The 203,894-nt window shown below is 39.5% G+C and overlaps 2 protein-coding genes and 1 long non-coding RNA gene across 35 annotated transcripts in view; 2 read left to right on the top strand and 1 right to left on the bottom strand.

Annotated features, from left to right (window-relative positions):
• The window catches only part of MLH1 (mutL homolog 1), a 49,261-nt gene extending 40,096 nt beyond the window's left edge, over positions 1–9,165 (top strand). Inside the window, exons 14-19 of the mRNA XM_082412821.1 lie at positions 1,578–1,686; positions 2,561–2,624; positions 6,050–6,214; positions 6,784–6,876; positions 7,172–7,285; positions 8,852–9,165. Coding sequence (XP_082268947.1) covers positions 1,578–1,686; positions 2,561–2,624; positions 6,050–6,214; positions 6,784–6,876; positions 7,172–7,285; positions 8,852–9,019 — 713 coding nt within the window. The 3' untranslated portion in view covers positions 9,020–9,165. The remainder of the gene's footprint in view (positions 1–1,577; positions 1,687–2,560; positions 2,625–6,049; positions 6,215–6,783; positions 6,877–7,171; positions 7,286–8,851) is intronic.
• Positions 9,166–11,536: 2,371 nt separating this feature from the next.
• On the bottom strand, positions 11,537–133,086 carry LRRFIP2 (LRR binding FLII interacting protein 2). 33 transcript variants are annotated; one of them, XM_082412827.1, is made up of 30 exons: positions 132,839–133,085; positions 130,166–130,322; positions 111,995–112,137; positions 88,278–88,364; positions 86,995–87,045; positions 80,840–80,896; positions 80,697–80,741; positions 77,897–77,965; positions 75,297–75,338; positions 73,776–73,841; positions 72,411–72,485; positions 71,065–71,115; positions 70,939–70,983; positions 70,045–70,092; positions 69,539–69,595; positions 67,261–67,329; positions 64,830–64,919; positions 58,681–58,725; positions 57,153–57,269; positions 54,290–54,361; positions 49,404–49,574; positions 36,022–36,114; positions 33,329–33,421; positions 22,655–22,756; positions 22,244–22,376; positions 20,562–20,611; positions 15,516–15,636; positions 12,915–12,994; positions 12,219–12,323; positions 11,537–11,795 (listed from the first exon to the last, which is right to left on the bottom strand). In XM_082412827.1, exons 3-30 carry the CDS (start codon positions 112,082–112,084, stop codon positions 11,685–11,687), a joined length of 2,235 nt encoding a protein of 744 aa, XP_082268953.1. In that variant the 5' UTR covers positions 112,085–112,137; positions 130,166–130,322; positions 132,839–133,085; the 3' UTR covers positions 11,537–11,684. The 33 variants fall into 33 exon arrangements, with proteins under 33 accessions (XP_082268953.1, XP_082268975.1, XP_082268984.1 ...); XM_082412849.1 differs by having other exon boundaries at positions 71,065–71,112; XM_082412858.1 differs by lacking the exon at positions 54,290–54,361 and having other exon boundaries at positions 132,839–133,086.
• Positions 133,087–133,265: 179 nt separating this feature from the next.
• On the top strand, positions 133,266–139,598 carry LOC309637799. Its single transcript, XR_014250814.1, has 2 exons — positions 133,266–133,415; positions 136,145–139,598. It is a non-coding gene; the product is annotated as an uncharacterized lncRNA (long non-coding RNA).
• Positions 139,599–203,894: the final 64,296 nt, after the last annotated feature.

Genomic DNA, 203,894 nt, shown 5'->3' with positions numbered 1-203,894 from the left:
TTTTCATAGATGCCCTTTTCAGATTAAGGAAGTTATTTTCTGTTCCTAGTTTGCTGAGAGTTTTTAATTATAAATTGTTGTTGTCTAATACTCTTTCTATATCTAAAATGATCATGTATTTCTCATTTATTCTGTTAATATGGTGAGATTTTCCAAACGCTAAATCACCTTGCTTTCCTGGGCTAATCTCTTCTTGATTGTATTATTATTTTTTTTTTTAATATATTGCTGGATTTAATTTGCTGATGTTTTGTTTAGGATTTTTGCATCTATGACTGTAAAGGATATTGGTCTAAAATTTTCCTTTTTTCAATATCTTCTCAGGTTTGGTGTTAGGGTTATGCTAACCTTGTGAGGTAGGAATTATTCTTTATTTTTTGAAAGAGTTTATGTAAGATTGGTGTTATTTCTGTTTTCTTTTTCTATTTATTTTTTAAATTGCACTATAGTTGATTTACAATATTGTTAGTTTCAGGTGTACAGCAGAGTCATTCAGTTACACACACACACACACACACACACACACACACACACACACATATATTCTCTTTCAGATTCTTTTCCATTCTAGGTTATTACAAGATATTGAATATAGTTTGCTGTGGTATGCAGTAGGTCCTTGTTGTTTATTTTATATATAGTAGTGTATATCTGTTAATCCCATAATCCTAATTAATCCCCACCTGCTTTCCTCTTTGGTAACCATAAATTTGTTTTCTATGTCTGTGAGTCTGTTTCTGTTTTGTAAATAAATTTATTTGTATTATTTTTTAGATTCCACATGTAAGTGATATCATATATTTGTCTTTCCTTGATCACTTTTGATAGTCTCCTGCCACTTATTCAATGTTTTAATATCTCTTAAGCATACTGAACATGCTTATTATTTTATCCTCTTTGCCGATATTTACAGTCTCTAAAACTTGGCAGATGTGACTCTGATTTCTTCTGGATTCTAATTCTTGGTGCCTAGTTTCTTTGTGTATTTTGTAACTTTTTGACCACTAAGTCCTGGTACTTTATCTGTGAGGAATTTTTTGAAGTCTGGGTTGAAGATGAATTTCTCCAGAGAGAATTTGCATTTGATTCTATCAGGAACCTGGAGGAACAGTCAGCCCTGGAATCAGTTTAAACTAAAATCTCCACTTTAAGTTGTCAAGCAGCCTGCTTAGTGTGAATCCTGGCTGCAAAAGAGGGGAAGCGGCCTCCTGTTACAGTCCACATTTTGCACCATTCCTAGGCTTCTGTTTTTCTTTCTCTACACCTCAGAGCCTGCAAAAACTGAAGTTCTTGATATCTGCAGTTCCTCCAGTGTCTTTGGATAAAGCTGGTTTCAGAGCTCTTGTTACTTCTCTGGCTTCCTGCTTTGTCTTGGATTGTGATCTTTGAGTATTCCTAAATCTTTTGGCAATTCCTTGTTGCATTTTGAAAGATTAGTTCTATCTTATTCCTTCTTTGTGTGTACTTTCAGCAAGAGGTTCCGTTCAGGTACCTGTTTGTTGTCTCTAGTTCTGGTGCTTTGGGCTGCAGAGAGGTGTTGGTGGGGTGCAGTTACTGACCTGTGTCTTGTTTTCCAGCTCTCCGGGAGGTGCTGCGTAACCACTCGTTTGTGGGCTGTGTGAATCCTCAGTGGGCCTTGGCACAGCATCAGACCAAGTTATACCTTCTCAACACCACCAAACTTAGGTAAATTGGTGTGAATGTGAAAAAAGCAGAGCTGCTAGAAGAGTAGTCCTGGAGGCAGAGGCAGGAAAAGCCGGGGAGCGCAGGATGACATAGTTGGAAAGGGCCCTGGCTTTAGAGTCACATGTCGTTTCACATCTGGGCTCAACCATTTACCATTTATGTGACCATGGACAAGTCACTTTCCTAATCTGCGTCTCGGATTTCTCATCTGTAAGATGAGAAATTTGGGTTATTACTACTTAACTTGCAGGGTTTTGTGAAGGTAAAATTACATGAGACGCCTGGGTTTGGTAGATGCCCGGTGCTCAATAAAAGTTGGCTGCTGTGAACTGGGTGCTAAGGGCTTAGTGCTGGTGAAGCATTGCAGCGTGTGCTGTGTACAGCAGGGTGCTGTGGGAGATGCTCTGGCGGACGTCCGCTGCATCGCCCACTCTCAGCCCTTTAAATCCAACTGATTGGATTTAAAACCGGGGTCACATCCCTGCCCTCCCTATACAGCCCATATTTTTTAAATGGGGAGTTGTAAAAGAAGTGATTTATAGGATTCTTTGCAAGTGGGGAAAAGGTGAGCAAACAAAAACTCCTTCTTAACTTTATCACTACTGAGTGTTAGAACCTTTTACAGCACCAGAGGGGTGGGGATAGAGCACGGGTGATGACAAGGCAGATGGTCTTAGCGGTCTGACCTGTGTGCAGAGGCCGGCCACCAAAGCCCTGGTGGAGCAGGAGATCCCAGGACTGTTAGAAAGGCCACCGCGAGGCAGCACATCTCTGTCCTACCCGTCTCGGGTTATGTCTCCCATTTTGTCCCTACTGCTTGGCTCTGAAGCATGGATTCAGCTTTTCCTTAAAGTCACTTCATTTTTATTTTCAGTGAAGAACTGTTCTACCAGATTCTCATTTACGATTTTGCCAATTTTGGTGTTCTGAGGTTATCGGTAAGTTTATTTCCTGGTTCTCATTTCTGAAACTTCAACAACTGGTCATTTCTGAAAATAGCTCTGCCTTATTATCTTATTTGTAGTATATTAAATTTTTCTAAATATGCTTAGAATAGTTTATTGTATGATTTGCATATGGAGGTATCTTCATATAGTTTTATACAAAGCAGAACAGTCATTTGGTAGCCAACTTAAATGTTTATTATTATTATTATAGAAATTAATACATATCTACTTGAGAAAACTTGGAAAGAGATAAAAATAGAAGTAAACATTCTTTAAAGCCCATGACCCAAACACAATTCCAACTAACAAGTTTAGTCCATTTCTTTCAAGACCTTGTCATTGCCTAATTTTGATTTAGAGTTAAAGATCATACTATCTATGTAGTTTCATGTTTTCTTTTTACGTTTGACATACTTTACAAAAAAGCCCTCTGGAATTTTTACTGGGATTGTGTTGAATCTATGGATCAATTTGGGGAGAAAATCTTTTGTTAATTTATCCCTTAATATTTCATATTTTTTGGATACTATTGTGACATTTTTATAAATTGCCAATTGTTTGTTGCTAGTATCTAGAAATACAAGTGTTTTGGTACATTAATCTTATATCTTGTGACCTAGTTAAACTCACTTAGTAGTTCTAGTAGCTTTTTTATTGACTCCAGCAGATTTTCTATGTAGATGATCATAGCATCTGTGAGTAAAGACAGTTTTATTCCTTCCTTTCCAATCTGGATGCCTTTTCTTACTTTCTCTTGCTTGATTACACTGGCAAGAAGCTTAGTACAAGGTTGAACAGTAGTGGTGAGAATGGAAATCCTTCTCTTATTCCTGATCTTGGGGGAAGCATTCAGTTTTTGACTATGAAGTATGCTTTCTGCCGTCGGTAGGTTTTTTGTAGATGACCCTTAGGTGGTTGAGGAAGTTCCCTTCTATTCCTTGTTTGCTTAGAGTTTTTATTCAGGAATGGATGCTGAATTTTTTCAGATGCTTCCTCTGTATCTGTTCAGATAATTGTATGGTTTTCCTTTTTTCAGTTTGTTAAGATAGTGAATTACATTGATTGATTTTCATATTTTAAACCGGTCTTGCATTCCTGGGGTGAACCCTGCTTGTACATGATGTATTATCCTTTTTATATATTACTGGAATTGATTTGTCAAAATTTCGCTTACAACTTTTTTTTTTGGCTGGGCTGCGTGGCTTGTGGGATCTTAGTTCCCCAATCAGGGATTGAACCCGGGCCCTGGCAGTGAAAGCACGGAGTCCTAACCACTGGACCACCAGGGAAGTCCCTTGTTTACAACTCTTAACATCTGCATTCACGAATGATATTGGTTTGTAGTTTTCTTGTATTGTCTTTGTCTGGTTTTGGTATGGGGTAATGCTGGCCTCATAGAATGAGTTGGGAAATACTTTTTCCTTTTCCATATTCCAAAAGAGTTTGTGTAGAATTGTTTTATTCCTTAAATGTTTGGTAAAATTCATCAGTGAAGCCATCTGGGCCTGGAGGTTTCCTCACAGGAAGATTTTTAACTAAAAATTCAATTTCTTTCATAGATATAGAGCTATTCATGTTAGCTTTTTCTTGAGTGAGCCTTGGTATTTGGTTTCTTTCAAGGAATTTGTCCGTTTAAGTTTTCAAATTTATTGCCATAAAGTTGTTCAGAATATTTTTTATTCTTTTAATGTCTGTAGATCTGTACTGATGTACTGTATTCTGTCATTCCTAAAATTGGTAATTTATATCTTTTTAACTTGATCAGTCTGGCTGGGGGTTTGATCTCAACTGATTTTTTGTTTCATTGATTTTTCTGTTAATTTTCTGATTTCTATTTCATTGCTACCTGCTCTGATCTTTGTATTTCCTTTCCTCTACTTATTTTAATTTGTTTTTCTGTTTCAGAAGCTGAGGTCACTGATTTGAGATCTTTCTTTTCTAGTGTAGGTGTTAAGTACTATAAATTTCTCCCAAGTGCTGCTTTAGCAGCTTCCCACACATTTTGATAAGTTGTTTTCATTTTCATTCAGTTCAGAATACTTTCTAAATTCCCTTTTGATTTTTTCTTTGACCCTCGCATTATTTAGAAGTATATTACTTAGTTTCTAATGACTTGGGGATTTTCCAGAGATCTGGTATTGATTTCTAATTTAATTCCATTAAAAAAATTATTTATTTTATTTTATTTTTTGGCTGCATTGAGTCTTCGTTGCTGAATGTGGGCTTTCTGTAGTTGCTGCAAGCAGGGGCTACTCTTCGTTGTGGTGCGTGGGCTTCTCATTGCGGTTGCTTTTCTTGTTGTGGAGCACGGGCTCTAGGTGCGCAGGCTTCAGTAGTTGTGGCTTGTGGGCTCTAGAGCGCAGGCTCGGTAGTTGTGGTGCACGGGCTTAGTTGCTCCTTGGCATGTGGGATCTTCCCGGACCAGGACTCGAACCCATGTCCCCTGCGTTGGTAGGCGGATTCTCAACCACTGCACCACCAGGGAACCCCTTAATTCCATTTTTGCAGAGAACATATTGGAATCCTTTTACACTTACTGAGACTTGTTTTATGGCCCAGAATATAGTCTATATTGGTAAATACTTTATGTGCACTTGAAAATGGGCTTGTTGAGTAGAATATTCTATAAATGGCAGGTGTATCAAGTTGATAGTGATGCTCAAATCTTCTGTATCCTGATTTTCTGTCTACTTGTTCTGTTAATTATTGGGGAAAGGATATTGAAGCCTCCATGTAATCGTGTCTATTTCTCTTTACAGTTCTGTTTTATCCTTCATATATTTTGAAGCTCAGTTATTGAGTGCATAAACATTTAGGATTGTTAGGTCTTTTTGTTAATTGACTCCTCTGTTGTTATGAAAAAGTAAGAACAGTGTACTGTGGGTTTATAATATGTAAAATGTATGACAACAGTTACAATGTCTGAAGGAGAGAAATGGAAGAAAATTTAGGCATCTTATTTTTCACAATAGATTACAGTCTTCTATCTAATCAGATGATTTACCTGAAATGTCATTCGATTTAACTTACTCTCCCTTCCCCTTGCTTTAGTTATGGGTAAGGCAGTAGGAAGAAATGAATGATCTGCTTAGTGTCTGCCTTGTGATTTTCTAGAAGTATGAAATTGGGGTCCTTGAAGCTACACAGAAGGAAAGTGCCGCCTCACGGCCTCACCTTTCCCACCTGTTCAGCAGGTCTTTTTGTTGGTCACACCTTCTCTGTTGAAATAGCCATTGGTGAGGAGGAGGATGAGCTTCTGTTGCGGATTTTCAGGTGTTTTCTTTGGGGGAACTGCGGAATGAGTGTTAGATTTGTCACTTCTCACCTGCTATTGTTGTGAAGATGGTTTTGTGGGAATTCAGGCTGCGTTTGGATGCCCTGTTATGCTCACCCCTAACGTTTTTGATCCTTCCTAGGAGCCAGCACCACTCTTTGACCTTGCCATGCTTGCCTTAGATAGTCCTGAGAGTGGCTGGACAGAGGAAGATGGTCCCAAAGAAGGACTTGCCGAATACATTGTTGAGTTTCTGAAAAAGAAGGCTGAGATGCTTGCAGACTACTTCTCTTTGGAGATTGATGAGGTGGGTGACGGTCATTTTTATACCTCCATTGTATTATTCAGATAAGAGTCAAGTTCTGTAGTTGGTCCAGGATCAGGACAAGAAGGCTGGGCCCCCTCTCAGAAGCAGCCTGTGACCTCTGTGACATCTTCACTCCCTATTTGCATTTCTAGGTTCCACAACTTTTATCATCCATTCGTGCACATTCCTGTCCCCAGGGTGCAGGACCCAGGCAGGAGGGAGAGCTGAATCCCACGGTCCCTGCAGGCCCCAGTGAAGGAGATGATGCTTTGCCACTTGCTCTCCTAAGAGGTTTCTTCCTCTTACCCCTTGATTTCTGGGGCCTTCCTTGATGTGTTCTTTGGTTGGTGAGCAGATCCAAAGAGAAGGTGGCTCTGCTACATGTCAGGACAGAAAGCTCTAAGTGCTTAGTTCTGCTGCTCCCAGTGCCCAGCCTGGTCAAGCACCTGGTTGCCCAGAACGGAAGGTCTGAGGACAAGACCTGTAGGAAACACCAGGGAGAATTTGTTTAAACTAAACTGTAACGGCATGATTTCTTGTCCCCTGTCCTGGCCTTTTTCCACAAGCAGGAAGGAAACCTGGTTGGATTACCCCTTCTGATCGACAACTATGTGCCCCCCTTGGAGGGTCTGCCTATCTTCATTCTCCGACTGGCCACTGAGGCAAGTGATGGAGCCAGTCCTGATGACAGTCCTGTGGGTGTGTGAGTGTGTGTGGTGGGGGCGGGGAGGGCGCATGGCCCTGCTGTCGTCTGTAATGATGAAGAGGAAAAGGGTAGCACGGCTAAGGCCCCTCTCATCCCTGCCCACCCCAGCAATACTCAGCAGTTCCAACTTACAGCTTTAATGCCTAAAAAGTCACGTTTAGTTTTTAAGTCGTCTGTTATCTCCATTTAGAAATGAAATGTGTTTAAAGCACGTACCTATGTTAAGGTATTGAATTCTCTCTTTGGAGCAGGTGAACTGGGATGACGAAAAGGAATGTTTTGAAAGCCTCGGTAAAGAATGTGCGATGTTTTACTCCATCCGGAAGCAGTATGTGTCTGAGGAGTCGACCCTCTCGGGCCAGCAGGTATGAGGGTGCGCATTGGTGCCCGGGACTGGGCGCACAATCTTGCCCTCTCTAAATTCCTAGGATCCGCTGCATATAAGCTTCAAACACAATGGTCAGCTCTTACGAGTTTTATTTCCTTCTGAAATATAGAAGGTACCTCCAGAGTGATCTCACTGTCAGATGTACAAACACAAGCCATCGCAGTGAGAAATGGGAAGTTTCAGGGCTAGTGGGTGGACTGTATCTCCCATTGTGAGCCTGGAAGTGTGTAGCCCCAGCCTTCAGGTTCTGGGCCAGTCTCCCCAGTCTCTTTTGGCTTGTGCCTCACTCTGCCTCTGACCACTGCTGTGCCAGGAGGACACGGCTGTACTTGGGTCAGGGCCCCAGCTCTTCTTACGGAAGGTCAGCCTGGGTTCCTCATGTTTCTGTGTCAGATGACAGTGCTCTTTCAATCCACAACTATTTCGGAGGGTTTGGCTGGGTGGGGGAGAGGGGACTGAAATACAGGAGTACCTCAGAGATTTTATTGGTTCCGTTTCAGACCACTGCAGTAAAACTAGTTGCAGAAATTTTTTTGTTTCCCAGTGCATATAAAAGTTATGTTTATACTATATACTGTAGTCTGTTAAGCGTACAGTATAGCACTGTCTCTAAAAAGCCAGTGTATATACCCAAATTAAAAAATGCTGTTAGAAAAATGGAGCCAATAGGCTTGCTCAGTGCAGGGTTGCCACAAACATTCAATTTGTGTTTAAAAAGAAAAAAAAACCGCAACAGTCTGCAAAGTGCAGTAAAATGAGGCCTGCCTATAGTGTAAGAATGGAAGGGTAGGCACGTTATACACATAACTGTCTCGGTGATTGCTCCTGGTCCTCCTCCGAGATGACATGCTGTTGCTCCAGCTTCATGGGTGAGGAAACTAAGGGACAGTTTCAGCGGGTGCTCAAGGGTTCCCAGAGCCTGTGGGTGGTGGAGCGGAGATCCAGTCCCACGTTGTGTTGGCCAAAGCCCCTGGAACCATCTCATTCCAATGGAGGCGGCAAGATAGCACACTTACCAAACTGTGCTGAGAGCATCCCGTTTGATTGGAAACACTGACTTCAAGGTGAGGAAGGATGGATGGGAAAGAACATTTTCTTGTACATGAGGCAGCTAAGGCTTAGATGTAGGAGAGGAAGGGTGGAGTAAAATAATCCTCATTTATTTTTTTCTTTTCTTACCTGTGGAGCTTTTTGGGAAACAGAACTACATTGAGACTCCAAATTTAGTGGTAATTACGGAATGTACTTCCTACTACTGCCATCCAAACTTGATGTTAGATCCTGCTACAGTAAACACACTCTCCCTGAATGGAAACAGCTTCCACGGGAGGAAGCGTCACGAGAGCCATGACTGATTCTTTTCCTCCATCTCATCTCTCTGCTCAGGCCTGTAGGATCCCCGAGAGGCTGGCCTAGAAAAGATACTTCACAAGCATTAGGTCACACAGCCCATTATAAGCCACCAAGACTCTCCAGGCCCAGTGCACATCAGCCAGGAAACCAGTGTAGACTGGGATGTGAACATCTAACATGTCTCTTTCAGAGTGAAGTGCCCAGCTCTACTCCAAACCCCTGGAAGTGGACTGTGGAGCATGTCGTCTATAAAGCCTTCCGTTCACACCTTCTGCCTCCGAAACATTTCACAGAAGACGGAAACATCCTGCAGCTTGCTAATCTGCCCGATCTATATAAAGTCTTCGAGAGGTGTTAACTATGGCCATCTGTGGCCTCTGGGATGGGTCGTTCTTCCTCTGTATCCTGACGTTGGTAGGTTGAACTCACACTTTCATTCTAACTAGTAGCACTCCTTCATGCATGGTGGATTGACTAATAAATAAATAGTCAAATTTGTCCTAACATGCTTTTTTATTTAATTTCATTACACTTGAAATTTTCCTAGATCCATCTTCACCTAGTGTATACTGATTGTGTTGAAGAATCCCAAAAGTAGTTTGAAAGCCTCCTGGATGTCTGATAAGAATTCTAAAAGGGCCTTAAAGACTTTATAGATCATGCGTTGATTTGATTCTTTCTGTGTTCTGGTGAATTTCTAATATCAGGTGATAAATATAATGTTGGTTCAGGTGCCTTTTTAAAAGAGGTCCTGAACCTATAGGAGGTGCTGATGACATTGTCAATTCAGCTTTCTACAGAGTCACTCTATTAGTACCTTCAGTAACCGAAGCTAATTAATTTATTCTTAATTTAAAAACTTGAAGAAAATAGTTCTTATCCAGTCCAAAACAGGCATGAGTTTTTAAGTTAGCTCACTTTGTTAATGGCTATCAATACTACCAGCTTATGATAAAGGAATTTCTAGGTATTCTTGTTTGAAGGGTATTGTAAAAATACAAACTGAAACTGTAAGTACCATTAAAATAAGCTACCTTAATATTAGCCTGCATTAATAGAAATGTGCAGTCAGCACAGGGAGGAAGAATGCCTATAGTTTTGAGGTAAAGTCCAGATTACAAGGCTCAGTGAAGAAAGTTCTGTGGAAAAGAACAGAAGAGTCTATTTTATGAGAAGTGGAACCATTCCATTTGGAAAAGACTGGGACAACAAAACAGCTCCAGGAGGAGCACAGGCTGAGTGACCGTGGGTGGAGAGGAAGAGGGATTTCCAAGGCCTCAAGAGGTGGACTACACGATGTTTCGGTTCCAGGTATGTATGGGATTCTAGGATAAATCTGCATTTCAGAACATGCCTCCTCACTGCCCACTCCCACACATCAACTGAAAGAAAACTTATAGGAAATCATCTCAAAATATGGAAACCAATTTCCTGAATTATTTTATTTTTTAAAATAAACATTTATTTTTGGCTGTGTTGGGTCTTCGTTGCTGCGTGTAGGCTTTCGCTAGTTGCAGCGAGCGGGGGCTACTCTTCTTTGAGGTGCGTGGGCTTCTCCTTGCGGTGGCTTCTCTTGTTGCAGAGCATGGGCTCTAGGTGCGTGGGCTTCAGTAGTTGTGGCACGCGGGCTCTAGAGCACAGGCTCAGTAGTTCTGGTGCACGGGCTTAGGTGCTCTGCGGTATGTGGGATTTTCCCAGACCAGGGCTCAAACCCGTGTCCCCTGCATTGGCAGGCGGATTCTTAACCACTGCGCCACCAGGGAAGCCCCTGGTTTCCATGTTTTAAACACAAAGAGCTAATTATTCTAAAGAAGGGAATAATTATTAGAGATTTTATTCATATTTAAGTTAACTTTATTACCTAGTTTCAAGTCTAATTTTATCTTATGTGGCCTTAATTCATTACTTTCCCCCATATTTTTTCCGTGTAAACACACTGAAGATACAATAATCATTTCCATAAAACCACCTCAATTCTGAGAGCAAAAGAGAATCACAAATACTGTAACATGGCTACGACTGGATGATAAAATCCTCTTAAACTGGGTGCCTTTAAAGATGAAACTGAAATTCTTAAAAGAAATTCTATATTCCAGATTATTTTTCTTTAAGGAGATTATTTTAAGGAGAGAAAAGAGGGGCGAGCTAGGAGGGCATGATTGCCAATGACTAGTTTTAAAGGCTCCTCTAAGAAAATGAATGTGTCAGTAGCCAACTGTAGTCAGCAAAAGGGTGTATTTAATAGAATCTTCAGGCCGACTTCCCACCTGCCTGGCCTGGCCTGCCCTCCCTCCCTCATCGGGCTGGTCTGAGGTTTCATTCCACAGATGAGCAGCAGATGAAATACTTTACAAGATACAGCACAGTTGATGTGAAGACCAAGGACCCGTACAGGCCTTGGACTTCCCCTGCCCCATGCAATAAAGCAAGTTTTATGTACACTCCCCGTATCTTTTTCTAACAGTTTCTTATATAAATTTAAATATCTTACAAAAAAAAGGCTTTTTCCTCCAAACATATAAATTTGAGTGAAACATATATTCCCCACCTGTGAACTTGTTTCTTCACTAAAATGTAAATGCTACCTGATATTAAGGGTAAATGTCTTTTGACCACTGGAGATCACTGACGTCTGAATTGCACTGTGGAGAAGGCACTTGTGTTTTCTGAGGTCTCCAGGAAGTACCTCGGTGAGCGCTGAATCGCTGTCCTCCAGAACCCGTGCCAAAGCCTCCGAATGCCCAGTCACTGAGGCAGCTGGGGAAAAATGGTGAGTAAACTTGATTCTAAAATTATGGAAATAAAAAATAATAACGGCATGGACCAGTTCTTAGTCTAGAATCAAACTACCAACAAAATCCAAAGTGTTCATTCATGAAGATTCAAACCTGTTTCATTCTCTCATAAATTATAAAATACAAAGGTGGCTATTTTAATGACAAAGCTCAAACAGTCCTGAAAGGGGTTTGAGTGGACGAAAGATCAGTCCTTCCGGGCGGGGCCCGGGCGGCAGGGCAGCCTCCCTATTGCTGGGCCAGCAGTGCTGTCCTGTTGGCCTTCATCTTCTCCAGCCGCTTGGCCAGGTGGCTGTTGGTCATCTCCATCTCCTCGATCTTGTCCAGTGCTGTTCGTAACTGGAGACAGGAAGAGCTCGGTCACTTCACATGGTCAAAAACGAAACCCAGCGCTACCTTCCTCTCCAGTTTCTGGGAAGTGGAAGCACTGCCCGCGATCCTGCAGTTGCATTGTTTTTCAGGCAGCCAGAGGTGTTAACCAACGGTGCTGAACATTAATCACAGAGAGGACATGGAGAAGCTGGAGAAACAGACCTCATCTAAAACAAAAATAAAAACTCTTTTTCTTATTATCTAACTGACCAAAACATAAAAGTAAATGGCAGTCACCGTGTAGGTCAGAAACCAACACAGAACAGTGACTCCACTGCTGTTTCACTAAGGTTGGAGCCGGGATTAAATTCCTTGTGCAGCAAAGAATTTATCTCCAAAGGATTTTTTTTTTTAGGAACATATTCCAAGAAGCATAATAAAAGCAAGTACCTCTCGTTGTAGCTTCCTCTTTTCTGCTTTCAGTTCATCCTCGACTTTCTCCGCATTCTCAGCAGCGGTTTTATATCTCAGCACCTGCCCCTCCAGGCGGCTGATCTGTAAATATGAGAACACAGGCCTCTGGTGCTGGCACTAGGAACCACCACTTTTTTGCAGCCAAGATGGAAATACAATGTCATGACAGATTTCAAGTAATCTAACACTAACAAGTCCCCTCAGGGTGAGTCAGAGGTCCTCTCAGAACTCAACTGCTATTTATACATCTAGAACTGTCCCTAGAGAGGATGACAGCTGTAGAGTCATTATAGGGCCAATTTCCCATGTTCAGTTTTACGACAACCATATTGTTTAAAAGCCCCAGTAACATCGCAGGAGGAGACTCCCCGATAGACTTTCTGAAATGTACAATAAGGGATTATGTTATAAACCACAGTCTTCTTGAAGGCTCTTGAAATAGCTACAAGAAACAGAATTATAGCTTCAGTCTCATTCATTCATAGAAAAGGCTGAAATGCCCTGTCAGGTGTTCTCTGCTGGCCTTTCCACTTTAGAGCTTTTATAGAGATCCAACTGCAAAGGCAGCTCAAAAAACCTAGGCATTCATGGGGTTAACCACTGAGATGCAGGAAGCAGATGTGTTGTAAAAGGGACATAAATCACTTGGTACCATACACAAGAAGGACTTACACTTTGCTCCAAGGTGGTTATATCCTGTTCTGCTTTTGAAAGCTTAAACTTGTATTCACTAATTTGTCTGTTGGCATCTCCTAGAACAGAAGAGAATAATAAACCATCTCACAGAGGTGAAGGTGTGAACATGAGGCAGTGAGGCCCCCTGCAGCACAGGAGAGGACCATGCAGAGGAAGAAGACAAAGCACAAACGCACACAGGCAACTGCTGTATCTACTGCAGCGCAGGTTCTGGCGCATCTATGCTATGAGAAGCTCTAGCACTTGTGTTGCAACAGCATTTTAGAAGAAAATTCTCTCTTCACGCCATGATGTGTGCAGGTAGAGGTTTAAGCAAGGAGCCCTGTCAGCGCAGCAGGGCCCCTGCCAACCTTACCTGCAGCCCCATGGCCCAGGGAGCCTCTGTGCCCACGGGACGGGCCCCCCCCCTCCGGTTTCCCTGCCCCCAGCCCTGCACCTTCTCATCTCCCCAGGTATCCTGCTCCCCTCACACACCAAGTGCCCTTTTCTCCCCACCTCTAAGTCTAACCAACCTTTAAGGTCCTGCTCAAGGTCCTGCTAAATTTTCACCTCCTTCATGACTCTCCTTAGTTAACTCTAGCTTCTCCTTCCTTTGTTGCATTTTTTTGGACTCTCTTTTATGACATCATGCTTTCCTAACATGATATAGGTATGTAAGGACAGGGGCCCTGTTTTAGCTTCTTGAATCTACCTCTGTTTCTAGCCAAGTGCTTTGCACGTAATGTACGCTTAATATTTACTGAAATAAATGCTTTTCAGTAATATGTTGTGATAATGTGTTAAGGATAGAGCTATAAATCATTAGCTGTATATCTGACCTAAGAAGCAAACCATTTAAAATGAGAAGCTTAGAAATGCTGGGGGAGAAAAATTCCAGCAATCCAAATTTAACAAAAATTACTCTGAACTAATTACATTGTAATAGGAATCATATCATAAGGCTTGCAGGAGATAAACCAAATCTACCCTACTTAAGAACTTTTCTACTTTTCCATAAAACTAAGGTTAAAACTACCTACATAATCTTTAATGCAAAAGGTTTTTCTAGTTGGATAATTACTGTCACCCTAAAAGTAATGTGGTTATAAAAGCCTCTCCCCAAAAGCCATCTCTGGTAGCGAAAAAGAACTACTCCCATTTCTGGGCCTAAAACTGAAGCTTTAGGATATTTTTTAATTCTTAACTCTAGCAACTTACTATCAAAATGTGCTGCTTCCTTCTCACCAAGCCACTCATTCCTTCCTGTTTTCAAAAGTATAAATCCCTGGTCTCAGCCATTTATTTCATGCATGTTCTGAAATTCCATCCCCAAACACCATGCCTACAAGCCAAGGCAGCTGTCCAGAATTGAGAGTCACCAGGTTCCTGTCCCGGCCTCTGGCGCAGGGGAGCTGCCTGCTTCTGTCGCTACATGCCAGGCCCAGCCCAGCCCTGCCCGGCCCTGCTCTGCTCACCTGGGTCACAGCCCCACCCCGGTCACTTGCCCTGCCTGCCACAGACACCAGCTCTGTCATGGTGCCTGCTCTGGGAAGATGTCACACATCAGTGTACACCCATTCCTCCTCAATATGATTCCTTTTGAATTTGCTGTTTTAGGCCAAATTCTTCCAAATCTGTGCACTGCCCTCTCTCTAAGACTGTTGGCGGCCACTGGACTGTTTTGGTTACTATTACAACCTCCTAACTAGTCAGCCTACCTTTTGTTATGCCCCTCTTTGCATCTACCCTCCACGCCAAATCGGTATTTCTAGAACAAAATATTTATCAGGAACTATCACAAGGGTTCCAACTGATATCCAATAGAGGAAATGATACTAATCTCAAAAGTTAATAGTAATAAGTTAGTTTTAATAAGCCTGGTCCAAAAAGGCTTGTCTATTTGGCCTAACTCAGAATATTTAGATGAAAGGGCCATGGAATAACCAATATTTTAAAATAAGTTATCAGAAAAGCCTTATTCAAATTGGAAAAATAGAGTCTCCCCTGTGTGATTATACATTATCTAACTGTATACGAATGGCTGCTAAAATCTCCCCGCTGTGGGGATTACTGTGAATACTGTAGGCACTTTAAAATAATATGGGGTCAAAAGTAGAAAGGCAGAAAAACTGAAATAATTTGGGTAAACCGAGTAGGCTTACTTTGTGGCCTTGGTTTAAATTCCATCTAATAAAGATTAATTTGGGTTAATAAGACTACTTCTGGGAAAATTCTGAAACTACTCCAGAGTAGTTTGAGTTAGTTCCAAATATATCCCTCCAGTTATCTAAGATAAATTCCATAGAAAAACATGTCATTAGGAAGGGTGCTTACAGATGACCCGGGGATGTGGAAAAGGATAGTGTCATGATGTCACTATTTGCAAAATGTTCTAGAAATCACTTTGCCAAGAAGTGGGGAGAGCATTACCTCTCAGGCCTTGTCACCCCAGGAAGCACACAGCCTAGTAGAAACCTCTTCAGTTCCATGACTGACGAGGATGGCTTTTCTAGTCCAGCTGAGAACTAACCAGTCTTCAGAACCACAGGCTCTAACAGCCTGCTCACAACCACGCCCCGGACACAGCCCCAGCCTTACTCTGCATTTCGATGAGCTGCAGGTCCGAGCCATTCTGCAGTCCCGCCAGGTCACCTGCTGTGCCATCGCTCCTGGAGCACTTCTGCCGTTCCTCCTCCAACTGCAGCTTCAGTTTTCTAATCTGAAGAGGAAGTAAAGGCTTATCAGTGAGATCCAGTCTCTCAAATGAAACAGGTATTTGGCCTGGTGGCCTCATCTTAGAATAAGGCCACAAATCATTCATTCAGAAACTGTTTCCTGGAGTGCCTGCCATGGGGCACGCTGTGCTCAGGTGCTGGAGATCAGCTACGAACTAATTATCAAAAGGAGCAAGCTCCAGGACCAGGTGTCCCAGTTAAAACAGCTGTATTTTATTATTTGTGTAGGTCCGTGGAAAAGTACATCTTAGGGGTTTCTTTTTGTTATTTTTTATTAAAAATGGAAAATTCATAGGCAGTTAGAGGTTTCTTGTTTAGAGTTAGGTTAAATAGTCTTATTTAGAAAAACTGTATACAGAAATAATTGGAAATATATTTTTGAGTTCGGCTACATAATCTACCTTATTTTACCCAAAATAAAGGCCATTCATAGCAGCTTATTCATTAATAGCCCAAAACAAGAAACAACTGAAATGTCCATCAAGAGAAGGATAAGTAAATTGTGGTCGATTTATACAATGGAATTACTACTCAGCCAAAGAAGGGAACGTACTACTAATATGTGCAGCAACAAGGTGAATCTCAAAATGAGTATATGCTGCGTGAAAAACTCCAGAAAATGCAAACTGAAGGGACAAAAAGCAGATCGTCGGTTGCCTGGAGAGAGGGAGGGAGGTGGGAAGGGAAGGAAGGTTTACAAAGGGACACAGGAACTTTGGCGAAGTTATGGATATTTTCACCATCTTGATTGTGGTGATGGTTTCACAGGTATTGCTGTGGGTTAAACTGTCCCCCCAAAATTCGTATTTTGCAGTCCTAAGCCCCAGTACCTCAGAATGTGACCTTATTTGGAAACAGTCACTGCAGAGGCACTTAGTTGAGATGAAGTTACACTGGAATAGGGTGGGCCCCTAGTCCAATATGACTGGTGTCCTTATAAGAAGAATGCCACATGAAGAGACAGGCACAGAGGGAAGATGTGCTAAGACAGAGAATGTCATCTACAAGCCAAGGGACCCCAAAGATGGCCAGCAAAATGCCAGAAGCTAGAAGAGAGGCCTGGAACTGACTTCCCATCACAGGCCTCAGAAGGAACCCACACTGCTGACACACGGCTTCTGACCTCCAGACTGTGAGGTGAGAGGACATTCTGTTCTTCTACACCACCCTGTTTGTGGTGCTTTGTTATGGCGGCCCTTGGAAACTAATATAGGTATGTACATCTGTACACTTTTAAGTATGTGCAGCTTACTTTATGCCAGTTATAACCTAATAAAGGTTTTCTTTTTTTAATTTACAAAATAAACTAAAAAATAAAATTAGGAGGGACTTTGGGTTGGGAAAAAAGAAGGCCCAGTTGGAGACAAGAGCCTCACATGTGGAAAATAAGATTAGACGGACAGAAATGAACTGCATGCTGAGGCCTCTGGTCCACCCTCAGTTCCCAAACTGCACACAGCTAGGACTGTAGCTCAGGCACAGGACGGGATCTCTCTCTTTAGAACTCTGACTAGCCTAAAATAAAAGACCAACATAACCACATCTAAGGTTCCCAGTAAGACACCCAGCCACATCAAGCTTCACAGAAGCTTGGACGAGCCCTACCCACAAGCTCAGAGCTGCCCACCAGCTTTTTAGTCCTCTACTTTTAAACTGAAGACCAAGTAAATGTACATAAAAGAACATCTGGAAGGAAACAAACTATGCAGATAGAAAAAAAGAACCAGGAAGCAAACCAACCAGCCTATCAATACCCTCTGAGATAAGTGAAAACATCTGCATCCTTGAAATGACTGCAGAAATAGAAACTCAATAAAAATGCGAAGATAAAGCTGAGGATATCTTTCAGAAAGCAGAACAAATGAGATGAAAAGGGATGGAAAAACAGGAGAGAAACAATAAGAATATCTGTCCCGAGGTCTAATCCCCCTCGCCACCCCCAAATCAGAAATCAAAGTCGTGTTTCTCCAAATGCCTACAACTCTTTATCATCAGAGATGCAGGAAGGAGCACAAATCAGAGCAAGTCTGTCCTCTTCTACAGGGGGCAACCTCCGGACCAAGACCAAGCGTCCCCACGCCTCCTGCGTCCTTCATCATCAGGGGTCAAAGGTGAGTGCGTGCTCAGAGTTCCAGGTGGCTTCCCCAGCTGTCCTCGGCTCCATCCACAGGGGTCAAAGGGAAAGCTCAGCACTGGGACCAGGTCTGCCCCTCTCCTGATGGAGAAAGAGCGAGCTCGGCACTGGGACTAAATCTGTGCTTCCCAGACAACTCTGCCCTTTCAACCACGACATCACTGTCTGCCTCGGGTCAACCGGGACTAATCTCATCATCCCCATCATTCCTGTTCTATCATTCCTGTTCAATGTCCATCTCGAAAAGGCTTGTCCTCCCTTTTCCTGCACTCCTTCCCAAAAGGCCCGGTATAAGCCCTACTCTGTCTTCATCTCCTAACCTTTCCCAAAGCCTGACACTCTTGCACTGCACCCTCTGGACTATCCTCCATCCTCTCTGTGCATCCCCGTTACCCCGTCCCGTCCGTGCTCTAATAGAGACCTGCCCTCCCCTGAGGGGCCTGCTTCCTCTGCAGCCTGGCAGTCCTTTCAGCCCTCCTCTCACTGAGCCTGAGAATGGATCAGGTGTCTTCTTGCATTCCTTGCTGTTACAAACTCTTCTCCCTCTAGCCTCCCTGAATTCCTAATGCAGTTCCTAATCACATCGCTTCAGATTATAAGTACTAACCCCCCTCATCACTGCCATCTCCCTACTCTTTCGTCACCATTTTAGCTGCTAACTCACATGCTCTCCAGGCTACTCCTGCCTTAATTGTTGGCAAATTCAAAATACGTCTAAGTAGGATCTCTCCTACAACGGATCTCTAGTTTCTGGAGCAAGGATCTTGCCACCTATCCCACCTTGCCCTCAGCCTCTCGCTCCCACCGTCATATACCAGATCTCACCACTAGACAACAGCAGTCCCTACCGAATTCAGTTCCATGTATCTTCTCTCTAACCACTACTCTTGATCTTTCCAGCTCATTCTCTCTGGACCCAACTCCAAAAATCCTTCAACCCCACTGGCACCTATAGTCCACTTTTTCCATCTTCTCTCTGCTGTGCCTTGATGTCTTCCTGGATTTCCCTCAAACCTCCTTACCCAGTTTAATCTCCAGGTCCATCATCGTCACTCTCTCGCACAAGCCCTCACCTCCTCTGCCCTATTATGCTCACCTGGTAAAATCTCTACCCACTCCATGCCTATATCTATGCAGCTACATGTGCCTGGAGAAACACACACAATAAATGCATTCATGCAAAACTCCAAATCAAATCACTGAAATCTCAGAACCCTAGGGAGAAAGGAGAGTATGGTACAAGCTGCCAGAGAGGGAAAAACGGGTCATAGACAAAAGATCAAAAATCAAAATGTCCTTGAAATTCTCAGTAGCCGTGCAGGAAGCCAGAAGACAATGAAGCAATTTATTAAAAAAAAAAAGAAAAAAGTTCTGAAGAACCTAGGGGCAGGACAGGAATAAAGATGCAGATGTAGAGAATGGACTTGAGGACACTGGGAGGGGGAAGGGTAAGCTGGGACGAAGTGAGAGAGTGGCATGGACATATATACACTACCAAATGTAAAATAACTAGTGGGAAGCAGCCGCATAGCACAGGGAGATCAGCTCGGTGCTGTGTGACCACCTAGAGGGGTGGGATAGGGAGGGTGGGAGGGAGACACAAGAGGGAGGGGATACGGGGATATATGTATATGTATAGCTGATTCACTTTGTTATAAAGCAGAAACTAACACACCATTGTAAAGCAATTGTACTCCAATAAAGTTAAAAAAAAAAAGAATGAAAATGATTACAACGAGGAATTCTATAACCCCATCAAATTGTTAATGAAGTAAGAGGAGAAAATGAAGACATTTCAGTCCTGCAAAGTTAAGAAAAATTTACAGCCGCAAAACTCCTTCCTCAGGAAGCTACTGGCGGATGTACCAGAATAAGAGAATGGACACAGAAGGAGGGAGGCATAAGATGCTGCTCCTGCCTGGAGCACAGGCAAAGGAAACTCTAGATGATGGTGAAAGGTGGTCATGTCTCTGTCCGGGGGGAGCGAGCCTCTAAGTTCACAAGGGGTGAGTCAGATGCACCAAGAACCAAAAGAGATGGAACTGAGGGAATACTTGATGCATCTGAAAACACCAAGAGTGGACTGAAACGACTATTGGAGAGTCTGCAGCTAGATTAGTAACAAATACATAGGAAACCAAGCAAATGACAAGAAAAACCACAATACTAACTTCAGGCTAACTAAGGAGTTGTGAAGGAGATGAATCCTAGAATGCTCCACGGCTCCACTGTGAGCAGTGTTTACAGAGTCCTGATAATGTAAACAGACTGGAATCTCACTGCTCCTTTACTAGGAGGGTGTGGGGGTGGAAAGTATACATGCGAGTGGTAGGGAGAGGGGATGAAGGAAAGATAAATCCTTATGTCCCACAGAGGGATGTCAACAGAGCAGCCTTAAACACAACAATCAAGAAGCAACATAAGCATGTTATATAGAAGCATACAAGGGCGGTACACACCCCAAGAATCAGCTAAAGGAACCAAACGGGATGGTCGGGGCTGGAGGCGGGGAGAGGGCAGGGCAGGGCACTTCTGTCTTCAGAACAGGCTTTTAGAACTATCTGACTCCTTAAACTTCGTGTCCTGTAATTTTTTTTTTAAAGAACAGGAGACAACAAAGATGAATTATCTTTTTATCCTTCAACTCTTACTTGAGCAGTGATGTTTGAAACAAGCACATTTCTTTCTAGTGTACATTTTAGTTTGCTAACATTTTACCATATGATTTAGTCAGTTACAATTAACATCCCCTTCCAATGAGAAGAATACCTTTACCTGTGATAGTAGCTCTTCCTTTTCTCCAGCAAGTTTTCGTAGCCTTACATCTAAAACAAATGAAAAATTTGTAATGTTGTAATATATAAACAATTTAAAATAATTCTTCAAATTCACAAACAGCAAACATTATCTGATAAACAGTTCATAGCTCTGAATATCAAGACATGAAGGCTTTAATGGTGAAAGGAAAAGTACTTAATTATTCAACACATATTTCCACACAACTGATATTTATCAGGGCACTAAATACAACATTTGCTCCCAAGAGCAGTGATTTTCCATCTGAAGACAAAATGAAGTACAAAGATCATTTCCTTGTTTCAAAAATTTGCAAGTTTTACCAGTAGATAGACAACTCGAAGCCAAGGGTACTCCCACAGGCTCTTAAGCCCTTAGCAGGAGAAAACAAACTATGGGAGAGAAGGCAGGGGCTAAGAATGGGCCTGAGAGGGGTGCTGGAGCAAAGAAAACAGAGGAACACAATGATGGAAGAAGCAGAGACACACAAAGCTAGTTGGGGGAGGGAAGGGGACCAACTCTAAGATGTGGGCCGTCAAGAGCCATCTGAGGCTTGGTAGCAGGATTGCTAGGGCTCGCTCCTGGCCTGAGGGGAGGGCTGCTTCTTCCCAACATGCATTAAAATAGGCCCCTTGGACTGAGGGGACACCTACAGATGAGTTTTTTACAAAAGCACCTGACACCCAGCCAGCGCTCCCCACAATCCACCAAGGTCATGGCCAAATGTTTCGGCACCCACCTCCCATCAGGCAGAGAAAACCGTCTGAGCTGCCTGTGGCTGTACACTCAGTCTATTCCCCACGGCACCTCTCACTCACCTCGCCGGCATCCTCTGCTTTATCAAAGTTCTCGACAGTTACACTTCCAGAATTCTGTACGCTAGAGAATGTGCCCTTAAAACGTTTTGTGGCTGCCCGCCCCCCTTTATATTATAGTATATCTATTCTTCTAGGAAACCTACATATATGTGAAAATAAGACAAAGAAGAAAAAAAGATCATTTTTTAATAGAAAAGTGAGCTGGTGATACAGTATCTACTTGTGCCATTCTTCTTCTCTAGAATAGGAATCTTAGTGGAGGCAATAGATGGGCATCTGAGTGGTTTCCTGAGACAGGTGTCATTAGGTTCTCAAGGGGTCAAATTTAAGAGGCTTAGCCCTTAAGAGGCTCAGAAGCCCTGCTCTGGAATAACACTCCTCTGATATCTTCTTGGTCGTCTGTTTGTTGCCTTAAGAAATGCAGTGGCAAAGAGCTACAGAATCCTGGCATGAGTAGCAGAACAGAAAACCAGATGCTCCAGGAAGAAGAAACTTACACATACTCTGGAAGCTGTCGACCAGCCCACTGGTTCCCCTGGACGGATGTGCTGGATTATCTCTTTGCAGAAGGTTATATTTAAGTGAAAAAGCAACATGTATACACCCACAGTGCTTCCAACCAGGGGCCTTACAGTTACACTTACTGCCTGTCAATGACCCCAATGCTGGTTTCCCAAGGTCAAGGATGTCTGAAGACAGTGTGCCCAGATTTCTTCCTGTTAGGGATCTAGATAAGGCTCAGACAGCTCTGGTGTGTTTTTGTTTTCCAAGAGAGGATGTAAACAAGCTGGAAGTCCAAAAGGACAGCATTAATCCAAGTCAATTCAGTGGCCGGTGTCTTACCCAGTGGCCCTTCTCCTGCCGACTCCAAGACCTGAGCGGCTTCCTGAGACACAACAGTGATGGCTCCGACCACTGGCTCCTGATGGACGTCGCCGTTGGGAGTGCCGTCGGGGATGATGACTAAGCCATGTTTCTGCGGAGAGGAAGAAACCCACCATCACAAAAAACGGCCCCCAGGGAAGGAGGACACGGCAGTGAGGCGACTGACCCTGCAACAACACATGCCTGCCACGGGAACACCTGGTCAGCACTAGCTACACGGAATCTAGCTCTGCAGAGACAGGACTCACACCTACCAAATCTGGGCTGAGGAGTGAACACTGTGCTTTGTATTCAGGCTGGAAAGAGGACAGGACGGAAGGAAGGAGGAACAAAGCAGTGAGGGCCTGGCGCGCGGGGGAGCTCACGTACCTCTCCCGTCTCCACTGCTGCCTTCAGCTCGGCCAGCTCCTCTCTGAGCGAGTCCCGCTCACTCCTAAGGCAGCCAATGTATTCTTTCTGTTTCTCTAGGGCCTGGTTTAGACAGGGTAGCAAGAGAAAGAACGGCACAGAAAAAGCAAGTGAAAGGTAGCAGAGAAGTACCTAATTCAAATTCAAAAAAGATAAAGGCATAGGAGACAAGGAAGCATTAAAAGCTTTGGAAACAAGCAGTTAGATATGGGAGGAAATACACAGTTATACGGGTATCTATCTCCAGAAGAAAGTTTTAATAGTAAGTGGTTAATTGTGCATAAATTTGGCAAAACATGCTTATCACACATCAGGCAAGAAAACAAATCTTTCTTTTTCAGTCAAGAAAAGGAAGTGAAGACAGTAGTAATACTAAAATAAAGTCTTCCTTACAAACCTCCTAAGTACATGTTTGTTTGGTAGACCAAAAAACCCGCGTTTCATGTTAAAGTATATTCAAGAATATACTTGATTTTTAAAAAAATAAAAATTAGTTCTGGAGGAAAACAACCAGTATATATACAAGGTATTTTAATTAAATACTGGCCATAGTAATTGTTCTCCAAGTAGTATGGTAAAATATTCCTCAGATACCACTTAATTAAAGATAGCTAATCTCCCCCACAAAATTCTCAAGGATCTGTTTTTTGTTAATTTAATTAACAAAATAATAACTAAGGGTTATTTGGTTTTCTGATATACCTTCAAAATGTGAAAAACCAAAATAAAATACTGACAAAATAAATACAGCCCACCTATGGCAGGTAGCAGAATATGGGTTTGGAATCAGGACGTTGAGTCCTGGCACCTATTAACTGACCTATGCCTCAGTTTCCTCACTGGAAAAGGGGATAATAACAGCAGCATCCTATGGGCACAGGCTGAAAGGAGTACTCAGTGTCAAGCACCCTGCCTGCAGTGTGTAAGATGCAAGCAAGGCTTAGGAAAAGCCAGACTGGGTTCCATTTTTCCCACCATTGCCTAAATCTCACACTGTCAGAGCTCAGGACAGCGGTGCAGAAGCAGGAACACACGTTTGGTCAACAATGACATATTGTTACTCTATGTAATAAAATACCCCATACTTCAGAACCCACCCAGGATAAGCAGTCTGTGCAGGTATCTGACAGCTGGGCTATTTGAAAAAGCCTTTCTCTGCACATTTGTTCCTATATTTAATGTTTTCTACCAGCATTCCCATTAATCCAAGAAGTTAAACTACAACGGGTAACTTTCGTCTTGGTTTACAGAGTTTAGAAGTGGGCTAACTGCTTAGTTACTGACTGCTGAATAGCTGGACAACTTTTTAAATCATTATAATCCTATTTTCCAACCAATAAGTAAATACTGGCTGATAGCAACTGCCATTTGTGTAGCTCCAGGTGTTAAATATACATATAATTTCTCTCATATATTTTTAATTTAATTTCTCCCTTATATACCCTGTACTTTCCTTATGCCCATTTCACAGATCAGAAAACTGAGGTTCAGAGAGGCTACGTTTTTACCCAAAGTCACAGTAACTGGTAAAGCCAGCAAATGAATCCAGTTCTTTTTGGTTCCAAAGCCTTTGCGTACTCTTTATCTATCGTCGCCCCATGAAGGCCACAATTATGTTCCCTTACTATCATCCCAGATAGTACTGGAAAAGTAGTTCACCGGGCAAGTCCTATTCCTTACCTGCCCAAACTGCAACATGAACATCTAACTTCCTTTCAACAATTTACATTCATACTATGTGTCTACAGTCTGTGTGTAAGTTAACAATCTGCGTTTCTAGCACCATAAGGCATTTGCTCTACCACTCCAAGCTAATATTAACACTCCATTACATTACTAGCAAGTGTAACATTAGGACAACAAAGCCCAAGCAATACTCTCCCATCTACTGACAGCCACTCTCATCTCTGCTGCGTTGGCTATTTTGGGTTATGGTATCTGTGTGCATAGTCGTGCCATGCGTCACCACACGTAACTGGGTCAGCAACCACTGTCACAACATGCTCTGTAGAAACACCACTGGAGATAAAAGACCCGTTAGGAACAGACCAATTTGAAACTCAGAATTCTACCAAATGCTAGTACATGCCATTTGTTCCTCTTCCCAATCTTATAGCAGATTTTATCTTTACTTTTGGACTTTTAAATTTCATCTTCCCATAATTATGGATGGGAAAATAAAATACATCCTGCAAATCCTTCCATTTCACCACAAAGTTTGAAGAATACTAAAGTACCTTATAATTGGACCAAATGTATTCACACTGGATCTGAAATCCTCTGTATTACCTGACCATATAATCACTACCCTTGTGTTTGTATTCCATAATTGTTCCTACAGATTTTTTTTTAGGGTAAAAAGTACATGCTTGTGGAGATCTAAATAATTCTTTACCCCTGACCTAACCTCAAATTCTAGTGTCAAGAAGCCTGAAAGGCTGAACTTTTGCACAACAGGTTATAATTACATACAGGCACAAATATCTTTAGTCAGAATGGGAGTGAGCCTTATGCTGGGCTATAGGGATACACAAGCCCTTCATATGTACTGATTATACACATGACCACTGGGTGCTCAGAACTACACTGGTGCTAGAGGTACGACCACTAGGATCAATGAAAGAACTAAAGAAAACTGAACTTTAACATGAGAATAATGGCCATGTTCCTTCATGGAGTTACTAAATTTAAATCTTGATAATGAAGCTAGAGACAAATGATAGGTAGTCACAGATCATATTTAAAAATGTGTCTTTTAAAAGTCAAGGGAGGACCACCTCACACACATTAGGATGGCTACTATCAAAAAAAAAAAAAAGAAAGAAAGAAAAAAAGAGAAAACAAATGTTGTCAAGGATGTAGAGAAACTTGAACCCTTGTACAGTGCTGGTGGAAAGATAAAATGGTGCAGCTGCTATGGAACACGGTATGGCTGTTCTTCAAAAAATTAAACATAGAATTACCATATAATGTAGCAATTCCCCTCCTGGGTACATACTCAAAAGAAATCACCAAGAGAATTTTGCAAACTCATGTTCACGGCAGCATTACTCACAATAGCAAAAAGCTGGAAGCAACCAAGTGTCCAGATGAACGGATAAACAAAATGTGGTACAAGCATACATTGGAATATTATTCATTCTTAAAAAGGAAGGACTTCTGACACATGCTACAACATGTCTGAACCCTGAGGATATATGCTAAGTGAAATAAGCTAGTCACAAAAAGACAAATACTGTAGGATTCCACTTTATGAGGTACCGAGAGTAGTCAAATTCATAGAAACAGAAAGTGGAAGGGTGGCTGCCGGGGCTGCAGGAGGAGGAATTGGGGAGTTGCTATTTAATGGGCAGTTTCAGTTCTGCAAGATGCAAAGGGTTCTATGGATGGATGATGGTGACGTAGCACAACGATGTCAATGGACTTAATACCACCAAACTCTACACTTAAATTTAAATGGTCAATTTTCTGTTATGTTTTTGTACTTTACCACAATTAAAAAAACTTTTTTTAAGTCAAAGGAGGGACAAACTACTGATGCATGAAACAACTTGGATGAATCTTAAGGGGAATTATTCTGAGTGAAAAAATGTAATTCCAAAGGGCTGCATACTGTACAATCCCATTTATATAACATTCTTAAGATGACAAAATTATAGCAATGGAGAACAGATTAGCAGTTGCCAGCACCTGGGATGGTGAAGGGGAGGCAGTAGATATGGCTATAAAAGGGCAACAGGAGGGACCCCTTATGGTGACAAAAAGGTTCTGCATCTTGATTATATCAAGGTCAATACACTGGTTGTACTATAGTTTTACAAGATGTTACATTTTGGGAAAACTGGATAAAGGGCATACAAGATGTCTGTATTATTTCTTACAATTGCATGTGAATCTACAATGATCTCAAACATTTTTAAAAACTTTAATTAAAAAAAGCCAAGTAGATAGCCTCATCCACCAGAGGGCAGACAGCAGAAGCAAGAAGAACTACAATCCTGCAGCCTATGGAACAAAAACCACATTCACAGAAAGACAGACAAGATGAAAAGGCAGAGGGCTATGTACCCGATGAAGGAACAAGATAAAACCCCCAAAAAACAACTAAATGAAGTGGAGATAGGCAACTTTCCAGAAAAAGAATTCAGAATAATGATAGTGAAGATGATCCAGGACCTTGGAAAAAGAATGGAGGCAAAGATTGAGAAGATGCAAGAAATGTTTAACAAAGACCTAGAAGAATTAAAGAACAAACAAACAGAGATGAACAATACAATAACTGAAATGAAAACTACACTAGAAGGCATCAATAGCAGAATAACTGAGGCAGAAGAATGGATAAGTGACCTGGAAGACAGATTGGTGGAATTCACTGCTGCAGAACAGAATAAAGAAAAAAGAATGAAAAGAAATGAAGACAGCCTAAGAGACCTCTGGGACAACATTAAATGCAACAACATTCTCATTATAGGGGTCCCAGAAGGAGAAGAGAGACAGAAAAGACCCGAGAAAATATCTGAAGAGATTATAGTCGAAAACTTCCCTAACATGGGAAAGGAAACAGCCACCCAAGTCCAGGAAGCGCAGAGAGTCCCATACAGAATAAACCCAAGGAGAAACATGCTGAGACACATAGTAATCAAATTGGCAAGAATTAAAGACAAAGAAAAATTATTAAAATCAGCAAGGGAAAAACGACAAATAACATACAAGGGAACTCCCATAAGGTTAACAGCTGATTTCTCAGCAGAAACTCTACAAGCCAGAAGGGAGTGGCATGATAAGGTGATGAAAGGGAAGAACCTACAACCAAGATTACTCTACCCGGCAAGGATCTCATTCAGATTCGATGGAGAAATCAAAAGCTTTACAGACAAGCAAAAGCTAAGAGAATTCAGCAACACCAAACCAGCTCTACAACAAATGCTAAAGGAACTTCTCTAAGTGGGAAACACAAGAGAAGAAAAGGACCTACAAAAACAAACCCAAAACAATTAAGAAAATGGTCATAGAAACATACATATTGATAATTACCTTAAACGTGAATGGATTAAATGCTCCAACCAAAAGACACAGGCTTGCTGAATGGATACAAAAACAAGACCCATATATATGCTGTCTACAAGAGACCCACTTCAGACCTAGGGATACATACAGACTGAAAGTGAGGGGATGGAAAAAGATATTCCATGCAAATGGAAATCAAAAGAAAGCTGGAGTAGCAATACTCATATCAGATAAAATAGACTTTAAAATAAAGAATGTTACAAGAGACAAGGAAGGACACTACATAATGATCAAGGGATCAATCCAAGAAGAAGATCTAGCAATTATAAATATATATGCACCCAACATAGGAGCACCTCAATACATAAGGCAACTGCTAACAGCTATAAAAGAGGAAATCGACAGTAACACAACAATAGTGGGGGACTTTAACACCTCACTTACACCAATGGACAGATCATCCAAAATGAAAATAAATAAGGAAACAGAAGCTTTAAATGACACAATAGACCAGATAGATTTAACTGATATTTATAAGACATTCCATCCAAAAACAGCAGATTACACTTTCTACTCAAGTGCACACGGAACATTCTCCAGGATAGATCACATCTTGGGTTACAAATCAAGCCTCAGTAAATTTAAGAAAATTGAAATCATATCAAGCATCTTTTCTGACCACAACGCTATGAGATTAGAAATGAATTACAGGGAAAAAATGTAAAAAACACAAACACATGGAGGCTAAACAATACGTTACTAAATAACCAAGAGATCACTGAAGAAATCAAAGAGGAAATCCAAAAATACCTAGAGACAAATGACAATGAAAACACGATGACCCAAAACCTATGGGATGCAGCAAAAGCAGTTCTAAAAGGGAAGTTTATAGCTATACAATCCTACCTCAAGAAACAAGAAAAATCTCAAACGACCTAACCTTACACCTAAAGCAATTAGAGAAAGAAGAACAAAAAAACCTCAAAGTTAGCAGAAGGAAAGAAATCATAAAGATCAGAGCAGAAATAAATGAAATAGAAACAAAGAAAACAATAGCAAAGATCATTATTAAAACTAAAAGCTGGTTCTTTGAGAAAATAAACAAAATTGATACACCATTAGCCAGACTCATCAAGAAAAAGAGGGAGAGGACTCAAATCAATAAAATTAGAAATGAAAAAGGAGAAGTTACAACAGACACCACAGAAATACAAAGCATCCTAAGAGACTACTGCAAGCAACTCTATGCCAATAAAATGGACAGCCTGGAAGAAATGGACAAATTCTTAGAAAGGTATAACCTTCCAAGACGGAACCAGGAAGAAATAGAAAATATGAACAGACCAATCACAAGTAATGAAATTGAAACTGTGATTAAAAATCTTCCAACAAACAAACGTCCAGGACCAGAAGGCTTCACAGGTGAATTCTATCAAAGATTTAGAGAAGAGCTAACACCCATCCTTCTCAAACTCTTCCAAACAATTGCAGAGGAAGGAACACTCCCAAACTCATTCTATGAGGCCACCCTCACCCTGATACCAAAACCAGACAAAGATACTACAAAAAAAGAAAATTACAGACCAATATCACTGATAAATATAGATGCAAAAATCCTCAACAAAATACTAGCAAACAGAATCCAACAACACAAGTAAAAGGATCATACACCATGATCAACTGGGATTTATCCCAGGGATGCAAGGATTCTTCAATATATGCAAATCAATCAATGTGATACACCATATTAACAAACTGAAGAATAAAAACCATACGATCATCTCAATAGATGCAGAAAAAGCTTTTGACAAAATTAACACCCATTTATGATAAAAACTCTCCAGAAAGTGGGCATAGAGGGAACCGACCTCAACATGATAAAGGCCATATATGACAAACCCGCAGCAAACATCATTCTCAATGGTGAAAAACTGAAACCATTTCCTCTAAGATCAGGAACAAGACAAGGATGTCCACTCTCGCCACCATTATTCAACATAGTTTTGGAAGTCCTAGCCACGGCAATCAGAGACGATAAAGAAATAAAAGGAATCCAAACTGGAAAAGAAGAAGTAAAACTGTCACTGTTTGCAGATGACATGATACTATAAATAGAGAATCCTAAAGATGCCACCAGAAAACTACTAGAGCTAATCAATGAATTTGGTAAAGTTGCAGGATACAAAATTAATGCACAGAAATCTCTTGCATTCCTATACACTAATGGTGAAAAATCTGAAAGGGAAATTAAGGAAACACTCCCATTTACCACTGCAACAAAAAGAATAAAATACCTAGGAATAAACCTACCTAGGGAGACAAAAGACCTGTATGCAGAAAACTATAAGACACTGATGAAAGAAATTAAAGATGATACCAACAGATGGAGAGATATACCATGTTCTTGGATTGGAAGAATCAGTATTGTGAAAATGAGTATACTATCCAAAGCAATCTACAGATTCAATGCAATCCCTATCAAATTACCAATGGCATTTTTTACGGAACTAGAACAAAAAATCTTAAAATTTGTATGGAGACACAAAAGACCCCGAATAGCCAAAGCAGTCTTGAGGGAAAAAAACGGAGCTGGAGAAATCAGACTCCCTGACTTCAGACTATACTATAAAGCAACAGTAATCAAGACAATATGGTACTGGCACAGAAACAGAAACATAGATCAACAGAACAAGATAAAAAGCTCAAAGATAAACCCACACACCTATGGTCAACTAATCTATGACAAAGGAGTCAAGGATATACAGTGGAGAAAAGACAGCCTCTTCAATAAGTGGTGCTGGGAAAACTGGACAGGTACATGTAAAAGAATGAAATTAGAACACTCCCTAACACCATACACAAAAAGAAACTCAAAATGGATTAGAGACCTAAATGTAAGACCAGACGCTATAAAACTCTTAGAGGAAAACATAGGAAGAACACTCTTTGACATAAATCACAGCAAGATCTTTTTTGATCCACCTCCTAGAGTAATGGAAATAAAAACAGAAATAAACAAATGGGACCTAATGAAACTTCAAAGCTTTTGCACAGCAAAGGAAACCATAAACAAGACGAAATGACAACCCTCAGAATGGGAGAAAATATTTACAAACGAATCAACGGACAAAGGATTAATCTCCAAAATATATAAACAGCTCACGCAGCTCAATATTAAAGAAACAGACAACCCAATCCAAAAATGGGCAGAAGACCTAAATAGACATTTCTCCAAAGAAGACATACAGATGGCCAAGAAGCACATGAAAAGCTGCTCAACATCACTAATTATTAGAGAAATGCAAATCAAAAGTACAATGAGGTGCCACCTCACACCAGTTAGAACGGGCGTCATCAGAAAATCTACAAACAACAAATGCTGGAGAGGGTGTGGAGAAAAGGGAACCCTCTTGCACTGTTGGTGGGAATGTAAATTGATACAGCCACCATGGAGAACAGCATGGAGGTTCCTTAAAAAACTAAAAATAAACTTACCATATGATCTAGCAATCCCACTACTGGGCATATACCCAGAGAAAACCATAATTCAAAAAGACACATGCACCCCAATGTTCAATGCAGCACTATTTACAATAGCCAGGTCATGGAAGCAACGTAAGTGCCCATCGACAGACGAATGGATAAAGAAGATGTGGTACATATATACAATGGAATACTACTCAGCCATAAAAAGGAACGAAATTGGGTCATTTGTTGAGCCGTGGATGGATCTAGACTGTCATACAGAGTGAAGTAAGTCAGAAAGAGAAAAACAAATATCGTATATTAACGCATGTATGTGAAACCTAGAAAAATGGTACAGATGAACCAGTTTGCAGGGCAGAAATTGAGACACAGATGTAGAGAACAAACGTATGGACACCAAGGGGGGAAAGCGGGGGGGTGGTGGTGGTGGTGTGATGAATTGGGCAATTGGAATTGACATGTATACACTGATGTGTATAAAACTGATAACTAGTAAGAACCTGCTGTATAAAAAAATAAATAAAATAAAATTCAAAAATTAAAAAAAAAAAGTGACACAGACACTAAGTAAGCAAATGCTGTTGGAAAAATGGCGCCAAAAAAAAAAAAAAGCCAAATGAACACGTTATTATATACTACATATAAAGAAGATACCCACTTATTCATTCAATAATACCAAGAAAATTTAAAAGTCAAATAATTTATACTGTAACCATCAGTACATCTTTTGGGTAGAAAAAATTTTTTGTTTTATTTTGAATAGCTATTGGACTGAAAGATTTGGGGGTTTTCTATGGCTGGTCCAAAATAATCAGTTTAATATGCTAAGATAAGTATACAAAATAGAAATCATGGACCTGCAGATCTGTGCTAAAGAAAATTATGTAAAACCCTAAAAGAAGCCCATTCTAAATCGTGACCAGATTTCAACTTAACTTTACAAATTACCTACTTTGTGCTATACACTTGTTCACATCTCATTTTAAATTGCCGAAGTAAAAAATTCAAATAGAATCAGTAGTTCACAGTCACAATTCAAAACTCTTAAGAGAGTTGTTAATTAATACCTCAGAAGGTTTTTCCAGCTTTAGATGGAATTTCAGGAACTTGGTTATTTTAGCATCAGAAACTCTAAAAGGTAGCTTTCTTTCTTTAAAACTTCTTGGTCTACCACACTTCAACAAGTAATTTTGTTTCCCAAGTGTCTACTGAGAGGATAGGGCCCTTGGAGGTGTGAAATGACCTGGATACCAGAATGTCCCTAACTATGGAGGGTGTGATCCGGAGGGCTTCACATCCACGCCTGTCCACCATAGGTGCTCTCAGGGATTTTGGCCAGCTTCTCCCTACCCCACCTAACCTCAGGTAGAAAGGAGGCTTCCTAACTATGTCTTCAGGCCAAGGGTTTCCTTCTCTCTTTTCCCTCCACGCTGCCCTTCCCTGACAAGTTAAGCCTCTGTGGAACAGAGAGCTCATATGCCATGAGGTGTAGGTGGCTGCCAGTCAAAAGGCCACAGTGGATGAACTGGCAGGGATATTTTCAGCTCCAGTGTCCTTGGAATCTACCTGAAGGGCTTAGCAAAAAGGCACTGAAGACTTTTTCCTTATCTGGGCCCCTGCTTTGGGGAGTTGCAAGGATATGATTAGAGGTGACATCATAGTTTGGCAGCTCCAGCAAATCTTACATTCCTATCCACTTCCGTAATTAAAATGATTTTAATCTCTTCCTATTTTATTCACCGAAGATTTATGGGATGCTAATAACTTTTCTCCCACCCCCTATCCTCTTGCTTCTTATCCAAATTCTTACAATGTAAGGATATCAAATTAGCCACAGAGTTTGAATTAAATGCCTGTGGCTGTTTCTGCATAAAAATCCTGGGGAAATAAAGAACAACTTCCTTAGAAAGTTCCTACTTGTAGGTTTTACAAGCCCAGAGTCAGCTGGAGAGAAGAGTTCTTTCCAGGCATAGGATCAGGTTTTCCCATGGAAGTTTCTGTCTTCTGCTTATTCATATTTCACTCTGTATAAATGCTCTAAAAATAGTCAAAGGACAGAATTTTAGGAATCTCTAAGTTAAATTTACATTGGTCTATTCCTCATCAATGAGCTTTGGGCCAAAGCCCAATTTCATCTCATACCCTAATGTTTTTATCTTTCCAAAGCAGTGTCTCCTGGAGTTCAAACACCTCTTTTGTCATGGTGTCTATTCTCTGCTGCATACGCTGATTCTCCTGCAGAGGAAAGGGGAAGAGAAGTAATAAAAGAGCAGAAAGAAAAGGAGGACGGGGTTAGAGGGAGGAAAACAGAACAAAAATAAAGCTGATAAAGAAACTTAACAAAAGCAGAAAGTCTGTGACCAACAGGAAGGATGACATCCAGTGTCTTAGAAGGAAAGACGACATCCAGCGTCTTGGCGCCGTGTCGCTATGACAGCAAGAGAGGGGACTGGGGGCAGCTGCTCCAACCACAGCTACGAGGCAGCAAGCCAGCTGGGGCTTCTGTGTACACCCAGCTCCACACATGTACTCTTCCTCTCATAAGTGCCTTTCCCCCAAACACTGGACAACTTACACTTTTAGAGAGGGAAATTCAGATTTCCTTATGAACAAATGATCCTTATCACAGACAACAAGCAGTAGTTTTGAACCTTATTTTTTTAAGAAGAACTAAAAAACTACAAGAGGGACATAGCTCAATCATTTTGAATTCCTGTTAGCAGAATCTATGATAGCAAGAACATCATAAATTACACATTTCACATCAGTTTTTAGAAAAACTAGATTTTTAGCATTTAGCAATTCTTAACTCTTCTGACTAGGCACTGATGCTCAATTTATACTCTCTTATATTTAGCAGGTTCTTTTATGCATTATTGGTAAATTATCATCTTCCACTTTCCCTACTCATACATTTCTCATCTACTTTACCACGTGGTTCTCCATTCTAAAGACCAAAAAAACATTATTTTGGCATAGTCAGGATTCTTCAGTTATAAGTAAATGTGCATATTAACATCTGAAGGATGTTAACTCTAAACATAAAAAATACTTAAAACTAAGGTTTTAAAAGTTTGTACACCCAGCACCCTGGGCTTTTAAATTGGAAACCATACTGACAAATTGTAAAAATCAAGCATTAAAATAGCTCTTAAATGCAATCATCAAACTAAAAACTAGAACACTTAACCAATTCTAACATAAGTTACTGAATTTGAGAAGCAGCTCCCAAATTAGTTTTATTATTCTTTGGAAATCATATGGGGAAAAGTACATATTTTAATTAGAAAAAGAAATAACAAGTGGCTGGCATATTGACACACACAAAAGAGGACAAAAAGGGAGAAGAATTCACGTGATTTTTAACTGCCAGCAGGATACAGAGTTTGGATAATATGCTTCTTGCCATATATGGAAAAACTAAGACAACTAACTTCACATGTAATCTGATATTTTCAAAGGGTTATCTGTGTTTGCATTTAGAATTCAAAAATTCTATCTGCTTTCAGCAGGCTATGTTCAATTCAATTATTCTCAAGAATGACAAAAAAAGTAACACGAATCCACAAAAAGAGTCACTTCTTTTCTTCTATTAAATGGTTTTTAAAGTCATTTATAGGGGGAGAGATTAAGTGAGGCAGGCCCATGGGGGAAGAGAAAAAGAGGGACGGAAGGGGGGGGTGGTTCTGAAGGACGAGGGACAGGGCTGAGTTGAGCGTGATGCATGTGGCATCTCCGGGGTTGTCAAGAGCTGGTCTTCCTGGGACTTCCCTGGTGGTGCAGTGGTAAAGAATCCACCTTCCAATGCAGGGGACACAGGTTCGATCCCTGGTCGGGATACTAAGATCCCACACGCCCGAGGCAACTAAGCCCACGTGCCACAACTACTGAGCCCACGCACCCTGGAGCCCACGTGCCACAACTAGAGAGAGAAAACCCGCGTGCCACAACTAGAGAAGCCCATGCGCCACAACGAAGAGCCTGTGTGCTGCAGTGAAGACCTGACGCAGCCAAAAAATAAAAAATAATTTAAAAAATGAATCAGAAATAGATTATTTAAAAAAAAAAATCTGCCTTCCTGATATCACCACGGCATCAACACTAAGTTAACATTAGACATGCTTGATAACCTCACCAAGAAAGTGAGCATGACCCCTTCCCAACAAACCTCACCCCATATTTATAAATAATGACAATCTCAGGAGGAAAACCACATTTAAAGAAAAACAGAGATGCATGCAAGCTGGCAGGCACACAAGGACGATACATGCTTTCAAAGATTTCTTGGAGTCCCACACTCCTCCTTCCCTCCTAGGATGTTGCTGTGGCCCTCAGAGCTCCTCCACCTCAGGAACCTGAGTCACAGCCCTGGGCAACCTTCACCTTTTGTCTGCTACCAGGCGTCTTGACACAATTTCTTCTTTTCACTTAGCCATCTCAGAAATGCACCTACCTGAGTGACGATCAAACTTCTTATTCCCCAAGAATCATGTCCCCAGATATAACATTCACTACATCCCAAAGAATCACGGTACTCTGTAATGTTTCCTTTTGCCCATTTCCTAAGATATCTTTAGGAAACAATATGCTTAGGAATAAAAGACAATTATAAAAGCTTCTGCTATTAAAAGGCGAAATATTTATAGGGTTCACAGTATTAACTTTTTAAGCCTGCCTTCATGTTTCACGTTTGTAAGATTTTAGGGTACAGCCAAATGTGAAGAGACAAGTTTGTTTGTGGCATTTTAACTCCCTTCCCTCCCAACACACATGCCCTCATCCAATTCAGTGCATTTTTTTCCAAAATTAAGTATTTCCACAGTTCATGTACATACCTCAATAAGCTCATCTCTTTGTCGGAGGCCTTCTTTAAGTTCATCCATCTTATGCTGTAGCACACTACACGTATGTTTCTGCCTTTCTAACTCCTGTTATTAAACAAATGATACGGTTAACACAGATCATGGCACATGACAGACTGAAACATCTACAATATACCATTAAGCAGCTAAGTGTGATCTCCAGAAACACACCTGCACTGCCCATGTATTGTTAACTTAGAAAAATTCTGTATTCTTTGGAAAGGCTCTGAAAATTCTCAATTTTCATCTCATACGATTATATATCTAGACAACCCAAACTAATCAATGGCAAAATTACAATGAACAATGAAATGACTTTGTAAAGTAACAGGTAATAAAATTAACATACAAAATTCAATAATCATCACAGATCAAAATGAAACCTAGAGAGAAGATATAATAAACACAATATCAAAAAATAAAATAAATACATACATGTAAAATTACAAGATATACCCAAAATAGATATGAGGAAAATTATATAAAACATTCCTGGAAAACAGAGAAGTAGGACTGAACAAATGGAAAGGCATCTTCTTGGATGAAAAGACTCAGCATCACAAAAATACCTGTTTTGCCCTAAATTAATCTATACATTTAATGCAGTCCAAATAAAAATACCATCAGGTTTTTCTCATCAGAGTAAGACAAGTTGATTATAAAGTTTATTTGGAAGAAAAACAAGAAAAAAAAAGCTAGAAAAACACAAAATGAAAACGAAGAAAGCTAACCTTACTAGATATTAAAACATATTATAAGGATTATACAATTAAAACAATGTTGTAATGGCTCATGAATACAGACCAATGGAGTAGAATAGAAAATCCAGAAATAGACCCAATTACATATACAAGTACATTAAACAACAATAAAACAAAGAGAGCAGCTCAAATCAATGAGAAAAGATAGACTTTTAAATGAGTAATGTTGGTCTAACTGGATATACACATGGAAAAAGAAAATTGGAACCAAACTTCGTACCATACACCAGAACAAATGCACAGAAAGAAAAGAGAGAGAGAAAGACAGGCAGAGACAGAGAGAGAGAGAGAAAGAAGAAAGGAAGTAAGAACATACAGTTACTAGAGAAAAGATGAGTGAACTGCTATAACCAAGGAGCAGGTAAGAATTACCAAAAAATGACTCAAAAATCCACAAGCAAGAAGGGGAAAGGGGTAACAAATAAGACTACATAAAAATTAAAACTTTTGAATGGCAAAAAACACTATAAGCAAAGCAAAAAGACAAATGACAATAAAAAATTTTTATAATTTATATTTACTATCTTTCCATATAGAGAGCCTCTAAAATTAGAAATAAAGAGGAAAAAACCCACTATTATATAGAACAATAGGCTAAAAAAATGGACAGTTCACAGAGAAAGAAACAAATTGCTTTGAATATGAAAAGATGCCCATGCTAAGGGAAATGTAAATTAAAACTGTATTTCTCACTGAAACACCAGTAAGAGTCCAAAAACTTGACAATATACTCAGGGAAAAGTAGTGTGGAGAAGGAAACAGACCCTCTCATTTGTGGGAATGCAAAATTGTATAACCCCTACAAAGGAGAATTTGTTATATCTAGCAGGATTACCACACCTTTTGACCTGGCAAACTCACTTTTCTGACTCCCATAGATACCAGCAAAAATACAGAAAGACCTATGCAGTACATTCGTCTTTGTAGGACTATTTTTAACAGCAAGAGACTGCAAACAACTCAAACGTCCATTAATAGGGAACTGGTGGAATAAACTATAGTACAATGGAATAAGTGTACAGTGATAAGAAAAGAACAAGGAAGCGCTCTCTATACTACAATCATCAGGTGATGAAATCCAGATGCAGAACAATATAGTATGCTTCCATTTTCTAAGAATGGAGGGATACAAATATGTGTGTGTGTGTGTGTGTGTGTATATATATATGTGCACATAAACACACAAACACACACATACATGTTTTTGAATGGCAAAAAAATGTTTTCTTAAGATTAAAAAAAAATGGAAGGATAAACCATTTAATTAAAAAAATTTCCTTAGGCAGTCTACCTGAAAAAGTATTCAGAGTAATGATAGTAAAGATGATCCAAAATCTTGGAAATAGAATGGAGAAAATACAAGAAACGTTTCACAAGGACCTAGAAGAACTAAACAGCAAACAAACAATGATGAACAACACAATAAATGAAATTAAAAATTCTCTAGAAGGAATCAACAGCAGAATAACTGAGGCAGAAGAACGGATAAGTGACCTGGAAGATAAAACAGTGGAAATAACTACTGCAGAGTAGAATAAAGAAAAAAGAATGAAAAGAATTGGGACAGTCTCAGAGACCTCTGGGACAACATTAAATGCACCAACATTTGAACTATAGGGGTCCCAGAAGAAGAAGAGAAAAAGAAAGGGACTGAGAAAATATTTGAAGAGATTACAGTTGAAAACTTCCCTAATATGGGAAAGTAAATAGTCAAGTCCAGGAAGCATAGAGAGTCCCATACAGGATAAATCCAAGGAGAAACATGCCAAGACACATATTAATCAAACTATCAAAAATTAAATACAAAGAAAAAATATTAAAAGCAGTAAGGGAAAAGCAACAAATAACATAGAAGGGAATCCCCATTAAGTTTAACAGCTGATCTTTCAGCAGAAACTCTGCAAGCCAGAAGGGAGTGGCAGGACATATTTAAAGTGATGAAAGGGAAAAACCTACAACCAAGATTACTCTACCCAGCAAGAATCTCATTCAGATTCGACAGAGACATGAAAACCTTTACAGACAAGCAAAAGCTAAGAGAATTCAGCACCACCAAACCAGCTTTACGACAAATGCTAAAGGAACTTCTCTAGGCAGGAAACACAGGAGGAGTAAAAGACCTACAAAAACAAACGCAAAACAATTAAGAAAATGGTAATAGGAACATACATATCGATAACTACCTTAAATGTAAATGGATTAAATGCTCCAACCAAAAGACATAGGCTAGCTGAATGGATACAAAAACAAGACCTGTATATATGCTGTCTACAAGAGACCCACTTTAGACCTAGGAACACATACAGACTGAAAGTGAGGGGATGGAAAAAGATATTCCATGCAAATGGAAATCAAAAGAAAGCTGGAGTAGCAATTCTCATAGCAGACAAAATAGACTTTAAAATAGACTATTACAAGAGACAAAGAAGGACACTACATAATGATCAAGGGATCAATCCAAGAAGAAGATACAATAATTGTAAATATTTATGCACCCAACATAGGAGCACCTCAAAACATAAGGCAAATTCTAACAGCCATAAAAGGGGAAATCGAGAGTAACACAATCATAGTACAGGACTTTAACACCCCACTTTCACCATTGGACAGATCATCCAAAATGAAAATAAATAAGGAAACACAAGCTTTAAATGATACATTAAACAAGATGGACTTAATTGATATTTATAGACATTCCATCCAAAAACAAAAGAATACACTTTCTTCTCAAGTGCTCATGGAACATTCTCCAGGATAGACCATATCTTGGGTCATAAATCAAGCCTTGGTAAATTTAAGAAAATTGAAATCATATCAAGTATCTTTTCCGACCACAACGCTATGAGACTAGATATCAATTACAGGAAAAAAAATCTGTAAAAAATACAAACACATGGAGGTTAAACAATACATTACTAAATAACCAAGAGATCGCTGAAGAAATCAAATAGGAAATAAAAAATACCTACACACAAATGACAATGAAAACACAATGACCCAAAACCTATGGGATGCAGCAAAAGCAGTTCTAAGAGGGAAGTTTATAGCAATACAATCCTACCTCAAGAAACAAGAAACATCTCAAATAAACGACCTAATCTTACATGTAAAGCAATTAGAGAAAGAAGAACAAAAAAACCCCAAAGTTAGCAGAAGGAAAAAAATCATAAAGATCAGAGCAGAAATAAATGAAATAGAAACAAAGAAAACAATAGCAAAGATCAATAAAGCTAAAAGTTGGTTCTTTGAGAAGGTAAACAAAATTGATAAACCATTAGCCAGACTCATCAAGAAAAAGAGGGAGAGGACTCAAATCGATAAAATTAGAAATGAAAAAGGAGAAGTTATGACACCACAGAAATACAAAGCATCCTAAGAGACTGTTACAAGCAACTCTATGCCAATAAAATGAATAACCTGGAAGAAATGGACAAATTCTTAGAAAGGTATAACCTTCCAAGACGGAACCAGGAAGAAATAGAAAATATGAACAGACCAATCACAAGTAATGAAATTGAAACTGTGATTAAAAATCTTCCAACAAACAAAAGTCCAGGACCAGATGGCTTCACAGGTGAATTCTATCAAACATTTAGAGAAGAGCTAACACTCATCCTTCTCAAACTCTTCCAAAAAATTGCAGAGGAAGGAACACTCCCAAACTCATTCTATGAGGCCACCATCACCCTGATACCAAAACCAGACAAAGATACTACAAAAAAAAGAAAATTACAGACCAATTATCACTGATGAATATAGATACAAAAATCCTCAACAAAATACTAGCAAACAGAATCCAACAACACATTAAAAGGATCATACACCATGATCAAGTGGGATTTATCCCAGGGATGCAAGGATTCTTCAATATACGCAAATCAATCAATGTGATACATCATATTAACAAATTGAAGAATAAACACCATATGATCATCTCAATAGATGCAGAAAAAGCTTTTGACAAAATTCAGCACCCATTTACGATAAAAACTCTCCAGAAAGTGGGCATAGAGGGAACCTACCTCAACATAATAAAGGCCATATACAACAAACCCACAGCAAACATCATTCTCAATGGTGAAAAACTGAAAGCATTTCCTCTAAGATCAGGAACAAGACAAGGATGTCCACTCTCGCCACTATTATTCAACATAGTTTTGGAAGTCCTAGCCACGGCAATCAGAGAAGATAAAGAAATAAAAGGAATACAAATTGGAAAAGAAGAAGTAAAACTGTCACTGTCTGCAGATGACATGATACTATATACACAGAGAATCCTAAAGATGCCACCAGAAAACTACTAGAGCTAATCAATGAATTTGGTAAAGTTGCAGGATACAAAATTAATGCACAGAAATCTCTTGCATTCCTATACACTAATGATGAAAAATCTGAAAGGGAAATTAAGGACACTCCCATTTACCATTGCAACAAAAAGAATAAAATACCTAGGAATAAACCTACCTAGGGAGACAAAAGACCTGTATGCAGAAAACTATAAGACACTGATGAAAGGAATTAAAGATGATACCAACAGATGGAGAGATATACTATGTTCTTGGATTGGAAGAATCAGTATTGTGAAAATGACTATACTACCCAAAGCAATCTACAGATTCAATGCAATCCCTATCAAATTACCAGTGGCATTTTTTACGGAACTAGAACAAAAAATCTTAAAATTTGTATGGAGACACAAAAGACCCCGAATAGCCAAAGCAGTCTTGAGGGAAAAAAACGGAGCTGGAGGTATCAGACTCCCTGACTTCAGACTATACTATAAAGCAACAGTAATCAAGAAAATATGGTACTGGCACAAAAACAGAAACATAGATCAATGGAACAAGATAGAAAGCCCAGAGATAAACCCACACACCTATGGTCAACTAATCTACGACAAAGGAGTCAAGGATATACCGTGGAGAAAAGACAGCCTCTTCAATAAGTGGTGCTGGGAAAACTGGACAGGTACATGTAAAAGAATGAAATTAGAACACTCCCTAACACCATACACAAAAAGAAACTCAAAATGCATTAGAGACCTAAATGTAAGACCAGACGCTATAAAACTCTTAGAGGAAAACATAGGAAGAACACTCTTTGACATAAATCACAGCAAGATCTTTTTTGATCCACCTCCTAGAATCATGGAAATAAAAACAAAAATAAACAAATGGGACCTAATGAAACTTCAAAGCTTTTGCACAGCAAAGGAAACCATAAACAAGACGAAATGACAACCCTCAGAATGGGAGAAAATATTTACAAACGAATCAACAGGCAAAGGATTAATCTCCAAAATATATAAACAGCTCATGCAGCTCAATATTAAAGAAACAGACAACCCAATCCAAAAATGGGCAGAAGACCTAAATAGACATTTCTCCAAAGAAGACATACAGATGGCCAAGAAGCACATGAAAAGCTGCTCAACATCACTAATTATTAGAGAAATGCAAATCAAAAGTACAATGAGGTGCCACCTCACACCAGTTAGAATGGGCGTCATCAGAAAATCTACAAACAACAAATGCTGGAGAGGGTGTGGAGAAAAGGGAACCCTCTTGCACTGTTGGTGGGAATGTAAATTGATACAGCCACTATGGAGAACAGCATGGAGGTTCCTTAAAAAACTAAAAATAAAATTACCATATGATCTAGCAATCCCACTACTGGGCATATACCCAGAGAAAACCATAATTCAAAAAGACACATGCACCCCAATGTTCAATGCAGCACTATTTACAATAGCCAGGTCATGGAAGCAACGTAAGTGCCCATCGACAGACGAATGGATAAAGAAGATGTGGTACATATATACAATGGAATATTACTCAGCCATAAAAAGGAAGGAAATTGGGTCATTTGTTGAGACGTGGATGGATCTAGAGACTGTTATACAGAGTGAAGTAAGTCAGAAAGAGAAAAACAAATATCGTCTATTAACACATATATGTGGAACCTAGAAAAATGGTACAGATGAACCGGTTTGCAGGGCAGAAATTGAGACACAGATGTAGAGAACAAATGTATGGACACCAAGGGGGGAAAGGGAGGGGGGTGGTGGTGTGATGAATTGGGAGATTGGGATTGATATGTAAACACTGATGTGTATAAAACTGATGACTAGTAAGAACCTGCTGTATAAAAAAATAAATAAAATTTAAAAATTAAAGAAAAAAAACAACAACTACAATGAGGTATCACCTCACACCGGTCAGAATGGCCATCATCAAAAAATCTACAAACAATAAATGCTGTAGAGGGTGTGGAGAAAAGGGAACCCTCTTGTACGTTGGTGGGAATGTAAATTGATACAGCCACTATGGAGAACAGTTAAAAAACTAAAAATAGAACTACTATACGACCCAGCAATCCCACTACTGGGCATATACCCTGAGAAAACCATAATTCAAAAAGAGTCATGTACCACAGTGTTTACTGCAGCTCTATTTACAATAGCCAGGACATGGAAGCAACCTAAGTGTCCATCGACAGAGGAATGGATAAAGATGTGGCACATATATACAATGGCATTTTACTTAGCCACCAAAGAAATGAAACTGAGTTATTTGTAGTGAGGTGCATGGACTTAGAGACTGTCATACAGAGTGAAGTAAGTTAGAAAGAGAGAAACAAATACTGTATGCTAACACATATATATGGAATCTAAAAAAAAAAAACAAAAAAAAATCGGTTCTGAAGAACATAGGGGCAGGACAGGAATAAAGATGCAGACGTAGAGCATGGACTTGAGGACACGGGGAGGGGGAAGGGTAAGCTGGGATGAAGTGAGAGAGTGGCATGGACATATATATACTACCAAATGTAAAACAGGATATGTAGTATGAAAGAATTATTATTATTAGCTAGTGGGAAGCAGCCACATAGCACAGGGAGATCAGCTCGGTGCTTTGTGACCACCTAGCGGGGTGGGGTAGGAAGGGTGGGAGGGAGACGCAAGAGGGAGGAGATATGGGGATATATGTGTACATATAGCTGATTTACTTTGTCATAAAGCAGAAACTAATACACCATTGTAAAGCAATTATACTCCAATAAATATGTTAAAAAAATTTCCTTAAGGAAGGAAGAAATCAGGATGAAGAGAAAGAGACAAAAGACTGACTTCTTTGAATACATTTTCTTTATTGATTTGATTCAGATCTGTGTAAATAATTCACAAAATTGTAAAACAAAAGTAAATTTAAAAGCAATTCATTGTGGAAGCAACCCAAGTTTCCATCAACAGATGAATGGATAAACAAAATGTGGTACATAAATACAGTGGAATAGTATTCAGGAAGGAAATTCTGACACATGCTACGACATGAATGAATGCTGAGGACATTATGCTAAGTTACATAAACCAGTAACAAAAAGACAAATATTATATGATTCCACTTATATCAGGTACCTAGAAGAGTCAAACTCACAGAGACAGAGAGTAGAATGGTGGTTGTGAGGAGCTGGAGGAGGAGGAATTGGGGAGTTGTTTAATGGGTACAGAGTTTCAGTTTTGCAAGATGAAAAGTTCTGGAGATCTGTTACACAACGATGTGAATAAACATTACTGAAATGTGCACTTTAAAATGGTTAAGATGGTAGATTTTGTCATATGCTTTTACCAGAACTAAAAGTAATTTCATAATAAAAATTTAAAAAGCAATTCCTAAGTATTGAAAATAAAATGTAGTGAACCTAGCTATATATGTCCAGTTAGTAGTATAAGCACAGAGAAACTATTTCAAGTAACTTTTAAAAACAACGGTTGTACTATACATAACCTAGAAGCAAAATAACAACCAAACAGAAAAACAAACAAAAGAACTTTTAACTATTTTCAGTAATTATACTGTTGGTGGTAATGTTGGTATTGCTATTCTAGGTATTGTGGGACAAAGCAACGAAAATAGACTATAACATAATTACTAGCGTCCCTAGTGACTCTGAGAACTGGGAGTGGTAGTGTGGGAAGAAGGAGATATACATATATAAGACAGAAGAGGTCAAGTAAAAGCCCTACATCCTGAATATAAACTAGAACTATAAGCATAACATATTTTGACTTTAAAAACAAAAAAAATACCCCATATACATATTTCCCTGATATAACCACTAAAAAGGTCTATAAACAGTTACCATCTTGGTGGCAAGTACACCCCTAGCACCCACATTGCTCCACTAAAAGAGAACCAGGGCTCCTTGTAATAACAGCTGATTTCAGGTCTGGAGCAGGAAATGTACCAGACGAGTCCAGAACACTTACTTGTGCTAGACAGCAAAGAAGCTATCACAACCAATTAGACTCACATCAAAATTAGTTGGGAATCAACCTGAAGATGTTCACATTAGTTAAAGGTGGGACAACCTGAAAATCAATAAGAATAAAAGCTACAATGGATTGAAATCATCAAATGCTTGAATTCTTGCCTTCATAATGATTTTTTTAAAAATAATTGGGCACTATGAGAAGATGCCAAACAACCAGTTCCTTATTTTGAAAACTTATAAACAAAGGAAAAGAATCAAGTTTTTATCTTGCTTTTCCTATGTAAACTGTCTCATTGAGTAATAAGAGATGAGGGGAAATTTCTCTTTAAAGATGGACTTACACTAATAAATAAAGCATAGGAAAGTGAAAAGACAACCCATGGAATGGCAGAAAATATTTGCCAACCATGTATCTGATAAGGAACTTGTATCTAGAATATACAAACTCTAACAATGCAGTAACACAAAGATAATCCAATTTAAAAATGGGCAAAGGATCTGAACAGACATTTCTCCAAAGAAGATGTACAAAGAGTCAGTAAGCGTATCAAAATATACTTGAAATCATTAGTCATCAGGGAGATGCAAAGCAAAACCGCACCTGCTAGAATGGCTAGGAAAAAACTCAGATAAAAACAAGTGTTGGTGAGGATGTGGAGAAATCAGAACCTGCTCACACTTGCATACACTTGCTGGAGGGAATGGTGCAGTCGCTTTGGAAAAGGGTCTGATTAGTCCTCAAATGGTTAAACATAGAGTTGCCATATGGCCCAGCAATTCCACTCCTAGGTGTATATGTAAGAGAAAGAAAGACTTATGTCCACACAAGAACTTGTACACAAATGTTTACAGCAGCGTTATTCATCATAGACAAAAAGTGAAAAAACACCAGATGTCCATCAACACATGAATGGATAAACAAAATGTGGTATACCTATACAATGGACTATCATTAGGTCATAAATAGGAATGAAGTACTGATGTATGCACCATACAGGTGAACTTGAAAATATTAACCAAAGTGAAAGAAGTCAATTATAAAAGACTACAAATTATATGATTCCATTAATATGAAAGTCTAGAAAAGGGAAATCTATAGAGACAGAAAGTAGAATAGTGGTTACTTAGGGCTCAGGGGAGTGAGAGATAGCTAAAGGGTACAGGATTGCTTTCTGACGTGATGAAATATTCTAAAATTGTGGTGATGGTTGAATTTGTCTGTGAAGATACAAAAAAACCACTGAATTGTACACTTAAGATGGATGAAGTGTATGGTATGTGAATTATATCTCAATAAAACTGTTTTAAAACAATAAAAGAAAATGAAAGAAAACAGTAATGATACAATTAGAATATCTCATTTTGCAACCCCTAATCAACTAATGGATATAAGTATCCAGCTACAGCATCACAGAGAGAGGTGCCATACATCTGGGCCTCCTGAAGGGTTTAGTCTACTTCTCTATGAAGTAGACTAAACCCGTATTTGATTAAACCTCTAAACCTAACTAACTATTTACAGGAAATACAGAGGAAAAAGAAGCATGGTAAAGAACGACAGTAATTAAACAGCAAAATCCCCAAGACTGTCAGAAACTGTTAAAAGAAAAGCAATCCAGTTTCTTCAACACATAAATTGCAAGGGAAAAATGGAGGTGATAGGAAACCTATAAATAAAAACAGACTTATAAGACATGACAACTAATTCCAATGTGTGGAACTTATCTAGATCCTGATTGTTTTTTTAAGTGTGAAAAAGAACAATCATTTATGACATTGAGACAACTGAAATTTTAACAATGACAGGATATGCAGTATGAAAGAATTATTATTAATTTTTCAGATGTGAAATGGTCTTGTGGTTATATTTTAAAAAAAGAGAGTCCATGTCATTTAAATTCATATTAAACTCATATTAAAATGTGGGGTATTTAGGACTTGCTTCAAATAATGTGAGTGGGGGAAGTAGACAGGGCAAAATTGGCCATACATTGATGGTTTGTTAGGGGTAGGTAATGGGTTCAGGAGAGCTTGTTATAATCTTCTTCTTTTTTTTTTTGTATGTTTAAAATCTGCCATAAAAGATTTTATTAAATCTCAGATAAGCTTAAAAAAAAAAAAAAAAGGAAAAAAATTCCCTACTATAATGAATAGCTATTAAGAAAAGAATAATACACCTGAGACATTCCTCATCAGGCATTCTGTCCCTGAAGTAGGTACAGAGACAATATTTAAGATGCAGTTACCATAATTCCAGCAGAAAACACTAAAGACATTTTGAAAAATGGTATGATTATCATTCTCTAACCTCACCATCTGCTGCTATAATGAAACATACCAGAGTGCCTGACCTCTTTGTATGTCTCTGAACAGGAACATCTACTGCATGAGGCAATATCTGTTTAGGAGAAGAGAGCTCAGGGTGAAGGTACAGCAGAGAGAGACATGACCACAAAGTCTTCTGCATCGCAGTACCTGAAGCAGATCCCCAGGGTATTAAAAAAAAGCATACAGATTTTTCAAATTCAAAACGCACAAGGTTTAAAAACAAAAACAAATTGAAAAACCACAACTCTGTATACTAAGACATCTCCGCATCTTAGAAAATTATAGGAGGGAAAAATGAAGTTGGTTAAAATAGCTTATCACAGGGACTTTTTTTTATTTTAAAAATGCTCAAGGACATTTGAGAAGATGGAAAGATAAGAACTCGTTTTAGGACTGATCATTAAATACTTAGCATGAGATTTTCTTCTAATCTGTTAGAAGCAAAGAGCCAGAAATAGCTATGAAAAATGTGTGGGAAGGCAGAAAAGGAGTCCAAGGACTAAGAAAAGTATGACAGCTCAGACACTCCACAATTAGCCTATGAGATACACGAAGAATCAAAGAGGAAACATCTGTTGTCACCAAATCTTCAATGAGCCACTGTCATCAATATGAAAATACCCAGAGGCCTCTTTGTCACTTTATCTAGACACACGTTTTCTTACTCTAACTTTTTTGTTAATAGACACCATTTTTTTCCGAGGAGTTTTAGGTTTACGGCAAAATGGAGCAGAAAGTACAGTGTTTCCACATACTCCCACTCCTCTCCCCACCCCTCAGGAACAGCCTTCCCCCACTAGTAACATCCCAAACCAGAGTGGTACATTTGTTACAATCAATGAACCTACATTGACACATCATTGTCACCCAAAGCCCATAGTTTACATTAGGGTTCGCTCTTAGTGCTGTACATTCTATGAGTTTTGATAAATGTATAATGTATCTACCATTATACTATGATACAGAATAGTACTGCTGCCCTACAAATCTCCTGCACTCTGCCTCTTCATCCCTCCTTTCCCCAAACCCACTACAAATACTTCCTAACACTTTTTAAAAGTGACCAAAACAGGCTGGAATGAGCATTTTTGGTCCTCAAGGAAAGAAATCCCTACAGAGTCTACAGTGATAATGCTGGTCCCTTAGAGGTTATATTAACAGCTTTTCTCCCTTTATTATGTACAAATACAGATTGTTGTTGTTTCTAACAATTCACCAAAGCTCATCTCCTAAATTATTATTATTATTATTTTTAAAACTTTTGCAATGTACTGGCAACTCATTTCTTGACAGTAATATCCACTTGTCCTCTGCTTGGACTGACTAAAACGCTTCTAAAAAACCCAATAAGCTTTTAAGAGAACCCAACTTGTTTTCTGCAGTTGTCAAAAGGCAAATCCAGGCCTTGGGCAGTGGCTTTTATTTTCCATCTGCACATTTTAACAATATAGCTTACAAACCTCTAAAGAAAACATCTGTTGATTTTTGACCCACGTCTCCACACTGCAGTTTTTAAATAACTGGTTAAAGACGTCTCTCCAACCATTTAGAAAACACATTCTCTTGAAAAATGAGAGAAGAGAAAAGAGAAGAAAAGAAAAGAAAAGGGAATAAAATGAACCACCTCAGTGAAAGCCTTTGGAGCTTTGTGGAATTCCAGCCAGTTATAGCAGGAAGAAGTAATTCACTGCAATTGTCCCAATTAAGAGATAGAAAATAAAGATAAAATTTGAGCTGTATTCTATTTTCAGAAACTAAAGGAGGTCATAAGCTTCCCCTTATGAAAATAAGTTAAATCTTATAAAAATTAAGAAAGGAAAATATTTCAGGACCTGCAATCTTACGTTCTGTCAATTTCCTTGCACCAATCAGTTGTGATGGAAATATCATTCCCGGGGATGCTGTGCTCTTCCATCAAACCCAGTACTTCTTAAACGGCAGGTTTTAATTTTCTGACCCCAGAGAAAGGCATGATGTAAGATGAGCAATTACCTTTGATTTTTCTTCATTTTCTCTATAAAATTCTGCCATCTGTTCCTCCTGCTCTTCAATAACATCCTTGAGGGTATCTACTTGGTATATCAAATTGTTCTTCTCATTGTCTAACTGTGCATTGGAAACCATGGCTTTCTTGTATTTTTCTTCCACTTCAGACAAAGACTCCTAAATGAAAGTCAAAGTCATCAGCCTAATATCTAAAATATGTTCATTGCCTATATGCCATATAACAGGAAACTATAGCACTGGCACAAACACATGAAGATGCATTTTTGCAAAATAAAAGCAGTTTGGGGAACTCTTTGTTTAGTAACATGCACATAAAACAGGAGGATAACAATAAGCCAAGAGCGCATCATTATAAGCACTTTATGGGCTCTCTGCTATCCAAGAAAACAAATTCAAGCAGCAGTGTAGCCTCTGAAAGATGAAAAGGGGTGCAGACAACATATGAGAGTCATAGTGTAAAAATCATAAAATACAGCATTAATGGTTTCAGAAATGTTACTCCTGCAGTTTTTAACAACAGCTATTTGCAACAGAATACAGATACAACAGAAGACAGCCTCTCTTTACTCAAGTAAATTTCATACTTATTTGAATTGCACCACTTCCTGGACCTGGACCTGTGTTTTCAGTACTTTCTTGGTCTGCATAACATTAATGTAAATGTATAAACATTTTGTCTAGCAACTTCAAATATTAGCCATTTTTAAATAAGTAAGCAATATAAAAACTATTATTTAAGAAAAAAGAGCTACCACTCAATGCCTAAATTTTTATATACTTCAAAGTTTTCTGCCTAAAATAGCTTACAGCCTGTTTCTTAATAAGTACATCTATTTGGTAGATTACTACTACCTCGCAGTATTTTTAAAACTAAAAAGAAAAACATTTCACATAGAAAAAGTCATCACTTCTGGAAGTAAATTTTTATTTTATTTTACTTTAAAAAATTTTTGGCCATGCGGCATGCGGGATCTTGGTTCCCCAACCAGGAATTGAACCCGCACCCCTGCGGTAAAAGTGCAGAGTCTTAACCACTGGACCGCCAGGGAAATCCCTGGAAATAAATTTTTAAAATATTAATGCAAATGTTTAACAAACAAAAGATCAGTGATATAGAACTGAGAGTCCAGAATCCTTACATTTATGATCAACTGATATTTGACAAGGGTGCCCAGACAACTCAGTGGGAAAAGAGTAGTTTTTTCAATAAATGGTGTTGGGACAACTGAGATCCACATGCAAGCAAATAAAGTTGGACTCTTACTTCACACCAAACACAAAAATTAACTCAAAATGGATCAGAGACCTAAATTAAAAGCTAAAACTATAAAACCCTTCCCAAAAAACACAGGAGTAAATCTTCATGACTTTGGAGTGGGCAATGGTTTCTCAGATACGATACCAAAGTATCAATGAAAGAAAAAGTAGACTTTATCAAAATCAAAAATTTTATGCTACAAACAATACCAAGAAGGTAAAAAGATGACCCACAAAATGGGAGAAAATATTTGTAAATCTTACATCTGATAAGAAACTTGTATCCAGAATATATAAAGAACACTTAGAAATCAATAATTAAAAGACACATCATTCGATTTTAAAATGGGCAAGGATATGACCAGATATTCCTCCAAAGATGGTGTACAAATGGACAATAAGAATACAAAAACTTTCTTAATATAATTAGTGATTAGGGAAATGCACATCAAAACCATAATGAGATACTACTTCAGATCTACTAGGATGGCTATAATCAAAAAACGAGAAACAAGGTAAGTGCTGGTGAGGATATGAAAAAACTAGACTCCTCATACATTGCTGGGAAGAAGGTAAAATACTGCAGCTGCTTTGGAAAACAGGTTGGCAGTACTTCAAAATGTTAAACATCGAGTTACCATATGACCCAACAATTCTATTGCTAGGTAATCTACCCAAGAGAAATGAAAAGATATGTCTATACAAAAAGCTGTACACAAATGTTTACAGCAGCATTATTCATAATAGCCCCAAACTGGAAACAATCCAAATGCCTATCAACTCACAAATGGATAAACAAAATGTAGTAAATCCATATAGTGGAACACTACTCAGCCATTTTATACACACACACACACACGTATGTATATAATATGTACATATATGTATACACACATATGTATACATATGTGTGTATACGTATATATACACACATACTGATGCGTGTTATAACACAGATGAATCTTGAAAACATTATGTTAAGTAAAAAGCCAATCATGAAAGACAACACAGACTAGTGGTTACCCAGGGCTAGGTGCAGGAGTGGGAGTGGAGGAGTGGGAAACATCTGCTGATTAGTATGGGGTTTCTTTTTGGGGTAGTGAAAATGTTCTAAAATTGGTGATGGTTGCACAATTCTGTGACTATGCAAAAAACCCCACTGAATTGTACACTTTAAATGGATAAATTTTATGGTATGTGATTTATATCTCAATAAAGATACACACAAACACATATGCATACACAAACACATATGCATACACTTAATAATTCTTCACAACCCAGGACTGTATTAACAGACAAGATTTATATTATGATTGAGAACAAATACACCCAAAATAAAGAACATAAGCCCAGTTAACTGTATAATGGTTCAAATACAGTAGGTAACTTAACACAACGCAGAATTTAGAATGATTCTGATCCATCTCAGAGACTAATAGCAAAAAAAAAGAGTCCTCCTCACAACTCAGTCCCATACAAAATGGGGCATGACTGCATGAACACCAGAATCTAAGACAGTTCAAGCAGTAGCTGCAAGGACACAATATATAACATAATAAAACTGACATAAAATGTATGGAGTGTACTTTTTCCTTTAAACCAAAGACCACAGAAGACTATTTTAAACTTAAGTGTCAAGGTAGTTTGTTGTTGTTGTTTTGGCCACACGGCTTGCAGGGTCTTAGTTCCCCAACCAGGGACTGAACCCTCAGCAGTGAAAGCTCGGAGTCCTACCACTGGACCGCCAGCAAACTCCCTCAAGGTGGTATGAATGATTTGAATCTAGCTCACACAGTGACACCCATAAGGAATGAGTTCTACTTAAACGTGTCCAGGGCAGCGACGTTCAGCGTAGGTGCTGGCTAGAAGCAGCAGCGTCATCTGGGACCTGGGGCTAAAAACGCAAATTTCCAACCACCCCATCCTAGACCTACTGAATGAGAAAATCTGGGAGCAGAGCCCAGCAACCTGTGTTAACAAGACCCAGGTGACTGTGGAGGGAGGGTAGAGGGGGGAAAAAGCACCTCAAAGGCAGACATACTTAAGAATAATGTCATAAGCAATGACCGAGCATCCTTTTTAAATAGAATATAGATACATCACACCACCATGCTTTGACCACCAACCAGATAATTTTTTAAAAGATTTTTTCTTCCATTTAAAAGAGTCATTTCAAGGATAAACATAATTTGAAGTCAAGTTCAATTATACACTAACCATGAATTAAGAAAAGGGGACTTATCTGTTCAGGGTCTCAAATAAGGTTAATCTGTTTTTTGTATCCTTCAAAAAATGAAATAAATGGTAGATCTAAAAGGTAAGGGGAAAATGTTTAAAATAAAATAAAAAACGAGTAAGAATGCCTTTGAATCACTTGCTTTCCTGATACATTATGTTACGTATGAGACTTTAAAATGAATGTATTTATTGAATGTACTGGATTTGTTCCATTGATCTAAGATATTTCCAAGTCATATCTCTAAAGCCTTAAAAGGGGGATTAAATCCTGAAGATGAGAGCAGTAAGACGAACTGAGCACATCGGCTCACTAACTCTGGGATCCTCCTGATGTTTACCGACAACCACACACTGCTGTCAACAGCGTCCAGGCTTCCCGGGGGCGCCCTCCATACGCCTTCCCACCCTTTCTGGTCCTGTGCCTTCTGGACCATAATCACCTGCATGAAGTTTCTGGCTGGTAGCTGGGCTAAGTCCAATCATGCTGGACGGCTGAGCAAAGCCTTGACCATTAGGTCTACACTGCGTCCTTTGCGCATATCCTGAGTCACCTTTCTGAATGCCTTGCTTACGCATTTTTAGAGGCCTGGTGTGTATTTCTATTTCAAATAGGGACCCACATGTATTCAGAGAAACTTACAGTAATTCATAATATTAGGTTTGAACTTCATAAGAAAACATAGGGAAGAGCATGATCATCAAGTGCCATTTACAACTAAAATGTCTGCCTCACACGGACACTTCTAGTGAAAACTGGTAGCCATCCTCGATTGGAAAAAATAAGGCCCATTTAAATTTACCTCCAAGTTCTTTAAGGCACCGAATCTGTGTAGCCCTTTTTGATCTGTGTGTAAAAAAATCAAAACAAAAAGAAAACACAGTCCTCACGCTTCAGGGTCCTTCCTCCAGAAGGAATATTTATAATAATGCTCTTTCTCTTAGATGCTTCTTCCTTCTACTCCTAATACTAACTGAATTTGGTGACAGAAACAGGCAATGCTCTTTCATTTAGCTTGGAAGAATTTTAAGGTCTAATTCTCAATAAAAAATATTCTTAGAACACTTTTTAGGTTTTTGCCCAACTCAATTCTGTAAGGCTAAGACACAAGGGATACGTAAGTATTTTATAAGGTTTAAAAACTGTAAGGCATAATAGCTTTTCCTGAATATTCCAAAAACTACAGTACACATTTAAACATAAGCAGAGATTGGAAGTTCGTCTTTCCTATGCATTGCAGGTTAAGCACATGCTTGAAAGACAAACACTGTTAGTAAAGCTATGTGCAGTGGGGTTAATAGAATTTGTGAAACCACCATTACCAACACTTCTGCATACAGAGAACATGCTTGGGCTGCAGAATGGGCCCTGATACCTTTAGTTCCTTAAGCCCCTGCATGTATCTCCCTTCTACATCCTGTATCTGGTCCTTAAGGTCATAGATATCCTGCAGGACATAGGAATGAACCATTGCATAAAACCACACACAAAGTCTCAAAGCATTCAGATGAAAATGTGAATTACTTTTGCATATTCCAGACTAAAAGCAGAGAAACTGAGGTACATAAACGTAACTGCCACTGCAAACTGCTAAAAGGGGCAAACAGGCAGGTGATGGTGGGGCTGGGGAAGGCCTGGAGTAATCAATCTAACATATCAAATACTTCCTTGACATTAACTCTTGCGGAAAAAACATTAGCAAATGGGGCTGGGGCTGTGTACAAAAGCTATATAAGTTATAACATTTTTTAACATACAATTTAAAAAACTGTATCAATCATTCAAATAATTTTTAGCATAACACTCCACCGAGAACTAGTAAAGTATGTAGCAAATTAATTATAAGCTGAAGATTTTACTGAGTCATGCAGAAATTTTTAAAAATGTAAAACTAGGTATGAACAAAGTTGTCTTTCAATGACTTGGTTACTGACCACAATTAATTTGGGAGAAAGATAAGTAAAGGGAGGGGTATTAAACAAATATTTTAAACACAATGTCAAATGAGAGAGTCTATCCTGAGGACATTATTTAAATGATGAGAAAAGCCTTTGCTCCAAATGTTACCATAATCCTTATAAGAAAAGTGAAGCAGGTCAAATTTTAAATGGAAAATATTGTTTCCCTTGTACCTGACCTTGCTACCTGAGGTCTATTCTGGATGGTTGATTTAGGGGGGAAATAACTGCTACAGGGCCCTGAACATAACTGTACAATTACAGGCAGGATCAATTATCAAAGGCCCATTACACAGAGTTTCTGTATTACATTTCCCCTGTCCCCTTAATTCCCTCCTTGGTAGGTTTGCCTTTTACTCATTGGTTCATTCGACAGACATTTATCAAGTGCCTATTAGGAGCCAAATGCTAGGATACAAAAATCTCATTTCCTTCAAGTAGGTTGTTCTCTCAAAGAAGAAATACAAGTAAACAGTGAGCACAAGCTAAGTCTGAGGCTGGAATGCCCCATCCTTTTGTCCCACTAGAAAATAGCACCTAAAGGCAAGAGTTAAGCTTATTCAACTTTGCACCCTTGTGCTTATGCCTGGTACTTAGGAAGAGTTCAATAACACTGACCCCTTCAAAGTCAGAGCCAGGCTGACCTGGGCCTCCTTCTGCAGTGCCACTGCCGCTGTTCCAAACCTCCTCGCCCTCTCCTAACCCTCAGCCCACTTTTACGAGCTGCCCATTTCACAAGCCAGACTCCTGCTCCTACCCCGCCCACAATCTTACTCAGTCACCGCTGGTCCCTCCCTCCTCCTCTACTGTGTCAGTGGGAAGGGGCGGCCACCTTCCATCCATCTGATCCCTGGACATTCCTCTCACCCACTCAGGCACTTTCTCAGTCAGCTACCCCTTCTCCTTCCTTAACCTTCATAGTCTCTCTCTACTGGCTCAATCCAACCAATGAAAACAACAACTAATGCTGCCTTTAGAAGAACACAAAAACCTCTTAACTTCCTCTCCCTCTCTACTGACCAAACAACTTCCATTCTCCAATACTCTCTTCAGAGCACGCTGCCTACGTTTTCTCCCATCACAGTTTTGACTTGCTCATCTCATCCCCATTGTTCAACCACAGGGTAACTCTTCTCCTTGCCTCCAATGCTTCTTCCAGTCTGTGGTCAATCTTTAGGAATGCAAATCAGATAGTACTGCTCTGCTATTTAATACCCCATAGTTGTCAGGGTAAACCTGAATTCCTGCCACACAAGGTGCTTTGTGATATGGCCCATCACTACTTCTCCAGCCTTCTCTCTCACCCACTACGAATCCTCACTTCTCATCCTACCCTCTGGCAACTTTGCTATACAGATAATCTTGTGGTTCTCGGAATTTAACTATCTGAGAAAGCCTTCACCCTTCAGCTTCTTTGCCTGGTTAATTTTTATTCTTCCTTCACCCCTTGTCTCCTCCGAAAAGCCTTTTTTTTTAATGTCTTCTTCTAGTCTAATTTAGATGATGCTTCTCTGAATTCCCTTAACAGCCCTATTCTTGCTACTACCATGGCATCACACCACCTGGTTTTACTGGTTTATATCCATTTGTCTTCCCTATGAAACAGCGAACTCCTTAAGTCCAAAGTGTGCTTTACTGCCTGACTCTGTGGGGCCAAGTGCTCAACAATGCTGAATGAATGAATAAATGCAATTTTTATTACTGCCCTTCCCTCGTTCCTCAAAAAGAGCATGTTCAGCAAATAGACATTCAAATACATTTTGAAAGGGTTATTAATAAGAATGGAGACTCAACTAATGGGTTAAATGAGCTTACATTACTCAGGTATTTCTGTCATCCCAAATATTATTATACTTGTCTTATCATGAAACACTGAGAGATAACTGTATTCAGGCAGCCAAATAACACCATAACAGCTCAAAAGACTAATAATTCCCCAAATCTGGTTCCTTGTACATCCACATATTTTCCATTTAAAATATGGCCAATTATTTGAGATAATTACTTTTATATACATTAGAAAGGTTTTTTGGCATTTGTAAATTAGCAGAACTCATTCCAATATCATCAAATGTTCAGGAAAGAGAATGGAAGAATTAACTAATCTCCTTCCCTTCAGACCCTAGTCACATTCTTGAACTGCACTAACAATTTTTTTTAAAGAACTCATACCATACTTTTTTCTTCCTACCAAGACACATTAAATGTTAAATAGTTCCAGTAGACTACAAAGAAGCCAAAAAATTGTTTATAAAAAGCAAACCAAAAATCGCGGTTTACCCGCAATTCACTTAATGAGGTGTCTGGATCTATTAAGCTGCTGGTGTCCCCGCTTCCTCGTCTGGATGAGTTTCCACTTAGAGGGGTTGTTGCTGAGGCAGAATTTCGAGATGAAGGCTAGAGAAAAAGAAATATGGCACTTTTAAGTCTTGTTTCTTTAAAACTATATTTGCTGTGGAAACTAAAAGTGGGCCAGGGTGGTGGGGAGAGATCTAACACAGTGTGGACAAGAAGTTACCGAATGCAATCTACAGGCAATTTAGACTAGCTTTGGGGAGAGGGTACCCAGAGACAGGCCCAGGCATACTAAGCACAACTGTGTGCGCTTGCTTTATTGGAATCTAGAATTCATAATAACTAAGAAGGAAATGGTTCGTGTGAGAGTTGTCTGTTTTCTAAGTTTATCTTTGTTGTATTGTAAACAGCACTGGGGTGAGTACATCAGCTTGATTTTAAACAGTTTTAGAACGTTATAGTTGGTATGCTAATTAGCAGTCCTCCTATTTAGTTCCTGAAGCTGCTTCTTTAGAATCTTTTCTTTTCCTAATACTTTGCTGATAAAGTTGGAGATAACTATTTGCAGCTGACAGCAACAATACCGTGTATCACTATGAATTTAGACTGCTCTTCCCACAGTGAGTTTAAATGCGACATCATGCTACTGAATTAATAAATGGCAGGGATTTGTGCTATTCAATACAGCAGCCAACTAGCCACATGCAGTGACTGAGCACTTGGAACGTGGTTAGTCCAAATTGAGAATTTTTTTTTAGGTGTAAAATACACACCAGATTTCGAAGGCTTAGTGTGGAAAAAAGAATGTAAAATATTTCATTAATAAGTTTTCATATTGATTATGTTTAAATATTTTGGACATTTGGGTTAAATAAAATATATTATTTGTATTAATTTTATCTGTTTCTTTTTACTATTTTAGTGTGGCTGCTAGAAAATTTAAACTTACATATGTGGTTTACATTTGTGGCTTGCACTGTATTTCTGCTGGATAGAACTGGTACACCTTTTGGGGGCATAGCACAAAATTAATCCTGATAATTTCCCTAAGATGACTTTCTAAAAATATTTCTAGAAGAAATATTTTTAGAGACTTTTTAAACACAAAGCAACTCCTAGAAAGGAGTTATTTTATTGTACTTTGAAGAATTATTTATCTATAATAGGAAAAAAACAAAACTCTCAGAGTTTGTCACCACCATTCCTAAAGACACTTCTTCATTTTCAGTGTTTAATGGCTTCTTCTAAGGATTAAATTCTAGAGGAATGAAAATCAAAAGAGCAGCCAAAAGTTTAAGAGGTGACATTCAAGGAAATAAAATGCAGTGTCTTTTCTCTTCCCAGTGCTTCACATGATTCAACCACAGAGGAATTTGGGGGTCAAGGACAGGAAGTAGATGAAGAGAGGAAGAGTAGCTCCATCAGTTAAACTGCTGTAAAATCAAGAATAAAATAGTAGACAGTAAGTTATTGACCTTGAGAACTTAATTTCCTTAGGAATTTAGATACTCACCCTTGTGTAATTTTCAGCATATTGTTTGTCAGATTTTTCATCCAACTAGAAAAGAACAGAGATAAAAATCAGAAAAGATGCTTAGCATTTTGATTTTTTTATGGGGAGAAAAAAGAAGTGACCTCATTTGAGTTCTCCAAGTTCAATCGATATTTGGAACCTAAAAGCAAACATACTAAAACTGAAATAAAAGTTGGGACACATAAAACAAGACGTTAAGAACTTTAATTCTTATCTAAGGAAGACATGGAGTAAGCAAGCTGTCCTTATGAAAAAATTTAGAACTTTTACACAGATTTTCTTTTCATGGTATTTGAAACATATTAAAGAAAACTATATATAAACTTAAATTTTATCATTGTGAAAGTTAACACACACACACAAAAAAGTGTATACATCAAAAAGAAAATTCTGATAAAACCAAAAGCCAAAAAACTTTATTATCTTAGCATTACTGACACAGGACACACAGATTAAGAGTAGCACACTTAGCCAAAAAAGTTCAGATTGGACTAGAGCATGTAAAATATATCATCAAAAAAATTTCCCGGGGCTTCCCTGGTGGCGCAGTGGTTGAGAATCTGCCTGCTAATGCAGGGGACACGGGTTCGAGCCCTGGCCTGGGAGGATCCCACATGCCGCGGAGCAACTGGGCCCGTGAGCCACAACTACTGAGCCTGCGCGTCTGGAGCCTGTGCTCCGCAACAAGAGAGGCCGCGATGGTGAGAGGCCCGCGCACCGCGATGAAGAGTGGCCCCCGCTTGCCACAGCTAGAGAGAGCCCTCACACAGAAACGAAGACCCAACACAGCCATAAATAAATAAAAATAAATAAATTAAAAAAAAAAAAAATTTCCCCACAGCACTAAGGAATTGGTTGTCTGGTTTTTGTTTTTGCTTTTTAAGTAACACATGCTCACGTATCTAAAAAAAAGAAAAAAACAGCACAAAGGGTATGCAAAGCAAGCCTCTCTCTAGAGGTACACCATACCTGGATCTTCAAGGGCAACCTACACCCAGTCTTTAAAATATTCTAACAGTAGTGGCCCAAATACATTCCATATCTTCTTTTTCCCCTTACCATGTTTCAGAGATCAGAGAAAGTACTTTATTTTTCTTCATGGCATTTATCACTCCCTGACCCCATGATATTTATTAACTTATTTATTAATAAACAAACTTACTTATTGTCTGATCTCTCTCTCTTTAATGTAAGCTCTATGTCTGTATGTTCTTTTCTGTATTCCTAACACCAAGAATAGCACCTGGGGCTTCCCTGGTGGTGCAGTGGTTAAGAATCTGCCTGCCAATGCAGGGGACACGGGTTCGAGCCCTGGTCCGGGAAGATCCCACATGGCGCGGAGCAACTAACCCCACGTGCCACAACTACTGAGTCTGCACTCTAGAGCCTGCGAGCCAAAACTACTGAAGCCTGTGTGCCTAGAGCCTGTGCTCCACAACAAGAGAAGCCACCGCAATGAGAAGCACGTGCACCGCAACGAAGAGTAGCCCCTGCTCACCGCAAATAAAGCCCGCGCGCAGCAATAAAGACCCAACACAGCCACAAATAAATAAATAAATTTTAAAAAAAGAATAGCACCTGGCATACAGGACTCAAAATTTGTTGGATGAATGAATAAATGAATTATATCCCATATGTACTTATAGACTTACCTCATTTATTTTAACAGCTGCATAGTAACCTATTATCTGGACATACCATAATTGAGTTATCCTATCTTCTGCAGATAGGCCTTACGGTTGTTTTAGTTGGTGTTTCAAGAAGGGAAGTACCTAAAAGGTTTAGTCTAAAACCCTGACTTTATAGCTGAGGAAAGAGAAATTCAGAGGTGAAAGATCTTGCTGAAGCACGCGTAACTACTAAACGTCAGAGCTGAATCCAGACCTCAGTTTTGTGAATTTTTCATATTTTTTACCTGTATATACTGTCCCAATTACCACTGGGGGAAAAAAGTCACAGAAAAATTTAACTAAATGAAAATATACCCAGACTCCAACTCCCAGACCAACCCTCCCAGCCCAATCTAGAGAAGAGATTTGAAAACCTTCCTTAGTTAATTATTAAAACACAAAATGTCATTATTTCTGGCTCAGTTCAGATCACTTCACTCTAGCTTCCTCATATTTGAGTTTTTTCTGTTTTTTTTCAATACCCACATTTATTTGTGTTCATTTTCTGTCTCAGTAAACACCTTTTATTATAAGTACCAAATCAGAATATAAATACTATCTCAGACTTCAAATTTTTTTGCTACTTCTTACTGTAATACTTTTTAAAAAAAGAACTGATTTTAGTTCATTTTGACTTCTTTAAACCACATATGAAATGTTTTAAAACAGGCGATGACAATAGTTTTTAATATTGGCAGTTATTGCCATAAAAAGGAATTATCTTCCTCACATCTATACTAGTAAAATATATTGCCTAATATTTAATGTGTTATTCCTCAGAGTGAAAGAAATACCATATCTAAATAAACTGACTTATTTTCCTTAGAGTATCTTCCAACTCTCTTCTACTAATGAGTTAAAGAGAAAAACAAGCAGCATTCAGAAACATTCTTCCAGGTCCATTTGAAATTCTGTCTCTTATCCCACTCTCACACAAATGACCCCCAAACCCACCCATTTTTTAATAGACAGTCACCTGAGAATAATCTTACATTTCAGAGGCTGCATCACTGACCCAGTCCACTGCAGGATTGATTCTGTTGCTTCTGCTATCTCCTGACAGATCCTAACTCCCGCACCTGCCCAAGTTGATCATGTGCCAAACTTCAGGGATTGTGGAGGTAGCAAAAATGCCTAGAGCAGCCCCGCTGCAGGGACTTGGCCAGGGACTCTTCAGTGCTCACTTCTCAGGCTCGTGCTGCGTTATGTGCAGCCTTCCGTTTAGACGAAAAGCTAGTTGAAACCTGGTATTCTAAAAGCGTTGGGAGGTCTACATAGCTGCATTGCAACGATAAGCTAGTGTTCAAAATGATGACCAAAAGAGTGTGCCAGATCCTCAAAAGGCTCTTAAGTGGAATAAGATATAATCATGTTTAATATACTAAGGTATAAAAGAGGGAAATGTTGGTAAAAGGGTACAAACTTTCAGCTAGAAGATCAATAAGGTCTGAGGATGTAATGTAAAACATGGTGACTACAGCTGATTTTTAAAAATTGTTATGTATGAATAACATGGAAAAAATAAATATGCAATAATATGAAAAATCAGAAAACAAAGGCTATATGTACTATATAGTCATATTTTTGTAAAACAAGCAAATTAAACTGAGATAGAGAAAAATACGGAAAATAAGTCATCAAATTGCTTTAAAAAAAAGTGGCTAAACAAAATGGTAGACTACAATATAAAACAACAACAACAAAACAGAAAGCAAGGCTTTTTTCCTTAGTAAAGCCCTCAGGACTTGCTCATGAATACTGACTACAGCCTACTATTCTCAAAAACTTTCAAGTAAATATTATGCCATTACACTCCTAAATAATTAAATAGGTAATTTTCCAATCAAGAAAAGGGTTCCCTTGATAGCTGGAAATGGAAAGTTTGCTGACAGGCTCGTATCAATAATATTGCATATTCGTATTAATGCACAAAGAAGAGCACATGATGGCAAACTTTATTGCTTCTTTTAAGAATTTCAAATTATCGACTCGCAATCAAAGTCTTAAATATCATCTTTTCCATATTTCAGTGATAAATGCCTTTGCCTTATTTATGTCTGGGAAATCTGAAAATGCTTTGCTCTTGACATTAGAGTATAGATTGTTTCTCTTTAAATCTACACTCCTTGATTATTTGTTGAAATTAGTACATGAGAAATATTTCTTAGAATACATATCTTGTCAAATCTTTGAAACTCTTGGTTTCTTCTTAAAAGAAAGGTATTTCTTATTCTCTGATTAAGAGGCCCTTTGACCTCCGTTTCAGCAAATGGCTACTTTGACAGATAATTTTATCCTACTAAAATGGTAAAATACAATTTGAACCTTTTTGAGTGGGAACAGAATTTTAGTTGTGAACACATTGTTTTTTTTGGCTGTGTTGGGTCTTCGTTGCTACGCACAGGCTTTCTCTAGTTGCGGTGAGCGGGGGCTCCTCTTTGCTGCGGTGTGCGGGCTTCTCATTGCAGTGGCTTCTCTTGATGCAGAGCACGGGCTCTAGGTGCACGGGCTTCCGTAGCTGTGGCTCACGGGCTCTAGAGCGCAGGCTCAGTAGTTGTGGCGCACGGGCTTAGTTGCTCCGCGGCATGTGGGATCTTTCCCGGACCAGGACTCAAACCCGTGTCCCCTGCATTAGCAGGCAGACTCTTAACCACTGCGCCACCAGGGAAGCCCCGTGAACACATTTTAATACCATCATTTGAAAGAGTTGTTTAGAAATAAAGATGTATTTTATTCCAAATTTTTTTGCTCTAGAGAGGGGCCCAACATATATTTTTAGGCTTTGCCAAGAGGTAAAATTAAGGATATTATATAGGTACTTAGATAACCATTAACAAACAAAAAACAAAGAAAACTTTGGCTGGTAGTCTATAAAATAACAGGGGGCTGGCCAGATTTGCCAACCACTGCTCTAGAGAAGCTTGTGCTTATGTTATAAGGTATACAGCATGATTCGATATACATATACACAGCCTATATACATGTATATCAAATCATTATGCTATATACCTTAAATATGTATACTTCTTATTAAAATATGTAGATAAATCAAAATAACTACCTGGCAAAAGAGAAGAGTTTTATTTAATTAGTAGAGGCAGTGGAAGACTAAAAATAACCGTCAACCTTTTCACTCCTGTGTAGTTACTAAAATAAATTGCCAAGAAATAAACGTAAGGAGGACATAGCCAGTAATTCAGACATCACATTAGATGCTAAAAGAATTCAAAGTTTTTAAGAGAAAAGGTGTACACAATAAATTAAATTGTTTACATCTATGAAAAAACAGGTTACTAAGCAAATTAATAAAATGGGCAATATTTCAAGGGAAGGACTTGGGAGCCAGTCTTCTAACTTTGTGTGCAGAGAGACTGTTGATGTGACCAAGGTCAAGATGGGACTGTTGCTCAGCCAGCCAGCTTTGAGCGCCAACAATCTGGAATACTTAAGGACAACACTCAGAATTGTTTTCTAGGATCAGTCATTCAGAAATAGCTATTTAAATACAATTGGTGATGTGCTAAATATAAATAATTCTCTCTTCATTAAAAAACTGTCTAATTTTTTGTTAAGAAGCCCTGCCTCAACTGCTTCAAAGCGCTTGATAATTAGGACAGCGTTGGTCCAAGGGCAAACAACACTAATGCCAGTTACGGAGAGACGTCACAGACAGAAAATCAGGCTGTTACATACATCAGGCAGGTAGACATCTGCAGGTCTGGGTTCCTTCATTAAGGTAAATGCCTCAAGGCATTTCTACTGGACAGTCTTTCCTAAATTCAGTTCCCAATGAATGTGAAAGCAATGGATAGGCATTTCTTCAAAACAATGCCATAATCCAAATGTTCAAAATCTATTCAGATTCTTCCCAGTTACTATAAATTAGTGACTCTTTGCTAAGTAGTATATTTTATTGTCCAACCTTCAAAGTTTACCTAAAAATTTATAGATTCTCCAAAATGAAAAGGGAAGAAAAATTTTAAGACTGATCAGGAATATCTAAATATGGGCTAGGTATCAGATGGTTTTAAGGAGTTATTTTTCATTTCATTAGGTATGATAATGGCACAGTAAATAAAGAAAAAAGTTCTCAACTAGAGACGCATACTGAACTATTTATTGGGAAATGGCATGATGTATGGGATTTGCTTTAAAGTACTTCAGAAAAAAAAGGAGGGAAAGGGGAAGAAATAGATGAAACAAAATTGGCAAAATATTGATAATTGTTGGAGCTGCTGATGGGTTCTATGGGGGAAAATTTCCACAGGAAAAATGTTTTAAAAAATCAGAACGTATCAATATATACATTTCAAAACAAAACAAATAACTGTATTTTATGCTAGTGTGCTGAAATAAATATTTCCTAGGCAGTAAATTAAGTTCCTAATTTTAAAATAGCTATTTTGTTAGCTGTTAGTCACAAGTCTGAGACCGTGAATCCCCATGCGCTGCACTCACGCTGGTCAGATCTGGGATGCTGACATCATCCACGTCGGAGACCACGCTCCCCCTACGATTGGAGCGACTAAAATAATCAGCTGCAGAAACCTTTCAGTCAGGAAAAAAATGAGATGCTTTAAAAGTTAAGAAGAGAGACAAGAAAAAGATAAGAACATTGGCATATAGGGGGAAATTTTTTTTTTTTTTGGTGTGTGATAAAGTGTCATGAAATGAAATGAGGAAACTGCTGTGATTTACCTACTCAAGAAGGTGAGAAAGAAATGTAAAGGGTTCCTAAATGACATCACAGCTCCCTAAAATAAGCTCTTATTATTCATCGTAGCTAGAGTTCTATGCTATAGAGATCATCCATGTACTGCCTGAGAACCAGCATCACCCTCACCATCAGGGATTCTAGGATAGCATTTACCTAACGCCTCTACTATATTTCACAAATGTATAATGCATTATAGCTATCAGCTCTGTTACGCACATATACCCTGAATGCAGAACTATCTGCAGAGTATTTACTGTGCCTTTTACCAATTTCCACAGTTCCCTCTTTTTCATATTCCTCAGGACCGAGAACTGTAGAACAAAATAATGAAAGAACTACACTGGCCTCTTTCTGGTTCCCCAAACATACCCAGTCTCTTCCCATCTTAGCCGTTGGCACTGGCCTAGGAAGCTCTCCTCCCAGCTCTTCAAGCAGTTCAACTCTCAGCTCAAAGGTCAGCTCCCTTGGAGAAGCCTTCTCTGATCACTCCATCCAAGGGATCTCTCTCTCTCTGTCTCTCTCTCTCTCTCTGTCTCTCTGTCTCTCTCTCTCTCTCTCTCACACACACACACAAACACACCACTCAATGTCTTCTATAATATCACCTGCTTTTTCTCTTCACAGTCCCCGGGTTTACTTTCTCTTTTTTGTTCCTATCTTTATCAGTTTATTTTCTATTTCTTTCACCAGGATATAAGCTCCATGAAGTCAGAAATCTGGTCTATGTGGCTTACCACATTATTCCCAGCACTTAACATGGTCCCTCACATATAACTGGTACTCCCTCCATACACATTTGTTGAATTAATAAATAATGAATATCTTTTACCTCACTCATCAGCTGTTCTTTACCTCAGCTCTGTCTGATTACCTTACTCAAAAACTCTGCTCTTCCAGAAAGGAATCTGCAAGCCCATCCACAGAGATGCCTTCCTTAAGGCTTACAGATATGAAGTTTTGCTAAGAGCTGAGATAATCAAGCAATAGTATTCTTGTTCACAGTAATACAACTTAGATTTACATAGAATAATATAACGGTACCCACTATCTCAGAATTTTGATAGTTATTTTCTAGATAGTAATTCATTTAATCCATATATTAAGCCTACCTACAAAGATAGTCATTACATGCCCATTGTACAAATAAAGAAATCGCTATTAACACAACTAACAGGTTGGAGAAATGGTTCAAGCCCAGGCATCATTATTTCAGAGCCCCTGCCCTTTCCACTCCATCACTTTCTGGGGTGCTTTCGGTGTCATGGACTGTTCTTTCTCCTGCAGCTCTGAGTATGAGCATTAACTGGCTTGCCAAGGGACCACAACTGTCTTAATTAGATCACTGGATTTCTGGCAACAAAGCTCACAAACTCTTACTGTTCCCCTTTTCTATGTAAACTTTGGGTTTACAATCTTTCATAAAACATGACTTGTATTAAATGGCCTTCTATTTTCTTAAAGGAATTATAGCCTCTTAGTTATTGGGCTCTTTTGTTTTAGCTCTAAGCTGACACACCATCCTCACCAATGTAATTTTCGAATCAATTTTTAAGTATAGCAAAAATGTCATCAGCTCTCTAAAATTTCTTGCTTCATCAAAAGAATAACCTGAGATTATATAATTTGTATTCTAACATAGCTATTTGTTACCTCTATAATTGTAACTCTAGTTGAATTCTAAGACCAAAATTTTAAAATTTTGCCCACAGCAACTCAAAGTATTCGTGGGCCTTAAAAGATGTATAAACTATGGTTAAATTTAAATACACAGCGAAGAAAACAACTAATTAATGGCAGCATGATTTCTAATCCATAGTAATGAGTTTTAAACAATGTGGAGGCATTAATTTTGCTTGAGAAATTTTTTGGTTTTGGTGAATTGTGCACATACATGCACGCGCATAAAATAGCAACAAAAAATTAAAAGTGAAAATCTGTCAAGTACACAATGACTAGCACATAAGAGGCGTCACTAGGAAAGCTTACATAGCCCACTAAGAAAACGTAGTCTCAGGAATACATTTCTAAAGGCAAATTATTCATATAAACTAAATTTGAAGAAAACGCTCATTTTGTCAAGTGCAAATTTCATTTTCCAACAGATTTCACGTGATCACACAGTGTTGCAATTTTAAAACTCATCGTATGTGTTTGCATGCAAATCACGCTCACCACACTCTCCCTTCGCCCACGGCTGGCACGACCAGAAGAAGCAATGCTTGCAGTGTCATCGTCGATAAACTATAGATATTAAAAGCAGATAATGAAAAAGATGCAATTTCACTACAGGTCTTCCCTGACTGAAGGCACATGAGGTAAGGCTTTGGGAAGCACACAAACACTCTCCATGAGCATAATAATTAGCACCATCTATTGTGCACCATTAAACCAAAAAGCTGTTTCAAGGCATAATGAACGATCATTAAAAACCAAAAGATATTTCCAAAAAGCACAAAGAATAAAATAGTACTTCATCTTTTATTTACGTTAAATGAAAGAAAAGGGGGCGGGGCATGACTCTACTGGCCAAAACCAGCCAGGGACTCCATGCTTTTTAAACCTCTAGGCCCTTTGGGGTCCTATCAGGGGTCAATAAATACACTTAATGTTTCAGTTTGGGAGAGAAAATAAAAGAATCTTCTTAAGTGAAATAATATAAGTCAAAGACAGAATTTCCTACCGGCAAGGACACTGAAATGATGATTCTTATTGTCCTTTATTCATTCCTATGCAGCAGGTGGAGATATTTCTAATATCACCACACAGTTTACTTCCTCTTTCACCAGCAGTGGAAGACTCACCTTCAATATATGTAGGTTGCCTCCATTCTGACATCACTAAGAAACCATTCTGGCATCACTGGGATAATACCTCTGAGCCCAACTTGCAAATGAAAGAGCATTTAGCCAGCACACAAGGACAAGATTCTACACTTGACTGAAAATACTACCATAATTTTGTTTGCAAGGGACCATCACAGTTGGGACACTAAAAATGCTACCAGGCCCAAGAATTGCCAAGTGGAATTTTATTACCCCGTGGGTTAAAAGTAAACTTCCTCCTTATGTGAAAAACATCCCTGTAATAACTTTTTGTTAGCTGTTAGAGTAGAATTCTTGATAAGTGCCACTTGGAAATGGCAGAAGAAATGAGCCAAACATATATGTAGAAGGAAGTCCATATATCTCACCTGTTCCACTCCACAGAGTAACCTATGTTGACCATTAAGAAACTGCTTAATAATTTCTCCAATTTTGACACTGTCAAGAATAACAAGGTGGTTCCTAAAGTCATCATTTGTTATTGAAAATGTTAATTACTAGAGATTTTTGGTGGGTAATATGGCAATATATAGCATAATTTAAATGTAAACACTCTGATTCCCATCATTTCATGATTAGCAATTTACCAAGCAGATCTACTCATACAAGCCCACAAAAATATACTTGCATAAGCATGTTCATTGTACAAGCGTCTGTAGTAGCAAAACTCTGACAACCTAAATGTCCATCAAAACGGGAGCAATTTTTCAAATTTACAGCCCAGGCACTAATGGAATGATCCATTGCCATTAAAAAAAAATGTGCTGACGTAAAACTATCTCCAAGAGGCACTCAGTGGAAACAGTAACGGACATGGTTTACTTTTTAAAATCTTTTAAATGTCAAAAAAAGAATGAAAAAAAAAAAAAGACTGACAAAAAAAATGAAATAAATCTTTATATACTGATTTGAAAAGATACTTTGAGTAAAGAAAACAAGTTGAAGCGCAGTATGTATACAAATCATTTACATACTGTTCAAATAAAGGACACTCATATATACATAAAATATCTCTGAAAGGATATACAAGAACAGAGGTTGCATTTGGGGAATGGATATAGGAGGAAAGGGTCAGAGAACTTTTACTTTGTACTTTCCTTAAGCTAATATTACATTTATAAATTAAAAAGTTTTAATACTCCAGAAAGACTGGGTGATTAGAATTGTCCCAGTTTTCTGTTTTATGTAGCAATTTTTAAAAGCTGACTTATTTGATTTCTTCTCTCACTCCACTGATTGACAGGCTGGTAAGTAAGTGAAATGGTTCAATGTAGGAAGTAGAGATGAAAAGGAGAAAGGAAAAGGATAGGGCAACCAACTCATAGTCTGAATTATCACCACTGAAAAGAGAAGAATTTCCACACAAATGACAGTTACATACAATTTTTTTAAAAATTCTAATGGCACTGGTTCCAGACTCATTTAAGAAATTACGTGCTAAAGTCACATTCATACAGAAACCACCGGTTAGGACAAATTAGTTCTTGAGTTTGTGTACTGAAGGAAAACGATAATACATGCACAATAGAGTGAAACACACCACATCCTCAATATTCTGAATGGTGAGTACAGATTAATGAAACAATCAAAAGTGTCTATAAAGCATGCAAAGAGACTAGACAGCTCACCACAGGACTGCTTCGGGCTGAACTCGTTCTTGATGAGTGAAAACTGTATTCAGATGGCTATAAGGTTTCCAAGAAGAAAGGTTTTACAATAACGATCAGCTCCTTTTCCTGCTGGGAATACATCAGTGCCCCTGGACCTAACTCGCCCCTGGCTCCCAGGTGAAGATAACTGTTCCTCCCCAGCCTGGAACTCCACTTCACTCCCACCCTCACCATCCAGCAGCCCACGGCAGGAGGGAGAAGAAAGGCCCTGAGAAGCGCTGTTCCCAGCCTCTTCCTGAGGAACTAATTGAGCCAGAAAAGAGGCTTCTCTACTTGTATTGCCTTTATACTTTAAGCCACAGTTGCCAGCAGGTGTCTTCTCACAGCTTGGGTGAGAGCCACCATTGGCAAGCTGATGGATCACAGCTTGTAGAGTAATTATAGGTCAGATTAAATGACTCTGTAAGTAAACTGTGCCCACCTACACACCACCCTCCTCACCACCTCCACCTGGTTAGACTTACAGTTCGAGAACCATAAGGGTTATATAATCCACCATCATACAATGACGCCTAAAGAACAAAGGAAATGCCATTTATCCATTCAGCATCAAAGTTATTTTGAAAATGACATAACTTCTTTGCAGTACCTAGTTCCAAAAAAGTTTTGAAGAATGGCGTTAACGTGTATAGCCTCCCGAGGTGGTAACACTCATTTACGTATGCATAAATTCCCGCGTCAGCCTCGTTAAAACTTCAAACTCACACTTCATTTAAAAAGCACCACTGGTTACAGCACTGCCTTTCATCATCATGTTATGAAATTAGGAGAACATTTACGACTTTGTTCTCTCAAAAGAGGAAATAGAACAGAAAAGAAAGTGAGGTACAGAAAGCATTTTGCCCACTGTTACGATAAAATTAAGTACAAAGCCTCAGGTTCCCAGTCCACTAGAACAGGCCACAAGACAACAAACAACAGCTTGAAAGCAACCAATTCCAACTCGCACATTACACAGAGCTACTGTTTTGTGTTTCTAGTCAGCTGGCTCCATTAGAGCCTAGTACTAACATGGCCAAGGCCACAGCTGTTCCCCCCCAAAATATGACACCCCATGCATGGGCAGCCATCTCACAAAAGTATGCAAGTGTAGTGCAACCCATGCAAGTCTACCTCCTCTACAGGAAGCCAATTCTAAGCAAGGGCCTACCAACAGCCAGCAGTATCTACCGCTATGATATGCTCATTTTTGCTCGCCAAAAGTTTTGTATTTTAAGCACAGGCAGCACAGTCTGCAGTACACACAGCATTAAAGCCATGTGTCCTTGACTATTCTGGAGGAAAGATGGCAAGCCAGAGTCAGGACCATGGCAATGGCCCCACCAGGAGTACACACGTTGGAAGAGGAAAATACACACCAGACTGGCACTTCTCAGAAGACCAGAATTTGCAGTAGGGGAGGCCTATGGAGAAAGCACATGATTTAACCCAAAGAAAAGCAACTGGTAGCTATGAAGGCGCCATACTCCTCAAGAAGTACTAACCCTGTAGCTCTTAGATGTTGCCAGAGGGTCACTGTATAGGGAAGAAGACTGCTAAGAAACAAAACAAAACAAGCAAAAAAAAAAAAAAGGAAAAAAGAAAGGGAGAATCAGCCTCACCATCATGCGAGTAGAAGACATATTTATTTTATACTCCATAATTCATTAGTAATTCTTGAGTGTTTAAGGCAGTTAAGTGACACACAATGTGAGAAAAACTTAATCATTAGAAATCTCTTTGAATACCAATTTTAAGGGATAAGAAAGAAAAACACTTGGAATAGTTTTCTATAAATGGGTAAGTCCTATTGGTCTTTGAACATTAGTGTTAGGAGATGGGATGGGCACCTAAGAAAATACTCAGGAAAAGAGGGCCATGGCACAGGGAGCGTGGCAAACAGTGTCCACATCCCAGGCCCCAGCAGCTCCTGCGACATCTAATGGGCTTATCCTGATTATTGGGGAACCAGGTAAATGAGCTCTGAGTTATTGCTATAAACACTCTCCCAAATAGATTAGAAAACGTGTATTTCACAACAAGCCATGGACCAAGTGCCTTAGTTTAATTAGATAAATTGTACTGGTCACAGTGAATCCACACACTAACAAAGCACAGCATTTTTAAAAAAGGAATTAAATCTTTTTCCTGACGTCATCTCAAGACACAATTTTCAGGTTTTTTTCACCAAGCTCAATCAGACATGGAAAATAAGATACATAAATATCTAAGTTACGTTTTGACAAGTGAATTATTTCAAATGTACTATGTGCCATATATTTAAATATGTGTTTTAAATGTATGATGTGCCAAATGTCTTGAAAAACCAAGAGATTCTAACATTAAATATAATTACATTCTTCTCATCCCACGTACAGTTTAAATTTTCACATGTATGTTTTTAATAAAAGGGCATACACTGTGATATGTACTGATGCCTACAACTTATTTTGAAATGCATCCCCCCCAAAAAGATGGACTGATGGATGGATAGAGGGACAGCTGGACAGATAATTACATGATAAAGGAAATATAGTAAAATATCAATTGTAGAATCTGAGTGGTAGGTACGCAGGTGGTTACTATACAATTCTTTAAACTTTTTTTGTATGTTAAATATTTTTCATTAAAAAAACTGGAAAAAAATGGTACTTATTTTAAACATGGTGATTCAATAGTTCCCATTATTTAAAGATACACTCACACAGACTATGTGAATTCAGTTACCACAAACTAGTATATACACAGCCATTCACAGATTAGTTCTAACTAGTCAAAATGCAAAACAGGGGATTAGAAATGTTTGTTAAAGTTGGATAAAACACAAGAAGCCAAAAAACTTGTGACAAACCCTAGTATAGTAGGCAGAGGTGGGTTTGCTATGTCTAAGACTGCTATAGTTTCTCTGGTCAAAGTAGAGGCCACTCTGCAAAAAGCAAAATTAAACACATTTTTCTTAGGTTAAATGCTGTTAACCTAAAAACACAGAGGCAAAATCGGATACTGCTAAACCCCTTCTCCTCCAAAACAATGATTTTAAAGCATTGAATCATATTAGGTAAAAGTGAAAATAACAACTATTTCAGGTCTCTCAAAAAAGATTAATATTAAAGGTTAACTATTTTCAAACCAAGTCATTGCTAATTTTTTTTTCTTTTTTTACTTTAAAAACAAGAGTATAAACCCTCAGACAAAATGGAATGGAAATAATAAATGATTTATTCTCATGTCATACTTAGGAATGTCCTTGAAAAACCCAGGATGAATGAATAATTACCACTTTTATAATCTATTTGGCAATGCCACAGAAATCATTAAGGTTATTTTTTTCAAAACTCCTGGCCCTGCCCGAGGCACCAGGACTCACCTCTCCCCAGAGCTCCCAACGCTGCCCCCACCAGGGCGTCTCACTATTGTCCTCTCCATTTCATTCTCTCCCCCTTCCTCATTTCTACCAGCCAAAGCCTCCCAACCCTCTCTCCACCCCACCAATGGTCAGAGCCCTGCCCATGGGAACCCTGAGTTAGCAGGGAGCTTAGGACTGTACTTCCTCTGACACTGCTGTAAGCAACCTGACAGGAAAGAGGTGTTCCTAGCACCCCAAATGGGCATTCTAGACATTTTTTCCTCCACAGAAATGTTTAGCAAGGTCGGCTGGAATGGAGAGCACTATTAGTTCCATAGTTTAATTACATTATTGGTTGAAGAGTCTTCTGGAAGACAGCATGGGAACTCTGCCATTGCGTACTTTATTGTTTCTACCAGAAAATCAATTTCAAGTTCCCAAAGTTATAAAATCTATAAAAACAATCATTCAGAATGAAACCTATATGTGACTTTGGTACTACTTATAATACCACAACTAAATCAATTCAAATTTCTAAAATAGGTATAAGAATCTCACTAAGCCTATTCTTAAGGTATAGTCCTCCAAAGGACAGTTCATAAATGAAAATACATTGTTAATGAACTTCGTGGGACACTTTCCTAACGCTAGCCACTAGGGTTAGATATATTAACTTGATATTAAATCTTGTAAATAAAAACAAAATTATTTTTAAATAAGTTCTGATAAGTCATGTTTCAGTATATTATCAAGTTTCAATAATGCCTTAAGAGCACACCAATGCTGTCATAATTCTTAACTTCCGTAAAAGTAATCAGTGAATCTTACAGCCACACAAAATACTGTGATATGAGACACAACAGAACTAACCAGTGGGTCTTTATGAGAACCAGAAGATCTCTTCTTCATTCCATCAGAGTGACTGTAAGAATGATTCTGGAAGTAAATATTGAATACAAGGATCATATAGTAAAGTTTAAAAATAATTTAATAAAATTCATCTTAAAATCATACACAGAAAGATCCACCTGAGACAGAGTAGTCTACATGCACTCTATTTCCCACCTGTTAGTAAATGATTCACTGCCCTTGACTGGCTAAGACATACAGCCTCTCTACACACCTGCATTCCCCCTCACCTCCCCTGTGCCATCCAGCTCAGTGTCTAGTCAACCAAAAACTTAATTAGGACTCAGAGCCAGGCAGGATATTTGTGGGGACCCTCACCCCACACCTCATTTGAGTCCCTGCCCATGGGACTATCTTCTTTAAAAAGGTATGAGTGACAAGAGAGTCCACTTCCTTCCACAGTCCTCCTTACCTAAAGGCCAAAAAGCAATCCTGTGCATCAATCAAAACAAGATTGAGAACAGAAAACATAACATTGTACTGCCCAAGACGGTCCTCTTAACCCGTTAGTGGTCCCACAGCATGTGCTGCTCAGAGGAAAGCAGCCAACATGGTATGGATTGTCTCGAAGAGCAGCAGCAGCATTAGACAATAATCCGACATCTGAGTGCTTTGAAGATAGCTCTGTCTCAACACATAACTTCTCCTAGGAGTACAGAGCCAAGTGTATGTGAGGGGATAGAGGACAGCAATACTACTGAACAGGTCAATTGGTAGACAAGAAGTCCAATCTAGGTATGCACCGTTGGCCTGTAATGAGGAGGTGCAGCTAGAAGGGTCCTAGCTAACAGTCTGCTCTATGCAAATCATCTGAGACATGCACAGCTAGATCCTGAATCAGTAATTATACACTCATTTTTCTTTTTAGAATATGCATATCTTTCCTTTTCTACATTACCCTGAACATTTAAGAGCTGCTGATATAGTCTAGCAACTCAGGCAATCTATTGACATATTAACCCAAGAAAAACATGCGATAACTAAACTTCCTTGGCCAAAATGACATACCATAAAAAAACCAAATCAAGCAAAAAATGAGTGGACATAACTGATGCTTCAGGTGTCATCTGTCACTGATGGATGCTTTCACACCTGCTGGCTTTTGACACAGAACATGAAACACAGTAGGGCCTGTGCTACTGTAGTTCAGTATGTATCAAAACACTGCTGGAAACATGTCTTCCAGGGCAATGAGTATGTGTCAGCTGGGTGGCTCATTATTTTAACAAAAGATACTACTACCAATCTTAGTCCTGAATAGGGAAGCAAATAATTTTTATCTGATCCTGATATTCTAAAAGACAAAGTTATTCAAGTGCTAAATTATGCCACAATTGCACAACACTAGATTTTGCTTTGTTAGTCATACATTTCCCCCAAACATCATAACAAACCTATGAAAAAGTCATAATCTATGATTAGCACCATCAGGTGTTTATAAAGTAAAACTCTACATTTAACATAAAGTTATGCACTACATACTAATGATGAAAGTCTTGACGATCTATCCTTGAAAGCATCATACTGGATTTCAGGAAAAGGTGAAAGTTGGTTGTATTTCCAAAATCAGAAATATAAAGAGGGGAAAAAGTAACATTCATAAAGTTATTAAAAATCCAGCACTATTTTAAAAGCCTAAAATTATTAAACACAAAGGCTGTGACATTTGAGTTAAAGAATATTCTTCCCCCTCATTCTTTCCTAGTATAGGTTATTGCTAAACTATACGTACAGGAAAAACTGCATGTTCTCTTTCAAAAACAGAATTTATAATCAGTAATGGTGAGATGATTCATCCCAGTATACTATAGCACAAAACACCCAAGGAAGCCTTTAAACGCAGGAAGTAAGCATTCTGAAGTCAAAAGATGTTTTACTTTTTCTTATTGTGTCTGTCACCATCGTTTTCCATCATTTGAAACATGGCAAAAGCAAGGCATGGAGAGGCAATGAAGCATGATCACGTAACTAGTATAATAAAGCTTACAAAAAAAACAAAAACAAAAAGCAAACAAAAAAACAATTGCAGCATCAAAAGGGGGAGAGTTCCCTTGTATCTGCTTGCGCACACACCTGAAAAACTTCCTTCCTCAAGAACTTTCCCTATGGAAAACAGTGAACAAAACTAGAAACTTGGCCGGAGTAAAGTGTGGATTACATACATTTATGACAAGACCAGAAAAAACACATTTCACGTAGGGTCTTTACAAAAATAATATGTGTAACACCACATTTCAAATCCAAGAAACTGAATTAAATAGTAACTAACTACTCAGATTTGTGGTTTCCTAACTTTATTTTTTAAGCATTCTAGCTCAGATTTTTTTAAGCAATCTGACCCAGAAGAGCAATGTATAAAACAATAAAACAATGCATAAAACAAAAGCAATAAACAAGTTCCTCAGGTAGTTCGGTAAAAATATCTTTTTTTTTTTTTTTTTAACATCTAAAATATCTTTCTTTTGCAACTTTTATACCCATTTAGGATTCTAGGGAACACTATTCAAAAACCTGATCTAAAGTAATGTTTTCCTAAGTGTGGACTGCAACTCATTAGTAGTTCATAAAATCAATTTATGGGTTCAACCAGCATTAAAAAAAAATAAAATAGAAGAGAAAATACTAGAGTGTATCATGTACAGTAAGAGTAAATATTATTTTGTGAAACTTCTGTTTCTATAATAATTTTTATATACTTATATACATACAAACACACAGGCATATGTCTGTATATGTATACTGGATTATGGTGTAAAATGTATTCCTTTTATAGAGGTCACAATTTTAAAAAGCTTAAAATACACTAGAAGATCAAATTATATAGTGTAGTTCTAATAAAGCATTAAAATAATAGTTCAGGCAGAACAAAGGCCCTCCCTTCATGTCCAATGAGATGGTCATTTACAAAAGATACTGCAGAAACTCCCCAAAATATACTTCATAAGTATAAGGCTAAGTGGTATAATTTTACCACCAGTGTAAATTCAGTGAAAATGATACTGCAATAAATACTAGAAAGTGCTGGAGCAAAATATCTGCATTTGCATGCTTTTCTTATATTATCTTGAAAACAGAATATAAAGAGTGTTATTACATGTGTAAAAAAAAATCTTGTTTATCCAGAATTTTCTAAAATGCCTAAGGGTGTGCATTTGGTGGTAAATGATGTGTAATGGTAAAATGTCGCTGTGGTGAATAACATTTCACTGAAAATAAAGTTCCTTCTCTATGGAAGTTTCACTTAACATCTTTTCTCAGTTAACAAAATATTTTTTTTGTTTAAAAAAAAACCCCATGACCAAAACATGTATTACTCAAGTCACACATTCTTGCATATAAACTATTCCATTCTCCCAACCAGATAAGCTCATTGAAGGGATCAGTCATGTCTTAGTTCTTCTCATCCTCTCTGTTAACACCAATGGCCTTTTGCAAAAGCTTAAGATTTAACAAGTTGAATGAAATTGACCTATTTTGATTTTCCTTTTCCAAAATACAATGCAGAGCTCATATAGTTTTATTTAATTTATTTATTTATTTGGCCATGCTGCACCGCTTGTGGGATCTTAGTTCCCCAACCAGGGACTGAACCCAGGTCCTGGCATTGGAAGAGCGGAGTCCTAACCACTGGACCGCCAGGGAATTCCCTCAGATAGTTTTAAAAATTGCTGAATCCGGTAGGAAAATCCATAACTTGGACACCCCAATTGCCACTAGAACAACTGAGTAAACAAAAAGAATCCTCCAATACGTGCCAGTTGGTATTTATGTTATTTAAAAACAAATGATTCATCAAAAGAGGGAGAACTGAAAATATTAAGGGCTCTAGCTAAATAAAATGTTTCCAAACTTGCTATTATAATCTATCCAAAAATGTTTTTTTTTTAACACTCAGAAAAAGTTACCTCTAAGTTTTCATTTGGAAATAAAATTTTTAAAAAGTACAGAAAACAGGTTGTAGAAACAAAGTTCAGCAAGTGTTCATTTCTGTTAGAATGGACCTATTACTCAAGCCCCCAGGACTCTGTGAGTCAACAGTGAACGCACAATACTAACACGGCACATTTCTCTGGGCTACACACCATGATGTCTTTCCTTTTGGGTGTACTGGCTCTGCTCCAATGTGTCCCCATTACGTCCTTCGATGGGTTCTTCCATGGAATTAAACAGTGTAGGAGTAAATGACAAAACACAAATTGCAAGCATATTAAAATTAACTTCATTAAAATTATACTAAGGCAATTGATATATAAATAGGAACTGATAAAAACAACAGTAAAAATTTCCACCAATTAAAACTGCAATGTATCTCTACCACTCTGATTCAAGATCACCTCATTTTCTAATTTTGGATCTCCTCCTTAGTCTTCTTGTATTTCACTGTATAAAGCAGTGACCAAGCACTTTGTAAGATTTTTTTTTTTTTAAGGTAGATGTTTTTTAAAGAAACAGATTGTTTCAATTCTAGACTCAGGGTGTTGATTTAATCTTCCTTCCCCAAACCTACCACTCAGTTTTGAACTATCTTTGCTCTTTCTATTTTTATGGAGAATGTCTATAACACTGTTACCAACTCCAGCCCAAAGAGCTTCTGGCAGGACACCTTTCAAGAAAGCAGTACCTGAAAGTTAACTGGACAAAAGGAAAGATCAAAGTCCTAAGAATGTGGCATAAAACCATAAATACATCTGCCTCATATCCAGGTACATATATCTAATGTTCATATATCAAATACAAGGTCCAAAAGCCTTAGACTTTTTAATACACAGCTCATAAGTTTAAAAAGAAAACTGGCAGAGAAATACCAAAACCCCCCAAATAATATAGCAAATCCCGATAAAATTTAGATCAGTGTTTTAAACCATCACAATTATTTTTACAGAGAACAAAAGTTGTCTACATATTCAGTTTAATGTAGATGGTAAAGTTACTTTAAAAAGCAAATAATCTGACGAAAACTTAGAACTCCCAATATTATCTAGCTAAGAGAAAAAAGAAAAAAAATCTTATCTCAATTAAATTTCTTTTAAACTATGTTATTAGTGAGCTTTCATTTCAAATCAGACATTTCCAGGAAAGTCTAAATATTTTAAGTGTGCTAAATGTACACTCACACACAGTAAAGTTCCAAAGTCTCCTCTACAGTGTAAAATTTTTTATTAATCTTTAAGTTTGCATACTGATTTTTTTAATTAGGAGCTTAACTCTTTTTCCCATAACAGCAAATTTTCATAATTACCATAATGAAATAAAATACTGTGAGAGTTCAGTTATATCTTAAATTTATTTAATGATATAATTTCCATGAAATGAAAATAAACCTCATTACTTTATAGACACCCTGGATAAACAATTCCTTATTTATTTAATTGCAGATTTCTTTTTTTGTTTGTTTGCAGATGTTTTAAAGGCCCCTAAATTAGGTTGAACTTGGAAGGTTTTAGCATTAGGTTAAACTAATATATAATCAAGTTTTCCATACAAATTTACAAATAACCAGCTTGATAAAAACTGTGTGAAACTTCACACTATGAACATTACAATGAAAAGTAAAGGGAAAACTCATATGTTTTTTTAAAAAGAGGAAAGATGGGATTATTTTCAAAGCCCTTAAGGCTCAACTTTTAAGCTTCTGTTGACTAACTCCCTGTGAGAAAAAAAACAATATCTCCAGGGAGAAGCATGACAAGTTTTTCTTAAAGTATTTCTCGGCAAGATCAGCTTGGTGCTTTGTAACCACCTAGAGGGGTGGGAGAGGGAGGTGGGAGGGAGATGCAAGAGGGAGGAGATAAGGGGATATATGTATATGTATAGCTGATTCACTTTGTTATAAAGCAGAAACTAACACACCATTGTAAAGCAATTATACTCCAATAAAGATGTTAAAAAACAAAACAAAAACAAAAGTATTTCCCCTGCAAAATTATTCTTAAACTACTGATTAGATTTTTATAAAGGCTTTTTAATATTCTTATAAATCTAAATTTTTATAATTAACCAAAATACTTATGATTCAAGAATTAGTTTACTAACTAATTCTAAAAAGACAGTAGGTTACATTCACCAATAAGAAATATAACCAGAGCAAAAGACTATTTAAGAATACAAACACATCAATAATTAGTATACCAGAATACACTCAGTTTAATATAGTGTATTTTTATACATTATACAAGATAGGAAGAAAACTAGACCTGGGGAGAATTAACAAATATAGACCTTAGAAAGAAAGATAATTTTACTGATGAAAAATCTAGATGTAAGTACATATACAATATTATCAATGTGTAAATTAAAAAAGCATTGCTCTAAGGTTTAAAGCACAATTCTTTAAGAAGAGAGTCAGTTTCCTGGCACAATATGCAAGCCTTTGATGAGCGATTTCTCATTTATCTTGATTTACAATGATGTACGCTAAAAACTTGAGACAAACTACAAAATGTTAATCAAAATGTTGAAGCATGATAATTTCTATAAGTATGATAAGACAGGCATTTTTAAAATCAGAAGCTCAATTTTCCCACTGAATAAAACTATAATTAGTCACCCAAGCCCCAAAACAATAAATTTTATTTAATAAATTGTCATTTAAAAAAATATGAAAGTAGGAAAAATCTGAAAGTTAGAAGCATGCCGATGTTATTCTATAAAATTAACCTTATTATTTTGTGATGGTTTTCCAAAATCAAAGGTCCTTTTATAGAAAAAGTGAATATATATGTTAATAGATGAAAATATTCATGATTTTAGAACTGATTTACTTATAGCAATAATTTGAAAGCATCATTTTCCAATGAAATAGCTTTGCCAATATTTCTGTGTTTTAAAAAAAGGCAAAGGGATAGCTTTGCTATGGGGGTGTAAACAACTTAAAATACCAACCCTGTGACTGCCAAGACTTCGAATGGACAAGGCATCCTCAACTCCCTGATAAAAATAAAAACAAACATAGTAAAGGTGTGTGAGTGACTATGGCAAGTTGATGAGGAAAAGTATTAGAGGCAAGTTTGTAGGTTATTACAAACCAGAGAAGGACGATGATGACTGGACCGGCGGGAATACCTGGCCCTTTCCGACTCATCCTGGGAAAGGAGAAAGTACATGGAGAGTTAATCACTCAGCGGAGGGCTGTCCGTCAGAACAGCTGAGCACAGCAGCACCTTCCCCACAGCAGGTGGAACGGACAGCTCAGCCTCAAAAGCTGAGTTGGGGCAGCCATGTCCCTCAGTTGGAAAGAAAGTAGAAATAATCTTGACAATGTTTTTATTTGAACAAGTGTGTGTGTATCTATCATCTATCTATCTATCTATCTATCTATCTATCTATCTATCTATCTATCTATCTATGGATAGATAGATATATCTGTATATCTGACCACTTGTAGAATGTACTCTATATATGACCAAGGGAGTTCAATATACCAAGATAAAAATAAGCAAGTATACTTAAACAGAAATTGAGGTCAGCATTAAAAACAGACTTTGATCTATTTTTTCATTATGATGTTTACCCAAGGCAGGAAGAAATGTTTATTTTATTACAGATGTGGTTTAAGGTGGCAATGTGTTGCTTTAAAAAGATTTGGGTTATAATTTTGTGCTCATTGCAAAAAAATTTTTTTCTTTTTCTTTTACCACTCTAACTGGAAAAGAAAAGAACAACTAAATGAAATAGCCCCTGACTGTGTGTTGTTAATATGAAAAACTACTTAAAATTAGAAGAAATCAAATAAATATTTCAGAATTGATAAAGTTACCTCAAAAGTTATGCCTTATGAAGATTGTTTAAAAAAAAAAACTGACCAAAAAAAAAACCAACCTCCAAACAGTTGACTAATTAAATGTAATTCTAAACTTTTCCATATTCAGCTATTAGCACTGGAGCATTAAGTACAGAGTCGTGAAATTAAATGACTAGTCCCTAGAACCTAATCACGTGTTAAGAAACTTCCGATCAGAATTTCAAAGTCCCAAGTGTTAAAGTAATTTGCATTGACTAAGAATCTACACAAAACTGTCCAACTGAGTTCATAGCTAATCAACACTTTTTCCAAAATGCATCAATACTTCAACACCCCATGACGATACAGCACGATCATCATGCAGGCAGAGCAGACGGCTATGCCTGACCATTCATCTCAAATCCAGAAACAGTAATTCAACTGAAACACCACAATTTAATGTTTTATTTTGGTCATGATCTTTGAATACAAGTCCAAAAAACTCTTGGTTGTCATGTGCTGTGCACATTGATGCATTTGATCAAATCTGTTCAGAAGTCTGTTCATAAGCACCAGTATGATTCAATGATTCAATATCCAATATGGTGTTCTGATCTTTAGGAATTCATCACCGATTCACATTTTTGTTATGTAATAGACACATGTAGTCTGTAAGGAGCCAAGCAAGTTTCTTCCCTTTCTTTGACTATCAGGTGGGATACCACAAAAGTTTGGGGGGCATGTGTGTTAGCCCAGCAGAGTAGGTACAGCTTATTAAGTGGTAACCAGTTCTAGGCTAGTTAGCTTGGTTAGTATAAAAAGCCTTGTGCTACACAGGCAAGTTAATTCTACATGCCCCCTCCCAGTATTATTTGGCGTACTAGGGTGACATACATGGTTTAATGCTCAATCTTTATTCCATCCTTTCTTTTCATTCCACCTACTACACAAGAGCACTTTTAAAAAACCCGCCTCTACACATGAAAAGATACTCAACATCATTAATTATTAGAGAAATGCAAATCAAAACTACAATGAGGTATCACCTCACGTCAGTCAGAATGGCCATCATCAAAAAATCTACAAACAATAAATGATGGAGAGGGTGCAGAGAAAAGGGAACCCTTTTGCACTATTGGTGCCAATGTAAATTGATACAGCCACTATGGAGAACAGTATGGAAGTTCCTTAAAAAACTAAAAATAGAACTACCACATGACCCAGCAATCCCACTACTGGGCATATACCCTGAGAAAACCATAATTCAAAAGGACACATGTACCACAATGTTCATTGCAACACTATTTACAATAGCCAGGACATGGAAGCAACCTAAATGTCCATTGACAGATGAATGGATAAAGATGTGGTACATATATACAATGGAATATTACTCAGCCATAAAAAGGAAAGAAACTGGGTCATTTGTAGAGATGTGGATGGACCTAGAGTCTGTCATGCAGAGTGAAGTAAGCCAGAAAGAGAAAAACAAATATCGTACATTAATGCATATATATGCAATCTAGAAAAATCGTACAGATGAACTTATTTGCAGGGCAGGAATAGAGACGCAGACGTAGAGAACGGACATGTGGACACAGTGGGGGAAGGGGAGGGTGGGATGAATTGGGAGATTAGGTTTGACATAAATAAACTACCATGTGTAAAATAGATAGTTAGTGGGAAGCTGCTGTATGGCTCAGGGAGCTCAGCTTGGTGCTCTGCGACAACCTAGATGGATGGGATGGGTGGGGGAAGGGGGAGAGGGAGGTCCAAGAGGGAGGGGATATAGGTATACATATAACTGATTCACTTCATTGTACAGCAGAAACTAACACAACATTGTAAAGCAATTTTACTCCAACAAAAAATTAATTAATTAATTAAAAAGAAATTTAAAACCTGCCTCTAAAGAGCACAGCCCATTAAAGATGCAGCAGACAGATGAATTCATATTTATTCTTAATTATACTTATTATAAAAATAATCCTAAATAACAATACCTTATTAAGTATTGATATACCCCTAGATTTACACAGCTTTCTTTTTAGCCCCATTTGAAAAGAATGGCCTAAAAAGAGTTCAGAAGAACTACAGAATAAAATGTAAACCTATACAGGCTGGTTAATTTAAACTGAGAGAATACAGTTTATTCCATAGTCATAAACGACCCCTTAAACAACCACTATCCAACAGAACTTTCTGTGACCATGGAAATGTTCTATGTTTGTGCTGTCTAGTATGGTAGCCACTAGCCACATGTGGCTACTGAGCACTTGAACTGCTAGAAGTGCAACTGAGGAACGAAACTTTTTATTTTAATCAATTTAAGTCCAAACCTAATTATCCACACATGGCTAGTGGCAACCATACAAACAGTAAGGGAAGCTCAAAGCAAATTTTTATTATACCAAAAAAGACTCAAAGCACATATTTTACTAAGAGTCTGCCATGGAGCACCACTCTTCTACAGAAAGGCAGGTATTCAGGTAGTCTTAAATTACTCCCTCTACCTGGAATACTTTTGCACGGTGGCAAACAGGAAGAAACAGAAGGAAACCCTTGTATAAAAGAAAAAACCCTAGCACCAACTCTAGAATTATTTTTAAGCGCTAGAGGATTCATAAAGATCATCTAGTCTGATCCCTTCATTTTACAGTACAAAAAACCCTGCAGCACAAAAAGATTAGGAATCAACAAAGTCAGAAAGCTGGGATCAGCATTCACATCTTCTGACTCACCAGACCATTGAAACTACAGCGGCTAAATCCAGACTGATTACATAGAAAGAACATGAAGAAAATGGCAAGGTATCCCGGTTTTTACTCAGAGCTTTCTCCTCCTCTGGAATACCAAAAAAGAAAAAAAAAAAAAGCTTCCTTTCCCAGGTATTTCTGGAGTAGTATTAAAACTGCCAATTGGCTTTTCTTGAATTACTAGCATCAGAAAGCTAATAGAAAAAATTTCAGCAAACTGTGTTCTCAGGTACCAATTACAAGGCAGAGTATCCTTCTCTTCCACGTCAAGAAAACAAAACATTTTCATTGTCCTGGGAGTCTCCTTATTAGTTTAAAGGATCCAAAGCTGAGCGAACAGGACAATGCCTTAAAAGACAGATGTTTATCTGTTAAAGCTTTCTGGAAAATTATGTTCTGATACATTTAAGTTAAATTAATGGAAATAAAACATATTCTGTTTTTAAAAGTTCACTTGGAGTGAGGATGAAGTGGTTTTATTTAAAAAAAAAAAAAAGCCCACAGCCCTGTGAATACACCTGGCCATCTTCTCTGACAACAAATACTTAATTCAAGCCTGCAGCCATTCCCTCAGTTTTAAATTAGGAAACTTCAGAAACTGCATTTACTCTTTCAGGTCACCAACATGCCACTGCTTCAGACATCCAGTTTATAAACAGAAGCACTGGCTAACCTAAGACCAATTGGAAGCCCGGAAAGACATAGGCCCTTTTCTTCTTGGCCCTTCTACCTCCCACTCCATGATTAGCACATGGGGCACCCTCTCATCCCTTCGAATTCTGGGTCTGTCACAACGAAGCAAGTTGTTTACTTCACCAATCCTTTATCACCTATCTATAAAATGGAGATAGTGTACCTATCTTATAATGGGGAATGAACACATATATAAAAAGCATGAGCACAGTGTTGGCACACAGATATGCACTCAACGACAGCTTCATTCCTGAGCCTCACGCCCTTGGGTTCCCTATTCTCATCCCAACAGCCTACCCCCAGACAAAAAAGTAATAAAATTAGGAGAAATTTTTAATATAGGAAGATTCTTCCTTCTAATAACTGACAATCCAATTGTTTGTATATACATTATTTATTTCATTATAAATTTATTAGTAATTTATATTTTATATTGTGACTATCACATGCCAACTTCTACTATAAGCTCATAGAAAGAAAGCAGCCAGAGAGACAAGGATAAGATAAGAAGTGAGAGGAAAAATCAGTTTTAAAGCAGTAAAAGCAAGTGTCAGAAGGGGTTAGAGTGTTAATTATTCCCATCTGAAACTAAACCCCACCTTCCCTGCATGTCCAAATCCTATCTATTACTGAAGACTTGGGTTAGTTGCCACCTGCATTTTAAGCCTCTAATCCCCTTCCATGAAAATCTAGCACGTTCACTGCCTGACCTGCACACCTTTCACAGAGATAAAAAATATGTTTATCTTCATGGCCTTTAAACACAGGAATCAAATATTAAACTTTTCACTTAGGCTTTTCTTCTTATTTAATGTTTTGGTCTGCCCTAAGACATTAAAATCTTAGGCAATTTAATTTGAGAACTATTATACATAATTAAAAGAAGAAATTAATATTTCCATTTTTGTAAGTAAGACCGATTTCTTATATTCACACCAAACATTTTTAAGACATCATCAGTAATATTAAGCCAGTTACATGCAGAAGACACTTTAAATAAAAATAATTAACCTAGCTTTAGTAACAAGAAAGGACAGGTTCCACTCCAAAATAACAGACACATATATGAGGAGTCGCTTAATTTTAAGCAACCAAACATCTTTTTTCTCTCTTTTCTAAAATATCACAATGAGAAGTATGATAAAGTTTTAAATGTGTAGGTCAATACAGTCATAAATATTTTCATTCTGGTTATACCTCAGAATGCTATTCTAGAAGGGATTTGTTTATGAAAGTTGCTTGTTCAGCAACAATTAGATAGCGGTTCTTAACCTCTGAGGATCACAGACTCCTTTGAGAATCTGATGATAAAAATGCCTGTGGGCATTTGACATGAAAACATACATAAACTGAAATCCTTGCCTGAGATTTTAAGGCTTCATGTCCCATCCCCCACGCCTTTTCACATACCAAGCTAAGAACCCCTGCAATAGGAGGCAGCTGGGAGACTTACCAACACTGAAAAAAGTTCAAATTTAGGAATGACTCACAGTAACTAATACTCTACTGGTTGCAATTTGCTCTTGTAGCTAACAAATTTGGGAGTGATGGTAAAACAAAAAATAAAAGTAATTTTCAGAGGAGATGAAAGAATGACTTGGGTCATCCCTCAATGAAAACCCTGCTGACTTAGTTTTTTTAAAAAAAGAGAGAAAGGAAGAAGGGAACAGGGAAGGAGAGGCGGGGTGCAGGGCGTTGGAAGGAATGAGAGGGGTAGAGCGACAAATCTGAGGGACAGAAGAACAAACCCATAGAAAGAAAACACATTCATCTACTCAATCTTTCTTGGTCAGGAGCATTCATGAGATGAGTGTGAGGCTGTAACTACAACAGAAATGGCTGGACTCCAAGCACACACTTGGTCCACTACAGGCAGAAGAGACACTCTCTGACCTTTAGGTTCAAACATGCCAAACACTCCTACTTGGCAAACGATTAGTCAATGTTTTACTTTGAGACTGCATATTTCAGCAACTGATCACAACATGCAGGGCAGGCAATCCTGGCCTACCAGCCACTTCTGAATCTGTCCCCATTTCCGATCAAAGGAATGATAAGAGTGCTACAAATGCAAAAGTTTCATAAACTAAAGCATCCAACATACTGCATTCTATGAAAAATCTTAAATTAATCACATACATTTGCCCTGAACAGCAATGATTGTTAATTTAAAGTTGTTACACATTCAAAATACAGAACATACTAAGAAAAATATGCTCAATAATAGAGATATATGGTCCTCTGTAGTTTAGAGAACTATAAATAAAACTTATACTTAATAACTGTATCCTTATAATTTTAGGAGTATAAAAGACAATACATTGTCACATTTTCATTTCAAGCCAAGAATTGCATTCATATTTGAAGCTATGAGGTTAAAAAATTTAGCAATATATTAACTGCTTTTGGTTTTGTTTTTGAGCTGTGACAATATGTACTCTATACACATCTCTTTAACACATTAACAGAAGATCCACCACCAACTTCAAAATAAAGTGTTTAATACTGCCCTGCAGGTTTTCCGCCCCCCTTTGTACTAATACAACATCAGAAATATTTTTTATGGGAATTTTTGGAGCTAGGTCAATGTCAGAAGGAAAGAGTAAAAAAGAGTATTTGTTTCATTTTAAAGCAACCCAATTTCTATATGCCTACTTAGAAAAAAAATTTTTTTTTGCTTTTCTTTCCGATAATTAAAACATATTGAAATGTATTAACTATAGAAAAGCATAAGAACATAAAACCAATCATAATTCCACCATAGATAAACCAAAGTATTGGTAGTAATCACTTCTTTCCAGTAGTTTTTGACCTATATACAGATACTAGTTTTTGTAACACAAAACTGGAGTCCCACCCATCTACAGTTGTGCTTTTATTTTCATTTTCTTAGATGAATACTTTCCTCTATTATTAAATATGCTTACAAACTGTAAGCTTGTATGATTTCACAGAGTTTTACTATGTAGATATCGTAACATAATTAATCAAAATTCTAGGACATTTAGGACCATAGTAAATAACTCTGTCATCGCTAAGCCTACTTTAGCTATTACAAGCACTTATTACACAATAATAACTTAAAACGAGTAAGAGCTATGTATGTGTTTGCTGTTATGATTTAAAACAAATATTGCATTTAACTTGCTGACATAAATGTCTTGTTAAAATATATACATCAGGTTATTCTATTCCCAGTGTTTCAGAAGGAACCAGATTTACTTCAGACGGAAACTAGCCAAGTATTAATATTTTTGAGACCGACACTAAATCAGGGTTATCCACCCAAATTACCTCTTTTTGTTGCCGTTCCAGTTCTCTCATGCGGATATCTCTTGCTTCTGCTCGGGCAGCCCGTTTTGCTGCCAGTCTTGCCTCTGCCTGAAAAGTAATATAAAGATTCAGCTTTATTTAAAAACCACCACTACCAGCACCACACCTGTAAGTCAGCTTGGAGGACAAGGAGCCAATGGGACATTACTTCCCAAAGAGGGTGGGGGACAAGATGTGGTCCACCAGCAGCCTGACTTCTTCCATCAACATCTCGCCCGTACTCACGTCTTTTTCTAGTCCCAGAGTCTCTCCTGAAATCTGGGCCTTTACCGTCAACTGCTTGCCTTGATTACACATTCAAAACATTTCACACAATTCATTATATGTTTCTCCACACTTGGTTTTTCCAGAATTTTCTTCCCCAGCAATTCAATCATACAGATTAGAAACTGCAGGGCCAGCCTCTGCTTCACTTTGGACCTTGCCAGTATTCGCTCTCCAAGTCCTGTCAATTCTCGACCACTGAGTTTCTCTCCAACGCATCTCAGGTTTCTTTATGCTCACTGTTCCTGCTTGTTTCAGGAACTCTTCCTCTCTCTCTCTCTTTCCATTGAGATATAATTCACACACCATCAAATCCACCACTTAAAAACATACAATTCAGTGGGTTTTCAAGTACATTCACAAAGCTGCACAATTATCACTACTATCTAATTCCAGGATACTTTCATCACCCCAAAAGGAAAACCTGTACCCATTAGTCGTCACTCCCCGTTACCCAACCCCAGACCCTAGCAACCACTAATCCACTTTCTGTCTCTATGAATCTGCCTCTTCTGGACAGAGCATATAAATGAAATCATACAATAGGAACTCTTTATCTCTTGCTTGGATACTGCAACAGTCTCCAAATCCATCTACCTAACTCCAGATTCTGCCCTTCAATTCATCCTCTATGTGGTTACATGATTGCCAGTCTGCCTTTGTTTCTGATCATGTCAATCATTCTGCTGTGTAAAATACTCCAGTGGCTCCCCATTACTCATGGTTAAAGCAAAAATTCCACAGACTAGCACAAAGAGAAGACAGGAGACGAAAAGCAAAAGCAGAGATTAAGGTTTCTCCCAGTCATCTCTCCACCTTATTTCCCATTACGTGCCCCACCTGCGCCAGTTGCATCCACCTCCCTCCACTCCTGGACTCTCTCTACTGTGCTGGGAGGTTAAGCCTCTCTTCACAGACTGCTGGCAGGAGGTATTCTCCCTTCTCTCTTCTTCAGCTACCGTGCTACCTTCTATGAAGGGTTCCCCCAGTCCCTCTTTCACAGAGTAATACCCTATGGACATGTGCCTACTGTGGCTTATTACACTGTATTAAACGTACTACATGGTATTAAAATTACATACTTCTATCACCCCACAACTTTCATGTCTCAGTGCCTGCTAAATAAACAAGAGATTCAGGTCATGGGCCAAAGTATCAAGGAAATGAGCCAACGAAACAGCTTGATGCACCACATGAAACAAGCTTAAAGGGAAGGAAGCATGCAGGAAGGAGCAATTAGTTTTGCCTGGCAAGGTCACATCAGGCTTCTAAGAAGAGGAGACAGTTTAATGGTTACTACTTATTCAACTATCCCAATTTTGGCAATTTCCTAGTCTGTTTAACTGACCTTTAAGTAGCAAAAACCCTGCAAAGTGAACTGCAATCTGCCAACCACAAGCTCTCACACTGTTATCACCAGAGCAATCAGTGTTCTCACATGAATTTTACATTGGCCTCTATCATTAAAAAACCTACATTCCCCACCTTCTTTACCCCTCTATGAATGGTCACCATTTTCTTACCAGAGTTTGTATTTTATAGAAAAAGACTTCAAGGCTAAGTTATGCTTCAGCAGATAACAAATACGTTTTAAAATTACAAAGTATCATTTTTTGGGAAAAATTTTCAAACCTCTCTTTTTTTTAATTTAAGAAAGCCACAGCAATGTGTAGGAATTTTCATTTACACTTATATTAGCTTTGCACTTGTAGCTTCCCTTAGAAATTTATTGAGAATGCCAATTTCATCCTCCTGAGATCTGTGGCCAATTCTGCACAATCTATTCTAAAATGGGACTTCTCTCACCAAACCTAAATTATAGGTAATTGAAATCTATTCTCTAATACAACTTCTTGCACAACAAAAGGACCTACTGTATAGCACAAGGAACTCTACTCAATATTCTGTAATAACCTATATGGGAAAAGAATCTGAAAAAGAATGGATATATGTATAATATATGTATAACTGAATCACTTAGCTGTACACCTGAAACTAACACAACACTGTAAATCAACTATACTGCAAAATAAAAAATTAAATTTAAAAATTAAAAAAAAAAAAAAAGGAAGGGACCTAACTGCTGTATAACAGAAAGAACATGGGCTTCAGAGCCAGAAAAACATCCTTCTCTTTGTTACTTAGCCAACTTTATGCAAAACTCAGATATTACCTCCCTTGGAGCTGGTATTAAATAAGGCAAGCTTTAAAAAGGTAAAGAAGATTTAAAATTACTTTATCTGTTTTTTTTCTGTACATTGCTTCCACGTGCCTGACAGGAGGAGTAGCAAGGAGCTAACGGTGATTCCAATCTGGTAAGACAAGACGTGTACTCTATTCTTATACTGACATATTTTGAAATAGTCAAATTATAGGTACACAAAGCATACTTCTAAGTACCAACACTAGCACTTTCCCCTCAGAATACTATTGCGTAAAAGAGCTACTGCAAATTCGTTTTAACCCACCCTCACAGATATAAAATAAAAAAGATAAAAAACTAAAGGACCACAAGGATTTAACGGAGTTCAAAACAAAGTTGATTAAAAAAAAATAAACATAGAATCACCACTTGATCCAATAATTCCACTTCTGGGTACATACAACAAAGAATTGAAAGCGGAGACCCAAACAGATATTTGTACACCAATGGTCATAGCAGCATTACCCATAATAGCCAAAAGGTGGAAACAACCCAAACGTCCATCAGCAGATGAATGGACAAACATAATGTGTTATGTACATACAATGAAATATTATGTAGCCTTTAAAAGGCTACATAATAATAATAATTTAATAATACATTTTGACACATGCTACAACATGGATGAATTCTGAACACATTTTTTAAAAATTAAATTTTATTGGAGGACTTCCCTGGTGGCGCAGTGGTTAAGAATCTGCCTGCCAATACAGGGGACACAGGTTCGAGCCCTGGTCCACGAAGATCCCACATGCCACGGAGCAACTAAGCCTGTGTGCCACAACTACTAAGCCTGGGTTCTAGAGCTTGCAAGCCACAACTACTGAGCCTGCATGCCACAACTACTGAAGCCCGCATGCCTAGAGCCCGTGCTCCGCCACAAGAGAAGCCCACCGCAATGAGAAGCCCGTGCACCACAATGAAGAGTAGCCCCAGCTCGCCACAACTAGAGAAAGCCCGCACACAGCAACGAAGGCCCAACACAGCCATAAATAAACAAACAAACAAACAAATAAATAAATAAAATATATGAGGAAGTTGAGTCTTAAAAAAAAAGTTTTATTGGAGTATAGTTGTTTTACAATGTTGTTGAAGACATTATTAAGTGAAATAAGCCAGACACAAAAGGACAAATATTAAATGATTCTGCTTATCTCAAGGATCTAAAATAGTCAAATACCATGGAGATAGAAAGTAGAACAGTGGTTTCCAGGGGCTGGGGGGGACAAGGGAATGGGGAGTTATTATTTAATGGGTACAGAGTTTCATTAAGGATGATGAAAAAGTTCTGAAGATGGATAGTTGTGATGACTGCACAGCAATCTAAATGTACTTAATGCCACTGAACTGTATACTTAAAGATGATTAAAATGATAAATTTTATGTTACGTTTATTTTACCTCAAAAAAAAAAGGTTAGTTAGCTTAAAAGTTAGCATAAGACATGAATGAAATCAGAAGTATTCAGGAGCCTAAATCATTTAAGTATTTGTATGGTCTTTAGGCTGACATGACCCAAACTTTAAAATAAAGTTAATAGGAAAATTCAGGAACTGGAAATTCAGGTTCAGAAGTTACCTGTGAAATCCAGTAAGCACTGGACCAGGTTTCTAAACATTATTCTGATCATTATGCTTTCAAATATTAGGCACATAAAAGCTGATTAAAGGAAATAATATGTAATTGGATAGGTATAGGAACTTATTCTTCCTAGAGCAGTGAAAATGAAAACACAAAAAATAAAGATATATTTGGATAGAATTAAATCTATTTCTCACTAAATGCTTGGGGCAAGTGGAAAAACAAAATGACAGCAAAAATCATGGGCCTTGATCACCCCTGGAATAAACGCTTTAGACTGTGTTAAATCATAAACCTTCTAAATTTGTTGAATGATCACTTTATCACTCAACTAATAACTAGGAACCATACAATGGAAAACATGAGGACTAAACATGTACTATGGTTTGAGTGCTTCTACATTAGGGACTTTTCCTCTACCATCAGAATTTTGTATTATGTTGTTTGGGGATGTAAAAAAAGAAAAATACATGAGATGCAATAAAAAGACAAATAAGGCTGACCCTTGAACAACAAGGGTTTGAATTGTATGGGTCCACTTATACATGGATTTTTTTCAATAGTAAATACTACAGAACTACATTATCCACAGATCGGAGGGACCCCAGATATGAAGGGCCAACTATAAGTTACAGGGGGATTTTTGACTGCAGGTAGGGTCGGCACCCTTAACCTCCTCATTGTTCAAGGGTCAACTGTAACTCCATTTTAGAATGGGCAAAGGATTTGAATAGACATTTCTCTAAAGAAGATATACAAGTAGCCAATTAGCACACAAAAAGATGCTCAACATCATTGGTCATTAGGGAAATGCAAATCAGAATCACACTGAGATACCATTTCACACCCACGAGGATGGCTATAACAAAAAAATTTTTAAATGGAAAATAACTAGTGTTGGCAAGGATGTGGAGAAGTCAGACACATTGCTGGTGGATATGTTAAACGGTGTAGCTGCTACTGAAAATGGTTTAGCAGTTCCTCAAAACATTAAACATACACCATAAGACCCGGCATCCACCTCTAGATATGTACCTAAGGGAAACGAACACGTGTTCACACAAAAACTTGTACATTAAGTATTCATAGCAGTATTATTCATAATAGCCCCCCAAATGGAAAAAACACAAATGTTCATCAACTGATGAATGGATAAACAAAATGTGGTATCATCCATAGAATGGAATATTATTCAGCCATAAAAAGGAATGAAGACTGAGCTCTGACCACCACAGCAACAGTCAGCTCTACCCACCACAGCAACAGTCAGCTCTACCCACCACCAGAGCCCCCTATCAAGCCTCTTAGATAGCCTCAACCACCAGAGGGCAGACAGCAGAAGCAAGAAAAACTACAATCCTGCAGCCTGTGGAACAAAAACCACATTCACAGAAAGATAGACAAGATGAAAAGTCAGAGGGCTATATACCAGATGAAGGAACAAGATAAAATCCCAGAAAAACAACTAAATGAAGTGGAGATAGGCAACCTTCCAGAAAAAGAATTCAGAATAATGATAGTGAAGATGATCCAGGACCTCGGAATAAGAATGTAGGCAAAGATCGAGAAGATGCAAGAAATGTTTAACAAAGACCTAGAAGAATTAAAGAACAAACAAACAGAGATGAACAATACAATAACTGAAATGAAAACTACACTAGAAGGAATCAATAGCAGAATAACTGAGGCAGAAGAACGGATAAGTGACCTGGAAGACAGAATGGTGGAATTCACTGCTGCAGAACAGAATAAAGAAAAAAGAATGAAAAGAAATGAAGACAGCCTAAGAGACCTCTGGGACAACATTAAACGCAACAACATTCACATTATAGGGGTCTCAGAAGGAGAAGAGAGAGAGAAAGGACCTGAGAAAATATCTGAAGAGATTATAGTCGAAAACTTCCCTAACATGGGAAAGGAAATAGCCACCCAAGTCCAGGAAGCACAGAGAGTCCCATACAGGATAAACCCAAGGAGAAACACACTGAGACACATAGTAATCAAATTGGAAAAAATTAAAGACAAAGAAAAATTATTGAAAGCAGCAAGGGAAAAACAACAAATAACATACAAGGGAACTCCCATTAGGTTAACAGCTGATTTCTCAGCAGAAACTCTGCAAGCCAGAAGGGAGTGGCATGATATACTTAAAGTGATGAAAGGGAAGAACCTACAACCAAGATTACTCTACCCGGCAAGGATCTCATTTAGATTTGATGGAGAAATCAAAAGCTTTACAGACAAGCAAAAGCTAAGAGAATTCAGCACCACCAAACCAGCTCTACAACAAACGCTAAAGGAACTTCTCTAAGTGGGAAACACAAGAGAAGAAAAGGACCTACAAAAACAAACCCAAAATAATTAAGAAAATGGTCATAGGAACATACATATCGATAATTACCTTAAACGTGAATGGATTACATGCTCCAACCAAAAGACACAGGCTTGCTGAATGGATACAAAAACAAGACCCATATATATGCTGTCTACAAGAGACCTACGGACACATACAGACTGAAAGTGAGGGGATGGAAAAAGATATTCCATGCAAATGGAAATCAAAAGAAAGCTGGAGTACCTACACTCATATCAGATAAAATAGACTTTAAAATAAAGAATGTTACAAGAGACAAGGAAAGACACTACATAATGATCAAGAGATCAATCCAAGAAGAAGATATAACAATTATAAATATATATGCACCCAACATAGGAGCACCTCAATACATAAGGCAATTGCTAACAGCTATGAAAGAGGAAATCGACAGTAACACAAAAATAGTGGGGGACTTTAACACCTCACTTACACCAATGGACAGATCATCCAAAATGAAAATAAATAAGGAAACAGAAGCTTTAAATGACACAATAGACCAGATAGATTTAATTGATATTTATAGGACATTCCATCCAAAAACAGCAGATTACGCTTTCTTCTCAAGTGCGCACGGAACATTCTCCAGGATAGATCACATCTTGGGTCACAAATCAAGCCTCAGTAAATTTAAGAAAATAGAAATCATATCAAGCATCTTTTCTGACCACAACGCTATGAGATTAAAAATCAATTACAGGGAAAAAAACAAAAAAAACACAAACACATGGAGGCTAAACAATACGTTACTAAATAACCAAGAGATCACTGAAGAAATCAAAGAGGAAAGCCAAAAATACCTAGAGACAAATGACAATGAAAACACGACGATCCAAAACCTATGGGATGCAGCAAAAGCAGTTCTAAGAGGGAAGTTTATAGCTATACAAGCCTATCTAAAGAAACAAGAAAAATCTCAAGTAAACAATCTAACCTTACAGCTAAAGGAACTAGAGAAAGAAGAACAAACAAAACCCAAAGTTAGCAGAAGGAAAGAAATCATAAAGATCAGAGCAGAAATAAATGAAATAGAAACAAAGAAAACAAGAGCAAAGATCAATAAAACTAAAAGCTGGTTCTTTGAGAAGATAAACAAAATTGATAAACCATTAGCCAGACTCATCAAGAAAAAGAGGGAGAGGACTCAAATCAATAAAATTAGAAATGAAAAAGGAGAAGTTACAACAGACACCGCAGAAATACAAAGCATCCTAAGAGACTACTACGAGCAACTCTATGCCAATAAAATGGACAACCTGGAAGAAATGGACAAATTCTTAGAAAGGTATAACCTTCCAAGACTGAACCAGGAAGAAACAGAAAATATGAACAGACCAATCACAAGTAATGAAATTGAAACTGTGATTAAAAATCTTCCAACAAACAAAAGTCCAGGACCAGATGGCTTCACAGGTGAATTCTATCAAACATTTAGAGAAGAGCTAACACCCATCCTTCTCAAACTCCTCCAAAAAATTGCAGAGGAAGGAACACTCCCAAACTCATTCTATGAGGCCACCATCACCCTGGTAACAAAACCAGACAAAGATACTACAAAAAAAGAAAATTACAGACCAATATCACTGATGAATATAGATGCAAAAATCCTCAACAAAATACTAGCAAACAGAATCCAACAGTGCAGTAAAAGGATCATACACCACGATCAAGTGGGATTTATCCCAGGGATGCAAGGATTCTTCAATATACGCAAATCAATCAATGTGATACACCATATTAACAAATTGAAGAATAAACACCATATGATCATCTCAATAGATGCAGAAAAAGCTTTTGACAAAATTCAGCACCCATTTATGATAAAAACTCTCCAGAAAGTGGGCATAGAGGGAACCTACCTCAACATAATGAACGCCATATACGACAAACCCACAGCAAACATCATTCTCAATGGTGAAAAACTGAAAGCATTTCCTCTAAGATCAGGAACGAGACAAGGATGTCCACTCTCACCACTATTATTCAACATAGTTTTGGAAGTCCTAGCCACGGCAATCAGAGAAGATAAAGAAATAAAAGGAATACAAATTGGAAAAGAAGAAGTAAAACTGTCACTGTTTGCAGATGACATGATACTATACATAAAGAACCCTAAAAATGCCACCAGAAAGCTACTAGAGCTAATCAATGAATTTGGTAAAGTTGCAGGATACAAAATTAATGCACAGAAATCTCTTGCATTCCTATACACTAATGATGGAAAATCTGAAAGAGAAATTATGGAAACACTCCCATTTACCATTGCAACAAAAAGAATAAAATACCTAGGAATAAACCTACCTAGGGAGACAAAAGACTTGTATGCAGAAAACTATAAGACATTGATGAAAGAAATTAAAGATGATACCAACAGATGGAGAGATATACCATGTTCTTGGATTGGAAGAATCAATATTGTGAAAATGACCATACTACCCAAAGCAATCTACAGATTCAATGCAATCCCTATCAAATTACCAATGGCATTTTTTACGTAACTAGAACATATCATCTTAAAATTCGTATGGAGATGCAAAAGACCCCGAATAGCCAAAGCAGTCTTGAGGGAAAAAAACAGAGCTGGAGGAATCAGACTCCCTGACTTCAGACTATACTACAAAGCTACAGTAATCAAGACAATATGGTACTGGCACAAAAACAGAAACATAGATCAATGGAACAAGATAGAAAGCCCAGAGATTAACCCACGCACCTATGGTCAACTAATCTATGACAAAGGAGGCAAAGATATACAATGGAGAAAAGACAGTCTCTTCAATAAGTGGTGCTGGGAAAACTGGACAGCTACATGTAAAAGAATGAAATTAGAATACTCCCTAAGACCATACACAAAAATAAACTCAAAATGGATTAGAGACCTAAATGTAAGACCGGATACTATAAAACTCTTATAGGAAAACAAAGGAAGAACACTCTTTGACATAAATCACAGCAAGATCTTTTTTGATCCACTTCTTAGAGTAATGGAAATAAAAACAAAAATAAACAAATGGGACCTAATGAAACTTCAAAGCTTTTGCACAGCAAAGGAAACCATAAATAAGACGAAAAGACAACCCTCAGAATGGGAGAAAATATTTGCAAACGAATCAACGGGCAAAGGATTAATCTCCAAAATACATAAACAGCTCATGCAGCTCAATATTAAAGAAACAAACAACCCAATCCAAAAATGGGCAGAAGACCTAAATAGACATTTCTCCAAAGAAGATATACAGGTGGCCAAGAAGCACATGAAAAGATGCTCAACATCACTAATTATTAGAGAAATGCAAATCAAAACTACAATGAGGTATCACCTCACACCAGTTAGAATGGCCATCATCAGAAAATCTACAAACAACAAATGCTGGAGAGGGTGTGGAGAAAAGGGAACCCTCTTGCACTGTTGGCGGGAATATAAATTGATACAGCCACTATGGAGAACAATATGGAGGTTCCTTAAAAAACTAAAAATAGAATTACCATATGACCCAGCAATCCCACTACTGGGCATATACCCAGAGAAAACCATAATTCAAAAAGACACATGCACCACAATGTTCATTGCAGCACTATTTACAATAGCCAGGTGATAGAAGCAACCTAAATGCCCATCGACAGACGAATGGATAAAGAAGTTGTGGTACATATATACAATGGAATATTACTCAGCCATAAAAAGGAACGAAACTGAGTCATTTGTTGAGACGTGGATGGATCTAGAGACTGTCATACAGAGTGAAGTAAGTCAGAAAGAGAAAAACAAATATCGTATATTAACGCATGTATGTGGAACCTAGAAAAATGGTACAGATGAACCAGTTTGCAGGGCAGAAGTTGAGACACAGATGTAGAGAACAAACGTATGGACACCAAGGGGGGAAAACTGCGGTGGGGTGGGGATGGTGGTGTGCTGAATTGGGGGATTGGGATTGACATGTATACAGTGATGTGTATAAAATTGATGACTGATTAAAAAAATAAATTAAAAAAAAAAAAGGAATGAGGTACTGATATAGGTTACAACATGGATGAACCCTAAAAACATTATGCTAAGTGAAAGAAGCCAGACACAAAAGTCCACATATTGTATAATTCCACTTATATGAAATGTCCAAAATAGGAAAATCCAAAGACAGAATGTAGATTACTGATTGCCAGGGGCTGGAGTAAGGGGGAGATGGAGAGTGACTGCTAATTGGTATGTGGTTTCTTTCTGTGCTGATGAGATGTCTGTAATTTGTAATTAGAAAGTGGCAGTGGTTGTACATCCTTCTGAATACACTAAACACCACTAAAAACTGTATACTTTAAAATGGTGAATTTTACGGTATGTGAATTATATCTCAATTAAAAAATTTTTAAATAAATGAGACAGTGAATAAAAAATATAATGCTAAATTAAATAAATAGTAAAATATGCAAAACTCCAACACATAAAACTCAGTATATAAAATGGGAGAAAGGGAATCTTATGATCTAGTAAGTCTGGAAAATGCCAGGTTACATTTTTTTAAATCTTTAATAATACACATTATGAATTGCCAAGAAAAAGGTAAAATAAAAAAGCATTTCGCAGACTTACCTAACCACATTACTAAATAAGGCCTAAGTAATTCTTCAAGGATCATGCTCCAAGGAACACATTTGGGAAATAATGATTAAGCTCTGGCAATATATCAGGACCCAATTCAAACTGTACTAATTCTGTTAGGGGGGGACCTTACCCTTGTTCTTAATATTTATAAAATTAAACAATGTTTTGAGAATGATCTTCATAGAATCAAAACCCAAACTTTCAAGATGACAGAAAAGATGAGACCCCACATTAATATTACTACCATCATTTGAACACTTAGCAAAGCTAGGTGCTTATTTTCCTTTAATCCACAAAGTAACCCCTTGAGGTACAGAAGGATTAAGTAATTTGCCTAATATCTCCTGGCCAGCAAGTATTCGAACTGAGATCCACATCCTTAGAATCTGACTCCAGTTAACGCTCTTAACTATGTTGCCACAACTTATATCTTTATACCCCAAGTGTAAGAACATATCCTTAGGCAAATAATAAGTTTACTTTGGATGAATTAACCTGTGATTTTTCAATTTAGCATAGATTCTCTCTTTTCTGTGAAACTGTACCATTCTGGTTCCCTTTTTTCTTTGACCATGACTTTACCCCAAATGTAGTTAATCTTCTCCTTTTGCTATACACAGCCTTTCCTCTCATCTGTTTACTCCATATTTTCAATTATCAGCCAATGAGAATGATTCAAATCTAGCATCTCAAGCTCTGACCAAAATCAAAGCCTACATTTCTAACTCTCTAGTGGATCTCTTGTCATACAGTAAGAGTGAATAAAAGCAACCTCATCTTCCCTCAGTGAATACGCTTTGCTTCCCTACTTTTCAATCTCCAGAAATGGAACCCTTGTTGAAAACTCAGTCTCAGGGACTCCTACTTCCTAACTAAACCTTCTTTACAATTATCCCTTAAATGCAACCTTTAATATCCATTCCTACAGACTCCCCCTCTTCCAAGCAGGCCCTTACACTTTCACCTAGGATACTCTATTTCCTAATTCTAACTTCACTTTCTCCATTCCAACTCTCCTCCTATCCATGCTATTTCTACATTACACACTGTTGAATTAATCTGCACCAAGGAACAAGTGGTTGATTAGCCATAATATACTTTATGATGCCCAATACCCAAAAGCATCCTTACACTTTCAGAATTTTAAATTTGGATTCTGTTACTGCTTAGGTCAAATAAACACAGAACAGCCTAAAATAAACCAAATCAGTCCAAATCAGTTTCCAAATCAGAAACTCAACTAAGGCCAATCCTATTATAACTATCTGTCCTGTGGGTCTACAAGTAAAGCAGGATCTATCCTATCCACTGGACAGTGCCCTCTGTTTCCTTGGAATATAACCCACATGTCAAATTTCATTTGGAACTATTCTGGGGGGGCTGAATATTCTGGGGGGAAACAAAGTTATATCCACTTTAAAAAAAATAGTTTGAATCCATCATCCTAAGAGTCAAAGGCAAGAGAGTTCATTATAAAGTTACATAGCAATATAAATACAAAATATATGTATATACATATAAAACACAAATGTAAAGTTATATAACAATATACATATAAAACATATATGGACGTGTCTATATATAGAGAGACACACACCCTCTGTGCTATGATGTGAACTCCACCCTCCCTAGGGACCTTGCCTCAACTATCTGATCTCCTCTGTCTGCACTCTCTTCCTCTACTGGTTTGTTCTTCTCATCATAAGTAGGTTCAAAGTCTCTCTTATCTTTAAACAAACAAACAAACAAACAAACAGTCCCATCCTGGTTCAATTCTGTCTCATCTTCTCTTTACAGCCAACTTTTCTAGCACCTCCCTCCTCACTCCCCACTCCCTTCAAATGACACTTTCTGGCTTCTGCCCAAATCATTTCAGTGAAATTGCTCATGCCAAAGTCACTTATGACCTCTGACTACCAAACCCAATAGAATTTTTCTCTTATCTCACTTGTCCATTCTGGCTTCCCGTATCACTGCCACTCAACTTCTTCTGAAAACTCTCCTCTCTTGGCTTTCTGCAATACTAGTTTCTCCTGGTTTCCCGCTTGACTCTCTGACCTCTCTTCCTCAGAATCCTTCATGGGCTCATTTTTCTCTGTTAGCTCCTAAAACTTTAAAATAGCCAAAGCTTCCAGGTTTCATCTTACTCTCTTCACTCTATGCTCCCTCCCTGGGTGATACTGAGAGTCTGCAAAGCTTTGTGTCCAACCCAGACTTTTCTCTCACAGTCCAACTGGCTATTAAACCCTGGGGCTGTCCCACCGGAACCTCGGATTTGATATATCACAAATGGAATTTATAATCTTTCCCTTAAAGTTCCTCTTCCTCTTTATGTCCCCATCAGCTGTCCCATTACCCAGAACTGAAATGAAGGATCCCCGTAAGTCTCCTTCCTCCCTCGTTTACATCCTCCGTCCATACCGTCACTAAATCTCAGCTATAGTTCCCATCAAGATTCTCTCTCTCTACTATTTCTTCAGTCCAAACTTCCCTCTCCATTCCCACTATCACTGCCTTAATTCAGGCTCTCATCACCTGTCACCAAGATGACAACAAAGCTTCCTAACTAGTTTTCTCCTTACCAGTCACTCTTTACACGGTGGCTAAATCTGAAGAAGGTTTTACCCTTCAAGGGCTCCCCCACAGCTGCCGAAATCACACATGAACTCCTTAGCACACAAATCCCTTCCTGATCGGCCCCTCTGGTCTCTCCAGCATCATCTCCCATTCCCCCCACCCTCTCTCCAGCCAAACTGAGCTGTTATTCTGGCAGCTTCCAACGTGTTCTACCCCTGTGCCTGAGAACACTTAGAAAGTGACACACACAAACCCATAAAACAATACTGTTTATAGTGATATGTATTAGAACCTTTAGAACAGGAACAGGAAGGATACCTCATGATTTTATTATAGTGGTTCCCTGTTGGGGTGGGGGAAGGGGAAATAGGCCTGGGGGTAAAATAAAGGGCCCTAAACTTGGTTTATAATGTCTTCTCCCTTCCTTCTGATCTTTATAAGAAAAAGTCTGCAATAACTGTCCCAAAATGTTAGCATCATTTAATGTAGACTCATGGGTACTGACATTATTATCAAAACCTTTCTGCATTTAACATTTTTCAAAAAGAATAGAACATAACACACACTCAAATGCCTTTAAAAGAAGGGAAACCTCTAGCTTTTAAACTTTTGTCCTGCTGTGATCATGTGACAGTTTTAAAGGGAGGCAAATTAAAATTTCATGATTTGACAGAAATGCACTGAACTGAGCCAAATATGGAATTGCCAGCCTGCATGTATATCCATAATATAAAATCCATGCAACTGGCATGAGAAAGAAAAATAAGGTATAATCTGGACCTTTACAGACTACACTTTAATATCAAGAAATCTGAAATATAAAATTCTAGAAAGTGAAACATTCAAGGCAAATGACTAATTCAGGTAGCTAAAGACTCAGAGTTTACTGTGTTTAATTTTGTTATTCTTCCATGACACTCATGCCAAAAGAACACTGGAAGACAAATTAAGAGACATAATATTTATTGTGTTGCTATGGTTTCCAAATTAACAAATAAAAATCATTACTCAATTCCCTAGCAACTTCCCTTTAGTAGAAAATCTTAGGTACCATTTTTCTTAATTAGATTTTTTTTTTACGATTTTTTTTTTAAAGAGGTGCATTTCTTTTTTTTTTAATTAATTAATTTATTTTTTAATTTTTTTTTTTTGGCTGTGTTGGGTCTTCGTTGCTGCATGTGGGCTTTCTCTAGTTGTGGCGAGCAGGGGCTACTCTTTGTTGTGGTGCACGGGCTTCTCACTGCGGTGGCTTCTCTTGTTGCGGAGCACAGGCTCTAGGTGCACGGGCTTCAGCAGTTGTGGCACACAGGCTCAGTAGTTGTGGCTTGCGGGCTCTAGACCGCAGGCTCTGTAGTTGTGGCACATGGGCTTAGTTGCTCCGTGGCATGTGGAATCCTCCCGGACCAGGGATCAAACCTGTGTCCCCTGCATTGGCAGGTGGATTCTTAACCACTGCACCACCAGGGAAGTCCCTTTAATTAGATCTTAACAATATAATTGTGTTTAACCATTTTTTTTTAAAGCTTTTGGTAGTTGAAAACCAACTATATAAATTTTTCTGAGCATAAACACCAATATACATTAGATAAAATCTAGGGATTTTAACCCATTTTCTTCTGATGTCAAACAACTATATCTTCCTTTTATTTAGAAAACTGCTGACAGCAAAATATTCTTTTGAAATGAGAGAAGGAATTTAAGATTACAGACTTTATTACTGAGGTTTGAATACAACCTAGTAAATAGATAGCACTGGAAGACTGAAACCCTGGCTCAGCAATGACGCATCTAACCGAAGGGGAAATGTGACCCACAGTTGTGGTAGAGATACTCTGTGTGTGTGCTGGGGGTGGCAGTGGGGCTGCTAGTAGCGTCCTTACATTTAGGGTAAGGGTACTGCACTATCTGAATTTTTTCTCCAAATACCTGTAAGTCACAGGAATGGTGAAGATTGTGACAGTGAACCTTATACCAAACATTTTTCAGTCACGCTGACACAAAACTAAGTCATAGGGCTCAATAATCCTCCCTTAATTCTGGTTAGAGGGATAAATCAAGGGACAGTGAGATACTGAGAGTAACGCTGGCCATCACAGAGCCCTGGATTTGGGGGGCGGGGCAGGGGAGGGAGTGCCCAACCACATCGCCTACCCTCCTCTGCCTTAGTTCCAGTGGGTAAATGGGGGAAAAAACAGAGAGGTCTGCACTTGACAGGAATTGGCTGCATTCATGTACTAATGCCACTGGAAAGATTCCTAAATGACTAATAACGACAACTTAGGTCTGCTCTTTCAAAGAATTTGTCTACTAAAAACAGTAAGTACGAAGGGGGAGAATTTTTAAAGAAAACTTTTAACTGGATAGAAATGGAAAGAAAAACATTTATTTTTCATAACCCTGAAAAATTAACTCATATTTCATAATCTTTTATAAATTTTTGTGTACCACCACTGAGTGTATTAAAGGCATTTGAAAGGTATTTTAAATAAGAGTAATTCTGCCTCCTGTGGAGTTAATTTTTCAGACAAATCCAATTTGCAAAGAACAACCTGAACCAAACACAAAAGGGTGATCAAAAAAGTGCCAAAATTAAGAAAGACTTAAGACATGACCTTGAAATCCCAGAGTTCTTTAGGGCTCAGCCTGAGGAGTGATTATCCTCAACTCTACACTTTCTCCCTAGACAACCTCATCCACAACTCATGATTTCAATTACTTTCTACATGCGCACAAGTCTCAAATATGTATGTATAGCCCAGACTTCTCCTTTGACCTCTTGATCCAAATCCCCAAACTGCTTCTTCAAAATCTCCACTTAGATGCCTCAGAGGCACGTTAAATACCACACGTCCTAACATAAATTCATGGTCTTCCCTCTCCAAACCCCCTCCCCACACTAACGTTGCCTACCATCCCCCAGGATGCACAACCCCAAACCTCCCCTCTCTGCTACCCAACCACTGCCACTCACTGAGCATCTCCTCCTACCTCTGCATTCCAACCACCTCTCCCCATCCCTACTGTCATCACTCTAGGCCAGGCCACCAATGCCTCTGCAAGTCTCATGACTCATCTCTCCGCATCCACTAACGTCTCTTTGTGATATCATCTCCAACCCGCAGGAAAGTCATCCTCTGAAGGCACATATCTGATCACATCATACCCCTACACAAAACTCTTCAATGTTTTTTCCTTTGCTCTTAGGACACAGACCAAAATCTTATATCAAGGTTCTCACCCTCAGCCCTACTGACATTTGCTGTGGGGACTGTCCTGTGCACTGCAGCATTTTTAGCAACATCCCTGGCCTCTCCCACACATGCCACTAGCACACCCCTCCCCCTGTTGTGACAGGCAAAAATATCTTCATACACTGCCAACTGCCCCCAGCTGGACAAAATCACTCTCAGTTGAGAACCACCGGCCTGTGTGACCCGGCTCCTGCCTACCTCTCTGGCTACTCTCCTCCTTGCTGTACGTGTCAGAGTTAACAGTGATATCATGGGAGGCACAATATTAAGAGTGTAGGAGCCCAAGTGCACATTTCAGACCGACCCTTCTCTAGCTATGTGGCCTTGCGCAAGTTACCTCACTTCTCCATGCCTTGGATTCATCACAGATAAAATGAGAATAGTAGACCACCCCACAGAGTTATCAAGAGGATTAAATCTGTTTAAAGAACTTAGAATAGTGCCTGGTACATAATAAGAGCTCAGCAAGTGTTAGCTGTTTGTGTTGTTACTCCTTGAATTCTCCACACTCTTTCAGCCTCAAAGCTTGTCACACATTCTTCCCTCTGACTGTAAAGCTCCTCCCCGCATCTGACAACTGCTTCCCCTAAATCACTGCATTCCTCCTTCAAAACCCAACTGAAAGGGCGCTTCCTCAGGGAAGCCTTCCCAAAGCCCCCAAAATGTCAAGTCCCCCGTCACACACTCTTTAACGAAATCATTTACTGTTCACTCACAGCACTTAGCACAGTTGTAAATAAATATATTATTACATTTGCTCAATTCTAAGAATGCCACTGGTTGTGATATACACTGACAATCACCGCTTTCAAGACAGAAATTACAATATTAAATGTAGACATTAAATTTGAAGGAAAAAAAGAAGCTGAAAATCAAAGAACAGGTTCATTATGTAATGATTTTTTAGGGTCAATTTTCCCCTCTAGAACCTAAGCTCCATAAAGGGAAATGACCATGTTAGACCTGTCCATTCCCTGTCCTCCTTACCTAACACAGCACCTACAGAGAGTAAATGCTCAACAAACATTTACTAAATGAATGACATTCAAAATTCACGTTTAAAAAAGAAACCCACTTTATTCTTATTCTTTTTTTTAATCTTCTTTTTAAGTTTTTAATTTTTTTTTTTTTGGCTGCGTTGGGTGTTAGTTGCGGTGCGCGGTATCCTCATAGAGGTACGCGGGATCTTTTCCCTGTGGTGCGCGGGCTTCTCTCTAGTTGTGGCGTTCGGGTTTTCTCTCTCTAGTTGTGGCACACGGGCTCCAGGGTGCGTGGGCTCTGTAGTTTGTGGCATGCAGGCTCTCTAGTTGAGGCGTGTGGGCTTAGTTGCCCCGCGGCATGTGGGATCTTAGTCCCTCCACCAGGGATCGAACCCACGTCCCCTGCGTTGGAAGGCGGATTCTTTACCACTGGACCACGAGGGAAGCCCCCAAAACTACTTTATTCTTAAATGAAAGATGGTATTACCCATAATTATTATTGATTATGGTAATTCTTTGCATTTTAAAAAACTGCTATCCTTGCCAAAAGTTTTTTATCCTTAGTTCGACATGGCCTAAAAATGAATAAATTATTCAAATAAAATAGCTAAATAACTATGAGAAAATCATTAGCTCTATCAAGCTATTATGATTATTATTCCATAAAGCAATAACACTGGACAGTATCTTTTAAACTAAGCACAGTTCTTCCCTTTGTATCCTTCTCAGGCTGCTAATCTATAATCAAAACCACAAACTTCTGGTTCTCACTACTCATCATTCCAGATGCCTGGAATCTACCTCTTTAAGCAGCAAACTAATAAAATCCAACCAAGGGTCCATCAATAGATAAATGGATAAACAAAATGTAATATATACATACAATGGTACATCATTCAGCTATAAAAGAAGGAATTAAGTTATTTACAAGGAAAAAAAAAAGAGGAATGAAGTTCTGACACATGCTACAACACGGATGAATCCTGAAGACATTATGCTAAGTGAAAAAAGCCAGACACAAAAAGGACAAATACTGTATAATTCCAGTTCTATGAAATATCTAGAATTAGACAAATTCATAGGGACATAAATTAGATTAGAGGTTACCAGGGGCTAAAAGAGGGGGCAATGGAGTTACTACTTAATGGTTACAGAATTTCTGTCTGGGGTGATGAAAGATTTTTGAAATAGACAGTGGTGCTGGTTATACAACATTGTTAATGTAATTAATGCCAATGAATTGTAGACTTAAAAATGGTTAAAATGGCAAATTTTCTTATATATATTTTAACCACAAATTAAAAGTAAATCATGTAAAAACCATTGAATGGTATGCTTCAAATGAGTGAACTATATGTTATGTGAATTATATCTCAATAAAGTTATTTAAAAAAATGAAATCCAAGTTCTAGCGGCTACAAATGTTAAACAGCCATAGTTTCTTTTCTTCCTTATTATTACAAGTAGGTTTGCACACCAAATATGTATACACGTAAATTCTGCTCAACGTAAAAGTCTCCAAACATTCCACTTACTAGACTCTAACTCCTATAAAAGATGATCGGTTTCTATGCCTGTCATTGATTCTTTAGATTCAAGAGACTTGTGCATTATGAGTATGAATTTTCTTTGGGTCCTGAATCTCAAAAGAGATCACAGAATTTTAGAACTGGAAGGGCTTTCAGATCATCAGGTTCAAAAATAAGCAACGTTCTGATGACTTCCATTTGAAGAGATGTGCAGAAAACATGTTTTCTTCATAATTTCAGCTCTACAACAAGGAAAGGAGGAATATTCCAGGCTTCAGTGAGGCCATAGTAAGACTGCTTGCAAACCCTCCAAGAGGCTTCTACTTCTCATAGGAACACTCTTCATAACACTCACCAAACTGACTGTGGTAAGGCGGCATAACTGGCTTTCATCCATCCCTATCTTTCTCCTTTTGCGAGGCTAGCTGCCTAAGGGTCTCCATTTGATACCCTCTGTGCTTTCGGGTAATTTTCACTGAAAGGCAACTCTCCAACTGCATTTCCCCCAAACCTGTGGGACAATCAAAGTCAAACAAGCAAGAAAGGTAGGCATCCAGATTGGCCTTCTGATACCCTAGAGAACCTGCTGCTGACCTCCTCCAACACCTGCTCTTATGAGGTCTTCAGAGAGCTGTGACACACATGCTCACCCAGCAAAGCAGCAACATGCCTATTACAGACATGGTGGGACTTCTAGATCCATCCACATTCCTGCCTTCATGGAGCAATCTTCAAACATTTCAACATCTTTTAAAAATGCAAACAGGTTTTACAAGGTAAGAAGAATTCTGGAGATGGATGGTGATGATGGTTGCACAACAATGTGACTGTACTTAAGTCCACAGAACTGTACACTTAAAAATGGCTAAAGTGGTAAATTTTATGAGTATTTTACAACAATTTTTAAAGTGCACTCGGTTTCACATTTTAGCATGCAAATTATCCAGTTTGCAGAACATATTCAAGCTTTTTGTTTCTTTTGCTCCTCATTCCCTCTAGTTGCCTGATTTGGGGCCAACTGAGAAGCATGGATACTTGAGCAGATAGTAAGCAAGAGGAAAAAGAGGCTATTTTTCTTTATTTATGGTATACCCTGTCTGCCTCAAAAAACAATTTGAAGTGAGGAAAAGACAAATTAAACTCTTAAGATTTAACTTAAAAAAAAAAAGATTAAGCTATTTGTCCTTTTTAATTGTTATGGGGGTTCTGTTAGTTTTTATTCCTAACTTAAGGTAATTGTGTGTGTGTGTGTGTGTGTGTGTGTGTGTGTGTGTGTGTGTGTGTGAGAAAGGGATGATCCTATCAGAGAAAATAACGATTAGGGACTATCTGTGAATGCCAACCATCTAATGTATGAATGCACAACCATCTAATGTATGAATGCACTGGCTATGAAAACTTGAAAGGAAAAAAATCACAAGGAATATATGAAAGAATTATTAAGATTGCTAAACCTATTTCCTCTAAAGTTTTACTGCACCACACATTAGGCACTCATCCTGCAAATAAAGTCTTTTTTTTTTTTTAATTATTGGAGTATAATTGCTTTACAATGGTGTGTTACTTTCTGATTTATAACAAAGTGAATCAGCTATACGTATACATATGTCCCCATATCCCCTCCCTCTTGCATCTCCCTCCCACCCTTCCTATCCCACCCCTCCAGGCGGTCACAAAGCACCGAGCTGATCTCCCTGTGCTATGCGGCTGCTTCCCACTAGCTATCTATCAAATAAAGTCTTGAATCTTAAAAGTAAAAACTAGCCCTTTCATGTTTCAGGTTAAGCTAAGCCTTCTGACAAGGTTATTAAAGCTGGAATATTCATATTCAGAGTTCTGAATATAGAAATAAAAACTAGAAATACTGGCCTCTTAAAACCTTTTCTAATAATAAAAATAATTATTGTAACTTTAAATATTATAATAAATGGATTAAACTTAGTTATTTCATAGCAAAATAATAATGTACAGGGAGGAAAATAACCTGTAAGTAAAAAAAAACTGACCATCCAGGATGGGATCTTCTGGGTACTTTGGTTCATGGTTCCCATGATTGGCCATCAAAATCCCCTAGGAAGGAGTATGTGTGTATGTGTGTATGGGTGTGTGTGTGTGTGTGTGTGTTTATTTAAATACAGATTTATAAGCTCAACCTCATAGATTCAGATTTAGCAAGTATGGGGTAACACCTGGGAATCTGTACATTGAAAAAGCAACCTGGGAGATTCATATGATCAACCACGTTTTAGAACACCTATCTTAATAAATATATTTCTTATAAAAGAAGAATATTTTACTTCTATTCTTACTTTCTATTTCAACTTATTAATAAGCAACAAAATAGCCTACTGGAAGCCTAACACTATGGTAAAGTTTACGTGCACTATTTACTTTGTCACAGCAGCCCTATAATACAGGAGGCCCATATTATTCCCATTTTACAGATGAGGAAACTGAAGTCCAGAGTAGTTACTTAACAAGATTACTCAACCAGCGACTAGTACAGCCAGAATTCAAAGCCACACTTACAACTCTCCAAAGTCCAGCTCTTCTGGAAGTAGCATGATACAGAAAAATAAACAATGGCTTTAAAAGCTGAATTTGAGTCCCAGTTCTGATACCTTCCAGACATTAATCTCTCGGCTTCGTCTGTTTCCTCATCTGTAAATAAGGCTAATAACAATGCTTATCCTACCTAACTCACAAGGTTATTGTGAGAATCAAGATGTGAAAGTGCTTTTAAAATCATGAAAAGTTACAGAAAAACAAAATATTAATGGAGGAGATGGAGAAGACTGACAACAGCGCAGCACAGTGAGCCTATGTGTTTGAATCCAAGCTCGGCTATTTCTTAGCTGAGTGACCTTAGGGAAGTTACTTATCTTTTCTATGCAATGATTTCTTCATCTGTAAAATGGAGAATATAATAGAACCAATTTCAGAATTTTGTGGAGAGTAAATAAACTAATTCATTTAAAATGCTTAAAATAGTATTTGTCACATAGTAAGCACTCAAGTGTTGGATGCTAGAATGCTACCCAATTTTGTAAATGAAGCATTACATCCAAAAAGAGTTCAAGTACCCAGTGACAGTACAAAAAGAGCCTAAAACATACTGGCATTTTCTCCCCTTATAGAAATCTGGGTATGTAAATCCCTCCAATTTTGGAAGCAAACATTTTGAGTAGTTTCAATTTTCAACTGAAACTATGTGGCTTCCAAAATACTTCATTCGGGTAAATACTTAAGACCATTGTAAAGTGTCATCCACTACTTCATTTTAAAATATCTTTTACCTTTTTATCTAAAAATATCTCACTGATTTTTTAAAAGTAATTTTGTTAAAGTATTATCACAGTTTTGTCATCAGTTTTTAGATAACTTTCCTCTGCTTCAAATATCCTCCTACAAAATTTGACTTCTAATTCAAAAGCTGAGTAGCTTATAAAAGGAAAAACGTAACAGTGAGCTGGATCCAAAAAAAGACTGTGTAATATGTCAAAAGGAAACAGCACTAGTCCTAAATGAGTTATTTACTAAGAATAACAAAGAGGAAGTGATGAGGGAATAATTCTCACCCAAAGAATACAATTTTAAAATGCTCTAAGCAATTCTTGTACCAGGTTAGTATATGGTCAGGTCTGCAGCTGCAGATAAGAGTCTGAAACAAAGTTGGCTCCTCACTAAGAAATCACAGCTGGGAGTTATCTTAAATTTTCAATATGCAACAGGAAATGCTGCCAGAGATTCGATAGGTGACACCCCTTTCCTTTTTTCTGAGTTGTCAACAAACCAAAACAAAAAATGCTCCAGAAGCTCTATTACTAGCTAAAAGTTAGACATAAAAATTCCACTGCAAAAAACAGCTAAGACACTGAATCTGAGCAGACACCAAATAAGGATTATTTCTGTTAACATTTATACAGTGCTTCCTGGAATATATTAACTGTAGAGCCCAATGAGCATTTTTGTAATATAGTTATCATATCTTCAACATTCTAATTACCTTAAGTTTCAATAATGAAGATTAATTATAAATTTCAAAACATCAAGACAAATACCTGGAAGTCAACTAATCCACAAAAATAAAATGAAAAATTAATTTTAAATGAGTTGATTAAATATCCAAGTAAAGAGACAGTAACTGTATTTTACTCTAATACAGTATTTTAGAGGGCATATTTAACATCTTATTTATAGTAAACATTCTGAAACTAGCTCAATGAATGAATGTCGGTATATATCTCCAGCCCCCACCTGGAATTTTTATAACATTCTCATCTGTACAACTCAGTGTTGAGAGGGGTCTTCCAGACATACCTCTCTGGCAATGCTACTCAAAGCTTCATCTTCTGCAGAAAATCGGTCTTTCACAGGTGTTCTTTTCCTTCCAGAACCAGGAGTCCCCATCTTGTCTTCTTAATAGTCTTTTAACTGTGAAAAGTGACTTCACTGTTTTCAGCCTTGAAATAAAAAGAAACAATAATTTAGGATGCTTCTCTTTATGCACTTTTAATGCTCATTTATACTTTTAACAAAGAGAAATAATATTTATATATTTATGTATAAATTAAAGAAATTAGTCACCAAACACTTTGTCCTCCACTATCAATTTATTTCAATAAATTTTAGAATATTTAAATTTATACTAACTACTAAACCTCCTAACTCTTTTTACCATGCTAAACACAGAATGCATTATCATATTAGCCTCAGAAAACTGCAAAGAGCAGTAATTCTACTTAACAGGTTAAAGTTACTACAGCTATTTCTAAAATCTATTTCCATTCCAAAGTCAAAAACATTTCAGAAAAGTCATTCAGCCTCAAACTTTGAGAGCACATATTCAAGAAATTTTAATATAGAGCCTTAAAGCTACAAGGGTAAGTTGGCTTTTAGTGTAATTCAAGAAACAATTCCACTTAAACCATTACCACATCAAAAAAAACCCACAAAAAACAAAAAAACAAATGAAGATTTATTATTCTGCAATTAGCAATAACCAACACCCTCTAGGCAACAAATTCTGAGTGTCTGCTATTGCCAGGTAGGTACTATGGGAGGTGCCAAAGATACTTTGATTAACAAAACAGCGATGACACAGGCCAACAACTAAGAATATATATCTATGGGTCTATTTTTATTGTTATTATTATAAGATAGATGTATTTTTACAAAAGAGAGAAGAAAAATTCATCTGCCAGGATTAAATAACAAGGATGATAAAGACCATCTAAGCTTTCTAACACATGGTATACGAAATTAAAAATACTCCTGAGAATGCATCCCAATTTATATGACCTCCTTCTCTCCTATACACATTCCTGAGAAGTACTGATCATTTAGTGAAATATCCATTAACTTAATCTTTTTCCCTAGCTTTATCAAAATAGACTGGCGAAATTTCATTACACAGTGAGTCACAAAGAAAATCTCAAGTAAGTTTATCCTAATAGTATGAACTATATGAAAAGTACAAGTGACTTTAATGTATTGGAATTTACTTGATTCAAGCAAAATAAAACAGAACCACTTCATCAATCCATTCTTCCAAAAAAGTTCTCTCCAATGAAAATTCAGGCCATTCCCATCTTAGCTGACACCATTTTTATTCCCACATAGCTGACTTGTATATTTGTCAATCAGAATGAAGACTGAAGACAGTTTATTATTCTGCCATAGAAAATATATCTGATACAAGAAAAGGATTCATTTAAATGGAAATGGAAGAAAAAAAAGAATGTATATGTGAAAGCAGCAGCGGATAACTGCTAGCCACCAATCAAGACAATTTCTGGAAAGCACAGAGGAGTTTTTTCAGAAGTCTCCCATCATCCTCATCTTCAGCATCATTTTAAAAATCATTCACTTATTTAATAGTAATGCTCTACAAATATTAGTCACCCACTGAGAAAAAAGCAGCATGCAACACAAAGTTCCTTTTCAGACTGGAGTGACAATTTAGCTGATGCACTGTGGTATCATCCAATATTTGTCCTTCAGCCAACTTTCCAAGGACTCACTAAAAGACATTTCACAGAAGCAGGCATTTCACAAAAACAGGCATTTTCTAATTCCAGACACACAAAAATAATTACAGAAGAAAGATTTGGCTGGAAGTGTAGCAAAAGCTTAACAGCAGTTTTGTTACGAGGACGAGATTATGGACGCATTTTTTTCTTCTTGATTCTTTAAAATTTCAATAGCATTTTAAAGAAAAAGGGAAAAAGGGATGCATTTAAAAATAAAAACATTCATATCAAAGAATAAACTGGCCCCAAAGTGGATCACACCCAAATTAGGCTCAATATACTGCACAGCTGAGACACGCAATCTGAAGCCACTGCTGGTGGTGCTCTTTTGAATGTAGGATTTCTTTCTCCTCTTTCCCTGTAATCCAATTTCCATCTTTCTCAACTAACACTGTCTTAGACCTTAGAGCTGCCAGGATATTCCTAGCACACAGATTTACATAAAGAATTATCTTTTCTTAAAAACGCCTAAAAAAACTGTTTCAATAAGCTCCAGGCTAACCCACCCTGAGAGAAAGATGACAGTGAAAGGGACGGAGGCACAGGCTAATGAGCAGGAAATGGGAACTTCCCATCTGTCTTCCTTATCCTCCGTGTGCTATCTACAAGGGTACCCAGGTGTTTACATGCATGACTGGCCAGGTCCTGTCACCTTTTTCATTTGCACATGAGGCAGATCGACCATTACCTATTTCAAAAAACAATCTAGTGCTTTTGAAAAAAATTATATTATTTGTATTCTGTAAGCAGACACACTTACTAATATCAGAAAAATCTAGTTTTCAGCTCCTATGCAACTATCTTCTAACAACTCCAGAACATTCTACACCAGTGATAGGGGGAAACCTTAAACAAAATAAGATTTCTGGCACAGTTGATAGAAAACTACTTTTCAACAAAATGACAAAATTAAAGGTACAGACTCAAAGGTGACCTCGAATAAATTAGTTCTGGTTTCTGATTCTAAAGGACTTTCAGTAAGTTTCTATTCCAAGGAGGTTTTCTCAAGAACACTTTTCATCGGGAGCCATGTTAATTCCTTCCAGCTTTTCCTTAGTGCTATCAACTAAACCAAGAGCTAAACCTTTACATCCACTGACAAGAACAAAACTGACTGCTTTTTGTTAAGTTCTTTACCCAATGTCAAGCTGATTTTCTCCAGATGGTTTTGTCATTAAGTATTTGTCTACCTAAAGGAAAGAAAGGATGTTGTGGAATATAAACCTTCCAAAACAGGTATATCAATTACGCTTTCTCTTCTCCAATAAGCTTCTCATGTAATACATTTCTGAAAAATAGGCATTTTGCCACATTAAGTGGCATTTCAATCATGATATTGTTCACTCTTGTGAGAACAGAATATCAGTGTGTCATACTCTAAATATAGCACAGTTAGATAGTTCTGTCTGGATCCTGATGGTTGCGGTTGCCTTATATCTAAATATTTCATCATAGAGAATTCAAAATATTGGCATAAGTCTTCGCGTCAGCCCTGTCATTACAGTTGACCCTAGTCTGTACAATAAGACATTTGTTAGTTATTCATAAGCAAATCCAAGGATCCAGAATAGCACCTGAACTAAAGAATTAGTGTGATTGTAGTTGTTGCCGTTGGACAAGATTTAAAGTGAGAGGATCTGAGTTCAACTGGTTGTATGACCAACTGCTGCTTTGTTCTTCCCACTGCCTATGCCTTGCTTTCTTCATCCAGAGAGCAGAAATAACAACTGTCCCAACTACCTAACACGGCTAATGTGAGGCTCAAATGAGTTAAGATAAATGCAAGCACTTAAAAGACCACAAAGCACTCCAGAAATGTTCAGTGTCTTGAATTAACTAGCTCTTTTACATATTTAGCTTATGAAGCTGGAAAAAGAGCCATCGTAGCCTTTCTTTAAAATTTCATATTTTTAACTAAATAAAAGTATCCTCAAGTTAGTTATTCCAGCATGCATCATGTGATATCATTGGCCATACTAAGAATTTTTGGTGAAGCGTGGAACAATATGGAAAAAATAAAAACACTTTTAACTATAATCATTATACTGTAGCACATTTACGTAATAAAAACAAAAATAAGAAGAAAGTTTTAAGGTACTCTGTGGTATTCAAAGTCTTTTTTGGAAAATCCAAATGAATACACAAGTTTTGGTAGTATGGCCTTATAATGCTCTTAGTTAGTGCTAGTCCTCTTATTAGAATTTATTAGAACACAATTGACTTAGAAGGAAAGATAGAGGTCATTAAATGGTACACTTAAGATCTGTGCATATCTTTCTATATAAATTCCACCTCAAAAGAAAAAGTCCTCTAAACAAATACTGAAATCTAGTCAACGATGCACATGTTGAAATATTTAGGGTTGAAGTGTACTTATAACTGCTACTTATTTTGAAATGCATCCAAAAACAAAAACAAAAAAGACAGAATAATGGATAGATAGAAGAATGGATAAAGGAATATACAGGTGACAAAGTATAATAAAATATTAATAGTAGAATCTAGGTGGTAGGTACATGAGTGTTCACAGACCTCTGTCAACCTTTTTTTTTTTTGGCCATGCTGTGAGGCTTGCAAGATCTCAGTTCCCAGACCAGGATCGAACCTGGGCCCCTGCAGTAAAAGTGCAGATTCCTAACCCACTGGACGGCCAGGGAGTCCCCTTAACTTCTTTGTATGTTTGAATTTTTTTATAATAAAGTATTAGGAAAAAAGTAACCGGTGAGAGCTTCCCTGGTGGTGCAGTGGTTATGAATCTGCCTGCCAATGCAGGGGACACGGAATCAAGCCTGGGTCCAGGAAGATCCCACATGCCACAGAGCAACTAAGCCCGTGTGCCACAACTACTGAGCCTGTACTCTAGAGAGCCCGCGAGCCACAACAACTGAGCCTGCATGCTGCAACTACTGAAGCCCGCGCACCTGGAGCCTGTGCTCCACAACAAGAGAAGCCACTGCAATGAGAAGCCCGCGCACCGCAACGAAGAGTAGCCCCTGCTCGCCGCAACTGGAGAAAGCCCGCTCACAGCAACAAAGGCCCAACACAGCCAAATAAAAAAACAAATAAATAAATAAATTTATAAAAAAAAAAGTAACCGGTGAGAAAGGTAGATGACTAAATGAACAATAGGCCTGGGAACTGGGAATTGCAATTAAAAACTCTTGATTTGAAACAAAAATGGAAGGCAGAGGTAACCACAGGATAGAAGAATACGAATAGTTATGTATACCTTATAAAGATTACGAAAAGGAGAGAACAGGAATTCCTGGACTGAAAGAAAAAAATGGAGGAGGGGGAAGGGCAAAGGGTTGGGTGGGAAGAAAGGAAAAAAGGAAAAAGAAAGGAAGGAAGGGAGGGAGGAAAAGGGAGGTAGGGATTATAGTTAAAAACATCAATTCTGCAAATATCTAGATGAGACCATTACACAAAATGAATAAATCATTACCAGAACCTACAAAACCGACCAAAAAAAAATGTCTAGAACTTGAGGCAAAGTAAAAAATAAAAAATATATATATGCGGCAAAAAATACATAAGTCAACACTGGACGGCCTGGCAGAACAAGGAAAGGTAGATGCTAAGCACAAACTAAATCTCAGGAAAGTATCAGAACCTATAACGGTTAATTTAAACTCATCTTTTATAAAATATAATGCCTGTAAAGGGTCGAAGCGAACTTGTATAATCACATCTCCTACTTCCACATTCAGAAGTCCTAAGAATTACCAAAAATGTTTTTTAAAGTTTTATATTTTGAATACATAGTATTCGCATATACACAACACAACTGATAATCTTTCCATTTCTTCTTTTCATAAGATGACATGCCAGTGGTGCACTTCCTTCCTTGCCAACAATGTTATTCAATAATGAACTCTAATGGGCTGTATGTTCAACATGATTTATAATACTACTTCATCAACTGTGCAGAACCTAAATTAGGAAGATGTACTCTTACCAACAATTGCATTCTCAGTTTGCCCTACGAAGTAAATCATGTTCTAGTACCACTCAAATGGCCTCCTTTCCCTACGCCTTTTAAAGTATCTCAGAAATACACGGTCGTATGTTCAGAGAATGAAAGGAAGGGAGAGAAAAAATTATATATTGTTGAAGATAGGTCACACTTAAAAGTGTGAAATAAAGCAGAAAACAAGAAAACAGCAGAAGTACTAGGGTTAATAGAAGCTCAGGTGACAAAAACAAAGATAAAACCAAAAACGAGGGAGAAATATGAAAGCATGCAATAAGGATATGATTTTTTTAATGTAATTAATATGGAGATTGTAAAATTAGGAAATTTTAATAAAATAAATCATATACTTTAAATTTTTCCCTTTTCAACAAATATCTCTTGAGAATTTGCAAGGTACTATGTACATACTAATCACTGCCTTATAAGTAGGCAAAAGACTACAATGGGAAAATTAAAATGGTAAAGAGGTCAGAGAGAATGTACTTATACTATTTCTGCATATCCTTTCTTAATCATGTTCTCTGAAGCACAAAAGTTTTTCCTTTGAGGAAGTCAATTCACCTAATTTTTTTTCTTTTGTTGTAAGGCCTTGGTGGTGCATAGCTAAGAAAGCACTGCCTACCCCAAGGTGACAAAGATTTACTCCTATGTTTTCTTCTAAGAGTTTTACAGTTTTAGGTTTTATATGATCCATTCTGAGTTAGCTTTTTATATGGTGTGATGCAGGGATCCAACTTCATTCTTTTGCATGTGGATATCTACTTTTCCAAGTACCATTTGTTAAAAAGACAATTTTTTCTCTCATTGAATTGTCTTGGCACCCTTGTTAAAAATCAACTGACCATAAAAGTAGGGTTTATTTCTAGACCCTCAATTCCATTCCATTGATTGATATGTATATCTTTATGCCAGCATTACACTGTCTGGATTACTGTAGCTATACAGTAAGTTTTAAAATTAGGAAGAATGAGCCCTCCAACTTTGTTCTTCTTCTTTAAGATTGTATTGCCTATTCTGGGTCCCTTATCTTTCCATACAAATTTTAAGATGGGCATGACTATTTCTGCACCAAAACCTGGTGCAGGGGAAAAAAAAGGGGGTGGGGCAGCAGGGATTTTGACAGGGATTATATTGAATCATAGATCAACTTGGGGAGTACTGCCATCTTAACAACATTAAGATTCCAAACCATGAACATGGGGTGTCTTGCCATTCATTTAGATCTTCTTTAATTTCTTTCTACAATGTTTTGTGATTTTCAATGAACAAGTCTTGAACTTCTCTTATTAAATTTCTTCTCACATCACAAGGGTCGTTTTAAAGATCAAGTGGATATAAACGTTTCTATAAACTGTAAAGTGCTTCAGAAATATAAGGTATAACTGACACCAAAAAAAAAAAAAACAAACCCACAAAAGATATGAAATCAAAATAGCAAAAGAGGTGGCAAAGCAAAACTCAGAAGTAAATCCCCTGGCTAAAGTTAATTTTAGTTGAGCCACAGGTGGGTGGGAAACTGTACATTTTCAAACACAAATCTAATCCAACACCAGACCTACATACTTTGTGGGAAGGCACTTTTCGCTATTTCCAATTAACTAGATATGTAGCAACATCTCTTACTGAACTGTACAAGGGTGTGTTTTCTTTCTGAGGTATGTGGAATTATTACTGAAATACTTCTTCCATGAAAAGAAATGAAAATCAAAATATGATAGAAGCATGTAACTAACCTCTGCCACTAATAATAAAATAGAAGGGACCAGAATTAAATCCCAAAGGGGGAAAAAGAATTAGTCTTAGAACTTAGGTTCTTCTTCTGATTGGGAATGAATTCTACTGACGATACTCATAATAACTCTATTCTAATAGTAACAAAAATAAAACTTAGAACATAATACAACAAAAGAAAAAAATTACATGAATAAAGACAATCATTTTAATTTCTTTTTAATCTACGGTAAAACAAAACACTAAGCTGAAAATGACCCAAACTGACAACAGCTTTAAGTCAAGGCCAGTCAACATGATGCAATAAACTGTGGCATTGGAAAACTCATGGGAAGCAAGCGAAGACAGGGACAAGTTTGATATCATGCCTATAAGGTATAAAAAGATGACAAAATGGCATGCAAAGTATGACTGAAAATATGTAAAATTTTGTACATATGAATAATAAATGGCAAAGGCAATAATGTAAAAAAAAATTTTTTTTCTTTTTTCTTAAGCTTTATATACTGTTGATAATCACCTTACCAAAAACTGATTTAAGCTAAAAGCTACAATTCTGTGGCTATTTCATAGTATGAAAACTTGTAAGAATAACCAACTTTGACACTATATTAATAAGCTGATAAGGGGGAAAGATTCATTTAGCCTGTCAGACCAACTGCAAAGTACGACTATAAAAATTTATGTTGGTCATCTCTGGTAAAACCATAATTTTCTAACAGATTTCACATCAACCAATACACTTATGGACATAATCAAATTCTAAGTAAATGAGAAACACATTGCTAATTTTAAAAAGAATGAACACCATTATATTAACCTTAAAAATGTAATAAAATTAAAACTCTGACTCAAATCAACAGGTCAAAGTTAGAACAAAGAAGCAACCATTAATGTCCTCTAAAGTCTTGGGGAAAACATCAATGTTCAAGTCTACAAGTTTTTATTATCACAGCAAAATTCTTGAAAATTTTTGGGTTTCCCTGAAGATCTGTATGATTCCTTCCACCATGTAGCTCACCCACTAGGGAAAAAAAATAGTGGTGACATGAGGTACTTTTATAGCAGAAAGGAAGATGACAGTATTTTCCCTCTCTTGAGCTGCATTGGTCAGGTTTGTGTAGCTTAAACCTGTCTTACTTAGAAAGACAAAATAATGCCCTGAAATGGTAGGCAAGATACCGATTAGGCTAATAAAAGGAAGAAGTCAACAAGATACAATGCGATATAAGTACAATGTTCATGACGGAATGATTAGAGAGCAGAGCTGACAGCACAGCTGTGACAGTAGCTAATCCAAGTGCTACTCCAACCTAAAGACACAGGCAATGAGGTCCACTCTAGACACATCACTTCTGCTCAGAAAAGACTCAAAACCAACAGTTGGTGGCCCCTTTTTATAAAAATAAAGAGAAACTGACCCTCCCATCCTGTTCATCCACTACCCCCATCCCCCCAACACACACACACACACTCTCTCTCTCTCTCACACACACACACACACACACACACACACACACACACACAGAAACACACACACAGAGAAACAAAGAGAAAGAAATCATTAATAAAATAACTTGCCAGAAGTTCAGGACATGAGTCACCAGATTCAAAGGGCCTACAGAATGTGTAACACAAGTCCTGAGTCCACAGGTATTTCACAGTGAATTATTATAGTTAATTTCAAACATGGGGACAAGGATGATTTTATAAGCTTCCAGGGGTGGAAAAACCAGGTCACATATAAAGGATTAACAATTAGAATTGTTTCAGTCTTCTGGAAACAAAAGTAATTCTGGCAACAAGAAGACAATAGAGTGATGCCTTCAAATTCCTGAAAGAAAATTACAGACAACCTATGCCCAGCCACACTGTTCTATTCTCATACTTGATTATTAAAAACACTTCAGACACGCAAGTTCTCAAAAATTTACCTCTTTTACACCCTTTGTTAATAAGTTACTAGAAGATACATCTCTAATAAAAGAGAAAATCAAAAGGGAGGAAATTTAGCATATAGGAAATAAATCCAACACAGAACAGGCAAAGGGGACTGATCCCCAGAGAGGGTGAGACATCCCAGGAAGAAAGCTACAGATTGAAGCAATGAGATTCAAGAGACATAGTAGAGGGCTGTCACCACCCAAATCCCCACAGCCTTTAAGACTTCTTTTTAATATGAGCTGATCTGGCCCAGGTTTTTATCTGAATTTACTTTGTCTTGACCCCATGTTGATGAAGTTCCCGCTGTCCTACCCCCAGGTGCCTAGATTGGCTGAGGCCTTATTTCACACCATGGACACATTTTGCTTTTACCTATTCCTAACGGCTAGAGCAGGAACTGCTTAGAAAGAGCAGTGTACTTCCCCAACCATATTTCTTCTAGATATTTAGTACCTTGTAAAAACTTCAGCTCTGCCAGGTGCCCTGATTGTGATGAGTCTTATGGTTTCCCAGGACTCATAAGCAAACTTTCCCAAGGACTTAACAGAAAGGACTCAAGGAAGACTCTGTTCAACTTATCTTCTCCTGTGAGCCTTCATTTAATAGTGGCAATATGGACCTTTCTGTTCATAGCTAGGTTTATATTTGCCATTCAGGTTTTCAAAACTGTCCAAAAAAAGACACTGCTTAGGGATACATACTATGGTAGAAACTGGCCTATTGTTCACCAAGGTCATTTCCCTTTTCTGCCCACAGCTATGCTACATTTCACAACCTTCCTTGCATTAAGTACAGCCATTTGACTGAATTCTGGCCAATGGAATGTGGACAAAAGTGACGTATGTATTAGTCCAGGCCCATCAAACTTCCCATGGAATCTACCACACTCCCTCTCTGTCCTCGAATCTGCCAGCCAGATGCAGAAGCTCAGTGAAACTGAAAGTCTTTGAGCCCCAGGGAATGGCAGAGTCACTAGATGAAAGGGGCTTGAGTCCCTGGGTGACTCTGTGGAACCAACTACTCCTTTGCCAGTGCTTCCCAACTCACAGCAGAGATGTGAGTGAGAAATAAGCTTTAACGTGTTAAACCACTGAAACCTGGGGGTTTGTTTGTTCAGTAGGTTAGCCTAACTTGACTAACAGACACAAAAAGGTGGTCAAACTATTCAGTTTCTCAAAATTAAACCATGTATTGATTAGGAATACATATTTGGAGGGAGGGATGGGACTGCAGGGCTAGGCAGGGAATGGTCCCAAAAGAGTGAGTAACGTGTAAAATGGGATTATGATTACCTGGAGGGGGAAAAGGTGCCATTTAAAGATATTTACAGGAAACTTCTAGGATACTGTAATGTTCAATTTCTTGGCCTATGTAGTAAGACTGCAGCTGCTCATTTTATTATTCTTCCTGAAGCTGTGTTTTTGTTTTCTATTTCTCTACAGGTATTTCACAAATAAACCACTAATTATTTTGCTCAAAATAAATTAGAAAGAGTAGACACTTGAAAAATCTGTTGGAGCATTTGGGAAAAATAAGGTGAATAGAAAACTAAGCTAAAAAAAAAAAAAAAAAAAGGCCTTAACCCCCAGGGAAAAAAAGAAAGTTAAACAAGAAAGGAAACAATCACGATATAATTCTTGGCTTAAGTAGTAAATAATACATATTTAGTTATAATGAAAACACAGATTTAAAATTGCAAAACTGGAATGTTGCAGGGAGAGGAAGTAGGAGGAAACAATGAAGAAATACCACAAAATAACGATAAAAAACAAGTTTTCCACCATTTGAAGATACTTTAAGTGCACATATATGTTTTTTACACAAAATGGGTTTATAAAATATGTGCTATTTTGTAACCAGCTATGGCAGACAGACACTAAGGTGGTCACCCCACCATGACCCCCAACTCTTGCTGTTCACATCTTTGTGTAAACACCTCCCCAAGAATCTGGGCAGAACTAATGACTTGCTTCTACCAACAGAATATGACAAAGGTTATGAGATGTCATTCCCATGATTATGTCACATTACATAAGGCTGTCTAGCCTGAAGACTTGCTCTGGGCTCTCCTTGATGGTCTGATGAAGTGGTGAGACTGGGAAACACCAGAGGGTCAAGAACTTCAGGTTGCCCCTATAAGCTGAGAGCAGCTGGGACTTCCCTGGTGGCACAGTGGTTAAGAATCCGCCTGCCGATGCAGGGGACATGGGTTCGATCCCTGGTCTGGGAAGATCCCACATGCCATGGAGCAACTAAGCCTGTGCGCCACAACTACTGAGCCTGCACGCCACAACTACTGAAGCCCGTGTGCTCTAGGGCCTGCATGCCGCAACTACTGAGCCCATGTGCTGCAACTACTGAAGCCTGTGTGCCTAGAGCCTGTGCTTCGCAACAAGAGAAGCCACCGCAATGAGAAGCCCGCGCACCACAACAAAGAGTAGCCCCCACTCGCCGCAACTAGAGAAAGCCCACGCGCAGCAATGAAGACCCAACACAGTCCCCTCCCCAGAAAAAAAAAAGATTTAAAAAGCTGAGGGAAGCCTTTAGGAGCTTGAATATAGCCTCTAGATGATGAAGTAACTTCTAGTAAGCAAGAAGCCTCAGTCATAAAACCACAAGAAAATTAATTCTGCCAAAAATCTAAGTGAGCTTAGAAGCAAATTTTCCCCCAGTTGAGTCTTCAGGTGAGAATTCAGCCCAGCCAACATCTGATTGCAGCCTCGTGAGACCCTAAGCAGAGGACCCAGTTCAACCTCGCTCAGGCTCCTGCCCCAGAGAAACTGTAGGATAATAAATGTGTGTTGTTTTAAGTTGCTAAATTTGTGTACTTCATTATACAACATAGAAAACAAATACAACTGCTTTTAAAACTGTGGATGAATGAATTCAGCAAAGTTGTAGGGATACAAAATCAACACAAAAAAATCAGTTGCATTTCTATACACTAACAATGAACAAACCAAAAAAGAAATTAAGAAAACAATACCATTTACAATAGGAAAAAAGAACAAAATACTAGGAATAAACCTAACCAAGAAGGCAAAAGATCTGTTCACTGAAAACTACAAAACATTGCTGAAAGAAATTAAAGGACACATAAATAAGTGGAAAGCCACCTCAGGTTCATGGATTGGAAAACTTAATATTGTTAAAATGTCAAATACCCAAAGAAATCTACAGATTCAATGCAATCTCTATCAAATCCCAATGACAGTTTTTGCAAAAATAGAAAAACCCATCCCAACATTAAAACTCCTATGGAATCTAAAGGGACCCTGAATAGCCAAAACAATCTTGAAAAAGAAGAACAAAGTTGGAGGTATCACACTTCCTGATTTCAAAATTTACTAGGAAGCTACAGTAACCAAAACAGTGTGGTATTGGCATAAAGAGAGACATATAGACCACAGAATATAATAGATAGCACTAAAATAAACCCGGCACATGTTGTCAAATGATTTTCAACAAGGGTGTCAAGATCAGTTAATGGGGAATGGACAGTCTTTTCAACAAATGGTGCTGGTAAAACTGGATATCCATATTCAGAAGAATAAAGTTAGACCCTTAGTGTATGCCATATACAAAAATTAACCCTTAGTAGGTCAAAGAAATAAATGTAAGAGCTTAAACTGTCCATACACAAGAAGCTTCCTGACATCGGATATAGCAATAATTTCTTAGATAGGACACCAAAAGCACAGTCAACAAAAGAAAAGTTAGATGAAGTGGATTTCAAAATTAAAACTTTTGTGGGGCTTCCCTGGTGGCGCAGTGGTTGAGAATCTGCCTGCTAATGCAGGGGACACGGGTTCGAGCCCTGGTCTGGGATGATCCCACATGCCACGGAGCAACTGGGCCCATGAGCCACAACTGCTGAGCCTGCGCGTCTGGAGCCTGTGCCCCGCAAAGGGAGGGGCCGCGATAGTGAAAGGCCGGCGCACCGCGACGAAGAGCGGTCCCCGCTTGCCGCAACTAGAGAAAGCCCTCGCACAGAAACGAAGACCCAACACAGCTAAAAATAAATAAATAAATAAATAAATAAAGTAGCTATTAATTAAAAAAAAAAAAACTTTTGTGCATCAAAGTACACTATCAACAGAGTAAAAAAAAATCAACCTATGGAATGGGAGAAAATATTTGCAAATCATATATCTGATAAGGGATTAATAACCAGAATATATAAAGAACCCCTAAAACTCAACAACAAGAACAACAAAAACAACCCATTCAAAGATGGGCAAAGGACTTGAATAGACATTTCTCCAAAGAAGATATACAAATGGCCAAAAAGCATGTGAAAAGATGCTCAACATCACTAATCATTAGGGAAATGCAAGTCAAAATGCAATGAGATAGCACCCCACACCCATTAGGATGGCTATTATTTTTAAAAAGAAAAAAAGATAGAAAGAAAGAAAGAGAGAGAATAATTAAGTGTGTCAAGGATGCAGAGATATTACAACCCTGTACCACTGTAAAATGGCACAGCTGCTGTGGAAAATGGTATGGCAATTCTTCAAAAAATTAAACATAGAATTACTATATGATCCAGCAATTCCACTTATGGATATATACCCAAAAGAAATGAAAGGAGGGACTCAAACAGATATACACTTGTGTTCGTAGCAGCATTATTCACAAGAGCCAAAAGGTGGAAGCAACCCAAATGTCCATTAACAGGTGAATGGATAAACAAAATATGCTATATATCTATATCTATATGATGAAATATTATTCAGCCTCAAAAAGGAGTGAAATTTTCATACATGCTACAACATGGATGAAGCTTGAGAACATTATGCTAAGGGAAATAAACTAGTTTTTAAAAGACAAATACCACATGAGTCCACTTATATGAGGTACCTAGAGTAGTCAGATTCATAGGGACAGAAGGTAGAATAGTGGTTACCAGAGGCTGGGGGGAATGAGGATTATTGTTTAATGGGCACAGAGTTTTCATTTGGGAGGATGAAAAAGTTCTGGGGATGGATGGTGGTGATGGCTGCACAACAATGTGAATGTACTTAATGCCACTGAATTGTATACTTTAAAATGCTGAAAATAGTAAATTTTATGTTATGTGTATTTTACCACAACTAAAAAACCACTTTGGATAGAGAGCAAAAGATGAGTGTAGTAAGACAGGAGGACAGTGACCCTCTCATTTCCTTGACTATCCACTTAGACATAGTGATAACTGTGATAGGGGAAAAACATCTCATCTAAACCTACAATGAATTTTTTTCCCCCTATTTTTAGTCCTATAATCTATGCATCACTTAACTGGAATACTTCTTTTTTTTAATAGAAACAACATGTATGCTTACTAATTATATTGTAATTATACAATAAATATTACAATAAATACAATAATTATATTGTTTGTTATCATAAATGATTAAACCATTTAACAGAGAAATAAACATTTTAACATCCTAATCCTCTGCACACAGCATACTCTACTTAAGGGAGAAATCAGACAGCCAAAAAACTGCTCCTAGCTGTTAAAATGTTTCTATTGAGGAAAGTGGGAGATGTAGAAAGAATAACAATGTGATCAGAACAAGCAACTTAAAAGTTAAATTTGTTTCCTAAAGCAGTAAAGACATTTTGTATCAAAAGTAGTTAAAATTTTGGTGTTCATAATGAAAGAAAACTAAGATATAGAGGGTTCAAATTGAAAGCACTGGAAAAAGATGACTATGATTTTAAAGTAATAATCTACCTCTGAGAAAATAAAAACACCCTGATAAGCCGTTGCACTCCAAGGTTTTCCCAACCTCTTTTCCGCTCTCTCCCCTCTGCGCTGTTCTAATCCCACTCTTTTAGGAGGAGGAGGGGAAGGCCGAAAAAGGGAAGGGATATAATAAGATAATAGGAATAAACCAGATAATAGGAATAGAGAAGAGAGAAAAATATTACGATTATTTTTTCTCCTCACACTGAATACTAAATACATCATCATCATCAAATGCTAACAATCCAAATTTCTGAGGGCAAGAAAAACTCAGTTTCCTGGAGTGTCAACCTAACCTAAGGCAAAAGAAAGGAAACTATCTGCAGGCTTTGCATCTATAAATTAAGTCTGTATGCCAAATTCTTCAAACAACCTCCACTCTAATCCAAGGCTGCGGATAAATATGGTGACATGAACCTTGATCAAAAGACTGGCACACTAAGCTCTTTAACAGCTTTCTAGCCTAAGAAGTGAGATCAGTTAAAGAACTTCAAACCCAAGTACTTTATTCACTAAGTACAGAAACACCAAGGTTTTCATGAGAAAGCACCTGGTACAGAAAGGCAGCTATGCTGGGACACAGCATCTGGTAATAAGCAAGAGTTTAAAGAGATAACTTCCTGATATTACACATGCTACCGTACAGTTCTATGGGAAGAAGAGAATGAGAATTTGGGAAGAAGCTGATTTCTCTGTATAAACTCAAAATAATCCTGTAAAACAGCCCATCATTCCCAGTGTCCTTTTGATCCCAGGGACAAGTGTAAAGGTCTCTGAATTGGACTACTATTTCAACTCGGGGCACGGCCTCCCTGTGTGGGTAACAGTAATGTTTTTCCCCTGTTGTAAAACATTTGACTGATCCCCGCCAAACACTCTCAGAACCAGACATGACATCAATACTGGTACGATCCTGTGCTCTTCTTTGTGCACATTTTTCTAAAATGCTGGCCTCGTTAGTTTTCCTTAATCATGCTCATTCCCTAAAAAGGGAAGACCAAAAAAAACTGGATCCTAGGATACGCATGCTAAGCACATTTTCACCCCAAAACTTAGCCTTAATCTTCTGAAGGCAAATGTCCTTTATAAGCTCCCTCTTCTGTTGTTGCCACTTTTCCTAAACCGCAGGCCTTCCTGACTTGCAGTGGGGCCAGGATAGATTGTGGTTATGTGGTGGGTTCTGTCAGACGCGCTTTGACAAGGCCTCAGAATAGACCCTGGGCACCAGCCAGGGAAACTGCCACTCACAAGTTCCAACTTCATCCTCATATGTTAGTCCCTCAGCACTTTTTTTTTTCCACTAGTCTCTCTCATTTTAAAAGGGCAAAGATTCCTGAACCTCCTCCCGGTCATGAGTGAGCTGTGTAACATTGAAATTAAAAATGTAAACCTCCCTTACTCTGCTCACAAACACTTTGAAGAATAAAGATTAAATCTGTACCTACCTTTTGCCTTGAGAAATTAATCCATCAATAGCACTTTGGTTTGCAAAAGGATTTTTGGATCTCAAACCCCACAGAGGTTTATTTTATTAGGAATAGACTAGGCTACAGATGATAAAGGAAGAGAGAAGGTAGGCCATTTATTTCCCATGTGACTAGCAATATGGCAGCAGACTTCTGCAGGGCAAGAAGTAAAACTATATACAATGTTTTTAATTGATATTGGTCATCAAATCCTAAAACAATCAAGCTACTACAAAAGGCACTCATTTAACTAGTATTACCAAATATAAATGAAGGAGTTTGTCTGTAATAGCACCGTCTTCAAGGTACAGTACCTTTACCTTTACCGGTACAAATAAAATTACCCAGCTGTCACTCTAAAATGTTTAAAATTACCTTATAAAATACATTTACAGTATATTTTTAAATTGTGAGGATAAAGAATACAAAGTAATTAAGCACTCTTTTCTCCTACAAGGTTAAGAAAAAAGGTAACTTCTATTATAAAATAAATCTCAATATAAGCTTGAAATAAATTTTTAAAATTTCACAATTTAAGTCCGAACCTTACACTCACACTTTCAGAAATAAATTCCATACACACACTTATGCAAAGAGCAAAGACTTACATATGAGTTGTTCCTTACAGCAGTGTTAGTGGAAAGCTAAAAACAACCTAAATGTCTGTTAATAGGGAATGTTAAAATAAATTATGGAAAATGAACAAGCTATGGTTCATCTACACTAGGCAGGACATCCAGTCTTTTTAAAAATTAGCTGGACATATGTGCTAATATACAATGATCTCTAAGACATATCAAAGGTAAGAATAAAAGGTATAGGACATTTCTCCTAAACACAGGTGATTATATATGTAAGAGAAAATTTGGAGAGAGATACACAGGAAACCATTAAGAGTGGTTGCTTGGATTATGTAGTCGGCGTAGGGGGTGGGGGAAGAAGGTTAGAAGTTTATTGTGGAAAGAAAACTTCCTTTTCACCATATAACATTTTCTTTTTAAATGTTTAGCAATTTTTAAAAGTCCCACAAACATCTACTGAATCCATAAGTGAGCACTCCCCTTCTATGGATGCCATTTCTTCCCTCTTCTTCTTTTTTTTTAACATTAATTTATTTATTTATGGCTGCACTGGGTTTGCGCAAGGGCTTAGTTGCTCTGCTGCATGTGGGATCTTCCCGGACCAGGGATTGAACCCATGTCCCCTGCATTGGCAGGCAGATTCTTAAGCACCGCACCACCAAGGAAGTCCCTTCCCTCTTCTTAACCACCCGTACTCTTATCTACTGCTCTCCCCACCACTAGACCAAAACAAAAGCATACTTATGGAGCAAATCTCAGAGCTTCTACAAGAAACAGAATTCTCTCTCCATTCCCCAACCAAAACAAAGACATAATAGAATAACTGAAAAAGTATTAGCATACAATAAACCCAGTTTTTAGCCCAGTGTTTGATTCCTTTTAAGTGTGGCTTCATTTATTGTAGGCCAAAAAGTTTTTTAAGGTGAAAGCACAATGTGCAACACAAAAAAAATAATTTCTAATGGTATCCTATCTATTACCTTAAAGGAAAGAATAGAGAAAAAGCCAAAGTTATTTTACTCACAGGGTAAATTTTGCTCAATTCCTTCCTTCTGAAGTTTTAAAAGTTGAGTTTTGAATGATGGTCATAAAATCTTTATTTGCAAACTGGATAAGGTGGTACATTTTTCCTGTTAAAGGACCATCTCTCCATTCAGATTCTCCAGAGAGAAAGCAACCACCTAAAAGGAAAAGGCTATGAAATGGTCTCTACTTTGTAGGTGCAATGGAAAGTACTTCTATGGTGAGGACAGAAGAACTGTATTTCCTCTAAAATGATCCTCACAGACATTCCCAACACGCTATAGGGAGTTTTTTTTTTAATATATTATCATCAATTCTGTTCCTCTTCAAACTAGGAGCAGGGTAAACAATTCACAAACAGCTCTGCAAGAAACTGCTCCCTCTCTCTCATTTCTAGTAAAGATCAGTTTTTGGTTTTGTTTTGAGAGAAGAAGACTCTGCTTTGCCAAATATATTCCCCGTATCACTTTATTCCTTCATTGTGGAGATGCTTAAATCCTGACCTAAGAAGGCTTCTCTTGCATATCTACCTATCAGGACTGTCAGTTCAGGCAGTTTCCACAAGGGATTTTCCAAAAGGGAATAGCTGTTCACTGGAAACTGAAACTCTTAAGTCACTATTAGCTGGACACAAATCAAAAGCAACATTAGGGAACGCTCTGAATATAAGAATGGATATCCAAGGAAATAAGACGCGGAAATTTAGTCAAACAATTAAAGGAATTTAGTAAGCAAGACCAACAGGGTAAACTTACCATTACTTTATAACTGATAACTAACTAAAGTTCCTTATAAATCAAAATCAAGGTAAAATAAGCTGACTTCCAAAAAGAAGAAAAAGAAAAGAAGGCTAAGAGTATTAAGAACGCTGTGATTCAAAGTCATTTTGCTTAGCAACACTTTAAAAGCCAAAAATGATCAAATTACATTTCTGCAATAAAAAGTTATTTCTAGTTTAAAACGAATTCATTCCAATAATGAATCACCACTTCAATACACACTTTCTTCTCTATCAGAACTTAAATATGAGCTCAGCATAGTCTCATTGCACATTTTTAAGGGCAGATTCCCCCAAATGGGTAAGGCCTTTCACTCAAGACTCTTCTGTGTACCGCAGATTCTTTCAGTGAAGTTTTTCCTGCCTTAAAGATGGTAGCTCTCCTTTTCACCGACATTTATTTTGTTTCTGGACACTTATCTTCCTTCATTTATCTTCCCACATTTGGAAAAAAAAAAAAGAAGAAGAAAGTGGGTAAAATCACAACAATCCACTTAGGAACTAACAAACTATTCTAAATCCAAAGCTTCTGCAAAAGTTCACTTTTTATTTCCTTACCATACTTCATGACAATAAATATGCAGCAACAAACCTAACAAAGCATCAATACAACACTTTCTATGAGCAAAGGCATCTAATTAAACAGGCAGTAACAAACCTCTAGCTTTCCTCTATTCCAAGTTTAAGATCCATATCAATGATTCACAAAGCGAGTGACCTAACTTCCTAAATGAATCACACTTTCCGAAATTCTTATTCTACATGAGTATAGTACTGGGTCATCATCTCTACATGTGTTAAACAGAGCATGATGTTTGTTAAACAGGGTTAATTCTGCAAGACCTTCAAACCTCAGCAAACGTCAAGTCCCTGCCAACTAACCCTTACCTGCAACACTTTGTCTTTTCCAACAATTGCACCTCTTCATACAGAAGCATCCCCCAAATAAACATTTTAACCTTGAAACAATGTTATTTTAAACACTAATTAAGAACTGATCCATCCACACCCCGCTCTCCATCTCTGTGGTTCCATTACTGTATCCACATTCTCTTCCCATTGTGATGCCATAAAAAAGTAACGGGCACTGTTATCCTTACATACATCTTTTAATCAATGAACCTACGCTGCAGCTTTTCTTTTTAGGACAGAAATGCTGAGTCATTAAATGGAAACTCAAAGAAAATACGCTACAAAGAGTTACAGTTTAGGATGCAATATTTCCCTGGCCAGGTCTCCGCAGCCTGATATTTGTATCTCCCACGGTGGAAAAAGTAGAGCAAACACTTGCACTTTTCCGTCCCCTCGAAGAAAGAAAAAGACACGGGTTTCCTTAGGTCCTCCAGCTTCCTGCGGGATATCCACGGGCACGAGAAGCAGGCCTGGATGGAGCTATATAGCTTAACAATCTGGGTGTGAATAACACCTCGCATTAGTCAAGCATTAACCCTGACACTCCTAACAAGCGCCTGTTATGCCCGCGCTTCAGTTCGGGTCAAGGAAGAAGAAAAAAAAAATCCCACAAAAGCGCTACGCCCTCCACCGGCCTGACACCCTTCCCCGGAGTGGCCGGTCGGGTACAGAACCGAGGGAGTGCCGCGCCCGGGGAGCAGGAGGAGCCCCGAGCACTCGAAGCGGAGAGACAGCGGCCCGAGTTCATTTCTCCCACAATGGGAGTAACGCCGTCCCCGCTCGCGGACCGAGGCTGCGCGTTCGAGACCCGGCGTGAAGCCCGAGGACGCCGCAGGCAGGGGGCGACCTCGACCCCGGGGCCCGCCTGGGGGCCCGGCCCCCAGCAGGAGTCCGCGGCGGCGCGGACCTCGCCGGGCTGCAGAGGCCGGGAAGGCGGCCCCGCTCCCCGCTCCCCTCCTGGCCGGCGGGAGGAGCGGCCCTTACCTGTCTCCGGGCGCGGGCTATGGCTGCGACGCCGCCCGGGAAGGGCCGGAGCGCAGCTCGCCGGTCGGGAGCCCGCCGGGGCGAAAGGCGAGGGGCGCGAGGGGCGGACTCGGTCCTGGGTCCCCGGCCAGGCGGACCGGGCTGGATGCGGCGGCTCCCAGCGCCGGCAGCCGGTCAGTCAGTCACGCCGATGTCCCTCGGCGCCGCGGCTGAGACAGCGGGAACCGGCCCCCAGGCGGAGCCGCAGCCCGAGCGGCGGGCGGCGGAGGCGGAGGAGGGGCGGGGCCACAGTGTCGACGACCCGCTCACCCGGAAGCAGTTGTGGTCGCGGTGGCGCGCGCTGCGGGACGGGCTTGTCTCTCAGCGGCCGGCTGCGCACCGCCTGTGGGAAAGAGGTTTGGGACCGCGGGTAAGGTGGAGGCCCGGGCGGCCTCCCGAGGTGGCTCCTCCGGGCCCGCGGGGCCCACCCAACCCCTCCGCCCCAGGACCGGGTCCGGGAATGTGAATTGATGCGCGTGCCCGTTCGAGGCAGCCCCTGCCCTGGTCACCTCCAAACTGTCCGGCCTAGTGGGCTTGGGTGAGTGGGCCCGGGTGGCAATTCTAACGGTAGGAACGAAGGTGGGTGGGTGTGGTCGAAATGCTGAAAGCCTTATTTCCAAAATGAATGATTTTGAAATGATTTCCGGAGAAGAATGCTGGGGGCGAGGGGGGAAGAATATAGAGTCCGTTAAATATCTGATGGACACGGACCTGTCCTTCATTCTGGAAGTATCTCTCGAGATCCACCAGGTTCAAGGCCCTGGAGAAAGACCAGGGTCCTGCGCTTTGGGAAGCTCATCTTCTAGTAGGGCAGACGGATTTAAGCAAACAAGGCAATGACAGATTGCGATGAGGCTCCGCAGGAAATACACAAAGGTGATGAGAGATTTTGTGGGCGAGACCTCTGGCAGGTTGGAGAAGACCTCTAGAGGGAAGTGGTAGTTGAGCAGCCTCCTGGGAAGAAGGCACGAAATACACTTCGACACCACTTTACATCCAGGGACTGTAGGTTCCAGAACCCCCTGAATAAGCCCACAATTCCATGTTAAGAACCTGGCTCTAATGCCTTCCAAGGGCTGTTTCTCTGCTGCCCACCCCTGCGATTTCAGAAGGCTTGCTCTCCCTTTAGAGTTCATGAGGGCTGGAGTATGGCACTGCGAGGGAGGCATGAACTAGGGAACTTTGGTCTCTAGGCAGTGAGACATCAACAGGTGGCTTCATCACAGGAGAATTATCATACCATCAGCCTTGAAAGACAAAATCTCTAACCTCGCGCTTTCTCTTTCCATGTCACTATTTTGCTCAGACCTGTGAGCAAATACTGAAACTATGGTTTTCACCTGGGATCAAGAGGGGCTTAATATTCCCGAAAGATCATACTATGTTATGATCTGAATAAAAGGATTAATGACATATTTTTGCTAAATCAGTTAAAGATAAAATAAAAAGCGGACTTTCAAGAGAGAACCTATTCAGGTACCTGAATAATACCAATAAATCCAATAATGTTTATTAAATATTAGTTTAAGTTTATATAACTGCATAATTAATGGAAAGATTGGGTAATATTAGGATTAGATGCTCTTACTTTTTTTTATTTTACTCCTTAGCCACTTTTTTTGGCTCATACCAAACTAACAGAGAAAGAAAGGTTTTGCCATATCTTCTGGGAAAACTGGGAGGAAGCTCACACTTATTGACTACCTACTATTTGCACAGCATTGTACTAAGCTATTAAATATATTATCCCTTTCAGTACTAGGACCAACCTTGAGATATGGGGATTATTATACCCATTTTAGTAACAAAGACATTGAGATTCAGAGCAATTATGACTTGCCTAAGGTAACAAAACTAGTAGCTGAGAGTCAGAATTTGAAACTCTAGTCTTTCTGGCCCTAATTCCCCTTTTACTTTATGCCATATTGCTGTACTTTAATATTTAAAAAGGAAATATAAATGAAGTGTCCGGCCAAGCAAATTTCTATGTTGCTCTTATAATTTTATTGTGAGAGTATACTTTAAGGTAGAGTGGTATGAGGCAATTTTGGAACTTCTCTGTATTTTTACTTCTCCCACTATAGGATATTTGCTATCTGTTGCCAAAAAAACCATTCCACTTGTTTTAAAGTTCACAATGGGGACTTCCCTGGTGGTCCAGTGGCTAAGACTCCACACTCCCAATGCAGGGGGCCCGGGTTCAATCCCTGGTCAGGGAACTAGATCCCACCTGCAGCAACTAAAGATCCTGTATGCCGCAACTAAGACCTGGCACATCCAAATAAATAAATATTTTTAAAAAGTTCATGATGGCATGTGTCTTTTGAAGGCTCCCAAGAATGTTATAAAGTATGACACTAACGTTTTGTCATTGCAAGGGGATCCTGACTAAATGCATCACTCTGAACTGTTTCACAAGCAGAGTCTTTCCCTGCACATTCTTCTGCCAAAAATATGTGTTCCCAAATCTTTATGGAATATTCTGACATGTGAATGCCCCCAGGTCTGTGTGGGCTGTCCGCTCCAGGGACATATTAATAGATGAAGGAAAAATTTGAAAGTATTTATATGGTTTTGAGCAATGAGGTGGTAGGATTTGTACATTTTTGTTCATTTCATATCAGATCCTTCACATTTTTCTTTGATGATGTCAAGAAATACAAATTTTCCTTTCTCAAGAGCAAACACTCATTTTTGTGGCTTTCACAAAATTAACTTTTGCAAACACAATACTATGTTTCACTCTACACACATCTCTGGAAAACATTAGTTCAAACATTAAAAATAGGACGCTACTTTTCAGAGCCCAATATTTTTATTAGTAAAGTGTATTTATGTAGCACACTTCGGAAGAATTTTTAAAATTTTGGTTAACTCCTTACAAACCTATGGAAACCTAGCAAAGCAACAGTCTGTGACTGCTGACTATGTATATTTGCTTTAAGTTGTCTTTCCAAACATTATTTCTTATCTAGATTTCCTATTTTTTTCTTGCTTTCCTTTTTTTGGGGGTGGAGGAGGGGAATAACTATAGACTCACAAGAAGTTACAAAAATAGTACAGACAAGTCCTGTGTACGCTTTACCCAGTTTCCCCCGTTGGCAGCATCTTACATAACCTATAATACATTATTAAAACTAAGAAATTGACATCTTGCTATCTTTAGATTTTTAGTTTCTTTTTGTGTTTCATCATATCAGAAAATTACCACTTTGCAACAATTCATTTCTGTTATATCTGGCTCTTCTCCCTTTCCTTAATTAGCAGATGACAATATCAATAAGCTTGCCACAGTATTCATCTGGAATTACAAGTTTACTAAAAAATTCTGTGGGTCAACACACTTAAAAGTGATTTATTTGTAAGATTTTTGTTTTTTCTGCTTATATTGTTCCAAGTCTTCCTGCCCTAATAAACCTATAAATTTATACAACCTGCGTGTGTGTTTTAATACATCCTCTGACCACTGAAATGTTTTCAAAGAGATTGCTATTAAAGTAAAAGAATGCAAAGGTCCTCATTTGACTGGGAAAAAAAAAAGTTTGTAAACATCTAACTATCCGAATGAGAATGCTGCGGTCTGTTGGTTCGGAAGCCAGATCTCACTTAGGCTAATTCTAGCTCCATATGGACTCTCCTAGCCAGAGCGCTCGTCCTTTACTCCACCAGAGAGCAAACGAAGGAAAGAGAAGAAGTGTAAGTTACTTTCTTCAGACTTAGTGATGAGGAAAGTTTGATGAGAAGGGAGAATTTGTAAATTCGTGTAGGTATCAGTTATGTATAAATGCCTAATCACAGATAATCAAGTGATGGCTCTTCTGCATCGTATATACATTGTAAATGAGTAATCAAACATTCTTCATATTACAGCTCATTTAGCAAACTTACTCATCTACTGTATACCAGGCCCCCAGTTAGGCACTACTAACATCGGAACACAACAGGATCTATTTTTTAAGTGAGTATTAAGTTCTTACTATGTGCCAAGATACTTCCTAGATGCTAGGGATTCAAGGAAAAGTTAAAAAGAAAGCTGTGTTTCCTTCTCTCAGGAAACTTACTGTCTGGTAAGGGAGATAAATGATCACACAAAATTAACTTTATAATCCTAATAGGTATTACTAAGGGTAGGTATGTGGTGCATGAGGGTGAGGTAGGAGAGACAGGCCCCAGGCTGAGCAGCTGTAACTGGTCTCCTGATGACGCTTTGAGATGGGAAACCAGCAGCAGCATTGGGCCCTGATTGGGTGCATTCTTGTGGATTTCCCAGCCCAGCACGTGTGCAGAGGAGGCCCTCAGGCTAGGGGAAGGACAAAAGGAGGGAGAAGATGCCAGCTGGAGTCCATCTTGGCTGAGAGATGCGTGCCCACACCGGGACCAGATATGGAGATGATTGGCCAGAGACAATCTGGAAAACTGCCCCTATATAAGCAATCTAAGCTGCCCCTATTGGGGGCAACTCACTCTGAGCTCACTGTGTGTTCCACACATTTTTTTTTTTCCACACATACTTTGTTCCTTCCACACACACTTTGTTTCTAATAAATGCTTTTGTCTTTTTCACAATCTTGGTCTCTTTGCTGAATTCTTTCTTCAAAGAAAACACAAACAAAGGTCCTTCTTCCAGCTTTTGACCACAGGAATCAAGGGCATCAAAGTGGAACTCAACCTAATCTGAAGTATCAGAAATGACTTCTCCTAGCAAGAGATTCTCTGAGCCAAGATTTAAAACTGCTTCAGAGTGAACTCAGTGCAGAAGTTGGGGAAGAGAAAGGAAAAACATAAAGAGCTCATGATGGCACAAGCAGAGAGTCTCAGGGACTATAAAGAAATGAGGGAGATAATGTGAGATGAGTCTAGAGAACCAAAGGCCCACCATGCAGGGCCTTACAGGCTTCCTAAGGATTCTTATCTTTGTTTTGAAAGCAATGCAAATGAATTGAAGAGTTTTTAGTAGGAATGACATGATCAGACTTTGTGGTTTTAAATGATCTCTCTAGCTTCAGTGTAAAGAATTCATTCTTTAAATAAATATGACCTGGGTGTGCACTATAGGCCAAGTACTGGTCTGCACACTGAGTACACAGTGGTGGACAAAACACACAGACTCCCTGTCTTTGAGGATCTTACAGACAATACATAAACAGTACATAAGATGGTGAGAAGTGCTATCAAGAATATAGGAACCCAGGTAAGAATGAGAGGGTAGGGTGCTGTTGCTATTTTATTAGTTTGAACTATATGAAAGTACTGATCTTTTTACATCTTTTTTCTTTTTAACCTCAGGATGATATTAAGTTTATGTGGTACAGCCTGGTAGGATGACATTAGTGTTATACTGTTCAACCTAATATTTGGAAGAGTCAGAGAAGACCTAATGAGGTGATGCAAAGAAAGAGGCAAGCTGTGCAAATCTGTGATGGGGAGAGCATCCCAAGCTAAGGGAAAGCAAGCGCAAAGGCCCTAAAGCAAGAATGTACTTACCGTGTTTGAGGAGCAAAGAGGAGGCCAGTGTGGCTGAAGAGTAATGGACAAGAGGGAGGAATGGTAGCAGGGACCAGAGCGTGCTGGGTCTTGTAGACCATGGTAAGAAATTGGCTTTTCCTCTTTGAATGACATAAGCTGTTGAGGAGTTTTGAGCAGCGGAGCTACACGATCTGTCATCTTGAAAAGGACTGCTCTGTTACTGGTATACAGAGGGATCACTGTAAAATCTTTCAACTTTGCTGTACGTTTTAAATTTTTCCTAATAAAATGAGAAGACTTTCAGCTGCTGGATTGTAAATAGACTTTAGGGGGGGAAGGATGAGATCAGGAAGACCAGTATTACAATAATTCAGATAGTAGTGAAGGTAGTAAGAAGTGGTTAGATTCCAAATATATTTTGAAGATAGAGCCAGTAAGCTTTGCTTATAGAATGGCTTCCAGGTGTGAGAAAAAAGATAACACTTAAGGTTTAGACCTGAGCCACTGGAAGGATGGGGTTGCCATCTACTGAAATCTGAAAGGCAGTCTATTCAAACAGGTTTGGAGGAAAAGACTTTTTGGACAAGGTGAGTTTGTGATGCCTGTCTTAGATGCCATCTAAGTGGAGACATCAAATAGGCAATTGAATATACAAATCAGTAATTCACAGGAAACATCCAGGTAGGAAATACAAATGTATGAATCCACCTAAAGACTAAAATATAAAGATCAGTGCCTTGAGAATTAAATGGAAATACTCAGTTTAGCCTAAAGCCTGTCATGCTTTTTGTTCTAGGCTAGTTTTGTTTGTAGTTACCGGTTACTTTATATTACCATTCAGAATATTTATATGCATTACTATCTGCTATTCACTTGCATTCTAAAGGGTTTTGTGTTTTAATGTTGGTCTTATCTAAACAGATTATACATTTCTTGAGAAAAGATCTATTTTATTTTACACACTCCAAAATGCCATATCACAAAGACATTTTACAATGCTCATATAATAAATTATTGGAATGTAGAGTTTGTTGTTATCATCAAGCATCAGTTTTCTTACAAATATTTAATTTGGACACTTGTAGCTTCGTAAGTTTACACTTAACGAAAATAAGGGTAGACTTAGAATTTTCAGTCTTTTGCCCCTCACGCCCATATCAGTTTGGATGAATAAGAGAGAGCCTTCTTGGGGGAAAAAAAAAAAAAAAAAAGGCTCAGCTGTCCTCCATATTAGCTTTATACTCAAACTTCACGTGATAGCAAGACAGTTCCCAACAACTTCAAGTGTACCTCCACCCCCGTACAAGTCCGGCAAGAAAGAGATCCTTCCCAGTAGTCCTGGATTCCCTAATTGAACCAACCTGGTTAACTGCCCATCCCTTAACAAATTACTGAGCTAGGAAAATTCTGTGCTGTGATTGGCCAAATATGAGTCATATGCTTCACCTCTGGTTCACCCAAAGAGCATGGACTATAGAAGAGGAGTGGTTCCCTGGGAAAAAAAATGGGTCACTGTCACCAAAATAAGGAACTGGATAGTGATGTCAAAAAACAATGCATTCTACACCTGGTAACCCAAAAGGCCTAAACGTTCCTTCCTTAAGCTTTTAAAAGAAGTTAGCAATACCATGCACTCATGTTGAATCTCTTCCGATTCTGTATGCAATACTACATTTTCCCATGAATCATTAGGCTGTCATATATTCACTTGTTATTGCTGAGTGAACCTCACCAAAAGTAAATGCATGAACCTCAAAGTTAACCAGCTGGAAGGGTCCATATTTCAGCACAACACTTTCCAGGATACTCCCACCTAGGTATTGCAGGTAGTTTCTTGTCCTACAATTCTTTCCTATTGTCAGTCTGCCTGAAACATTTATTTGCCCTCAACAGCCTGCAGGCAGGGTGGCTGCTAGCTAAGGTGCCTGGAAAACCACTGCAGAAGCAAGTGACAATGAATCAGCCTACATTCATCTTCTAGAAGGACATTTACATAGTGTAGAATCTTGAAAGCAAAATGTATCTACAGATAATGTCTTTTCAGCTTCTTTTCAGGTTCACCGTTTCCATTCCTTTCTATACTAACAGGTTACTTTCCCCACAAGATGTTTGACCTAATTTATGTGGCATTTTAAACATTTTAGTTTAAATTTTGCTGCAGTAAATGGATAACTTTGCTATAAAGAGAATGTTGACTCTATCTATTAGTCTGGAATTTGGGGTGGCTCCTCTACTTTGCTGCTTCCCTGAACACCAAACATAACATTCTCTGTCCTAGGACCTGCTTCAAGTTGGTCATAAGACTGGCCGAAAATCAAACCAAATCTAAATGAATGGTTGTTGAAGTTAATCTCACATCCTGGAGCTGTGTGTGCCACGGAATAGCCTGCTTTTATTAACAAGCACAATTCTGATCAGAATCACTGCTCTGTGGTCCTGTTCATCAGAATTTCATGTTTAGAAATTGGATTTGGGTCTGGTTACTTTTAAATTTATTTATTTTATTTATTTACTTTTGACTGCGTTGGGTCTTCGTTCTGTGCGTGGGCTTTCTCTGGTTGTGGTGAGTGGGGGCTACTCTTCGTTGTGGTGCCCAGGCTTCTCATTGCAGTGACTTCTCGTTGCAGAGCACGGGCTCTAGGCGCACGGGCTTCAGTAGTTGTAGCACATGGGCTCAGTAGTTGTGGCTTGCGGGCTCTAGAGCGCAGGCTCAGTAGTTGTGGCGCACAGGCTTAGTTGCTCCACGGCATGTGGGATCTTCCCAGACCAGGGCTCAAACCCGTGTCCCCTGCATTGGCAGGTGGATTCTTAACCACTGCACCACCAGGGAAGCCCAGGTCTGGTTACTTTTAAATTTGCTATTGCAGGAAAAGGTAACATAGGATACTGTTAACCATGTATTTAAATGTTAAAAGTAGGTTACTGAACAATATGTTCTGGATGATTCCAGTATTCTTAATATTATACATAGAGAATTTCAGGATGAGATACCCAAATGTTAACCTTAAGGAATGGAATTATCAGTGATTTGACTTGATTGTTTACTTTTCAAAATATTCCTAGATGAAATGTACTACATCTGTCTCAGATAAATTAAGTTTTAAAGATTTTTTCTTGATGTGGACCATTTTTAAAGTCTTTATTGAGTTTGTTACAATATTGCTTCTGTTTTACGTTTTTTTTGTTTTTTTGGCCCGGAGGCACGTGGGATCTTAGCTCCCTGACCAGGGATCAAACCCGCACCCCTTGCATTGGAAGGTAAAGTCTTAACTACTGGACCGCCAGGGAAGTCCCAGATAAATTAATTTTTAAAGAGAAGATAGTTTATAATACCAATACCCCAGAGTCAAAAATATGCAACAGATACAACTGAAAAATAGATCTAATTATGATTCTCACTGCTCAAAACCGTTGTAGATTTTTCTCTTGCTTGGCATACATCATTTATTCTTTCATTTAGAACAAAAAAGCATGTCCTGGATGCTTGGGAGTAAATGAACAATACAAGTGCGGCTCCTGCCCTCCTAGAACTAACTAACTAACTAACTGTCTAGTGGAGATATAATGAGTAAGCTGACAGCACACCCAATGTGTCACATTCAATAGCAGTTTCATGCACTCCCCACCAAAATACCCAACCCTCCTTTTACAGAATAAATTCTGGCCTTGGCACATCAGCTGACAAGCATGTGGAACTCCCCCATGGTGGCAGTCACTGCTGGCCCACGCTTCAGTCTGAGCCTCATCCCCAATGCTGTCCACATGCTAGTTTTCAATTATTAGAGCAGCGTTCAATATTTGAGTATTCACACACATAGATAACAAACTTGTGGTTACCAAAGGGAAAGGGGGGATAAATTAGGAGGCTGGGATTAACATATACACACTACTATGTATAAACTAGATAACCAGAAAGGACCTAGTGTATAGCACAGGGAACTATACTCAATATTTTGTATTAACATATAAGGGAAAAGAATCTGAAAAAGAATATATATATATATATATATATATATATATATATGTATAACTGAATCACTGTGCTGAAACTAATACAACATAGTAAATCAACTATACTTCAATTAAAAAAACAAGAGGGGCTTCCCTGGTGGCGCAGTGGTTGAGAGTCTGCTTGCCAACGCAGGGGACGCGGGTTCGAGCCCTGGTCTGGGAAGATCCCACATGCCGCGGAGCAACTGGGCCTGTGAGCCACAACTACTGAGCTGTGCGCATCTGGAGCCTGTGCTCCGCAACAACAGAGGCCGCGATAGTGAGAGGCCCATGCACTGCAATGAAGAGTGGCCCCCGCTTGCCGCAACTAGAGAAAGCCCTTGCACAGAAACAAAGACCCAACACAGCTAAAAATAAATAAATAATAATAAAAAAAAAAGAAAAAGAAAAAAGAAAAAAATTATTCGAGTATTTACTTGCTCTTATTTTATAAAAATGAAAGTACAAATACTAGTTATAGGAAATGTAGATCTTATAAGTGTAATGTGAATGATGTAAAGATGAAATCCTTAAGTGTGCCAGAAGCAGTGAGTGTCTAGCCTCAACCAGACGATGAGACATTCATGAAATGAAGGCCAGTAGACAGAGTGAAGGAAAGAAGAAAATCAGAGACCAAGCAGAATCTTGGAAATATTCATTGTTCAATGTCGTAGCTAAAAGTTTAGCTATGTTTAGAGATTTCGATCTTACTTTTTAGCTCTGTAGGAAAGGATTCCTCCTAAACCAAGGAAGTTTATTGTTTGATTGTTAGATACATTTGCAGGTATGCTTTACGTTTGAAAGTTGGGAACTGCCTTTGGTGGTTCACCATTGCCTATAGAACTTTTCTAAATCATTTATCACATCAGTGATGTTAACATCCACAAGTTTATAGTGATATTAAGAAAAGAAGGAACTTACAAGTTACCTATAAGTTGTTACAGTAAGTTGCTAAATTATACATTAATGGCAATCGGTAAATAAAACATTTATTCTGCCTTTCTTGTACAAATTGTATTTTAGGGTAGCCAAGAGTTGTTAAGGAAAAGTCCTTTTGTATGAAATATTTCCAACTAATAAATGTAAAAGGAATGATTTAAAAAATCATCATTTCGGAGACTCAAAAAAAATATCAGATTTTAATGACAATCATCGATGGCTGCTAAAACCATTAAGTGAAAGATTGATGGATAAAGTTATGTGGATGGATTGGGCTTATGACACCAGGACCCACTGATCAATTGTAACATGACTAAGAGTTGAACAACCATACATCATACACGTCCTAAGGTGGTGCAATCGAAAATATACTGAATCACCTATGAGGTATTTTTGCCACTCCCCAGAATATTCTGAGTTTGAATCCAATCAAGCCTGTAAATGTAACTATCTATTTATGGAGAGAAGGGAGAATGAACAATATAGGAAAGTGTCAAACAACACCAAGATGCAATCAGTTAACCCCAGAATGTGGAAAGTTCTACTGGACAAATGAGAGGGTTTCTTCAACAAAGAAATTACCTTAATAAATTAAAAGAGATTTAAGACACCTAACAACCAAATACAGTATGTGGATCCTGATTTGACCAATCAATTATAAACAGACGTTTTTGAGACAATGGGGAAATTTGACCAAAGACTGGATATTAGATGATATTAAGGAATTATTATTAATTTAAAGGTTAATAATTTTGTCAGTGTCATAATGATATTGTGTCACAAGCATACAGTGGTTATGTTTTTGAAAACAGTCTTTTGTCTATTATAGACATATAATGAATAATTTAAGGGTGAAATTCTATGATCTCCAGGACTGCCATTAAGATACTCTAGAGGGAAGGGGGGAAATGGCAGGACAGATGAAACAAGATTAGGCGAGGGTTGATAGGTGTTAAAGCTGAGTGATGGGTATATGCTGGAGATGGGATATAATACTATATTCTCTATTTTATGTGTGTGTTTTAAATTTGCCATAATAGGAAGTCAAAATTTAAATCAACACATACATACATACATATATAAAGGCTTTAGGGCAGCTTACTTCTGCACCTGACTTGTTACCTGGGGAAGAGACTGAGTGAATGAATCCAAAAAACTATAATATTGGGATCCCTGAGCCAGTTAGTATGGGTGCACTTGTCTAAATGTGTAATCCTGAGGAAAGGAGCATCTTCCTTTCTTTTTTGTGGAACCCCTGAGGGGAAATGCACCAGTAACGGCCACAGTGAGGACAAGAAGCTCAATCCAAATCATTTCTTTTGGACGGCCTGTGTATCCACAGGTGCTCAAAGGAGTGGTAGCTCCCTGACACCTGGGGCTGGGGTCTGAGTTGTGGTGTAATTATCTTAGACTGGGGCATACGTAAGAGGTATAAGGACAGCGTGCTCAAATCCTGTGGGCAGCAGTGGATGTTGACAAAATCATTGCTTTCCAAGGGCAGAGCTATGGACTGTTCCAGAGTCAGCAGTGATGCCAGGCTCCCAGCTGCTACAGCACTAGGGTAACAACTTCCAGAGCAATCAGCCCTGGTTGTGATGGCTGTGATTCCTAGACACAGGGGAAGGAGGTGGAGCTAGAAGGAGAGAAGGGGTGGTCTGGGTTTCCCAACTGATCTAGACGTGTGGGGCTTGCATTGACAAACCGGAGACATCCCTGTGGTGAGACACTGTGCATTTGTCAGCTGGTGAAGCAGGATTTACTCATTACCCAGTTCTCGAATTGCATGATTCTATCATTGTATTACATGGAAATGACTCTGACCATGATTTGGGGGCGTGACCAGAGTGCTCCTCCCACTCCCTTGTCTCTTGCATAATCTTGGGCAGGTCGCCCTTCTTTAAATTAGGATAATAATACCTTGCCTTTCTACCTCCAGGGCTGTTGTGAGGATCTTGAGAGATAATATGGAACTATAATTTTTGTGAACTATCAAATGCTATTCAAATATGTAATTTGATATAAAGGTCAAATATCATTCTGACCTTAAATGACTAGCTGATTTATATCTTAAAGCCTCTTATTTTCTTTGATTCTATGCTAGTAATAAATATTTAATTAGTACATTATAAAACTAGATAGTCAAGAAACAACTACAGAGAAATTTAGTGTATAGTATGACCTTTCTGCATTCTCCTATGTTACATAGGAATTCCTGGAAATAAGAAAATCTTGCCCAGTTAATATTTTATAGTTATATCCTTGAATACATGCCCATCAATTTAGGAGACAAATAAGTTGCTACATATTCCATAAATCATGCTTAGTATTTTATAATCTCAATTTCATAAATCAATATTTCTTCTATTCAATAATATATAATTAACTGGGGAACAAGAAAAGGGTTGGCAAACTATGGCCCATGGCATAAATCTGGCCACCACCTATTTTTGTATGGCCTGCAAACTAAGAACTGTTTTGACATTTTGAAATTAAAAAAAAAAATTCAAAACAAGAATATTTTATGACACATGAAAATTACATGAAATTCAAATTTCAGTGTCCATTTATTTATTGGAACACAGCCACACCCATTCATTTACATACTGTCTGTGGCTACAATGGCAGTTGAGCAGCTGTGACAGGGACCACATGGTCCACAAAGCCTAAAATATTTACTCTCTGGCTCTTTACAGAAAAGTTTGCCTATTGCCAGAATAGAGGGTTCAAAGGGACAGAAATAAAAAAATTTTGTTATTTTTTTATCTCAGGATAAATAAACCTGGGATATATGGACTCAAATTATGTATATGCAATAAGAGAAATCCATAGTTATGGTTTTAATATATAATGACTGGTTTTGAGTCAATTACAAAAAAGCTATATAATAAGTAAAATATAAATAAATGGAATGCAATTAAATCCTTAAAAATATGTTCTCATTTTGCTCAATGTTGGTAGCAAAGTAAAGAGAATTGGGAGTAGTATATTTATTCTCTAACATACAATAGAAACGGACTTTAGTAAGGGAAAGAGGAAGTTCGTTGGAAAGAGGATTCTTGAGCAGTTCCAGAATTGAGGGAAGAGCTAGAGATCATGACCTTTGGAAGGACAGCAGACTGGTAAGCTCCAGGTCACCAGCAGCAAGAGACCCTGGGTCTACTCTCAGGGCATTTCCACAAGACTTCAGGAGGCTTCTATTTGAATTTTTGGGAGAGATAAATTGATGGGCCCAGGTTATGGCCCTGGAGCCCAGGGAATGGAGCGATGAGCATGGGAACTCACTGGAATTCCATGGTTGGAATGAAGAAGGAAGAGGAGGTAAGAAGGAGGAAGGGATGCCAGGCAAACAAAAACCAGCAGATGTGCTCACAGGGAGCTTCTCAGGAAACACAGGCTTTACCCAACTTCAGCACCAAATGGGTAAATGTGAATAAGTCATCTCATTGGGGGTCAGTTAGGGGTATTTCCATTTCATGTTAGTATACAAGGAGGGGCACAGGGGCTTCCCTGGTGGCGCGGTGGTTGAGAATCTGCCTGCCAATGCAGGGGACACGGGTTTGAGCCCTGGTCTGGGAGGATCCCACATGCTGTAGAGCAGCTGGGCCCGTGAGCCACAACTACTGAGCCTGCGCATCTGGAGCCTGTGCTCCGCAACAACAGAGGCCGCGATAGTGGGGGGCCCGTGCAGCGCGATGAAGAGTGGCTCCTGCTTGCCACAACTGGAGAGGGCCCTCGCGCAGAAAGGAGGACCCAACGCAGCCATGAATAAATAAATAAAAACTAAAAAAAAAAAACAACAAAGGAGGGTCATAATTAGGTCCACCTGCCATAAAACTATTCCTTGGCCACAGTACATGAAATTCTCACCCTCAGGACAAATTGTTTTTAAGTTAAAGAACAATAACTTTTAGAGGATCAAATTAAAATATAATTGTGTAACCACTATCACCACTTCTATTCAACATTGCACTAGACTTTTAAGCCAGCACAGTAAGATAAGAAAGTGAAATAATAGGCATAAAGGTTGTAAAGAAAAAAGTTACCATTTTTTTTTACAGAAGGTGTGATTATATACATATACTATTCAAAAAATCTATTAAATATTACAATTAATAGTGAATTCAGCAATGTCACTGGATGAGAGTCAATATAAATTTCATCTTATTTCTGTATCAGCAACACAATAACAACAAAAATAAAATGAAATTTAAAAAATGGTACTATTTACAATAGCATCAAAAAACATTAAATATGTAGGACTAAATTTAACAAAAGATGTGCGCCAATTTCCTCAAATTGTCTATTGGTTAACGCAATCCCAATGAAAATCCCAAAAGACTTTTTATTTTGGTGGAAATTGATAAGCTGACTCAAATTTATAAAGAAATGCAAAAGGTGAAGAATAGCTGAGGCAATTTTGAAGAAGAAAAACAAAGCTGGAGGATCTAGGTCACCAGATATCACATCTACTAGGATGGCCAACTGTCCTACTTTGCCAGGGACTGAGGAGTTTTCTGAGATGCAATACTTTCAGTTTTAAAACGTAGAAAGTTAAATATATCAAATCACTATGTGGTACATCTTAAACTAATGCAATGTTATGTCAGTTATGTCTCAATAAAAATGTTGAGTGGGGACCAAAACGTACTGGGAAAACCAAGACAAGTCAGTCACCCTAGGACTTAGTATAGCGCTATAGTTATTAACATGGTGTGATATTGGCTCAAGTATAAACATATAAACCAATGAAAGAGAACAGAGAGGCCAGAAATAGATTCATACATATTTTATCATCGGCTTTTGACAGATGGCCCAACAGTAGTCCATTTGGGAAAGGATGGTCTTTTCCGTAAATGGTGCTGAATAATCGGCTATCCATAGGGGGAAAAAACACCTCAATTTCTAACTCATAACACAACAAATAAATTCCAGATGAATTATGTTTCTAAATTTAAAAGATAAAATAATAAAGCTTTTAGGAAAAAAATAGGAGAATATCTATTTGACCATGATATGGATAAAGATTTCCTAAGTAAGACACAGAAAATGCTAAATATAAAGGAAAAAAATTGATAAATTGAACTAGATTAAATTTTTCATATTCATTAAAAAATATCTTTATGAAAATGAAATGCAAGCAAGCCACAGAGTGGGAGAAGATATATGTAATTTATATATATAATACATCAAACTTATGTAATATATAATTATATAAATACAAAAATATATTCATATATGTTATACATTTGTATTAAGTATTTTATTTAATATTTAAATAAATATATTTAATATAAATATGTTGATGTTTATATTAAATATAAAACTATAATAATATATAACAAATATATTTTTGTATATAAATCACATGTATCTCCTCCAACTCTATATATGTGTGTTTGTATGTGTGTGTATATGTGTGTATATCTATAAATCTATATTTATATCTATACCTATCTTATCTGTTTATATATATATATACATATACCATTTGTTAGGTATATATCTGACAAAGGACACATATACAGAATATATAAAGAGTTCCCATAAGTCAATAAGAAAAAGTCATATGAAATGGTGCTTGACTTCATTAGTCATCGGCGAGATGCAAATTAAAACCACTATGAGAGAATACTACATGTCTACCAGAGGAGCTAAATTGAGACAGGGAATTCCCTGGCAGTGCAGTGGTTAGATTCCACGCTCTCACTGTTGAGGGCCCGTGTTCAATCCCTGGTCGGGGAACTAAGATCCCGCAAGCCACATGGTGCAGCCAAAAATTAAAAAAAAAAAAAAAAGGAGAAAGAGACAGACAATACGAAGTTCTGGTAAGGATCTGGGGCACATAGAAATTTCACACGTTGTTAAAAGCAGTATCAAATGTACAATCATTCTGGGAAGCACCTTGGCAATGTCTACTAAAGCTGAACACATTCATACCCGATAACCTACAGATTCCACTTCTGGGTACATACCTAGGTACATACCTAGGTACATACCTAGACACCTAACATAAATCTTCCTAAGGGGTTTAGACCTGGGGTCACAAATTCAAACAGCCCCTGACCACGTCTAGACCTCAAGGTTCCGCCTCTCTCTCTCTCAACGGCTGACTGCTCGTGGGTGGGCACCTTACCCACACCAGGTGCCGTGGATGCAGTCGAGGCTCTGCCCCGATCCCCTTGCCTGGGCAGTGCACCATCCCCCAGCTGCTGTGAATGTTGGCTGCTAGCAGCTCACAGCTGCCCTTTCTCTTGAATCGCCTTGCCCAGAAATGCTTGAGAAACTACACCCTCCCCCACCAGAGGCAGCCCACAGTCAATAACTGATGGGTATGGGGGTACGAAAGCAGGCTCATACTTCGAGATGGGGTAACTGCAGTGCTGTACACTCTCCAGATTCCAGGGTGGGATCAGGCTGAGGCTAGACGTGCAGCTCTGTCTCCTGCTCCATCCTCACTGCCTATCAGGTTTCTCCTGGGAGCGCTCCCCCAATAAATCACTTGCACCATCATCCCTCTGCTTCTAGGGAAACCGAGGTAAGTCATAGGGCCCATAAGATCCTCCTTCCCCAAAGAGCTGAGAGCCTAGGCACACTGAGACAGCCCCATCAATGTCAACACAGCCATGAACTCCTGGAGCTCACTGTCTTCCCCTTGCTGAGCTGGGGTTGTTCAGCTTCCCTTTGGTTTCATAAAAGACCCTGGGAGCTTTCCGTTCAAGTCAGCCAAAGTCCATTTCTCTTCCCTGAAACCAATATAACCTTAACTAGTATGATGGGTAATCCAGACCTGACCTAACATGGCTTTGGAGATAGGACTCAATCCTTTGTGGAAGAACATCAGTTGGAATCCTGAGGGAAAAATTGATTACCCTTCCTATTCCTTTGGCTTCAGTAACTGTTAGTTTTGCTAGGAATGCTCCCCATCTTTTAATCCTCCAGGAATTTGCCTTGCTGAGGAGCTAATTTGTTACCCAGGGCTATGTTTCCCCGAGACCTTCTTGATTCCCTGGAGGCAGAGAGCTAAATTCCTTCCACTGGTCGTCATTCTCTTGCATCTCTCTGTTTCCAGTCCTGTGCAGGAAGCCTCTAGCATTTCTCTGAGCCTTCTTATCCCTAAAATGTACTTTTCTACATCCTCTTATTCTCTGTGTGTGTGCATACATATGCAGTGTGTTTGCATACATGTTAGGAAAGCAAAAAGAGGAGGTGGGGAAATCGCAGGAGGGTGGTTGGATTTCAAATCACTCAACCATGGGTTATAAAGAAAGGGCAACGCAACACCAACCTGATTAGTTCCACTCAGAATTGTTCACTGATTCATCAGAAAATTGATCCTTCTGACCCAGACTCTCCTCTCTCAATGGTCAAAGGCAGCTTTTGTTTGAGCCAGTAATTGTGCCTCTATAGCAATTTTATGTAGTCTAGCCCAAGACACGTTTCTACCTGAGCCAAATGTGGATATAGCTGGATAATTTTTTTTTTTGGTGGATAATATTTGAAGATATTAACCTACATTCTGTTTTCCAGTGGGCATCTCCTCCTCTCCCCTTCCTCCACTTAAGCAGACCGTCATGTTGTCTCAGGGGAGCCATGCTGCAGGGTGAAGGGTGAAAATTTGACACGTCTTTCTGGCTTGTTCCTAAAGATTGGTAGAGGCCATAAACTGATGGTCCACTGGTCTTAGAGCTCTCACAGATGAGGTTTGTTTGGCCCACATGGTACTTTTTAAAAGTCTGATTTGGGCCACACAGGGCTCGGCTCTCCAGTTTATCACAGTCCCCAACACTCCCTATTGTCTGCCGCAATTGACATTTCCTGCTTGGCTTCTTTCTGTGTACACTTGAATCTGTGACCCCCCAACCCCAGAACCATTAAGGAAGATTAGGTTTGGTACCCTAGAAGCAAACATTCTGCTCTCTGAGGAAGAAACAGGAAGATTAAGAGAGGAAATTTCCCTCTCAGAAGAGAGAAAGCCACAACGTAAGGCCCAATGATGGCTACGACCATGATTTCACTGCATGCAGTTTAAATAACAACCCTAAGCAAGACCGATGGGTGAGTGGCCATCGTGAGGGAAGACAGAAACGTGGATCTAAGTTAGAGAGAAAGGAGGAGAGGCTGTGGTCTAGGGTCTCATCTGCTCAGCATCCCTTCCTTCTCCTTCTGGTTGGAGCACCTTGATTATCCGTGGAAAACTGCCCCAACACATTGCATAGAATCTTGGAGTTTAAAGTGCCATGGCCAAGGGGTATGTGTGACCAAATGACCCAAACCAGGCCATTCATACTCTTTCTTCAAGGAATTTGACTTTGAGCACAGGAAGATAAGGGTAGAAAACCTACCCTGATGGAGGATCCTTAAAGAACTGCCCATTAACTCCTGCTACCTGGACTCCTTAGGTACCCTAATTCCTCTTCTTTCTGGGGCCTATCATGTCAGATTCTGTAAATTCTCTGAGCTTCCCCATATTATTCCAATAAGGTCTTTTAAGGGTCAGTTTCTGTTACTGGCAACCTGAGAACCCTGCCTTGTACAAGAGGGTTCCTGGAGGATGTGGGATGTGAGCCAGCAAGAATAGCTTCTTCCAGGTGAGGAGCACATTCTCAGCAGAGCCTCTCATGAACTCTTCTCGGCCTGACTCAAGGGGAAACTTCAAGGGAGGAAGTGTGAGAAATCAGGGTGTGGGGAGATATGGGGAAGGGGCTAGAGTGGGAGAATCCTTTCTTGCTTGTCTGCAGAGTATGGCCTTTCTCCCAGAGCAGAGGTCCCCATGATGTTGTTGCAGTCACTCCTGAGGCGTAATCAGTGAGCAGCAGAGAACTGGGCAGGATGCATTAGAAATTGGAGATTCACCAAGGAAGTGAGTTCTGTAGGAAGCCTCATCCACCAGGTGAGCTGGGGCAGCAAAGAGTTGGGGACCATTATTTTTATTTTTTAAAAAATATTTATGTATTTATTTGGTTGCGTCGGGTCTTAGCTGCGGCAGGAGGGCTCCTTAGTTGTGGCTCATGGGCTCCTTAGTTGCGGCTCACCAGCTTCTTAGTTGCAGCAGGTGGGCTCCTTAGTTGCGGCTCGAGGGCTCCTTAGTTGTGGCTCGCCAGCTTCTTAGTTGCCGCTCGCTGGCTCCTTAGTTGTGGCATGTGAACTCTTAGTTGCTGCATGCATGTGGGATCTAGTTGCTGGACCGGGAATCAAACCTGGGCCCCCTGCATTGGGAGTGTGGAGTCTTAACCATTGTGCCACCAGGGAAGTTCTGGGAACCATTATTGAAGAGATGTAAGAGCAATGGAGGAGGGGAGAATATGAGAATGCAGTGATTGCTTGTAAAGAATAGAATGGACTCCTGAGTCAGTCTGCCTGCATTTGCATCCTGGCTCCGTCACTGACATTGTGTGATCAATTTTTTCACCCCTAAATACTCCCTACCTCAATTTAATTTAGTGGCCGGCAAAAACCAAGCACTTAATAAAGGATGACTAGTGTTATTATTTTTATCACTAAAATGCTATTCTATTAATCCAAATTGTTAATTATCAGTTATTATTATTACCAATTAAACTACAGATTCAAAGGCACAGACCATGCCTGCACACCCGCCCACACACAAAACACACAATTATATTTCAGAAATACCCCTGGGGCCCAGCCTGAAATTACAGACTAATAAACCCGAGACAAAGCCAATAAGATATCATAAAATAAAAGATCTAATGGGCATAAGCATACCACTGTGCTAAAAGGGAAATGTGGTCTGAGACACAGAGCTATGGGATGGACAGGGACCCAGGTGAGTGGCAGAGTTGGGACAATAACCTGGGATTACTTCCTGTTCTGATAAGATTCTTGGAAACTAGATACAGATACAGCCCATGCTGCTGAACAGGAGCACAACGATCTGTGATGTATCCTGTGAGCCCAAGGAACTGGACCTGAAAATGTAACTGTATTACTAAAATAATTGCATTTATCACTCTTCAAGAAGATGGAGTGATGGAGAAAGTGCTGGTCTGGGAGTAAGAAGTCCTGGAGTCACCAGAAGGTCTATGAGGACTTCCGGGAAGGGATTCACTCTCTCAAAGCCTGGCTTTCCCATGTTAGTATCCCATGACCATGGCATGCATGGCCCTCCTCCACCCTTGTGAATATGGCCCGCTCTGTCTGGAACACCCTAATCTCACTCCTCCTCCACCTCATCCAGATGCTCTCAGGATCTCTGAGTTGTTTTTTTGTTTTGTTTTGTTTTTTTAATTTAATTATTTTTGGATGTGTTGTGTATTCGTTGCTGCACGCGGGCTTTCTCTAGTTGTGGCGAGCGAGGGCTACTCTTCATTGCGGTGGCTTCTCTTGTTGCGGAGCACGGGCTCTAGGCGCATAGGCTTCAGTAGTTGTGGCTCGTGGGCTCTAGAGCACAGGCTCAGCAGTTGTGGCACACGGGCTTAGTTGCTCCGCGGCATGTGGGATCGTCCTGGACCAGGGCTCAAACCCGTGTCCCCTGCATTGGTAGGCAGATTCTTAACCACTGCGCCACCAGGGAAGCCCAGGATCTCTGAGTTTTAAACACAATGTGTCCTCCCCCAGAACCGATATTTTTTCCCAAAGGTCAGTTGGCACACATGGACATAGACCTTTGGTCATCACCTGCTAACGTGTGGGCCATTTCCCTGGGTCACTGAGGCATAAGCATTTAAACTATAAAGCCATACTTCCCACCACACTCCCGCATGGCAGGAGGGACAAGTATTAACCTCACTGTACAGATGAAGAAACTGAATCTTAGTGAGGTGAAGTGACTTGCTCCAGATCACAGAGCTGGGAAGTGCCCACTCAGCCCCACATCTACCTTGTCTGCTTCAAATCCAAGGTTATATATCCTAGATAGCCTTATCATCTCCAGGGTATGTAGACTCTGAGGGACTTTCTGCACCCAGGGTCTGGGGAACAGTCCCCTTCAGTTAGAGGAGAGCCCTTAGGGAAAACCCCAGGATGTATCTAGAATCATCCAAAGATTATATCTGTGATTATATCAGTGAACAAAGCAGAAAGAACCCCATCTCTGTGGAATTTATGTTCTGGTGGGAGAAAGAAACAGTAAAGCAGTAAAGCATAAATGTAACAAATAAGTAGATGATATAGTATTATTAAGAGGTAATAAGGGCTACTAAAAAGAAAGAAAGAAAAAAGGTAACAGGATGGAAGTGCTGCAATTTAAAATGGAGTGGTCAGCCGTACTTTGCAATCAGGCTTACATGTGGCATGCTTTTCTCATTCCATCTTTATAAATTAGAAAAAAATGTTTTTTTGTTTGCTTATTCCACCAGTTCTACTGTGACATACTCTGCATATAAAAACATGTAGCAATAATGGGGGGCGGGGAGGGTAATCTCACAGTGTCTTTGGAAGGGCCAGAACTTGCCGTAAATCTTTCTCAACCAAATAAGTATTTTGTCTATTAGTGCTTGCGAGAATTTGAATGTAGGATGGGTTCAACTGCACAAAAGGAAAAGATTTTTACTACATTTTTTTATATAGAAATAAAGTGAAGAGGTATGTAGTACATGAATATGCCTTGTTTAATTACAGAAAATTCCAAAACTTGTACTATTTTTTTTTTTTTTTTTTTCCGTGTGGAAAGGCAGGAATGCTTTCCTGGACAGCAGATGAATGAGCAGTAGCTTTAGTTTGTTTGTATGTGGGTACAGTTGGAGCACTATGTATGTATGTATTCTGGACTACTTTGAGAGAAGTAAGTATTTAAATGTAACAAGGTTAAGTGAACTTGAGTTATAATATATTTGGGGAATCAGTTCAGTACAAACTGTAAACATTGTACTGTAAATGTTTTGTAGTTTTCCCCCAATAAAACTTTTGGGGAAAAAAAGCAGAAAAAAAAGTAAAAAAACAAAACAAAACAAAACAGGAGTGGTCAGGGAAGGTCTCTCTGAAAGGTGACATTTGAGCAAAGACTTGAAGTTCAGAGACTGACCCCCGAGATATCTGGACAAAGAGGATTCCAGGCAGACAGAAGAGCCAGTGCAAAGGCCCTGAGGCTGAAGCATTCTGAATGTGTGGGAGGAACAGCAAAGAGGACAGTGGCTGCAGCAGAGTCAGCTGGGGTCACAGAGATTAGGGGAGGCAGGTCACAAAGGGCCTCAAGGGTGACTGTAAGGACTCTTACTCTGAGTAAAATAGTAAGCCATGGGAGGGTCCCAAGCAAAGGAGTAACATGATCTGACTCATATTTTAAGACTAACTCTGGCTGCTGTATTGGGAGTAGATTGCAGGGAGAAAGGGCGGAGGCATCTGGGCCCATTAATATCAGCGGGTCAGGGAGAGGACAAGAAACCGGCAGAAGAATGGACAGAGAGTTAGGAGATAAATAAGAGTCTGTTTACCTAGAAGCCACAACAAGAAAGACTATTTTTTTTTAATTGAACTATGATTGATTTAAATATAGTGTTAGTTTCAGGCATACAGCAAAGTGATTCAGATATATATATCAGATTCTTTTCCACTATAGATTATTACAAGATATTGAATATAGTTCCCTGTGCTATACAGTACGACCTTATTATTTATTTTATATATATAGTGATACGTATCTGTTAATCCCAAACTTCTAATTTATCCCCCCACCCCTTTCCCTTTTGGTAACCATAACTTTGTTTTCTGTGAGTCTGTTTCTGTTTTGTAAATAAGTTCATTTGTATTATTTTTTAGATTCGACATATAAATGATATCATATATTTGTCTTTCTCTGTCTGATTTACTTCACTTAGTATGATACTCTCTAGGTCCATCCATGTTGCTGCAAATGGCAATATTCTTCTTTTTTATGACGAATATTCCATTGTCTATGTGTATCACATCTTTATCTATTCATCTGTCGAGGGACAGTAGGTTGCCTCTGTGTCTTGGCTACTGTGAATAGTGCTGCTATGATCATTGGGGTGCATGTATCTTCTCGAATTAGAGTTTTTGTCTTTTTCGAATGTATGCCTAGGAGTGGGATTGATGGATCCTATGGTAGTTCTACTTTTAGTTTTTTGAGGAACCTCCATACTGTTTTCCATAGTGGCTCTACCAAGTTAACATTCCCACCAACAGTGTAAGAGGGTTCCCTTTTCTCCACATTTTCACCAACATTTGTAACTTGTGGTCTTTTTCATGACAGCCATTCTGAAAGGTGTGGTTTTGATTTGCATGTCTCTAATAATTAGTGATGCCGAGCATCTCTGGGGCCTTTACTGGCTGTTTCCTTTCTCTGGAATGACTTCCCTCCAGCATCCCTCCTCAGAGAAGCTGCCTCTCTGAGATGCTGTCCCATCCCCGTTTAATCTTTTTCTGTGCATGTCTCACTGTGTGGAGTGATCTTATTTCGTTTGTCTACTTCTCTGTGTGCCCTGCCCCCTCCGCTTCCACTGCTAGAATCTAAGCTCCAGGAGGGCAGGGACCTTCTCTGTCTTGTTCCTTTAGGTATCATCAGTGTCTACAACAGTGCCTGGAACATTTTAAGCTCATAATAAATATTTGTTGCATGAATGAAGAAGTCCCTGATTTCCCCTGACCAGGAGACCAAGGACCCATATTACACAGGTAGTGAATGGCAGAGCTGGGATCTGACCCCATAATTACCAAAGGCATGGCTCCTCCCTCCATGTCACTTTGCCTAGGGAACCTGGAAAAGCACATCCCTCCCCTTTTCTGTATCTTTTTTTTTTTAATATAAATTAATTTATTTATTTTTGGCTGTGTTGGTTCTTCATTTCTGTGCTAGGGCTTTCTCTAGTTGCGGCAAGCGGGGGGTCACTCTTCATTGCGGTGCGCGGGCCTCTCACTGTCGCGGCCTCTCTTGTTGCGGAGCACAGGCTCCAGACGCGCAGGCTCAGTCGTTGTGGCTCACGGGCCCAGTTGCTCCGCGGCATGTGGGATCTTTCCAGACCAGGGCTCGAACCCGTGTCCCCTGCATTGGCAGGCGGATTCTCAACCGCTGCACCACCAGGGAAGCCCCCCTTTTCTGTATCTTGATCCCAAGTTTTATGACCTTGCCTTTGGTTCCCATGTGGGATCACCACGGCCATCCCTCTAGGGCAAGTACTAATGGTTGAGTTGCAATGAAATAGAATCTCCTTAGCTGTTTTTCTTCATTCTAAGATGGCTACTTTTTCACATTTTAGCATTTCTCCAATTGTAATGTTTTTTTTTTTGTTTAATTTTCTTTAATTTATTGAGGCTTGATTTGTGACCCAAGATGTGATCTATCCTGGAGAATGTTCTGTGCACACTTGAGAAGAAAGTGTAATCTGCTGTTTTTGGATGGAATGTCCTATAAATATAAATTAAATCTATTTGGTCTATTGCGCCATTTAAAGCTTCTGTTTCCTTATTAATTTTCTGTCTGGATGATCTGTCCATTCGTGTAAGTGAGGTGTTAAAGTCCCCCATTATTTTTGTGTTACTGTTGATTTCCTCTTTTACAGCTGTTAGCAGTTGCCTTATGTATTGAGGTGCTCCTGTGTTGGGTGCATATATATTTATAATTGTTATATCTTCTTCTTGGATTTATCCCTTCATCATTTTGTAGTGTCCTTCCTTGTCTCTTGTAATAGTCTTTATTTTAAAGTCTATTTTGTCTGCTATGAGAATTGCTACTCCAGCTTTCTTTTGATTTCCATTTGCATGGAATATCTTTTTCCATCCCCTCACTTTCAGTCTGTATGTGTCCCTAGGTCTGAAGTGGGTCTCTTGTAGACAGCATATATAAGGGTCTTGTTTTTGTATCCATTCAGCAAGCCTGTGTCTTTTGATTGGAGCACTTAATCCATTCACGTTTAAGGTAATTATCGATATGTATGTTCCTATGACCATTTTCTTAATTGTTTGGGGTTTGTTTTCGTAGGTCCTTTTCTTCTCTTGTGTTTCCCACTTAGAGAAGTTCCTTTAGCATTTGTTGTAAAGCTGGTTTGGTGGTGCTGAATTCTCTTAGCTTTTGCTTGTCTGTAAGGCTTTTGATTTCTCCTTCGAATCTGAATGAGATCCTTGCTGGGTAGAGTAATCTTGGTTGTAGGTTCTTCCCTTTCATCACTTTAAGTACATCATGCCATTCCCTTCTGGCCTGTAGAGTTTCTGCTGAGAAATCAGCTGTTAACCTTATGGGAGTTCCCTTGTATGTTATTTGTCATTTTTCCCTTGCTGCTTTCAATAAATTTTCTTTGTCTTTAATTCTTGCCAATTTGATTACTATGTGTCTCAGCATGTTTCTCCTTGGGTTTATCCTGTATGGGACTCTCTGCGCTTCCTGGACTTGGGTGGCTAGTTCCTTTCCCATGTTGGGGAAGTTTTCGACTATAATCTCTTCAAATATTTTCTTGGGTCATTTCTCTCTCTCTTCTCCTTCTGGGACCCCTAAAATGAGAATGTTTTTGTGTTTAATGTTGTCCCAGAGGTCTCCTAGGCTGTCTTCATTTCTTTTCATTCTTTTTTCTTTATTCTGTTCCACAGCAGTGAATTCTGCCATTCTGTCTTCCAAGTCACTTACCCATTCTTCTGCCTCAGTTATTCTGCTATTGATTCCTTCTGGTGTATTTTTCATTTCAGTTATTGTATTGTTCATCTCTGTTTGTTTGTTCTTTAATTCTTCTAGGTCTTTGTTAAACATTTCTTGCACCTTCTCGATCTTTGCCTCCATTCTTTTTCCGAAGTCCTGGATCATCTTCATTATCATTATTCTGAATTCTTTTTCTGGAAGGTTGCCTATCTCCACTTTGTTTGGTTGTTTTTCTGGGGTTTTATCTTGTTCCTTCATCTGGTGCATAGCCCTATGCCTTTTCATCTTGTCTATCTTTCTGTGAATGTGGTTTTTGTTCCACAGGCTGCAGGACTGTAGTTCTTCTTGCTTCTTGTAATGCATTTTACAATTGATGAGTACTTAACATAGTTTCCTTTTCCTCTTGAAAGCTCTTATTAAACCTAGGGTGTATCTTGCAGTAATGGTGTCCTAGAATTTGGAAGTAAATTGCAGTGGAAACTCTGTATTGGTTTCCAGAAAGCAGTGGTACTTGGAATAAATAGTGGAAATTTCTCTCTTTCCCTTGGGTTGTACTCTTTCTGTTTTACACAGATACTGTACAGAGCAGCATCAGATATTTATTTTGTTGTTAATGGTATATTGTTTTTCTCCTTGTCTATCTTCCTGATAGGATCTGGGAATTGAATAACACAAGAACATAAAAATATATCTAGATTTGTTCTGACAAGTTTCATATCACTGAATATACTTGGAGGAGGAAAAAATTTGACCTTAAGAAAAATTACATTGAGAAATCCAGCTGCTATTATAAAAACCATGCAGCATAGAGAAAATGATGCTTCGTGTATTGTGGTACCCATGTAATTCATGTCAACAGAAAGCCAATGACTTCATCATGATCTGAAAGTAAATTTCAGTTGCAAGATCTTGGGCTCTCTCCTGATCTGATAGAAGGAAGCATGCTGTATAAATTCTCAGTTCCAACTTCCCAAAAGAACTTTTGGTGGGAGGTGGGGGGAGGGGAAGACAGATGGCTCTCAGATTGCTCTGATTTCTCATCAGCCGTCACCAAAGGCTGCCAGGCATTTGACAGAGAGAGAGGATTTATGCGGGAGCATCATGGAGGTAACTGAAAACAGAAAATATGATTTTAATAAACATTCTTCCTAAAACTAAGGATGTCATTTTAAATTGACATGTTGAAATTGATGTTTCTCCAACAAATGTAGATTCATCCGGTCTTTTAAAAAAAAATCCAATCTTGATGCAAGTTGCTTAATTAACCTTTGGACTTTGGATTCCCAGTCTGGATCTGGCAGGTATTAATAACGTTTGTCTGAAACCATAGTTGTGCAACAATTATTGCATACTTTTATTTTCTGTCAGTTGAATTATGTTTTGAGTGTGTACCCCCATCCTACTGGCTGGTGGGCAGTGATCTCAGCCATCTGCTCCACACTGGACCACCGTTCTAGGGTCTTGTGAAGTCAAGTCCCGGGGAGCGTCCTTTAGTGACCAGGTCCCATGGGGTCACTGCTGACACATCCACCATCCCAGCCCACTTCTCTGCTGCCCCCTTGCCACTCTAGGGCCTGGGAATCCTTTGTACAGCTGTCCATATTCTTATCTCCATGGTCAACTGATTATTCTTCTTTGGAGTCCTGACCTTTTACCATGTCTCCACTTGGAAGCCTGGGGCTCCCAGGGCCTATAGAATTCTGTTTCCTCAAGCCAGGGAGAATCTCTTTGTATGGCTTGAGGGAGCCCTTCCTTCCTCCTTCCCTCTCTGAAAACTCCTTTCTCCCTCCCTACACCCTCCGTAGATCCTCCAAATTCTCCCTCAGGCAGGACTGGGATTAAGGTGAGGAGAATGAGGTATTCTCCTCAGCCATTAAATTTAAGAGTACAACCTTAAAAATTGTGATTTTAGGGGGTATTTATTTTGATTTTTTAAAACTATTGCATTAAAATATTATTTTATCTTGATGATTAAGTTTTGTGATGGCTCCTTAAATTTTGTGGCTGAAGAGACTGCCTCACCCTAATCCTGGCCACGGATTTTGGAAACAAAAGCAGAAGATCCTATGGCTTGCATCTCTTTTTGTCTTGCTGTGTACCCTGAAACCAGTTTGAATTGAGGGAAAAAAGGAGGGGACATGCAGGGAGGATGGATCATAAATTAGTATCTCAGGATACTATCTGGCCACACAGAAGTAGAGGGCTGGGCTCTGTCCCAAAGGCTCCTTCCAGCTCTCATGCCTGGTGCCTCTAATAGTGAGGAGGGGATGAGATGGCAGTTGGTGACTCATAGACAGATGTACAGAAAGGGAGATACCTTTTCCCTCACCCACCTCATCAGCAGCAATTAAAATTGCTTTTCAGCTCAGATTCTTTACCAATCAACAGAGGCTCGCTGGCTAGAAACATCCCAGCAGAGATGACAGTGGTCTCTGATCTGCTGGATGCCTCTTAGTTTCCTTTTCCTCTTTTCTTTGAGGCTCATCTGTTGACTTTCTGGTTGTGGCCCTGGGCCACTCTGCACTTTTGCACTCATTAAAAAACAAAAACAAAACTGCTTTTTCCTGAAGAGTCTCCATTCCCCAAAATGCCATCAGCGAAGTTCGATTCTATTTTTTTTAAATTAATTTATTCTTTTATATTTTGGCTGCCTTGGGTCTTTGTTCCTGCACGTGGGCTTTCTCTAGTTGCGGAGAGCGGGGGCTACTCTTGCGTTGTGGGCTTCTCATTGCAGTGGCTTCTCTTGTTGCAGAGCATGGGCTCTAGGTGCACGGGCTTCAGTAGTTGTGGCATGTGGGCTTCAGTAGTTGTGGCTCGCGGGCTCCAGAGCGCAGGCTCAGTAGCTGTGGCACACAGGCTTAGTTGCTCCGCGGCATGTGGGATCTTCCCGGACCAGGGCTCAAACCCGTGTCCCCTGCATTGGCAGGTGGATTCTTAACCACTGCACCACCAGGAAAGCCCAAGGTACTTTTTTTAACCCAAGTATCCAAGTATCTGTAGAAGCTGCATCTTTGACCAATGTGATGAAGTTGCAAGCAAGGTGAGCAGGTAGAAGGGGGTATATTGCCAGGTCGTGGGGGGCGCTCACAGAAAAGGTTTTCCTGAGAAAACCCGGGGTCACGGCACGGACTCTCCAGCTTCGCTGTCTCTCTGAGGCCCAGCAGCCTTGAACCGGGTGTCACCCCCCAGCCTCCCGCGTACAGCTAGCTTCACCCCAGCCTCCTGGGCCTCCCTGCCTGGCATCTGTGGGTGTCAAGGCACCCACTCTGGCTCCCAGGTCCCCGTTACCCTGTAGCTTGTCTCCTCAGAGCCAGCAGGGCCAGTCTCTCAGGGGTCCATTTCCAAACTCCTGGGAAAGGCCTTGGATCGGCCCAGCGTGGGTCAGGGGTTCACATCCAGCCCCTGCCGCTGTGTCTGATGGTGGTGGAAGGTCACGGGGTACAGGACTGCCCCTTTGGGAGGACAGTGGGATTTCCTAAGAAGAGGAGGGTATGGGCTGGGCAGGAAATACTGGGTTTCTCTGTTGCCACCCCTAAATGCCGCTTCCTGCTTTCTGTCCACGGCTCAGGGGCACACCCCTGGTAAGCTCCCCTTTCAAGGAAAAATGATCCTCTTCTGATGGTCTACCTCCCTGGTCTTCTCTGTTTTGGGTTCTGAGGCTGATGTATCGCTTAGAGAGACCTTTCCCACACCATGATTAAATATTAAAAATTTTTCCTATGTGTACCTTTATTAAACACTTAAACAGTAAATATTTCGTCGATCCAGAATTAATTTTCATGCAAGGATTTAGGTAGGAAATTCAGATTTATTTTTTCCCCCCAGGTGGCTAGCCAGCTGTCCTGACACACTTTTTTGACTTATCCATTTTTTTTTTCCTTTTAAAGAGTATCTCATTAGTTACATACTAAATTTCCTTATGCTTTAAGTCTGTAACTAGAGTACACAGATCTTCTTCAACTTATGATGGGGTTGTGTCCCAATAAACCCACTATAAGTTGAAAATATCTTAAGTCGAAAATGCATTTAATACCCCTACCCTACTGAACATCATAGCTTAACCAAGCCTAGCTTATACGTGCTCAGAACACATATATTAGCCTACAGTTGGGCAAACTCAACTAACACAAAGCCCATTTTATAATAAAGTGTCGAATATCTCATGGAATTTATGGAAAGTGTACTGTACTGAAAGTGAAACGCGGGCTGCTTGTCTGGGTACAGAATGGCTATAAGTGTATCTACCCTCGTGACCAGGTGGCTGACTGGGAGCTACCTCTGCTCAGCATCACGAGAGAGGATCTATCACACATCACACACATCACACACATCACTAGCCCGGAAAAAGATCACAGTTCAAAATGTGACATAAAAAAATAAGTTTCCACTGAATGCATATCTCTATGCCCCACCATAAAGTCGGAAAATCATGTTGAAGCATTGTAAGCCAGGGACCATCTGTATTCTACTTCATTAACCTGTTAACCCATGTGCCAGAGTCACCATGTTTTAATGACTATAGGCTGCTTCTTTGACACCGTGGAGTTGTTTTGTACATCCCATGATTATTCTGATTGCTCATCCTCATAGAGGAGACTGGACCCTGGGGCAGGTTCCCCTCTCCATGGAGGGAGGCCCTTTGCCATGGGAGTGCCTGCTTTGTGTTGGGCGTTTCCCCTCCATGCCCACTTCAGCTGACCAAAGCTGCCAGGGTCAGGGTCCCCTCAGCAACCAGCCCAGTTGCCCATGCGGGAGCCATTCTCAGCAGGGCCAGAGCACCTGGCTTGCTCCCCACAGGTTCAGCGCACCGGTGAGCTGTGGGAGAGTGAGGTCACCCTGCCAAGGACCACATTCCATCGGGCCCTGGCAGCAGGGTAAGGGGCCATTCTTCTAGGACTTGCTTTTGCTAGGACTGTACCCCTTCCCCATCTCTAGCCACGTTGGCTCAGAGTTGAAAGACAGGTGAAAAGCTGGGTGAAAGCCAGGTTCCTGGGATAACGTTACTTAACTTCCAGTTGGAACCTTCTTAGAAGCCTGTTTAGCAGACAGTGAAAAGGCTGACACTACTTCTAGGGTCCCCTTTGTCTGTAATTTTCCAGTTTTTAAGTTTTAGGCATGTGTTTGCTCCCCTTCTGGTTTCCTGTTGCAATTTAGAATTTTTGACCCTAAGTTCACTTAGTTACTTTGATGGAGACTTCAGAAATGGGAGAAGAGAATTAAATGCATAGACTTAATTACCCCGTGGATGGGAGATTCTGTAATTTTTTAAAGGGAATAATGGGAATATAAATGATCCCTTTCCTTAAAGGCAGTATTTCTAAAATGTGGGTCTGTGATAGGTTGTATGATTTGTCCACAACTCTACCTTCCCTCCTGGCCCTTGTCCTGGCTTCCCTCACCCTCCATGGGAGGTATATATATCCCTGCCCTGTTGATATTGGCCATGTGACTTGCTTTGGCCAATAGGATGTGAGCAAATATGATGTGAGCAGAGGCTTTAAATGTGCTTACCTGTTTAGCTTGGCCTCTTGTGCTTCTGCCATCTGCCACAAAAAGAGCATGAGCTGGTTCAAAGATGAGAGACACAGGAGCAGACTGGAGCCTGGCCTGCAGACCACAGCAGAGTGGCTCCAACTGACCTGCAGACCAGTGGATGAGAAAAACAAATGATTATTGTAAGCCATTGGAAATTGGTGGTTGTTTGTTACACAGTACAGTACTATTGCAGCCAAAACCTGACTAATACTAAGTCATATATGGATCCACTTTAGAGGAAGAAATTTCTAGCATACCCTCTGTATGCTTTACGTAAGTCCTTCAACAAATAATACTGTATATATGTGTGTATTGGGGGGAGGGATAGAAACAGGAAGACCAGTTAGAAGAAGTAAATCATTTTATATAACGAAACTTAAGTATTTCAAACAATACTAGGCACACATTTCTTATTCTTATAATTCATACACAACCATAAAAGCAAAACAAAATTACAAGTTAACTTCAAATAAAGCTACATCAATAACCTTCATCAACTCAGTGGGAGGGACAATGCTTCCACTAAATTGTCTTTGCACTGCACGTATGCTCCTTGCTGTTCTGTCTCAGATTCTTCTGGGTCAGGTGTGTCAGAGCCTTGCGATGATGGAATTCCCACAGCCCTTCTCTACAATCGCTACGGAGCTCGCAGCTGAGTCCTTTGGCTTTTACTTCTTAGTATAACTGCTTCCTTAAGAAGTCAGTCCACCTCTGTTCTGTTTCACTAACAGGCAACAATTAAAACAGTAGTACTGGAACACAACCAAGCAATATCCTAACAAATGTAACACAAAGGCCTGGAATTTGGTTTGATGATTTTCCCTTCCTTTCTCAGGCTGATGATCCGGCATATGTATGTATTAACTTTTTAAGGCTATCACAGAAACAAAAACACGTGCAAAGAGTTCAGAAATCCTGACGAGAATGTCAGATCGTCAGCCTACTCATCCAGCTTGGGACCCACCGCATTAAAGCTTTCTGTTGATGTTGCTCAAGAGAAAGAAAGAGACAAACCAGACTTTTCACAGTCTGGGCAGCAGGTGGCGCTCATGACATTTAGAACCACACTGGGGGCCTCAGTACGGCGGGCATCGGTCTGTTTCGGATACAATTTGCTGGTGTTGCATTGCAGTGAGTTTGTTGTTTTAAATCTTTTAAAAACACCCCCTCTGCACGACCTTATCTGGGCTGAGTCAGCCAAGTTTAGCCCAATGCAGCACAGGCTGGTGACCGGGCTGCTGTTTGGTCCTTGGGCTACGTTCTCTTTTCTTCTAGCAACGCGGGCTTGCTGGGAAAGTTCCTACCCTCCTTAGACACAGGCAGGCGGCTTCTCCAAGCTGGTCTCCTCCAGAGCCCTGCACCTGCAGGGGTGTGAGTCCCTTCTGCTCCGCTCTTCCATCAGTCTAAGGGGCCTCTAAAAGGGCATCAATGGCAATTTTACCCTTAGCAACATGCATTACCTTCAATCGTGTGGAGATCATAAGATATTTTATCTTCAACTTGTATGTGGCCTCAACCACTCTAAGCCTTGGTTTTCCGTTCGGAAACTTGGAATAGCAGCATGTTCGTAAAGAATGGTCACTTACAGGATACCTCACTTATATGAGGAAAATCACCCTGAGTTCTTCAGGATAGATAAAATACAGAATCAATCGTAAAATTAAAGCGATCACCTTGTTCAGCGGAACGTTTAATGCCCAGGGAGGAGAAAGAAAATTGCTCAAGGGAGCACAATGTGTAGGTAGAGAGCTCAGGTCTTTTCTCTCCCAATGCAGTGTTTAAAAAAATCCGTAATGGATATTTTCCCCCATTGCCACTCCAACTCTATGCACTCTGCTGGGCCAGCACTGTGTCGGGGCTTCTCACCTGGGTCTGTCCTGCCCAGGTAATTTCTAGTGTTGAGAACAGTTGAGACCACACTCTAGAAGGAGAATATTATATATATTCAGTCTTCATTAACCTAACCCAAATCTGGGGTGTCCCAAAGTGTGGAAGTATAGCCAATAGGATATTACATTTTACAATTTGCAGATGTCTTTGATGACATATATATTGACATATATATTTATCTATGCTTCCAGATTTTAGGGACACTCATAGCAAGTATTTCTTTTTTTTTTTTTTTTTTAATGTCAAGGGCTATTTAACATACAATAAAACGCACTGATCTTAAGTGTTTAGTGTGATGAGTTTTGACAATCGAGTAATTGCTTTCTGAGAACACAAATGAAGTCTAAAGGGGGGTGGGGTAGCACAATTTGTATCTGAGGGAGAGAAAATTGCTCTCTTCAGGCCTGTCTGGGAAGGGAGAACACTGACATCCCAGAGCCCCTGTCAGTTCTCCTGGGCTTCTTGAGAGGCAGGACCCCTGACTGTACCTCCCTGGGAATTCTCCCGGACCTCCCGCAGCTTGTGGGAGAAAATGCGTAAGCCAATTTTACTGAGATCTCAAAAGACAAGGTGACCACACGCAAGAGCTGTAGCTGTGAATCACAGGCTCTGATTTGTACTCCCAGGGCCCTCACTAAGGATCTGGGAGTCACCTTTCACTAACGTAGCAAACACCAGGCCTGTCTAGGTCCACTGTGGGGACTCTGTGTGGCTCCGGGCTTTAAATGCTTGAACTTTAATTCCTTATTTCTGAGTCTTTGTCTTCAGTCTCCATTTTATGTTTCCTCCTGGGTCCCGCTTATTCTAGTGGCAGGTTTCTGCAAAGTCTGTTTCTGCCAATATGTTTAGGGTGGTGTGAATCTGAATCTGTCCTTGAGGGTGGGCAGGGAGGATCACCTTTCTTTATTTCCTGATGCTGGAGTCCCACTCTGCTGCGTTGACAGGAAATTTTCCCTTGGGTGTTACTGTGGGCATCTTTCTACCCTGGGGTCGTGCAAAGGTCCTGGGGTCATTTATAGAGATAAAGTAAAGGGGAGGCCAAGTCATGAGCCATGGGTCTATTGTACATTGGTTGATGCTGAGACCACCCATTGTCCCGGCCCATCAGGACTATTCAAGTTCAGCTTGGAGCACCAAAATCTTTGGTGAGGCTGGGGGCTTTGGGTCATTTGTCTAGCCCCCCAACCATAGTGTCCCCTTGAGGTCTTGTGACCCCCTGGAGAGCTGTCCCCAAGACTCATGGACTCACCAATCTTCCCAACTCTGTCCTGCACTCTGTCCTTGCCAGCACAGCTGCTCCTCTCTCGACTGCACCTCTGGGACACCTAGTATTTCCTCATCAGGGAGCCATCGCAGGGAACAGGAGAAGGCCAAGCTTCAGACCTCAAGTCGCTTCTGCATCCCGCTCTGCAAAAAAAAATACCCTGAGGCAAAGAATTACAAAGGCTACTTGCGTGAAACCCAAGATGAATACAAACAGCACCTAGTAAAACATGGGTTAATAGCTCCAAAAAAAAAAAAAAGTATTCTGCCCAATGTTTACAATACCCTAATGGCCTGTTTTGCTTATGATGTTTCAGAGTTCTCTGTCACTCACTTTCCAGAACATTCTGTGTCCCTCTTGTATGCTGTGATTTCTCTGGCATGATCAGGATGATCATAGCGGGGACTTCGTGAGTATTTTTACCTGGAAATAGTCACTTTCTGTGCTAGTTTGAGCAGAAGACCACATCCTCACAACACCATCTATCGTATCTGGGGCAGCTGTCCTCAGAGGCATTGTTGCTTAGTTACCCACCCTTATTCTCATGCTTGCAGTAAGATTTTTGGGGAGAGCTGGAATACTGTCTCCCTATGGTGTTTTTTTTTTAATTAATTTATTTAATTTATTTATTTTTGGCTGTGGTGGGTCTTCGTTGCTGCACACGGGCTTTCTCTAGTTGCGGCGAGCGGGGGCTACTCTTCGTTACAGTACGTGGGCTTCTCATTACGGTGGCTTCTCTTGTTGTGAAGCAGGGGCTATAGGTGTGCAGGCTTCAGTAGTTGTGGCATGCAGGCTCAGTAGCTGTGGCTCACGGGCTCTAGAGCCCAGGCTCAGTAGTTGCGGCGCATGCGCTTACTTGCTCCGCAGCATGTGGGATCTTCCCGGACCAGGGCTCGAACCCGTGTCCCCTGCATTGGCAGGTGGATTCTTAACCACTGTGCCACCAGGGAAGGCCTCCCTATGGTGTTTAAACACTGAGATGAGCATTAATTATAAGGAGAGGTTTGCTCTGATGTACTGGAAAGAGGACTGGAAAAGGCAAGAAGGGGCCTCTGGAATAATTTGGCAGTTGTAGATATTTGTTCTGGGCTGAGGACAGTCCTGAGAGATCACATTCGAAGGGTGAGGCAATGCTGTAGTCCCAGGGGCATCCAGGTAAGGCTCTCATTCCCCATCCTCATTTCCTGGCCTTTGCAAAGTCACCGGAGGGAGGAAAGATGGGGGCGACCACATACAGTGCTGCCTTCCATGATGAGCTGGCACATTCCGGCACTGGTTCTGGCTGGTTTGATGTCTTATGCACACCAGCAATGGAAAGGAATAAAGTGCTCTACTTCAAATTGAACTGAGGTTTGGTGGAGTTTTTCCTCATCATGCTCATTACCAGGAAGAGAAAAGTCTTAACAGTTAAACAAGAGTGAGCAGGTGGGAGAAAGAATTAAAGGCCGAGTGAAGCTTTGACTCTTTTGAACCTTTTTGGGTGAGATTTTGCTTGTGTCTTCAGGTTCCACAGGCTGGCACATCACCAAGGAGCCACCAGGTGGCGCTGCCAGCAACCTCACGTTAGAGACTCTCCCGGTGAGGCAGGATTATTGGGAAATCGGTTCTTGTCTCCAGGGCACTGCGGTCCGGCCGGGGAGCCAGCTTGCCTCTGATCAGGGAGTGACCTGAGTTTCACAAGATGCAGCAATGCCTGGGCCTGGCGCCTGCTTCCTGACCCCGTATCCGAGGGATTAGAGTTGTATTGACTTCCGATAAATGCTTTCCTCCACAATCTGGGTTTGGTATCTTTCTCATTTTCTGCCCTGTTAGGTTTAGTCTCTCAAAATGGGATATTTCTGTCAGAAAAGATAAAAATTGTGTCACTGTAATAAGATGTTCTTGCTCGTGGCAATGAAAAGCTTCAAGGATAAGCTCTAAAGTGTGCAGCCCTGCCCCGATCCTCATCTAGTTTCCCTGACTCAGCTTCGTCCCATCCCAGAGGTCAGGGTGGAGGGAGTGTGGATGGACCAGGCCCAGGGACGGGCTGGAGCTTAGACAGGGGCTGGGGAGGGGGACGAGCTGAGGCTGTTGGGTGGTCAGAGGACCGGGGCTGAAGGATGGCGCGAGGCTGTGGGAGGGCCTTATGCGCACACTTTGCAAAGTGTGAAAAGGTGATTTGACACTTTGACAGGTGCATGTTGCTATAGATGCCATAAAAGACTGGATACAAATGTCCTAAAGATTAGAAGAACCTTGTCAGATTGCTGCTTTGAGACCTCCTGATTCCTCCGATGGGCGGCTTCTGCCTATGGGAACATCTCTCCCAGGATGAACCAGGACGCGAGCTGAGTGGCATCTGCAGGAATGGAATCTCTGACGGACGGTGGTGGAGCCTGGAGCCAGCTGGGGGCCTGTGGGCACACTTGAGGGTGCAAAGCAGTCTGGGTTAATTTCTGCCCAAATCTCAGTCTGTGAGAAAAAGAAAGTTTGTTAGGGTTTGAATGTCAGTCCTGGGGACAATTAACTCACTTTCTCAACAGCTAACAGATCAAATTCCTAACTTAGAGAAGCAGTAAATGCTTCTAGCTGCTTTGCCCAAGCTTGCCCTGAACCAGTTGTCATGAAGAGGAGATAAGGTCTCAGATTGAAATGTTCAAATTGTACATTTTTTTTTCTAATAACAGAGTTGTTGACAGTTGTGAGGCCTATACCATTTTACCCTACTAAAATAGTTAAGGTCAGCCAACATTTTAAAATCAGAGAGTTAAATTGTGTTAAATGTGCCCAAGACACACTGTTGGTTATAGCTTCAGAAATTTGAGTTTTCGTATATTGAAGAAGGTCAATTTGTTATAAAAGAAATTCTCTTTATATAATGAAAACGTGTTTTTATCCCTGCATATTGCAAAGCCTGAGAAATCTTTAGGTTTGGAAGGTGTATGTGTGTGTGTGTGTGTGTGTGTGTGTGTGTGTGTATCTGTGTTTGTATAAGAGAGTCTAAATTTTGGGGATTTCTTTCAATGTGTACTTTTCTAGAGCAGTTTGCTTGCCAGGATTAGCTGAAAGCCTCTTAGAACCTCTAGAATGCTGCTAACTTCCAGGAAAATGTTTTGTTTCTTCTAGAAGGTTAGGGAGAGTTAGGCCAGGTCAAATACATAGGAGGAACGTGTGCATATTATCTTACCCAGAGCTCTGCCTTTTCCACAGTTGTTCCCAGCACTGTCCTGCCCTTCCTTCCATGAGAACAGAGAAATGTTCCCCAAACTTTCGTTTCATCAGTGTCCACGACTGTCCACGAATTAACCAGTCTCCTTGACAAAATTCCCTGAATTTTTTTGGAGGAAGAGAAATGTGCTGAGTGTATCAGTCAGCTGTTACTGTGTAACAAGCAAGCACACAAAAAAATCTGCATGGCATACAACAAAAAGCAGTTATTTAGTTCCTGCATGTGCAGGTCAGCTATACGCCTCTCGATCTCAGCTGGACTAGTTCATGCATCCCGAGTTGGCTGGGAGTTGACTGATCTAAGTGGGGTGTGGCTGAGCCCTTCTGCTTTGACTGCAGTGTTTGGGGAAGCTCCACTTCTCCCTGCAAGGCTGAGGGTCTTTTGGGCAGTGTGTCTTATCCAGCGACCCACCCAGGGCGTGTCTTTATTATGGCAGTGGCAGAAGTACAAGAGGGAAGGTCCCACTGCAAACGCCAACTTTGTGTCACACTGCTAAGATCCCGTTGGCCAAAGCAAGTTTTATAGCTGATACTGAAGTCAAGGGACAGGGGAAGTACTCTCATTCATTCTTACATGGTTGACCTGCAAAGTCACTTGGGAAGGGAAATGGATATAGTGAGGGGTAAAAAGTTGGCACTCTGATGTAATCTACCACAGTGTATGAAACACTTCTCTGAAATGCTCAGAAAACATGGATGCTCTGTGTTACCTTTAGCCTGGCACTCAAGTCTAAAGGGACGCTTTCCTTCACCATCCTCTCTAACTTCTTACAGCCCTCCCCTACTGCCTCCCAGATAACACATCTTAAACATGTCCACAGGGACTTCCCTGGTGGCAGAGTGGTTAAGAATCCGCCTGCCAATGCAGGGGACACGGGTTCGAGCCCTGCTCCAGGAAGATCCCACGTGCCGCAGAGCAACTAAGCCCGTGTGCCACAACTACTGAGCCTGCGCTCTAGGGCCCGCGAGCCACAACTACTGAGCCTGTGTGCCACAACTACTGAAGCCCGCGTGCCCAGAGCCCGTGCTCCACAACGAGAAGCCACCACAATGAGAAGCCCGCGCACCGCAACGGAGAGTAGCCCCTGCTCGCCACAACTGGAGAAAGCCCGCATGCAGCAACGAAAACCCAATGCAGCCAAAAATAAATAAATAAATAAAATTTAAAACAAACAAACAAACAAAAAAATATGTCCACTGTTGCTTGGGGAGCCCTCTCTAGTTTTTGTTTGCCTCTAAGCCCTACCCAGTTTCACAGTGGAATTCAGGGTCTGCCTCTTCCAAGTAGCTCCACCCCTGGCAGACTGCCTCTCCGAACTTATAACGTCACTCACCTTTCTTGGCTGCTGATCTGGGTTTGGAGATCTTGGAGGGTTGCACAGATCTACTGCACCTCTGAAGCTCCATCATCCAGCCTGCATGGTGCCCAGCATGCAGTAGATGTGCTCAGTAAATATATTGTTTTTGGTCAGGAGCTGGGAATGGAAAAGCAAAGAAAAGTTAGTCTTCCAAACGCTAGGGGGTGGGGGGAGCCAGAGCTTCCACCTCAGGCAGCCGTCAGGGCTCCCTCTCCCCTTGGTTCTCACACTGCAGTTAGGATGAGGCTGAGACAGGGCAAGTCACTGGCTCATTTCAAGTCCTCGCACCATCCTGGGTACCTCAGATCCATCCATCTTCTGACTCAATGCCTGAGTCTCAGCCTCACTGAGCTCCCTCTGTTGGTTCACTCAGGGCTGATTAGGTGATGGGTAGTGAAATGTGCATTATGAGTTGAAAAACCGTCTTCTCATAGTGTCTGTCGTTCCATCCTATGGGTCTCATCTCAGGAGGATTTTTTCCCTGTTGCTCCCTCCCCTGGAATGCCTTTACCCTACAACCGTAGTTTACAATAAGGTTCCCTCTTTGTGCTATACAGTTCTATGGGGTGTGACAAATGCATAAAGACATTTACCATCACGGTTTCATACACAAAGATTTCACCAGCCTAAACATCTCCTTTGCTTCACCTGTTTATGCCTCCCACTCTCTCCCCCAAACCCCCTTGTTCTGTTTTGATAAATGGATTAGGAAAGGCAAGATACTATTCCACGACCCTGGAATATTAGAGTGGCTTTGCCTCTTGAGTTCTGTGTCATCAGGAAGGCCAGAGGGCTCCTCTTCTACAGTCATCCTGCAGGGTTAGGTGGAGAGTCATTGTAAGTGAGGCAGAGGGTGCAGAGTGCCCAGCACATTGCTGGGGCTGCACATAGGTTGGCCCCCTTCCCCTTTGCCTCTGGTGTGGGTTAGCTGAGCCTTGGCAGTTGGAGAGAAGCGCGAGGCCGCCCTGGAAATCCAGGTAATTGTATTTCCTTGAGATAACTCTTTTCCCTTCCTGCATCCTGAGGGGATGAACATCAGGCTTCTCTGGCCCCAGGCGGGGAAGAGATCTAGTGGGAAATTTCATTTTCTCTGTGAGTTTAAGGAAGTCAGAGGCCAAGAATTTCATTAATCACCATGAGGATCCTCTGTGGCCCCACTTGGGCATCACCTGTCCTGAACTGTCTTCTTGGGACGGCCATTCAGAACAACCCGAACTGACCCTTCACGATTGGTTCTGACCCACCCTGACACCAGGTGCTAAAGGCTGGCTCCCTCCAGCAAGCCCCCCTACCCCTGCCCCCTAGTTCTCCTCTGACGTGGGGATACTTCTTCCTTGATGAAGATTCAGCCCTCTGTGGCAGGATTTCACAACACAGACATTTCTGTTTAGCACAAACTTCCATAATGAGGATTGGAAATGACGTAGTTTAATTAGGAAGCTTGATTTACAGTAAGGAGACAGATATTGATTCTGACGTGGTGCTTGCTCCACGCACATAGGAAAAATTTGTTGCTCACAACTCAAAACGCTGTTGGAATGACTCTGTGCTTGGTTTAGCTTATCGGTAGTGAATTGATCAGAGTCGTGCAGGAAACCGATGGCACGTGCAAATGTAGCTCAGGAGAGTTTAGTGAGGTGTTTGCAAAGGTGTGGATAGGGTGAAGAGCACCAACAAGGAATGGGAAGGCACCGCAGGACCAGAATCAGTGCGAAGCCATCGCCTCCCTTGATGGGCAAGAGGTGGGGACTTGGTAGCAGCTATAGGTGTCAGAGAAGGACTGTCTGAAAGGAGCTGTGACCTTAGGTGAAATAATGCAGACACTGTCAACGTGCCGTCTAGCAGGGAGGGAACCAGGGACACCTAACTTCTCTCCCCTCCCCTTGCACGATGGTACCTCCATTTGCCAAATCTAACCAGAAGCTAGAAGGCAAAAGAGCCCAGATGATGCATTCCACCAAGGTCAGCCTTCTGGGGTCCTGGGCAGGGTGGGGGAGTGTGGATAAGAGCAGGGGAGCAGAAGGGGGGGGTAGTACCCAGCACACTCGGGTTATAAGCAGGATAAAGGTGATAAGAATGTGTGAGGATATCAGGGCTAACGAAGGTACTGCTGGTGAAAGGGAAACACTGGCATGAGTTGCACATGAAATAAAATCCTACATGTGCTCAATGATGTCTGATTTTGCAACTACTGGGTAGAGAGTTGACCCTGAGCAAAGCGGGAGTTAGTGGTGCCAAAACACATGCAGTCAGAAATCCAAGGATAATTTTACAGTCAGCCTTCTGTATCTGCAGTTCTTGCACCCTCGACCTCAATCAGCCATGGATAGTGTAGCACTGTAGTACGTGTTCACTGAAAAGAATCCGCGTACAAGTGGACCCATGCAGTTCAAACCAGTGTTGTTCAAGAGTGAAAGGCCACTAAAACAGTATGGAGGTTCCTCAGAAAACTAAAAATAGAATTGCCATATGATCCAGCAATCCCACTCCTGGGCATATAGCCAGACAAAACTCTAATTCAGAAAGATACACGCACCCCTATGTTCACAGCAACACTATTTACAATAGCCAAGACACGGAAATCACCTAAATCTCCATTGACAGATGAATGGATAAAGAAGATGTGGTACATATATACAGTGGAATTCTAGTCAGCCATAAAAAAGAACGAAATGCCATTTGCAGCAACATGGATGCAACTAGAGATTATCATACTCAGAAAGAGAAAGACAAATACCATACAATATCACTTCTATGTGGAATCTAAAATACGACACAAACCTATTTACAAAACAGAAACAGACTCACAGACATAGAGAAGAGACTTGTGGTTGCCAAGGGGGAGGAGATGTAGGGGGGATAGACGGGGAGTTTGGGATTAGCAGATGCAATTATATATAGAAGGGATAAACAACAAGGTGCTACTGTAGAGCCCAGGGAACTATATTCAATGTCCTGGGATAAACCATAATGGAAAAGAATATAAAAAGAGAATGTATATATGTGTATAACTGAGTCACTTTGCTGTACAGCAGGAATTAACACAACATTGTAAATCAACTATACTTCAATTAAAAAAAAAGTCAATGGCAACTATAAAGAAAAACTCATTTAAAATATCTACAGAAAAAAAATTCATGAATCTAAAATTCTTGAAGCTCTGCCTTTTCACCACTCCATGCCTATTTCCACTGAAATAATAATAATTGTTTTATTGTGTTTTTAAAAAAACATAGTGTAAATGTACCCTCAACAATTTACACTGGCTTATTGGCTATGTCTGTGTTCTCAGGCCCCAAATTTTGCACACAAAATTCAATCAGTTCAGCTTTTCATCAGAAATGCCACTGAGGTTTACAACATTTAACTTTACATTTCTTTCTCCAAAAAAGTTTAGAATGGAGTCTTGGATGTCCAGAAACAGACACTTCAAGACAAGGATTCATGTGCAAGTGATTTACGAGGGAACCTCTCCGAGGAGAAGCTGGAGAGGGAGTGTGGGAAGCCAAGCAAAGGTGTGAGTTCAGGGCAAGTCATTGCCTAAGCTTAATTGTGAAGGGGGCTCTGGAGTGTTAACCCCATGGCAGAGCTTGTCCAGCCTCAGGGCAGGGAACTAGGCTCTTATACGCCTACACCTGTCAGTGATGGCCATGGGCCACATGGGGGATGTAAACTCCTGGGAGCCTCTGGTTGTCTACTTATGTGTGGCAGTGCAGCTCCAGTAGCCTAAGAGAAGCTCTCTGAAGAGATCTGCATGTGTAAACCACTAGGAGTGAAGGTGCAGAGGCTGGAGCAGGGGCCCGCATAACCAACCAGGGCATCTGGGTGGAGCACTGACAGCAAAGGTCCCCTTGGAGTCTCATGTATTGACTGCACGGTACTGGAGGCAGCTAGAGCAGGGCTCACCACCATGACAGTCCTTTCCATTTTCGTCTCTCTCTCCTGATCTGAGGTTATGTTCCTCTCCTCCCCATACTTGTTATAAGATAGACACATTTACTTTATATCTGCATGGTTCCTCAGGAGAGAGACCACCAGTCCAATGCTTCCTTTTATTTACAAGGAAATACAGGGCTGCCCATCTCACCTCTCACTGTGTCAGAACCCAAGATTGTAGCAGATGACCATATTTCTTGTATCCAAATCTTTGTATTTATTGGAAATAGATACAAAATATATTTACAAAAAAATATTTTTACTGGAAAGTGATGATTTAGTTTTTTGATGTTTGATACCATTTTACTTTTAATTATCACATCCTTCAAGGGACTGGGAGGTGAAAAGAGAGAGGCTAAAACTCAAATGGGCTAACATTCAAATGAACTTGGTTAGTAAGAGTTATTATTATATGTTGACCCCTTCTACATGGTGTTTGCATTAACGTGACTCATTTAAACAGGACACATTTCCCTAAAAGTAGTCATAATTTGAAGTGATGTCATCAGTAAGTTTCTTATTGATTTTGAATGATGAGAGCAAAGGCATATTATCGATCGATTCTAGAAGCTAAAATTAGTAGCTGAAGGCAATGGACATGGGACTCTTTCTTGTCTGGAGTGAGGGGGAGGGGGAGGGATGACCTCACACTTTCCAGCACAGTTTAGTCAGTGATGCATTTGTAGCCACTTCCTTTGTGGTATTCCAGCTTCCTGATCCCCCCCATTCTGGATGTGTCAGGTGTCCAACAGTAGCTAAAGCAAACACAAGTTAATATATGTGTATGTTATCTTGCCACAATTCTAATGCAAAGAATGACTATTCTCTTAAGGACGTGTCTAGGACAAATGGGGCAGTTTAAGAGGTTTTTTTTTTTTGCTACTTTACGAAATCAGACCTCATGCCAAAACTCTGCCAGTAAGCAGTTCTCAAAAGGCAGTTTAAATGAGTGTCTGTTAAGATGTAGTAAGCGTCTCTGTTCCCTTGAAGATAAAGTTAGCAATGTCACATTATTAAAATCTGCGTTAAATGTCTAATCCAATTAAATTTCTCTGTCTTACATTTACTACTGTACTTTCTTGTAATGGGGTTAGTAGATGCAAACTACTACATATAGAATGGATAAACAACATGGTTCTACTGTATAGTATAGGAAACTGTATTCAATATCCTGTGATAAACCATAATGGACAAGAATATGAAAAAGAACGTATATATATGTATAACTGAATCACTTTGCTGTACACCAGAAATGAACACAACACTGTAAATCAACCAAACTTCAATAAAATAAATTAAAAAAAAAAAAGAAGGAGCCCTGTGCCAGCTTCCCAGATCCAGAAACGACAGAACAATATGGAGTTTGCTGGCTCGCAATGTAGGCAACCACAGCTGTGCTTAAGAGGTGGAGGAGAGGATATTTATCAGTGAAATTGAAGAATCTTCCAAAATCTTCATTCTAATCTTCATTGGTCTTAACTTTCTTCTACTAGAGCTACCCAGTTATAAACTACCAGCAGAGATCTGTGTCTGTATACCACAATGTTTCATGTTTGAATTTGGTTCATATAAAGAGCAAAAACATACCATGACACATTGAATGAATAGAGCTAAACTTTTCTAAGTATTTCTGATTCATGTCCCCTTGTCCCTTAATTTCTAAAATATACAAACAGCTCATACAACTCAATAATAAAAAACAACCCAATCGAAAAATGGGCAGAAGACCTAAATAGTCATTTCTCCAAAGAAGACATACAGATGGCCAACAGGCACATGAAAAGATGCTCAACATCACTAATTATTAGAGAAATGCAAATCAAAATTACAATGAGGTACCACCTCACACCGCTCAGAGTGGCCATCGTTAAAAAGTCTACAAATAACAAATGCTGGAGAGGGTGTGGAGAAAAGGGAACCCTCCTACATTGTTTGTGGAATGTAAATTGGTGCAGCCACTATGGAGAACAGTATGGAAGTTCCTCAAAAAATTAAAAATAGAGTTGCCATATGATCCTGCAATCCCACTCCTGGGCATATATCCACAGAAAACTCTAATTCAAAAAGATACATGGGGCTTCCCTGGTGGCGCAGTGGTTGAGACTCTGCCTGCTAATGCAGGGGACACGGGTTCGAGCCCTGGTCTGGGAAGATCCCACATGCCGCGGAGCAACTAGGCCCGTGAGCCACAACTACTGAGCCTGCGCGTCTGGAGCCTGTGCTCCGCAACAAGAGAGGCCGCGATGGTGAGAGGCCCGTGCACCGCGATGAAGAGTGGCCCCCGCTCGCCACAACTAGAGAAAGCCCTCACACAGAAACGAAGACCCAACACAGCCAAAAATAAATAAATAAATAAATTTATTAAAAAAAAAAAGAATTTAAAAAATTCAAAAAGATACATGAACCTCAATGTTCATAGCAGCACTATTTACAGTAGCCAAGACGTGGAAGCAACGTAAATGTCCATCAACAGAGGAATGGATAAAGCAGAAGTGGTATATATATGTATGTATGTGTGTATATATATATATATATATATATATATATATATATATATATATATATACATACACAATGAAATATTACTCAGCCATAAAAAAGAATGAAATAATGCTATTTGCAGCAACATGGATGGACCTAGAGATTATCATCCTGAATGAAGTAAGCCAGACAGAGAAAGACAAATATATGATATTTCTCAGATGTGGAATCTAAAAAAATGATACAAATGAACTTATTTACAAAACAGAAATCAATCCACAGACATAGAAAACAAACCTATGGTTACCAAAGGGGAAAGGGGGAGGGATAAATTAGGAGTATGGGATTAACCTATACACAATACTATATATAAAATAGATAACCAACATGGACCAACTGTATAGCACAGGAAACTATACTCAACATTTTATAATAACCTATAAGGGAAAAGAATCTGAAAAAGAATAGATATGTATGTGTATGTATAATTGAATCACTTTGCTGTACACCTGAAACTAACACAACACTGTAAATCAACTATACTTCGATAAAAAAATTTATATAAAAAAAGAAGGCATCAAAATACAAGAAGAGCTTGTTCATGTAATTTTTTAAAAGATGAGGTGATAGTTGCTATCAAATCACGTGATAAATAATTTCCTCTAGAACTATTTTTTATTTTTTTATTAAAAAAATTTTTTTAACATCTTTATTGGAGTATAATTGCTTTACAATTGTGTGTCAGTTTCTGCTTTATAATGAAGTGAATCAGCTATACGTATACATATATCCCCATATCTCTTCCCTCTTGCGTCTCCCTCCCTCCCACCCTCCCTATCCCAGCGCTCTAGGTGATCACAAAGCACCCAGCTGATCTCCCTGTGCTATGCGGCTGCTTCCCACTAGCTATGAGTTTTACATTTGGTAGTGTATATATGTCCATGCCACTCTCTCACTTTGTCCCAACTTACCCTTCCCCCTCCCTGTGTCCTCAAGTCCATTCTCTAGTAGGTCTGCGTCTTTATTCCCATCCTGCCTCTAGGTCTAGAACTATTTAAATGAGTGATATAGTGGTTTGATTTCAAAAATATCAATACTTATTACATGCTGAATACTATATCCTTTGCAATTCTTTAAATTTATGAAGAAAAGTGTGTGATTATGTACATTGTTTTCCAAATTTCTCTTAGGGTATATGTGAATAAGAAGGTTGAAGACTGTACCATAGATAGATAGAACAGGAGGATATCTTAAAGACCCTTTAGTACAAAGACCCTTAAAGACCCTGAAGTCGGAAGTCCAAGCATTGCTCTACATATGAGGGTCAGTGCATCTGATCTGCTTTCTGGGCTTGTTTCAAGATGTCCCACTCAACTTGTATACGTATATTCCAATTATCTATATCTTTGCCTCATGATCTACTAACAGTAACACAAAGGCAACATTTCTTATGAAATCTGGCACGAATAGAAGGGAATGGGCTTGATTCACCTAAGAAAGGAGACACTTAGAATATTCTGTAACTGCAAACTATGTTCCATCTTATCAATTTCCCCATATTCAACTGAGACTAGCTCATTTAGAAAACTCCCTAAGATTGGGACTTCCCTGGTGGCGCAGTGGTTAAGAATCTGCCTGCCAATGCAGGGGACATGGGTTTGAGCCCTGGTCTGGAAAGATCCCACATGCTGTGGAGCAACAACTACTGCTCCCGTGCGCCACAACTACTAAGCCCACGTGCCACAACTACTGAAGCCCGCGCACCTAGAGCCCATGCTCCACAAAAAGAGAAGCCACTGCAATGAGAATCCTGAGCACTGTAACGAAGAGTAGCTCCTGCTTGCCACAACTAGGGAAAGCCCACACGCAGCAACGAAGACCCAAGGCAGCCAAAAATTAAAAATAAATAAATAAATGAATTTTAAAAAAAAGAAAAGAAAGCTCCCTAAGACTAAGTGGGGCATGGGGATCCTTGGGGCTTTTGTGTGGGTGAAGGTCACAGCCTACTCAATGCCCAGGAGAGACATGGCTCCACTTCCTGAAATATCAGTTTCACTTAAAAAATGGATGGACATATATACACTAATATGTATAAAATGGATAACTAATAAGAACCTGCTGTATAAAAAAATAAATAAAATAAAATTCAAAAATAAATAAATAAATAAACTAAGCCTGAACCTACTGTGAAATAGGATGCAAGATATACAATAAAAGTTTAAAGCTATCACACAAGACTTCCAGGAAGGTTTAAAATTGTGGTAGGAGCCAGCAGCTGTGCCTCCAGGACCCACTGGGTGTTGAGTTCAGCATTTTCTGCTATTAGGGAGTGTTCAGTGAATGTTTGAGAAACCTGCTCTAGGGCTTCCCCTGTTTCTGGCGGTCCTTGTTGCCATGGGAGAGAAAGGACCCCAGGCATCATTAATGCCTATGCTTCACATTGTACAGATATGGCCCTTGTCATCTGGTCATGCTGCTGGCTCTGCCCCTGTGGCCATCCCAGATATGGTGTTTGAGAGGGGTTTGCAGAGTTTGCAGAAGTTCTAGTGGATTTTCTTCTTGGCTGACATTCAAAGGGGAACTTTTCTTTGTTTGGGTTACAAGGAGGTCAATATCTCATTAACAGTGATGACAGATTGTAGGAGCTCTAAGATAGCCTCATGCCAAATGTGAAACAACCAATATGTTTATGAAATCATTTAATCCATAATCATGGCATATAATGAAAGGGGCTGGTGGCTTGGCATTGGCATTTACAAGGCCGACACCATGATATGTTTCTGTGAATTACAGATTCAGCAAACCGTGTAATTTATGAGTCATGAGAAAAAAAGGATCCATCTGGGCAGTTCTTGAAGCTTGTTGAAGAAAGGTGACGTCTTTAATCAACCTGAATATAAAAATCATGCTTTTGAGCTATTTTACTGTCCTGTGCAGCACTGTGTCCCTCTGATCCTTAGCATTTTCTGAGGGATTTGGGGAGCGGAGGGGGTAACATTCTTCTCAGTTTTGCTGATCATAAATTTTTTATTTTCCAAAGATGCTATGGATGTGGTGCAATTCTTTTCTGTTGCAATTCAAGGGACAACAGAGCTGTGACATTGAGTGTGCTGCTGGTATTGACCTTGAAAAATTACTTGAGTTCATCAGATAAATTGAGAGCCATAATTTGGCCCTAAATAAGGCTGCAGACAGAGCACCTGTGAGATTTCTGTGGACTTTGGGTTTCTCATCATTTTCCATAGTGCAATGCAACCCCTCTCTGAACTCTGGCTGCACCGATCAATATTTCAATGGGTCATTAACTGTGCTCACAGCTATTTACTCCTTTATGACCACCTTAGAAAGGCCCCATATGTCAACCTCCTCAATCGTGTATCTGTGTTGGGTTTGGGACTGCAGGTCAAATTTAATATACATTCAGCAAATCCAGGCCTACCATGACCTTTGGTGTCTTCATCTGGAAGGTGATGATAGTACTATTAACGTTTACGCAGGTCATGAGGATGAAACGGTCCCAGGTATGAAGCACCAGCACAATGATGCTCAATGTCAGTTTGAGTGCCTTGCTCCCACTAGTATTAAATATTCAGCAGGGTTCTCCCAGGGCGGGGAAAGAGTGCTGGGGTGTAAATACATGCTCTCTTAGCTTTAATGGGGATGGCGTGATGCCCAGAGCTAATCAAACCATGAGTGTCAGCTTGTAGGTGAACATCAAGAGAACCTAAGTATTGGCTGCATGTCATCATTGCATGAGTTACATACACATTTTTTTCCTTGCTATTCCATATTCTTTAAAACCCACATTTTGAACACAACGTTGTAAAGCAATTATACTCCAATAAAGATGTTAAAAAAATCCCCCACATTTTGAAGAAGCAAGGTACAATTTTGCCTGTTAAATTTCAGCTACTCTTAAGGCTCTCAAGTGCATTGCTCTCTGCAGTCACATTTTATCTATACAATTCTGCTTGATTTTAGTATTAGAGCTAAGATATATGTGCTAAAAATGCTTTCTGTGAGTAGCCAAGAATCCACAGGGGGAGTGGCTTGGCACTGGAATGCAGTCTAGATTTCCACTACGTCTGTCTCGTACCCACATTTTTTTTCTCACATATTTGGGATGCTTGAGTGATTTAGGCTGTGGTCAGATGTGGCCAGGTGACCTGAAGATAACACTTTACAAACCTTAGTATGACCTCGGTATTCACAGATATACCTCCTTTTGGCACAAGAGAATTGTCTCATATTCATGACCTAGTCCTGGGGTTTATAAAAATAGAAATATTAGGCCAACTTATATTTTTAGAAAGAGCCACCTCCCTCACTATCTTCAGAAAAATAATTTATGATACGTGCAGAAATATGTCGATAAGAATGTTCATTACAGCTGTTTATAACAGCAGAAAAAAAAAGAAAATTTTAATTATCCATAATTGTTGAGACATCAGTTTGTTTGTAACCTTCACAAAAAATAATTCCACTTCAAATGTCAGTTGAGAAGAAAACCCTCTAAAGCCACTTCAGTCCTTTAAACTCTTCTCAAACACATCTAGAAATGCCTCAGGAAAATGGTCAGTGGCAGGGCCAGAGGGGAAAGGGCCATATTTATAAAACATAAAATTTACTCCTGGGAATTCCCTGGCGGTCCAGTGCTTAGGACTCTGTGCTTTCACTGCTGAGGACCTGGGTTCGATCCCTAGTCAGGGAACTAAGATCCCGCAAGCTGTGTGGCGAGGCCAAAAAAAAAAAAAGAAAAACATTTTTTCAACTACACTTCAATAAAAAATAAATTTAAAAAATTTACTCCTGTTAGAAACACTTTAAACAATGAGAAACGATCACACAGCCCTGTCTCTCCAATGTTCTCGGTAACAAGTGATGAGAGGGAACAGCTACACCAGGGGGGCGATGGGGTGGTGTGAGGGGTTGGGAATCATGCTGATATTTCTACCTGAATTTCAAATTGCCCTAGAAGTCTTGGGTTTCATCTTTAAAAGTTAACATGCATTCTGTTTTTTATTCTACAATAATCCATACTTTATATTAATATTTAGGAAGTTGGACATTATTGCTATTAAGTAAAATTGATGCCCCAAGAAGCTGTGCCATGTTTATCCTGGGCTCTGAGGAGCCAAGGGTCAGTTACCCCAGTTTCAAGCCTGAAGCTGAGTATAATGTCGCCTTTATTAGAAATAGTCTCTGACACTCTATCTCAGAAATATCTGCTCTGATGGCCCCTGGGCCAGTTGTAACTCTTAGTGAGGTAGTAACGCTGGCTATGGAGCATGTCAGGGGCAAAGGGGAGAACCCAAGAGCAGATGAAGAGGGCAGGTGGTGGGGAGCCCTCAGGAGAAGCACGGCAACAACCTGGACATGGAGATGACCTTGGTCCTGGAGAGGATCAGCCTGTGCAGCTTTGGCTCAGCAGGAACACGGCCACTCTCCTTACAGCCCAGGCATGCACATAGGAAGAGGGTCTGATTCCGGGTAGTGAGGCAGGTGTACCGCAGATAAAACGTGAGGGTCAGTTCATTGTTCTGGCTGTAGTCACAGCTGGAATGAGGAGAAGTAGGACCCAGTCTAGATAGATGGGCTGTCTTAGAGGAGGGCTGGGAAAGCAGGGCTTTCCCACCTTAGAGGAGGTGGGAAAGCAGGGCTCAGTCTGTCAGGTACTTGGGGCCAGAGCAGAATTTCTCTCTTGGTTTCTGACACTTACATAAGATAAAAAAACACAGGCACTTAGAGACCCTTGCGGGGGAGGGAGGGGGACAGATGAGTAGGCTGGCTTTTGAGGGGAGAGGGGATTCCATTCAGCGCTGCCTAAAATCAGGGGCTTCCTGCTTTACAATGAAGACTGGAAAAGATGGTCTCCCACCTCCACTGGCAGCCCCTGGACCTGTCTGGTTTTAGGAGGAGGCATCAAGGATGACACTAGGACTGAGACCACGGACTGTTGCTGGGTGCAAGGGCCAACGAGGGCCAGCAGAAGGGGAGAAGAGCACAGGAGAACAGATATTAGAAAAAGAACACAATCTCAAAGGCAGAGGGGTTTGGGCGTAATCACTAGCCAAGGATTAAAAATGGATTACTCAGAATTGACTATATTCCTGGCAGTGTGAATTGTCAAAGGAAAGCGAGAGGTTGGCTGAGCTTTCAGTGTAGTTTCAGCTTGGGGATAATGAGACAACATTTGGTTAAGACTAAAAGTGTTCAGGCATAGATTTACTGTGAATGAGTCACACACAGATGATCAGCTTGAGGTTGAAAAGAGGTCCAGGATTTTTTTTAGAGCTTCATAATTCACTATGATGTCTTGGTCTCCCAAGGAGATAGACAATTCCTCATTTTTTTTTTTTTAATGAGAAGAGAAATATGGATTTGTTTTTGTACAGGAGGCCTGGTTCCCTTCTCTCATTGTCATTATTTTAAAAAATGAAACATAGGGACTTCCTTGGTGGCGCAGTGGTTAAGAACCCGCCTGCCAATGCAGGGGGACAAGGGTTCGATCCCTGGCCCGGGAAGATCCCACATGCCGCGGAGCAACTAAGCCTGTGAGCCGCAATTACTGAGCCTGTGCTCTAGAGCCCACGAGTCACAACTACTGAGCCCAAGTGCCACAACTACTGAAGCCTGCACGCCTAGAGCCCGTGCTCTGCAACAAGAGAAGCCACTGCAATGAGAATCCCACGCACCGCAATGAAGAGTAGCTCCCACTCACCGCAACTAGAGAAAGCCCACACGCAGCAGCGAAGACCAAACACAGCCAGAAAATAAATAAATGTTCCTTAAAAAAATAAATAAATAAAATAAAAATGAAACATAGACAACTAAAATGGGTTGCATGAGATAGGTGGGCATAGGCTGAGGAACTTATGACTTTATGAAACTCCTTTGAAGTCACATAACTGCATCTGTCAATTTTACATGATAAAACTGACCATACGAGTAACTTTTAGGGGGTATAAAATACATATTCAAGAATTATGTATAATACTATATAAAAAGGACTATATTCCACACCTAGACATCTTTTAAAGGATTCATTTAGTTAAAAATGGGATATTTTTGAGACAAGCATGAGAAAAATATTTGTATGTAACTAGGTTTATTAATGCTCACTGAGAATGTCTAAATGAATAAGTCTCTTCTTAATTCTCATTTTCCAGTCATTGGAAATCTAACAACTAATTCCAGGATGAACACTGGAACCTTTATAGGACCTACTGAGTGGAAATATTTGATGGTCCTGAAGCAGAGCCAGCCCTCTAGCTTCTGCAAGAGATGTCTACTGGCTATACAGACATCTCATCTCAGCTCTTCAGGGATGGCTTAAGTTTGGAGAATAGGAAGCATACTTCCTGAACTGTCCAGGGAAGTCCATATTGTAGAGTTTCCCATGTTTGCTTTCTATAGGAAGCTGGTAAAATAATTTGCTATACTCTGATGCTGTGGATAGAGGCTTCACCAGCACCATCATCTTCACCATCATCAATCATCATAATTTTAAAGACTTGACAGATTCATGAATATAAATATATTCATTCTTATATATTTATATATGGATGTAGTACTGTGTTAGGTATTGGACAGCTGCCGAGTCAGCTTTAAGTAGCTGCCATCACTGCAGGGAAGATGAAAGTCAGGCAAGTCTGCAAGTACACCAAGCAGAACATGACTGGTACAAGGTACAAGGCTTGAGCCGGCTCAAATGCTTTCTAAACATATGCTGACACTATAAACAAACAAACAAAAATCATAGTAGCAACAGATGTACCAAAAATCAGGGATTCTAAGACAAGTAGGAAAGATTACAGCATTATGGGGAAAAAAACCAACTCTTAAAGCTTGTGCTAAGTAGTTCATTAATATTAGATTTTAGAAACCCAAGGGAGAACTCTGCGTGAGACTGTTGCTTGTACTGTCATTATGTCAACATCTTGCTATTTCTATATTCAAAGAAAAGCAATCCTTTAATAAACCAAGGACATTTCTCACATTTCAACCTCCATTTTACCTGTTCTGTTATATATAAAATTGTGACCTGATTCCAAAAGTATAGCTGATTAACGATTATAGCCACCTCTAAAGATGAGATGGACCAGAGCACTACACCAGGAGTGAGTCTGAGCTGAGTAACTTTGCACAAGTTAATCTTTTTGAGCTTCAGTTTCTTCCTCTATATAATCCCTGTTTGGTTATAAAGTATATTACATGGATCAAATGCGATAATAAATGTAAATGCATTTGGAAAACTGTCAAACTGTACTTAAATGTGAGTTGTGATTTATGTCTATCTACTCTTGTAGTTTTATAGATATTTTAACATCCTTCATTATTCTACTTTTTAAAAAGTTCTTGAATATTCTCCAGACTAACTGGGAATTATTTGGTTAATTTTTCCAAAATATTTTGTTGCAATTTTAATTTGATTGTATTAAGTTTATATATAATTTGGGGAGGACTGACATCTTGACCACAAAAGGTGTTTTAATTTGATAACATATGTTGATCTCTTGTTGATTTGTTTTAGTATTTTTTATTTCAGTTATTGTATTCTTCAGCTCTATTTACTTCGTTTTAAAATTAATTAATTAACTAATTTGGCTGTGTTGGGTCTTAGTTGTGGCATGTGGGATCTTTGCTGAGGCACACGGGCTTCTCTCTAGTTGTGGTGTGTGGGCTCTAGAGCACGTGGGCTCAGTGGTTGTGGCGCGTGGGTTTAGTTGCCCTGCAGCATGTGGGATCTTAGTTCCCTGATCAGGGATCGAACCCGCATCCCCTGCATTGGAAGGTGAATTTTTAACCACTGGACCACCAGGGAAGTCCCTTCAGCTCTATTTTCTAACCCAATTCTTCAAATTCTCACTGTGTTCATCCATTCTTCTTCCAAGTACATTGAGCATCTTTATGATCATTACCTTGAACTCTTTATTGGGTAGTTTGCTTCTATAATTTGGCTTTAGTAACTCAGTGGAGATTGTGCCATTAACCAAGAAGGGAGAGATTGGTCACTTCCTGTTTGTCCTCACATCCTTTCCCCATCATAGCCATGCTATGCTCTATGCCGTAAGACTCCTTATTGCCCAGCCTTCATTGTCAGATGGATTTTGGTTTGGCCAATGGAGGCAATGGCAGAAGACTGATTAGCAAGAGGAAGGGAGAAGCCAGGTGTATTCCCTCTCTGTCTGCATCAGGTACCTCTAGCTGAGGTTTTGTCTCTTCTGTGGCTCCAGCTTCTGTCAGCCTTCATAGTCCCATCTCTCCCTGGACAGCACTGGCTTCCAGATTCTGATGACGCCTCCACCTCTCCTTCCTTCCAGCCCTTCATCAGGTGATGGTTACTTCCTGCTGTGGCTAATCTATGGCTGCTCCACCATCTCCTGTCTCCATCACTTGTGTTGTCAACTCCTGGTATTAAATCCTCTCTGTTGGAAAGACCTAGAGAGACTCTGTTTTCCTGATTGAACTCTAACTAATACACCTGGGTTAGAACAGCACTGGTTGGAAGGAGAAGGGAAAATAAAGAGTTTCCTGAAATTTGAGGTGTCTTTTAGATATCAAAGTGGAGATGTCAAGGAGTGACTTCTTGATGGGAGAAGCCATATTACAATATTGAGCAGTTCTACTCAGAAATGTCCAGGAACATCAGGACATACAAGGGCCAACATGAGTCTTGGAACCAGACAAACTTAGATTCATTTCCTGTTTCAGCACTTACTGACTATATTAGTTAGAGATATACTATAGCAAAAAAAACCACCCCAAACCATATGTTCATGTTTATAGCTTGACACTATAGAAATGTAATGCAGCTAACCTCCACACACACAAAAAAGTGGGTATGTCAAAAAGGAGATTGGACATGAACCCAGAATTCAGCGGAGAGGTGAAGAGATGCCAGTGTGAGGCTCTTCAGCACATAGATGACAGTTAAAGCTAGGGCTGGACTATGTAACCGAGAGAGAAAACACAAGAAAGAAGAGGAAGGGTCTAGGACTGCCCTGGGGAATTTTGACACTCAAAATTCAAATGGAAGAGGAGGAATCTGTGAAAGAAAATATGAAAGACTTGGGACTTCCCTGGCAGTCCAGTGGTTAAGACTACGTGCTTCCAATGCAGGGGACATGGGTTCGATCCCTGGTTGTGGAACTAAGATCCTACATGCTATGCAGTGAAAAAGTAAAAAAATAAACAATAAGATAAAATAAAATAAATAAATAAAAAGGAAGAAAATATGAAAGACTCGTCCAGAGAGGTAAGAGGAAAATCAACAAATTTGGAGTTGCTGAAAGAAGAGAGGAGTTAAATGAGAATGCGAGGCTATTTCAAAGGATTACAAGATACAGAGTGATTAATATGAGAAGAAAAGATCTACCAGATTTGTCAGCATAGAGCTCTCCCAAGGCCACGGCAAGAGAGGCTTTCTGGGAGGGGCGTGGATTGGAGTGAGGTGAAAGAAAACAAAAACACCTTTTGTGAATGTCTCCTACACAGGGACTCAGAGGCTTTACTTCCCTGGCTGCCAGTTACTTCTCTGGCTTGGCATTAGATCTCCTTGGACTTGTTATAACAGGACCTGAGGATGCTTGCCTTTGGTGTGAGATGTTTCTAACCCTATAAGTGGTGGGGGCAGAAGTGGGGGGGATGATGCATGTGAGCTTCTCAGTTTAAAAAGTGAATTTCTTGACTTTATTTTTTAAAAATTTATTTATTTATTTTTGGCTGTGTTGGGTCTTCGTTGCTGCAGGCGGGCTTTCTCTAGTTGCAGCGAGTGGGGGCTGCTCTTCGTTGTGGTGCACGCAGGGGCTTCTCATTGCAGTGGCTTCTCTTGTTGCGGAGCATGAGCTCTAGGCACGTGGGCTTCAGTAGTTGTGGCACGCGGGCTCAGTAGTTGTGGCACATGGGCTTAGTTGCTCCGTGGCATGTGGGATCTTCCCGGAGCAGGGCTTGAACCCATGTCCTCTGCATTGGCAGGCGGATTCTTAACCACTGTGCCAACAGGGAAGTCCCCTTGACTTTATTTTTAATAATAGGATTGGCCCATGTGTGAGACACATGGGCTTCCCTGGCAGGGTTGGGGCAGTGATGTTGGAGTTCTGAATAGGTACATGTACTAATGGGTGTGTCTGATCTTGGAGGAAAGCCTCTCCACTGGGCCATGAAGATGAAGGCTGAGAACACTGCGCATCTCACACACGAAGCCACGCCCTCTATACTCTTAGCTATTGTTTAGCCCAATGTTTCCCAGGCTCCTCTTCATCATTGTCCCTTAAGGAACCTGTTTGGGCATCTCTTCCTAACTGCTTCTACTCCATGAGGTTTCGAACCACAGATATGCTGTGTCTCTGTTTATGTACTACTTGTATATCTTTGTTTACACATAAATGAGTAAATGTTTTTTCACCCCCCTAAAAATCAAATTTATTGTGATATCACTTGTGTTGACAATGCATGGTCTTAGCATAATGATTTATATCATCTAGAGTGGGGCTCAGCAATTTTTTCCTATGAACAGCTAGATAGTACATATTTTAGGCTTTGCAGGCCATATACAGTCTCTGGTCTCTCACATAGTCTTTCTTTCTGAACGACTCTTTAAAAATATAAAAATGATTCCTAGCTTGCCGGCTGTACAAAAACAGGCTGTGGGCTGGATTTGACTCACATTCCACAGTTTGCCAACTCCCTGATTTGTAACAATAAAAAGGGTCAAATTTCAGAGTTTAAATAATTTTTTTGTGTGTGCAGATTTCTTGCATGGCAGTTTGAAATATGTGATTTTGTTTTAGGTTTAATAAAAGGCTACACAGAGTTCATTCATTTGCCAAGTAATGATTGACAATTTCTTGTGCAAAAGGTATAAATAATTTCTTTTTCTTTTTTTTTCTTCTGAGTGATGCTGATTTGCATGCTTTCCCTCTAATGTGGGTGAGGCTCCCCTGTCTATAACTTGGCCTGAGCTCCTCGGGGGCATGGGAGGGGAAGCTGGTGGGAGCAGTTACGAACGCACTCAGTAATTTCTATATTATGGCAAAACAACCAAGAAACTAAGTGTTAAAATGAGCCAAAACAGCCAGCGATGTGCAGATCCTGCCGTGGGTGATAATTAGGGGAAGGCTAGAGCGGTGTAGAGGGACTAGCTCAGGGACTGCGATTGGATAGACTTGGGTTTGCATCTGCACTGCCCTTGGTCTAGCTGCATGACCTTGGACAAGTCACTTAACCTTTCAGACTCTGTGTCTTCCAATTGACAATGCAGGTGATAATAAAGCACCATTACAGAGCTGCTGGGAGGATGAGCTGTGGTCCTGATCCCTTATAACAGCGCTGTGTTTTATTGTAATGCATTCCCTGCGCTGCTGGGGGTGGGGCTCGGCGGAGCAGCTCTACAAGGCTGGGCTTCGGGATCCAGGCCAGCAGGGGTGGCCTGCCTCACTCGGGCCTGAGATGTCCTCCATATTCCAGCCAGACCATCCATTTTTTGAGGGGGAGTCACTCTCGGAGACTCTGACCTTTGGGATTAGGGTGAGAGCTGAGAATTTACATTTTAAAGCCTCTCCATGACCTCCCATCACCTCTGGTTACCACACTCAGAAACACTGTTCTGGGAGGTGGGAAGAGAGACGTAGGGAGCAGGGGTCTCAGCTTTTTGTGTTTGAAGCACCCCTTTGAATTTGGGGCAGCGCTGTACGAGGGATCATAGGAATTGACCTGCCATTAGCAAGCCAGCAGCCTCTCCAGCGCAATCCCATGACTGTATAACAATGTCTCACGCTGCCTTCAAAAGTGCCCATCACCTCAGTGGCATCTGGTCTGCCCCTCAGAATGATGCTTCTGTTTGAGCAAAACAGTTACTGCTCTGACCGCACTCCTCAATGTACCTGGGGGGCACAATTCTCGCGTTCTTCCTTGGGGTCCTGTTTGACTTCTTGCGGAGCCCTCACCTTATTCCCAGCAAGCTGCGCTCCCCTCTACCTTGCTCTGCAGTGCAGAGTGTCAGCTGACACTGGCTTGGAATGTACCCCTGTTGAATGAAGAGGAGATCTTAAGCATGACCAACAGTTGGGGATCTATTTGTGTAGCAACTATTTTCTGGGGCGCTGGGGTTGAGAGCCATGGGCATAGACACATAGACTGATGTGGGGGGAGAGAGACGTGTAGAGCCCTAAGATGGGAGTCGAACTAGACAGAGACACGTGGGGCACCATTCAGAGAGGTGCAAGAGCGAAATATTTCCATGAAAGCCTTTTTCACAGGAGTCAGTGGTTGCAAACAATTCCCAGGCCAAGTTAAGGCCTCCACTTCTTGCTTCTCTGATGCCTTACGGGGTGGGAGGCTGTGCTGCATGTGTGGACTCAGTCCACACACCCACGGGTCAGCTGGGTCGTCACAACAATGCTGGAGCTTTCCAGCCGTGGGTCTGGCTTCAGGAGCTCGGGCGTGAATTGAGACGAGTCTTTAGAATTCACTCTGTTCCTCCTCTGGGGCATGTTCCTCCTCTGAGCCACAGGAGTTTGTCCTTGTGGTTTCTCTCTCTTTTCTTTGTTGGTGAAAGCACAGTGTGTTCATGTTAATTGGATTTGTCTGACTGAAGCTGCTTTCTGCTGTCATTATGAATGTAAAATGACGATTATTATTTACAAGAATTTCAAACAAAAACATACTCCTTTATAAATGAATGTAAAGTTAATGTTGTATGGAAATGGCATAATTTTAAAACTGAAGACACAGACATCTGTCAGTGTTTTTGCCATCTGCATGGTTTTGGAGGCATTAGGCGGTTAAATGAATAGCCCCCAACATACCAACGTTTCACAGGCCTTGGAGTGAAACTCTGATGTTTAAAAAAGGCTCTGCTGGTTTACTTTGAGTTTCTGCAGAATGGAGTACCAACAGGCAGGGTTTTCAGGTCCTGCAGGCCAGTGCTGTTCAACACATGGTCTGAGGACTGTGCCAGTCAGACAACTATTTGTGCCTGGTCCATGAGGACGGTGAGTATGGAAATGGTCAGCACACGTTTAGAGTTTTGATGGCAGTTTGGCATTGCTGCTGCGTCTAAGTGCTGACCAGCGGCTTTGTCTTTGAATGAAATGTAGGCCAGTCTGGTGGTGAACTTCGTGATGAGCTGCATGCGGTGTGAGCCCCAGAGTTGTCATGCCCGGTAGGGCCACATGAAAAATTGGAGATGCGTATCCTGAGCTTGCGGAAACTGCTTTAAACTCTCTTCTTCCATTTCTGTCAACATACTTCTGGGGGATTGGTTTTTCTACTGAGGCTGTGAGTCTTATTAAGACAAAACACAGAAATCACTTAGATATACCTTATTTCCTGTGAATAGTGTTGTCAGTCCAATTTCAGATGGCAAATGCCTAGGAGGTGAGCACAGATCTGGACACGAGAGAGGAAGCCAGCAAGTCAGGAGCCAGAGCAGGTCAGAGCAGGGGTGGAGCTGGGGGCAGGGACCCAAGTGAAGTTTGAGGGTGAGGCGTGGGGCACCCAGTACTGCCTCCTTGTTGAGGTGTGGGCGATGAATGGAGGAGAGCTGGGGAGAGGAAGCCGGGGATAAGAACCTGGTCTAGTTATACCTTCCCTATTTTAATCTTGCAAACAGTCTAAGAATGTAGTTGTTCCAAGCTCAGACTTCAAAATGGATAAAAACAAGTACATACGAATCCCAGCATGCCCATTATGCACTGAACAGAACACCTGGAGATTAGCTGTCTTCTCTAGGGAATGAAAATAAAGGTTTTCTGGTGAGGTGCTTATGCTAACTGCTACCCATGGTGCAGTTAGAGCTTGAAATAGCACAAGGAACTGCTGGGGGCAGGAGGGGGATTGTATTGAAGTTTGTTTGTCTTTGAATTATAGTTAGGGCCACAATAAAACACAAGGAGGGAATGTTCTGCAAAAACTAGGAAGTTAAAAAGTATTTTTATTCCAGAACGGTTCAGTTGGTGCTAAAGTGTCAATTAAATCAGCAGATGGTTAGCTATTCTTTTTCACAAGTTCAAAGATACGACTTCAGAATTAAGAAGACTGACAAATCCTGTAGACTTCTATTGCATTTCTTCATTTAGAGATATGAGACATCTTTCAATCAATTTTATAAACATTTGCCTTCTGCCCCCCAAGCCCCCTACGTGCTTGGCAATGAAACAGTCGTGGGATCTGGGGCACTGGGATGACATCATATGGTTTCTTTTGGTTCGACTGGACTATTATCTCAGCTTTTCAAACTGATGGGTGATTTTTTTTTTTTCGCTGCGTTGGGTCTTCGATGCTGCGCACAGGCTTGCTCTAGTTATGGCGAGTGGGGGCTACTCTTTGCTGTGGTGCGAGGGCTTCTTACCGCGGTGGCTTCTCTTGTTGTGGAGCATGGGCTCTCGGCACGTGGGCTTCAGTAGTTGTGGCATGCGGGCTCAGTAGTTGTGGCACACGGGCTTATTTCCTCTGTGGCATGTGGGATCTTCCCGGACCAGGGCTCGAACCCATGTCCCCTGCATTGGCAGGTGGATTTTTAACCACTGCGCCACCAGGGAAGTCCAATGGGTAATGTGTTTTTTAATTATGTTGCAAATGAATGAAGTGAAAACAGAAAACTTGTCCAAAGTCACCCAGGTAGGTACTGGCAGAGTTGGAGCTGGAATTCAGGCTTGTTCACTGGATGGAGTTGACATGGGGTCTTGCTCAGATACTCTCGTTCACTGCTTAAAGCATCAAGTCACGGAAAATCATTTAACAGTCACCAGGCAAGTCAGACAGGAGCAGGACACACTAACAGAAGCCAGTGTGTCTTATTTATTGGTGTTTAGACATAATCTGGAGATAGCAAGAAAGCAATAGAAGCCCTTATCTCTGACAAAGGCAGGGCAGGCCAACAAATTATGGTGAAGATAGAAACAGCAAGGGGGCACTGGCCTCATCTGGTTCTCTTCTTATTTATTCTTGACAAATGTGATTTATGAATCCCAGTTCTTTCGTCCCATTAGAGAATGGAGCTATCAGCTTCCTGCCCTGACACCATAATTTTGTTCTAAGCCGTTCTGTCTATTCTTTTGCATTTCCTGGCCACACTTGTGCACCTGCTTGTCAGTTCCATAAATCATTATAGGCAAGCAAATCCTTCTCTTAATCTTTTGGACAGATAACATGACCAATATTTTCTGAACATATTCTTGCCAGGCTTGCTTTGGGGAGATAAATGGGGCCCGTCTTGATGGTGCATCACTAAACAATAGCGTGATTTATGAGAGAGGTGGGGTTTGCTCATTGTGGCTCTCCCAAAGACTTTTCAAATGTCTTGGAAGAATCACGGTGAGTTGAAAGAAGACGTAGTAAAGATTTTTGACAAAGGCTTTGTATGTAGGATTTCTGCAGCTGTTTCTATATACCAAGATGAAGTAGAATGTAAAAGTTTTAACACAGTCCCTTAAATTATCTAGATTTTTTTTTGAGGGATGTGAGTCTTAGTTATATTTTTTTCTGTAGGTTTACACAGACTCCACCAAAAACGTCTCAACCTTCTAGCTCCCAAAGACACATATATTCAGTCTGCTTCTAGAATGAAGGGAATTTAACTAAGATACAGGAATGTATTCAGCCTGTGAGAAAAGCCCTTTACTACAGCATAACCGTGGTCTTGCACAACTAAACAAGGACATATCAACAGAACACATTCCAGCATAAACGTCAGAGACAGAAAGTGTGTCGTGGTTGAGATATGGCTGTGGAGTTAAACACGGGTGGGTTTCAATCCCTCTTCTCCACGGAGTGAACTTGAGCTCTACTGGGTGCCTGGCTTAAGATTACCGGTCTTGCTCCCTTGTAAAACAAGGATAATGTGTGTGTATCTAAGAGTGTCCTAAGGATGATAAGAGATGTTATCCTGGTTTTCCATGAAGCATTTTTTTCCTCCTCGGTATAGAGACTTGGACTGAACAAACTTACTCCTCAGTTTATAGCACGTGATTATCTTGATTCCCTGTACAGTCTCTCTTTTATTAATTCATTTATTGTCTCTTTCATCTCTCATTTCCAATCCTGTGTCCTGCTCCCAAGAGACACCCACTCCAGGGGAAAATTGGAGGGATCGCATCATGGTGTTTAAATCATCTGACCCACTGCCTTTTGCTCATCAGAGCAAAGACAGCTGAGTTTCAGTTTCCAGGGCTGTCTTTTTAATTTGGTTTCATCCACAGAATCTTAAGAATACCAAGATGATAAGCTTCAGTGTTGGCAGAATGAGGTTAGGGCCTAATTTTTTCCAGGATAAATAAACAAACACACACACAGACACATGCTTTTCTTTCTTTTTCCTTTTCAGGGGACATCATGGGATTTTGTTTTTGTTTTTGGTAAGCATTCACTTATGCCAGTTTTTAAAAACTGCTCCCTTTTTTTCTTTTTGCTGTTGGAATAAGGGGTGTCTCTGATTTGGTCTTTACCACTCATCAGGGGTGGGACTTGATGCCCTGGGTCCTGCTCTAAATCCATGCAGTTTCTGCCTGAATTGCCTTTGGAGGTGGAGGTGAATAATTCCTAGCCCAGTTCATTTTGGGTCTCTTGGCAGGGGAAATGGAATTTTTTTTAAAAATCTCCAGTCTTTTTTTTTTGGCCATGCAGCGCGGCTTGTGGGATCTTAGCTTCCCAACCAGGGACTGAACCCATGTTTTTGGCAGTGAAAGTGCACAGTCCTAACCACTGGACCACCACGGAATTCCCTCCACTGTCTTTTTCTTTCTTAAATAAATGGAGTTCGTGACAATCTCTAGTGCCCATTATCTACTGCTGTTAGAGCATACAGGGATTTCCTTTTTGGGGACTAACAGATTATTGGTGCCCTTCTATTCTTCCAGGATTGTTTTCTTGGGGTTGCAATCAGATGTACAAAGAAAGATCCTGAGAAAGGTGAGAGTTATGTGGGTGGCTAGTACAGTACCCCAATTGCCATACCACCAGAATGGTGGTATATCAATTTACAAAACAAAACAAGTTTTTGTTTTGTAAATCTTGAGGCTATTAACAAATAACATTTCGCAATTTAAAAAAATTTCATTACAGACTGTATCCTATAAAAGGAGTCTTTTCATGCCTTTAATTCTGTTTAATTTGATATTTATATTACCGCCATGTTTTTTTTTCTTTATTAAATATTTTTTTCTGGTCCATAGTTTCACTTTTAAAATCTCTGTACCATTTTAAGTTAGGAGTCTGTCTATGCAGGATGCAGCTGGGTTTACATTTTGACCAAATTTGAGAATTCTCCCCTTTTGATAGGGGAATTTACCTCAGGTCATTTGTTTTCTAATAGAAATATTTAGCCTTTGACAACTTACTTTTCTGCTTGCTTGTCTACCTATTTCCTTTCCTTTTTATTTTCTTAGTCACTTGTTAAGTGTATATCAAGCTTTGTTTTGCTCTTATTGTTCAACTTTTCTCAAACATTAATCTCTTTCTCCAATTTTTAAATTCAATGACTAAAGGTCCTTCTTATGTCATTCTTGGGATTAAGATTTGATTATATTTCCCCCCTCACCATACCATTTCCTGATCTTTGATACTCTAATTTGGGATTATAAATCTGGACTATTATTACTGTTGAATACTTTTCCTTATGTTACATATCTGTAGCTTTGTTTCTGGTTTTTTTTTTTTATAAGCATCAAAACAGAATTCAATTCTGATTCCTGTGTTTTTAGTTCCTTGCCATGATTTCTCAATGACTTCTTCATTTTTTCCAGTGAGTTGTTATCCTGAGTCCACACTTTAGCCTGTTGCTTTTCTCATTTACTGTACATTTAAAAAATAGAGTTGATATGTTCTTGTACTTTAGTGAGAGCATAAATTAGATTTGTTATAAAAATTTCTTTTGTATCTTATAGCAGTTCCTTTCAATGTTTGCTGAGTCATGTACGAAGTAGCGGGCAGGGGAGGTGAATGAAAGGTGGCTCCCAGGTGTTTGGTGTGAGCAAGCAGGCAGATGACATGCCATTTGGATATTCCATTTTGGACAGGTGAAGTCTGAGATAGCTCCTAGATCATCCTCTGGTGGTATATTAGGTTTAAAACTCAGTGGAGGTAAAGGTAGTTGTCACCTATGTATGGGTCTTATTTAAAACGATAGGACTCTCGAGTTTATCAAATGAGGATAAAAGGAGAGAAGAAAAGACCCAGTCCTGAGGAATGCCAACATTTAGATTTTGGATAGAGGAGGAAGAGTCATAAAGAAGCAAAGAAGGAACTGATTATGTAGGAGGAAAACTAAGACATGATACGTTATAGAATCCAAGAAAGGAAAGTGCTTAAGGCCACTCATTGGTTTTGGTGTAGCATGAAATTAGCCACTTAGACAATCTAGACTTGCTAGCCAAAATAAACTTCGGCCAGCCAAATATAAAGTTGAACATGAAGCGGATGGAATAAAGTGAACAACCATCTAGTTAACATTTGGAATATCAGAAAACAATAACCTGCCTACTCTCTAGCATCCTTCATTCCTCCTGTGAGGATGGGTAGCATAATGGTTTTAGAGACTTAAAGTGTGTCTGAACATCTGGTTCTGGAACCATGCATTGCTCACCCATTCTAGCTAGCTTAAGTAGAAAAAGAAGTTATTGAATACTCAGGGAATCAGGCGTGGAGGCTCTGAAATCAGGAAGAAAACCAAACTTATATTCTCTAGGACTCCTCACATGTACAGTCCCATGATGACTGGACACTCACCCCACACTTCTCATCAAGGACAGTGACCTGCCTGTTGGTGGGAATGTAAATTAATGCTGCCACTATGGAAAATAGTATGGAGGTTCCTTAAAAAACTGAAAATAGAGTTGCCATATGATCCAGCAATCCCACTCCTGGGCACATACCCATACAAAAAGATACATGCACCCCCTATGTTCATAGCAGCACTATTCACAATAGCCAAGACATGGAAGCAACCTAAACGTCCATCGACAGATGAATGGATGAAGAAGATGTGGTGCATATATACAATGGAATACTACTCAGCCATAAAAAGGAACAAAATAATGCCATTTGCAGCAACATGGATGCAACTAGAGATTATCATACTAAGTGAAGTCAGAAAGAGAAAGACAAATACCATATGATATCACCTATTTGTGAAATCTAAAATATGACGCAAATGAACATCTCTATGAAACAGAAAGAGACTCAAAGACAAAGAGAACACACTTGTGGCTGCCAAGGGTGACGAGGGTGAGGAAGACTCCCTAAGAATTGGGAGTTTGGGATTAGCAGATGCAAACTAGTGTATATAGGATAAACAAGAAGGTCCTATGGCATAGCACAGGGAACTATATTCAATATCCTGTGATAAACCAGAATGGAAAAGAATATATATATGTATAACTGAGTCACTTTGCTGTACAGCAGAAATTAACCCAACATTGTAAATCAACTATACTTCAATAAAATTAAAAAAATAATAATAATTGAAATTAGCCTTAAAAAAAAAAAAAAAAAGCACAGTGACCTGAGACACTGCTGTGAAATCCCCTGATGTTACAGATTCTGAAAGATTGATATTTCTCTCCCAAGCTCCCTCTCCCTTTCCAATAAAAGGGACTCTGTGCTGCCTCCTTCCATGTCTTCTTTTCTTCATGGAAATCTGCGGGACTGTCTGTTTTACTTCCTGTGTCCTAACTGCAAGGAAGGCCAGGAAAGCAAGTTCCCTGGTTTCCATCTTGCATTAGTGGGTCTCACAATGTGGAAAATCAACAAAGTATAGGAAGGGTGTTCAAAAGATGCTGGAAAGCCACAAATAAGATAAATATAGGAAATACAATTAATCCCAGTAAGATCACCTAAAGCCTCAGTTATGGGAAAACTGAGAAAATAGTCCTGATCTATTTTTGTAATCAGTCTATGTTGTTTATTCTCATAGCATTTTAAAAGTTAGCTATCTCGCTAAAAAATTTTGACTTTTAAAGCACATGAAAATAATAAATGAGCATGATTCTTATTTTTTCTAACTTGCCTATACCTATACCTGTCTTTTCTGCTTTTTATTTAATCCTTTCAAATGTCATTGTCTGGAACAGACTCTGAAGTGGTGATTTCAATGTAGGAGGTTTCCTGGGGGATTTTCTTGGTATAACACCTGTAAAGATGGGAGAGTATTAGCACTGGGCAGAGGGAGAAATAATAGCACCACCTCCAAGATGTGCAAGCATTTCTTTTTTCTTCTAAATTAATTTTTATTGGAGTATAGTTGCTTTACAATGTTGTGTTAGTTTCTGCTGTGCAGCAAAGTGAATCAGTTATACATATACATATATTCCCTTTTTTGGATTTCCTGAACCAAAAATAAGAATCATGTGTAAAAGAGCTCTGTGATGAAGTAAGACTGGGAAATGCTGGGTTACACGAAGTAAAATAGGTTTTTCTTTCTTTCTTTTCTTTGTTAACAGAATTTATGCATTGTGAATCTTTGAGAGAAGTAGACAGAGTTTTCTAATTCATTTTACCATGATGCTCCTTTCCTTTTTTTAAGCAACACACTTTTGGGAAATGCTGGATTACACTAATTCCACTGGCGCCAGGGACCTTGCAGTTGATGTACATGGAATTAAGTGTCCCCCATAGACCTGACCTTGATATTCAGATAATCCTCCATTCTTCTTTACTATTTAAAAAATTAATATAACTCTTCTCTTATGAAAAAAGCAATGTATTGTTATTAGAAGATTTACATAAATGAAGGAGTGACCAAAAGCATCCACAACCTTACAATCTGCAGATCAATGATATGACCTGGATGCATATTCTTTCAAAACTTAAAAAAAATGCATATATATTTATAGTTACTAAAATATGGGATTGTGCCTTAATTTATTTTGTGCCCTGATTTTTCAATGAATAATACACAATAAACAGATTTTCATTTCCAAACCACACACTTAGAGGATCATTTTTAATGTAGTATGGGTATATTGTAATTTATTTAATCCATTCCTTATTTATTTATTTATCTATTTCTCTATTTATTTATTTATTTATTTATTTAGCTAGCTAGGTAGCTGCACCGAGTCTTAGTTGCGGCACATGGGATCTTCACTGCCATGTGTGAGATCTTCATTACAGCATGCGGGCTCTTTTTTGTTGCGGCATGTGGGTTCTTAGTTGCGGCATGTGGGATCTAGTTTTCTGACCAGGGATCGAACCCGGGCCCCCTGCACTGGGAGCGTGGAGTCTCAACCACTGCACAACCAGGGAAGTCCCAATCCATTCCTTAATGATGGACATTTAAATTTGTCTACAGTGTTACTATGCAAACATTTCCCTTATTAAAAATAGTGTTGTAAGAACATTCCTGTGTCTAAATCTTTATATACTCCCTTAACAAGTCTCCCTTAATTTAAATCTCCCTTAATCTTAGAGAAGTTAATTTAACTGCCTCATGCTTCAGTTTTCTCATCGGTAAAATGGGACTTTTAATAATATCTATCTCTTGGGGATGTTATGAGGATAAAATATAGTGTCCTTTTTTATCTTTCTGTATAGCCATTGTTTTAAAGTCTATTTTGTCTGAGTATTGCAACCCCTGCTTTCTTTTCATCTCCGTTTGCATAAAATCTTTTTCCATCCCCTCACTTTCAGTCTATGTGTGTCCTCTGCCCTAAAGCGGGCCTCCTGTAGGCAACATTTTGTAGGCTCTTGTTTTTTTTTATCCAATCTGCCACTCTATGTCTTTTGATTGGAGCATTTAGTCCATTGGTATCTAGGGTAATTATTGATTATATGTATTTACTGCCATTTAAAACCTTGTTTTCCCATTGATTTTGTATTTCTTCTGTCCCTTTTTTTTTGTTTTGTCTTTCCTTTTGCGGTTTGATGATTTTCTTTTGTATTATTTATGTTCTCTTTTTGTTTTTTGTGAATCTATTGTATGTTTTTGATTTGTGCTTACCCTGTTTTTCAAGTATATTAACCCCTTTCTACGTCTACTTGTCTTAGACTGGTAGTCATATAGGCTCAAACACATTCTAGGGGAAAAAAATCTACATTTTCTTATCCTCCTCCCCCACATTTTATGATTTTGATGTCATCTTTTACATCATGTTTCGTGTTCATCCTTTTCCTGTTCATTGTGATTATCATTGTTTTCACAGAAATTATTTTATTTTATTTTTTAAAATCTGTACTGGCTTATTTAAGTGATTTACTTTCCAATTGTGATTTTCTCTTTCCTATGGATTCTTACTTCTTTTCTATTTAGAGAAGACCTTTCAATATTTCTTTTAGCATAGGTTTAGTATTGCTGTATTCTTTTAGTTTTTGCTTGTCTGAGAAATTCTTTCTCTCTCCTCCTATTCTAAATGATAGTCTTACTGGTTAGAGTATCCTAGGTTGCAGATTTTTCCCTTTCAGGACTTTGAATATATCTTGCCACTCCCTTCTGGCCTGCAACATTTTTGTAGAGAAATCAGCTAATAGCATTATGGGTGTTCCCTTGTAATTAACTCTTTGTTTTTCTCTTGCTGCCTATATAATTCTCTCTTTAACTTTTCCATTTTTATTATAATGTATCTTGGTGTGGGTCTGTTTGGGTTCATCTTGTTTGGGACCCTCTGTGCTTCCTGTATCTGGATATCTGTTTCCTTCCTTAGGTTTGGGAAATTTTCAGCCATAATTTCTTCAAATACATTTTCAATCCCCTTTTCTCTTTCTTTCCCTTCTGGAATCCCTATTATGTGTAGGCTGGCACGCTTTATATTACCCCATAGGTCTCTTATGTTGCTTTCTTTCTTTTTTTTTTTTTCATTTGGCTCTCTGTCTGCTATTCTGATTGGGTAATTTCCATTATTCTATCTTCCAGATCACTTATTCGTTCTTCTGCATTATTTATTCTGCTATTCATTGCCTTTAGTTCAGCTTTTGTCTCTGCAAATGAACTTTCTAATTTTTCTTGGTTCCTTTTTATAGTAATCTGCATTTCTATCAATAGTCCTTAATTTCTTCAGTTTTCTCATTATCTCATTTTTTGAACTTGGAGTCAATTAGACTGAAGAGGTCTCTTTCATTGCTTGTTCTCTCAGGGGAATTCCCTTGACCTTTCAATTGGAAGTGGTTCCTCTGCTTCTTTATTTTTACTTATATTTCTCTTGCTCTATGAGTTGAGGAGAAACAGTTATCTACTGTGGTCTTGGAGGAATATTTATATGTGGGAGTGTTCCTGCATAGCCTGCGTGGGTTTAAGATTTTTGGTGTGAGGCCTGTTTTTACTATGGATGCCTACCACCTCTTTCCTCAGTGTGTGCTGGCCGTTATCTGCTTGCTAGGCGGTGTGACTGGTGTTGTGGTGACCAAAGCCTGCCCTGGATGTTGAGCAGGCCCTCCTCCTTGCTCTGTGGTTGTCACAGCCCTTTCGGGGGCTGGGTCTGCTCCCTAGTTGTTGGAGTAGAAGCCCCCAGATCCATTTCTGAGCTGTGGCGTGAGGTAGGTGGGATTGGCGCGCTCCCACTGGGAGAGGAGCCACTGAGTATTCCTCTGCTAGAGCTGTTCACTGGTGAGTGTGCTCTGTGCGGTCACCTGTCACCCGTTGTGCGGGCTCACAAAGTACACTGTTGTTGGCACTGCCCTCAGCCCTTCCTCAACCGTGGGGAGGCCGGCAATCGGCCCTGGTGTCCCTCAGGCATTGTTTTCACAAGGCCACCAGCACAGATCCACTAAAGTCAGGTCCCAGGACCATGGTCCTCCTGCCCCTGGACCCACTGTGGGGGCTATGGAGGCAGCTCAGACCCTGGCCTGGCCCGGCCCCCATGTGCACGTGCTCACAAAAGCCCACAGCTGCTAAGGCCAGACCCGTCCCAGCTGCGGGAGCACTCATTGTCCGTTTGGAAAGCCAAAGGCAGCAGAGGTGTAAGTCTGCAGCTTGTGCAGCTGCGGGGAGAGATTTTGGCCTTGCTTCCTAAGTCGCGAGGCCCCAGGCTCAGCTGTGTTTTTAGCCCTACCTCTGCACGTGGGCAACCCACTGGCATCTGCTCCCAGGGCCCCCAAGGCACCAGCACCCAGGCGCCACTCCCCCCCACCCCCCACCAGTGGACGGGCATCTCAGGCTGGGGCACACAGGGTGGTGGCACGGCTGTCTGTGCAGGTCTCTCTCTGCATGCCACAGACCAGTTGTTTTACTCTCCTCTGAAGCTCCCTTTTTGTCCTGGCTTATCTCCCCGCCAGTGAGGGGGCTTCCCAGGGTGCAGGGACCTTTCCTCTTTTTCAGCTCCCTCCCAGGGGTGCAGGACCCATCCTGCTTCTTTTTTTTTTTTCTTTCATCCTACCGGGTTACATTGGAGATCTTGATTGTCCTTTCAGGTGTTTGAGGTCTTCTGCTGGTGTTCAGCAGGTGTTTTGTGAAAATTGTTTCACTTGTAGATTGTTTTT

This window comes from Balaenoptera physalus (genome assembly GCF_965194825.1).
Source record: "Balaenoptera physalus genome assembly, chromosome: 11".
NCBI classification, from domain to species: Eukaryota; Metazoa; Chordata; class Mammalia; order Artiodactyla; family Balaenopteridae; genus Balaenoptera; species Balaenoptera physalus.
The sequence above is the reverse complement of the archived record's forward strand: the minus strand, read 5'-3'. Positions and strand labels throughout refer to the sequence as shown.

What these genes read in the sequence shown, in the direction of transcription:
- LRRFIP2 (XM_082412827.1), bottom strand. Translation starts at nt 112,084, where the DNA reads ATGGGGACTCCTGGTTCTGGAAGGAAAAGAACACCTGTGAAAGACCGA. An exon ending in CCAAAAGGAAAGACATCATG is followed by an intron (nt 75,339 to 77,896) that starts GTGTGTAGCCCA and finishes CCTGAAATCCAG; the next exon opens with TATGATGCTTTCAAGGATAG. An exon ending in CGTCAAGACTTTCATCATTA is followed by an intron (nt 73,842 to 75,296) that starts GTATGTAGTGCA and finishes ATTTACTTCCAG; the next exon opens with AATCATTCTTACAGTCACTC.